Source organism: Notamacropus eugenii, chromosome 2 (assembly GCF_028372415.1).
Source record: "Notamacropus eugenii isolate mMacEug1 chromosome 2, mMacEug1.pri_v2, whole genome shotgun sequence".
Taxonomy (NCBI): Eukaryota; Metazoa; Chordata; class Mammalia; order Diprotodontia; family Macropodidae; genus Notamacropus; species Notamacropus eugenii.
The window spans coordinates 12,199,977-12,447,849 of record NC_092873.1 but is presented as its reverse complement, the minus strand read 5'-3'; the positions used below and the strand labels follow the sequence as shown (position 1 = coordinate 12,447,849).

Below are 247,873 nucleotides of genomic sequence, written 5' to 3'. Positions count from 1 at the left end.
AGTGTTTATCAAATAGTGAGTCTTTATGCCAGGAGATGGTACCTTCTATTAAATTTCATCTTAGGAGATTTAGCCACCCTTCTGACCTACAGAGTTTTCTTTGTTAGCCCACAGATTAGCTTGCCCACTTAGTTTTGTGTCTCCTGCAAATTTATAAGCGTGCCATCTGCATCTCTTCACATGCTGGTAAAGCTCAGGACAGCCAAGACTTTCTGAGACACTCCAGCAACTTAACAGCTTCCAAGTTGTTAAGGATCCTACTGGTCAGACTTAACTGATTTATTTTTAAGGCCCTGGCTTATCTCTGTAGGATATATTCCAACATTTTTGTTGTTGTGAAGTCATTTCTGACTCTTTGTGACCCCATTAGGTTACACTTCTTGGGAGAGTACTGAACTGGTTTTTCATTTCCTTCTCCAGCTCATTTTACAAATAAGGAAACTGAGACAAAGAGGATGAAGTGACCCTGGGCAAATACTGAGCCTCAGTTCTCTCATCTGTGAAATGTGAGTCATCATGTATAGGGTACCCACAACATCAGAGGCTCAAATGGGACAGGGCAAATACAAAATCCCCTAGAAGAGTCAATTACAATCATTGATTCAGAGAATATCAAGACTGTTGAGGGAACTGTAGAACATAGCATGTAAGAGACACTTTAGGATATAGAAGGTCAGGGTCAACAGGGACCTTAGAACATAGAACATGGAATGCCAAAGGTGGGAAAGGGTTTAGAACTTAGAATATCAGGGCTAGAAGGGACCTCAGATAGAACAAGGTATGTCAGAGATGGAAGTGATCTTTTAACACAAATTATCAGAGCTGGAAAGAACCTTAGGACAAAGAATGTCTGGGCTGAGAAGGATCTTAGAACATAAAATGTCATAGTCAGAGGAACCTAATGCTTAGAAGACTCCTTGGAGCACGTAATGTCATTTCTGGGAAGGATTTTAGAACTTAAGACTTGTGAAGTCAGCTGGGGAGGGAGAGAGCTTAGGATATTCCATTGATGTAGTACTAGAAGGTTTTCAATAAGGATACCACAGGTAAAACATTCCCATTTTACAGATAACAAAAGTGAATCTCTGAGACCCTAAGTACTAATAAGTGGCTGAGGCAGCATTTGATCCTCAATACACTTTCCACTGGGCCACATCGCCTCTGAGATGGAAGAGACTTCAAAGGTCATCTCATTCAAACCTTTCATTTTACAGAAGGAGAAATAGAGACTCAGAGAGAAGTGACTTGTCCAAAATTATAGTTACTTCATGGCAGCAATGGGGTCTCCTGATTTCCATCATGTTTTTTCTGCTACATCAACTGTAGGACAGCCTGAGACAGCCTGGGATAACCCTGCAGCATCTATGCAAACTGATCTGAGTCCAGAACATTAGAGCTGGCCTTGGCCTCTGGTTATTCTTTTTTGTTGACTTAATAAATTTATTTGTGTGACCTATTGGGTTCTATCATTATATAATTCCCAGAAGAGACTCCCCTTTTGGCTTTACTATTAACCTCTATGGGTTTATTTCTAGCTGTCTCTCGGGAGTCTTCTTCCTAAGAAGGCTAATCTGGGAGCTCTTCCTTGGAAAGGCATTTGACTAATCAGATGGAACATTCCCATCTTAGGCGTCAAGTTTCTCTTAGTCATGCGAGGGCTGCTCCGTAACCCAGTGGAGGTGGCCAATTTGCTTTTCTTCAGGTCAGAGAAGGGTGGACTTTAGCACAGGAGAGAGCTCTGAAGATGTCTAGAAAGTCATCTGGAACTTTTCAGAGAAGGCAAATGAGGAGTTAGGGTAGGAAGAGGGACCGGAAGAGAGAGAGTGATTGTGTTTTATGTACCAGAACAGGTGCTGTCTTTGAAGTCAGGGAACCTAGGTTCAAATCCTGGCTTTGACCTTGGGAAAGGAACTGTGCCTCAGTTTCTTCATCTAGAAAGCAACTTATTGGACCAGATGACCCTGAGCTCCCTTCTACTTTAGTCTATGATCCTATGAAGTCACTTAGCTTTAATGGGGCCTCACTTTTCTTATCTACAAAGTGAGGGGACTGGACTAGGTGTCCTTTATGGTGTCTTCCAGTTCTAATCATTCATTTATTCGATAAATATTTATTAAGCACCTACTGTGTGCCAGACACTGTACTAATCTATGGTGCTTTGATCTTATGCTGTCATTTAACCTTTCTATGCCTAAGTATCCTTAATTTTAAAATGAGGGAAAAGTTCAGAAGGAGACTTAAAATTTTAAATCTTGGCCAATGTGTTGATTTGACTTGCTGACTATACTTGTTAGAAGGGAGGGGTGTGTGTGTGTGTATATGTGTGTGTGTGTGAGTATATGTGTATATGTGTACATGTATGTGTATGTGTATATGTATGTGTGTGTCTGCCAGGTACACAGTCCCAGCCTGACCTTCTAGATGTGTATACGTATCTGTGTGTGTATGTGTGTGTCTGTGTGTATATCTGTGTGTATGTGTCTTTGCATGTCTGTGTGTGTCTTTGTGCATATATATGTGTGTCTGTATGTGTCTTATTATACGTGTGTATGTATGTCTCTGCATGCATATGTATGTCTCTGTGTGTCTGTGTCTTTGTGTGTCTGTGTGCTTGTATGTGTCTCTGTGTGTGTGTATGTAGGTCTCTTGTGTGTGTATATATATGTCTGTGTGTCTATGTGTGTGTTTGAGGAGGTGAAGGACGAGTCAAAGGCAATTGATAGAAGCAAAGTATAGAAGAACACCAGTAGAACATCAACAGAAGAAAGCAAAAAAATCCAAAATAGGAAGGAGATGTAAGGATTTTGTTACTGCCTTGTTCATCTGAATGTACAGTCAGGTCCCCTATGATTGTGAACCACGGCCCTCCCATTATTCAGATTCACATGCATCTTTTCATCGGGCTGGAGCCAATGGCCATATTTTACATAATTACAACTCGAAGTAGCACAGTTTTGAATGAATGTGGCAGGACTTCACTGCACTTTTTGAAAAACAAACTAAGAAGTTCACTGTTTCATAAACAATTTTTTGTTCTTTGTAACTGAATGTTGGTGACCATTGATGAATGTTAAATTATTTACACAAAGAGAAAACATTAAAAACATTAAAATGTCTTTGTTCCATTGTGTCCAACTCTCCATGACCCCATTTGGGGTTTTGTTGGCAGACACTGAAGTGGTTTGTCATTTCCTTCTCCAGATCATTTTACAGATGAAGAAACTGAGTCAAACAAGGTGAAGTGACTTGCCCAGCATCATACAACTAGCCAGTGTCTGAGACTGGATGAAGAAGATAAGTCTTCTTGACTCCAGGTTGGGCTCTCTGTGTACTGTGGCTCCACCTTGATGCCCCCAAACTCCCATAATTCTGTATGAAATCAGTCAATGATCAGCAAGCATTTATTAAACACCTATTGTGTGCCAGTTCTAACTTTGATTCTTTGTGAAATCAATCAACAAGCATTTATTAAACACCTGCTGTGTGCCAGGTACTGGGAACAGAAAGAAAACAAGGAAAGCCTTTGAAATCTGCTCAGTGATGTTATGGGAATTTGTTCAGGCCCAAGTCCCTACCCATTTTCCCCACCCTGGACTCTTGTTTCCCTGCTCAGCCTCCACATCCTTTTGTAGAAACAAGAAATGATCACATGCACGCATGCATGCACATGCACATGTGCATACACAGAACTAGCAGGGATACATGGATCAAATGAAGGGTTTTGAGGATGGGAGGGAATGGGTGTGTTTGTAGGGAGGCAACTGGTAGATAGGGAAGAAGAGAGGTTGGTAGGGGAGGCAGCTTGCCAGAAAAAAGTCAAGTCAATGGAATGGGATTACCTGTGTGGGTAGAGAGGTTTGTTTTGGCAAGGAGGAGAGCCATTGCATCTTTAGAGATGGGGCTGAAAGGAGGAGATAACTGGACAAGGTAGGTGAGGGAAGTGAGGCAAGGAGGAGGGGAGAAGGGAGGGGGTCTCTGAAAATGGCCTCGGGGTTTTCAGTGAAATATGAGGCAAAGTTCTTAGTTGAGCAGGGGAGCTCTGGGAAGTTTGAGGGATGTTAAGCTTTGGGAGAACAGCTTTGGAGAATGAGAGGGTGAGTTCAGAAAATGTATATAGCTTGGGAGGGCTAAAACACTCTGGGAAAGAAGAGTCCAGGGGATGGGGGAGGCAGAGGAATTTCTGGGAAAGGTGCAGTACTCTTTCATCTAGGCTCAGGGCTGGATCCCTCCACTGCCTTTCCTTGGTTGGTGTGTCTCCATCCCACCACCATCCCTCTGGTTCTTTGCTGATCAGTGAAATCCTGCTCAGTATGGCTGTTTCTTGAGAAGTCTTAGACAAGCTGCTCACTTCACTTCCAGCTCATTCTCTGTCTTCTCCACTTCCCCGCCAGCTACCTTACTGCCCCTGCAGTAAGACTTTTGAGTTCCTCTTTATGTTTTCTTTCCATATTACAATATAATCTCCTTGAGAGTAGGAATTACCTTGTTTTCTTCTTTTTGTATTTCCAAAGCTTAGCATTGTACCTGGTACACAGTAAGTGCTTAATAAACGCTCTGTCCTGCTGATTCTCTCTCTCCCTCTCTCTCTTTCCTCTCTCTTTCCTCTTTCTCTCCCTCTCTCTCTCTCTGTCTCTCCCCTCTCTCACTGTCTCTCTCTCTCTCCTCTCTCTCTTCTCTCTCTGTCTCTCTGTCTCTCCTCTCTTTCTTCTCTCTCTGTCTCTCTCCTCTCTCTGTGTCTCTTCTCTGTCTCTCTGTCTCCTCTCTCACTGTCTCTCTCCTCTCTCTCTCTCTCTCTCTCAAACCTCTCTTCTCTCTCTCTCTCTCTCTCTCTGTCTTTGTCTCTCTTTCTCTCCTTACTGCTTTGTCTTTCTTCCTCAGAGTCTAAGTGACTTCCCCAAGGCTACACAGCAGAATCACATAATCTTAGATCACAGATTGAGGCATCTTTAATGTCCATTTTCCTCACTTTACAGAGGAGGACATGGAGGCCTAGGGTAACAGAAATAGCTTGGGATGGAACCCAGGTCCTCAGGCTTCAGATGCAAGACTTTGGACAGCATGGTACAGAGCTAGCAGTGGAGGCAGTCCAATTTCCCTCCTTGCCCTAGCTCCCAGACTGATTGTCAGCCATGAGTTATACTCAGTGAGCTGCCTGGCCACTATTCCTTATGATTTCTTCCCTTGCCCTGGGTATCTCTCCATGAAGCAGCAGGAGGCAGGTCTCAGAGATCAGTGAGTATCTGGCTCTTTTTATGGAAGGACTTTTGAACCTTGTGATGCTGTGAGTCTGCTATTATGCCCTTATCAGGCTTTTACTGATTGACCAACAAGGTCAATGACCTCTTTCCCTCTATCTTATCTCAACCTGAGATATAGGGACTGAGTGACTCCACAGGGGGCCACTGGTAGACTGAAGGCAGAGACCCGGCTTTCAGGATAGCAGTGTAACCTCGGAGAAGTCACCAGCATCCCTGAGCCTCAGGCATTTCCATCAGCAAAATTGATTAGCTGGAGGAGAGTACCAGGCTTCAGACCAGCAAGGGAACATAGAGGCCTTCCAACGCCCTTCTTTTCAGATGAGCAAACTGAGGCCTAGTGATTTCCCCAAGGTCATGATCTCTAAGGGCCTTTCCACCTCTGATCTTCTCTCCTGAGAAGGAAAAAGGAAGAAGGAAAAAAGGAAGAGAAGGAGGTACTTGCCTCACAGTGCTGTTTTGAGAAAAGTGCCCTATGAACCCTAAGCACTAGAGGAATGGGAGTTATTCTTAGAAGTAAGAAAGTAAGTCTTCTGAATTAATTTTTGAAAAGTTGTATTGAAACCTTTAGTTTTTTACAATGTAGTTATTTCCTGGTATTTTCCCCCTCAACCTTGCTGAACTCAATGCTTAAACCTCCAAGAACCAAGGGGTTATTGGAGGCCTAGTGAGGAGCAAGAATATGCCAAGCCAAGGGGAGAGCTGTGCCAAAGTAGGAGATGGAAGGTTGTCTATAGACCAGCTGAGCTGGGATAGAGACTGGGAAAGGGGGCGCTGAGAAGTCCCTCTGGCAAGATATACAATCTGCCTTTTGGCCTTGCGTCATGACAGAACCATGGAAGTTTCTTGAGCTCCGAAGCAATACTGGTTTGACAGTTCTGGAAGGTGGGTTGGAGATAAGGAGACACTAGAGGAAAGAAGATGGACAGCTACATGGCTCAGAGGATAGAGTGTTGGGCCTGGAGTCTGAAGAACATGAGTTCAATCTGGCCTCAGACACTTTCTAGCTGTGTGACCCTGAGCAAGTCACTTTACCCTGTTTACCTCAGTTTCCTCATCTGTCAAATGAGCTGGAGAAGGAAATGGCAAACCACCTCACTGTGTCTTTGCTAAGAAAACCCCAAGTGGAGTCACAGACATGTGAGCTTTGGAAAACTCAACAATATCATGTGAAAGCATTAGGTTAAGCGCTGTGCTGACAGGAGGACATACTGACAAGATGTGGCAACCACCTGGATATAGGAGGTGAGGAAGAGTGAAAAGCTGAGAATGACTCCAGAGTTCTGAACTACCTGGAAAGATGGTGGTACCCTCAACAGAATTAGGAGACTTAGGAGGAGTGGTGAGCTTAAGAAAAGAGATAATGGAGAGGAGGCCCCAGGACAGAGATCTGGGACGCACCCTCACACCAGATGGGATATGGATGGTGATGATGCTACAAAGGAGATTGAGAAGGAACCACACAATCATATTTGGAAGACACAGTGGCAGTCATGGAGTGAGTCCATAGACTAACAGAATCCCCGCTATAAAAGCACCAACAAGTGGCCATCCAGCCTTTGCCCAAACACTTCCAAGGAAGGAGTCAGCCCAACATCATCCACTTTTTCCTTACTCTCAACCTGTTTCTGCCTGTGAGATCTTCTTTGCCACATGAAAAGCCACAGAATGGCAGGACTGAAGGGGCTTTAGAAACGAACCAAGCAACCTAGACTTAGGAAAAGGAAATGACTCTCCTAAGGTCACAGGTCCAGGCAGTGGCAGGACTGGGTCTGGACCTTCCACTTCCTATTGGCCCAGGACCTTCCTCTTTCATCTTTCTTTTTCATGAAGCGCCAAGGGTCCTATCTCCACAGTATACCCAGGTTTTTTGTTTCATTAAACTTCTCTGATTGTACCTTGAATAACCAGGACCACATTGCTGGAAGGGAAGTGGTTGATGAAGGCCTCCGGGCTGCCATTTTGAGCAAAATAAAAGAACTGTTTGCCTGCTCCCCTGACTCGTGCAATTCACAAAAACTCCCATCAGCTTCTTGTGGTGACTGGAGTTATGGTTGGCCATCGCATCAATCAGAGTCTTCAGTTTTTCAGAATTTTCTTTACAATATTATCATTGAATTGTTTTGTTTCTGCTGACTTCACTCTCCATCAGTTCATCCAGGTCTTCCTAGGTTTTTCTGAAACTATCCCTTTCATCATTCCTTAGGGTGCAATAGTTTCCAGTTCTTTTCTATAACAAAAAGAGCTCCTACAAATATTTTTATACATAGGAATAATCCTTTTCCTCTTTCTTTGATCACTTTAGCAACTTCCTCATTTTTAGATAAAGAAACTGAGGTCCAGAGAGTTCAAGTAACTTGCTCAGTTATCCTGTACCCCTTTCCAGGAGAAACATTATATATATACATACATATGTGAATGCTCTATCTACTCCCTAGCACTGGAATTAAGAGTTGGGGCTCTGTCACTTACTAGCTATAGGACCTTGGACAAGTCACTCCCCACTCCCCAGGCCTCAGTTGCTTCTTCTGTAAAATAGGAGAAGTGGGGCAGAGGTTGGACTGGGTGACCCCTAAGATCCCTTCCCACCCTAGAGCGTGTGGCTTCTCCAAATCCTTCCCCTGGTGCCCCCAAATAAAAAAATCCGATTCAGGGAACAGTTCCAACTCTGCATCTCCCATTGGTGACTGCTCCAAATTCCCATATTCTTTGTTTGGGTTCTTCTTTTCCCTCTTAATACTTTTCCTTCTAAAATGAGTCATGTTTGTATCTTTTCTCCCTGTATGGACTTTGAATTCCTCAAGGGCAAGGTTCACCTCATCTCCTACCTCTGGATTTCTCCCACAGTGTTTACGTGCTTAATAAACATTTGTCCATTAAATTTTACCCAATAAATCGCCAGTCAAGAGGGAATAGTGTAGTGGGGTTGTCTGTGTAAAATGTGACTGGAGACAGTAGAAAACCTGGCATGGAGTGCTGGCAGGGAGAGGAACTAGCCATGTGACCCAAAACAGTCTCTCTGGTCCTCATTTTCCACATCAATGAAAGGAGAGGGGCTGAACCAAGAGCCGTTTCCAAGACTGACCTTCCTCCAGCTCTCATTGTTATGGAAAAGTTTTCTAAAAACCCAAATACTTTTTGTGTAACTTCATGTGTATAATCATTATGTTTATACTTGCTTGCCTTCTCCATGGTTGGGGGATAGGCTGGAAGGAGGGAGAGAATTTGGAATTCAAGAGCTTTAAAAATGAATTTTCAAAAAATATCAGACCTATATTGGCTTCTTTGCAACTCCACTCATTGGTTATAGTTTTGTCCTTAGAGGCCAAACAAAACAAACCTGTTTCTTCTTCCCTCTAGTAGGTCTTCAAATATTTGGAAGGCAGCTAGCTACCTTTCAGTCTTCTTGAGGCCAAAGTCCACTTGTTCCTTTAGCCTCTCTCCCTATGCTATGGAACCAAGGACCTTTACCAACATGACTGCCCTCTCCTGGAATACTAACTAGGGAGTATGGCCCTAAAGATTCCACTTCTAAACCCGAGCCCAGAGGAGACGCTAGAGTCATTTTCTACCTTTTATTGGAGAAAGCCATAAGAAAAGAGGGACCTGTAGAGAGAATAAGTTCATCTTTTGAGGTACTAGGCTCTGAAGACTTAACTTGTCTTAAACCCCCTTCTCCATCCAAGCACCAATGGGATGGAGACATAGTGGACAGAGTGGATTCTGTGAAGGGAACTGACCATAACATTTCATCTTGGATTTGCCATCATTCCTACCAAGTAGACTTCACCTCCCCCATGCCTGTTATAAGGAATTTGTATGGTGGAACCATGAAGGTTTTGGAAGGATTAGCTGTCAGGGGTATAAGCTCAGCTCAGGAGCAAGTGCCTTACATTAGCAATATGCCCAGACCCCTCCTGCTTGGTGGTGGCAGCTGAAGTGGTTGGGACCCTGGCATTACTGTACTGCTCTCCTTCCTAGAGTCAACAAGGGGGAAAGGCCTGGTGTGGCGGTACTTGCCTTTCATTCTGGGGCATCTGAAGCTGGTGAATTTCTTGAATTGCAATGGGGCTAAAGCTGATTAGGCATTGTTGCCAAGTCCCACACAAGTGTGGGTTGCCCTGGTGGGGGAGGAGATGGGCAACCCTTTAATTACAGCAGGCTGCCTAGGGATGAGTGAACTGACCCAGGGTAGAAATGCAGCAGGTCAAAGCTTTCTGGACCCATTGGTGTTGGGGTCAGCAAGATAGGGAGGCCTAGTATCCAAAAAACCAAAGAACAAAGACCAAGGGGGAGAGGTGGGGAGATTGGAGGAAGACAGGGATCAGGACACAGTATTTGAAGCTTATACTTAAGTACAAAAATTCCTAGCTATCCCACTGCTTGACTCTTTCCCATGCTCCCTGCTTCCTCCTTCATTTAGATCAGGCTTTCTCAATGACCAACACAAGGAGGGACTGAGTGCTGGTAGTGGGAGAAAGCCTCTTATCTGTGGTTTGTCAGGGATTTGTCTCTTCTTTCTTGTCATTAAAAATCACTTCTTCATAAGTTGGAGGAGGAACAGCAGGGTTGACAGGGTACTCCAGAGGCAATGTACCAGTTGAGAAGTCATCCATCACCTGAGAAAGAGAGTAAACAAGGTTAGTGCAGTAATGACATTCACCACCTTCATTCTTGGGTGCTAATCCTATGGAAAGGAAGGAAGCAGATGAGGACTCAGGATCATTGATCTAGAGGTGATGGTACTATATAGGCCAGCTGGTCCAATCCCTTCCTTTAATAGAACAGGAACCTGACCCCCAGGGAAAATGGGCGAATTGCTCAAGGTCACACAGTAAATATCCAAGGGAGGGATTTGAACTCAGGTTCCTCTGACCTCAAGACTGGTTCTCTTTCTATTGTACTGTATCTCCCACCTTCCCATTTCACAGAAGAAGAAACTGAGGTCCAAGATCACACAGGTAGTAAGTGACAGGGCTAGAATTTGAACTCAGGTCCTCTACCCAGAGATGCAGGTCTCTTTCCGTGACTGTGATGCCTCTCTCAAGAAGACTGGGTTCTCATCCAGATTCTGCCACAGATTAGTAAAATAACCTTGGACAAGTGACCTCTCTTCTCTGGGCTTCTGTTTTCTCCTTTGCAAAATGAGGAAGTTGGGATAGATGACCACTGGTACAATGGAGAGAGCCCTTGAGGTGACATTGGAAATTGTTGACATTGGGTGTTCTCTAAGGATCCTTCAAAGGAGTGGATGAGTCTACCATTCTCCATCAGCATCTCTCTTCCCATGATATCCTGTGCTAGACTCTCTGTTCTTCCATCTTACTCCTAATCATCTCCTATCAACCCTCCCATCACTAAAGTACAAGTTACATTCATGCACCCTAACCCAGGATGTTTGCTTAGAAGAAAGAATCAGCGATTTGGGGGTCATCGTTAACAGGAAAGTCCAGGAAATAGCCTGGCACCATGGGAAGGGGTTCCAGTCTACTCTGGAAAAGTGATGAGATCATAGATGTAGAATTGGAATTCAATGACCTCAGAGGTCATCGAATTCACCCCTCTCTTTTTACAGATGAGGAAACTGAGGCATACAGTGTGTCTTGTCCAGGGTCACATAGCTAGTCAGTCTAAAATTGCTTTGCAAACATCAGAGCACTGTGTCAATACTAGTTATTGTTATTACTGTATCAGCAATGCTATTATTATTGTTTTTGCTGTCTATGGTGAGATCTGAACCCAAGTCTTTCTTACTCTCATTCCTGTCCCTCCTCCTCTGGGCCCCTATGATATTGTCAGTAGAGCCTTTGACCATGCTGGCTTTTTGGCTGCAGTCTCCTGCAGTGGACTCATCCTGAATTGCCTCCTGCCACCCACAGTGGAACTCACCTCTGATGACCATTCAGTCCTGCACAATAAAATCATGGCACAGATGAAGGAGAAAAACTCAAGGCTTGAGAAGATCAGCAATCCCAACTCAACCCTCTGCAGATGCACCTGCAACAAGAAACAGCACCCTTGCTGTCCCACTTTAGCATCTGCAAAATACTTTCCTTACCATAAGCCTTGGAGCAACATCATGTCATTGGTGGATGTCAGCACCAGCCCCTTTCATGGATGAGAAAACTGAAGCCTGGAGAAGGAAATGACTTGGCCAGGGTCACACAGCTAGTGAATCTTAGAGCTGGGGCTCACACTCATGCCTTGAGGTCAGTGAGGCAGAGCCAAAGGGGAGGGTCTGTGGAATGTCCATTCAGGGACAGTTCAGTCAGGCAAGAGGGAGCAAGGGTAACCTGGAAACCTGGGAATTTGCTCCTACTGTTTGGATGTTACTCCATTGAATCCCCTGGCTTACTCAGCACAACTAGGGAATAAGAAAAAGAAAGGAAAAAAACCAGTTTCTAATGTTTCAGTCAGGGCTTGGACTAAGATCACAGACCTAGTGTTGCAAAAGACTCAGAGAACATCTAATCCAACCATCTCATTTTACAGATGGGGAAACTGAGGCTCAGGAAGGTTCAGAGGCCATCTAGTACAAGGTTAAGTGACCTGCCCAAGGTCACACACTTAGTAAATTGGCATAATGGTCCAATGAGATGAGTCAGAAGACCTGGGTTCAAATTCCACCTCTGATAACTACTGAATGAGGAGGAGATGTTGATATCTAAGGTCATTCCGTGATACCAGGTATGATAATAATGTTGGCTTTGGATCTCCTGGTCCTTCTCCCCAAGCACAGAGCAGCACAGATCAAGGGTCTCCAGATCTGGGTCTAAGGTCTTTCTCTTCCTCTAAGCTCACTTGGCTTCCTGTTTTGGGAGGGAGTACACTCACTATGGAGCTGGGATAAGGCCTCCAGATTGGGAATTCAAAGGGAGACTCCCAAAATAAATCCTTCACGAAAACAAAGATCCCACACAGTGTGCAGAAGCAGTCCATGATGCTGGCAACCACAGCCCAAGTCTTCTGCAAGGAAAAATACAAAGACAGCTGATGTTAAGAAATGAAAAAGCTGAGGGCTTGGACTGTACTCCAGATCCTGACTGAATCTTTATTTGTATTTTATATTCCCTTATTTGTAGAAGGAAGGTATTGGGCTATGTGATGATTGCTTGGGCTTCTCCCATCTTTGTCATTCCACGTTCTAGGTTCTGCAGTCCTCCCAATTTGGACATCCTTAGTATCAGTCTTAAGTTACCAAAATCTCCTCCTTTTCCCTGGCAATGTGCCTGGTAGATCGTGTGAAAAGGATAGGTGAGGCAAAGAGGGAAGCAACAGTGAGTCTGCACATTCCTAAATCTCTGTCCTAATGGATCCCTAGCTCTATACTCCTCACCGACTGAATCGATGATCCAGAGGAGTTTGGGCCATATTGGAATGCATTTCGCAAACCAGCACCTTTTCACATGCATACAACATAGTCAGGACTGGCTTTACCAAGAGACACCACAGATGAATGGAAATGTCCTACTCTATCCCAAGGAGATTTCACCCTCAGCCTGCTATACCACCTCTATTGGAGAGACCTTCCTTTGGGTTAAGATCTTCCTTTGTGTCCTGCTGCAAGGGTAATTTATAAGATGGAAGACCTTATTTAGGCATTACCACTTTAGTGGGGCTCAGTCCCTCACTTTTCTGTGGTAAGAACACAGGATGATGAAGCTAGGTGCTGAGGTGTAGACAGTTCACCAACCACATTCTTCACAGTTTTGCCCCCATGGCAGTTCCTGCTTGCTGAATAGGGTGTATACTGTATTTCTCCAGCAGAATGGCACATCAAGCCTCCTTCCATCATCCTATGCCCATTTTAGGTAACTGGATACAGGTGTTCTCTTGAGAGAGGAAGAAGCTGAACCAAAGCAAGCCAAACATTCTCTGGGCTAGACTAAGTATGGGAGGTTCTCCTGGTCACTTGGGCTCATCTTCACTTGGAAACTCAATTCCAATCATAAACATCACTCAGTGCTTGGAAAGGAACTCACCAGCTTCATCTTTCTTCCTCTCTCCATGGTTATCAGCAAGGTTCCCGAACAGAGGAACTGTGGACAAGTTGGAAACAGGGAGGGAAGTCATGAGAGGCTGAGGAATGAACTCATCCCTCACCCCCTTCCAAAGGTGGGCACAAAGCCAGGGCCATATTCAGCTCCCAGGCTGCATTACCATTGACTGTGTGACCTTGGGGTGTGCAGGGAAACACAACCCTAGTTCTCTGTACCCCAGACCTGGGAGAGGCACTGTGCCTCACTACAAAGCCCCCTGGATTTGGACGAAAGCTTATCTCCTATGTATTAGCAGTGTGACTCTGGGGCGGGGTCTTAACATCTCTGGCCTTATTTTCCTCCTCTATAAAGTGAGCAATTAGACTAGAAACCAGTTGCTAGTTATCACTGGGATCCCCTTTGGTAGAATTGGAAAGAAATCAGCATTTTTTCAGAATTCACCAAGTTCTTCCCCTAAAAAGACTCCATAGTTCCACCTTACACTTTCTCCCATTGGTGTTAACTGTCTTCTTTGGGCAGTATGGGCAAGATGTCTGGTTGGCAAGGCTAGTATGCAAATTTAGCAATAACTAATGGTATTAATAATAATTTAGTGAAACCTTTAAGTTTCGTGGTGTAATGACTAGTCTGGTCTAACTGTATGACCCTGGACAAGTCACTTTCTCAGTGTCTTGCCCTCTCTAAGATTTTAAATTACAGATACATTGCTAGATCTGCCTCACTGAAGGAAATTTTCACACTGAGAGCTAAGCCCAAATTATTGAAATCAAAGACATGTCTGCTCCTCTTAAGTGGGGAGACACCCAGTCCAACAGGATATAATTATCAACTTGTCCCTCTCCCAACTTTTACTTTACAGAGGAGGAAACAGACCTTGCCTCCACAATACTCACAAAGAATGCTCCCCAAAATGGGTACCAACACTTCATCACAACCAGGTGGAGATTTTTCACAGCAACTGCCAGGTAGATCCCTATGATGATATGGATCAAGGCATTCACTATCTGAAAGGCCTGGGGGCAAAGAATGGGATAGTTCATTGGTCAGCGCAGAGAAAGAGGGTCCATTTGCAAGAGGGATAGGGACACATGGAGCCCTCATTCTGAACCAGGTATCTGAGGTAGAACAATACGCATTGTTGGGGACACTGAGGACACTGAGGTTCCAGGGGCAAGCTCTGGATCCTCATTCCCCTATCTCTCTCTGCTGGCTTATTGAAACAAGTCACATTGCCTAGGAATACATAAAGCAGCTAATCCTCCGTGCCATACACCCCTTAAATTCTTAGGGAATGAGGAGCTTCATGGGGAGCCAAGAGTAAAGAACTCATGGTCTGGAATCTGAGACTTGCTTTACAACCTATACTCTTGGAGAGGGGTCTGGAGCATTGAGACATTAAGTTACAAGGGTCACTGGTCTGCATGTGCCTGAGATGGGACTGAAATCGAAGTCTTCTTGACTCTGAGGCTGCCTCTTTAACCATCCCCACTGCTGCCTCTCAGTGCATTGCTAATGAGTAATAGTAATTATTACTCATCATTAGTCATTAGATGGCACAGAGGTCATAGAGTCAGTCTATTACTAATTTCAGCTGAAGCTTTTCTGTTTCAGACTCTGCCAGGCTTCCCATTCTTTTAATTACCAGACAGATTGGGGATAGGGTGGGGAGTGGGGTTGGAAGGGACCTCAGCCTCCACCTCATATAGTTTCTACCTGAGAAGGAGCCCTGGTGATAACCTTCTGACCAGAGGTCAGACTTGGGAGGATTACTTGGAAGATACCCACTACCTCTAGAGGCAGGCCAGAACAGCTTTCATTGTTAACCTTCAGCCCATATCTGCCTCCTTGTCTGGTTCTGCCTCTTGGGAGAGGAAGCTCTTTCTGGAAGACAGCTCTCCTCCCCCAAGCTGGGATTCTATCTCTGGTTCTTTTGTAGGGATCCCTTTGTCAGGATCCCTTTCCGTCTGATGAAACCTACTGACCTCTTCTAAGAATAATGTTTCTAAAACCAAAGACATAAAGAAAATCAGCTATAGCAAAATACGGTGATTAAATTTCTTTTTTTAAAGCCAAGTTCATGGAGCACAGGTTAAGGGCCCCTAAACTTTCTGATTTCTAGGCTAACTACTTCCTACCTGTCACTCCCTCAGTGGCTTTCCTACCCATGCCCCTAGATATGGTACAGTTCCCTCAGGAATCATCACCAGGAGAAAACAAAACTTACCCCCAGCTCTGTGAGAGGCCCTGCCTTCCTCCAAATTCCTCTGTGTCTGTCTTCTTGAAGGAAGAATCCAGAGCTTGGAGACTCCTCTAGTCTGTTCTGACCTGGGGCTTTCTCTTCTGGACTTGTCATGCCAGCAGGTACCACCAATCCTCTGCCTTCACCAGTAACTATGTACATATTCTCTTTGTCATTGTCCATTAGCCCAGTGCCAAAGAGTGGTGCCCTACACCGAGGGAGGAAATCTAGTTAGTATTAGTTACCTTGCTAAACTCCAGGATCACATTTGGGATGTGGGGGGAACCCTTTACAGAGTTCCTATTGAAGTCTTGTTCTTTTATGTCAAGGGCTATAGGAGCAACCCTCACCTCTTAAAGCAGTTTGTGCCCTTGCCAGGTGTGTGTGTGTGTGTGGGTGTGTGTGGGTGTGTGTGGTCCTCCTCAACATACTCTAGTCCTGATCTGGCAGAAAAAACCATGGACAGCAGTTTCAGCAGAATTATGCCTCATGGAAATCATAGCCTCCAGGGGACTTCTAGAAATGTGTCTTTTTTATGGGAAAAGCTATCCCTCATTCTAGGGGTAAGGAGGGCAAGTGGCAAGTCCATGCTGAGAAAGGGAACACCATGCTGCCAAAACAAGTCTTGTTCAAGTTTCATAGAACAGATCCCCTTAAGAAAAGGATTTGTTCTGTAAAACTCAAACTTAGTCAAAAAGCTGCACCCAAGGACTTAGAAAGCCATATATGGACTCGAGACTGCAGGTTCCCTACCCCTGGTTTAGAACTAGAAGGATGTAGGAGTAACAGCCCCCCAAATTCCCAGCTTCATGCTATGCCTGGTTTTTCAGTTGCATCCAACTCTTTGTGACCCTATTTGGGGTTTTCTTGGCAAAGATACTTGTTTGTCATTTCCTTCTCCAGATCACTTTACAGATGAGGAAACTGAGAAAAACAGAGTGAAGTGACTTGCCCAGGGTCACATATCAAGGAAGGTTCTGAGGCTGGATTTGAACTCATGAAGATGAGTCTTCCTGATTCCAAACCCAGAGCTCTGTCCACTGTGGTGCCACCTAGCTGTCTGGTGTGCCTTTGATCTCCCCAGTAGAGGGATTACAGGCATGGCCCCCCACACTTGGTACCTTCTAATTGGTTTCCATGCCTCAGATCCCTCCCCTCTAATCCATTCTTTCCACAGCTGCCAAAGTGATTTTCCTAACCTCCCATATTCAATAAAGTCCCAAAATAAAGTCAAAGTTTCTATTGATGCTAGGAATAAATGTCATTTCATCTTTATGTCTTCTTTTTAAAGTGAGTATTAAATTTTACAATGTGTGCACATACAGTAGAATGCCCATATAATTTTAAATCAGTGTATATATACTTATGGGGAAGGGTTCATGCTTCAAAATTGTTTGCTGATAGAAATGCATGATCAAAACAGTTTAGAGACCCCATACAATGGAAAATAACTTCAGTGGGCTTAATGAATGACCTTGGACCAGTCACTCCCTCTCTTCTGGTCTGTTTCCCTCTCTGTACAATGAAGAGCTTTGCTTAAACTCGGTAAGCTTTCTTCCCACTCTGCCTTTCTGTAGTCTAAGGTCCCTGAGGGCTCTAACACTTGTTAGTCTAACACTTCTGTGACCCAAGGACCCTCTATGAAGCCATCCCTTGGAGATTTTGAAAGGGCTACTCACTCTGCCACAGGCTGGTCTGCTCTCAGTTGGCTTTCTGCTTCTTCCTCTTGTCTGCTAGTTTTTTATGTCAGACTTTGGATCTTCGTCTGCTGTGACTTTTTATTCTTGTCTCTGACACCACCTTCCCCTGTAACTGCAGGTGCTGTGCCGAAGTCCACTTAAGTATAAAGTATGGCAGCAGATGATGTGGCATCATCAGTTCTGCCTGGTCTCCTTACTCAGGCAGCATCCTCTCTCTAGAGCAGAATGGATGGGTAGAGCCCCCTGGATTGCAGCCCCTTGAAGGTCTGAGCAGAATTGAGGGGAGAAGCTATGGGATACCAGGACCTTATAGACTGGTGATATCTTATTTCTTTTAATTTTCTTTTTTTCATTTTTAATTCCTTCTATTTCTTTTTCTTCTCTTAATGCTAAAGCTAGCATTTCTAATGCAGTATTGAATAATAGTGGTGATAATGGGCATGCTTGCTTCACTGCTGATCAAACTGGGAAGGCTTATTCCCATTATAAATAGTGCTTGCTGATTACTTTTAATTTAAAAAAATTAAAAATAATATTTTATTTTTTATTTCTAATTTATTGGAAATAAATCTAATTATCTTATTTCTAATTTATTTTCTCTTAGAATGTAGTCCCTTCCCAGCTCTGAACAAAATACATGAGGGTGAATTAAGGAATAGTCTACTTCTTTTCATACTTTATGTTTTCCAAAACATGTATGGTGCTTAGTACAGGCATATACATATATTGAAATACATACATATATTCTCATGAATATATTTATAGATATAGATATAGATATATTCTCATCTTACAGATGAGAAAGCTGAGGTTCAGAGTCACCTATTAAATATTAGAATTAGGACTTGAACTCAAGTTGTATGTTCTTTCTGAGTGTTCTGATTCCTGACTAGAGCCTAGGACAACAAATGCTTGTTGATTTATTCAGTGTGGAATATCTATCCCAACATCTGCCGCTGGCTCCATTTCTATCATATACACTGCCTATACTACCCTTTCCTCTCCCTCATCATGTAGGAGCCTGGATTCAGATTTAGAGCCAAAAGGTGAGCGTGTCCACCCCTTTCACGTTATAGATGAGGAACCTGAGGTCACACGGGAAGGAAGTGGCAGACCTGGAATTTGAACCTGGCTCTCTGATGTTAACCCCAGCCCTTCTTCCATTCATGCCAACATGACTGAAGACTGTCATGGTCCCTGTGACCAAGGCCCTTTTCATCCCCTCTGAAGCAGCAGTGATGAGGAGGTGACCAGAGGCCTGGGTGTTGTCACCAAGTCATTAGGCATCTTATTAGGTCTCTCCATCCATCCAAAAGAAAATGCCTTTGTCGGAGATGGTGACAAAGGAGGGAATTTGGTGAATCCCAGCGGGGACCTCTACATGCAGCAAGGTTAACTAGCCACGAACTTCCTAGATGGGAGCTGGCGGCAGAAACCCTCAGGCAGCTGTTGGAGCGTCTGCTGCCAAGAAAGCAATTATCTCCTAAAGGTTGATTTATTTTCTGTTGTACTATACTGTTACATGCCAGGGGCAGACACCAGGACTTTTGTTGTACAGCCATGGAAAGGAGACTGTTGCACGTTGGAAGGAATAGAGCCCTGAGACACTAGTCCTATTCCCTCATTTCCTGATGGGGAACCTGATGTTCTGAGAACATATGCTCCTTGGTGGTTGGGGCAGGCCACAGCAGTATGAGACACTCTGCTGTTGTTGTGTGATCAATAATTTAATCTCTTGAAATAGCATTACTCTTCAAATTGGAGTGATTTTCAAGACCCTTCAAAATTTTTTTCTTCTGTTTTCTTCTCTAGCTGGTGTAATTTTAAAAAGTTTTTTCCCTCCCTTCTGATGGGGCATTTGAAAGACACTCCTTTTCACATATATCTTATTGTCTTTAAAGACAAAAGGACCCTAATAATAAGAATAGCTAATATATAGTACCTACTATGTGCCAGGCCTACTATGTGCAAATACTTTATAAAGATTGTCTTTAACTATTGATTAGAGAGATGCAAATAAAAGCAACTCTGAGATACCACATCACATCTATCAGACTGGCAAACATGACAAAACAGGAAGATGATAAATGTTGGAGAAGATGTGGGAGAGCTGGAACACTAATTCATTGTTGGTGGAGTTGTGAGCTGATCCAATCATTCTGGAGAACAATTTGGAACTATGACCAAAGAGCTACAAAAATGTGCATACCCCTAGACCCAGCAATATTGCTTCTAGGACTGTATCCCAAAGAGATCACAAAAATAGGTAAGGGTCCCATATGTACAAAAATATTTATAGCAGCTCTTTTTGTGGTGGCCAAAAACTGGAAATCAAGGGGATGCCCATCAATTGGGGAGTGGCTGAACAAACTGTGGCATATGAATGTAATGGAATACTATTGTGCTATAAGAAATGATGAACAGGAGGACTTCAGGGAGACCTGGAAAGACTTACGTGATCTGATGCTGAGTGAAAGGAGCAGAACCGGGAGAACTTTGTACAACCACATTGTGCAAGGAATTTTTATGGTAGACTTAGTCATTGACAGCAATGCAAGGACCTAAAACATTCCCAAAGGACTCTTGAGGCAAAATGCCATCCACATCCAGAGAAAGAACTATGGAATTGGATCGTAGAATGAAGCAGACTGTTTTCTCTTGTGTTTTGTTTTGTTATGGTTTTTCTCATGGATTCTCCCATTCATTTTAATTCTTCTATAAAACATGACCCATATAAGATTGCATGGTGTCTCGGGGAGGGAGGGACGGGGGAGGGAGAGTAAATGTAAGACTTACGGAAGTGATTGTAGAAAACTGGAAACAAATTACACTAAAAACCAAAAAAACTAAAAAAATTGTCTCATTTGATGCTCAAAACATCCCTAGGAGGTAGGAGCTGTTATTATTCCCATTTTAAAGATGAGGAAACTGAGGCAGGCAGTGTTTAAGTGGCTTACCCAGAGTCACATGGCCAGTGAGTATCTGAGCCCAGATTTAATTCATGTCTTCTTGGTTCCAGGCCTTGTGCTCTACTCACTCTATTGCATGATCTTTTAGGATCCTCTCTAGAATCTGGTAAAACCAAAGACCACTGACAGAAAGGCCAATCAATTGTTCCAGTTGCCGGCCAATGAAGAACTGTCTTTTCATTAAGGCTGCTGATGGCCCAGTACATGGAGCACTGGACCTGGAGTCAGGAAGATCTGAGTTCAAATCTAGGCAGAGGCCAGAGAAAAAAAGTGATTTGCTCAAGTAAGCAGCCCTCTGAGGCAGGTTCCGAGTCTTGAGCCTCTGTCTGATTCTAGAGGTACTGTTCCTTCTTCCTTTTATTAAAATCTTGTTATTTTCAATTAACAAGTATTTTATTTTCTCCTCCCCACAAAGAAATAAAACCCTCGTAACAAATAGGCAAAACATATTCCTGCTCCAGTGAAGCTGGAAGAGACTGCGAGATCATGTGTCCAACCATGCCATTTTACAACTGGAGAAACTGAGTCAAAGGGTAGGGATGAGATTCTCCATAAACTGGTCATTGTGAATATCTAGACTGTGTCCCAGATGTCTTAGATCTCTCCCAACTCTCAAATTTTGTGATTGTATGAAGTCCTCCCTGTACCACCTTCCTCCACTAGCCTGGCAGGCTCACCATCTGGAGGAATAAACTTTCAGTAGGATTTGCAGAAATTTCAGCTTTAGAGAACACCAGGGTCTTTTCTGATTCTCCTGGACCACTGAGACCCCTTCCCTAGGAGTGCAGGTAGCCTAACCTCTAAGGGGAGGCCCCCCTAGCTAGCTAGCAACGAGCTTTCCTTTTAATTGCTTCCCTGGTCTGGGCTGGGCCCAGCCCAACCCAGCCCAGCCCAAGTGACTTTCATGGAGGCCTCTGTAGTCAGAACCAATGAGGCTGTTCCATTGCCTGCCAGGCCAGTCAGTGCTGCAGGCAGTGCGAACCAGGGAAAGAGTGATGGATTTTGGAGGCTTTGGAGGATTCTGGATTTTGGTGGAGAGAAGGAGGGAAGGTTAAACTAGATTATCTCCATAGTCCCCTTCAACCTTATAAATCATGAGTTGAGGCCCTCAGACAAATGGAGAGGCCAGATATGCTAGGGGCTCTGTCCCTAGAGGTCTTGGAGAAGGTCCCTTCTCTTCTTCCTTTTATAGGAAGACCAGGAGAGTACCCAGGGAGGACTGTGGAGAGAAAGCAGGGCCAGGGCTAGGGTCAGGGAACTGGGCTGGAGGTCCCTTGCAGGGTGGCTGAAGAGGCCCTTGGGGAAGCTGAAAAGTCCCATAACTTTTGAGTAACTCTGAGTTAGCCAGGTGGCTACAATCCAAGTCATGTGTCAAGCTTACAGATAAGGTCACTTGCCTCCAAGGTCAGGGAGGCTGACTGGGGCAGTGCTGGAGGGTGATCGATGAGCTGGTGCTAACCTGTGACCTTTATGTATAACTAGACAGACCCATAAAAAGAGAGAGTGATTGGAACAGCATTTAAAAGGAAAGAATGAGAGGACAGGGGAGGAGAAAGGGAAGAATAAGTGTTGTAACGATGGCTGACTGGGCTCTGCCTCTCTTGGCCCCTAAGATATCAGACCGGATACCAAACTCTTCTGTTCCCTCTCCAGACTTTGGTGGGACATGTGACAACATCCTAAGGCCTGATGACTGGTGATTTGAGGTGGGCAAAGTGGGGACAAATACGGAGGAAACACCATAATGAAGGAAGAAATAGAGTTATTGCTTAGAGATAAAGGCAAAGGAGAATCCTGAGGAAGGAGGCTTGAATGAAGAGTGTGTTCTGTTGAGACTTTACGGCTTAATGCTGGTGTATAATGGTAGTTGGAAGGGTGTTGTGGTGGGGGGTCAGCAGGCAGGGAGTAATTGGGGGCCAGACAAAGGGATGGCTTAGGGAGGTATTGGATGGCCTGATGCCTGTGTATCAGAACAATCAGGGTAGCAGGTCCTGCTGACAAATCACTTAGTATCCTCCTTAGGTCCTTGGTTTCTTCACCCCTAAAATCAGGGAGTTGGACAAGATGCCTTCTGGCTGTTTAGGGTTAGGGTTATGGAGGACTGATGTTGTAGCTTCTCAAGAAGCGAGCTGGGTTAGGTAGAAGGCAGTCTCTCCTCTCATGACTAAGCTGGGACAATAGAGTGTCTTGGATCCAGTTTGGAAAATCTTGATCTTTGTTACTCCAGGATCCCAGCTTTCTGGGGCAGGGAGAAGAAGGTCCTGACTGGACCATCCAGAGTTGACAGCAGATGGGGGAGAGAAGTTGGAGAAAGAAAAGGAAGAAGGAAGAAGGAGGGGGGGTGTCTTAGCTGGAATCCATCAATTGGACACTTTTTGGGGGCCTGAGTGACCTCTCTCTGTGTACCACCCCCTCATCATGTTTATCCAAATAATTCTAATCACAATTTGGGGTTTGAGCCACAGTTTATTTCCAATCATCGATACAGTCACATGCGGACACAGATAGACACCCACCAGCAATAACTGCCCCTGTACCTACTGGTAGCCAGAATCACCCTGCAAGGGGCCCCCAGCTGAGCTCCCTGACCCTGGCCCTGTACTTTCTCTCCCATTCCTGTCACTTTCCAAGAAGCAGAGAAGGAAGCTTCTCAGCCACCCACGGGGATGGAGACTACAGAGCTTTGGCATCTCCATTTGTCTGAGCTCCTCAGCTCATGATTTAGGACTGTAAAACTAAAAGCTGGAGTGAAAATTATCTCTTTGGAGATCTCTAGTTTGACTTTCCTACTCTCTCCTTTCCATTTTACAGAAGGGAAAGCTGAGGCCTAGAGAGGAGAAGTCACTTCCTCCCTTCCCAATCAAATATGATTTTTCAGTAGATTTCTGATTGTGTCATTGGGAGGGTCAGAGTAGGAAAGGCAGCATTCACATAGCACCCTGTCCGGGTCTGTCCCTGACTCAGGCTAACCCTTTGGGACCAGGTACCCAGAACAGAACTACCATGATTCTTCCTCAGTTTGAGGAGTCCAAGGACTAGGCTGCGTGGAATGAGAGGGTTGAATATGATGGGGGTTTCTAAGGGGTTTTCTAACTCAAGCAATCAATCAATCAGTTAATATAGTAGAATCTATTCTTACAAATATGGTGGTCTGGGACATTTGAGAGGCCAGAAGAGATTGCTGAATGACTGGGATGCTGGGAATGTGAAATGTAGGTCTATTTTTGGTGGCATCAACAGAGTAGATTGGTAAAAGGAGGGGATTATGGGATGAATCATACTCATAAGAGGATCAGAGCTGGGAGGGAACCTTGGAATATATATACATACAATACTAACATTTATACTGACCTTAACTCTTGCAAAGCTCTGTTTACACCCACTAGCTCATCTGATCCTTGCAACAACTCTGTGAAATAGGTGCTATTGTGGTCCTCATTTTACAGATAGGGAAACTGAGGCTGAGAGAGGTTCAGACTTTTCCAGAGTCATGTAGCTAGAAAGTATCTGAAGCAGGATTTGAACTGGGATCTTTCTGACTCCAAGTCCAGCCCTACACATACCCATCATACCACCTAGCTCCCAGCATGTCAGAGCTGGGAGGAACCTTGGAATGTAGGATGTCAGAGAATTTAGAAGCTAGATTATCAGAAGGAGCTTTTAGACATAGGCTTCAGAACACTAATCAATGTAGAGTGTTGGAGTTGGAAAGGGCCTTTGGAGACAGACTGTCAGAGCTGGGGAAGGGCTTCTCCATCTGCACCCTTTCCTTTCAGAGGAGGAAATGGAGGCCAGTAGTGTGCCCCAGATCTCACTAAATTAGAGGAGCAGCGGCAGCCACGACTGGGATCCTCTACCTGCTGGGCCAGTGTTCTTTCCATTTAAATGGCAGCACTGTATGGCTGCCCCTACCGGCATTCTTGGCAAAGAAATGACCAGGCCCCAGGAAGGACACTGTGGCTGGCGGTCACCTGCAGCAGCTCAGCTCCTGTTCCATAATAGCTGGCCCAGCCTAATAGAAGGCTGCCTGACCTGACACAGACATGGCGGGGTTACAACTGGAGTGGAGGCCCCCTCCCTCAGGAATGGGGAAGGAAGGTGAGCCTCGAGAGGGCAGCTTGCTTCTACTCCGAGGTTTCCTTGGAGGTATAGGCCACGTTGTCATAAGCCGGGGGTGGGGTAGCTGCTGGGCTGGGGATGTTGAAGTCTGTGCTGAAGGCGTTTGGCAGGAAAACCATGGACTGCTGGAAATAAAGACATTAACGTTAAGTTACTAGCCGGTGTTCATGCTTGTGAGTTGGCGCAAGCGCTCCCCCTTGTGGCCACTATAGGCTTGCGAATATAGAGTTGGAAGGGACATTAGAAATGCCTTCTGTGTTTTAATAGATGGGGAAACTGAGGCACAGAGTGATTGACTTACCCAGGGTCACACAGTCTTCCTGATTTCAAGTCTAGTACTCCATGCTGCCTTCAGGCTGAAAAGTTCTCTGTCACTGTGTCTCACTCTCCTCTCCCCGCTTCTTTTCTCTCACTCTCCTCTCCCCCCTTTCTTCTCTTTCTCTTTGTCTCTCACTCTCCCCCCTTCCTCTCTGTCTCTGTCCATCTCTCTTCCTCCCCAACTCTCTGATCAAGCCATCCCAACAAACACTCATTTGCTAACTGGGTGCTTCTTACACACCTGGCACTGGTTAAGTTCTGGGGACATGAAGATAAAAAAGCAACACTCATGCTATAGGATGGAGAAGTAAACCCCGACACAGATAAATCAGTGTAAATATATGTGTTTGGACCACACTTTTGATTTCATGCAAGACATTTTCACATAAAAATATTTCGTAGAAAGAAACTTCTGGGTTAGGGAGAGGGGGGCCCACTGAGTAGGAAGGGCTTTGAGTGGGAGGAGGCAGCAGAGCTGAGCCTTGAAGGGAGACTGGGAAACAATTACTGATGCCATGATCACAGCCGTTGACAAGGTCAACAGAGCACACACCATCTCACTTGATCCTCCCAACTGTATGGTGGTGGTGCTATGGGCATTAGATTTCTCATTTTACAGAGAGGAAAACTGAGGCTCTCGGAGAAGTGAGATGACTGGCCCACAGCCATACTTACCAGAAGTACGATTTGAACTCAGGTCCTACCTAACTCTAAATCCAGTGTTCTTTCTGTTGATCAAGTGTAATGAGATAGAAACTGGAAGTAATTGGAATTTCTTTGTCCAGTGTCTGGGGTGGTTTGGCATGGGATATTTGGGGAATCGGTGAGCAAACCTGTGCTTTTCCTGGTTGCATCCTTCAGGAGCATTTAGATTCTGAACAGTCTCAGAGTGCTAAGGGCTCAGTTTGAGAACAGGATGGATGGAGATTGGAATACAGCTGAGCAGAGGCTGGATTGGGATGAGGAGAAATTTGAGCCAGGTGGGCCAAGTAGAAAGCAATTACTGCAGAAGTGTGGGTGATAGGTGATGGGGGCCTGATGGCGGCAGCGTGAGGAAATACACATAGGAAACATCAACAACAGCGTTTGGCAATGATATGCAAGGTGAGAGAATGAGACATTGGGGGATGACACTGAGCTTGTGAGTCTGGGTGACTGAGACCCTCAACTGTCTGAAGACTTTGGAAGAGGAAGGAGAATTCTGGTTTGGGCAAGTTGAGTTGGAGATGCTTTCAAGAGATCCTGTGATATTTTGTTGGACACTACGTGAGGCCATAGTGCATAGAACCCTGGGCTTGGAATCAAGAAGACTCATCTTCCTGGGTTCAAATATGACCTCCGACACTTACCAGTTGTGTGACCCTAGGCGAGTCATTTTTACCCTGTTTGCCTCAGTTTCCTTATCTGCAAAATGAGCTGGAGAAGGAAACGGCAAATCATTCCAGTATCTTTGCCAAGAAAACCCTAAATGGAGCCATGAAAAGTCAGACACAACTGAAATAAATAAATGACAGGATTTCCAGTTTAGATGTCCAAGAGACAATTGGTCATGCAGGACTAATGCTCAGGGGATTAGGGCTGGACAAATATATCTGAGAATCATCTGTGTAGAGATGATAATCAAACCCACAGCAGCTGATGAGATCACTAAGTGAGATAGTCTTGAATAGAGCGGTGTCCAACCCAAATAGACATGGATGCGTATCAACTTAGAAAACCACAAATTAACATTATCTATGTTGTATTGAATTTTTATTTATTTTGTGAAACATTTCTCTATTACATTTTAATCTAGTTCATGCTATACTTGGGAGTTTTGTTGCCCCAAGTCTGGGAGAAAGAAGGCAAGAGAGCCCAGGACAGAGCCTCAAGGGATGCCCATAGTTAGTGGATGTGACCTGGAGTAAGTGCTTCCCCCCGCCCCCAAAAAAAGGAGATGGAAAAGACATAGTCAGACAAGGGGAGAAGCCAGAGACAGTTGTGCCACAAAAAAGGGGAGAGGAGAGAATGTCCAGGAGAGGGTATCAACCATGTGAAGGGTCACTAAGAGGTCAGGAAGGGTCAGGCTTGAGAAAAGGCCAGTAGATTTGTCAGTTAAGTGAGAGCCAGTGAGTTTGGAGAGAGTAGTTTTGGTCAAATGGTGGAACTGGAAGCCAGAGGTCTGACAGTTGGGTGAAAAAAGAGTAAGAGGGAGTAGGGACTGGCTGAGATGATCATCCAAGCACCTTTCAGCTCTGAGTTGCAGGAATTTGGGCCTCATGACAGCCCTAGTTCGTAGATGAACAAATAGGCTGGAAAGTAGGAGAGACCCCTTGGTGTAATAGGAAGAATACTAGGCTTTGAGGAAGAGGAATTGGGTTCAAATCCTGGAACCGGTTTTTATTGCCTACCTGGCCTTGGATGAGGGTCTTCCCTGAGTCTCTGGGATTGTTGTTAGCTTTTCTAAAGGAAGGGGCAGAAATCTTCCCAGCATTCCCTCCGCCCTCACCCCAAAGGTCCAAGAGAAACCCCAAAAGAGATGGAAGCACTCACTGTATTGGTGCTGGAGCGGGTTGCCTGGCACCCAAAATAGGTGGAGATAACAGCAATGAAGAACTCCAGGATGGTGAAGATGGTGAGCACAGCCAGATAGCCACGGCCCACATCCTGCAAATGCAAAGTCACACCGTCAGAGTTGTGAGGAACCCTAGAACATAGAACGCAGAACACCAGAGCTGGCAGGAACCTTAGAACATAGAATATAGAGTGTCAGAGCTGGCAGGAGCCTTAGGATATAGAACACAAGGATGTCTTTAGGTGTGAGGGACCTTAGAATGTAGGACACAGAGCCTTAGAATTGGAAGGAGTCTTAGAACACAGAATATAGTACATCAGAGCTAGAATCTCAGGATTGGCAGGGACTTCATAACCCTCCCCCTACAAGTGGTCTTGCTTTTCCCTGGAGATCTCTGATGATCTCTGGTACCACCTCACTTCCTCAAAAGGACATAGAATATCACCTCCACAAACTCTCTGTCAGACAGTCATCTGGAACCAGGAGGCCATCTCCTGGACTGGAGGGCAGAAATAGCTCAGGTGAAGTTTCTGACCCCTTTTCTCCCCAGACTAAGCCTCTTAATACTTCAAGAGGCAAAACCCCCAAACCAAGCAAACAAAAACACTTGCTTTCTTAAGGAACCAACCTGTTTGGATAGAACACTGAACTCGGAGTCAGGGAGACCTGAATTCAAGTCCTGCCTCAGACACTTGCTAGTTCAGGAACCCTGGCCAAGTCAGTTAACCTCTTTCAGTCTCAGTTTCTTCATCTGTAAAATTTGGAATAACAATAGCACCTGCCTCCAGGGATAGTTGTGAGGATCAAATTCTGTCATGAGTCAAGTGCTTTGCTATATAATTGCTGGCTATTGTATTATCAGCTCACCTGCCCCTGTAGCCATTGCCTGGTATAAGAAGTGTTCTCTGGAGGACAACAGCAGAGAAAAAGGAAGGGAAATAAGGGGCAGGGAAAATTACTTGACAGTTGTCCTCTGATGGTCGACTTTCTGCCCCCATAAAACCAGCCTGTGTTGTAGGTCACCATCAGCAAATTACCAGTGGAGTAATATGAGAATGTCAAGGAAGGGAGATCTCTTCTGGCTGAAGTGGGACGTGAAGGCTTCAAGGAGGAGGTGATGGTCAAGGCTGGGCCTTGGATGTCAACAAGGAGAGATGGGAGCATTCTTGACAAGGGACAGAACAGGTGGAAGGTGTGTGTTGTATGTGTGTGCATATGTATGTGCATGTTTGTGCGTGAGCATGTGTGCACATGTGTGTGTGTTTGCGTTACCCACTGCCCTGGTGCTTACAGAATTCACATCCCTGCTTATGCCTGACTCACCCAGTTAGTCACCCCAAAGTCCATCAGCAGGATGGCTGTGGCAGCGAAGGAAGCCATAATGTTGATAACGTTCATCCCCAGACTGCTCTTGACCTGAAGGGGAGAGAAGTGATGAGGGACCAGAAGAGAGGCTCTTAGGCCCTGGCGGGGCTCCCAGACCACCAGGTGTCTAAGGAGGAGCCCAGAGAAATGACAAAACTGCCTGGGAATCATTTCACTTTTCAGCCAAGACTCATTCCTTTCTTCATCTTCCTAAGTCTTGGTGAGGCTACCACCTTGGGCCATCAGGCCTATTGTTTCCTGCTACCTGCACTGTCCTGAAATTCGAAAATGGTCAGGCAATGGAGGCCAGTGTTGTGGTCTGCCTGTTTGTCTGTTTCCTGGGCCTCTTCTTTCTCAGTAGGGCCGCCCCTAGCGGCTGGGGCAAATACATCCCTTTTACTTGCCGCTCTGCCCTTGGCTACTAGTGTCAGGGTCATGAAGATTACCCTGAAGCTTTGGTGACTCTCATTCTACGTTCCTGTGGCTGCTCTTAAATTGAGGCCTTCCCTACATTTAAGAATAATGTGGATGAATTGTCTCAGTTTTCCATCACTACATAAAAGTAGACAGCTGCAGTTTTCACTGTCTGTCATCTGAAGTCTACATCCTGCCTCAAATCACCCCCCACACCCCCTGTCCTGTTTTTCTCTGTTCTCAGACTGGAGTGGAAGGAGAGTTTGGACTGTGGCTCCTCCTGGAGCTGGTTCTACTCTTGTGATTCCGTGGTTTGGGCACGGCCCAATCATCAGTCCCACCTCCAGGCCACCTTTGAGCTCAGCCAGTGTTTGGACTCACCAGACAACTGGTGTGATACTTTTCCGCAGCCACTGACAGAGATCCGGAGATGATGAACTGTGTGAGGAAGAGGGTGACAGCAATGACTGGTCAATAGATCAAGATGCCCAGCTGCCAGGATGGGCCAGTGGGAGTATAGGCTCCTCCAGGCGAGCAAGAGAGGGATGCAATACCGAGGTTCTCCCTTCCTCAAATGCCAAGAGGTCTGTGTGTCAGTGGCTCTCTGCAGCTTCCCAGAGTCCCTGGGCACCTCTACTACCAGTCCCCTTTGACCTCCTGCTCCCTCCATTCACTTCTGCCTCTGGGTGGTGGAGCTGAGGCTTGAAGCAGTGCCCCTTTGCTGTGTGCTCCAAGCACTGGCCTGCTCCTTCTTTACTTCTCAGAGGGGTGGCCCTCTCTGGGGCTGACTTCTGCTCCACCATCCCCCGCCCCCCTTACTGAGGATTGTGGGCAGCAGTGAAAAGGGCACTGAACCAGAAGGAAAGGGACCTGGTCAATAGCCCTCACTTCTCCACTTAGAAAAGTAACGCCCAGAATGGACCTTAGATTGGCCCAAGGTCAGGGTCAGAGCTGGGTCTTGAACCCAGGTGTCCTGACTTCTAATACAGGATTTTTCTGTGTTTTTGCAGGACTATGCAACCCTGAAGGGGGTGTGTGACTCCAGATAAATTGGAAGGCCAGTGTGGGGAAAGCCAGTGACTCCATGGGCCTAGATTTGCTCTCTTGTGTCTCTCAGGCTGGGTGTAGCTGTACTCCCTGGACAGCAACTCTTTCGCTCTCAGATTGTATTAAAATCCTGCCTAGCTTATGGGTAATTTGGTGGCTGGGAAGGGAGGGGACCTTCTCCCTATACTGGCTTCATCCAAGCCCCCCATCCCTTACCCCTGTACTCACACACACCCCTCCCCAGAAGGGAATCCCTCCATCAATGAAGAGCATGCCGATGTAGCCCCTCCGAAACATGAGCAGGACGCTGCCAAAGCTGATGTAGATGAGGCCAATCAGTATCTGGACTGTCTGCCAGGAGAAACACCAGAAATCAGGGATGCCTGTGCTCCAGCCCCAGGGTTCTGTGGAACACTGTGGCTGTGGCCTTATACCTCGAACTGCAGGGGTCTGTCCTGCCCAGGCGTCCCTAGCTTCCTTCCTCCCATAGCCCTTCTCGACTCAGGATTCAATTCAGTAAGTATATGGTGGGTGCTGAGCACTGGGCCAGGGGCAAAAACAAAAATGAAAGCATCCTTGCCCTCAGAGGGCTTATATTGGAATGGGGATCTGCAGCCTAGACACCGATAAGTAAACTCCAAGGTTATACAAAGTAATTCCGAGAGAGATCATTAGCTAACATCTTGGGGAGCGGGGGGGGGGGGGGGGGGGGCCAGGCAGAGAGGTGTCATGTTGGAGAAGAAGGCCCTAACTCTAGCTTCGAGCTGGCGTTGCAAGGCAACTTGAGGAATTCTCCGAGGTAGAGGGAAGATGGCTGCTTAGCAAGAAAACTATCACCCCAAGTTCCTAATTTGTAAACAAAGCTGTGTTGTTTGGGGATGTGGGCATGTAGAAAAAATACTTTATTCGTTATCATTTATTACTATAAATTAGGTTTGAACCTAGCTTTATGTGGCTAGAAATTGTCTAACCTAAAAGCTTACTTGGAGACTTCCTGGGGAAACCCATGGCTGAAGGGAATGCCTGGATCCCACTCAGTGCTTGTGTTTTGGGTTCCCCAGATCTGAATGTTTCTACACCTCAGTGGCCTTGATCTGGGGCCTGCCCCCTCTGCCATTTTGCTCAATTGCTTATTCGAGCATGTGGTTCATGTGGTTACTCTTGTTTGAATCCCATTTCATGTGAACCTCCAGAGAATGGACAAGGAGCCACTCTGCCCCCCACCCCCTTTCTAGCTCTCTTCTTTCCCAAATGACCAAGGAAATTTCTTTCTAAAATGATTTCAGATTTTGGGGTTTGTTCTCATGACTAACAGGCACCAGAGGGAAGGGACAGAAGATCTCAGTTCTGGTTCTGGCCACTTGCTGGACAACTTTGGGCAAGTCCCTTCCCTTTGTGGGCCTCCACATCTTCGTACAGAAAATAGGGAGGGGGACTGAATAACTTTGAAGGTCCATTCCAATTCCACATGTCTAAGACTGTAGGTATAATTTCTACTTTATTTATTAAACATTTATTTATTTTTAGTTTTCAACATTCTCTTCCATAAACTTCTGCATTTTAAATTTTCTCCCCCTCCTTCCCCTTTCGCAAGACAGTGTGCAATCTGAGGTAGGCTCTATATGTACATTCATATTAAACATATTTGGGATAGGTTTTAAACCTATCCCAACAAAATGCATGGGGTGTGTGTGTGTGTGTGTGTGTGTGTGTGTGTGTGTGTGTGTGTGTGTGTGTGTGGAGTGGGGTTGGGGTGGTGGAGCTGAGAGAGCAGGTCTGGTTTGGGATGGTTCTTCTTGCCATATGCTTTTGGAATGGATAGGTTTGAATCAATATCAGCCTTTCTTTCTATAGACTGAGGTTAGAGTGAGGTAGGGGAAGTTTGAGAAAGGGACAACAGAGAAGAGATAACTGGGGTTGTTGGGAAGGAGGAGGGGAAGGCATCAGAGTTGACCTTAGATCAATGGGCTTTTGTGTAGAGGATGTTTGAAGTTGATGTGTTTGATCCCAGGAAGAAGGAGCCCCAATGGTGGAGAGTTACAAGGAGGCATAGTGAGTCTTGATGTCAGGAAAAAAGGGCTCATCCACAATTATCTGAGAGTGGAATGTGCTGCCTCATAAAGTAGTGAGCTCCCCATCACTGAAGGTCTTCAAGCAGAGGCTGGGTGCCTACTTTGTCAGGGATGTTGTGGTGCGAATTCTCATTCAGATATGGGCTAGAATAACCAAACACTGGGGTTCTGGCCAACTCTGATATCTATCATGCTCTTTTTTCCCAAAGAGTCCCCTCAATCCCCATCCTTGTCCTCAGGAAGCATCCCCCTTGGCCGCCCACCACAGTCCAAAGGAGACACTGAGATGGGGCTTACCCCTAAGGCCTTGGGCTCTCCATTCAGGAATGTTTCATCTGGTGGAAGTCTTTGATGGGACACATTCCCAGGAGGCTGTGACCCTAGTGGTGGGTCCTCAAACTGCAATGTTCCAGGAGATTGGCAGAGGGTCCTGGGCAACATCGCTGGGCCTGGCTGGATACCACTGGCATTATTTGGGGGGATGACCACAAACACCCCATTGGTGGCAGGGGCTGAGGTCATTGTGGCTAGAGAGGCTGGAAAACAAAGGGTCATGTAATAGAGGAATCTTTACATTGGTGATAGAGGCATAGCTGGCTTCTGGGGTGTTGTAGAAAGAGCCCTGGTTTTGGGACCCGAAGACTGAGATTTAAATCTTTTCCTGCTACTGCCTCCCCTTACCACCTTGTCACTGAGAGCATAGGATTGAGCTCTGGAAGGGTCCTGAAGCTCAGGTAGGCTAAGCCCTTCATTTTACAGATGAAGAAACTGAGGCCCAGATGTTGACTTGCTGCACAGAGGTGGGAGAAGGCAGGACGAGTTCAATTTTGAGGGAATATAATGTGTGAAAGGAAGTAATGTTAGAAAGCCAGAAGTAGGCTGAAAAACATGGGCTGAGTCACCTGGTAAAGGGTACTGGGTGTCCGGATGAGGAATTTTTCTCCCCCCTCCTGCCAGAGGCAATAGGAAGCTATTGAAAGTTTGGGGCTCAAGGTCAGACCTGTACCATAGGAAGCCTTCTGGGAAATACCAGAGAAAGACATGACTGTTCCACTAAATAGTAATGGTAATGATGGCTAACATCTCTTACAGAGGGCTTGATATTTGTATGTGTTCCCTTGAAATGGGTGGTCTCCCAGCAGCCCTGGAGACTGTAGCTAATTATCAGGAGGATTTGAGTGATTCAAGGGAAAGTGGTTGAATTTGGAGCTAGAAGAATTGGTTTTCTTGGTGCCCCAGCCATGTTGTTGCTGTGTGACCGTGGGCAAATCCCCTTCCCTCTCTGGGTCTCAAGTTCTATCATGTATACAACTTCCAAGGCTGCTCTCAGCTCCAAAACTATTATTCATTTTTGTAATTAATATAATGTAATTATATGCATTTATATGCAAATAATTATATGTACACATGTATATACACATACAAATACATATATGTGTACATCATATGTAATTAATATGATATAACTGATATAATATAATAATTATGACCATGCTGGCCTCATTTCTGCACCTTACTCACTTGGGACCCTTTCCTTCCTCTTGAGGAAGACTCCTGAGTAGCTGTATAGAGTAGGCCATCCCAAAACTTTGGCCTGGCATCATCTCCCCATCTCCCCATCTCCTCCCCGCCCCATCTCTGGCTCTTGCCCAGCAACAACGTACTTTGGAGACTGTGAATTATTTTTCATTTACCACCCACTGATTCCACCTGTGACTAACAATTTCCCACCTGTTTTCTCTCAATTTTCACCTGTTTTTCTCCATGTCCCTGTGTTAATCCGGCACGCAAAGAAATTCACCCCCAGTCTCCACATTCCACCCTGTCCTGCCTCTCTTTTTTAATTCTTCCTCACCCAAGTCCTGCTCCCACCCTGCCCCCTCACTGTGCCCACTGGGATTCTTATTCCATAATAAATAAGCTTTCCTTCACCCTGAACCTTTCTCTCACACTCCTAGTTCTAGCAGTGGCTAGCCCTCCCTGACCCTCCCCACGATACCGCATCTCTGATTCTCTCCATTCCACCACTGGCTGCTCCTTCACGCGTACCTCCTCACCACTGGCACTAGAAGGCCTGTCAGAAGACTCCTTGCTCCCCGCTGCTCCTCCCAGGCTCTCTCTTTATCACTCAGTATTCTTTCCTCCTTTGAAATTCATAGTATTAATCCTTTTATTTAACGTAACCCAGATAATAGTGGCTGTTGTATACCACTCCTAAGGTTCATTCTCCCTCCTTTGTCAAGGAGCTCAGCACCATCCTCACCATCTTCCTCTCCTTGTCCAATACCTGCCCTTGTAATAGAGGATTCAGACATGTACCCACCAAGTACCTAACCTCCAAATTCCTCAGCTTCCTTAAATCCCATGATCTCCTCCACCCCATCCACAGAGGGATGTTCACCTACTAGTTCTCACCATTACCTGCCAGAGCTGCATTTCCTAGTTGTAAAGCTTGGTCATCCCTCTAGTTGATAATCACCCTCTATCATAAGAGATATAAATCTCTTCCGGAATTAGCCCTTCTAAACCCATCCATGCCCTCATCAAGACCTTGGATCCCTTCACCTTTTAGAGTTTTCTCAGGCTTTTACCCTGCTCTACCCTTCCCTTTACTGCTTTTATAATCTTAATCCTGTCATTAGCCAAATCAACTCTACACAGTCCTCTTCTCTTCTTATCTTAACATTGATAACCCCATGTCAAACCTTAGACCTGGTTTACAGCTGTGGTATCTTCTGTTTCTATTTATGTGCTACTGGGTGGAACTAGAGGAAATCTCACAACTGTGCTGACTGACTACATTATAAATTCACAGTATCCATCTTCAACTGGGCCCTCACTGCCGCAGGGCGATGCTTTTATTCTTCCCCAATTAATTCCTTAGGGGCAGCTAGCTGGTGCCATAGTGCACAGAGCGCCAGGCATGAAGTCAGGAAAACTCATCTTTCTGAGTTCAAATCTGGCTTCAGACACTGACTGTGTGTCTGTGTGTGACCCTGAGCAAGTCACTTTACCCTATTTGATTCCGTTTCCTCATCTGTCAAATGAACTGGAGAAGGGAATGACATACTACTCCAGTATCTTTGCCAAGAAAACACCAAATGGGCTCACAGAGAGGTAGATATGACTAAAACAATCGAATAACCACAAAAATTAATTCCTTATCTCATTCCCCCCCAAAGCTTTTCCAAACCTCTCCTGTCCTCAAGATGTGAACACCCCCATCTCCCCTCTCTCTCAGCTGATTTTTGACTAGCGGAGGCTGTAGGGGTGGGGGGAGATTGGAAGGAGAGAAAATAAATGCTTGCTAACTTTTAAAAGTAAGATAAAGTAAGATTACATTAAAAAAGAAAAAAGAAAATTGAGGTCATTCAACATGAGCTCCTTCTCCCTTTCTCTTTATCTCAGAATCCTTTACCATCATCCCCAACTCTTCAGTGAAATAGTCATCTCCTCTCCTCTCCTCACCCTCTCCTCCCCCTCTCCTCCCCCTCTCCTCCCTCTCTCCTCCCCCTCTCCTCCCCCTCTCCTCCCCCTCTCCTCCCCCTCTCCTCCCTCTCTCTCTCTCTCTCTCTCTCTCTCTCTCTCTCTCTCTCTCTCTCTCTCTCTCTCACACACACACATACACACACACACACTCTTATCTCTCTCTCTGCCTCCCTCTCCCTTTCTCATCTCCTCCTTCCCTCCCCCCTTTTCTCTTTCTCTCCCCCCAGCTTTCTCTAGGTTCCTTCACTTGCCAGTTTCTTTCCATCCTCACTATACTCCATCCCCTCAAGCTCTACGCCTGTTTTCCCCCCTAATCCAGTCAAACTCCTGGACAAAGCTATTTATACTCACTGTTTCCATTCCTTCTTCTCTCCTACTCTCCCAAGTCTCTTAATTTTTAGTCTTTAACCTTCTCATTCAATCTGTTGCATTTGACATTCCTGGATGTTCTCTGTTCCTTGAACTTCTGTGACATTTCTCTCTCCTGGTTCCTGTCCTTCCTGTCTGACTGCTTCTTCTCAGTCTCCTTTGCTGCTTCATAAGTCAGGTCCTACTCCCAAAATGTGATTGTTCCCCAAGGCTATGTCCTAGGCCCTCCGTTCTGCTCCCTACATATTCTGTTTTGGTGACTTCATTAGCTCCCATGGGTTTAATTATCACCTCTGTGAGGGTATCTAGATAGTTCAGTGAATACAGCACTGGGCCTGGAATCAGGGAGATGTCAATTTAAATCTGGCCTCAGAGACTTACTAGCTGTAAGATCCTGAGCAAGTCACTTAACCTCTATTTGTCCCAGGAGTAGGAAATGGCACACCTCTCTGATATCCTTGCCAAGAAAACCTCATGGACATTATTGGCCTGTGATAGTACTGGGGGTCATGAAGAGTAGGACATGACTGAATGATCAAATGACAGTCAGTGATACCCAGAACTGCGTATACATCTTCTCCTGGGCTTCATCTCCTTTCTCTTTGCCTTTGCTATGGCTGTCCCAGATGCCTGGAATGTCCTGCCTCCTCATCTCTACCTCAAAGAATCCTTCTTTTCCTTTAAGATACTGCTCAATACCACCTTCTACAGGAAGCCTTTCTGGATCTTCCAGTAACTCCAATCTTATACTAAATTATTTTGTTTTTAGTCTCTTTATACTTACTCTGTGCATGCATATATAGATCCCTGCTGTATTCCATTTTAGAATGCAAGGTCCTTGTGATTTTGTTATTGTGAGATTGCTTCATTTATTGCCTCTGTATCCCCAGCACCTGATGTGGTGCCTGGTACACAGTAGGTGATTAATAAGTGTTTGTTGATTGATTGTGTGCCTGGCATTGTAAATGTGGAAGTGCTTTGGATGAGTCCTTTGCTGGAAGCTGGGAACATCAGTCATGAGATGGTAGTGGAACTGGGCTAATTGTGAGATGTTTGACTGAAGGCAGCTATGCAAATGTAGACATGTTGAAACAGTGTGGTGAGAGAGGGAGTCTTGTCATGTGTAAAAGGAGGGTATGGCCCCTGAATTCCCTTCCAGAAAGACAAAAGGAGTTGGATGGGAGTGGAGAGAAGGGACATCACCTGTTTTGAAGGGGCCAGCTGTGGTATAGCAGAAAGGACATTGGATCTGAAGCCAGAGGAATGGGATTAGAATTCAATGCTACATTTTCTATTCCCATAAGTGACTTCAATTCCCTGAGACTCCATTTTTTCACCTACAAAATTGGGACCTTCATTCCCTACCTGTTAGGGAGGGCTGTTAGGACTAAGGAAATCACTTTGTGAGCCATAAAGTGCCTTCATGTTTCTGCCCCTCTCCTTTTCCTCCTGGCCTTCCAAAGCCCAGTGATGGCTCTCAAGGATGGACAAAGGCTAAATCCTGAGCTCAGCACTAGACACTATCAGTCTGCACTATCAGTCTGGAGGTTAGAGTATTGAACTTGGAGTCAGCAAAACCTGGGTTTGAATCTTACCTCAGGCATTTACTAGCTACAGGACCTAATGCAGGTCATTTAATATCTTCAGGCCTGGAGTTACTCATCTGTGAAATGGGACTAATAATCTCACCTACTTGACCTGATCAAATGAGAAGCATATGCAAAGTGCTTTGCAGACCTTAAGGTGCTCTATCCATATCAATTATTATTATTCATTTTTGACTGGACCTGGGATTTCATTGGTATGGATTCCTCAATTGAGCAACTTTCCCCAATGACTAAGAGTGATACCAGCTCTGGCGTCATATGATATTCTTTTTTTTTTTTTTTTGAGGCAATCCATGTTAAGTGACTTGCCCAGGTCACACAGCTAATAAATGTCTGAGGCTGGATTTGAACTCAGGTTCTCTTGATTCCAGGGCTGGTGCTGTATCCACTGTTCTACCTAGGTGCCCAGTCATCATACAGTCTTAAGTGTTGTCCGGGTCACTGAGAAGTTAAGTGACTTTCCCAGGGTCACTCAGCCAGGAAGACAACTAGAACCTGGGTCTTCCTGACTCTGAGATCAGATCTCTAGGATCTATGCCATGCTGCAGCCCCAATTTATTAATATCATTATCATCATCATTATTGTCAGGATCAAATTATTAAAGAAAGGTAAGGAACCTGGGTTCAAATCCTGGCTCTTCCTCACTGTGTGACTTTGGAAAAATCTCTATGCTGTATGATGTCAAAACTCCTGAATCAAAGAAAATACTAAATAAAAATGAAATAATCAAAAAACGAGTCACCTGCCCTCTCTGGGCTTCCTTTCGCTCCCTGGTAAAATGAAGATGCTGGGCTCTATGATCTATAAAGCTGCTGCAGCTTAGAATCCTATGTTCTGAGCAGAGGAATGAGGGCACTCAGTGGGATTCATCTCATAGAACAGGGAGGAGACAATATTTACAACCTGTGAAAGCATTTCCATACTTGGTATCTCCTTTGATCCCTCACTGACTGCCCTGGGAGGAGCCTGGCCGTGGCAGCTCAGCATATCTCCCTCTCTGGGACTCAGCTTGCTCATTCATAAAATGGAAAGACAATCACCTAAGGTCTACAGTAACTGGGGTCAGAACCTGACTCCTTTCACCATTTAGGCATTTGACAAGAGTTACCCCAGCCTTCCAGCAGGAAATAGAGGATGGTGGGACTGGCCCTGGCAGTCAGAGAACTGAGCTTTAAGTCAGGAAGACGTGAATTCAAATCTGGCCTCAGACACTTAGTGCGACCCTGGGCAAATCACTTAACCTCTGTCTGCTCAACTTTAAAGTGGGATAACAGTAGTACCTGTCTTCTAAGGTGATTATGAGGATCAAATAAGAGTATTTGTAACATGCTTAGCACAGTTCCTAGCATACAGTAGGTGCAATAGAGATGCTTATTCCTTTCTCTCCTGTCCTCTCTTTTCATTAACCAGCTGTGGGGTTCATTGGGCCTCAGTTTCTTTTTCTGTATAATCAGAGGGTTGAACTAGACTAGGATCTCCAAGATCCTTTTCACTCTCATATCCTGCATCTCCACCAGTTCTGATATTTCTGTTGTCTCTTCTATGGCGTAGTAGATGGAGCGCTGACCTTGCAGGTCAGAAGACCTAGGTTCAAATCTCACTTTGGATGCATTCTAGCTGTGTGGCCATATGACTTGACTTCTCTAGGCCTCAGGTTCCTCATCTGTAAAATGAGAGAGTTGGTCCACACAGCTTCTGATGTTCCTTCCAGCTCTTACTCTGTGATCCAGGATTCTCTATCCTAAGGTCACTCTCAGGCCTGACATTCTCTTTACCAAGGTCCCTCCCAGCTTTGACCTTCCTTATTCTAAGTCACTCTCAGCTCTGAATTGTTCCCTATTCTAAGTTCTCTTCTAGCTCTACCATTCTGTGTTCTAAGGTTCCTCCAGGCCCTGACAGTCTATGTTCTAAGGTCTCGTCCAACTCTAGCATTCTATTTTCTAAGACCCGGCCAGTTCTGACATTCCACATCTTACGCTACCTCCCAGCTCTAACTTTCATTGTTCTAAGACTCCCTCCCACCTTTGACTTTCTACATTCTAAGGTCCCTCCCACCTTCCATCTCTGTTGTAAAATTGCTTCCAAGATCTGGATCAAATGAAAAAACATATGCAAAGCACTTTGCAAATCTTGAAGCACTATACAAATTATTCTTGCTTATTGACATTCTATATTCAAAGGCTCCTTCTATGAGAGAACAAGGACAGTCTATATCCTTATGTTCCAAGGTTCCTGCCAGCTCTCACATTCTCTCTTTTCCAGTTCCTTCCTAGGGTTCCTCCAACTCTGGCAAGGCCAGGCAGCAACATTCATTGGATGGTTCAAGGTGGTGGTCAAAGAGCTATCATGGGCAGCCCAGAGCTATCATGGGCAGCCCGTGGGAGGTGCTCAGTGGTTTTGTGGGAAGCCTGGGCTGAATATGTCCTAGGGAGTCTTAGCCTTCCCCAGGCTGGCTTCTGTCTTAGAGAACACCCATATTCATGAAGGAAAGAGAAGAGAGGAAAGACAACCATGCCCTAGTTCACAGGTTGTTACTAACTTGGGAGGTGTGACCACAGTGGAGAGCAAGGCTGTGAAATCACAGTTTGCTTTGCTAACACATCTTCAGGGGGAATCTGGGGAGCTCAGGGAGCATGGGGGGCACAGAAAACACGGGGGTCCCTCTAAACCAGGGCTCTCAAATTCCCTGTCTGTTAAGGGCTAGAAGCCTGAGCCCAGCAGAGCTGCGCCAGGTATGGATTCAGGAAGGCAACCGTTGGAATCCTTCCTTCCTGACTTCCTCGCTTCTCTGAGGGCCAGTTTCCTTCTCTGTAAAATGGACTCAACAGTAGCGTTGCTTTTCCGGGGCTGTGGGGAGGATCCAATGAGAGGATCCCTATAAAGCACTTGGCAAAACTCAAAGTCCAACATGAATGGTGGCTCCTATTTTAGGAGATGAAAAGCCTTTGGAAGAATTCAAACCCTTATTAAGTGCTTCCGATGTGAAGAGCCTGGGTTAGAAAAAAAAGATAAAGAGGCCTTGGGACAAGATGTGAGATACCAACAGCATGAGGTATCTGCCTGGACTAGTGGCGGCTGAGATCTCAGACTTTGACTTTACTCCTTCCCATAGTCTGTGTTTCTTGGCTAACTCAGGTCTAGGCTCCTTCTCAGTGAACTGAGTATCTTTCTTCCCACCCAAGGGTGACCTGAGTTAGGAAGGTGAGGTCCATCTATGTGCTTTGTGGCACTGTGCCCCTCCCCACCAACCCCAATGGTGTGAGAGGAGGTCTGGGGCATTGATTCCCACTCACTGGCTGCACTGCACAGGGGAAAGTAGCTGACTTCTTTTGGCTTCAGTTTTCCTGTCCATAAAATGGGAAACTGAGACTTGGACAGGGGCCATGGACTCATTGGACAGCCTGCTGAAACCTATGGAACCATGCTTTTAAATACATCAGATAAAATATGTGAGATTTCAGTAATAATTGTATTAAAACAAAGATGTCATTTTTTATCCCTAAGTTCATGAATTGGATTGGTTGTGTTATGTTCCAAGGAATTTTCCCCCTCTGAAGTTCTCAGATTCCAGGAGCCTCAGATTCTAGGGTGTCAGGGGATTGTTACGTTTTAACAGGGGTGCCTCAGCCTGGGTCTTTTCTTTCCTCATCCTGTGAGAGCCCTATCCTGGGGGCTGGCCAAGACTTGTCCCAGGACAAGGGGACTTCATTCACCCAGGACTTTTAGGCATCATACAAACACAGGGAGGCAGAGCTGAGTGGGACTTTAGATCCTGGAATATCAGCCCTTCAAGGGTCCTTAGAGTATAGAACACCAGAGGTGGGAGGGCCCTTAGAATACTGAGCTGAATGGCAGAGTTGGGAGTGATCTCAGGGCATAGAATTTCAGAGTCAGGAGGCCCCTTCTTCACTCAGAGGGCAGCAACTATCTTAACCAAGGTTACACATGACTTAGTAGACACCTCAAGTCTCCTGGGTCATTGCTCCTCTCTGTGGGATGCTGCTGCCAGACTGGCATTTGTCAGTGACTTCTTCTGATGCTATTTCCCACCCCCACCCATTCACCTCTAAGATGGTGGGATATAGAGTCCCCCCAGATCACTCATGGAGGCCATTATTAGTAGGGCTTCTTTGAGTTTGAGATCCTGTCTAGGCACCCCCCCCCAGTCACATTTGTTCCCCATCTTCCTCCCTAGCTTCCATAAATCTCTTTGCTCTCCACAGTTTCAATATACAGAAACACCCCTCTTCTAGCTAGATCTCCAGCCAACATGAATCCTGAGGACATTAGCCACCTCCCAAGAGTGCTTCTGGAGGGCTGGGTTAACCTGTTAACTGGACAGGGGATCCCTGTTTCTTGCCATCCCTGTTCCCAATTAGACCCTCTCCCTAAAGAAATATTCAAGGAATATTCAAGAAATAGTCAAGAAATCAGGTACTCACAAGGCTCTTGGATGTTCACCCAGCCAGTTGCTTCCTTTGCCTTCTTTCTGTGCTCCTATTTAGTCTCAGCTTAGAGTTCACACATATTCATGTGAAATGCTTTTTATTAGTGTGTGGCTTGAAAATGCTTCAGGTTGTGATTCTCCCCACTTTTTTCCTTTCCCCCTGCTTCCTGGGAACTTAAAAAAACAACCAAACAATTTTCTTGGTTCATTGGAGGGGTGATGAGGTGCCATAGATAGAGTTCTGGGCTTAGGGGAAGGAGAACCTGGTTTTAGACCCTGCTATGAGACCCTGAGCAAGACTTTTCATCAGTTCAAGCCTTCATTTTCCCATCTGCAAAATGTCAATGTTGCCCATGACACTTGTTAATGTTGTCATGAAGCTCTAGTCAGGTGGGCAAGAACCATTTTTAAGTGCTTACTGTATGCCATGTGGCGCTCTAAGCTCTGGAGTTATAAATATAAGCAAAAGGAAAGATTGTCTCTGTCTTTAGGGGGAGGGGAAAGGTGGGGGGGGTGGGGAGTGAGGAGGGACTCATAGGAGAGCTTGGTGTTAAAGTCCACAGAGATAGGAACATAGGTACGGTAGGTAGGAGGGGAATGAAGCATGACCAAGCTAGGCCATCCCCCAAATAGTGGACTTGGAAAGAAGTCACCAATGGTAAAAGGGATGTACCCAGTGGGAGGAGCACTGAATCACGATAATGTCTGTAAAGCATTTGTGGCCTGGAAGGTGCTAGATAAATGTTCATTATTATTATTGGTTGCAACCTCCTGGGCCCTTAATTGGAGCTAAGAATGGGCCAGAGCAGAGGATCATAGAACATTAAGTCTAGAAGGAACTTTAATGACCTTTTTCTGAATGGAAACACCGGGGCCCGTCATCATGCAGAAAGTTGCATCAGTTGCAGGGCTGAATTTCAGCTTCATCATTCCCTTTAGGTAAAGAAAATGGCTAAGAGTTAGCAGGTGCACTTGGTATAGACTGACTTCATCTCCTGAGAGAAAACATCCAGGTAAGAGGATTCAAGAAATCTTTCTAGGGGTATGAATATGAAAGGGAGCTTTGCCATGTATATGAGGCTATGGGTTACAAATGGACAATTCCTCTTTTGTTTTTGTTTTTTTTAAGTAAGCCTCTATGCAAAATGTCTTTGAAATCTGTGCCTAGAGCAGGGATGTCCACCCTGGCACGTTGGCTGAAAGTGACTGGTGACATGCTTTGGAGGGATACATCCAGGATAGATCCCTTTGCAAAGTTGTAAAGCGGATAAGTTCATAGCTCTACCAATAATGTATTAGTGTCCTAGTTTTCCCACATTTCCTCAAAAATTTATCATTTTCCTTTCCTGTCATATTGGCCAATCTGATAGCTGTCAGGTGGGACCTCAGAGTTGTTTTAATTTGCATTTCTCCAGTCAATGGTGATTTAGAGCATTTTTTATATGACTGTAGATAGCTTTGATTTATTTGTCTGAAAAGTACCTGTTCATATCCTTTGACCTTTTATCAATTGGGGAATGACCTGTACTATAATAACTTTTACTCAGTTCTCTACATATTTGAGAAATAAGGCTTGTATCAGAGATACTTGCTGTAAATTTTTTCCCCCGGTTTTCTCTTTTCCTTCTAATTTTGGTTGCATTGGAATTGTTTGTGCAAAACCTTTTAAATTTAATACAATGAAAATGATACAGTTTACTTGTAATGATCTCTATGTCTTGGTCAGTCCTAAATTATTCCCTTATCTGTAGATCTAACAGGTAAACTCTTCCATGCTCTCCTAATTTGCTTATGGTATTATCCTTTATTTCTAAATCATATACCCATTTTGACCTTATCTTGGCATACAATGTGATATGGTGGTCTATACTTAGTTTCTATCATGTTATTTTCCAGTTCTTCCTATAATTTTTGTCAAGTAAAAAGTTTTTGTCCCAAAAGCTTAGATCTTCGGGTTTATCAAACGTTAAATTACTGTGCTCATTTACTGTTGTATATTGTGTATTTAATCCATTCCACTGATCCACCACTCTATTTCTTAGACAGTACCAGATTTTTTTGATAATTACAGCTTTGTAATACAGTTTGAGATCTGGTATGGCTAGACCACCTTCCTTCACATTTTTTCCCTTCAGATAAATTGTTCTTTTGTTCTTTCAGATAAATTTTGTTAATTTTTTCTAGTTCTATAAAATAAATTTGACCTTTTGTTCTTTAAGATAAATTTTGTTATTTTTTTCTAGTTCTATAAAATAAATTTTTGGTAGTTTGGTACGGCACTGAATAAGTAGATTGAATTAGGTAGAATTGTCATTTTTATTATATTGGCTCAGTCTACCCATGAACAATTAATATTTTCCAATTGCTTAGATCTGACTTTACTGTGGGAAAATTGTTTTGTATTGGGTTTGCCTTGGCAGGTAGACTCCCAAGTATTTTATATTGTCTACCATTATTTCAAATGGAATTTCTCTTTCTATCTCTTTGCTGGTAATGTGCTGATGATCTATGTGGGTTTATTTTACATTCTGCAATTTTGCTAAACTTGTTAATCATTTTAATTAGTTTTAAGAGCTTATATTCTAATGGAAGAAAGACTCATCAAATGAAACTGAGAAGGTGGGGAGGGGACACTTCCCCAAAATGGAGATTTGGAGAGGAACTCACCAGTTGAAGAAGGGGCCTGACAGTCAGGAAGTGGTTGAGGCATGGTAGTGTCTTCTTGGTTCTGAGGCCGACTCTTTTTCCACTACACCACATGACACACATGTATGATTGTATGATTCTCAATGCTCTAAGGAAAACCTTTAGGACTGTAAGTTGTGGAGAAAGTGTTTCCTAGGCTAGGGTTGAGCAGGTCAATCTGGTGGACTATGTCCCAGATTAGAATGAATGAGACATTGCTAGGTTATTCAAAAGAGGTTTAGTTAGCCCCTGGTGTGATAGGGAAAGGACATCCAGAATAGGGAAAGGACAGTGTTCATTGAGGATTCACCCTTGATCTGCCTGAGTATGGCTCTCCTCTGCTGGTAGTGTTGACTATTTAGCCAGTCTTAGAATCCTGAGGAAGGAGCTACATCACCTCCTATGTGCTGGCTATTTTTACACTCAAGTGACCAGAAGGCTACATCATTAGCCAAAATCATAGTCCCCTGAGTCTATTAGAGCTCAAGGATAGATTTTCAATACTTCAGTAAACTGGTATGGAGGGCCACCTTAGGGCACTGTCCTACCACAAGGTTGCAGCCTGCCTCGGTCAAGAGAGTTTCCTTGTTCATCTGTTCTCTATACCAGGGAAATCCCAGGCCCAGTGCTCATCTCTGGCCTATCCTGGATTTTGTACAGACTTATTTGAAATGTAAGGTCCTTGAGGACAAGAATAATTTCATTTTTTAGTAGTGGGTGCATTTTTGACTAGTAGGTGCTTAGTAAATGGTTGATTTATTGATCGAAATGTATCCAACAAAGAATGCCTGGATTTTGAGGATCTCATCAAGGCTGGGGCATACAGGCCATATAGATGAAAGCCCTTTATCCTCACAAAGCACCGTGTATATTGGAGTTTTTCATTTTCAGAAGAACTTAGAGGAACTCTTGAAAGCTGAGATGCCTCCCACCCACCATGGTCATTTCAGGGATTCTGGGGTTCCCGAGTTTGCCTACAGGGGAAGCCTTTCTTGGTTCTCCTTTGTTAAGGCCTTCCCACTCTCCATTCCATCCTGTCTATATCTTGCTTGCCTATAGATGTTGGTGTATTCTCTCCCCCTCCAGACTGTATAATCTTCTCAAGGGCAAGGACTTTTTACTGCTATTTTTTGACCTTTCTTTGTATCCCTAGTGATTAGCACAATGCCTGGCATGTAGCAGGTCCTTAATAAATGCTTGTTAGTGTTTGACTTGACTGCCACCACTCAACTCATCCACCCATCCATCCACTCAATAAACGTTTATTAGGCACCAATTTTGTACAGTGTCTTCTACTGGCTGCTGAGGGAGATACATAGTCCCTGCCTCATGGAGATCACAGTCTAGTAGGGGATAACACACTAACACAGATAATTATAATAGACAATGTTACATGAAACTTCTGTCAGAGAGATGCAGAATAAAGTATGATGAGAGGGTAAGATGGATGCTTGTTGCTAATTGGGAGTAGCGAGGGGAGGCTTTTGATTTGAGTTTTAAGGGATAAGCAGAAAATTAGCACGTAAAGAGAGGGGGGGGAACCACTGTTCAGGGAGGGTAAATAGAATGAAAACAGGAGGATAGTACTTGGTATGTTCAGGGCTCAGAGTTTAGCTGAGCAAAACTCACCTGTGAAGAGTTGGCAGGCTTTTTCTGAAGGCTGTTAACTGTTGGTATATAACTTGAGACTTGAGCAGGGAACCTGTGCAAATACCCCCTGAAAGGGTTCCCTTCCCTGCAGCTTAAGTTCTGAGAGTTGACTGGTGCACTGAAAGGGTAAGTAACTTGTCCAAGGTCATACAGACTGCATGTGTCATAAGTGGGACTTGAATTCAGGCCTTTCTGACTCCGAGGCCATCACGCTCTCTCCAAAGTCATGTTCCCACTGGTAGCAATTTGTACTCCCCCATATTCTCTCCATGCACAACATTTTAGGGATTATCTGCATATATAGACAGTTGTGAGTAGATTTATGAAGGATGTTCATGTTGGGCACAGATGGGCTGAAACATGTGACAAACGAGGACTTGTAGAGAAATGGCATTAAGGGCAGCCATCTGAGAGGTTTATGACTAATAAAGGAAAATATGGAACCATTTCACTAGTGAGAGCAACTGTTAATCAGTGAGTGGCCTGGAGTGTGACATTACTGTTCCTGCCATGTCAATGTCAAGAAATCTAGAGGGAGGCTCCCCACCATAAAGGATGGGCCTCTTGTAGTAAACTTATAAGAGGACATGGATGAAGGTCTCATAGGATGGGCAGCTATGGATGGGCTGTGTCCTGCATTAGTCAAGAGAGTAAATATGTGTATGACATCAGGCATCCATTGGACAAAATGGTGCACTGGAGACTAGCCGGAGACCAAGAGGCTTCCAGCTCACTTAAGAACAGTCTTTATTATTACTTTTACTAATAATTAGTAGTAGAAGCAACATTCTCATCTGATATTCATCTTCTGTTCTGCTGAGTTTCCCATAGGAATAGTTTTAGGACAAGTTGAGATAATGTCAATATGTTAATGAGCTAGCCCCAAGGTGGTATAGAGAAGAGTTAGTCCATCCCTCCCAAAATCCTATAAAAGTTGGGGCATCCACCCCTTGCATTCCTCTGTTTGCTAAGCTCCATGCTTCCTAAGTGCTCCTAACTCCAATCCATGGTTATGTAAGTGATTCTCTGTGCTTCTGTCCATCCCCATTCTCTTCCCCACACTGTATCCCTCCACTGCCCCATCTCCAGTCCTCATGCCATAACCCTCTGTACCAGCCCCTCCGTGTCATCTGTGTCTGTACTTCTTGTGCCTTATTAAAGTATGATTGAAGCATTAATCCCTATTTCCTGTCATGGTGGTCTTTCACAGCAAGTGTATGAAGAACCAAGCTTGTCAGCCCCCTACTTGACCCAGAGGGCCCTCCTTGTTGTCCCATTCCCTTAGGCACCATTAATCATTCCAGAAGTTAATGAGTAATTCAGCAGTCTCTTTATATGATTCATTATTTACACTACTCAGCACCCAACTATAAGATTATTTGGATATAAATTCATCTTCTGGAGAACAGAGGTGGGAGCGTGTGTGTGACCCAAAACACTCTCACAACACTCTTGAGTGTGGTCTGAACCAGATTAAAATGCAATTGGGAAATGCTTAATAAAATAAATAAAGCCACAGGAAGACATAGACAATATGTGCTCTTCTAAATCAATATCTTTATGTGTGATTTAATCACCCCTGGGTCTCTCTGAGTTTGACCCTACTGACTGAGGACATGTTTGGGACAAAAATAATGAGCTGACATTTATATAGTATGTTAAGGGCTGCAAAACTTTCCATTTGCATCATTTGATCTAATTGGACAGCTCTAAAAGCAGGCAAAATAATGAGGCTGAGAAGTATGCATCAGTAGCAATGGCAGTATCTTTATCTCTATCCATCTATTGGATTTTTCTCTGTTCCCACATAATTTTGATTGGTTCTGGGATGTCTTTTGAAAGCCTTTCAGTCATGTAGTTCAGAGATAACAAGTATTTGGTTTGGTGACATCTATTAAAAAGATTCTTTTCATATTTTTATGAATCAATGTCATGCATGAATGACCATGGGCAAAAATTCAGTCTGTATAATTCTCCAGTTCAAAGATCATTTGTCTGTTGAATTTCCAAGGACATTATTGGATTTATATATATTGCCTAGGGTTCTTCATTGATTATTGTGGCTATGATTATGATTTGAGGGGAAAAGACAAAGGCTATTTGACAGTGCTTCCTGAGAGTCAAGAGAGTTAAGAAACTGAGAGACGTTGATGAAAGCACACTGACTTGGGTGTCAGAAGAGTCGTCCCAAGGTGCCGCTGGGGTGATGTGTGCTGTTGGCAGAGTTGTGGCTAGAATCCACTTCTCCTGTCTTTCAGCTCTTTGTGGTTAACTCCCAACAGACAAGTCATTATTAGCCTAATGGTAGTAATGATAATACTAATAAGAAGAACAGATAAAAAGCCTTTGGGGAGAGACAAAGGTAGGAGGGAGAAGAGAACAGAGGGGAACAGAGGAGAAAGGGAGAGGGGGAGGGAGAGAAGAAAGCAGAAAGAGAGAGAGAGAGAGAGAGAGAGAGAGAGAGAGAGAGAGAGAGAGAGAGAGAGAGAGAGAGAGAAAGAGAGAGAGATGTGGTCTGGCAATGTCCATGTGACCACAACTGCCTCTATAATGTAAATTGTTCAAGAAGAGATGGCCCTTGGAGTCCCAAGTCTAATGGAAGGAAACTGATCCCTGCGAAAAGGGTCATATGGGGCTACTGCCCTTCTCTGGAGGAAGACAGGGACTACTGGGTCAGCACCAGCATCCTTATGATATTGGCTCCTTCCTGCCAAGCATCTGGGGAACCTTCTCTCTCTCCAAAGGTAAGGACTCAGGGCATCCCCCTGAGGATGTGAAGTCTTGCGGTGGGGTGCTGGCTATAGTGCTGCTTGTGTTGAACATTTCTGGAAGGACATTTGTGACCTGAAAAGCAAAGGACCTGAGGTCACTGCCACCCATTTCCTCAGGTTCCACCCTGGTTGTGCATGGCAGACTGGAGAGGCAGGGGTTGGGGTGGGATGAGCTGAGATGGGGGGGGAGGGAATGATGAGCAGTACTCTGAAGCTGGAAAGCTCTGACTTCTGAGTTCATCTTCTAATAAGGGCAGCTGGCATTTATCCCACACTTTAAAACTTGACAGATCTCTCATTTGAGCCTCACAACAACTGCACAGGGCAGCCTGCAGGTATTTTTATCCTCTCCATTTTATGGAGGGGATAACTGAGGCTCCAAGAGGTTAAATGATTTGATATTGTCAGAGGTAAGTTTTGAACTCAGGTCTTCCTGTGTCCAAGGTCCATGCTGGAGCTAACATGCCATGCTGCTCTTCTCCTTTCTTCTCTCCTCTATGCTATTATGCCCAGACATCCTGCTCCTCCTCCCATCCCACGTCTGCCCTAACTTCAGAAAGCCATCCAACACTCACCCAGTTGTTCCACCTAGTGGCCTCACATCCATAATAACTAGCTGTACAAGTGATCAGGCACTCCAGGAGACTGAAGAGTAAGAGGACACCTGAGACAAAATGATTAAGAACCTAAATCCAGAGAGGAAAAGAAAAAGTATTATCAACCTCATCTCTGTGTAAAACTACACAGCCCACATGGCAAGAATCTAACCTCTCTGGGCCTCAGTTTCCCCATCCATAAAATAAAGGGGCTGGACTAGATGACTTTTGAAGTCCTGCTCAGCTCAAAATGCTATGATCCCAAGTAGTCCAACATTATGGTTTCATATTTTACTATATGGTGAGCTCTTTGAGGTCAGAAAATGTGTCAACTAAATTTCACATTTCTTCTAGGGCCCTGCATAATATTCTGCATACATTGAGTACTTAATAGATTTTTTTTCAAATGAAACAAAAAACACCCTGAAATTTCTATATACTCTGTGACTTTTTGCAATACTTTCCTCATAATAATGTGGTCAGGTATGTAATACAAGGATTATTATTTCCATTTTACAAATGAGGACACTGAAATGCAGAGAAGGGAAAATAACATGGCCAAGGCCACACAGCTAATAAATGGTAATGACAGAGTTCTGACCGGCGTCTTCCTGACTCTGTGCAATGCCTTTTCTACTGTGTTATTCTACTTCTCAAAGGGCCACAGAAAGATCTGTCTTCCTTCCTCCAGGGAGTACTCCAGACAGAAGTTACTAAGTAGGTATCTTGATAGCAATGTCATGCTTTCTTCTTGTTTTTCCTTCCCTCTTTTAGGGATTGGAAAAGCTTCTGGTGATCTCCAAACATTTTTGATCATATACTCCTTAAATAAAAAAAAAAATGACATACAACTCTAGTGTTTGTCTATTTAATTATTTAGCTAAAATAGCCAGTGTTTATATAACACTTTTACAAAGTGATTCATGTGAATTATCTCACTTGACCTTCATAATACTCCTATCTCCATTTTACAGATGAGGAAACTGAGACTAAGAGAAGTTAGATGACTTGGGTCACCCAGATAAGTTATGTCTGAGCAAGATTTGAACTCAGATCTTCCTGATTCCAAGTCCAAGACTTTATCCACTGTGCCACCTAGCTGTACATAAATTGCATATATGTTAAGTTGTACTGACTATGTACATTATAACCAAAAAAATCAAAACTCAAAAGGATGAGATAAAGATGAAGTAATATTTGAGCCTTGACTCAATAGGGAGTCACTGCAGCTGACTGGGTAGGGGTGTGACATGGTCAGACCTGCAGTTTAGGAAAAAACCCTTGGGTAGTTTTCTGGGGGATGGGTGTTTGAGGCAGGGGGACAGATTAGGAGGCATTGTAATGCACAGGATGTACAGGAACAAGAGGATGATGATGGTGGCCTTGATTGAAGTGGTCACTTTGTGAGGTAGACAGAAGGGGAGAGATTCAAGAAATTTTGCGTGAGAAGTGGAGCCAAGATGGCAGAGTAGAAAGACAGACCTACTCTAGCTCTCCCTCCAAAGCCCATAAAATACCTGCAAAAATGACTAAACAAATTCTAGAGCAGCAGGAGCCACAAAACTGCAGAGTGAAAGATTTCCAGCCCAAGACAGTCTAAAAGGCCAACAGGAAAGGTCAATCACACTGGTCTCAGAGTGGAGCACAGCCTATGGAATGCAGTGCAGCTTTGGCCACAAGGCATGGACAGGACTGGAGCAGGCTTCAGGGCATGGAATCCTGGGCAGCAGTTGCGATTCCCAGATTCCTCAACCCACAAATGCCAAAGACAGCTTCAAAGGTCAGTGAGAAAGCTTTTTCACATGGATGAGAATGGAATGAGGTCTGGTCCCAGACCCAAGGCGGTGGCAGTTGCTGAGTTAGCAGAGTCCATTTTAGAAGCCCTCAACCTAAAGCCCCTGGGGGAATCAAGCAGCTGATCTGATTCTCAGTCCTAAGTAGCAGCCCTGGGGTGAGGAGAGGCACTGGTGTGGTGGAGCTGGAGGCAGGTGTGGAGAGGGAACGCTATTTGCAGATCCTGGGCAGAAATGTTTGTGATTGCTCCCAGACCAGAACACAGGCCAGGAGAGAAGTAAACTCTCTCTTGATTGTGCCACCTTGGAGAAACTGAGAACTGACAGGTCCCTAGAGTATACCTGTCACTTGACAATGGACTCAAAAGTCAAGTAACAGGCTGGGAAAGTGCCCAAAAAGGGGGAAAAAATAAGGCTGTAGAAGATTACTTCCTTGGTGAATAGATATTTTCCTCCATCCTTCCAGATGAGGAAGAACAAAGGTAGAAGGACCAAAGTCAAGGCTTCTGCATCCAAAACCTCCAAAACAAATGTGCAATGGTCTCAGGCCATAGAAGAAAAAAGAAAAGAAAAACTCCTAGGAATATTGTAGCCAAATGCCAGAGTTCTCAGGTCAAGGAGAAAATATTGCAAGCAGCCAGAGAGAAAAAATTCAAGGATTGTGGAAATACAGTCAGGATATCACAAGATTGAGCAGCTTCTACATTAAGGGATTGAAGGGCTTTGAAAATGATATTCCAGAAGTCAAAGGAACTAGGATTAAAACTAAGAATCACCTACCCAGCAAAACTGAGTATAATACTTCAGGGGAAAAAATGGTCATTTAATGAAATAGAGGACTTTCAAGCATTCTTGATGAAAAGACCAGAGTTGAATAGAAAATTTGATTTTCAAACACAAGAATACAGAAAACCATGAAAAGGTAAACAGGAAAGAGAAATCATAAGGGACTTACTAAAATTGAACTGTTTACATTCCTACCTGGAAAGATAATATTTGTAACTCGAGAGTTTTCTCAGTATTTAGGTCATTGGAGGGATTATATACATATAGACAGAGGGCACGGGGTGAGTTGAATAGGAATGGATGATATCTAAAAAAATAAAATTAAGGAGTGAGAGAGGAATATGTTGGGAGGAGAAAGGGAGAAATGGAATAGAACAAGTTATCTCTCATAAAAGAGGCAAGAAAACTTTTACAATGGAGGGGAAAAGGTGGGAGGTGAGAGGGAAAAAGTGAAGCTTACTCACATCACATTTGATTTAAGGAGGGAATAACATATACACTCAATTTGGTATGAAAATCTATCTTACACTACAGGAAAGTAGGGGAGAAGGGGACAAGTGAGATGTGGGGGAGATGATAGAAGAGAGGGCAAATCGAGGGAGGGACAAGGTCAAAATAGAGAATAGAATAAATGGGGAGCAGGATAAGATGAAGGGAAATATAGTTAGTGTTTCACAACATGACTATTATGGAAATCTTTTGCATAGCTGCACATATATAGCCTATACTGAATTGCTTGCCTTCTCATTGGGGATGGGTGGGGAGGGAGGAAGAGAAAAGTTGCAACTCAAAGTTTAAGGAACCAATGTTGAGAATTGTTTTTTCATGCAACTGGGAAATAAGAAATGCAAAGTAATGGGGTATAGAAATCTATCTTGCTTTACAAGAAGAGAGAGAACATGGTGATAAGGGAAAGGAGGGGTGTGATAGAAGAGAGGGCAGATTGGGGAAAGGGGTAATCAGAATGCATGGTGTCTTGGGGTAGGGGGAGGGAGAGATGGCGAGAAAATTTGCAACTCAAAATCTTGTGGAAATGAATGTTGAAAACTAAAAATAAATACATAAATTTTAAAAAAAGAAAAAAAAGAAATTTTATGTGACAAGATTTGGCAATGAATTGGATACATGGGGTCAAGGAGAGGAGGGAGACATGGACAATTCCAATATTGCAAAACTGGGTTATTGGAAAGATGGAGGTGCCATCAACAGAAACTGGGACTTTGAGAAGAGGGTTGGGTTTGGGGTGAAATGTGATGAATCTGTTCTTCATGAAATTTCAGTGAAATCATGTTAATTTAGGGGAAGCTGAGTGGCATCCTAGATAGAGTACTAGGCCTAGAGTCAGGAAGATGTGAGGTGAAGTCTAGCTTTACTCTCTGGGTAGTTCTGGGCAAGTCCCTTCACCTCTTTTTGTCTCACTCTCCTCATCTGTAAAATGGGAATAATAATAGATCTATCTCTCCAAGTTGTTGTGAGGGCTAAATGAGATAATAATTGTAAAGCACTTAAGACCGTATCTGACCTGTAGTAAGCACTATATGAGTGTTGTTTGTTGTGGTGATTGTTGTTATGTGATTAAGAGACCACAAAATGTTCAATAAGCAACTGGTGTAGATTAAGGAGTCATCTATATAGAGACAATAATTAAACATAGAGAAGATGATGAGATCACCAAATGAGGACATATATGGGAAAATGAGAAGGGCATCCAGGACAGAGTCCTGGGGGAGTAAGTGCATCCACAGTGATTGCAAGGAGGGGGTGGGATGTGACCTGTATTCCCACCCTTTGATTGGTTGATCACAAACTTCTGGGGGTCAATTCACAACCCCCTGGGGTCATCCTAAGGGACTCCTCTTTGGAGAACACTGCAATAGACACTCACCCAAACTCTTGTCAGGTCAATAATAAGAATAATTATTCCAAAAATGGAGAAGATAGCACTCACAATATTCAATCCAACACTGCCTCTCATCTGAAAGAGAAATCAAATGATCACCTGTTTGGATGAGTAACAATCAATGTTCATAAGGTATATCATAAGACATTCTCTGATTGGAGCTTCATGAGAACTCTCATATTATAGATAGGGTAATTGAGGCTCCAGGAAGTGAAATTATTTGTCCACAGTTCCACAGCTAGTAAACAGTAAGATTTGAATCCAGGTTCCAGGTTCCATGTCCCATACTCTGTGACTAGTTTAGAGCTTGAAAGCATCTTATCTTCCTGGTTAGAAGAGGGATTTCCTTTAAGTGTTCAAGTAACTACAAAAAAATCTGATTTTTAGATAAACCTGGATGCTGCAGAGTAGGGAGATGGGACTTGTAACTGAGGAATGTTGAGTCCAAAGGAACAGTGTGATCTGATGGAGCCTCCAAGATTCAAAATGATTAAGAAATTTACTGATGAAGAAATGGGGTAGGAGGGGTGAAAGTGGTGTGGGGAGCTTCTCTATTGGGCAAAAAGGACTCTTCTGGAAGAATCTGTGAGTGAATGTCACCACTATGCCTACTGTAGATACTGAAGTAGTCCAGTTAGGAGAGACTTCAGAGGCCACTGATTTCAAGCTGTGCCAGAGCAGAAATTCCTTCTTTAGAGACCCAAACATATGGTCTCTTAGCTGGTACTTGTACCTTCAATGATGGGACAGACCTCTGGAGTCTGTTCAAACACCTTGTAAGGTCATTTTACCATGACCTGCTATGTCCTGGAGCATCCTTCACATGTAGTGAGTGTTGGGAGAGGGGAAGGGGGAAGGATTTACTCCCCACCAGATAATTAAATACAGAATATAAAAGACTAATAATAGATAAGAGTGAGGTATTAAAATGGTAATGAAGCACAATGCCTATTCTCCCTTTACCCTTTTTCTCTGATTGAATTGTTAGGGAATCTTGGTTATTGACTAGGAAAAAATTTCCCATTTCCCCTTTTTATTTTATTTTATTTTAAAAATTTTTAAATTTTATTTTATTTTTTCCAATTTATTTATTTAACTTTTAACATTCATTTTCACAAAATTTTGGGTTCCAAATTTTCTCCCCATTTGTCCCCTCCTCCAACCCCAAAACACCGAGCATTCTAATTGCCCCTATCACCAATCTGCCCTCTCTTCTATCATCCCTCTCTGCCCTTGTCCCCTTCTTCTCTTTTGTCCAATAGGGCCAAATAACTTTCTATACCCCTTTACCTATATTTCTTATTTCCTAGTAGCAAGAACAGTACTCGACAGTTGTTCCTGAAACTTTGAGTTCCAACTTCTCTTCATCCCTCCCTCCCCACCCCTTCCCTTTGGAAGGCAAGCAATTCAATATAGGCCATATCTGTGTAGTTTTGCAAATGACTTCCATGATAGTCGTGTTGTATAAGACTAATTATATTTCCCTCCATCCTATCCTGCCCCCCATCGCTTCTATTCTCTCTTTTGATCCTGTCCCTCCCCATGAGTGTTAACCTCAAATTGCTCCCTCCTCCCAATGCCCTCCCCTCTATCATCCCTCCACCCCTCCTATCCCCTTCTCCCCCACTTTCCTGTATTGTAAGATAGGTTTTCATACCAAAATGAGTGTGCATTTTATTCCTTCCTTTAGTGGAATGTGATGAGAGTAAACTTGATGTTTTTCTCTCACCTCCCCTCTTTTTCCTTCCATTAAAAAGTCATTTGCTTGCCTCTTTTATGAGAGATAATTTGCCCCATTCCATTTCTCCCTTTCTCCTCCCAATATATTTCTCTCTCACCACTTAATTTCATTTTTTAAAGATATGATCCCATACTCTTCAATTCACTCTGTGCATTCTGTCCCTGTGTGTGTGTGCATGTGCATGTGTGTGTGTGTGTGTGTGTGTGTGTGTGTGTGTGTGTGTGTGTGTAATCCCACGCACTACCCAGATACTGAAAAGTTTCAAGAGTTACAAATATTGTCTTTCCATGTAGGAATGTAAACAGTTCAACTTTAATAAGTCCCTTATGACTTCTCTTTGCTGTTTACCTTTTCATGATTCTCTTCATTCTTGTGTTGGAAAGTCAAATTTTCTTTTCAGCTCTGGTCTTTTCATCAAGAATGCTTGAAAGTCCTCAATTTCATTGAAAGACCATTTTTGCCCCTGAAGTACTATACTCAGTTTTGCTGGGTAGGGGATTCTTGGTTTTAGTCTTAGTTCCTTTGACTTCTGGAATATGATATTCCACTCCCTTCGATCTCTTAATGTAGAAGCTGCTAGATCTTGTGTTATCCAGATTGTATTTCCACAATACTTGAATTGTTTCTTTCTAGCTGCTTGCAATATTTTCTCCTTGACCAAGGAACTCTGGAATTTGGCCACAATGTTCCTAGGAGTTTCTCATTTTGGATTTCTTTCAGGAGGTGATCTGTGGATTCCATGAATACTTATTTTGCCCTCTGGTTCTAGAATCTCAGGGCAGTTTTCCTTGATAATTTCATGAAAGATGATATCTAGGCTCTTTTTTTGATCATGGCTTTCAGGTAGTCCCATAATTTTGAAACTGTCTCTCCTGGATCTATTTTCCAGGTCAGTTGTTTTTCCAATGAGATATTTCACATTATCTTCCATTTTTTCATTCTTTTGGTTTTGTTTTGTGATTTGTTGGTTTCTCATAAAGTCATTAGCCTCCATCTGTTCCATTCTAATTTGGAAAGGACTATTTCCTTCAGTGAGCTTTTGAACTTCCTTTTCCATTTGGCTAATTCTTCTTTTTAAAACATTCTTCTCCTCATTGGTTTTTTGAACCTCTTTTACCAGTTGAGTTAGCCTATTTTTCAAGGTGTTATTTTCTTCAGCATTTTTTGGGGTCTCCGTTAGCAAGGTGTTGACCTGCTTTTCATGCTTTTCTTGCATCTCTCTCATTTCTCTTCCCAGTTTTTCCTCCACCTCTCTAAATTGATTTTTGAAATCCTTTTTGAGCTCTTCCATGGCCTGAGCCCATGGAATATTTACTTTGGATGTTTGGGATACAGAAGCCTTGACTTTTATGTCTTTCCCTGATAGTAAGCATTGTTCTTTCTCATCAGAAAGGAAGGGAGGAGATATCTGTTCACCAAGAAAGTAACCTTCTATGGTCTTATTTTTTTCCCCCTTTTCTGGGCATTTTCCCAGCCAGTGACTTGACTTCTGAGCGTCCTCTCCACACCCACCATGCCTCCAAATCCACCCAGCCAGCTCTTGGGGTCTGAGATTCAAATGCTGCTTCCCAGCCTCAGGGCTTTGGGAGGGGGCAGGGCTGCTATTCAGTGTGAGATTAAGTTCAGGTGCTTGGGTGGGGGCAGGGTCACCTCATGGGGCTCAGTTCCCTCAGGGGGTTTATGTGGAGACCTTTAACAATGGATCCGGGATCCTGCCTGCTTTGGGAGCCCCTGTCCACTGCTGCCTCCCGAGGGGGCCTGAGTTATGGGGACACCCCACTCCCCTCTTGGCAAGCTGAAAAGACCCTCTCACTGACCTTTGGCACCTGTAGGTGGAGGGACCTGCGCAGCCACTGGAGATTCTGTCCCTGAAGCTTGCTTGGATCTGCTCCCCTTGTTGCTGTGTGTCTGAGGCAGGGCTGGGCTCTGCTCTGGGTCAAGGCACGATGGACCTTTTGTGTCTTTTTTTCGGGTCTCTTTGGAACAGAAATCTCCTCTGCTCTGTTGTTCTGTGGCTTCTGCTGCTCCCGAATTTGTTGGGAGTTCTTCTTTACAGGTATTTTATGGGCTATGGGTTCAGAGCTAGCATATGTGTATCTTTCTACTCTGCCATCTTGGGTCCTCCCCCATTTCCCCTTTTTAAAAGCTCAGTCTACTAAGCTTTTGACAGTCAACCAGTCCAAGAGTTCTATGCTTTTGAGGCAGGAAGCATCTTTGTGCAGTAGGACTTCCTATACTCTTATAGGAGAGTAGTGGTGGTGGTGGGAGAGGAGATTTTCTCTTACTCCCATCCTTGTCATGGCATCGGACTGTAGAGCTCCTTGTCCAGCAGGAGACAACACATCATTGAGGGATAGTTGGGCAGGGAGTAAAGACACACAGTTTCTAGTTAGACCGAGACACAGAGAAGAGATGTTCAGGTCAAGGGTTCAAGGAAAAAAACCTTTGCTGAAAGAGGAGAGAACTAAATATGGATTCAAAAGAGAGTTAGACTTGTCAGTCACTCTTGGAGCTGGGGGAGAAACAGATTCAGGGAACCCAGCTAAGTAGCCCACTGGGAAGAGACACTTCACCAAAAAGGAAAGCAGCATAAGGATGCCATGAGAAGAGAAAGGACATCAGGATCCTGCAGTTTTAGAAGGCTGAATTCACTACATTTACGCCTTCCTACTAGTATACCTTAAGTTGCTGCCCACTCTCCTCACTGATGCTGTAAGTATTTGAGGAAGAATGTACCCCGGGTTTATGTGGGGAATTTTTTGTTACTGCTGTTCTTAGTAAATGCCTTTGCTTTGGGCTAATTTTGTCTATTGGATGATTATTGAGGGATAGCTCACTACTGGGTACTTGTGAGTTTTAAGACTGTGGGCTCAGAAATTGCCTCTTTAAAGTGGAAACAATATTCATTCCTATGATGACTCAACCTGCAAACCTACCAATATAAATGCAGTTGTGGGGGTGAAGTAGAAGCATGGACCTGCTCTAGCTCTCCCCTCAAAGCTTGTAGAATAACTGTAAAAAATGACTCTAAACAAATTATAGAGCAGCAGAAACCACAAAATGACTTCCAGCCCAAGACAACCTGGAAGGTCAATGGGAAGGGTCTATTGCACTGGACTTGGAGTGGAGCACAGTTCAGTGTTGTTTGGGTTGGCACAGATGGAACTGGAGCAGGTTTCAGGGCACTGAATCACGGGCAGTTGCTGTAGTTTCCATATTCTTCAACCCACAAATGCTAAAGACAGCTTCAAAAGTCAATGAGAAAGCTCTTTCACTTGGGTGAGAGGGAAGCATGGTCCACTTCCAGCCCCAGCCTCAGGGTGGTGGCATCCGCTGCCACAGCAGCTGCCACTTCTGGAGCTCTCAGCCTACAGATGGTTGGGGAATCAAGTGGCTAATTTGGGTCTTAGTCCTGAGTGACAGTCCTGGGATGAGGAAGAGTGCTGGCATGGCAGAGCTGGTGGTGGCTGTGTAGAGAGAATCCTACTCAGTTCCAGGGCAGAAAAGAGTTCTTGTTGTTGTTCACAGACAAGAACACAGGCCAGGAGAGGAGTGAACACCTCTCCCTTGAATTTGCCACTTTGGAGGAACTGAGAACTTACAGGTCACTAGAGATATCTCTGAGAACCTCTGAAGCCTGGAGTAGTATACACTAAACTTGACAAAGAGCTCAAAAGTCAGTTAACTGGGAAAATGCCCCAAAAGGGGAAAAATAAGACTATAAAAGGTTACTTTCTTGGTTAAAAGGTATTTTCTTTCATCCTTTCAGATGAGGAAGAATAAAGCATACCATCAGAGGAAGACAGAAAGATCAAGGCTTCTATATCCAAAGCCTCCAAAAAAAATACGCAATGGTTTCAGGCCATGGAAGAGTTCAAGAAGGATTTTGAAAATCAAGTAAGAGAGGTGGAGGAAAAATTGGGAAGAGAATTGAGAGCAATGCAAGAAAATCATGAAAAAGGAGTCAACAGCTTGCTAAAAGAGACCTCCAAAAATGATGAAGAAAATAACACCTTTAAAAATAGACTAACCCAAATGGCAAAAGAGGTCCAAAAAGCCAATGAGGAGAAGAATATCTTAAAAAGCAGAACTGGTCAAATGAAAAAGGAAGTCCAAAAGATCACTGAAGAAATAGTTTTTTTTTAAAAATTAGAATGGAGCAGATGGAAGCTAATAACATTATGAGAAATCAAGAAATTACAAAATAAAACCAAGAGAATGGAAAAATAGAAGATAGTGTGAAATATCTCACTGGAGAAACAACTGACCTGGAAAATAGATCCAGGAGAGATAATTAAAAAATTATTGGATTACCCGAAAGCCATGATCAGAAAAAGAGCCTAGACATCATCTTCCAAGAAATTATCAAGGAAAACTGCTCTGATATTCTAGAACCAGGAGTAAAATAGAAATGGAAAGAAGTAACTGATCACCTCCTGAAACAGACCTCAAAAGGAAAACTCCTAGAAATATTGTAACCAAATTCCAGAGTTCCCAGGTCAAGGAGAAAATATTACAAACAGCCAGAAAGAAATAATTCAAGTATTGTGGAAATACAATCAGGATAACACTGGATTTAACAGCTTCTACAGTAAGGGATCAAAGAACTTGGAATGATATTTCAGAGGTCAAAGGAAAACCAAGAATCACCTACCCAGCAAAATGGAGTATAATACTTCAGGGGAAAAAATGGTCATTCAATGAAATAGAGGACTTTTAAGCATTTTTGATGAAAAGACCAGAGATGAATAAAAAATTTGACTTTCAAATATGAGAATCAAGAGAAAGATGAAAAGGTAAACAGGAAAAAGAAGACATAAGGAACTCATTTAAGTTGAACTGCTTACATTCCTACATGGAAAGATGATATTTTTAAGTCATGAGACCTTTTCCAGTATTAAGATAGAGGGAATATATACATATATATGTATAGGTATATACATAGATATACACACATATATGTATAAGTATATATATGTAGGTGTGTATTAATATGTATGTATGTGTATATTATATATGTGTATGTATATGTGCAGGTATGTATATGTATATGGGTGTATGTGTGTATATATAAAATATACATATATACATGTACATACACACATATACACACACACATGCACACACATCGACCGAGGGCACAGGGTGAGCTGAATACGAAGGGAGAATACTTAAAAAATAAAATTTACTGTTGAGTGGAATGTACTAAGAGTAAGAGAAAGGGAGAGGTAGAATGTAGCAAATCATCTCACATAAAAGAGGCAAAAAATAACTTTTACAATGGAGAGGGAGAGAGAGGAGATGAAAGGAAATAAGTGAGCCTGATTCTTATGGGATTTGGGTTAAGGAGGGAATAACACACACTCACTTGGGAAGGGAAATCTACTTTACCCTGCAGGAAGGTGGGGGGAAAGGGATAGGAGAGGGAAGATAATAGAAGGGACAGCAAATTGGGGAAAGGGATAACCAGAAGCACACACTATTGTGGGGGGACAGATCAAGGGAGAGGATGGAATAAATGGAGGCCAGGATCGGACAGAGGGAAATGTGGTTAGTCTTTCACAACATAACCGTTATGGAAGTGTTTTTCATAGCTACACTTGTATGACCTATATTGTATTGCTTGTTTTCTCAATGAGGGTGGATGAGAAGGGAGGAAGGGAGAGAATATGGAACTCAAAGCTTTAAAAATGAATGTTAAAAGTTGTTTTTGCATGCAGCTGGGAAATAAGATGTACAGGCAATGGGGTATAGATATTTATTTTACCCTACAGGAAAATAGAGGGAAGGGGGATGGAAGAAAGGGGATGATAGAAGGGAAGGCAAACTGAAGGAAGGGGTATATGAGGTGCACACTATCTTGGGTTGGGGGATGGGGAGTGATAGGGAGAAAATTTGGAATTCAAATTCTTGTGGAAGTGAATGTTGTGAACTGAAATAATTATATATTAAAATAAAAAAATGGAACCCTGATGTCAAACTATTCAATAACAAAGGCAATGAAATGAAAAAAATAAAACTAGCACTAGAATGTGTCATATTTTTATAGAAAGTAGAAAGTATATTTGGAACAACAAATGGTTGTTTTGTTATGAAAAGACTGAAGAGGGAAAGCTACAAGAAGAAGAAGGAAAATAAAAGATTTTAATAGTAAAAAAAATAAATGCAGTTGTGGGAGTTTCCTAGCCTGGATTCTTTGAGATGCCATAAGACTCTTAGCCACCATCATGTCTGTAAGACTAGGGAGTAAAAAGTGAGTGGCCAGAGGAAGGGGAAAAGCAATTTAATTGTTCTCCTTGGAAGACTGCTCCTTGATTGAAGCTTCAGCTCTTTGGGGTACAATGGGGCTTTAACAGCTTTTTAGGCCTACCACAACCCACAAAAGAATGGAAATAGGGAAATGGACAAACCCTGAGGTCACAAGAGTTGCTGAAAGTCAGGATTGTTTCTGTAGGAAATGCATTTATTTCTCTGTGGTTAAATTCCCATCTCTAAACCTTTTAAAAAATGGAATTATTCTTGTTCATCCTGTTATTTCCAATCAAAATCTCACAATTCTGTTTTCTTGGCCTCAGAGGTTACTTTTTCTGGGGCCTAGATGTCTCCTCCAGACTCAAAGAACATAGGTTCATCCACTTTCTCCACAGTAACTCCCAGAAGGCAATTCAATGCACATCCATCTTGGATGGCATCAAAAGTTGACAAAAGTACTAGAAAGAGTAGATGATCTTACCTGGAAGACCACATGAATCCTGAGGAGGTTCTAGCTGTCAAATTGAACTCTTTGTGTGTAAAATTGGTAACTTACCATGGACAGCACTGGTTCTTTTGCAGTGAATATTGAGAAAGATCCAGAAATAATGAACTGTATGTAAAAAGGGAGAACCATTTATGTCACAAAGAGCCCCAGGTAATCTTCCTAATCAGAACCCTGGTCAGGTTATGCTTCTTTTCCAATACTTTGGGTAAAGTTTCTTCTGTTGGCATTCAAAGATTTCTACAATTTGTCACCCTTGCCAAGTTTACCTTGAGATATACCCCTCCATGCTTAGGGAAGCTAGGTGGTGCCATAGTGCATTGGGTCTGGAGTCAGGAAGATTCATCTTCTGAGTTCAAATCTGGCCTTACACACTTACTAACTGTGTGACCCTGGGCAAGTCACTTAACCTGTTTGCCTCAGTTTCCTCATCTGTCAAATGAGCTGGAGAAGGAAATGGCAAACTGCTCTAGTGTCTTAGCCAAGAAAACCCCAAATGGGGTCATAGAGAGTCAGACATGACTGAAAATGACTGACCAATGATTGTTATTTTTTGTCTTGATTTGTGATTTCTTTGAAATAGAAAATTCTCAGCAAGAAAACTCCCTCTACCAAAGAAAACTAGCAAATCATTCTGTAATTTATATTCTTAGAGAATTGCCTACAGTACAGAGGGGTGAGGACGTGCTAAGGATTCCACAACCAAATATGTCAGACATAGAACTTAAAATCAGGTCTTGCTGACCCCAAGGGGGGCCTTCTCTGGTTACTAGGACATATTGCCTCCATTAGCATCCCAATGCTGAATATTCTTATGGTATTTTGTATAATGATGTTAACAAGTCTTAGGATTTCCATCTTAGAAGAGGAGAAACAGAGAAACACATAGAAATGACCTAATGGATAGCATTCTCTAGGTGTGTAATGTGAAGCTGTTTTCTTTGCTTGCTCTTCTCCCTTCTCTTTCTGTTCCTTCTTTCTCTTTTCCTCCCTTCCTCTTCCTTCTCTTTGCCTTCCTTTTCTTGCTCTTCCTCCTAGCTTCCTTCTCCTCCAAGTCTACACTCTGAAGACCACATGGCTTTATTCTACTTACCAATGATCCTCCCCAGTATGGATACCTTGAAATGATGAGGAAACTGTATTTTGAACACTAGGGCACAGAGCCAAGGAACAGATGTATCAGACCAATCATGATTTGTACAACCTGTTGGGACAGAAGAAGCCATTAGAAAAGAGTGAGGTTACCTCTGATCTAGAGGGATTAAAAATTCTCTGACTGGTGAATGACTAGAGAAATCTCTATTCTTTGTAATGGAATCATGAGGGCTAGAGAAAAGCTACTTTTTCCTAACAACCACACTTCTTACAGGGCTGCCAGAAACAGCGGGAATTCCTGGTCATTTGAGGTTTGGTGAAGGAAGTGAATGAAGCTCTCAGAGAGGTTACAAGACCAGAGGATTGTTCACCTGGAAGGGACCTAAGATTTCATTCAGTCCTACCTCCTCATTTTACAGAGAAGGAAACAGAGGCAGATGAGAATGAAAATGACCTATTCAAGGTATTGCATTTTTGTTGGAATCAGGAGATTTGTATTTGAGTTCTAGCTGAACCACTTACTACTAGCTGTGTGACCTTGCAAAAGGCTCTTAGCTTCATTGAGCCTCAGTTTCCTGATCCTAAAAATGGGGACAAGTAATACTCATAATACCAACCACACAGGGTTTCCATGATGAACAATGTTCTTTTTGAAAAATTAAAATGAAGGGAGTCAAGATGCTGGAGTAAAAACATGGACTTGCTAGAACTCTCCCCCCAACCCAGCCAAATACCTGTAAAAAATGACTCTGGAAGATGGAGTGAGAGCAACTACTCACCTAAGCTCTAAGACAAACTCCTTCAGATACCTCTGAAAAGAGAATCTGAACAAATTTTAGAGTGGCAGAATACAATAGGAGGCAGAGCATGTCAAATTTCCAACCCAGGACAGACTGGAAGGTCAATGGGAAGGATCTGTTGCATGAGACTGAAGGAGCACATAGCACAGAGGCTGTACCAGCATGGTCCCTGACACAGTAAAGCTGAGCAGGAAGCCCTGTGTGATTTGAAGCAGTAGTCACACTGCAGAATCTCAAACATATCAGCCCAGGATGGGAGTCCAGTGGAAGTGTATGAGAGAGAACCACAGAACCCCAGGTAACTGCAGCAGCTACTCCTGAGACTATCAGCCTGCAGATTAAATGTCTATAAGTCACCAACTTGAACTTCCTGGATCCAAGATTTCAGAATGATCGGTAAATACTCTACCCCTCCCCTTGTTGACCTTGAAAAACCCATAGAATATTTCCCCAGGAAAAATCCTCAAACAGTGGGATCAGCCAAAGGGGCAAGCAGTCTTTTAGCCCATGAGGCTAGGAAAATTGCAAAGGGGTGTCCCTCTTGCTGTGGCTGAAGGAGACCAGTGAAGGACCAGAGCTGGCTCAGATAGCCCCACCTCAGCGAATTGGGAGAAGATTCTGAGCCCCAGTGGGGTGGAGCCCACAGTTGTCAACAACAAGACACCAGGAATTCCTCAGCACAGCTGGGGGAATAGGGAAGACACGAGTGCAAATGGGATTCACCAAACACTGAGCCTGCCTATGCTCAGGAGAGGAGACCTCTTGTGGTCAGGCCACCCCTCCCCCACACTTAACACATTTAGCTCCAGGGTAACTCCAGGAAACTCAGAAAGACTTCACCTGGCCTCTGCTTTGGCACATCAGCCAGTTCAGCACCAGGTAAGCTATAGTATTCTAGGTTCTAGCTGAAAGAACCAGAGGCCACAATACACAAAGCCTCAAGTTCTAAGCACAAGAATGGTGAGACAGAGCCCCCTGCATCCCAGAAGCAGAGATCTATTTTAAAATCCAGGATAAAGGTGATTATCATGAGTAAGAAGCAAAGCAGAAAAGATAAGACCATAGAATCTTTCTGTGGGGACAAGGACCAAAACATGAATACCAAAGAGGTCAGCATTGAGACTGTATTCCCATCTGAAACTTCAGAAGGGAATACGAACTGGTCTGAAGCCCAAAGAGCATTCTTGGAAGAGCTCAAGAAGGACTGTAAAAGCCAAACTGGGGAAGTAGAAGAAAAACTGGCCAATGATTTTTAAAAATATGAAAAAAGAAATCACGGAAAAATTTAAAAAGAAAATCTAACTAATGGAAAAGGAAGCACAAAACCTAACTAGGAAAATTGAACAAATGGAAAAGGAAGTACAAAAACTAACTGGAGAAAATAATTCCTTAAAAGAAACTACCAGCATTATTGATCATATCAACAACAAAACCAACAGAAACCACATGATTATCTCAATAGATGCAGAGAAAGCTTTTGACAAAATACAACATCAATTCCTATTGAAAACACTGGAGAGCATATGAATAAATGAACCTTTCCATAAAATAATAAACAGTATCTACCCAAACCCATCAGCAAGCATTATATGTAATGGGGATAAGCTCGATGCATTTCCAAAAAGATCAGAGGTGAAACAAGGACATCCATTATCACCACTGTTATTCAATAGGGTACTAGAAATGTTAGGTTTAGCAATAAGAGAAGGAAAAGAAATTAGAATAAGCAAGGAAGAAACTAAGTTATCACTCTTTGCAGATGATATGATGATATACTTAGAGAATCCTAGAGAATCAAGTAAAAATCTACTTGAAATAATAAACAACTTTGGCAAAGTTGCAGGTTACAAAATAAACTCAGATAAATCATCTGCATTTCTATATATTACTAAGAAAAGCCAACAGCACAAGATAAAAAGAGAAATCCCCTTTAAAACTATGGTAGACACTATAAAATATCTGAGGGTCTACCTGCCAAAACACACCCAGGGACTATATGAACACAATTACAAAACACTTTTCACACAAATAAAGTCAGATCTAAGTAAGTGGAACAACATCATTTACTTGTGGGTAGGCTAAGCCAATATAACAGAAATAACAATTCTACCTAAATTAATTTCCTTATTCAGTACCATACCAGTCAAACTACCAGATAATTATTTTCTAGACCTAGAAAAAATAGTAACAAAATTCACCTGGAGAAAAAATGGTCCAGTACATCAATGGAACTAATGAAAAAAAAAATGGTGGGGAAGAAAGGTGGCCTACCCCTATCGGATCTCAAATTGTATTATAAAGCAGCAATCATCAAAACCACTTGATACTGGTTAAGAAATGGAGGGGTAGACCAGTGGAACAGATTAATTACTCAAGACACAGTAGTCAATGAATATAGCAATCTACTGTTTGATAAACCCAAGGACCGCAGCTTCTAGGATAAGAACTCACTGTTTGACAAAAATTGCTGAAATTTATTTTTTACATGCAACTGGGAAATAATATATACAGGTAATGGGGTATAGAAATCTATTTTTCCCTACATGAAAATAAAAGGGAAGAGGATAAGAGAAGGGAGGGGTGTGATAGAAGGGAGGAAAGATTTGGGGAAGGGATAATCAGAATGAACACTGTCATGGGGTAGGCAGAAAGGAGAGATGAGGATAAAATTCGGAACTCAAAATCTTGTGGAAGTGAATGTTGAAAACTAAAAATAAATAAATTAATAAAAATTAAAATGAACAAGCATTCATTTTCTCTTTTTCCTACCTCATCTCACACTGAGCAAGACAAAGGAATTTCTTAAAACAGATGATATACAAAACAATTCCACACATTGTCCTTGTCCAAAAACATATGTCTCACCCTGCATTTTGAGTCCTTCTCTGTCAGAAGTTAGACATCATTCTTTATCATTCATTCTCTGGAATCTTGGTTGATCATTGTGTAAATCAGAGTTCTAAAGTCTTTCAAAGCTATTTTTCTTTATAACGGTTTTGGATAAATTATTCTCCTGGTTCTGCTCATCATATCAGTTCACACAAGTCTTCCCCAGGTTTCTCTGAAACTGCTTTTTCCATTTCTTAAAACACAATAGTTTTCTGTTATTTTTATACCATAATTAGTTTAGCCATTCCCAAAAGATGGGCATTGCTTTAGTTTCCAGTTTTTTTGCCACCACAATAGTGCTGTTATAAATATTTTTATTGTATTGATCCTTTTCCTCTTTCTTTGATATCTTTGGGCAAAAGGGACTACATGTATTGTTACTGAATCAGAGCGGTGTGTCCAGTTTATTGACTTTTGGGGCATAGTTCCAACTTACTTCCCAGAATGGCTGGATCAGTTCACATCTCCATCAACAATAAATTAATGTGCCTGTTTTTCCACAGCCCCTCCAACTTTTGTCAACATTGTCAATCTGGTGGGTGTAAGGTGGAAACTCAGAGCTGCTTTAATTTACATTTTTGAAATTATTAGTGATTTGGAGCATTTTTTCATGTGGTTGTTAATAGCTTGGATGTGTCTTCCCTTGGAAACTGCTGTTCATGTCCTTTGTATATCAGTTAGAGAATGGTTCTTATTCTCACAAATTTAAGCTAGATATGAGACCTTTATCAGAGAAACATGCCACAAAGATATTTTCCCCCAGTTAACTGTCTCCTTGATGGAAATGCTTTGTAAAACTAAAATTATTACCGAGATGTTACTTATTTTTGTTGCTGTTGTGATGATTACAAGCTACCTTTCAGGTGGCAAGTGTAGTAAATAAAGGGTCAGAAGACCTGGATTCAGACCCTAAACAAGTCATGAGCTCCTCTGTTCCCCCATGTAACTCTAAAGATTTTACTCATAAACTGTTGATTTTTGTGTTATGAGTTCCCCACATGGAGGAAGTCCCAACCTCCTTCCATCATATCCTTTGGTTACATGGAGGCTTTATGGCTGTTTTTGTTCCAGTAGTCCTGGTTTGACTCCATCTGTTTGGGGAGAAAAGAATCCTGGCACCACAGTCAAAGATTCTGGGTTTCAATATTAGCTTTGCCACTTCCTACCAGGGGAGTTTATTCCAGGCACTACCTTTCTCTGGCACTTAACTTCCTCCTCTTTCAAATAGAGCAGTTGGAAGTAGCTAGGCCACACAATGGATAGTGCACCTTCCTTGGAATCAAGAGGACTTGAATTCAAAACTGACCTTAGATACTTATTAGCTCTGTGACCTTGGGCAAGTCACATAACATAGATTGCCTCACAAAAAATCCCCAAAAACCAAAAGAAAAAACTCAACACAAAAATCAAATGGGGTAGTTGTACTAATTGAGCCCTCTGATCCAGATCTTAAATCTTCAACCCTCTGTTTATTCCTTTTGTAAAATCAGCCCCTTTACCATAATCTCTCTGGTTTCTTTCCCTGGCTTCCTTTCTCTTGGCTTTAGTCCCATCCCGTCTCCCAGACATCTGACCTCTGCTGCTAAAAACACTCCTGGTTCTAAGAGCCTAAAAATAAAATGTTAGGAACTGTCTCATCATAACAGGAGATCATTAAAAAAATAAATTCCATTTAATATCTTTTGTTGTTACATTATCTATTATATTTGTTGTTATATTATCTATCTTTATTCCTTCTCTGCTCTCCCAGAGAGCTATTTCATATGACCTGGGATGTGCTGATAAATGTTTAACAACTGTCTCTCCAAAAATATATATGTACATAGGACATACTTTTAAGTTTAATCTGTATTATTAATATTTCCTCTACCTGTAAATCTAGACAGTCAACAAAACAATGAATTTGCAGTGTTTGCCAGTCTCCAAGGTGTAAATGTTCACCCTGAAAGTTTAACAACCAGCTCAGGTTTGAGTTGACGCCAGCACAGCTCTGCATATAGCCAAAGTTTGTTTTAAAAAAGTAGAAAGAGAGAGAAATTGGCAAATATACTGATACATCTAAAAAAATCTGAAAATCCATGCAATATTCTATAGTTGGAAATCTCTCATTTCTGTAAAGGGGTCAAAGAAGGTATCTTCTCTGCAGTCGTGGGGAGGGAGGGGGGTAGTGGGGGGTAGGGGGGGGGATAAAATCGCAATTGTATGGCAGTGATTGTTAAACATTAAAAAAAAAAAAAAGAAAAAAGAATGTATCTTCTCATAGCTTTTTCTTTGTGCCATGCAAAGAAAAAGGGATCTTGAGAATATTCTCAGAATAACAATAACCATCCTACCCCACCTCAAACTAAGTACTGTGAAATTAGAGCAACCAAACTTGACACTGGAAAAGAGATAACAAAACGCAACCCCTCCCCCATCTCTTTGCATGTATTATTGGACTTGACTTATATATTGGTCAGTTGTATAGAACTGATCCTTCCCCCAGACCTTTCTTTTTTATTCTTTCAGTTATCCTTGTCCCAAAGTCCATTCATATGGGACACTTTCCTTGTTGGGAGAGATGAATGCTCTCCCCTGCTTAAGGGTGGGCAGAGTTTGCAAGAGTCCAGAGTCCAGTCTTTCTCCAGTTCCCTTTTAGGACTCTCCAAGGCGAGTCCCTCATCAGTACTCTTCAGGGCCAGTTCCCTTTGGAGACTCATTGTTTTGGAGTTCTCTTCAGGACTCTTCCAGGATCCAGCGGCTTTGGTTTCTGGCTTCCAGATTGGGAAGATGGAAAAGGCAGACCCCACTAGACTATGGGAAGACATGAGAGAAGCTGGCAGTGTTCATTATGTCCTCATTTCCAGTTGTAATACAGTAAAGACTTGGGCAGCTTCTCTCTGTGTGAGATCCAGGTCTTTCTCTTGTGGTTGTACTTGGAGTGTCAAAAGCGTCTGGTATATATTCTCCTTCATATGTCTTTTCTGATGTCTCTTTTGCTATGATCTGATAAATGGGTTTCTTTGCTCTTCTCTCTGTGTATTCAATGTGAAACTGGTATTTGGTAGTCAAGCCTTGGATATGGAGTATGGGGTCCTCCTTCCCCCTCCCCCCAAATGACAAAGCAATCTAAAGTTAGATGGAAGCCAATCATAACCCCTAGATGAACAATATTTAAGATAGAGCTGCTTCTAGCCTGGGGCTCCCTTTCTCTGGTCTCAACTTCCTGCTTCCCCTCCTGGAAGCAATGAAAGTCTCCCTTGGAGAAGGGTGGGGACAGAATAAGCTAAGGATGTCTCTTCTTCTATCCAAGCCACAAAATGACAGCCCCCTCTCTACACATGGGGCTCACCACTCCTCTTTCCCTTGGAACATCTATTACAAGAGATGGTTTGCTGGGGAAGGAATACATTTTTAAATGAATATGAACATCTAGTTTAAAAATCAATAGATAATCTTTTTTATTTAAAGAGTATACCTTGCTTTTTTTTTTTTGCCTTGAGAATGAATGATAATGACAAGAAAAGTGTTCCAAGATCCACCATCTAGCTCTTCAGTTTTGGAAATTATCCCATGGATCTGCACAGCATCCCAGATCACACTTGAATCCTTTCTCACCATTGCCTGGGTGACCTGGAGGAATTCTGGATTACAGGATGTTGAGTTAGAAAGGACCTTAGAAGTCTTCTGGACCACCCCCTCATTTTACAGATGACAAGACAAGAATTTAATTGAGATGGAGTGACTGGCTCAGGGTCATCTAGCTAGTCAGTGGCAGAGCTGGGAGGAGCTGGGACTTTGGCCCTGATTTCAAATATGGGCTTTTCCAGCAGGGTATAAGTGAAATAGAGATAGAACATGAAAGGTGTTAATCAATAGTTTCATAAAATCATAGACTTAGGGCCAGAAGGGGCACCAGAGACTGGTTATTCAGACCCCCTCACTTTACAGAAGAGGAAACTGAGGCCCAGAGAAGTGAGGTGACTTGCCCAAGGTCACTAATAAGTGGCAGAGATGAACTGTGACCTGGATTTCAGAGACTGGGCTCTTTGCACTGAACTTTCCGGCCTCCTGGATTTCAAAATCTTCTAGGGTGAGAGGAATGTGATTTGTCTAGGCTTGGTTGTTTCTCCTTCTGGACGCTGTGGGGAATGCCCATGGACAACCTTGAGAGAGGACTGAGGACATCTCCTAGGCATCTGGGAGGCTCTTGTTGGGCTATCAGCCCTGGCTAGGATCACTTGGGGCCATACTGCTGAAGGGAGTCTTGAATTCAGGCCTTTTTCTGGATCCCCAGTGATTAGCACAGTACCTGGCACATAGTAAGTGGTTAATAAATGCTTGCTGACTGACTGGTTGGCAGCACTCTTTCCTCTGTTTTTTCATTATTAGGGTTATATCAGAGATCAAAGACCTGATGACTGACTCTGCTTCCTGGGCATGCCAGGGCATTGACACAGGGCCCCAGGACCAACTGACCACACCCTCCCTGGCCCAAGCCAAAGAGATGGTAGGATTCAAGGTGGAGCTTTCAAAGTTCCTTGGCCAAGTCCTATAGTCTCAGTACTGAAGGGACAGGTGCAAAGCCATGCATGATCTCATCAACATACAGCAGGTATGGCTCAACCCTCAGACTCCTGGACAGAGAACAAAGGATTTCCCAGGCAACATCAGCTTCAGGAGCTGATCTTCTAGAGGTCGAGACCCTGTCTCTTAGAAAAGGATGCCTGACATCTATCTGGGCTTTTGGAGAGACAGGGATTTCCTGGTTAGTGAGATCCTCTTTGGGATGGGAGAGCAGAGGGAAGCCACACCAACATTTTCAGGTCAGTAAGTAATAGCCATTCTTTTTTTTTTTTTTATTAAACTTTTAATTTTGGGTTACAAATTTTCTCCCCTTTTTTCCCCCTCCCTCCCCAGACCCAAGTTTTCTAATTGCCCCTGTGACCTATCTGCTCTCTCCTCTATCCTCCCTAACTGCCCTTGTCTCCGTCTTCTCCCTTGTCCTGTAGGGCTGGATAGCTTTCTTGACCCCTTAACCTGTGTTTCCTGTTACCCAGTGGTAAGAACATTACATTTGGTCCTAACACTTTGAGTTCCAACTTCTTTAGCTCCCTCCCTCTCTACCCCTTTCCCTTGGAAGACAGGCAGTTCAATATAGGCCATATCTGTTTAGTTTTGCAAATGATTTCCATACTAGTTGTGTTGTATAAGACTAACTATATTTCCCTCCATCCTGCCCTGTCCCCCATTACTTCTATTTTCTTATGGTCCTTTCCCTCCCCGTGAGTGTCGACCTCGTATTGCATTCTCCTCCCCATGCCCTCCCCTCTATACTCTCCCCCTTCCTGCTTGTGCCCCTGTCCCCCACTCTCCTGTATTATGAGATAGGTTTTCCTATCAGAATGAGTGTGCATTATATTCTTTCCTTTAGTGGAATGTGATGAGAGTAGATCTCATGTTTTTCTCTTGCCTCCCCTCTTTATCCCTCCACTAATAAGTCATTTGCTTGCCTCTTTTATGAGAGATAATTTGCCCCATATAACTTCTCCCTTTCTCCTCCCAATATTTCTCTCTCACTACTTGATTTCATTTTTTTTTTTTTTAGTATATGATCCCATCCTCTTCAATTCACTCTGTGCACTCTGTCTCTATGTATGTGTGCGTGTGTGCATGTGTGTGTGTGTGTACTCCCACCCAGTGCTCAGATACTGAAATGTTTCAAGAGTTATAAATATTGTCTTTCCATGTAGGAATGTAAACAGTTCAACTTTAGTAAGTCCCTTATGATTTCTCTCCGCTGTTCGCCTTCCTATGGTTCTCTTCATTCTTGTGTTACAAAGTCAAATTTTCTTTCCAGCTCTGGTCTTTTCATCAGGAAAATTTGAAAGTCTTCTATTTCATTGAAAGACCATTTTTTCTCCTGAAGTATTATACTCAGTTTTGCTGGGTAGGTGATTCTTGGCTTCAGTCCTAGTTCCTTTGACCTCCGGAATATCCTATTCCATTCCCTTCTATCCCTCAATGTAGAAGGTGCCAGATCCTGTACTATCCTGATTGTATTTCCACAATACTTGAATTGTTTCTTTCTATCTGCTTGCAATATCTTCTCCTTCACCTGGGAACTCTGGAATTTGGCCACAATGCTCCTAGGAGTTTCTCTTTTTGGATCTCTTTCATGCGGTGTTCTGCGGATTCCTTGAATATTTATTTTGCCTTCTGGTTCTAGAATCTCAGGGCAGTTTTCCTTGATAATTTCGTGGAGGATGATGTCTAGGCTCTTCTTTTGATCATGGTTTTCAGGTAGACCCAGAATTTTTACATTGTCTCTCCTGATTCTATTTTCCAGGTCAGTTGCTTTTCCAATAAGATATTTCACATTATCTTCCATTTTTTGAATCTGTGCGGTATGTTCTGAGATATCTGTCTTTCTTGAAAAGTCCAAAGCTTCCATCTGTACCATTCCAGATTTGAGAGATCTATTTTCTTCAGTAAGCTTTTGAATCTCCTTTTCCATTTGGTTAATTCTGCTTTTGAAAGCATTCTTCTCCTCATTGGCCCCTTGCACCTCCCTTGCCAGCTGAGTTAGGCTAGTTCTCAAGGTGCCAATTTCTTCAAGATTTTTTTGGTTCTCCTTTAGCAGGGAGCTGATCTGTTTTTCATGCTTCTCCCTTATCCCTCTCATTTCCCTTCCCAGTCTTTCCTCCACCTCTCTAACTTGATTTTCAAAATTCCTCTTGAGATCTTCCATGGCCTGAGCCCATTGGGTGGGCTGGGGCACAGAGTCCTCGATTTCTGTGTCTTTGAGTGATGGCAAGCCTTGTTCCTCCCCATCAGAAAGGAAGGGAGGAAGTGATTTTTCTCCCATAAAGTACCCTTCAATAGTTTTATTTCTTTTCCCTTTTCTTGGCATTGTCTCCACCTAGTGGCCTGACCTCTGAATGTTCTCCTCACATCCACCTTGCTTCCTGGTCCTCCCAGCCAGCGTTTGGGGACTGAGATTCAAATGCTGCTTCCCGCCTTAGGATTTTTGGCGGGGGCAGGGCTGTTATTCAGTGTTAAATTAGGCTCAGGTGCTGAGGTCAGGGGCAGAGCCGCCTCTCTGGCTCAATTCGCTCAGGGGGTTTATACACAGACCTTCCACAATGGATCCAGGCTCCCTCTCGTTTGGGGAGCCCCCATCGGCAGCCGCCTCTCAGCCCCCACCTCCCGGGGGGGCACCACGCTCCCCTCTCAACCCGCCAAAGAGACTCTCTCACCTACCCCCATCAGTCACCTGTTGGTGGGGGGCCCGTGCAGCTGCTGAAGATCCCGCCTCCGGATCCCTCTCAGAACTTTGTCTCTCGGAGCCGGGGCCGCTATCGCCGCCGCAGGTCCGGGCTGGGCACCGTGTCTGCAGCGCGATGGACCTTTTGCGAGAGGTTTGCAGGTCCCTCTGTGGGTGGGGGGACCCGCGTGGCTGCTGGATCTCTTTCCCACGGTGTCGCTGCCGCGGCAAGGCTGCTCTCCTCTTCCCGCCCCGGTGCCCAGTCCCCGGCGCAAAGGTCCCCCTGCGAGAGGTTTGCAGGTCTCTCCGGAACAGAAATCTCCCTCGCTCCAATATTCCGTGGTCTCTGGGTGGAGAATTCGCCCTGGGTTAGTCCCCTCTGCCGTTCTGTGGTTTGTGGATTCGGAGCTATGTGTATGTGTGTCTTTCTACTTCGCCATCTTGGCTCCGCCCCCAAAATTGAAAAGTTTTTGCACAAACAAACCCAACGCAACTATGATTAGGAGTATATCAGAAAAATGGGAAAGAATTTTTGCCCCTAGTGTCTGTGATAAAGCTGGTAAGTGTCCAAGGGCAGATTTGAACTTAAGAAGATGAGTCTTCCTGATTTCAGATCCAGCACTCTATCCACTGTGCTACCTAGCTGCTCAAAGGATATTAACAGTTCTCAAAAAAAATAAAAAAAGAATTACAAAGTATTCATGCCCGTATGAAAGAATGCTCCAAACTCACGAATAATAAGAGAAATGTGAGTGCAAAATTTTGAGACGTTTCCTTATGCCCTGCAAATGGACAAAAATGACCAAAAAGTTATAATAATCATTGTTGGAGGGGCTATGGAATGATCGATACATTGATATATTGTTAGTGGATCTGTGAAATGGTATGGTCATTTTGGAAAATAATTTGGAATTATGCACATGAAATGACTAAAGTATCTATTCTTTTTGAGCCAAATTACTTTCGAATTATTTTGATTTCCATTTCACAGGGATTATGCTGCTTACACAGGAGGGTGACGTAGAGTAAGTTTGTATGTTTGTGATTATACCTTCTGAAATAAATAATTTTTTGTGAAAAAAACATGGGTGTATTATACTTGGAAAGGGCTTCTGCAGAGTGTTAGGATCCAAAGACCTCCAATGCCCAAGTTCCCCCTTTGGACTGGATATCGAATCTGAAAATTCCCTCTTTTCCTTTATCTAAGTGCGACTCTTAGCCCCTACTTAGTTACATCAACAGAAGAGAAAAAAATAATTGAAAATCATGCTCACCCCTAACGACTTGACCTCCTCATTCATGAATTTCTTTATATCAAACGTAGTGAAGTTTCCATATGATGAGGACCAATAAGATTGGTTCCCCGTATGTGTGGTTCCTGAGGAAAACACGGTGGGATTCTGGTTCACCGTGGGTGAGTTCTGTAGGACCATTGCTCCTGTCACATTCAGAGCCCCCATGGGTGGATTCTGGGAATTGGCCATTCCAACGGGATTCTGGATCACCACGGAAGGATTCTGAATTACTGTGGGTGTATTTGACAAGTGGGACATTCCAGGTGGATTCTGGAGAATGACAGGTGCATTGTTGAACCCTGTGGATGTATCAGATGAGTTTGGGGCTCCTCTAACATGCCATGTTACACTGGCTGGGACCTGTAAGACTGTCACCCCTGTGTGTTGTCCATAGCCTTCAGAAACCACAGGGTAACTGGCCTGGATGACATGCACATTGTCTGGGATGATAACCACAGATGATGTTCCACTGACTTCAAGTCCTGATGCCATGTTTTACTGAATTGCTGAAAGACACAAATTAAGGAAATATATTTTCCTCCGAAAGAAGAATCATCTTTATATTCCTCTTGATTTCTAGCATCTTCATTAAAAGACACAGGTGCTGGTGCTAACTTACCTTCTGTCCAAAGGAAATCTATAAACCAAAAGACCTCTGCAATTCAATTCAGTTTGATTCGGTTCTGTTCTACATTCTTCTACAACATAGAACAATTCTGTTCTACAAACATACAAATATCTAGGTGGGGCTGTTCTGGTCCTGGGGTCAGGAAGCCCTGTGTTTAAGTCCAGTCTTAGACACCTTAGGTTCATGACAGTAGGCAAGTCACCTAACCTCTCCCAGTCTCAGTTTCCCTATCTGTAAAATAAGGATAATTATAGCACCTGCCCCCCAGGTTTGTTGCAAGGATAAAATGAGGTATTGTTTGTAAAGTGCTTTGCGGAACTTGAAGTACTATATAAAGTGAGTTACTATTGTTATTTCTGTGTTCTAGCTGGTCCTATATTTGTGGAGTTTCTATCAATTCAGCAAGCATTGATTAAAACACTTACTGTTTGTGAAGGCTAGCTAGGTGACACAGTGAATAGACTTTGGGGCCTGGAGTCAAGAAGACATCTTCATGAGTTCAGATCCAGTCTTCCTAGCTCTGTGACCCTGGGTAAGTCACTTCACCCTGTTTGCCCCAATTTCCTCTTCTGTAAAATGAGCTGGAGAAGGAAGAGGCAAACCACTCCAATATCTTTGCCAAGAGAACCCTAAACAACTATGGAGTGCTTGGGTCCTAGTCCTAAGATCATGTCTCTGGCAGCCTCCCAATTTCTCAGTAGGCCTCTGCCCTGTGAGGACTTGGAAGGCTTCCAGAGACATGATGTTGGGTCTGGGACCTGGGCACGCCATCAACGGAATCCCAGACGCAACTGAATAACAACAATGATTTAATCGCCTGATTGAAATATCCTTCTGTCAACCCTACTCTTTCAGAAACCATGGACAGAGATCAAAAAAGAGGGAAATTTACTTAGTATGATGTCTCTGGTTTGCGGGAAATGCTGGGATGATGATCAGGATGAAGCCAACCTTACTTTATAGATACAGATTGCCAAGGCTCGTAAGGGGAAGGTGCTTTGTCCAAAGTCACACACAGAGAAGCTAAGGAGCAGGGAATGAGAGACAGGACTTCTGTTTCCCAGCCTAATACCTGTCTCCCAACACTCACCATTTACACTGGCTCCATTCCAGAAACCCCCATTTCTCCTCTTAATAAAGCAATGGAGATGATCAGGAAAGTCACCCCGTAGGTGTTAAGATTATTACAAATCTAATACATTCCCATTCTCATGTCACATGCATGCTGCGTATTTTGTACAGTTTGTTTGCACATCTGCTACTCTATTTGGGCCAATTAAACTTTCAGGATCAAGGTCCAGAAGCAATGAGCTACATTTCATTCAGTCTTTGTGGTAATTCCATAGATATTACTTCCTGGAGCTTAGGAAAAGATATGTGTGTGTATGTATGTATGTACATATGTATGTATGTATGTAAGTGTGTAAATTTCTAAATAAGCATTCTTATCCAACCTTAATTGCAAGTCAGCCTATCATACATAACCCACACATGGATGATGAAAATGTGGCCCAGATGATTGGCCAATGAACAAATATTTATTATTAATGACAATAGTACTAACATTATGTAGCAATTTAAATTCGGGAGTTTGCTGAAGTTACTCCTGGAAATGTAGCTAATGGAGAGGTCCTACTCTCTAGTTCAGAGCCCATGCAGGCACTCTGTGAGTGTTTCCTGTCCGATTAGTGAATAGTGAAGAAAAAACCTCTCATCTGCTGCTGAGCCAGGACTGAGCAGACCCTGAGGTGAACCTCTGACCCATGCTCTATCAGTCAGGAAGTTCTCCCTACATCAGGCCCAAATCTACCTCTTGGTCACTTCCATGCATTGCCCCATAGTGCAGCCCTTCCCTCCAGTATAGGACTTGGTGAAAAAATGCCCTCCCATCAGCTAACAGACAGGAATCAGATGGGAAGTTTATCATCTCTATGATTATTGCTGTTGAGACTCAGAGCAGCCCCCTGCCCCTAATCCTTGGGCTACCAGCAGAAAGAATGATTCACCACCTGTTCCAGCTCCAGCTCCAGCTGCTCAGGTCTTACACCTTCAGAGTTCTGGGGACCTCTGGAGCCCTAACACAGAAACTCTTAGTGATAGGCCAAGAAGAACATCTCCCCTGAAATTCCAAAGTCCTTCCAATGGTTTCATTCTTTGTCAATAACCTTCTTATCAGAATTCCTAGGTGGTTTTCTTTCACTTCCCAGAGCATTAATAGACATGTCTGAATGGCTTTGAGTCAAAGGTCAATGATTAGAAGAGGGAACGTCTCTATATAATAGAAAGTTTTGTTTTTTGAAGGCAGACCAAGTGATAGTGTTAGATTTCTCCTGACCATTATTAGCTATGATAATAATTTTAACTAGTACCTACATAGTATTTAAAAGTTTGCAAAGCACTTTACACATGTCATTTGATCTCCACAACATCCCTGGGAGGGAAGTGCCATTATTAGCCTCCATTTTACAAAGGTAAACAGAGGTAAAGTGACTTACCTAGGGTCACACAGCTAGTAAGTATCTGAGGCTGGATTTGAACTCAGGTCTTCCCCATTCCAGGCCCAGCACTCTATCCACTGCACCACCTATCACTTGTTCCCCTAAAGCCTTTCCTTATCCTCTAAGAGGAAAGAATATATTTAGAGCTGGATGGAATCTCAAAAGTCATCCAGTCCAATCCCCTTCATTTAACAGATGAGGAAAGTGAGGCCCCCAGAAGTTCAGTGACTTATCCAAAGTCACACTAGTAGTAAGTAGAAGAGCCACAATTTGAACCCAGGTCTGACTCTAAATTCAGCTCCATTCCTACTGTCCTGTGCTACTTCTGAGTGTGGATTTGAATTCCAGCTCTGCTGTTGACTCACTGTGTGATTCTGGAAGTCACTTAACCTCTCACAGGCTTTGTTTCCTCATTTCTCATATGGGGATGAAAAAAACACCCATCTCATTTAACTATTGGGAAGAGCTCATGAGATAGTTTGTGTTTTGTCAAGTGCTTTGTGAGTTGTAGATCATCAGATAAATGTTACCAATTTCTATTAGCTTTCATTTCCATGGGACCTTTAGTCCCATTTCTCTGGGAGGTAAGTGGGCCAAACAACATCATCTCCAGTCCTCATGTCCTGGGGGCATTTGAATGGCACAGCATAATGTAAGGTTGCTGTATTCTATAGAGTCAACCAACCAGAGTGCTTGAGAATCATTGGAGTCATAGTTTCATGGAGGCCATAGGGACTGTGTGTCTCTCACATAGGAAGTAGAAAGAGCAAAGGTGAAGAGGAGAATGAAATGGGTGAGGGCTATGTTCATAGGATGATGGAACTGAGTTTGAAGGGATTGAGGCAGAGAGAGTGAAGTGACTTGCTCAGGGTCACACATCTAGCAAATGTCGGAGGCCAGAAATCTTCCTGACTTCAGGACCCAGCACTCTATCCACTGTGCCACTTAGCTGATTGGATTCCATTATAGCAAATCCCACGGTAGTTTTGACTGTCTTAGAATTTTACTCTATTGAATGTGCCTTGAAATTCATAGATCACTGGTTGCTTCTTGGATGTCTTTGTGTTACATTGAGATTTTTTTTTTTTCACCATGAAGGGATTTGATTTATAGGATGACCCTAGGAAAGGGCATTCAAGATTCCACCATTCTACACAGATAGCATCTAATACTTGTCTTGACCCAGGAATGCCACTTAGCTTTCCTCCTCCTGTAATGTTAATAAGAGTTAAAGACCTTCCCTATCCATTAATGGGTCTGCCCCTTAAGCGAAGTTTGATCAGGGAAGATTTGTTTTTTAGGGAGACCCACACCTTTTGTTATTCTCTAATGAAGCACTGGTTCTCAAGGGTTCTGATGCCCTCGGACTCTGAAAAGTGTATAAAAACTCTGGGATGAGGTTTTGTTTTGGGGCTTACTCATCGGAAGTGTTTGTTTGGCCAGATGAGACTCTGGGAAGCCACTAAGGAGCCCCCCGGCTTTGAAAACCCAGATGTTGGTGCTTTTCTCTCTGGTAACTATGTATGTATGTGATGGTCAGACAGTTGGATCTGTCTGCTTATCTGTGATGTATGTACTGCTTATGGTCAGACAGTTGGAAGCCCTGTCTGTTGGTCTTTATTTCTCTGTTTGTATTTTCTCTGAAGTTCAGGGTACTGACTTTTTCCCTTGAACTAAATGAATGATATATGTGTTTGATTAAAGTAGATTATTGATCCCTTAAAAGTTGCTTTCCTTTTAGAAAATCAAATTTAAGAACCTGTACAGCAAGCCCTCCTGTGTATGCTGGATTCCTTGCTGTCACACCTCCTCAGTTTTTCTCGCTGCAAAGTTGAGACAACAGAAGCCTGTGGAAAAACTTAGTGTGTGAGGTTCTCTGCTGCCCTTTGAGGAAGGATGGCTCCAGTGGTATTTCCCAGGAAAGAAAAAAGATGCACAACTAGGCCATGTCTAACCACATTGTGGTACTTAAGTGTAATAATATATTACTGTGCTGTAAGAAATTATGGATATGATAAGTACAGAGAAGCATGGAAATTCATAGTGATTGATATAGAATGAAATAAAATAGGGCCAGAAAAATACACACTGTGACTTTTACAACATAAATGGCTGGAAAATTAATGACAGAACCAGTAAAATGGAATGATACAATTAAGTTGACCAAAGAAGAGACAGAAGAAGGCCCTTCCTCCTCCCTTTGTAAAGGTGGGGGCTTTTGGGTTGGAACACTATGTATCATGTCAGACTTTTTTGATATGTTAGTTTTGTCAAACTATTCTTTTAAATAAATTGTATTGCTATGTTTTGTTCAGAGTTAGGGTTAATACCATAGCTTCCCCCTACCGTATCCCTTCACTTAGTGTCATCCTATTAACCAAGGATTTTTTAAGAAAAAATACAAAGAGCAAGAAGAAGAAAAACCCAACAAAAATGATCAATACATAAAAAAAATCTGATGTGATGTTACACACCCATGATCTACCCCTTCCCCCATTTCTGCAAAGGGAAATTGGTTTATCTCTCTTTTTTTTTATTCTTTATTACAAGGTATTGTTTTCTGGGAGGCAGAGGAAGAGAAGGAAAGGGGAAAAATACATTGGGAAGCAATATAATAATAAAACAGATCAATGAAATTTATTTTTCAAACCAAAAGGCATATAATAAATGAGCTTTTTTTTTCTGAGTCACAACCAAAGCAAAGCAAAATGAAAGAAGAAATTTCCCAGAGACCATGTCTCAGATCAGCATCCCCTGTCCTTGGAATATGTGCACATGCAGACTGTATGGACTTAGATAGGCCTTCTCAGAATGAGTAAAGTGTTGAGTCGTTTTTCCATTTTTATGTAGGAAATAAGACATGGAGGGTTTGCATGAGAACTAAGTGGAAGAAGAGAGTGAGAGAGGGCTGCCCATGAATCTATTCAATCTTGGCCCATCTTTGGCTCTTAGTCTAAGAGCCAGAATGAAGGACCACAGCCAGGATGCACATGGGGAAAAGGCGGCTTTCATCAAATCACCAAGAAAGACGGAAATTGATTAAGGAAATTCTGGAGAGCTGGGGAGGTATCACTTTTCCCTCAGGCAAAGTTCCCCCTTGAGCTGGATTATTGTTGACTAAGGCCTGCATTTGAATAAAATGCAGGATTGACTTCTTGTTGAGGGATGATCACTGGATGCACTATTTGAGCAGGGGAAACGTTTGCAATGATAGCCACCTGAAACAGAGAGAAATGAAAGGATGACAGGTGTCTTCTTCACTCCCTGGGACCATCTTGTGTCTCTTTCCTTTGGTTGCTCTCTTGACCAAGAGAAGGAGGAGAAGTCATTGACTACTGAGGTAGAGAATGCCAGGACTCACCTGGTTGGTCTGGGAGCAGACCATTCGGCATCCAGCTTGGGAGGATATGCAGGTGATGACAAATTCCAGGATGGAAAAGAGGAGCAATATGGAGGCGATCCCTTTTCCTATAGACTGAGAGCAGAAAAAAATAGAGAGCATACTCTCTGGAGGCATCCAATATATGCAACTTTAGTCTCCACAGAGATGAATGTTACCCCTCTCTGGCCTCTCTCATTTCTCCCCCAGCAGTATAGCATCTGTGAAGAGGAGCATGGGGGAGTGGATAGAGCTCTCAGTCCAGGCTTAGGAAGCAACTGTAGTTAAAAAACTCTTTACCTCCCAGGGCTGTTCTCAAGGTCAAATGAGGCAATGATTATAAAGCTCTTGGCACAGAGGTACGCACATAGTGGGTATTCTGTATATAAATCTTAGCTACTGCTAGCATTGAGAAAAAAATGGGAGTCTCAGAAAGGATTTGATCATATCTGTGGTAAATGGCTGAATAGGACCTGGAACCCGGGCCATCTGTCTCCAACACCAGAGAGCCTGTCCTTGTTCTACATTGATACAGGGACAGAAACAGCCATTTGGTTCATTAAGTGGGGTTCAGATCCCACATAATAAATGTACATGCTGTGTGACCCTGGGAAAGTCACTGCATCATAGCTTCCTCAAATATAAAAGGGTTGAACTTGATCTGGTCTGAGGTCCTACCTAGAGCTCAATGATACTGGTTCATCATGTTAAGTAGACCTTTAGGGATGGTATAAATAACTCCCTTCAGCCACTTTGATTCTCTTGACAGCCTTGTGAGGCAGTTCAGCCTAGGATTCCATCATCTGCAGAGAGATCTTCCCCCAACATTGGGTGCCCCCTTCATCTCCAGCTGCTGGAAAAATGACTCCTCTCATATGGGACAATTCCAATGCTACCTCCTTCAGGAAGCCTTCCTTCATAACCCCAATATTGAGACATAATCTCTTCACCCTTGGGTGTTTGTACCTCTCTTATATTCTTACTGAATTCTATTCTGCCCCAGAGTTACCGATTTCATTGCTTTGGGTCTCAGTTGCCTAGAATTGTAAATCTGGAGCTGCATGAGGTTTTGGAAGTCACCTTGTCTACCTGTCTCATTTTACAGATGAAGAAATGGAGGCCCAGAGAAAAGGATTTGCTCAGGGTCCCACAGATCATAGTGGGCCTCACTTTCTTTATCTGTAAATTGAGGAGATGATGGTATAGTTTAGGAGTTCTTCACCATTTTTATTTCATGGGTCCTTTCTCAAGATCAAGCCTTTAAATTCCCCAAATACATAGGATTATAAAGGAAACCAATTATATTGGAATTAAGCTATTAATTATTGAATTAGATATTTTAATGATCAATGAAATATTTTTTAAAACAAGTTTAAAAAACAAGAGTGAATGGGAAGAAGGCTAGGTTTGGAGTCATGGATCCTGTGTTATTCAGTCTGGGCTCTGTCTTTTACCATCTGTGTGACTTTGGGTGAGTCTTGTTCCTCCTTAGTCTAGGCCTACATTTCTGGAAAATGAGGCAGCTAAGTGGTGCAGTGCTGGATTTGGAGTCAAGAAGGTCTAAGTTCAAATCCTACCTCAGATTCTGCCTGTGTGATCTTTGACAAGTCATTTAACCGTTCTGTACCTCAGTTCCCTCATCTGTAAAATGGGTACAATAGCATCTAGGATTGTTATGAGGATATTTGTGAAGCACTTTGTAAATATCCTGGTGCTAAGTAAATGCTAGATATTATGTTTATTAAAAAGGGGATTAAGCTAGCTGCCTTTTAAGTCCCCTTCAAGATTGAAATCTGTGGTCCTTAAATTAAAACATAGTTTGAGGAGGAAGAGATGCCTGGCAACTAAGGCTTTGGGGGCTCTTGACTTTTCTCTCCCCATTTCTTCTGTCTATGGGGGCAGAGGCTTTCCTGGGAATTGGCATTGAATGTTGGCTGTTCCCAGGATGGGTGGCACAGCTGTTCCATGAGGAAGCCCCTGCTGGTGGTTCTAAGCTCACTCCTCTGTCTTGGGAATAGACCTTTCCACTGCTCCCCAACAGAACTGGCAATAGAAAACCTCCTATCTCTGGGTATATCACAGGCAGCCCTGGAGCAGGACTCTATGGCTCAGGTGGGAGTCAGATAGCAGGCCTTGTTGAACCGTGGCTTGGCTACTGACCAGCCATGTCAGCTTGGATAAGTCACCCCTCCTGGAACACAGTGTTGCCATCTATAAAACGAGCGGATTGGATTAGATGGCTTAGAAGGTCAGATTTCTCTCAGTTCTGACATTCCCTTTCTAAGGCCCCTCCCAGCTCTGATATCTTCTGTTTTAAGGCCCACCCAGCTCCAATAGTCTATGCTCTTTGTTCTACAGGCCCTTCCTTTAGACATTGTTATGATAAATCCAACTAGAAGAGACACCACAGAAGGTCACAATAGGAGGATTGTGGAAGGGGGAGTCAACTAGAACCCTGAACAGTATGATTTAGAAGCTGTTCAGTGAAGTCACTGAACTAAGTAGTTCAGATTTTTGGAAAAGAAACAGTTCAGAAATCCCTCTTGTCATGTGCTAGTTCACTTTGTGACAGCGATGTGAGAGAACCATTCATCCTGATGGACTAAAGGACCACTAGTTCCACCTGAGGTTGTAGGGGTTCAGGAAAATCTTGATACTCACCACACGATAGTAGTAGTAGTACTGGTTGTGGTCAAAAGGGCCGTAGTAATTTCCATACATACTTATCTCTATGATGAAAAGGATGATGCCCACAACTGAGAAGATGGCACTGACAATATTCATTCCTAGGCTGCCATTTATCTGAGAAAGAAACAAGGAGGGTCATGGGAAAGGGGAATTGGTATGGATGGAAGAAGAGGTGCAGTGACTGTGTGTGGGTGTGTATCTGTGTGTATGTGTGTGAGGGTGTGTACTGCAGCAGTGCTAAAGCCAATCAGGTACCTGCCTTAAGTCCACTATGTCCATGAGGCATAGAGCTGGGGAGGGGGTGGGGAGCTGCCTAAGGAGGCTTGAATCAGCCCAGGCAGGAAATGGAGCAGGTCAGAATTTCTGCCAAAGTCAGCAATGGGACCAGACTGCACTTCCAGCCTGGGTAAGATGAGTAGATACAGTCTTCAGAACAAAGGCCAGGATGAGGAAGACTTGGCTTCATACCAGCCTCTATGAGAAGGAGCTGGGGATTTGGCTAGAGTTCTAAGCATGACATGGGAGCCCCAAGTGCCAATGCTAATGCTAGGCTGCACTGAGAGAGCTGTCTTCTCTGAGATCTGAAGTGCTGCTGTTGTTGGCTGTCCTGCATTCTTGAAGAGTACCATGACACCAGGAAGGTGATGCCATGACATGCCAGTGAATTGGACTGAAGTGAGGCAGGGCTGTGCAGGGTCACCAGCCTCACTTTTTCTTCCAGAGCCATCTGGGTCCAGTGGCCAGATGTAGATCAGGATGACTGGAGATGGCCCGGGATCCAGTGTGGAGTGCTAAGAAAGTCACTGAGAGGCTTCAGCGGCTCTGTAGAAGAGCAGCCACCGTGATGTTGGGACTGGAGACCATGTCATAGGACAAGTGGTTGGAGGAGCTCTTGACTAGAGAAGAAGGCTTAGGCAGGGCATCACAGATGCCTTCAAGTATTTGGAGAGCTCATCTGTGCAAGTCAGAGTGATCTCGTCCTGCCTGGCCCTATGGGGCAGAGTGAGAAGGAATAAATGCCACTGTGTGGAGGTTTGCCTTGGCTCAGTTCAAAGAAAAATTTCCTAACAAGTAGAAGTAAAAGTCCCTCACAGTCGAACGCACTGCCTTGAGAAGTAGAGGATCACTCCTCTCTCAAGATCTCCAGGTAGAGACTGGATAACCCTTGTTATGGAGGTTGTAGATAAGATTCCCTGGTCGAGTCTAGGTTGGACCAGTTGACCTCCTCAAGTGCTTCCAGTCCTGAGGCCATGTCATTTTCAAGGGAGGAATGTCATGGGATGCTGCTCAAGCTTTAGTGTGGGAGAGAATGTGGGGGAGGGTGTGGGCATCACCAAGGGTGCGTATGTGACCATTTGAGTAGGTATTGTGCAGGTCTGTGTACATTTGCAAGTTAGGTAATGTATGTACAGGTTTATCAATACTACAAGATAGTATATGTGAGTGTGTATATATGAGTATGATTGTGCAAGAACATGTGTCTGAGAACATGTGTAGGATATGTATGTGTATGTGTGCATGACAGAGAATGGTTCTCTGTTCCCAGCACCTCACTTAGTGCGTTCGACAAAGTTGGTTTAAGAAAATGTTTATTGAATTAAATTGAATGGAAGGTCCCTTTCAAAACAGAGTCTGGAAGTCTAGGCCTAGTGAGAGATATTTCTGAGGGGAATGGAAACTTCTGAAGGACAGAAACATTTGTCTTTAAACCCTCAGTACCTAGCATAGTTCCTGGCACATAGTAGGCACTTAAAAAATCAAATAAGCATGTATCTGTGTATGTGTATCTCATTGTCAAGTGCACATGACCTTTCATATTCACAGGTATAGACACACTAACATATGCACACACACACACTCATCACACACTTACACACATTCTGCACAGGTCAATGACTGAATGAATGAAAAAGTATTTGCTAAATGTCTTCTCTGTGCCAGGCATAGTGAATAAATATGTGAGTATATGTGTATGTGTATGTGTGTGTGTGTATATATGTATACATACACATATATACACATACAGACATACACACACATCTATGTAAAAAGTTCCCCCTCTGACTCTCCACAGGCCTCTTGTCAGTTCACATGTCTATCCCTCACCCTACAACAGCCCTGCTGATCCCCAGGTGGGCTCAGGTGGGTCTTACTTACCTTGCAGAGACTGACTGGTGTCTTCTGGGCTGCCACAGAAAGGGATCCAGAAATGAGAAACTGGCACAAAAGAAAGAGGGCGTGTTAGCAAGAGACCAGAGAGCAGGACTGGAGGGGGCGGGGGTATCTCTGTTATAATCCTTTCCCTTCACCCACCTAGGAAGACACCCAATTGGAATGATCCCTGTTCCTTAGGATGGAGGACAAAAAAAGATGGACTGGGGCTCCTCCAATGAGAACCCCTCCCCCCATTCCATTCCTTCTCCAGGGAAGGAGGTTGCTGTAGCTCAGTTGTTTTTCAGTCATATCTGACTCTTCGTGGTCCCATTTGGGCCTTTCTTGGCAAAGATATTGATTTGCCTTTTCCTTTTCCAGCTCATTTGATGAGGAAACAGAGTGAAGTGACTTGCCCAGGGTCATCGAACTGGTATCTGAGGCTGGATTTGAACTCAGGAAGATGAGTTTTCTTGACTTCAGGTCCAGCACTCTATGCACTATGGCCACTTCATTCCCTAGGTATCCCTCCCTGGCTACTCCTTGCATGCCCTGCCCCTACCATGGCATGGGGAGTCCAATTTGTGTCTACCTGGCCCCAAAACACCCACTTGAAGGGGGAATGGGATGTTAGCTCATATTTTGTCTGCTTCAAGGTATTTGGAAACATCTGGTGGAAAAGGACTGGCTTCTTGTTCATGTTTTATACAGATGTTTCCGTAGATATAGGGTAACCATTGTTGCTCTTCTCTTCAGCTTTGCCCTCCTCCCTGACCTGCTAAGAGCACTGTCTCAGGAGTCAGTTTGGTCACTTACTACCTGGGTGACCTTGGATATCATTTAACCTCACTGGGTCTCAGTTTCCCCGTAAGACTAAAAGGACTCTAAGAATCCTTCCAGTTGTAAGTCTGTTAACCCATGACCCAGCTCTTTACCCCTGCTTCATGTTCTGTTCCCATTTACTCCTGGTCCTCTTTCCCCTAAGGTCAATGGTTAGTGGCACCAACAGTTAGGACCACTGTCCTTGGACCTTGGACTTTGACTGGGAGGCTCAAGGAGCCCCACTAGGAGAGAGGTCAGGAGCAAACAGACTGAGGTCCCAAAGTGCGAGCTTGCCTGGAAGAGGGTGAACAGAAACTGGGGATAGGGAATCTCTGAAATGTAAACACCCTAAGCCCATCCATTTGGTTCTGTTTTATCTCTCTATATATCCACAGCCTCTCCAGCCATGCTAGATGTTTCCAAATGTGTTCAATGTGACAATAAGAGGAAAGGTTAAGGATGGAAATAGGGAAGGAAAGCAGGGGTCGGGGGTGGGGGGTAGGTATGGGGTAGGTGGGGTGGTGGTGGTGGTGGTGAGGGAGGTTAGCAGGCGGAGGGGGAGACAGAGACAAAGAGAAAACTGAAGATGGAAGGATGGGCAGAGATGAGAGAGGAATTCAAATCCACTGAACAAACATTTATTAAATATCTGTGTGGTGCTGGGCACAGTGCTGGCCCTGAGGATACACAGATAGTTCTGCCTCCTTACACATTTCTTGCATTGCTACACAGCCTGGGACCTGACTTATCCTCCCTCCATTCTTTCCCTCAATAACTTTTTCTGTGCCCTATAGCTTTTTGTGGGGGCTCTTAGTATACAATTTTTGCATATGAAAATGATTTTATTTACAAGAATGCTTTGAATTTGTTGATATTTGTTAATATTGATATCAATAGTTAATAGCAATTTACTCACCGAAATTCCTCCCCAGAAAGGATATCCTCCCAAGAGAGAGATTGAGAGGTATCCCCAAGTCGTCATAGTTAGTAGAACACCCCCTAAGGCGATGTGTATCAGTCCTATCATAATCTGGATAGCCTGTCAGGGGAGAACACAATTAAGACAGATTTCATTCAGATGAATTTAACCTCTGAGGTCTTGAATGTCCCTTTCCCTCTCTCCCCCTGCCCCAAAACCATTTGCCAACATTTTCAAAGAATACAGAATTTTGAGAGGAAGGAATCTGAATTCTTGTGTTCTTTAACTCCCACCTTTCCCATTGACTTTTAATGAGGGTTTATTTGAGAGAGTTTGGTTGTGCTTAAGCATCACCTTCTTTAATTTTGTCTCTGAAAGGAACCATTCATTTCTTGGAATCCATTAATAGAAACGACACCAATTTAACAAACATTAATTAAGCACATATTGAGTTTTAATATCTTTCCAGGACTTCAGCACTATATTTCTAGTTTGCATCTGCTATTCTGTCTGGTTTCTACTGTGCTCCTTACTTCTAATCTCATCATGATGAGATTGACTCAAACCCTGACACCATCTCCCTCAATCTCTTCTCTCCTCAGACCCTGGAGCTAGAGGGAGCAATATCAAACTCCTCTCAAAGCCTTCCTTTATAGGAGGCAGACAGTGGAAGTTCAGCTCATCCCACTTTGCATCTGCTCCTCTGTCTGGCTTTAACTCCATGGAGCAAGATGTCCTCATGCCAGCTACTCCCTGGTGTCCCCACCTTGCTTTCCTGTGTCCTTTTATGTGCGGTCTTCTCCCTTTAGATTGGAAGCATCTTAAGGCATTTAGCACAGTGCCTGACCCACAAAAGGCACTTAATAAGTGTTTATTGTTCCTCCCCCCATCACTGCCTTGTTTTGTTGGAGGGACTCAATGAAAGTATGACCTATGGCTTGCAGGGTTACCCAAGATGGCCAGGTCACAGTGGAGACTTTTGATCCACAGGACAATGAAATAGCAAACCATTCCAGTATCTTTGCCAATAAAACCCCATGGACAGTACTAAAATAATAAAAGAGATGACATCAGAAGATGAGCCCCTCAGGTTGGAAGGTATCCAATACATTACTGAGGAAGAGCAGAGGACCTTTTTTTAAGTGGATTTGTTGTGTGAAGTTTGGATTCAGTCAAAAAGCTGCCCTTGAGGACCTAGAGGGCTACATGCAGATTTGAGGCCACAGGTTCCTCACCCCTGCTCTACACAGTCAGTTAAAACAAGACCCGGAGCTTACTGTAATTCAGAACTTATTGCAAAATTCAGAATTTCTTATTGCAAAATTCAGACTTAAATGAAAGAAAATAGGAAAAACCATCAGACCATATAGGTATGACCTAAGTAACATCCCTTATGATTATGAAGTGAAGGTGGTAAATAGATAAATAGATAAAGGATTAGAACTGGTAGATATAGAGTCTAGAGAACTATGGACAGAGGTTGACAGTGTTGTACAGGAGGCAACAACAACAACAAAAAATTCCAAAGCAATAGAAGAGGGAGAAAGCAAAATGGCAGTCTGATGAAGCTTTACAAATAGCTAGGGAAAGAAGGAAAGGAAAAGGTAAAGGAGAATGGGACAGATCTACCAAACTGAATGCAGAATTCCAGAGCATGGCAGGAGGAGATAAGGTTTTCTTTAAAGAGCAACGTGAAGAAATAGAGGGAAATAATGGAATGGGAAAGACAAGAGATCTCTTCAAGAAAATCAGAGATATCAAGGAAACATTTCATGCAAAAATGGACATGATAAAAGACAAAAACAGTAGGGATTTAACAAAAGCAGAAGAGACTAAGAAGAGGAATCAAGAATACACAGAAAAACTATTCAAGAAAGATCTTCATATCACCAATAACCACAATGATGTGATTACTGATCTAGAATCAGACATCCTGGAGAAGGAACTCAAGTAGGCCTTAGGAAGCATTGAAAACAATAAGGCTGGTGGAGGTGATAGCATTCCAGCAGAGCTATTTACAGTTCTAAAAGATGCTGCTACTGAAGTGCTGCATTCAATATACATCAAATTTGATAAACTCAACAGTGGCCAATAGATGAGAAAAGAAGAGCTTATGTCACAATCCTAAAGAAGGGCAAGGCCAAAGAATGTTCAAATTATTGAACAGTTGCATTCATTTCACATGACAACAATGTTATGCTTAAGATTCTTCAAGCTAGGGAGAGGAGCCAAGATGGCAGAGTAGAAAGATTCACATACGCTAGCTCTGAAACCACAGCCCATAAAATATCTGTAAAAAAGGACTCCCAACAAATTCTGGAGCAGCAGAAGCCACAGAACAACAGAGTGGATGAGATTTCTGTTTCAGAGAGCCCTGAAAAACCGATGAAAGGTCTGTTGTGCCCCAGCCCAGCCCAGCCCTGCCTTGGCTGCATGACACCGAAAGGAGCAGATCCGAGCAGGATTCAGGGATGGAATCTCCAGCAGCTGCGCAGATCCCTCCACCCACAGGTGCTGAAGGTCAGTGAGAGGGTCTCTTTGGCTGATTGAGAGGGGAGTGGGGTGTCCCCACAACTCAGGCCCCTTCAGGAGGCAGCAGCAGGGGCAGCGGCAGACAGGGGCTCCCTAAGCAGGCAGGAGCCTGAATTCATTGTTGAAGGTCTCCACATAAACCCCCTGAGGGAACTGAGCCCTGTGTGGTGGCCCTGCCCCCACCTGAGCACCTGAACTTAATCTCACACTGAATAGCAGCCCTGACCCCTCCCAAAGCCCTGAGGCTGGGAAGCAGCATTTGAATCTCAGACCCCAAAAGCTGGCTGGGTGGATCTGGAGGTATGGTGGGTGTGAAGAGGACATTCAGAAGTCAAGTCACTGGCTGGGAAAATGCCCAGAAAAGGGAAAAAAAAATAAGACTATATAAGGTTACTTTCTTGGTGAACAGGTATTTCCTCCCTTCCTTTCTGATGAGGAAGAACAATGCTTACCATCAGGGAAAGACATAAAAGTCAAGGCTTCTGTATCCCAGCACACCCAATGGGCTCAGGCCATGGAAGAGCTCAAAAAGGATTTTGAAAATCAAGTTAGAGAGGTGGAGGAAAAACTGGGAAGAGAAATGAGAGAGATGCAAGTAAAGTATGAAAAGCAGATCAACACCTTGCTAAAGGAGACCCAAAAAAATGCTGAAGAAAAAACACCTTGAAAAATAGGCTAACTCAATTGGCAAAAGAGGTTCAAAAAGCCAATGAGGAGAAGAATGCTTTAAAAAGAAAAATTAGCCAAATGGAAAAAGAGGTTCAAAAGCTGACTGAAGAAAATAGTTCTTTCCAAATTAGAATGGAACAGATGGAGGCCAATGACTTTATGAGAAATCAAGAAATCACAAAACAAAACCAAAAGAATGAGAAAATGGAAGATAATGTGAAATATCTCATTGGAAAAACAACTGACCTGGAAAATAGATCCAGGAGAGACAATTTAAAAATTATGGGTCTACCTGAAAGCCATGATGAGCAAAAGAGCCTAGACATCATCTTTTATGAAATTATCAAGGAAAACTGCCCTCACATTCTAGAACCAGAGAGCAAAATAAATATTGAAAGAATCCACAGATCCCCTCCTGAAAGAGATCCAAAAAGAGAAACTCCTAGGAACGTTGTGGCCAAATTCTGCAGTTCCCTGGTCAAGGAGAAAATATTACAAGCAGCTAGAAAGAAACAATTCAAGTATTGTGGAAATACAATCAGGATAACACAAGATCTAGCAGCTTCTACATTAACGGATCAAAGGGCATGGAATATGATATTCCAGAAGTCAAAGGAACTAGGACTAAAACCAAGAATCACTTACCCAGCAAAATTGAGTATAATACTTCAGGGGGGAAAATGGTTTTTCAGTGAAATAGAGGACTTTCAAGAATTCTTGATGAAAAGACCAGAGCTGAAAAGAAAATTTGACTTTCCAACACAAGAATGAAGAGAAACATGAAAAGGTAAACAACAAAGAGAAGTCATAAGGGACTTATTAAAGTTGAACTGTTTACATTCCTACATGGAAAGACAATATTTGTAACTCTTGAAACTTTTCAGTATCTGGGTAGTGCATGGGATTACACACACACACATGCACATGCACACACAGAGAGAGACAGAATGCACAGAGTGAATCGAAGAGGATGGGATCATATCTTTAAAAAATGAAATTAAGTGGTGAAGAGAAATATATTGGGAGGAGAAAGGGAGAAGTGGAATGGGGCAAATTATCTCTCATAAAAGAGGCAAGCAAAAGACTTTTTAATGGAGGGAAAAAGAGGGGAGGTGAGAGAAAAACATGAAGTTTACTCTCATCTCATTCGACTAAAGGAAGGAATAAAATGCACACTCATTTTGGTATGAAAACCTATCTTACAATACAGGAAAGTGGGGGAGAAGGGGATAGGAGGGGTGGGGGGATGATAGAGGGGAGGGCATTGGGAGGAGGGAGCAATTTGAGGTTAACACTCATGGGGAGGGACAGGATCAAAAGAGAGAATAGAAGCAACGGGGGGCAGGATAGGATGGAGGGAAATATAATTAGTCTTATACAACACGACTATCATGGAAGTCATTTGCAAAACTACACAGATATGGCCTATATTGAATTGCTTGCCTTCCAAAGGGAAGGGGTGGGGAGGGAGGGATGAAGAGAAGTTGGAACTCAAAGTTTCAGGAACAACTGTCGAGTACTTTTCTTGCTACTAGGAAATAAGAAATACAGGTAAAGGGGTATAGAAAGTTATTCGGCCCTACAGGACAAAAGAGAAGATGGGGACAAGGGAAGGGAGGGATGATAGAAGAGAGGGCAGATTGGTGATAGGGGCAATTAGAATGCTCGGTGTTTTGGGGTGGGAGGAGGGGACAAATGGGGAGAAAATTTGGAACCCAAAATTTTGTGAAAATGAATGTTAAAAGTTAAATAAATAAGTTAAAAAAAAAGATTCTTCAAGCTAGGCATTAGCAATATGCGAACCAAGAATTACCATAAGAGTAGGCTGATTTTCGAAGAAGCAGAGGAACTAGAGACCAAATTGCCAGTATTCACTGCATTATGGAGAAATTAAGGGAGTTCCAGGAAAAAATAACAACAAAAAATCTTCTGTTTCATTGACTGCACTAAAGCCTTTGACTGTGTGGATCACAACAAAATGTGGCAAGGCCTCAAAGAGATGGGAGTACCAGATCATCTTGGTTGGTTAGTTGGTTGTTGTTCTTTGTCTTCAAAGAAGACCAAAATGACAACCTCATGATAACGTGAAATTTCAGTGTGTCCAACTGTGGCTGATCAGACCAAAACAAGCTCAGAATGCTCTACCACAGCTTGGGCACAGATAGTCCATGTGAATATCTGGGGTGGATATCCCAAATTTGTGCATCCTGTGTTTACTTTGTCCTGTCTCAAGTCTGCTTTACTCAAAAAGCACGGCACCCTTTCTGATGTTGGCACACCATGATGAGCAGTCCTGTGTCAGTGTCTCCCATGTTGCAAGTCAAATCCGAAGTTCTTGAGAGAGACCTTGAGAGTGTCCTTTTGTTGTTTTCTCTGGCCACATGTGATCACCTGCCTCATATGAGTTCTCCTTAAAATAGTCCTTTTGGCAAGTGTACATTTTGCATTTGAACATGGCCAGCCCTTTGCAGTTGCACTCTCTGAAGCATAGTTTGAATACTTGGTAGTTCAGCTCAAGCAAGGACTTCAGTGTCTGGTACCTTATTCTGCCAGGTGATCCTCAGAATCTTCCTAAAACAGTTCAAATGGAAACGATTCAGTTTCCTGGCATGGTGCTGTTAGACTGTCCATGTTTCACAAACATATAACAATGAGGTTAGCACAATGGCTCTGCAGACCTTCAGTTTGGTAGTCAGTCTAATACCTCTTCTCTCCCAAACTCTTCTTCAGAGCCTCTCAAACACTGAGCTAGCTCTGGCAATGCATGCATCAACCTCATTGTCAATGTGTACACCCCTGGAAAGTACACTACCAAGGTAAGTGAATTTATGCACAGCATTCAAAACTTCCCCATTTGTTGTACCTGATGGTTCTATGTATGGATGCTGTGGTGGTGGCTGATGGAGCACCTGTGTTTTCTTGGTGTTAATTATTAGGCCAAAATTAGCACAAGCAGCAGAGGATTGAACCATACTTTGTTGCATCTCAGCCTCAGAGGCTGCACTGAGTACATGATCATCTGCAAACAGAAAACCATGCACCAACACTCCCTCCGCTTTGGTCTTGGCTTGTAGCCTTTTCAGATTGAAGAACTTCACATCAGTATGGTAGTTGACCTTGTTGTCTTGTTCATTCTCATTGAAAGCATTTGACCACATGGCTGAAAACATCATGCTAAAAAGCACGGGAGCAAACACACAGTCCTGTTTCACTCCACTGGTGACTGGGAAGGCAGGAGAGCATTCTCCATTATCCATAACCCAGGCAAACATGCCATCATAAAACTGATGTACAATATTGATAAACTTCTCTAGGCAACAAAATTTTGACATAATTTTCCATAAGCCCTCAGGACTAAGAGTGTCAAAGGCCTTGGTCAATCTATAAGTGTTGTGTACAGACCTCTGTTGCGCTCCTGACATTCTCCTGGAGTTGTCAGGCAGCAAACATCATATTGACTGTTCTTCAGCCCTTTCTGAAACCACAGTGGCTCTCAGGTATATGACCATCTTCCAGATGAAGGATCAGCCTATTAGGAAGGACTCTAGCAAGAATTTTGCCAGCAATGACTAAGAGAGAGAGATCCCCCTGTGATTGCTTCAGGACAATCTATTCCCTTTACCTTTATAGAGATGGACAATGGAGGCATCCTTGAACTCCTGGGGGATAACCTCCTCTTGCCATATAACCTGGAAAATTTCAGTCAGTTTTTGTATGAGCAATGGTCCCCCTACCTTGTAAATCTCAGCTGGAATAGAATCAGCACCAGGTGCTTTGCCATATGAAAGGAGTCTAATGGCCCTCAAAACCTCTTCTTCAGTTGGAAGTTCAGCTAAGGAGGGATTGACTTCAACCTGAGGTAAAGTCAATGGCCACAGCATTGATTTATGATGGTCTGTTGAGAACACCATGGAAGTGTTCAGCCCATCTCTCTAGGATCATGTCCTTATCACTAATCAATGTGGCTCCATTAGCACTGAGTAGTTGTGATGCACCATAGGTTTTTGGTCCATAAATAACTTTCAGAGAATCATAAAAGTGCTTTGTATTGTTACTATCAGCATAAAACTGAATTCCATCTCCCTTCTTATTGAGCCAGGAATCCTGCATCTCTCTAAGCTTTGCTTGTACTTTGCTTTTGACGGAATTAAATGATGCCTTCTTAGAGGTGGATGAACTATCCTGCTGGTAAATCTTCTGGAGTTCTTGTTTTTCGTTTATCAGCTTCTGAATTTCCCCATCATTTTCATCAAACCAGTCTTGGTGTTTGAGAGTGTTCTGACCCAGATGAGCAGATGCAGTGCTGTACACCAAATATCTGAAAGCTGCCCATTTCTTTTCTGCTCCACTGTTGCCAACTGTGGCTCAGCTTTCCCTCCAAGTCAGCAGCAAATTGTTCACACTCAGAGAAGAGCTCTAATTTGTTGACATTAATTCTTCTGGTAGTCATTTTGCCTTGATGGCAGTACTTTTGATGAATGTGAATATTTAGCTTGGAAAGGATAAGTCTATGATCAGTCCAGCACTCTGTACCACACATTGTCTTTGTCACTCTCACATCTTGTCTGTCTCTTCTCCTTATAATCACATAGTCTATTAGATGCCAATGTTTGCTGCGAGGGTGCAACCATGAAGTTTTATTGCTTTTACATAAGTGAAAAACAATGTTGGTGATGAAAAGGTCATGTGATGCACAAGTCTTCAGCAGTAAATGACCATTGCTGTTGCTGTTTCCAACTCCATTCCTCCCTAGGACTCCCTGCCAAGTCTGGTAGTCTGATGCTACTCTAGCATTAAAGTCACCTAGAATTATAAGTTTGTCCTCTTTCAGCACATTGATGATAGGGGTCTCTAGGTCTTCACAAAATTTTTCTTTGACTTCATCATGGTTTGTCATCGTGGGAGTGTAGGCACTGATGATGGTGGCATGGCATTTTCCCATGAGTGGCGATCGCATTGCCATGAGCCTGTCATTTACTACTTTTGGCAGGCATAGCAGCTTGCTGATTAGATTAGTTTTGATTGCAAAACTCATGCCAGCTTCATGGCACTCCCCTTCACTGTACCCATAACAGAAAAAGGTATATACAGTTCCCACTTCAGTAAACTGACCTTCATTTGCCAACCTTGTTTCACTCACGGATGCAATTTGGATGAGATACCTGTTGAGTTCTCTTGCAACAAGAGCAGTTCTTCTTTCAGGTCTACTGGATTTTGTGTTGTCTATTAGTGTGTGCATGTACCATGTGTCGATGGTGAATGGAACCATCTTTGCAGATGTTTTTGTACATTTTGTACATTTTTTTGTGTTTTGACCACGTAGTGGGATTCCCCACCTGATGCAGTAATCAGGTCAAGGTTGGGTAAGCAGACAATGTTTAGGGCACCTTTTCTAGCCTCCTTCCTCACACCAGGAGGTGAGCAGTGCGATCCTTAAAAGGCTGCTCAGACACCCAGGGGGCTGCCGGGTACCACTGCTGCTTCCAGTGAGAAATCACCCTATGGCCTGGGCCACCTGTGTGCAGGGTTGTGACTACAGCTCCTAGTGTATCCACACCTGCTGTTTCTCACTTGCCTGTCACCACAGGACTTTGAGGCATAATAGTGAAATGGTATGGGTATTTAACTTATGTGCAGAGTACATCATGTGAAATGCCAGGTTGGATGAATCAAAACTGGCATTAAGGTTATCGGGAATTAAGGTTATATTTCACATATGCAGGAAATACCATTCTGATGGCAGAAAGTAAGAGGAATTAAGAAGCCTGTTGATGAGGATGAAAGAGAAAAATATAACAGCTGACTTGAAGCTTAACTAAAAAACAAACAACCTAAGATCTTGGCAACTGGTCCCAACACTTCTGGCAAATTAGAGGTATGAGAAATGGAAGCAGTGTCAGATTTTTTATATTCTTGAGCTCAGAGATTATTGCAGATAGTAACTGTAGCCATGAAATAAAAACAAACAAACATTTGTTCCTTGGAAGGAAAGCTATGAAAAATATGGACAGCATACTAAAAAACAGAGACATCACCCTGCCATCAAAGGTCCATATAGTCAGAGCTATGGTTTGTCCAGTGGTTATGGCTATAAGAGTCGGAGTATAAGGAAAGCTGAGCACCACAGAATTAACATTTTAAAATTGTAGTGTTGGAGAAGACTTCTGAGAGTCAAGGAGGTCAATCAGTCAATACTAAAGAAATTACTTCAGTGTATGTATAGAATCTGTATTGGATGGCACACTGTCTTGGAGTGAGGAGAGGGAAAAGATGGGGAGAAAATCTGGAATTCAAAATCTCATGGAAGTGAATGGTGAAAACAAAATAATTAATTAATTAATTAACTTTTGAAAAGAAATTAATTCAGTAAGGTGAAATACTGAAAATGATGCTTCAGTACTTTGGCCACATAATGAGAAAACCGAACTCACCAGCAAAAGACTCTGCTATTGGGAAAGATTGAAGACATAAAGAAAAAAGAGGATACGATGGCTAGATAGTGCCATAGAAATGATGAATGTGAATTTGGACAGAGTTTGGGAGATAGTAGAGAACAGAAAAGCATGGTATACTACGGTCCTCAAGGTCATGAAGAGTTGGACACAACTGCATGACAACAGCAAAACAACAACAACAAATAGAACATTGCCACTTTCTTGTTAGCCACCTCTTCCTCAAACAGTCAATCAAGAAGCATTTATTAAGAGCCTATTACATACTGAGGACTCTACTAGACTCTGGGAATACAATTAAACAATCTTTGTCATAAAGGAATTTATCTTCTGTAGACAAAGATAACATGCATGCATGTGAGTATATACAGATATTTTAAAAATAGATATAAGCTAATTTTGTGAATGAGGCATTAGAGGTTGGGAAGACCAGGAAATGGCAAACCACTCCAACATCTTTGACAAGAAAACCCAACTTGGGGTCATGAGGAGTTAAACAAGACTAAAACAACTGAACAACAACAAAAAACATCAAGTGCACTCATTGATATTCAAAGAGAAAGTCAACTTACCCCTAATACTTTGCCTTCTTTCCAGATCTTCTGTATTGTATGTTCTTGCTCATAAGGCAAGATCATTTGGGTTTGGTACCCAGGAGATAGGTGAACTTGAGGTTGGTTACAAGAGTATGGAGGCGGAGGAGGTGGTTGAGGAGAGGTAACTTTGGGAGGCACCACAAAGACAGTGTTTGGTTCAGGACCTGATGAACTCATTGTATTTGAATTCTAGAAAAATACAGCAAAGATCATTTGGCTCAGGGAGAAGTGAAGTGGGTCATCAGTTTAAAAAGTATTTGACCTGTATGTACAATTCTGTGACTAAATTTGTTTTAGAGTTATGCATATATTATATCCTAATGGAGGAGTCTGCCAGGGCATATGAAAATAGATACAGCATAATTGTAAAAGGAATAAATACATAACTATATTTCTACCTAGATATACAAGGCAATTAAATACAAAGAAATTCAAGATGGGGGGGAGAGGGTCAGGAAAGGCTTCATGCAGAAGATATTACTTGAGCTTCATCTTAAAGGAAAAAAAGAAATCTGTGAGGTGGATTTAAGGATGATATGCATTCCAGGCATGGGAGATAGGAGATGGAGTTAGTCTTTAGGGAATAGAAGGGATCCCCGTTTGTCTTGGGTCAGAGCCAAACTACATGGGAGCATGAGTAATTTCCAGTGAAGATGGAAAGGGATGTTGGGCTCAGGTTGTGCAGAACTTTAAAAGCTAAATAACGATGTTCATATCTGATTTTAGAGTCAATAGGGAGCCACTGGATGTGGTTGAGTAGGGAAGACCACTTTCCAAGTATGTTGTAGTGGCAATTCCTTTTGGACATGGTTTAGAATGCAAGGTTACCAAGTTGCCTTCTAGCTCTGGTATTCTATACTTCCGAGGTCCTGATTTCTAACTAGATTTAAGTTTTCAAAACAAATCACAATTTGACTGGAGAAGTTTCAATCTCATTTCTGATGGATCATCTACTATTTATCTGACTTTGGCTAAGTTCCTGAACTTCCCTGGGTTTTTTTCACTTTCTATAAAATGAGAGGATTCAACTAGATGACCTTTGGGTCATCCAGCTTCCATCTTTGGGCTGTTTCCTAGTTGTCCTAAGTTGTCCTAAGAGCTATCAGTCCATTGACCAGAAGTGACTAATTTCATCTCCTTCCTCTGAATCATTGATAGACTGAGTCATGCTGGGCCATTTCTTTCCATTCTGCTCTTGAAGCAGTGACCTGCTGAGTAGACTTTGTCCTCTATAAAGGTGGAATAGGACATGACCAGTCAAATAAAGAACCAGGAAAATAAAACATAACTCACAATAAACTTAAAAGAGAGGCAGTTGGAAAAGCTGTCGTATGTCAATATATCTTTGCATAGGAGAGAAGCTGAGTGATCAGGAAAAGGAAGGCTTAACAAGAAAACAAAAAAATTGTTAGCGACCCTTATCCTCTTCTTTTCTCAATCCAAATGAAATTGGAAACCCTAGCCTGGCTGTGGAGTCTTTCGTACCATTAGGAAAGGAAAAATATTCCTCATTTAGAGTCCTCACTTCATTAGCAGATCCTAAGTTAAGTGATTTGCATAGTGTCAAAACAAGAGAAATAAGGACTTTCAAAAGAATTTTTCCCCCTGTAATAATGATTAACCAATACAACATGAATGATAGAGAACTGTTACATGGAGTTTGAAGAGCACTGGGTTCAAATTTTGAAATAGTAATTATTTCCCGCCTCCCCCCCTCCCCCCCCCCCCCCCCACCGGAGCCCCTGGGTTGAGATAATGTCTGTTGAGTTTCTAGGCAGGGTTGGGCCTAGTAGCCACTTTCTGTTAGTGGCTACACTTTTTGTTGTATCCCTTTGCCTAGCAGCTGCCTGGGCCCCCATCTCTGTTGTGCCCCCTTGCCTAGCAGCACCTAGGAACCCCTGTCAAAACTGTTCTGTGAAAAATGTGTGCTATTGGAACCGCAAGGCTGTACCGGGAGGTGCTACGATGCTTAAAAGGCACACACACCTTTGTTCAGGGCTGCTTCCTTTGTGGACAGCCGCCAGCTAATAAAGACGCTCCCAAATTCTCAATTAACTCTTGCCTGTGCTTGTCTCCGTCCGTCCATTTCAATTTCACCTCTGACATTTACTCACTGTTTTGAGCATGGGCAGTTCATGTATACACCCTTAATCCCCAGTTTCCTCATATGTGAAAACTACTTCAACCAAGTTCCACCCAAGTCAAAAAGGATTTTTTTTAAAGTTAAATTAGATCTTGCTAGATTGTTTTTCATTATGGTCCTGGGATTTAAGGTCTGCCTAAATGATTTATTTTCCTACATCCCTGTTCAATAAATATCCTTTCAGAAAATGAAGCTCTTTCTCTCCAAACTAAATTTGTGAGGTTCTCAAAGATCTATAACCTGACCAGGTGATTGGGGTTATGCCCTAAGATACTGCATTGAAAGTATGCTGTTTAGCTGTCCTTCTAAACCTAGATCGCAAGAATAATTAAACAAGCTAGAATTTTCAAGCTGAGAGATCAATTAGTCCCAGCCTCTCATTATGTAGTGGAGGAAATTGAGGATCACTGAGAGGAAATGACATGGTTAAGGGTACACAGATAGTAAGACACAGAATCAGACCTAGAAACTAGGTATCTGGCTTCCAGGTAATCTTAGATCACAATTCATTTCCTTCTGCATTTGCCTCATTTAATGCCTTGGTTCCATAAAATAATTTACTTCACCAGATCTCAGGCAATGTCCAATAGGTGCTCAAAGGATCTCTTTGTGGGTTCCCTTGGGGCCTGATCTACTGGGGAAGAAGATGAGATATCAATTTTGCCATGACAACCCCTTCCCCCCATCCCTGCCCCTCACCCCGATCATCATCATCTTCTTCACCACCATTACCTTGGATCATGCACAGAAACCATAGTTACATAAAATACTCACTGTGTTCTTTCACTACTGGCTGCTCTCTCTCTTCCCTCACCTGCTCTGGGTCTCCTTTACTGCCTTCAGTATGTGTTTACTGGAACAATGAACTTCCAGAGTCTGAACAGCTCATAAAGAGTTTATGCATTTAATGAAAATCCAAAGTCTACTTCCCTTTTTCTGCATCATCAGCAACCTGCCATAAATAGATTTTTCCTGCCCATATCCCTTTACCTATATGAATGAACAGTATCTACCTTAAAGCAACATGCATACATAAAACAGCCAATTAACATACATAAAATACAAAGGATTAAACAGGAAATTAAAACCTCTTGTTAGAAGAATGTTTTTGTTTTAAAATGCATAAAATAAAATGCATAAGATTCCATAGGAAATCAAAGATTAGTGAAAATAAAGATGTAATTTTTCTCCCCCTCCAAGTTCATCAACCCCCTGAAATCTGTCTGGGGAGCATAGGTTAAGATCCCTGCTATAGTGTATGAGTAACCTGTGGATACCAATTTAAAGTCAAGTCCACAAGCTTTTATTAAGCACCTAGTACTTGTCAAGCTAAGGGCTATACAAATATTACCTCATTTTGATCCACACAATAACCCTGAGAGGTAGGTGTTATTATTATTCCCATTTTACAGATGAGGAAACTGAGGTAAAGGTGAAGTAACTTGTCCAGGATCACATCGCTATGAAGTATCTAAGGCTAGATTTGAACTTGGGTCTTCCTCCCTCCAAGGTCTGTACTCTATCTACTGTGCCACCTAATCCCTACCCTCAAGGAGCTTATATGCTATTGTGTAAAGACTACCCATAAAGGAAGGCAGAAAAGAAGACACTTGGGGAGAGATGAAGGTATCTTGAGCTTCTTGGCAGAGAAAATCTGCAGAGGCAGGGGGTAGTTTCAAGAGAAATTAAGGGATGGGTTGGTCTTGCCAGCCTCCTTTCAATGGAGATTCTGGGAGGAACTAGTCAATCCAAGGGAGAGGAAAAAGGGACAGAAGGGGCTTCCATTGTGAGAAGGAATCCAGGGTGGAGTGATCTTTTAGGATAAAGAAGTTTCTAGAGTAGGGAAGGAAAAGTCCTGTGACAAGTTGGGAGTCTAGCCTGCGGAGGGATGAAGTCTAAGAGGAAATGATACATGGTCCCTGCAATCTATTAGTGGGAATGTAGACATAAAGATGACCCTGGTATGGGGGTTTTCTCCCCTCCCTTGGCTTATATACCTTTCATACAGGAAACCTGGGAGAGTGAGTGATTCCTGCTCTTGCCCCGTTATACTGAACTTCCCACTTGCAGGTATAGATTTCCCAATACTCCAGAGGTTCTGTGATCACACACATATGTGGGTAATGCCTCTATTGGCACAGGTGGCAACCTGTCCAGGTGCCCCTCTAGTCCATGTTATCCAGTAGACCTTTCATAGAGGTCATTAAGATCACAACATTAGTGCTAGAAGGGACTTCAGAAACCATCTAGCTTTATCCCCTCCATTTTCAGATGAGAAAGCGGAGACCTGGGGAGGCTGTATCTTTCCCAAGGTCACACAGTCAATAAGATTTGAACCCTGGCCTCTGGACTCAAGAGCCAGTTCTCTTTCTAGCATACCCTACTATTTTTCTTGAGATCTTTTGTGTATTTCCTGGTACTCATGTTGCTCTCAGGCTGTCTATATGTCTTGCCCCTGAACTGGTCTAACGTCTCTTCCAGCCACACATTTCCTTGATATCTCTTTATGGCACTTTTTGAATATCAGACACATAATGCCACCTTTTGGCACCCATACTGTGTCTCTCTCTCGTGCATTGTGTCATCTATAACTTTCATTTGTCAACAGTTATGGTTCTTGGCCATCCAGCATGACAATGTTTTGTCACCAGGGTGGGACTCAAATTTGTGAGAGCCACCACATCATTTCTCAAACAGAACTCAACTAGTTCCTTCTTCCTTTGACAAAGCTCTGAAGTTCAATTTATTACAAACATAAAACCCTAGGGAAAAAGAAAAACAAATAGAAATGTGTGTATAGGCTCTAGAGTCACAGCTAAAGGAAGAAGAATCCACAGGAAGGTGGAGAGAAGTATTTGGCATATAGTAGGAAGAACATGGGATCTGGAGTTAAGAGAGCTGTTTTCAAATCCTAGTTCTGTTCTTTATGACCCATGGGATCACAGACAAGTGACTTCTATGGTCCTAAGTCCTCTCCTCTTCACCTTCTGTCCCCTCCCCAATTCCTCCCCTACCCTCTCCTCCCATTCCCTATCTTTTCCCCTCTGGCTTCCTTCCCCTCCTTCCCCTGATGCCTTCCCCTCTCCACTTTCTCCATCACTTTTCCCTCTCTGCTCTACCTACCCTTCTCTTTCCTCCCATCCCTCTCCTGTTCCCCTCCCCTCCTCTCTGTGCTAGAAGGTAGGAAGGTATTTGTACTTCACATATAAGCATGCTCACCTGAGCCCAAGAAAGGTAATCCAATACATCCATTCTCTTTCTGGGAATAATTGCATGCTTTTTTTAAAAAAACATTATCATTAAGGATCCCAGTTCCATTACATAGATGTCATTACTGGTAGCCTTGTATATTGTTGAGCTAATAATTGCAGTTTTGAATCTAGGGGCCTGATGGAGTAGTGCATTTACTGTGGATTTCAGAATCCCCCTGGTCAAGCATTAATAAGTATCCTTCAAGTGCTGGGAAGTGTCCTAGGTGCTGATGGTCCATGTGATTTATCATCCCTATTAAACATTTCTCTAGTCAGAGGAAAGCTGTCTTTATTTGGTAGGATTATTTCCAGGTGCTCAAAGTTCAAGACTGCAGGCACCCTAGACCTTAAGAAGTTAGGGCTGTATAGCAGACTCAACAACAGATGGTAGAAAGTCAGTCTTAGCCCTTTTCCTGCAGGGTCATAAAGAGAGGTATGCTCCAAAATGAGTCCCCTAGAATTAATGTTGATTTTGACCTCTGCTTTCACTTATCTTTCAGGGTTGCCATCATTTACATGGTTGTCAGCACCAGTTAACATGAGTTTTCCCATATCTAAATTTCTTATGCTTTTATTCCTTAGGATACTTATGCCACAATTTGTTCAATCATTTCCTAATCGATAGACACATAATTTCACCCATCTTTTTTACTACTATAAAAAGTACCTACCACTTTCTGTCATTGACCTCCCTGAGGTACATGTGTTGCAAATAGTACTAAAATTCACTGAATCAGATGGTGTGAATAGTTTAGGAAGTCTCCTTGTATAATTCTAAATTGTTTTTCAGAACCTATTGATAGCTCTCCAACAGCAATTTTATACATGTGTATTCCCATAAGAAAATCATTTTGATTGATAGGTAGAGTTTTGTGTCAGGGAATAGCTCAGAGTTATTGGAAACACTATTTTTGTCTTTTATTATTTTTACCAATTTGATGGTATAAGGTGACTTCTTAGGGTTGTTTTAATTTTCATTTCTCTTATTAATAGTGCTCTGGAGAATTTTTCAAATGGCCCTTCAGACTCTGCATTTCTCTTTTTGAAAATTGTTCAGATCTTTTTAACATTTGTTGGGGAACTGCAAAGGTTTGTTCAACCCCTCTCTCATTTCTCAACTCAAGGAAGATGGATAGCCTGGAACACAATGTGTAGTATTTATTATATAGGCTTTCTTGAAATGGAAATGTTACATGATTTGAATCCTCTCTTATGTTTGGCTGTGCACATGGAAATGCTTTTTTTCTTTTCTTATTTTTTACTTAAGTGTTAGTATTTAAGTTTATATTATGTTTCCTTTTCTTTTCTTATTGTGTATTTAAGTTTTGGTATTTAAAATAAATTAATTTCTAAAAAGAAGAATTCTTCCATTTTCTTCACTTAAAAATGACCTTTTAATATTCTAATCACTTCTATATCTGGAATTTTTTTTAATCAAATATGGTAAACATGATGGTCTAAACCTTTCCAGTTTTCCTGGTATATTTTTTTATTGAATAGAAGGTTCTTTCTCCACCATTTTGTACTGTTGAATTTTTTAAACATTGGGCTTCTGTGCTACTGTTATATTTTTCTTATCTAATCTGTTCTATTGATCTTATCTATTTTTAATTCATACAAAAGTTTTGATGATTGCTTTATAATTGGAAAAATGGTGATAGTTCTCTTCAAACTTATGGTTTTCATTATTTATCTTGAATTTTTGACCTTTTATTCCTCCAAAACAAAATGGTATGTGAATAGTAATAGTAATTTGCTTACCTATAGTGCTTTAAGATTTACAAGGAGTTGGGCATAGTGCCATCTTCCTGTAATCTCTGCTACTGGGGGACCATGACACTAGTGAGTCACTGGAACTCAGGAGTTCTGAACGGCAACAGGGTTACAGGTATCTGCACTAAGTTCTGCGCTGATATGGTGCAGCATCAGCCCCACCTCCCAGATGAGTGGATCAGAGGAATTCACCAGATACCTAAGGAGGGGTAAATTGGTACAAGTCAGAGATGGAACACATACACATATATGCATATATATATATATATATATATATATATATATATATATATATATATATATATATATATATATATATATATATATATGTGTGTGTGTGTGTGTGTGTGTGTGTGTGTGTGTGTATTTCTTTAAATACTTCTCAGTTACATATAAAAATTTAACATTCATTTTTGAAAATTTGGAGTTCTAAATTTTCTCCCTCCCTTCTGTCTCCCCCTACCCCCTGCCCCTTAAGAAAGTAAGCAATACATGTGAAGTAATGCAAACCATATTTCCATGCAGCAGTAGTCATGTTGCAAAACACACACACACACACACACACACACACACACATACACACATAAACCAAGAAAAGAAAAGAAGTCTACTTCAGTCTGGATTCAGAATCCATTAGTTTTCTCTCTGGAAGTGGATAGCATTTTTCATCCTGGGTCTTTTGGAATTGTCTTGGATCATTATTGTGATCAGAGTAGCTGAAGTATTTCACAATTGATCATCAATATTATATTACTATTACTGTATACAATGTCCTCCTGTTTCTACTCCACTTTTTATCAGTTCATATAAGTCTTCTTGGTTTTTCTGAGAGCATCTTGCTAATAACATCTTATAACACATCACTCCATCACAATCATATATCACAACTTGTTCAGCCATTCCCCAAATGATGGACATCCCTCCAATTTCTAATTCTTTGCTATCATTAAAAGAGCTGCTATAAATATTTTTGTGCATGTAGGTCCTTTTTCCTTTTCTTTGATCTCTTTGGGATACAGACCTAGAAGTGGTATTGCTATGTCAAAAAGTGTGCACAGTTTAATAGTCCTTTGGGCTTAGTTCCAAATTGTTCTCCAGAATGGTTGGACCAACTCACAGCTTCACCAGCAGTACATTAGTGTTCCCATTTTCCCACATCTCCTTCTCTAAAAAGTCACTTTCCTTTTCTGTCATGTTAGCCAATCTGATAGTTATGAGGTGGTATCTCAGAGTTGTTTTCATTTCTCTAATCAGTAGTGATTTAGTTTAATATGGCTATAGATAGCTTTGATCTCCTAGTCTGAAAACTTCCTGTTCATATTTTTTGACTATCTATCAATTGAGGAATGGCTATTTTTTATAAATTTGGCTCATTTGAGAAATGAGACCTTTATCAAAGACATTTGCTGTAAAAAAAAATATTCCCCCAGTTTCCTGTTTTCCTTCTAATTTTTGGCTGTATTAGTTTTGTGTGAAAACTTTTTAATTTCAGACAATCAAAATTACCCATTTTACTTCTTGTAAAGTAAAATGTTTGGTCATCAACTCTTTCCTTTTCCATAAAACTGCCGGGTACATTTTTTTCATGAGCTCCTAATTTATTTATATCACTCTTTATGTCAGATGCATTTACCCATTTGGACTTTATCTTGGTATACAGCATGAAATGTTGGTCTATCTCTATGCATACTTTCTGCTAAACTGTTTTTCAATTTTTCCAGCAATTTTTGTCAAATGGGGAGTTCTTACCCCAAAACTTGAATCTTTGGGTTTATCAAACATCAGATTACTATGATCATTTACTACTGGTTTGGTCATTTACTAATAATGGTAATTTAGTAACTGCAAATGTACTAATCTGGCGTAAGGTTAATGGGATATAAGATCTTCCCTGCCCATTAATAGGTCTTACATGGAGCCAATTAGGCTCTGGGCAACAGGGATTCTCACACCTTTCCAATTAAGTGCTGATTTCCAAGCTTCTCAGCACCGAGCCAATCAAGAGTCTTTGAAACAGTATATATTGTATTGCTTGGAGGGAAATGTATGGACAGAGGGAGAAATAGGCAGAGAGAAGAACTTGTTTAGGGGAACTTGCTCATGGGGAGGCTTGATGGAAAGAAATGTTGCTCCCTGGATTAGTGATGAGTACCTTACTAAAGCTTGCCATCTGGTGTCCCAGTAGGGATGTTTCAAATAAATATTTTGATTTGATCTTGGAGGAATTGAATCTGTTATATTTTGCAAACCAAATATGGAGATACACATGTACATTCATAGCAGCTGCTATGGGTATCACACTGGCATTACATATGGCCATTTATTAGCCTGTTCCACTGAACCCACCACTCTATTTCTTAGGCAGTACCAGATTTTTTTTTCATGGTTACTGCTTTGTAGAGAGAAATTTTCTTACAGCAATCCTGAGAGGCAGATAATCTAAGGACTATTATTATTTTACAGATGAAGAAACTGAGGCTGTGAGTAGTAAGAAGTGACTTGCCTATGGGCACCAAGCTAATCAGGATCAGAGGTAGGATTTGAACCAAGAGCTACCTTGATAACATGTCCAGCTCTCTATCCAAGGCAGGTATGTATGTGGGGAGGATGGAATGAAAGCTTCCTTACCTTCATTCAGGTTTTTCCCTTTCCCCAACCTGAGGTAGTCACTTAGAATCACAAAGTACTTACCTGTACACACCAAGAAAGATTCTAGTTCCAATGTAATCTAATTCTACTTTGGACATCTAGATGGCTCAGTGGATAGAGTCTTGGAGTTAAGAAGAATGGAGTCGAAATCCAGCTGCCTCAGACACTTACTAGCTGTGTGACCCTGGGCAAGTCACTCTACCTCTGTTTGCCTCAGTTTCCTCATCTTTAAAAAAATGGGGATAATAATAGCACCTACCTCCAAAGCTTGTTGCGAGGATCAAAGGACAAAAGTTTAGTACAGTGCCTGGCTATACATATTAAGTGCTATATAAATGTTGTTATTAATCACCCATCTTTTTCCCATTAAATATTACAAGAAAAGCAAACTGTCTTCATTTCACTTTTATTGAACAGGAAAAAAAACAGGAAAAAAATTTAGAAAAGACACTGTTAATGTTTTCAAATAGCTGCCCGTGTTTCAGTTCTCCCTTCATTCTTTCTTGGGAGTCCTAGTGGTTTTCTTAGCTTTTAAATGCTACATGATCTCAGTCATCTGACTGTGCTTGTCAACAAGCCCTGGATGGAGAGCCTGGGTTGAAGCCTTTCTGAGGGGAGAGGGTGGCGGCTACTCTGGCTACACAGTTTTGCATCAAAAGGGCAGCCCCAGGTTGCGGCAGCCTCAGATACTGTCCTTTCTTCCAAGTGGAGTCTTCAATGCTCAGATCTGGGCACCTTTGAGAGGGGTCTGAAAGGACAAGACAGAAAGAGTCTTCTATCATCACTGGCCCTCACCCAGGGACCCCTTACCCCATCACATAAGCAGGAGGTGGCACAGGACAGTGAAAAGACTTACTTGTCCTGGGTTTCAATCCCGCTCTGCTGCTTAGAATCATAGAGCTTGAGCTGAAAGGGACTTTATAAGTCATTTAGTTTACTCCTTTCATTTTACAGAGGAGGAAACTGAGGCAAAGATGTGCCCAGGGTCACATCTGATCCCTTCTGAGGATTTGAACTGAGGTCCTGTGACTCAGGGGTGAAAACCTTGCCTCCCTCCTGGCTGCACAGCCTTGGGCAAATCCTTTCCATATCTGAACTTCATAAACTTCATTAACATAAAATGGGAGTTGAATTAGATGACTCCTAAGGCCCCTCCCAGCTCTGACAGTCTCTGTTCTAAGGTCCCTCTCAGCTCAGCCTAGGATCCCTCAAGAACACAAGTTGGTGGAATTAAATTGCATTGACCCTTGTGAAGTCATTATTATTCCCATTTTGCAAATGAGGAAACTGAGGCTTGAAGCTAGTCAGTGACTGCTTAGTTGATTGCATTTGTTACATAGGAACCTCATGGGTTTTTTTGTTTTAATTTAGTTTTGGACCAGAAATAGCAGCACCCTTTCTCCTTTTTCACTAAAGGAAGTTTGGCACTAGGACTTCTTGTCTGGGATTCCTTTATATGATTGTATTATAGATCAGTAGAAAGTGGGTCAGAGCTTCCTAAGTAGTAGGTAGGTGGCTTGGGTTCAAGCCCCAGCTCTGCTACAAACACCCTATGTGACCTTGGCTAAGTCACTTAACTTTCTGGGATCTCAGTTTCTCCCACTGTAAAACAAGGCAGTTAGCCTACATAGCCTCTGATGGGCTCTCTCAGCTCTGGTATCCCAGCAGAGGGAAGACTAGAGGTCAGGGCCATGAGCTTGTCTTTGAAAGAACCCTGACAGAGTGCCAATCCCTTCTGCTTTCCCCGAGAGGAAGGAGTCTAGACCATTTCTATCTCCCTGCCCTCCCCTCAACCTCACTTGCCAGAGAGGAAGGAAACATTCATTCAATTGGAGTAAAAGACGGCTTTGTGGTTCCATTTGAGGACCGTCCACGAGACGAAGATGTAGAAGATGGTATAGATGAACAGATAATCTGAAAGCAATTTACCAGAGCGCTGAAAAAGGAAGAGAAAGAACTCATTTCTTTTACTTGTCTGCATGTGGCTCAGTGATCACCAAGTGCCGCAGCCAGGGGAGTCAGGGGAGTCGAGCTGGAAGGGACTTCGGGGACCCCAGAGCCAACGGGGAGCCACTCTCCAGCATCGCCATCGTCAGCAAACCTGCCCCTCCTCTTCGCAGGTCACCACCACCTGCCTTTTCACATGTTTGTTTTGTCTCCCAGACTAGACCATAACCTCCAGGATAACAGGGGTCTGAGCCTCTGCGTCCGCTAAGGTGAAAGGTTCACTCCTCTAATTCGCTAATTTTACAGATGGGAAAACTGAAGCCCAGAGAAATTCAATTATTTTCCCCAAGATCACACAAGTAGTGAAAGATAGGGCACCAGAGACAGAATGAAGCGGAATTTAAGCCCCTTCTATGTGCCAGGCAGGACAGAGGCTTTTTCTCCTGTGCTGTACTTCTTTGATGCAGGATTTGGGATTTCTAAGATCACAGATCAAGGTGTGGAACCAACCCCAGAGGCCAACTAGCCCAACCCCTTCACTTTACTGCTGAGGAGACTGAGGCAGAGGTGGAGAGGGCAAGTGATTTTTCCAAGGCCACACAGTAATAGAAGTGAGACTCGAACAATCAAAAAATGACCCTTTTTCCATGTCCCTGCTTCTCTCCTGCCCCTCTGAGATCAAACAGGATGAATTTCTTTCCTGCACCAGCCCTCTCACTACTTGAGGGCAGCCCTCATGCCACCCTACAAGTTCCCAACTGCTTTGGGCAACCCTCATATGGCATGAGCTTGGGGCCCTCCACTAGGCTGGCCACTGGCCTCTGGCCACTTTCTTTCCACCCAATCAATCTTTATTTTCTGTGTGCTCAGGGTCCCTGACATCACAGGCAGCAGGGAACCACTGTGAGTTTCCACAGGAGAGAGAAATACAGGTTTTAAAAACATATCTTTGATAAGACGTTATGTGAGAACTATTTCAGTTTCCAAAATGAAAGCTTTCTTTTGTTTAAGGGGGAAAAGAAGGGAAGGAAGCTTGGGAATAAGCAGCTACTATATGCCAGGTGATTCCCTAAGTACTGTTTACAAATATTTTCTCATATGATCCTCACCACCACCCTGGGGCTTATTTTACAGTTGATGAAACAGAGGCAGGTAGGAACCTGTTGGGGAAACTGTGCCCAGGGTCACTCAGCTAGTAAATGTCTGAGACTGGATTTGAACTTGTTTTCCTGACTCCATACCCAGCATTCTATGCACTACGGTGCCATGTAGGTACTGTTTACCCTTCCTCTTTCCCCCAGTGGATAGAGGTAGGCTTATCAAATTTTGCAGATGACCCAAAGGCAAGAAGGATAATTGACAATAGAGTCAGGAATCCTGATGGGACACTGGGTCAAAGGGGATAAGGGGTTAAAAGGGATTAATGTGGAATTTTGGACTTGGGTACAAAAAACCAACTTCATAAGGAAGCAGTTTGTCTGAAAAACAAAAACAGAACAAAAAAAAACAAACAAACCCAAAGTAAAGCCCAGGGTCCTAATGGACCCTAAGCACACTAGAAGTCAGGCATGTGGGATGGCATTTGTGAAAAGGAATGAAATCTCTGGTTTCCAGAGAGGGAACAGGCTGAGATTAATGAAGCAGCCCTTCTGTATCCTCCTCCCCTATCTCCCTACCCTCCATGGATTCTCCACACACCTACATGTGGACATGGCATCTGACCTGATGAGGTGGAGGAGAATGGCAGTCTTTAGGGTTTAGGTCTTCAGCACCAAGCCCAACAATGCTTGTGTAAATAGATTGACTAGGAAGGTGATAGTCCCACTGCCCTCACTAGAGCACAGTGGGAGTATTAGGTTCAGTCAATTTGTGGAGGGATTTTGATCAGTTGGAGAGAGCCACTATCACCAGGGTTCTGAAGGTACTGGAGCTCATACCATATAGGAATCCATAGAAGGAACCAGGAGTGTTTATCTTGCACCAGAAGAGACTTGGAGTTTGGGGGAGGGAGCAGGATAGCTGCATCCAGAGCTACCCCATGCAAAGGAGAAGACTGTTATGCTTGAACTCAAGGATAGACCTAGGAGTAATAGGTTCAAGTTCCCAATGAGCAGGAAGAACCCAAAGGTCCAGTGGCCCACTGTCCATTCCTACTTTCCTTGTCATTATTCCTCCCAGAAACAAGTGTCAAATGGACCTGGATTCTTAGGAAGGAAGAGAGCCAGGAAACTAAACTAACTAACCAGAGGAAATCCCCCTGCTGGGGTTCCCTGCCAGGCTCATTCCATCTTCCAACACATCTTCAGACATGGAGGCCTGCCCAGTGAACCAGCTTACTTACCTCAGGCCAATTACGTTCCATAGACTCAGGATTATAACTAAGAAACTCAATGATTAACGTGATCAGCCCGTAGATGGAATAAATGATGCCAATGACGTTTATTCCCACTGTAATCTTTCCCTGCAAAGGACATGACCAAGATGATATTGACCATGGGCAGGATGGGCAGCCTGCCCAGCCTCCTCAGCACCAGTCCCTGCCTTCTAGGCGAAGTCTTGCAAGAAGAGACACTCCCTCTCCAGGACTCTGTTGACTCAGATCAATAGCTGTCTTTTCCCACAACTGCCCTAGAGGTGGGTCTCCCTGCCAGAGGGGTAGGTCAGAGCTAGAAGGATTTTTTAAGGACAAACATCTGGACTTACCAGAGAACGCAGACGCTTTTTCTCTGTGATTATGGCAAGAGTTCCTGACATAACATTCTAGGTAGAAAACATACATGTGCATGTGCGTGCATGTACACACACACATACACACACACAAGCACGAATCAGTTACATGTATCACCTGTAGATTTTCCTTCTTCATCTGCCTTTACCAGTATCAAAAGACTCAGAATTCTGTGGAGAGTCAGGCACACCTTTGACTTTCCAGGTGATATAGGGTATTCTAGCTGGACAGACCAGGACTGACAGGGGGTGTGGCATGGGGGGAGGAGGCAATGCAGAAATCACCCCACTGGGGACTTTAGAGCCACATAAGACCTTACAGGTCATTTGGGCCAACTCCTTCATTTTACAGGTAAGGAAACTGAGGCCCAGAGAGAAAAGTAGCATGTTCTAGGTCATACAGGTAGCAGGTAGGTGAGCTTTGATTTGTAACTAAGTCCCTTGAATCTGATCTGTGGCTCTTGGTACTCTGTACACCTGATAAAGCCAGCCTACTTTAAAAAAACCCTGCAAAACAACAATGTTTTTTTTAATTGCCAGGGGAAATACTACTGTGGGAGAGGGGAAGGGGCAGGCCCAGCTTGCAAGGGGAGCTCAGGGCAGAGGCCTGAGAACTTTCAGTGACTCAGCCCTAACTCACCAGGGGTCTTAGGCTTCTTCTTTGAAGGCAAGCTTTTCTTTTGGGGGATTCTTTCTCTGAACCCCTAGAGCCTGGTCCAATGCCTGGTCAGCTAGTATGTTTAGTGGGGACATAGACAAATGGTCAAAGGAAGAAAGGACCATCTATCCAGTGAAGTAATCTATCTAAGACCCCTCATTTTTCTCCAGAGGATTCAAGGTCCAGGTTTCAGATGGAACTTGCTCAAAGTCATACTGGTTGTAGTTGGAGGAGAGATTTAAATTCAGATCTTTTGAATCCTGAGCCCATGCACAAATGCTAGTCAGACTGATTGAGTTTTGGAAGCCAGGGCTTCCACAGCAACCTGGAGTCAGGTCTTGTAACACAGGGCCCTGGAAGCTCAGGGCTCACAACTTAAGAGATACCTCTTTCACAGGTTGGGAGGAAGGTCACTGCTTTGGAGCAGATCTCCAAGGGGGCTCCAAGGGCATGGGAAAATAAGATTTTCTGTTTTTGAAAAAAAAAAAGGGGGGGGGGAGGCTAAGGTATGTCTCTGGGGGTGGGGGAGGCTGAGAGTGGGAGGAAGGCTAGGGGAACTTAGGTACTACTTTGTGCTACAATGTGCCAAGGGCTTTTTACAAATATTATCTCATTTGAGACTCACTACAACTCTGAGAAAGAGGTGCTATTATTTTTCCCCATTTTACATGTCAGGAGACTGACACAGACAGAGATGTAGTGACGCGCACAGGGCCACACACCTAGAAAGTGTCAGAGCTGGAATTTGGGCACCATTATAAGTCAATTTCAGGGCTGCCTTCCCGTTTCACTTCCCCCAGAAGAACCAGAGCAGGCTGTACTCTGGACTTGTGATTTCACTGGTATTGGGGACTTTCATCTGAACAAACTCCCTCTACCAACATAGGTCTCCACCGTTGCAATTTCTAACCTTACAGAGCTGCTGAGAGCGATGATGGGTGAAGTTACTTGCCAGGGCCACTCAGGTGTCAGAGGCAGCCTTTGAGCTCAGGTTGCCCTGGAAGATAGGCCTTCTTGGCTTCCAAAATGGCTCTCGAACCCCCCACACTACCTCTGAACAAGATCATCTTTTCTATTGCTTCTGACAAGCGGTCATTCAGCTTTGACTTCAAGACCTTCAGTGATGTGCAACTCATTACCTCCAGAGGCAGCCTGTTCCATTTTTTTTCCAGACAGCTCTCAGTGCTAGGAAGTTCTTCCTGACACGGAGCCTAAATTCTTGCACCTTGTACCTCTCATTCATAATTCTGGGTCAAGGAGAACAAATCTAGTCCCTCTTTTAATGGGGGCTTGCCATGTTTATTCCCCTAGAGATAAGACCATTATAGTCTAATCAAATGTCTATCAATAACAGCAAGGCCTTGGGCTACTTACAATAACCGCTGAAATTAATGGATATTTTGCATTCAAAATAAAAGTTTTGTAATTTGGATCAGTCCCAGCAAACTGGGTTATTTGGATATAGTACCACAGGCCGCCCAAGAGCAGATGAAATATGCCGATGTTGATTTGGAGAGTCTGTGGGAAAAGAAAGTCATCAGTCTGGGACAGAAGCCAGGATGCCCGCCCAGCCCAGAGAGAGATAGAAGACAGCCCAAGGGTGGGACCAGCTGAGGCACTGGGATTGTCCCGTGGCTTGTCCCTCCCATAAGGGTGGGTCCATTCCTTTGTTCTTGAGGAACTAGGCTCCACCGCCAAGGCCGGAGGGCCATTTACCAAGGATATTGTCCATGGCCAATGAGCTGGGCAGTCCCTCCCCGCTCCTGCCATAACCTTTGAATCTTACTTGTGGTTTAGGGGTGTGGAAAGGGCATAGACTCAGGAGGATTCCAGGCCTAGAGGGCAGGAAGGAACCGTAGAGACCCTTAGCCTGAGTGCTCTCATTGTACAGAGGAGGATCTGAAGAATTCTCAGTGCAGTGCTGGTCCTGGAGACCCCATAAGATCCCATCAGCCTCTGCGACCCCAGCTCAGGACCCCTCTGGGACACCCTTGACTTCAATGCTTTGCCCCAGGATTAGGGGCTTTTCCTGCCTGTCCTCCCTTTTAATTTCCTTTTGCCTTTTGTCTTCCCCCATTAGATCTTTGCAGGCAGGGATTGTCTTTCTTTTTTCATATTTGTAATTCCAGAGCTTAATACAGTGCCCAGCACACAGCAGGGACTTAATCAATGTTTACTGACTGTTAACTATTGACGCTGGTTTTCCAGGTCACTTAACCTCTGTCTGCCTCAGTTTCTTCAATTTTAAGATGGAGACAATAATAGTACCTACTGCGCAGGGTTGTCATGAGGATCAAGAGAGATCATATGTGTAAAGCCAGCAGAGTTCCTGGCAAACAGTAGGGGTTTAATCAGTGCTAGTTCCCTTCCCTCTCCTTCCCCATTAACCCTCTAGGAGCCCAGCTTATCAGAAGAGATGATACAAGCCTATAATTCTACACAAGGTGAATGGTCGGGGGTGGGGTGGGGTGGGGTGGGGAGTGGGGAACCAGCCCTCAGAATCTGCTGGGTGTGGGGTAGGGGGTAGATCCTGAATGGGACCAACTCAATAGCTTCTATCCACACAGAACAACGAAACTGGAACCGATGCATTCTGGCCCGTCTTTCCTCATCTGTAGTATGAGGTAACTGTGGGGAGGTGAGGGCCAGGAGCCAGGATTCAAGTACTTTTGTGTGTGTCCCCGGCCCTTTGGCAGCCCTTCAGAGAATAAACTTTTCAATGTATAAAAGTAAACTCCGTAAGATTCCAAATGAAGCCAATTATTTTGAAATAAGTGTGTGCAAATATATATATACACACATATGTATATACATACACCTGTTTTTGATAGCTATATTTATATATTTTAATATATACTTAGCTGTGTGTGTGTGTGTGTATATATATATACATATATATATGTACATAAACACATATAAATAAAGCAAGGTCACAGACTGCAGGTGAAGAAGCCTTGGACTAGTGATCTCCATGTTTCTATTTCTAAAAACCCATTTTCTAAGATTTTCCTTTTGCTACTCTTCCTCCCCCCATCCCATGATAAATGACATACAGTAAAATCAGTCTCTTTTGCAGCATAAGTTTTCCCCTGGAACAGGAAGGTGCTCTCAACCCAATTTTTTTTTTTTGTTGCTTTCCAAACAAAATGAAACCATGAGGGCTCTTCCTAGGATGACAGAACTTACAGAGCCTACCTATCTGACTTTACTACATACACATATAGGTACATATTTCTTTCTACACAGATATGTGTAGATACACATGTGTGTATCTATACACTTATTTATATGTATATGTGTGACTAGGTATAAATTCATGATTACAGCTTGTCTATTTTACCCATAAGCTATAAGAGGCATTTCCCATTTCTATCAGTCAGCCAGGGACATCGGGCACTGTAAATGCTTTTTTGAAGTCATGAATGATCTGAAGGCTTTGACTCTGCCTTCCACCCCCTCGATCCTGGGCACAATCCCCGTAAGATCTTCACCCTCACTTACCCCCAAAATACGGCTTTCTTCTTGTAAAAGGATATAGTCATAGACTTCCACTGAATCTGAGAAGCAGAAGAGAAGGACAGTGACTGGGATGAGATAATGTGACTGAGGTTTTCATTGAATCGAAACCAGTGAAGCACATTTTAAATCAAGGCATTTGACTTTCAACTGAACAGATGTGTTGGAACAAACAAGGTCCTGAATTCTGGACACTTCTAGACAGAGTAATGAAAATTCTATTGCTGCCTTCCATTCCCACTCCCCAGTTTTCACCATCTTTCAATTCCCTTCAAACTGGCTTTTGTGCTAAGCCAAAGACATCATCCTGCTGGCCAAACCCCACAGTCCTCCCTAAATCTAGATCTTTGCAAACCCTCCCCCACAACACTGTGCCTTCTACTTGGGGGCTCAACAAATGTTTTTGGAAAGGAAAAATGAATTCCGAAATAGTCTCTGATTTGATCCTGCCTTCTAGAAACTGTCCTCTGTTCTCCTGTTCCTCTCCTGAACCGAGGAATTCTTAATCTTCCTTTAAAGCAGAAGTTCTTAACATCTGTTGGCCTCTTGGTGAAGCCCATGTGTGGCCCCTTCTCAGAATCATGTCTTTAAATCCATCCAATAAAATACATAGGGTGACAAAGGTAGCCAAAAGTGTGGAAACAGTTATCAAAGCCTTTTAAAAGAAATGTCACTGATCCCATTTTCCCCTACGGCTCCTCCTGGAAGCCTTCCGAGATCTTTGCCAGCGCTTTCCCACAGTCACAGGGTGACTGTGCTTGGCCACAGCCATTTTGTCTTCTGATCACCCCTCTTGGCTTCTTGTTTCCTTAAAGAGACTGAAAATCCCGGAGAGCAGGGGCAACGTTGTCTTATCTAAACTTACTCTTTCTTCTGGTGCCTGGCCCAGTAGTGCTATACAAACCAGATACTTAGGCTCTGTTTCCTCAACTTTCCTGCGACCTTGAGGGCAGTAACTATTTCATTTTTGTATGTCCAGTGCATGGCATACAGCAGGTGCTTAATAAATGCTTGCATGCTTGATTTCTGGACGCTTCTCTTTCTGTTTCTGGAGGCTTCTTCCTTCTTTCTTCCTCTTTCTCCCTTGCCCCCCCCCCCCTTCTCTCTCTCTCTCTCTCTCTGTTTCTTCCTCTCCCCTTCTCCTCCTTGCTAACTCTCTTTCTCTCTCCTCCACCCCCCCCCACTTTATACCTGTAGGCAGTTGCCAGGAAAGTCCTACTCCTCAAACTCTTCTCTCTTTCCACTTACTACTTTGGGGATTACTCTCTCACATGCACACGCACGCGCACACACGCACACACGATGCCATTTTCATGTTCCCTAAACACCAGAGAAGGATAACAAAGTGCCTTCCAGGTGCCAGGCACTGGGCTAAGTGCTTCTAAAAAATATTATCTGATTCAATCACCACAAATCTACAAGATAGATGCTGTTACCATCTCCATTTTACATTTGAGGAGACTGAGGCAGATATGAGGCAACTAGTTGGTGCCATTGCACTTCAGACAGAGTGCCAGGTCTGGAGTCAGGAAGACCTGAGTTCAAATCTGGCCTTGAACACTTCCTAGCTGTGTGACCCTGAGCAAATCACTTCACCCTGTTTGCCTCAGTTTCCTCATCTATAAAATGAACTGGAAAAGGACGACTCCGGTATCTTTGTCAAGAAAACCCCGAATGTAATCACAAAGAGTTGGACACAAGTGAAAACGAGTGAACAAGAGGCAGATAGTGATTAAGTGACTTGCTCGCTTACACAGGTAGTGTCAGCGTGACTACAAGCCTAGAACTCTGTGCACTGCAGTGGTCACTATAGTGATCACTATGCAGTCTCCCACCTCTGCCTTCGCTTCATTCCTGGAAAGCCTTCCCTACCTTGGAGGTTTAGCACCAGACCTTTTCTGACTCTACACTCCTTCTGAGAGGTGGGGGAACCAGGTGGAGGTGGGGTGGGGTGGGGTGAGGGCTGTTCTATCTTTGTCCAAACACTGTCTAGCTTCCTGCTGAGCATAGAAGAGACATTTAAATGACTGCTTTGGTGAATTACAAAGAAAATATGAGCTGAAATCTGCTTTTCCATAACCCACCAGTCTCAGTTTTACCCAAGCAGAAAAACTCTGCTACATCATAGCCCTCTGGATACCTGAAGACAGCCTACCTGTCCATCTCCATGAGAGACCTCTGGACATCTGAAGAAAGCTCTCCTGCCCATCCATATCACAGGCCTCTGGATATCTTGAAGGCAGCTCCCCTATCTGCAAGAGAGACCTCTGGATAATGGAAGACAGCTCCCTTGTCCATCTGTAATAGGCCTCCAGTTATCTGAATCCAGTTATCTCATGCCCCTCGCTCCCTGCCCCAGATTTCTCTTTTTCAGGTTAAACATCCACAATTTGCACATTACCTGTATGCTGGATAGTGATAATGTTTAATATAAAATTTTAGAATAATCTCTTTGTTCTCTCTGAAGCAAACTCAGAGGGTGCCTCTTCCTATGTCAACAAAGCCAGCCAAGGCTGACTCTACATTCCTTAAGAGACCTTTAACCTAAGACACTATCTTGAATAATGGGACATTTTCCATATCTTAATATTTGTAGACATATACTATGTTATGGCATGTTAATGGTAAAGAAAATATAGACATCTTAGGTCGTAATTTCTACTGAACTTTGTTTACCCTTTCCTATGTCAGTTATCTGTTTAGGGCAGGAAGCCTGCCACTCACTAGTGGTGGGATTTCCTTATCACCGAGACATATGTTTATCCAGTCTGGAATCCCAAGGCCTGACCAACATTGCTTTGTTAATTGTCCTGTCTTACTGAATTTACAATTTGCTCAATTAGGAGAGTTCCTTTCTCACAGCAAAATGTATATAAGCCAGAAGATTTCTGCACTGGGTAGCCAGAACATTTCTGGCTCCATAATGCATTATGTTACTGTTTTCTTTAATAGGGAATTGATTAATTAATTAAATCATAAAATGTACGCATTTAGCCATGTTGCCTTTTCTTAACAAAGTTTTCAGGTCAACAATAGTATGTCCTTTTGATTTGTTTTAGGACTAAATCTGAGGGAGAACTCAGTAAGGAATCACCATGTGTAAAGCCAATGCAGATCAACAGCCATTCTGCAATTTATTGCCCTAGGGAGTCAATGGGTCACTGTTAGGGGAAGGGACTTGCCCAGGGTCTCCAAGCCTGAAATTTGCAGGAAATGACCCAGGTCTGTCTGACTCCAAGGGCAGTTCTTTGCCCACATTACTATGCCAGGGTATCCCTTATACAGTCAAGCATCACAAAGTAATTATGATTAATTAGAGTTTGAGTTGGTAAGGAAGATGGAGTGTGAAGTGAAATTCCAAAATGAGTAACGCTTGGATTCTGGAAAAGCAAATGTGGTTTTCTTACTTGTAAGGGAGACTGTGACCTAAGCTAACAAGAGCAGCTAGAACCCTAGGAGAGCAGCTCTCTAATAAAGTAGCGGAGATGGCACTGATGTCACTCAGTGGGAATGAAATTCCTTCCCTTCACTTCAGTGAAATTACTGGTCCGATAAAACTAAACAAACAAATAAAAAGGGGGGGAAACATTACCAGAAAGCAAGAATACAATTTTTTTTGACTATTCCTTTTCCTCAAACCAGTGACCTTGGGCATCCAAGGAAATTCCCAGATCAAAGCTGGGGGGTCACTTTTTAGTTGCGTGATGGTGGTCAGGAGTGCAGCAAATTTGGAAAACTGATTCTAGGCCATTCTAGAGGAACCCCAAAGAGCCTGCCTGAAGGATGCATTTCAAAAAATGGATCTTTAAATTCAAAGCCAATTTCAAAATTGATCAAACAATGTCCAAACGTGTTTTTTACTGAACAGAAAGAATTTGAAATGCAACATGGCAGAAATGTGAGCATTGGATTAAGGACCAAGATCAACCCAAATCAAGAGTAAACTAGGGAGGTCTAGCCTTCCTTGAACAATTCATGCCTACCACTTTAGGGCTATGCAGATCGCCTGGAAAAACTTGTGATCCTGCCTGAGGTCTCCTTTCGGTTTCCCGTGTATCCAAGCATCCAGAATACAGACAGCTACTGGGACCCCATCAAAACCAGGGACTTCGAAGGCGGATGCTTTGATTCATTCGGCTTCGTATGCTTCGGGTGGTCAGAGACTGGGACCTCAAAGGAAAGAAAGAGGAGCCTTTGAGAAGAGGTTGTTTGGGACTGGGCAACTGGAGGGCTCCAGAAGCCCAGGGGCAATAGTCCTTCCCATCTTCCTGCCGCCTAGGTTGTCCTCTGCTTCAGGCAGAATTGGGACTCGGGTTCGAATCAGACACTAGCTGTGTGACCGAGACCGCGCTCTACTTTATCCCCAAGGTCCCTGTCCTGATCTAAATGCTGAGATTCTGTCCTAGAGCCAAACTATCGAAATGGATAGGCAGTCACAATCTCTCTAGGTCTTAGATTCTGCTGCTGTAAAATGAGGGGTTGGACCCGACTAACCTGGACCATCTGGGAAAACATTGGGGGGGGAGGCGGGGGCGAGATAGGGGGGAGAAATCAAAGATGCTCAGAGCCAGGGTTATGAGGAATTTGGGGACACCCTGCCAGCTTCCTGTCCCAGACGCGTCTCCATGTTAGTCCAGAGGCTAAGAAAATCCCTCTGGGTAAAGCCCGGGACTGGGTTAACGTCGCCCCACTAACCAACCGCCACCATACCGACGAAGTCCCGCAGGAAACCCCGGAGCGTAGGGAGAGCGCGAGCACGTCCCTTGTGGGGGCGCCGGGTGAGAAGGGGCTCTGCCTAGTCTTGAGCGCCCACCCAATGACAGATAGGGGAGGTGACACCTCAGGGTCCTGGGTGATCTGGGGAGCCGGTGTAGACAGCCGTCCCTCTATCTCCACACTCCTCAGCCCACCCTGGGACAGGTGCACATCTCTCTGTGGGGACTGTCACTCAAGCTAAGTCCTGCTAACACGTGGCATCTCTGTAGCCCTCTCCCCACAACAGCTACACGTGTAGTTAACTTCGGGCACGGAGGACCGCTGAGTCCTGGGGAATCTGGATTCCTAGCCTTGTGGCTGCAGGTGGCCCCAGGTTTTAATCTTCGACAGACAGTCAAATTAAGGGTGTTGAATTTCTGAGACTGCATCAAGGTCTAAATCCGTTCAGTGGAATCCCCTTGGCCAGGGAGATCAGGCCAGTAAGAAGCCGGCAGGACTCATCCGACTAGGGAGCCGCTGCTCCCAGGGCTTGGCTTAACCGACGCCCTTCGGGAGGGTCCTCTGGCTGCCAAGAACATCCCACCCACGTACCATAGCCCAGGGCTTCTGCCTACGCCCCTTCTCAGTTTAAGGAGCTACCTACTACTGTTTCTTAGACAAAAGGCAAACTCATTAGCTTGGATTGTAAAATACGCCACCCTCTGGTTCCAAACCACTGTAATCCCGAGTGTTCCATCCCCACTCAAGTCCTCTCTTCTGCCTTTTCTTCCAAGGTATACTTGAAATGATACCTTCACTCTCTCTTTTCACACTCTCCATAAATCCTTACAACCTGGCTTCTAACTTTATTATTCTATCGTAACTGCTCTCTCCAAAGTTACTAATGATCTTTTAGTTGTCAAATCCAGTGGGCTTTTCAAAACCCTCGTTCTCATTCCCAGATCACTCCTCCAGGATACTCTCTTTTCTCTCCCCTGGACACCCACCTGGATACCTATCCTTCTCTCTCCCCTGGTGCTCCTCCTCCCTCTCTGACAGCTCCTTTTCAGTCTTCTTTGCTGTTTCCTCCAGATCACACCCTGGAAGGCGTCCCTCAGGGGTTGAAGGTCCCATGGCCTCTGTTGGTATTACCCACTGTCCCAGTAACCTTGGATATCTTATTCATTGGTTATGTGCTTTCTCTATTAATGGATTAAATAAATGCAATGCCTTAAATGTTTGTGGACTCATTTGTCTGAAGAGGAAAGAACAATACTGAGAAGAATGAGGGACAAGATAGTTTTGGAATTTCCAAGAGCTAATCAGGGAAAAGCATCATGGTAGGGTGGAGGGCCTCTTGATTGGGAATCAGAAGCCCTGGGTTCTTGCTTGTGTGACTTTGGACAGTCCACTTTCTCACTCTAGGGTTTATTTTCCTCGTCTGTAATATGCAGAAGGCATAGGCCGGGGAGGAAACAAACAAACCAAAACCATTGACTCTTGAGTCAGAGTCCTTGGGTTCAAGTCATATTTTCTTTGTGAACTTAGATGTCAGTTTTCCCATTTAAGAGATGAGAGGGTTGGACGAGAGAGATCCACTGTAGATCTAGCTTTATGACCCTTGACTAGGTGACTTCAAAGGTCCCTTTTAACTCTAGTTTGAAGAAAGGGCTATTTGGAAGTGAGAAAGCTTCATTTGTAGATTCAGGAATCATGAGGTTTTGGAATCACAGATGGACAGGACTTTAGAGGTGATCAGGTCTTACCCTTGTCATTTTACAAATGGGAAAATTGAGGCGCAGACAGCTCCCAGAGCTTGGTAGGGTGTGAGATGGGATTGGAAGCATGCCTTGTTGCCTGCATCCACATCCGCGACTCTATCTGCTGCCCCATTCTGACATGTGGAGAGAGTCAGAAGAGAAGAAAGCACAAGGAAGGAGAAAACACAATCAGCCAATGAGGTGAACCATTAACATGATTTATGTGCCTGACCCAAGGCTTCCTGGGGGACTGAGCCATTCAGAGGGAAGGGGAACCACCTGAACTGAACCCAGATCCATGGGAGAACTGGTTGCCCTAAGACCAATGAAACAGGTGATCATGGAATGAGGGGAAATAGGATTAACAGAAGTGACCCCTTCATAGCAGAAGAGCCAGCTGAGGTCAGGGTGGGTGACGTTTCCTAGATTCCCAACCTGATTCACTTTGGAGGTGGATCCAGGATCAGAGCTAGGGGCTTGAGTGGGGAGAAGTTTCTGCAGGCCAGGCCTGCCTGGGCTTCTGCCAAAAGACCTGGGGGGAGGGGGGTGGTCTTCTTCCATACACAGAGACAGGTTTTTGTAGACACATCAGAGCCGTGGCTGGGCACCAAGTTGGCCACCTCCGAGATATGACATGGAGAAAAGCCCAGGAGCTTCCTGGCCCCTACAGCACAATGGCATAGTGAGCATCTTCTCCCAGAGGAGGCCCCTGGCTGGCTGCTCTGCACTCTTGGCTGTGAGCATGGCATTCCCCACAAGGCCTTAGAAGGATGTCTCTTTTTTCAGCTCCTCTTTTCTTTCTCTGTCCTTGTCTTCCTCTTCCTCTTCCTCCATTATTTCCTCATTTTCATCATCATCATCTTCCTCCTCCTCTTTCTCAGCATAGTCTGCCTCTCCAACATCACAGTGTGTATCCTTCTCTGGTGTGTTCTCTTTCATGAAGCTATTCTAGGAAAGAAGGCAAACGCCTATCAGGGCTCAGCACACACAAAAGAAAAGTCCATGAGGTCTGCAGCCAATGGGGCCACCAGTACTCCCCAGGCAGCCCGGGAGGTCTCCCAGCTAAGGCTGCAAAGTGCTCATGGTGACCAGTGGGAAGGGTTGCCTTGGTGGGCTGGATGCTGACACCCACTCTGACGTGGGAAATCTGTGCTTTTCTAAGAGCCCCAAAATTACATGCCTAAAGACATATGGGAATGCAAGCTCTTCATGCAAAATTTGCTTTTCTGTTTTCTGCTTGCTTTTATTGTACTTTTTATAGTATTATGTTTTATTATTAATCCTCTCATTTTTTCAGGCTGGCCCGGAGCCTGGGGGTGCACGCCAGGTCTGGGGCCTTTTCAGCTTTTGAAGTCTCTTTACTCCAAGATACAGCCTGAACTTCTAGAGCTGGGGCTCTTAACCAGATTGATTTTAGGGGGTCAGTGGAGTCAGAGGAGAAGAAAAACGACACCTGCATCTGAAGTGGATTGGTTTCCTTAGCAATCCTATACATTTTATTATTAGTACCTTTTCATTTAAAGCCATAGTTCTGAGAAGTGGCCCATAGGCTTCTCTAGGCTGCCCAAGGGCTCCAGGCCACAAACAAAGGCACAGAACCCTGGCCTAGAAGCAGAATTATGCAGTGGCAAGAATGCTGGATTTGGAGGCCAAGGAACCGGATTCTGTCACTCACACTTTGTGACCTGATTTTGAGGCTCACCACCAGTGCTCAATCTGCAGTCCTACTCCAGACTCTTGCTAGTGAACTGGGACAGATTCCTCTTTGGATCCTAATTTGTTCATCTGCAGGGTGAGGGCACTGGATTCAATCATCTCTGAGATCCCTTTCAGCTGTGCCTCCTGGTCCTTTCTAATCCCTCCCACGAAAGTTCTAGTCCTCTGGAGCTATGGTCCCTGCCTTGGCCCCAAACCTAGAGAGTGACCAGTTAAAGAGAAATTATGGAACTAAATCTATTTAAGTTAAAGATCTCAAGACAAAGGCAAAAAGAAAAGGTGAGGCTGTCATCTTGTGGATTTGGAACATCCATCCCCAAGGCCAGCTTAACAGAGGATGGTTCTCTACTTTTGTACATAGATACTGAAAGATCCTTGATCCTGGTAGAGGGCTCTTCACCCTTCTTGCTCCACTCAAGAAAGATGGGATTCTAAGCAGTCAAGGGTTATCACTCCAGGGGCTGAGGATGGAAATCTTGGTCAGTTGTAGGATTTCTGAGAGGCTGGGAGTGTGAGAGAGGAGAAGGAATGGCAGGGTTCCAAGGTTGCTGTCTCTGCTGGCTGGCTGACCACAGACCAAACATCTAATCTTTGGGAGCCTTAGTTGCCTCCTCTGTAAAAAGAGGCTGGATCCAAGGGCTTCTTCACTCCCTTCCAGATTTGACTCTTTATGTTATGGACACTGAAATATAAATGTACCTATCCACATCAATCCTCACTGTCATCATTTAGTTTTGTCTTCTATTATGATGCTAGAAGGGAATCAGTTCCTTTCCTGATCCCAAATCTGGTGAAATAAGGCACTGTGGCCCCTGGGATCGAGATCAGAGGTCTAGAGTGGCCCACTCCACTGCAGGAACCATCTCTCATGATGGAGAGACCCTCTGCTCCAACCCTTTCAGAATATAGTTCTGGCCCCCTTGGGCCCCTTCAGTTTGGGGAAGCCTATGGACCCCTATTCTGAATCACATCCTTAAAAGCATCAAATCAAAGATGAAGGATTATAAAGGAAACCAATTCTATTGAAAAACAACTTGCAAAACATTTAAAAAACAATTTCACAGACTCCAAGCTAAAAGCCCCAGTTCTGGTGGGTCTGGTGGGTGGCTGTGCTGACTCAATATGAAACAATGGCAAATGACAGTGTATCTGAAAGAGCTCTCTAAGAGGGACCCCAGATCAGCCACATGGGACCTCTTTGGCCTTGGGCCTTCCACCTTGCCTTCCTGGGCCTCAGCTTCCTCACATGGAGAAGGAGGCATCTGCTCTCTTTCAATGCTCAACGTGTGATTCTGTGATTTGAGAAGGCTGTCCCTCCCTCTCCTGTCTTAGCACCATGTGTAGTCCCAAGCAAGGACACTGTCACTGTTGAATGGCTGAGTCCTCTTCTCATTACCTACATTTTTCTCCTCCCCAAACCTCCTTTACCAGGGCCTCTACACCTTTGGCTCCTTAGCCCACATGGGTCCGTGACACCCAGAAATGGATTATTTCCAGATTGACCAGAAAGAAGAAAACTCACCCAATTACAAAGTATGTAACAGATGTAGGTAAATGTGAGGCTGAACTCCAAGAGGGAGGTGACTAGCAAAATCATGGAAACCATCCTTCCCACATTCTGTAAAAGAAACAAAGGGAGAATTCATCACAACCTTCCTCAGTGAATAAGCACTCTAGAGAAGCAGAGGAGGGTCAGGGCACCTGAGGAGGGCATTCTAGGGTCAACATTGGGGGCTGCTGAGATTCACGAGCCTACTGCAAAACTGGCAGTCCTCAGGAATCTGCAAAGGCTAAAATTCTGGGCTTAAGTGTTTGTTGATTATCTAGCTTTAAGAAAGGGATGGAGAAAATGGTGGAGAAATTGTTCAACTGTGTCCGACTCTCTGTGACCCCACTTGGGGTTTTCTTGGCAAAGATACTGGAATGGTTTGCCATTTCCTTCTCCAGTTCACTTTACAGATGAGGAACCTGAGGTAAACAGGGTGCAGTGTCTGAGGTCAGATTTCAACTCAGGAAGATGAGTTCCTGACTCTAGGCCCACTATACTGTGGCACCTAGCTGTCCTATGGAGAAAATGGTAATAATGCAGATTAATTTCAGTGTGTTGGCTATGTTTGTTTTTTTCCTGTTAAATATTTACCAGCATACTTCCAAGTCTGCAGAGATACAGAAAGGATCTCTGTGGCTTCTGGGGAAATGGGGAGCTGATTCACCCTAACAGACTCACTGGTGACCAGTGAGCCAGAATGTCAATCCATCAACATCCAGGAGAACTGGAGAGGCAGTAGAACATAACAACATGACTAACCTTTACAAAGTACTTTACTTATTTCATTCAATCTTCACAATAGCCTTGGGGAAGTAGGTACTATTAGGATTCTGTCCATTTTACAGATGAAGAAACTGAGGTTAAAGGATGTCCAGTGACTTGCCCGGGGTGATAGGGCTGACATGTCTGAGGAGGGATAGTGACTGGGGTCTTCCTGACCCCCTAAGTCATCATTCTCTCCACTGGGTCACTTAGCAGCCTCTTAAACGCAGGGCTTCGGAGGTCTTGGGTTCAAATACAGCCTTCACCACATACCAGGTCAGTGTCCCTGGTGAAATAACTTAACCCTTTTGTGCTTTAGATAAGCCTCAGATAACTTCCACACTTGTATTTACCCACCCTGACTAAATCCTAGCTCCCTTGCATATGTTCCCATGATAAAAAAAAAAAAAAACCCAACCCTGTCAAGCAACCAGAACATCCCTTGTTTTCAAGGCTAATTCTCTTGTCAGTAGAAGACTGACTTGGAAAATCAATTCAACAGCAGAAAGCCGGTTGGTCAACCACAGATAAGAAGAGGAGCAGGAGAAGGTAAAAGAGACAAGACAATGCCCAGAAGTTTGGGCAGATCCATGTCAATCACCTGGGAAATACCTGCCAAGCAGATGGGGTACTGGCATCAGGAAGGTCCAGGCACTGCCCACTCACTCCTCCCTCCCACCAGTGCTAGATCAATTCTGTTACTGGCCATTTTTCATCATTCCTTTTGAGGCCACTAGATGGTGCCCAAGTGCACTGAGCCCTGCATCTGGAGCTTGTGAGCCTGCGTCAAGTCTCTTCAAGGCTGCCTTTGGTTAACCTCAGTTTTCTTCTCTGTAAAATGGAGATAACATAACAGCACCTGCCTGTTGTGAGGCGCACATGAGATAATGCCTGTACAGCGCTTCACAGGGAGCTGAGCATGTAGCAGGTGCTGTAGACGTGGCAGCTATTATGATAATTTCAGTCACAACTCCCCAATCCTCAGCCTTGAGAACCAGCGTTCTGTGCACTGTTGGCCTCTCTACACCCTCCAGAACCAAAGGAGCTGTGAATTGAACTGGGAGGCCATGGCTGTACTACATGTACGTATCAGTCGTTTTAGTTTGTCTGACTCTTCGTGACTCCATTGGGGGTTTTCTTGGCAAAATACTAGAGTGGTTTGCCATTTCCTTCTCTAGCTCATTTTGCAGATGAGAAAACTGAGGTAGAAAGGGTGAAGTGAGTTGCCTAAGGTCGGTCGTACAGCTAGTAATTTTCTGAGGCTAGATTTGAACTCAGAAAGATGAGTGTCCCTGATTTCAGCTCTTGCACGCTATGCACTATTGTAATGGGAATTAAAAATCTTCCTATCCAGTAACAGGCCTGGGGTGGGGCTGAGGGAGGCTGCTTTTGTATGAAGGCCCACACCTTTTTTTGATTGCTAATGAGGCTCGGGGTGGCATGCCCTCCAGCTCTGAAAAGTGTGTGTGAGGTGAGGTTTTGCTTTGGGGCTCAAATCACTGGTAGAGTCTTTGTGTGAGTAGGCCAGAGAGACTCAGGAACGCTGCTAAGGAGCGCCCCCACCCCCACTCTGAAAACCCAGATGGTGGTGCTTCTCTCTCTGGTAACAACGTATGTATTGCCTGTGGTCAGACAGTTGGAAGCCGTCTGTTGCTTTTTCTGTTTGTAATATCTGTTTGTATTTTCTCTGAAGTTCAAGGTGCTGACTTTTCCCCTGAACTAAGTGAATGTGCTTCATTAAAGTAAGATTGTTTGCCCCTTTTAAGGTTGCTTTCCTTAGAAAGGCAGATCTAGCAAATCAAAACAACTCTGAGGTACCACATCTGACTATCAGATTGGCTAACATGACGGAACAGTTAGATGCTGGAGAGGATGTGGGAGACTTGGAACACTAATTCATTGTTGGTGGAGCTGTGAGCTGATCCACCCAGTCTGGAAAGCACTGTGGAACTATGCCCAAAGGGCTACAACAATGTGCATACCCTTTGACCCAGGAATATCACTTCTAGGACTGTATACCCAAGAGATCATAAAAGTGGGAAAGGGTCCCACATGTACAAAAATATTTACAGCAGCTCTCTTTGTGGTGGCCAAAAACTGGAAATCAAGGAGATGCCCATCAATTGGTGAGTGGCTGAATGAACTGTGGTATATGAATGTAATGGAATACTATTGTGCCATAAGAAATGATGAACAGGAAGACTTCAGAGAGGCCTGGAAGGCCTGAAAGGCATATGATCTGATGCTGAGTGAAAGGAGCACAACCAGGAGAACTTTGTGCACAGCAACGACCACAGTGTGCAAGAGTTTTTGCAATGCAAGGACTTTAAAAAATTCCCAACGATCTTTTAAGGCAAAATGCCTTCCATACCCAGAGAAGAATTTTGAAATTCAATTGCAGAATGTGGCAGATCATTTTCTTTTGTATTACGTTTTGGTTTGTTATATGATTTCTCCCATTCGTTTTAATTCTTCTATACAACATGACTACAATGAAAATGTATTTAATAGGAACGTCCATATAGAACCTATATAAAATTATATGCCATTTTGGGGGAGGGAAGGGGGAGGTAGGGAGGGGAAAAAATAATCTAAGTTCTATGTAGTGATTGTAGAACACTGAAAACAAATAAAAAATATATATATATATATTGTAAAGAAAAGAAAAGCGCACCTAAGAACCTGTGCAGCAGGCCCTCCTGTGTGTGCTGGGGGGCTTGCTGTTACATTCATGTAACCTAGCATGACGGTGCAGACTTTACTATCCCTTTGTCAGGACAAGTGGTCCAGTGGTCTCTAGGGAGCTGCACAAAAAGCAGGCCTCAGACAAGTCACTGGGTCTCTGTCTGCCTTGGTTTCCTCATCTGTAAAGTGGGGATAATGACAGCACCTCCTTCCCAGGGCTGTTTGTGATGACTGAGATAAGCGTGGAAAGTACTTTGCTAGCCCTATACAAATGCTCACTGTCTTCCAGTCTCCATCTAAGATCCCATCAAAGAGGCGAAAACAAACCCCTTTTACCACATGGCCCAAGCAGACTTTGAGGGCTCCCTAGCTGCACATTTGCATTTGCAGCACAGGCATTGTTTCCTGCTTTGTTATTTCATCCCCAGGCGCTCCTAGCACAGTGAGAGCCACCTCTGTGGATCCTTCTGAATACCTGCTAATCGATAGTTTGGTCACTACGCGCACCTCCCTTGCCCGGTTCCTGCAGACAGCCTCCTCTGCCTTCCTGTTCCCCCAAACTCCACCATCATTTAGAAACTGGGACCTCTCTCCGTAAGTGGCTACTTACTGCTCTGGAAAAATTTTTATAGGAAATTTCATCTTCTGAACACAATTCAATGATGATGAGAATGATGCCAATTGATGCTATTGTGGCACTTACAAAGTTTCCAAAGAATGCCAATTTTCTCTGAAAAGGAAATGCAAGTTGAAATTAGGAGTAAGGAGATGACTTTGGAGGAAATGGTCTGGTTTTCTGTCAGGGGCCTTGGTGCCTAACCTTTGATCTAGTTTCTTTCCCTTTACAGTCTTTAGGACCACTGGGGCCTCAGCAACTGGGATGACCATTGAATTTGGGGTCACAAGACCTGGGTTTTTATTCTGACTCTGCTCTGTGCTGCAGGTCTGAACTCTGGTAAATTCCATGATCTCTCTCTGGGCCCATTATCTTCCCATTGTCCTTCAAGTGCCTTCCAATTCTAGAGCCCATCAGTTGGGAAACTGGGGTTCAGCTTTGTGGGTAACCCCTCTGAAAAAAAATCAAAGGGTTGTATTTGATCAAGGACCCTTAACCAGAGGTCCATAGGACTGCAGGGGGTTCATGAGTTTAGATGGGAATTATATAAATGAAATTTAGCATTTCTTTCCATTATGAATGGTGGCAACAAACATTATTCTGAGAAGGAGTCAGCAGGCTTCACCAGATTGACACCAAGATCCAAGAAAGATTAAGGACCCCTGAACTAGCTGTTTTCCAAGGTCTCCTCCAGGTCTAAAATTCCAGAATTTTAACTTTCTAGTCTACCAGAGGGAAGGAGAGAGGAATGGAGGGGGAGAGAGAGAAAGTGAGAGAGGAAAGATGATAGTCATACAGATCATATGAAGGACAAGAGAGCCCAAGAGGCACCCATAAAATCCACAAGGGCCTTGAGGGGTGCCTTCAGTACACTGAGCCTGCCTTGTGGAAAATCCTTAGGAGAACATGGACACAAATTTCCCAGGATGAGAAGGTGCAGGTGGATTTCAATCTGCCCTGGTGAAGGGAGTGCTGGGTCTGGGAAGGATCCTGAGTCCACTGCAGCCTTGGAGGAGGGGGACTGACTGTTCTGGGACTCTGCCATCTCTGCCTTAAAGCTCTCCTCCACCTTTACATAGAAGGCTGGCAGGTAGGCATTCCCACGCCTGCTGACTTACCAACTGGATGGAGGAGTACTTGGCTTCACTTACTGAGAGGATCCCGGACAGGAAGAACTGTGTAGAAAATACACATTGTCAGTGTCCTTGCTGAGTGGGACCCATCCCAGATCCCAGCCAGAACACAAAAGGAAGCCCCCAGGAGCACCCTCAGGTCATCCAGCCTCTGGCCCAAGCTCTCCAGGGCATCCACTGAGGAGAGCTCTCTTGGCTAGGGGGTGCTTTCCTAATGTTAAGCCCACTCACAACTTCTGCCTTTGCTCCTAATCTGTCTTCTGGAGTCAAAACAAACAGATCAAGTTTGACTTTAGAGTTCAGGGTTCACACCTGCCCATTGTCACTTGCCACCTTATGACTTGGCAAGCATTTTATTTCTCCAGGTCTCAGTTTCTTCATCTGTAAAATGAGGGCGTTGGGATTTGAGTGTTTCTGAGGTTCCTTCCAGCTCTGGGTCTCTGGTACTAAACCTAATCCCTCTGCCCTCACAGCTCTTCATATACCCATAGAATCCCTTCCTCATTTAAATTATTCTCAGATAAGCAAAAGTCTGTTTGGTGGCAATCACTTTCCCTTTTTTCCCCTTGGTAGCCCATGCTAAGTGCCCTAACGTCAGCCACTCAGAATCATGAGGGCAGAGCTCAGAGCTGCCAGCATCTAGCTGGCCTCAGCTGCTGAATCTGAGGCCACAGTCATGAGGCTGGGAAGCCCAGGGAGGTAGAGAGGGCCTATGTTTGTAGCAACAAAGAGGAATTCCTGGTGTGGAAGCTCCCTTCACCGAGGCAGATCATATCCCATCCAAGATTTAGTAGAGAAAGCAAATGGAGTTCCTTGCAGTGCCTCAAGTACGGGGACTTGCCCAAGACTACAAAGATAGTAGGTGGGGGGATGAGAGCCTGGGTCTTCTGACTCTAAAGCAGACTTGTAGGCACTCTACCATATTGAGCCTGGGACCCTAACTTGTGTCAGGGATCTCTGAACTCCTCTGAGCATCACAATTCAATTCAACAAACATTTATTAAATGCCTACCATATTCAAGTTAGTGTGCTCCATTCTGTCCCTGTGACTTCCTTCAAGCAGCCTGGTACTCACATTATCAATGACAGGGTGGCCACTGCTACTTTTTTATGGTAAGAAGGTGATGCCACCCAGGGTCACATGGCCTATGCACTGGCTGGAGCCTGGGAACCTGAATATCTTGTGAGCTCAGGCAAGTCACCTCCCCCTCTCTGGGACTCTGTAAAATGAAGCAGTTGAATGAGCTGGTGCCCACTCGAAATCTTGACTCTTCAATGGTCAGTATGGATCCTAGCTCAGTGCTCTCAGATGTACAACCCACAAATGATATGTTTGGAGACACAGAGGGAGCGGTCCTCTCTCCAGTGAACATGGGAGAGGCATGTCCTTTGGTTTATGACTACCATCCCTGGAGGCAGCAGCTATCGATAGCACTAAAATATTCTCTCTTCCCTGCTTGCCAGTACCATTGGCTGTTCCCCAAGACAATGAGTTTATATAAAAATGCCTATCTTGGCAGGCAGAGGCTAGAATGAACAGTGAGCTCAGATCTGTTGGTGGGGCCTTTAACTCCTTTCCCAATGCTGCTTCCTCCAGCTTCTCCTCCTGATCTTCCAAGGTCTAGCTGGGGCAACCTTGCCCTTTCTTGGTATCCAGGTTCCAAGTCTGTCTTGGACTCTTCGTCCACCTCTCTCTAGGCCTCTGCCTTCCTTTCAGAGCCCAGTCCAGCTGCTCACTTGGAGCATGAGGTCAAAGGGAAAGAAGACTGGCTCTAGAGTCTGAGGCCCTGGGTTTGAATCCCACCTGAGACATTAGGCCTCACTGGCCCTATCTGTAAGATGAGGGGATTGAAAGTGACGGCCTGAGGTCCTTCCTAGTGCTACCTTAATGATATTGTAATTTCTGCAACTGGGTCGTGTCCTCTCCCCCTCATATTTACTGGGGTTTGGAGGGTAAGATTCTTGAGGACAGCCCTGCTTTGTTTGTCTTTGTTTTCTCAGTCTCTAGCACAGAGCTGGGCACATGGAAGAGACTTCATAAATGCTTGGTGAACTGAGTTCATTTCTGAACTCTACAAGGACACTGTGGGGTAATGATAAGAACCTCAGATTTGGAGGCAGCAGAGGAAACTGTGTTCAAATCCTGACTTCAGTTTTTATTAGTTGTGTGACCAATGGCAAATAACTCCCTCTCAGAATCTGTTTCCTCATTTTGAAATGGGAATAGCACCTACTTGCTTTGCCCTGGCAGCTGAGATCTCTGAAGAGGCCATGGGAAAGTCAAGTGTTAGTTCTGAAAACAATGTATGGGATGATGTATGTCATGGCCTCACAGATGAGATACCTCCAAAGGACTACCAGTCTGGAGCTACACAGGCACTGGGAGGCTGTACAACCCTCTCATTTTATATCTGGGGAAACTGAGGCCCAGCAGGATGGACTAGTTTGATACCACATAAGGGCAGGATTTAAACTCAAGGTCTTTTGACCTCTCGGTGTGTTTCACTGTACTGTGCAGCCTCCTTCCTTGCAGGCTTGAGTCATTTTGACCACTGAACACTGGGGGCTGTGCGCCATGTTTAAAAAGAGAGGAGCCTTTACTGAGCACCTACTACATACCCAGTACTGTGCTAAGCTCTCTACAAACAGCATCTCCAGACTGTGCCACAGGAGGTAGAACTCTGCTGGGATGGAGAGCGTTAAGCAGTTCTTTTGTATGAAAACAGCTCCCTCAGCCCTCTCCTTAGCTCACAGATATACTCTTGGTAAATATCTCAAAATATGAAAGTCTTTCTTTTCCTTACCACTATCCCATGGGGTGGGGGTGGGGTGGAGGCGGGAAGACAGAAAGACAGGGGAGGGTATTCTACTCACACTGATTGCCCATGATGGATACTGTACTCTATAGGTTATAGGATTATATATGCCAAAATATCCTTCTGGCTGTTTGCTATAAAGGTCAAACAGGAAATACCACATTAACATGTGGAAGGAGCTCATCATGATCTGGACGACCTGGGAGAAGAGAAAATGGTCAGCATGGGCACAGTGCAAGGGATGTCCCAAAGGAGAGAGGAGCTGGGTGCTCCCACCACCCATTCACAGGGCCAGATGGTCATGGATGGGTATGTTAGTCCAGAAGCAACTGGAATTCATCGGAGGGAGACTGATCACAGAGGTGTTACAAAGGTCGTCCCATAGCAAAAGAGCTGGATTCTTATATAAGGACTTTGGTAAAGCTAATGGTACTACTGGTCATTCTTCTATCCAGGCTGGCCTTGAGAAAAGCAAACTAGGACTCAAGGCGTCAAGCTTCCTCTAAAGGCTCAGGGAGGCTGTCCCTTTTGAGTTCTAGCACTAGGCACAGGTATGCCCACCCACCCACACACTTGCACATGCCTTTTAACAATGGGTGGAGTGCTCTACCAGTTAGCACCAGGCAGTCTTATGTCCACCCTAGCACTGAAGACTCTCTTCTCATTATAAAGGAGGAATTCATTTTTACGTCCCAAGTCTACTAAAACTGGCCTGGATTTCCCTGTACGAGAGTGGGGAATAGACTGAGCTGAGGATGAATCCTTCTCAGCATGTATTAAATCATTGGATAATTATTTTAAAGAACAGGATTATGGGCAAACAGGCAAACTTGGTTGTGAGGGATGCCATTGTAAATCAAACCATCATCCTCCCACCGACTTGCTCTGGGGAGATGGAGTGGATGTTTGCAACCAGAAAACTCATATTCAGACCCTGGCTCTACATTTGTGACTACGCACGAACTATGTCACCTCCCTGGTCCTCAGTTTCCTTCTCTGTTAAAATGAAAGGATAGTTCTCCAGCTCTCCTTCCAAGCTCATTAGTGGTTGATCCTTGGCAGCTGGTGACCACTTTGCTTTAGGAAATCTAAGGCCACAGTTTTCAATTTCTCATTCAAAGTCAAATGTTTCTGTAATACAAACAATCACCCAACTTCTAGGGATTTTGTGTGTATAACTTTTTAAAATGGAGGATACAGACCCATAATGAATTTGGAAGCCTGTCAGTATTTTCCCAACTTTCCCAGCCAATGACCAAGAGGATCCCTAAACGGACTTGGGATGGTATACTATTCAGTACTTATTGGAAATTTGCAGGAAATTCACAGCAACAAAGCCCTAGAATGCTCCTCAAGTTAGAGTATTTTGAATGCCTCCAGGTGTGCACACTTCCTAGAAAGGAGTTTTGATTCTTAAATTATAAGCAACATTATGACTTACAAAGGAACATTTTTTAAAAGCAAATTTTGTCCCTAATTTTTGAGTCACAAATTAGGAATAAAGTAAGTTGATCACAGTCAAAGATTAGTAAAAGATGGGATCATAAGAAGTCATTGCCTTCTTTAAAATTTATTTTATAGAGGTATCATCTCAAAAACAATGCTGAATAATTCCTTTATGTATATGTGTTTTAGTATATAACTCTATTTTTGCCTTTTTGAAAAATGCTTACAAAAGCATATTCATCTCTCAGTGAGGAACGTAGTTTTGAACCTGGTTGTTCAAATCACACAAGGTATCACTGTTCACTTGGCAGCAGGGTATTCTATTGATGGCAAAAGGTGGGTCACCCCAATAACCTCAGTTATTATTCTTACTTGGGGGCTGGGCCCTATGAAACTAGATAGGTGCATGTGGCCAAATTGGCTGTAGAACCTGGCAGATACGAAGTATGGATACTGGGCTGGTGAAAGGTGATGGCACAGGCCTGTGTAGCTTGAATGGAAAGAGAGCTTGGCATGACAAACAGAGGGAGGGATTTCCCCAATTCGGGGCAGAAAGGTTTCCCACAATAATGTGGATGTGAACAGACAGATTATGAACATCCTCTCTGCCTTCAAAGGCTTGGTGTCTAACAGAAGAGTCAAAAGAATGTTCACTGCAACATAAAGGAACAGAACAAGCTAATAAAAACTGTCTCTGTCCTCGGGAAAACACAAGAAGTAAAAATAGCTGTTCCTATTTCTTTTAGGTCTGTTGCGGTGTGCATCAGCTTGGCTGGAATGTCTCAGGACCTGCGTTAAGCTCTCGTTTCTTTAGGGACATTGGTTTTGGGTCTAACTCCTAAGACACTGGAGCATGGGGTACAGTGAGCCACCTGGAGGTAGCAGGCCCTGATGCTCCTTGGAAGACCTCACCAAAGCTGTCCCATTTCCTCAGAGTCAAGTAACCATCCTTTTTAAATGGAGAGTTCACAGGAAGTCACACTCACCCCTAACACCATGCTGTCCAAGAGAGAAAGCTTTTCTACAGGGAAGTGAAGCATGTTCGTACCGAGTCTGGTGGGTCCTCCAAGCAAGTCCCAAGAAGACCTCTATAAACCAGCTACTGCAAAACACCAATGTGCTTGGATCAGAAGAACATAAAATAATAGCCTTGCTTCTTCCTGGGCAGCCTGACCTTCCAACCTCACAGGAATGTGGTTACTCTTCCAGGATTCTTAGAGATGATGTCACTGGCAGAGAGCAAGCCACTCTAAGACACATTGGGACAGAGTGAAAAGAAAGCTGGATTTGGAGGCAGATGAATTGGGTTTGAATCCAGACACTGCCCTTCTGGGTCTCAATCCCCTCTACAAAATAAGGGTGTTGAACTCAATGCCCTTTAAATCTATGATCGTATGAGTTGCTCCCCATCAGTAATAATGAGGGAGTTGGACAAAATTATCTCTTGTACTCTTTTCACTTTAAATTCATGTTCCTAAACTATGTAGTCTTGATTTCAGTGGCACTAGAAAATGCTGTTAGTGTGCACATACTTTTACTGGATGAGGAAATGGCATTGCCAGGAGATAAAGTTATAATGATCTGGGTTGTCTTATGGAAAAATTCTTAATGCTTTTTTATTTAAATTTATCAAGGGTAAGTAGGTACTCCTTGCTTATCTTGGCCTTCTACTCCCTCTTACCCCTGTGAGTTCCATCACTCTCCTTGACAAAGGAAAAAAACCAAAATAACAATGCCTTCCCCCTTTTGCTAAATATCCTCATCTCATCCTCCCCAAGCACAGGAGCTAAACCTTCTTTGATCCTTCTATTTCTCCTAATGTAGCCACCTGCCTCTCATTTTATTATCCTTAGATTTCCTTGCCTGTCTCAACTCGAGTTTTAGAATGACTGATCCTATCTTTACAAGACTACATCACACTTATGTTCATCTTGCTTGCTTCCATCTTCTTTGCATTTCTTTTTAAAACAGTTTGTTGGAGATTTCAATGTCCAATCATGTTTATCTCTTCACATAATCCCAATTTTCTTCTCATTTGAACCGTTTCATTTTTGCATCTTCAAAATTTCATTGTAGATTATTTCCCATGTTTCCTGAGATTTCCCTGTAGAATTTTAGTCCTTAGGATCTTATCTATCCTTCCTTTGTACTTAAAACCTGCTTTCCCCAAATCTAGAGTGCATCTCAGACCATACTTGGATTGCCTCTCCTCTATCATAAACTCTAGGAGGAAATGGTCACTTCCCTCAAGAATTTCTTTCTGTCTAGATATACCAGACAGTCTGTAGTATACTCCAATGACAAAATAACTTCTGTTTTTCCCTCCCCTGACCACCCAAATGTTTTCCACCATGCATCCTTATTCTAGTTACTAGATTTCCTCAAGTGAACATACCTTCTTACTATATAACGCTCCCCTCTCCCTTCCCCACTTTTACCTTTCCTGAAAGTAGATATTGTATGATGACTTGAAACCCAAAGAAGGCTTAGATCAAAAGACCAAAAATTTAGAACTGGAAAGGACTTCAGAAGTCATGGAGTCTAAATTTCTCATTCTACTGATGAGAAAAATGAATCCTGGAAAATTTGTCTTGCCCAAGGTCAAAGAAGTGGTAAGTAGCAGAGTTTGGATTTGAACTCAAGACCATTGATTCCAAATCCAGCACTCTTTCCACTGAGCCATGCTGCATCTGTCTCTGTTGAATGAAATCTGCTCAATTAGAGCCAAATTCCAGTCATGAGTTTTATGCTACTAAGACAATAATAGCTGGGGGCTGGATTTGTAATTGCATTGGGATAGGGATCTCCTATATGAAGAAACTCCCCCTACCAATGTTGACTGATCCCTCCTCTGAAAGTTAATCTTAGAGAAGTTCTTGAAGAACCAAGAGATTAAATGACTTGCCCAGCATCATATATAGACCATACATATCAGAGGCAAGGCAACTTAGATTTCAGGAACAACTCTCTATTTATCCTATCATACTACCTCCGAGATATCTAAGGGGAAGCTAGGTGGCATGGTGGACAGAGTGCTGGACCTGAGTCTGAAAGACCTGAGTTAAAATGGCCTCATAGGTATTAAAATAAAATGGCATATTGTTGGGGGTGTAAGCTCAGTTTTCACGTGGACAGTCTCGGGCAGGTAAAAGTGAGGACTTCTAAACCTCAGAGTTCTCATGTGGCCCCCCAGGGAACAGCTGGGGATTGAGGCATGAAACATGGGCTATCTCGTGCATTTCCACCTCTTCTCAGTGGGAAACTTGCTGGGGAGAGCATCCCACCCTTGAGATTGGCCCATGGTCTGAGCATAACTGTTGTTGAATAGCTAGGGGCTGAGAGCACGCATGGTATTCAAGTGCAAATTATGCGGCGGGAGAGCTTAAGTAGGGACAGGAAAGCCTGAAGGCATTCTGCCGAGGAGCCCTTGGAGGGAAGAGGGTCCCTCCCCTCTTCCGCTCCCATGCTCTTGCTGTATGATCCTTGCCCCTTGGGAGGAGAAGGATTCCTCTCTCCTGAGGAAGAATTCACCCTGCATATGGATATGTAACTAAGACCCTGAATAAAGCCTAACCCTTGTTCAGCTCTGGAAAGTCTCTTCTCTCAACACGTTTATCCGGCTGATCACCGAAGACCTGTGAGAGGTAAGAAGACTCGGGTAGCTCATCGGCCTCTAGGCCGAACAGCCTATAGGACTCACTAAACCTCTTTGCCTCAGTTTCCTCATGTGTAAAAGTGGAGATAATAATAGCACCTCTCTTAGGGATGTTGTAAGATAATAATATTTGTAAAGCACTTTGTGACACTTAAAATGCTAGCTATTTATTATATTATTGTTGCTGTTACCATTATTACCTAAGAGGTCAAATTTACCTCCTTGGGTTAGGACCTTTTGTTCTTCTTGCTTGTTGCCTAAACTTTGGGTAGTTATGGCCAAGAGTTTTTACCACTGACTCTCCTCTTAGGTTCTCTCTTTTATGAATTTCTGATATCCCAAATGCTGTTCTTTCATTGCAGCTAGAGTATCTAGAGTATCTTGTTTGTGGATGAACACAGACATAAACAAACTTTTCCCTCTTTCACTCTTTTTAGTTCCAAATTCTTTTGATTAGATCTGCACAACACCTTGAATGATTATACTTTTACCAGTCCCCAAAAGATGTATTCCATCTCTGGTCAGGAATCTGGCATCCCTATATTTGAAATTGTGGTCTAGAAGTCCAATTCCCATTTTCTTAGCCAGTTGTTTACTTCCCCAAACCCCTTTTCTCTTCATCTTTTCCTTTCGATTGGCAGCTGTGAAGGAAACAAAACATTTGCCCCTCCTGTCTTCAGTGTCTTGTTCAAGACTATAATATCTGGCAATATTTGTGAGGCGCACGTGGGTCAATGTCATCTGCTTTGATGATTCTTGGGAGATTCTGTCTTATGTCTTGGGTGCATGCCCGGCAAAGACAATAGACTTTATTAGCTTCTTCAGTTCCCACAGCAGGGGATCACCTGCTACTCCTACTCTTGTCTTCTTCCTTTGGCCCTCAATGGGTCATCACCTGACAGCTTCAATGGCTCTGCTAAGTCCTTCTCTGGAGGACAAGTGGCTTCTTCCTCCTCGATGCATTGCACCTCTCCAGGGAGAGCTTAAAATCTGTGTTTTAGCTCCAAGAGTACAAAAACGACTCAGACTACTGTCCCAGAATGTGTCTCATCCCTAAAGCAGTATCTTATTCTTGACCTCCACCCCGGCTCAACTGAGGGAAATGCTTTTTCTGTTTACCTTCGAGGGTGAGGAGACAACATCTAGCTAAAGTTGGACAGTGCACATGGCCTGCTTCTCTGCACTTACAGTACAGGGAAGAGACATGCCCATGTGAGGCAATCTTGTTCCTTAGGAAACTCAGCCAGAGCTACCCTTCCCATGGTCCAGATCAGAGCTTCTTAACCTTTTTTGTGTGTCTCAGACCCCTCTGGCACTCTGCAGAATCCTAGGGACACTTCCTCAGAACTCTGTTTTAAATGAACACATAAAATATAAGTGTTTATAAAGGGAGCCAAAGGTTAGTGAAAACAAAGATGGACCACAGCTGAAGAGTTCCTGCTCTAGAGGCTCACCTGGGTGTCACTTCTTTTAAGTGGGTTAGTCTAATTAAATACACTGGCCCTACCAGCAACCTTTCCCATTGGATTTAAAGTTACAGAAGCTTTATTCAAATCCTGTACCTGCTACTTCCTAGCTGTGTGACCTTGGATGAGTCCCATCCTTTTTTGGCTTGTTTCCTTATATCTGTAAACTGAAGGGGCTGGGTCTGATGACTTCTGAGATCTCTTCTGGCTCTCAATCCCATTCCAGCACCTCTTATGGGCTCCCCTCCCCTATCCCTCACTGGTAATGGCACATTGGGTGCCTAGATGGGTGTCCCAGGACCAAGGGCAATTCCATGCTTGGTTAACCTCCTGACGCTGCAGCTTATCAGCAAGTTTCCATGAACGATGAGCCAGTAGATTCAATTAGCTCTCAGAAACTGGTTTTACTAAACTATCACAGCAAAAAGAGTAGTTACAAGTGTTCTTCCCCTAACCTTGGGTTCATATGGATTCGGGACAGAGGTAGGGGGAGAATTGGCATGAACAGTAGTGAGGCACACATAAACACACATTGCTAAGGTGACCGACTTCAATGTCCTTTCTTTTCCCAGAAAAGGGGAAATTCATTGAGACAGGACATCAGTGTTGGTAATAGATGGATCACTCTACCAGGCTTGCTCCTTGTGGGATGATATGTCTTGAAAGGACAGGTCAACCCACTTGACTTCCTGGGCTCAGTATTTGATGAGCAGTTGCAGTCTTTATCACCTCTAGTCTCTGACTCAGCAGGGGGCAATTGTGTTCTTTTCAAAGGGAGTGTTGAGTGTTCATTCATGTCAACCAGAACGTTACTGGACCAGGCTCTTCCAGCAAAGGCAGTGAGCCCTAGGTCAGGACTGGCAGAAGCCTCTCCTCAGATTCCTTTAGGGCCTTGGCTCTTAGATCCAGCCTCTCCTATTCAGAAATTCTTCCTGGCTCATACCATAACCCCCTTAGTGAGGGCTCCTTATCCTCACCTATGGCAATCACCAGTGTCATTTCCTCGATTTCCATTGGGGATCTTATGTGAGCGGCTGGGGTATGGATCTGGAGGTAGCAGGATGGGGGGGAGGGGGGAGAGAGAAAGGGAGAAGGGGAGGGAGAGAAAGAGTTCATTTTTTTTTTGCTGGCCTTTATCATAAGCATCCTGGCTTACAGAGAAAAGGCTTCTACTTCACATTTCAATAGCTTGGTCTTTGCCTCTTCTGGACCTTCAGATCCACTCTAAAGGGGGTTCACCCTTACACAGTGAGTCTCCCCAAACATTACTGACAAAACCTTTGCACCCACAGTCCACAATATCAGTGTGATGTCAGTCAGCTGTGAGGTACCCAGAGGCCTGAACTAGATAGAGACTTTTGGTTTTGTTATAACCACTGACAGGGTGTATCAACTAATCAGTTAAGCACAAATAATAAAGTCCAAAACATCAGACCAGGGTGGCCAACCTTCAGCCTGGAGGCCGCATGTGTCCGTCTAGGTCCTTAAGTGCAGCTCTTTGAGTGAATCCAAACTTCACAGAACAAATCCTGTCTCTTTCCACTCCATGCCTCGTACCCCAGCTGTCAAACACCTTCCTAATGGGCAGATCTGACCACATCATCACCTCCAGGACTCCCGATTCAGCTCTTTGGCCCATTCCGCCTGTTTCCCCTCCACAGACTCTGGAGTTGGGTCTTCCTCAACGTTTGTCTCTCAAGATGCCCTGTTTCCCATCTCCTGAGGCTACGCATTGCTCCTGGCTGTTCCATGTCTGGACGTATCTCACTCCTCATCGAGGCTTCCTACATTTCCTGGCTTCTTCATGCCCCATTTTCTGCAAGAAGTCTTTTCCAAGCCTCCCTAATCTTCGTGATTTCCTTCTGAGAAAGTAGCCCCAATTTATCCTGAGGAGATCTTGTTCATATGTATTAGACTGGGAGCTCCTTGAGGGCATGGATTGTTTTCGCCTTTCTTTGTATCTCCAGCTCTGAGCATAGTGCCTAGCACACTGTAGGCCTTTAATCAATGTTGGATTTCTTCGCTTTTTAAAGTTTTCTTACCACTTTGTGTTTTAACATCACAGTCATTTCTGGATATATTCCTCCTCCTCCAGCGCCCAAGGTTCTTTCTTTGTAACAAAGATTTTAAAAGAAAACAGTGACTATGTCTGTTAGTACATATAGCATTCTGCACCCACAGTCCCCCTTCCTTTCCTCCTCTCTGCTCTGGGACCACATCTGATCCTTATAATCCCACAGCATTGCAGAAATGTAAATTAAAACAACTCTAAGGCACCACCCAACCTATCAGGTTGGTTCCGATGACCGAAGTAGCACCAGGGCGGACAGCAGAAGTGTGTGAGTCATTCTGTCTGAACGTGAGGTCTAGAAAGCCAAGCTCGGCGGCACCATGCCAAATGGTTCAAGAACGTTTATAAGTAAATCTTCAAGATGGGCATGAGATAAGAGGGGGCAGCGCACAACAGCGGCTCTGGAGTTTCTACCCAGCTAAGTCTTTTCTGACCTCCCCGGCTTCAGTCTCCTCAGCTGTTAAACGGGGGGAGCTAGATGGCAAGGTCTTCAAGGTGCCCTAGGAGCTGCCCACGCCTCCGCAGCATGCCCTCTGCTCCCGGACCGCAGTGATTAGGCGTCTACCGCATGGCCCGTGCCTGGCACTGCGCACTTTTACAGGCGTTACCCCCTCCACCAGCCTGGCGGGGAGGGCCCCGGCCGCGGGAGCTGGGGGGGCAGCGCGATCCCACGAGGCTGGAAGCACCTTCATTAGGACGGGGAATGGGGGCCGATCCATCCTAGGCCGGTCACCGCTCCGTGGGGTGGGGGATGGGGGCGGGGCACGGGCCCCTTGCCCAGGCCCCTCCTTACCAGGCTCCATAAATTACAGAAACAGGGAAAAAAGACCCTCCCTCTCCGTCCTTGGGGTCGCACGAGTCAAGGCAGGGTCAGCACAGTGGGGGTGGGGGGAGGGCTGCGCCCCTCCCTCAGGCCCGCCAGGGGGACCCCGACAAGGCCCCCCGCTCCCCACGCCGGACTCAAGGGGTGGTGGAGCTTAATTCGCCCGTTTTACAGAAGAAGAAACTGAGGCCCAGAGAGAGGAGGGGCTTTGCCCACAGTTACGGGGTGGTCGGGGGCACAGCCTCCCCCGGCCCTCTTCCTGCCACGCCAGCCAAGTTCCCCGGCCGCCCCCACCCCACCCCACTCCTGGCCGAGCCCACTAACCGCTCAGGTCCCCGGCGTTACGCTCCTGGGCCGGGGGCTGCGCCGCGCTCGGCTCTGCTCCACAGGGGGTGCTCGCGAGCCCCACGTACTCGACTGCGCCTGCGCCCTGGGCGCCCAGTGCGCGCGCACCCTAGAGCTGGGGGAGGGGGAACTTCGGGGGTTATGGGAGGGCGTGTGCAGCCAGGGAACCACACGTGGCGGTGAGGAGGCAAAGCTCAGGGTCACGTGCCGCCAATGAGCCCCGGGACTGCAAGCGAGGTCTCACTCCTTCCCCTAGACCCTCAGTGTCCTTCTCTGTGACTTAACGTTTGCAGGAGGCTTTGCAAATAGACATCATCTCTGTCCACCCTCCACACAACCGTGGGTCAGACAGACTGACATCATCCCCATTTTACGGGGGAGGAAACTGAGGCAGCCAGAAGTTGGTGACTCAGCCTGGGGCCGGGAAGCTAGTGAACATCTGAAGGTGAGTCTGAACTCAGGTCCTCCAAAGCTCGAAGCCACCAGGACGATTCACTGAATGGTCCGAGGGAGAACCCCAAAGGCGTCGGCCTCCACGGGCCAGCGCCCCCCGCTGCATCCTGGGCCGTGTCTGGGCCCTGGACCCGACAGTGAGGCCGGTGCCCTGCACAGGCCCGCCTCACCGGAATCCGAGTCAGCCGCATGCCGTGACGTCACCTCCCAGGCGGCGTGACGTCACCTCCCTGACGTCATGGCCCTCTTCCAGAGTACACGCCCCAGGTTGAGACAGACAGCATCAGCTCAGTCTCTGCACTTTTCCAACCAACTAGCAGTTCTTTTTGTTTCTTCCTGTTCTTAGATTTCTGGGCAAGGGATTCCCACTGTGCTGGCATGGGCAGTAAGACTTCCCATTTCATGCCCCGATGCTCGTGAATAAGAGTCCAGTGAGTGGCTGCAGTCCTCAGAAACCCTGCTGACCAAATGTCCTGCCCTTCCTCTCTGGGCAGCAGCTGCAGCCAGGCTCCTGAGAGCGGGGTCTGGAGAGACTGAGTGAGAGGGAGGTGTTAACGCTGCTCCTTCTCTTCCCTTTCCTTCCCTTCCCTTCCCTTTCCTTTCCTTTCCTTTCCTTTCCTTTCCTTTCCTTTCCTTCCCTTCCCTTCCCTTCCCTTCCCTTCCCTCCCCTCCCCTCCCCTCCCCTCCCCTCCCCTCCCCTCCCCTCCCCTCCCCTCCCCTCCCCTCTCCTCTCCTCTCCTCTCCTTTCCTTTCCTTTCCTTTCCTTTCCTCTTTTCTTTTCTCTTTTCTTCTCTTTTTTCTTTTCTTTTCTTTCCTTTCCTTTCCTTTTATCTTTTCTTTTTTCTTTCCTTTCCTTTTTTTCTTTCCTTTCCTTTTCTCTTCTTTCCTTTCCTTTCCTTTCCTTTTTCTTTCCTTTTCTTTCCTTTCCTTTTTCTTTCCTTTTCTTTCCTTTCCTTCTCTTCTTTTCTTTTTTCCCTTTTCTCTTCTTTTCCTTTCCAGCCAATTACAGCTATTTCAAATGCCCATGCAACTAATTCCTATATTCCTAATGTAACACCGGAGGCAACTAGGTGGCACAGTGGATAGAGCACTGGGCCTGGAGTCAAGGTTTGAGTTTAAATACATGCCCACACACTTCCTGGCTTGGCAAGTCACTTAACCCTGCTGCCTCAGTTTCCTCATCTGTAAAATGATCTGGAGAAAAGAGTAGCAAACCACTCCAGTATCTTTGCCAAGAACATTCCAGATGGGGTCACCAAGAGTTGGACACAACAGAAAAAAATGATTGAATTACAATAGTGTATCAATAACCACGCAGTGGGGGCTGGCAATTTAGTGAATGTTTGTTGGATTGAGCTTTAAAAAAAAGGTTGAAATTTGTGGGAAAATCTCTTAACAAAAAATAAACAACCAAAACCCTTACCTTGGAGATAGGACTTCTCTTTACAGAATGACAATGACAATTTAAGGACTGTGTCTGAAAGGTTTATCATTGATTATATATCAGAATTCACGATTCCCTTTTTCTGTTGCATACTGGTAAACCAGGATAGATCCAGTGACCTCCTGCACACACTTCCAAAGCATGATAGATATTCACAGCTCTAGTCCCATGAGTTTTTCCGGGGTTTCTCTTTATAATCTCGTTAATAAAATACAACAGGATGACTGGAGATGGCCAAGGATGCAATGGGAGACCCTGGCCCTTTTAGGCTAAGGCCTTTTCAAGTTCTCGCTTTGAGTGAGGTAATGCCCATCCAGTGAATCGTCCTGGTGAATACTGGCCACTGTATGACTCTAGAGGAGAAAGTGAGGCTGGTGACCTTGTGCAGCCCTCCCTCACTCAGACCAAAGTCCACTGCAAGTCACGTCATCATTTCCCTGCTGTCATGGTCCTCTTCGAGAACAAAGGACAAATACAGCCAGTGAGTAGTCCAAGCTGCCTGAATGAGGACTCAGCCAGCTGGGTAATTCAGCTCGCCCTCTCCCTCCCCCTTTCCCCTTCTCTCTCCTTCTCTTCAAAGGAAGATAAATTTTGATGGCTGCCCAAGCATCACTTAATGACTATATTTTGGGCCCTTCTGGCTCAGAGTGAATGTCAATCTCAACTAAGAAAAAAATGTTCCCTTTCTCCTCCCCTCCTCTTCCATCTATTCCTCTCCCCTCCCCCTCTTTTAAATAAGTAAGCTATTCCAGTGTAATTCAGTATACATTTATGTGATGTCCCCATGTCTGGAGATTCTCATGCTGACCTCCTCCCTCTCCCCCGGGAGAAGAAGGCCTTCTCTCAGAGGACTTTGTAACAAGAACTAGGTGAATCTTAACAGAGATTTCATCTGGGCCCCAGCAGAGTGATACTGCAGAGTGTCCCTGGGCATGTGAGCTTTCCAGGTGGAGGTTGGCAGCAGGTTAGTCCTTCCTCTGGCTGGTGCTCCTGGCACAGAAGACAGCAGTCAGGAGTTGTTTGAGGGAGCTCGTGCAGCAGAGAGTGCTGAGCCAGTAGCGGAGGGCTGCAGGTTTTCTGGGCTGTTGGAGGCATGGGCTGCACTGAGTCCTGCTCAGTAACTTTGGTCAGTCAAATACAAAATCCTCTTTTTGGCATTTAAACCTCCCTCAGGTATATACTAAAGCTCACTCCCCTTTATGCCCTCTGCAATTGCATCCATTCCCATTTCTGCGCCCTTGGGGGCCTGACTGCCCCATGACTAGAATGCCTTCTCTCCTAGACTCTGCACTGCAGAATCTTTGGTTTCTTTCAAAACTGAGCCCAAGATTCACCTTCAGCCTGAAGCCTTTCTGGGTCCCTTCAGCTGCTAGTGCTAACCTCTCCTGAAAACTTTGGGGTGTGTGTGTGGGTGGCAGGTGGTGGGTTTTTGGACACCCCCCTCCCTTATTTATATGCAGTGGTGTGATGGAAAAGGAGTTCCAAGGGGGGGCGGGGCACAGAGTGGTCAAGGCTCTTTTTCTTGTCTCCCATTCCTTATGTAGCCATATCTTACTCTTCATTACTGAACTGGGGAGGCTCAGTGCATATGGCTGGAGATGGGGAGTTGCAGCAGGGATTTCTCCTTGCTGTAGGAATTGCAGGTATCCTGTTTCCATCAACATAATATTGGAGGTAGAATGAAATTGTCATCTCTCAGGAAGTGAGTATTGTGACTTACTAAGCAAGACGTTGGATTGCTTACTGCGGAAACAGCGAGAGATCCAGAACATCCCTTCCCTTCCCTTCCCTTCTCTTCCCTTCCCTTCCCTTGCCTTCCCTTGCCTTGCCTTCCCTTCCCTTGCCTTGCCTTGCCTTGCCTTGCCTTGCCTTGCCTTCCCTTGCCTTCCCTTGCCTTCCCTTGCCTTCCCTTCCCTTCCCTTCCTTTCCCTTCCTTTCCCTTCCCAGGTACTGATAAAAAAAAAAGGCTCCAGGGAAATAGAAAGTGCTTTTACCTCTTCAGGGAGTGCTCTTTTCAGCAAAGTTGTCTTTTTAAACTTCTCTTGTTTCTTTCTCCGTTAACCCTCCTTCCCTCATTTGACAAAATTTTAAAAGTACCAACATTTTGGTTCACCATTTTTCTTCTTGTTAGCGCTCTTGTTTGTTTGAGTGATTTTATTGCTTTATGGCTGTCAGGAGTCCCATATATTCTCCCAAGGCCGTCTTACCGTTTTGTAACCTCATTCCTCTCCTAATGCCCTGATTCCATTTGTAATGCAACAAAGAAAGCAGTCAGGATGGATGAATGAATACAGAAACATGGCTCAAAGAGTGGACCTTAAAAGGGATACCTTGAAGGAAAAACTAACAAACAAATCCATTTCTGTGCCCAGAGATACAGCTTTCTGACTCCTATAACTCTTCTTTTATTAAAGTAACAATAATTTATTTTAAATTACTCAATTAAATTAAATTTAAAAAATCAGACGAAGAATGAGGACTTTCTGTGTCTCTTTTCCCATTGCCTCTGTTTCCCTTCATCCCCTAGTACCAAAGCATAGTGCTTTACCTTTGAAGGACACAATAATCCATGACTGATTTAATTGTTTCATTCATGACACTTAGAAACCACTGAAATCTGACTCCAGTTCCTTGTGGTGGTATAGTAGTGGCCCCTGTGTTCTTTGAGGCCACGTAAGCTCTGGAATGTCCTAAAGCATTTTGTTAGTGTTTATAGTCCTGAGAAACATGCTCCATCTCCATCATTCAAGGCTCAGGAGATCACTAGACATCACAGTATGGAGGATTATTATTACTACTATTGAAGACATCATGATCTACAGAAAGAAAATGCAAATAATCCCCAAGCCTATGCGCATCAGTCCAATCATGATCTGAATAGCCTGTAGAAAGAAAACACTAACAAGAGTGAAAAGTGTTAATATTCCTCTTTATCAGAATCTTGCAATTGTTGCTGCTGTTGTTTGGTTGTTTCAGTTATGTCCCATTCTTCATGACCCTCTTGGCAAAGACACTGGAGTGGTTTGCCATTTCCTTCTGCAGCTCATTTTACAGATGAGGAAACTGTGGCAAACAGCGTTAAGTGACTTACTCAGGGTCATACAGCTAGTAAGTGTCTGAAGCTAAATTTGAATTCAGGAAGATGATTCTTCCTCATTCCAAGCCCATTTGTTTTCTTGTGTAAGATCATAATGGAATTTACCTGAATAGAACCCTTGTTTGAAGGAAATTGAGTGGAAGAGGTGCTATACTGTATAATTTGTCTCCCAGATGACTTGGCATGGAGATATTGAACAACACTCCCTCCCTACCTCAAAACCTGTAATTCTGAACCAGCAGGATGGGAGGTGCCCCAAACCACCTTTGCAGACAGAGGACCATGGTAGTAGTACTCTTGCATGCCAACATTGGTGTTTCCAGCTCATAGCACCCAGACTGAACCCCCTTGACTCTCACATTAAAGTTTGGCTTTGTTTAAATCAACTCCAAAAAAACCCTTAAGTTTATATCTATATGATTTCTGGCCATTTCTCTGGGGAGCAGCAAGAGAAGCTTCCAAAACTGTGCACTCAGATTGAATTTTATGTTTATGATTCGACTTTCCCCATTGACAGTCATAAACTTCATCTTTCACACCTATAAATCCTTGGCCCATTAAATTTTGTAAATACAAGAATGATATTTCAATGAGAGCTAACCTACCTCTAGTGTCTTCCGTTCTCTAAACAGTAAATTTGATCTGGTTGTTATAGCTGAGATTAAGAAAGTATGTGATACTTTGGATCTGAGGACTAATAATTTGAGAATACTAACCCACCTTGGGCTGATTTTTTCCCCATTGACTAGAAGTAGAGGATAGAAAAGTTGGAGACTCCAGTATTACTAGGTAGGTATGGATTGGGAGGGCTTTCAAGAACTTTGTCAGGCCATGAATGAGGCCTGCTGAGGCCGTGGAATCCAAGATACTGTAAAACACATTAAGGGATAGTTCATTTATCCAGGAGAGAATAAAAAAAAAATCTCATCTAACTTTGATTATTGATGCCAGTGAAAGAGAATTAGGGGTACTCAGAAAGGGTATTAGCAGACAACCCCCAAATACTTTATATTTGGGTTTGACCTAGATCCCAAGGAATCAGGGAGAGCAGTTGATTTGTGTCCCTTTTAGCTTTAGCTTAATCTGATTCTGAAAAGAATGGATGTCTTCTGTGTCTCCTCCAACTGTTGGAGCCTAGAACTGATTTAGACTTTGTCTTGGTGATGGACGTATTAGCTGTGGCACACAAACATTTTTGTTATTCATCCACACAACAGATAGTCCACATGTTAGTTACTGAGATTTGATTATATCCCATTTTTTTTTTTAATGTTTAACAATCACTGCCATACAATTGAGATTTTATCCCCCCCCACCTACCCCTCATTACCCCCCTCCCTCCCCACAACTGCATACAATTCTGTATAGATTCTACATATACTTTCCTATTGAGTATATTTTCACTATAGTCATGCTATGTAGTCAGACTAAAATAAATGAAAGAAATCGTATAACGAATCAGAACATGATACACAAACACATACACATACACAAACATGATCTGCTACATTTTGTGAGTGACTTCCATATTTCTTTCTCTGAGTGTGGAAGGCATTTTGCCTTGAGAACCACCTTTGGGATTTTTTTTTTTTCATAAGAAGTTTTTGCGTTATTACCAAAATCCAAGTCTACCAGAAAAAACTCTCACACGCTGTGGTCGTTGCTGTGCACAAAGTTCTCCTGGTTCTGCTCCTTTCACTCAGCATCAGGTCATATAAGTCCTTCCAGGCCTCTCTGAAGTCTTCTTGTTCATCATTTCTTATGGCACAATAGTACTCCATTACATTCATATACCATAATTTATTCAGCCATTCCCCAATTGATGAACATCCCCTTGACTTCCAGTTTTTGGCAACTACATAGAGTGCTGCTATAAATATTTTTGTACATGTGGGACCCTTTCCCATTTTTATGATCTCTTGGGGATACAGTCCTAGTAGCGATATTGCTGGGTCAAAGGGTATGCACATTTTTGTAGCCCTTTGGGCATAGTTCCAAATTGCTCTCCAGAATGGTTGGATGCGCTCGCAGCTCCACCAACAATGAATTAGTGTTCCAACTCTCCCACATCCTCTCCAGCATTTATCATTTTCTTGTTCTGTCATGTTTGCCAATCTTATAGGTGTGATGTGGTACCTCAGAGTTGTTTTGATTTGCATCTCTCTAATCAATAGTGATTTAGAGCATTTTTTTCATATGATTATAGATAGCTTTAATTTCTTCCTCTGAAAATTGCCTGTTCATATCCTTTGACCATTTATCAATTGGGGAATGACTTGTATGATTATACATTTGGGTCAGTTCTCTATATATTCTAGAAATGAGGCCTTTATCCCCGAGCTTAGCTGTAAAAATTCTTTCCCAATTTACTACATCCCTCTGGATTTTGGTTGCATTGGGTTTGGTTGTGCAAAAACTTCTCAGTTTAATGTAATCAAAGTTATCCATTTTGCATTTCATAATGCTTTCTATCTCTCCTTTAGTAAAGAATTCTTCCCTTCTCCATAGATCTGATAAATACACTATTCCTTGCTTCTCCAGTTTATTCATGGTATCAATCTTTATACCTAAATCATGTACCCATTTGGACTTTATTCTTGTGTATGGTGTCAGGTATGGGTCTATGCCTAATTTCCGCCACGCCGTTATCCAGTTTTCCCAGCAATTTTTGTCAAACAATGAGTTCTTATCCCAGAAGCTGGGGTCCTTGGGTTTATCAAACAGAAGGTTGCTATATTCCTTGCCTACTGCATCTTGAGTGCCAAGTCTATTCCACTTGTCTACCTCTCTGTTTCTTAGCCAATACCAAGTGGTTTTGATAATTGCTGCTTTATAGTACAGTTTGAGGTCTGGTAGCACTAGGCCACCTTCCCAAGCATTTCTTTTCATTAGTCCCTTTGATATTCTGGACCTTTTGTTTTTCCGAATGAATTTTGATATTATTTTATCCAGCTCTAGAAAGTAATTGTCGGATAGTTTAATTGGTATGGCAGTAAATAAGTATATTAATTTAGGTAGAATTGTCATTTTTATTATATTAGCACGGCCTACCCATGAGCAACTAATGTTTTTCCACTTACTTAAATCTGACTTTATTTGTGCAAAAAGTGTCTTGTAATTGTGTTCATATAATCCCTGGGTTTGTTTTGGCAGGTAGACTCCTAAGTATTTTATACTGTCTACCCCAGCTTTAAATGGGATTTCTCTTTCTATCTCTTGCTGTTGGACTTTGTTGCTAATATATAGGAATGCAGAAGATTTGTGTGGGTTTATTTAGTAACCTGCAACTTTGCCAAAGTTGTTTATTAATTCAAGTAATTTTTTACTTGAATCTCTGGGATTCTCTAGGTAAATCATCATATCATCTGCAAAGAGTGATAACTTAGTTTCTTCTTTGGCTATTCTTATTCCTTGAATATCTTTATCTTGTCTAATTGCTACAGCTAACATTTCTAGTACCATATTGAATAATAGTGGTGATAATGGACAACCTTGTTTCACCCCTGATCTTATTGGGAATGCATCTAGCTTATCCCCATTGCATATAATGCTTGCTGAAGGTTTTAGATAGATACTGCTTATTATTTTATGGAAAGTTCCCTTTATTCCTACGTTCTCCAGTGTTTTTAGTAGGAATGGGTGTTGTATTTTGTCAAAAGCTTTTTCTGCATCTATTGAGATAATCATGTGGTTTTTGTTAGCTTTGTTGTTAATGTGATCGATAATGCTAACAGTTTTCCTAATGTTGAACCAGCCCTGTAGTCCTGGTATGAATCCTACCTGATCATAATGTATTAATCTCATGATAAGATGCTGTATTTGTTTTGCTAAAATCTTATTTAAAATTTTTGCATCTATATTCATTAGGGAAATTGGTCTATAATTTTCTTTCTCTGTTTTGTCTCTTCCTGGTTTGGGTATCAAAACCATATTTGTATCATAGAAAGAATTTGGGAGGACTCCTTCTTCCCCAATTTTCAAGAATAGTGTATGGAGTATTGGAATTAACTGTTCTTTAAATGTTTGATAGAATTCACTTGTGAATCCATCTGGCCCTGGAAATTTTTTCCTAGGGAGTTCATTGATGGCTTGTTCAATTTCTTTTTCTGAGATGGGGTTGTTTAAGTATTCAACTTCCTCTTCTGTTAATCTGGGCAATTTGTATTTTTTAAAATATTCATCCATCTCATTTAGATTATCGAATTTGTGGGTATAAAGTTGGGCAAAGTAGTTTCTAATTATTGTTTTAATTTCCTCCTCATTGGAGGTGAGTTCACCCCTTTCATTTTTAATATTAGTAATTTGATTTTCTTCTTTCTTTTTTTTAATCAGATTGACCAAAGGTTTATCAATTTTATTAGTTTTTTCATAAAACCAACTATTGGTTTTATTTATTAATTCAATAGTTTTCTTAATTTCAATTTTATTAATCTCTCCTTTGGTTTTCAGTATTTCTAATTTGGTATTTACTTGGGGATTTTCAATTTGTTCTTTTTCTAGCTTTTTCAACTGCAAGCCTAAGTCATTGATCTCCTCTTTCTCTATTTTATTTATGTAAGCATTCAAAGATATAAAACTTCCCCTAATAACTGCTTTTGCAGTATCCCATAAGTTTTGGTATGTTGTCTCACTATTGTCATTCTCTTGAATGAAATTGTTGATTGTTTCTATGATTTCTTCTTTAACCCAACCCTTCTTTAGAATTAGATTATTTAGTTTCCAATTGATTTTTGGTTTCTCTTTCCATGGCCTTTTATTACATGTAATTTTTAATGCATTATGATCTGAAAAGGATGCATTGATTATCTCTACCTTTCTGCACTGGATTGTGAGATTTTTATGTCCTAGTACATGGTCAATTTTTGTAAATGTTCCATGTACCGCTGAGAAAAAGGTATATTCCTTTCTATTCCCATTTTATTTTCTCCAAAGATCTATCATATCTACCTTATCCAGAGTTTTATTTACCTCCTTAACCTCTTTCTTGTTTATTATGAGGTTGGATTTATCGAGTTCAGAGAGGGGGAGGTTGAGGTCCCCCACTAGTATAGTTTTGCTATCAATTTCTTCCTTCAACTCCCCCAACCTCTCCTCTAAGAATCTGGATGCTATACCACTTGGAGCATACATGTTTAGTAATGATATTGCTTCATTGTCTATGGTGCCTTTTAGCAGGATATAGTTTCCATCCTTATCCCTTTTGATTAGATCTATTTCTGCTTTCGCTTTGTCTGAGATTAGGATTGCTACTCCTGCCTTTCTTACATGAGCTGAAGCACAATATATTCTGCTCCATCCTTTGACCTTTATCCTATGTGTATCCCCCCATTTCAAATGTGTTTCTTGTAAGCAGCATATTGTTGGATTATGGCTTTTAATCCATTCTGCTATCCGTCTCCGTTTTATGGGAGAGTTCATTCCATTCACATTCACAGTTGTGATTACAATCTGTGTATTTCCCTCCAACCTCTTTCCCACCATTTGTGCTTTTAGCTCTCCTGTCTCCCTTCCCCTCCTCAATAGTATTCACTTTTCTCCCCCTCCTCCTGCAGCCTTCCCCTCCTTCTTTTAGCCCCCCTCCCTTTTACTCCCCTTTACTCTTATTGCTTCTTTCCTCCCTTTTAGCCACCCTCCCCTTTCTTCCCCCTTCCCCTCCTACTACCTATAGAGCTAGTTAGGATTATCAGGATACCTCTCTTGCTCTGAGCCTCATCACCAACATAACTGTCCTTCTGCCCCATTCCCACCATGACACCCTGGTGTCTTGGGCGTCCAACAATGGAGGGGAACACAGCCCGAGGAGCATCATCCCCAGCAAAGCCAGCTTTGCACATGCCAGAACCATTGTCAATGACAAGAGCAGCAATTTCTTCTTCCATTTTTGTTTAATCTGAGGCTGCGCACCATCCTAGTCAGAGAATTTAGAGCTGGGGGAACGGAGGGGGCAAATCCAGGGGTACGTTCAAAGTAGCCTACAAGTGCTGCCGGCTACCACTGAGTGAGCTATATCCCATTTTTATCCTCCATCTTTGGAGACAGATTCTTTCTGGGCATCCTGACCAGTCTTTATTCTGTGGAAGGTCTGAGAATTCAAGATTCTTTGTCCTCATGTTTCCAAGCCTAGTGTATAGGACAGGACATTGAACAAGAAAATCAGGGTTTAACTCATGACTCTCCTACTAACATCCTAGGGAAATGACTATATAAGTGAACCTAGTTTAGATTTTCATCTTGTCTGTCAGTGATCAGACCCATTTATAGCTCAATTCAGAGGTAAACGCTCTTGAAGTTTTGAGAGAAAAGGATGTCCTGAGTGGTCAGACTGAGGGGCTCTGGTTTCTAATAGAGGTTCTGTTATGCTGAGTAGCCCTGTAACCAAAGGCAAAGCCCAGACCCAAGGGGCTGCTGGAAACATGCCATTTTCATGAAAATAACTCAGAGACAGAGTTGGCAGAGGAAAGCAAAGTTATTTACACATCCACAAGTGGGTGCTGTTCACAGAGAACAGAATGCCCATACAGAAGCAAAAACAAGTTTAAATATTGTTTGGGTAATCAGACCTCCCCTTAGAGTTTGTATTGGTCCAGACTCCTCAGGGTTATAATCTTTTTGGCATTCCCATTACATAACAATCCTTGGTGTGTTCCCTCCTCCCGAACATGCTTCAACATAGGTCCCATGATCAGAAAATGGAGGGATAATTTAATGCAAGGTATGTCAGTTAATATACATGAAGCTTATTAAGCAAGAACCATGAAGAAAAGTTTTCTCTTGGATTGACCCCAGCCAGTTTAGACTAGTTTCGAGCCTAGCCCCCTTTATCAAGAACTTTGTGGTTAGGCTAGCTTTTCCTTTGAGATCTGATTGTTTGGTGATGCTTGTTATTTTATACCACCTTAAAACTGCAATAGCCTGTGGAAACCTAAATTTTTAATGTTCACCACAGGGTGAAATGGAAAGAAAACTAGATTTCAAAATGGAGGATGTAGACTTGAAACTTGTGTGACTTTTGGTAAGTCCCTTAACCTTTCTGGGTCTCAGTTTGCTTCTCTGTGAAATGAAGGACTGGACTAGTTGGCCGGTGAGGTCCCTTCTGGCTCCAAGTCCATGGTCTATGATCTCTTCTGGGCCTCAATTTATATAATCCTGAAGAAGATTTCCACTATGGTCAGTCAGTTAGTCAAGCTTTTATTCAGTACTTACTATATGTCAGCCACTGTGCTAAGCACTAGAGATACAAAGAAAGGGGAAAAAAAGTAGTCTTTGACTCCAAGGAGCCCATATTCTTAGGAGATAAGAAACATGTAAATAACTAGGTACATACAAGACAGAGAACAGATAATCTGAGAGAGGAAAGCATTAGATTGGAGGGAGGATCAATGTTTTTCTTTTGCTAAGGTGGGCTTTGAGCTGAGGCTTGAAGGAAGTTGACAGATACGGGGAAAGAAGTAGAGTTTTCTAGGCCTGGGGCAACAGCCAGTGCAAAGACACAGAGTTGTATGTGAGGAACTCCACTGAAGGTGGGCGTGTAGCTGAATGATAGAGTTTGTGGAAGGGAATAGGTTGAGGGAAGGGGGTAGGTTATGAGGGGCTTCAATGCCAAGGATAAGACTTCTTTATGATTAATCCTGGAGCCACAGCAGCTCATTGAGCCAGAAGAATGACATAGTCAGACCTAGAATGTAGAAAAATCACCTTGGGCAGGTTAGTGGAGGCTGGATTGGACTGGGGAGAGACAAGTCTACAAGACCAGTTAGAAGGCTATTGTAAGAGTCCAGGTGAAGACTGAGGAGGGCCTGAACTAGGCTGGTGGCTAGATGAGTGGAGGGAAGGGGGAATATTCAAGAGATGATGGGGAAAAAAGAAATACAGTTGACAGTGGATTGGATGTGTGGTTTGAGTGAGAGGGAGGAGTCAGGGATGATACTGAAGTTGGAAGTTTGGGACTGCAAGGACAGTAATAGACAAGTTCAGAATAGGGGAGGTTTTTTGGGAGAAGATAATGAGTTCTATTTTTAGGCATGTTTTAGATTTAAGATACTTAGGGGATTCCAAATCAAGATGCCAGGGGGCATTTGGAGGAAGGGGCAAGCAAGCTTGAGCTGGGAATCACCTGCAGAGAGATGAGAACTGAATGAGTAGTAGTTATGATAACCAGCACTTCTATAGCACTTTAAGGTTTGCAAAGCAATTTATATAGATCATTTCTTTTTGATCTTCACTACAGTAGGGAAGTAGGTTCTCTTATTTTTTCCATTTTACAGATGAGGAAACTGAGACTGAGAGAGGGCAATTTGGCCAGATTCACATATCTAGTAAGCATCTGAGTCAGGATTTGAACTCAAGTCTTCCTGCCTCTAGGTCTAGCTCCTCATCCATGATACCAAGCAAGGCATTATAAAAGAGCAGAGGAAAGGCCCAGGAAAGAGCCTGTGGCATTTATAGATAGTGGGCATGACTTGGATGAAGAACCAGTAAGGAAGACTGTGCAAGTGGGTTTATATTGATTGGAGGAGAACTAGGAGGGAGCCGAGAGAATCCAGGAGGAAGGGGGGTTCTCAGAGTCGAATGCAGCAGAGCCAAGTGGGATGAGGACTGAGAAAAGGCCATTGAATTTGGCCATGGACAGATCATGCCCATGACTTTAGAGAGGCCAGAAGCCAGATGCAGAGGGCTCTGAAGGGAGAGGGAGGGCCATTGCGATGCTTATGGTGGGCAGCTCTTTCTCTAGGTGTTTAGCCATGAAAAGGAGGAGACTAATGTCTTGCTTCTCTCCCTCTTTTACACCTGCTCCCCAGTGGCAGTCACTGGCCCAGGAATCAGAGCACCTCTGGGGACAGAGCCAGACCTCTGTGACTTGGGGCAAGTCCCATCATTGCTCAGGGCCTCTTCTGTAATAAGAAATGAACAGTACTGAGCCTTCTGTTGGATGTAGAGCCCCTCCTCTCCCCAGCTACATTAATTTCTCTAAATTTGATTTTTGTCATTTTTTTTTTCATTTCCATTCTGGGTGCCAGGGTTCACCATGCTGGAATTAATTTTGACTCTTGCCTCTCCTCCAGCTTCTCATTGTAATCAGCTTCTGAAATATGTCAATTGTACCTTTGAAACCTTTCTCTCAACTTCCCCCTTAGGCCACCAGTCTAGTTCAGGCCTTCCTTGCCTCACCCCCAGCCTGGGACACCTTCCTTAGTGGACTCATGCTTTCTGGTGATTTCTTACTGTCATCCATACTCATTGCAGCTTCCAGAAAAATCTTTTCTGTCACTTCCCTGCCCAGTTTTCCTACTGTCTCTAGGTCGAGGGTTGACAGTCTGATGATGCCTAAAATTAGGTTTTTAAATGGATAAAATAAAAGGGAACCAATTATAGTACAATACAAAATCTCAAAAAAACAAAACAAAACCCAAAACAAAATGATCTCTTGCATCCCAGAGTAAGAATTCTTGCTATAAGATGATATAGAAATTCAGCATACCAATGAAAACTCTTTATAGTCTGGTTTCAGCCAACTTCCCTTGGTGTATTTAATCCCTCTTCTAGGTAACTCAGCTGGCCAGAGGGTTGGAGGGTTGTTTTCCCTTTGGCCTTAGGGAATCTGCAGGGATGCCCTGCAGTAGAATGCATTGGGATGCTCCCTCTCCTCACCCCCTTTTCTTTTAAGACTCAGCTCCTGGGCCTCCTCCTAGGGTAAATTTTGTAATATTCCCACAGCTTAGTGCTTGCTCCCTGTTCTCTGGATCACGCCTCTATCTGTGTATGAGAAACAGCACAGAACTGTGGGCAGAGAGCTGGCTTGAGAGTCCGGACACTTAGCTGCATCTCTGTCTACACCAGCTGTGTGACTTTGGAAAAATCCCTTTGCCTCACCTAGGTGCCCAGTCAGCTCTCTGAGATGAGAGCTTGCTTTGGTAGATGCATTTACTCCCTGAAAATTCTCTAGAATGATGAACTCATCTGGCTAAAAAAAAAAAAAAAAAAAGATGTTACCTCGGGAAGTAGGCTATGAGGATGCAGGTGTCTCTGGTTTTGTTTTGGATCCGCAGGACTTTGTACTCGTGTGCTGGTTGGATTGGTAATACACACCCAGTATGCTCCTAAGCATTCTAAGTTTTTATAAATGCCAGTGAAATCAAACCTGATCCACTTAAAATACTTAATTCCTTTTACAAATCTGTCATTTGGTCAATTCAGTCCTGAATTGGAATACCCTAGATCTGGCCTGGGGATGCTGAGGTCTGTGATCCTTTATCACCTCACAGGCTGACTCTGGCTCGCCTAGAACCAGCCAATCTGAAGCCCTCAATATCATCTCCTTTAATTGAAGGGGTATGGTTCAGGCTGTTCTGTTATCTCCTGCCTTATTTCAAACTTTCGAAACATGTTTTTCTTTTTCATTTCCTTATGCCTAACTTCTAGGAAAGACTTTGTTTCATTTTTTCTCTGCTTTCCCTTCTGACCTTTCCTTCCCCTCACTCATACAGCAGTCTGTGCCAGCCTTCTCCATTGGGCCCAATTGGTTCTCCAGCTGTGAGCACTATATCCAACTGACCTGTCTGAGTGAGGCCCATCTTTGCCCTTTTCTTTGCCCCTCCCCCTGCCTCTGCTCCTGGCTCAGCCTTAGGCCGATTCAGAGGAAGAATTTGAGAAAGCTGCTTCATGGACTCACCGTCTTCTCTTGGCCCTTGTGTGTCTCTGCCTCAGAAGTTGGCATAGATTTTATAGAATGTTTTTGACCTTGCAGCAGCTGCCTACTCCCTGTCTCTGTGCAGGTCCAAAGCCCTTTTCTTTTTCAGGCACCATTCTGCTCTGCTTTTCTCTGCTTTTTTCCTCTTGCTTTTATCAAAGCAACAAATTTTGTCCTTTGGGAGAAACAAATGAAGAACAGACGGTAGAAGCCTGGGGCTTTGTTGTGTGAGAAATCCCATTCAGTGGGGTGGGGTGGGGTGGGCTGTGGGGGTAGGGTTGTGACAGGAAGACAGGATTTGGAGTCAGGAGGGCCAGGATTGGATGCTGGCTCTACTAGTTTCTATCTGCGTGACTTTCCCTCTCTGGTTGTCAGGGTCCTTAACTACAAAATGATGGGGTTGGACTAGGTGATTTCTGAGGCCCTTTAGGATCTTATGAAATATTTGGAAAGCCATCATGTGACAGAGGAATTAGGTTTGTTTTACTTAACCCAGACATCAGGACTAGGGAGAAGTATTAGTCTGGAATAAAAGATTCCATGTTATATAGGTATGAGGGTGGTGATATGTCTAGAGAAAGGGTAGGACTGTGTGCCTAAGGTGTAGTCAGCTTGTGAGAGAGAAGGATAAAAACTCCATTGTTGACCTGCTGCTGAGGGTTTTTCCTTACTAAAGCAACTACTTCTTCCACCTGTTAATTCATTGAACTTGAGATTGTCAGAAGTGAAATGAGACTAAACAGAAACTGTAGAAATCCAGAGAATCATGTAGTTTTCTATAGAGCTATGTAAGCCAGGGGGTGTTTACTGGAGCCTGGTATGAGGTAGACCAGTTATGTTCAATGGGTTTACCTACTTCCATCCTTACATATGTAGCTGTTAGTTTTAGAAAGTTGGGAGCAGGAGATAGAAGTGATCACTGAGAGGTTCAGTGATTCAAAGTAGTGTATGGGGTGGATTAGAGGGAGGAGACGTTTGAGGCAGGGAATCCAGTTAGGATGCTGTAGGCAGTAATCAAGGTGAGAGATGAGAGATGGGGAGGACCCAAGGTTGCAGCTGTTTGAGAGGAGAGAAGGGATTAGATGTGAGGGATATGAGGAAAGTAAACACAGTAATATTGGACAATGGATGAAATAATTTGGAGTGGTGGAGAGGACAGTGTGAAATTACAAACTTGAGATACTGGAAGGATGCTGATATGGTACCTTCAGTAACAAAAAAGAAGTTTGGAAGAAGAGAGAATTTGGGGAAAAGATTAAAAGTTCTTTTTTCAGCATGGGTTTATGTTGTGTCTTAGAGACATCCAGTTTTAAATGCCTAATAGGCAATGGGTGAAGCAGGCTTGAAGTTTATAGGAACAACTGAGGCTGGATATTTAAATCTAGGAATCATCTGCCTGTGGTTGAGAGTTAAACTCATGGGGGCTGATGAGGTTTGTTGAAAGACAATATAAAGGGAGAAAGGGACGCAGGCCAAGGACAGAACATTGGGAAATCCCCACAGTTTGAGTCATGATCTGTATGAGGAGTTGGCAAAGGAGATTTTGAAGGAACAGGATGAACCAGAAGAGAATAAGTAGTTTCATGAAAATTCAGAGGCCAAATAGTATCCAGGAGGAGAGGGTGGCCAGAAGTATCAAATGCAGTAGATGGGTTGAGAAAGATTAAGACTGAGAAAAAACTACCAGATTTGACCATTAAGAGATTACTGGTAATTTTGTAGAGAGTGGTTTCAGTTGAGTGATGAGGCTGGAAATTATAGAGCAAAAGGTTTAAAAGAGAGTGCGAGACAAGAAAGGGGAGGCAGTGATTTGGACTGTCAAGGCGAATAGAAATAGAGGATGCTAGTTTGAAGATATTAGGTCTGGTAAAGATGTTTTTGCCCCTAAGGATTGGGAGACATGGATATGTCTGAAGGGAGTTTGGAAAAAAGCAATTTATAGAGAGAAGTTGAAGATTTTAGAAGACAGAGGAGTTTTGGAGGAGATTAGAGGAAATGGGATCAAGTGACCAGGGCAAAGAAGGAGAGAGTGGCAGATGAGGTGAAGGAATTTTGAGATGAAAATAAGTGGAAAAGAGAGAACTCTTTTACGCCATTTATTAGACATTAATTATTTTAGGAGACATGCTGCAGATAGCTTATGCCAGCCATAGATCTCTTCATTGCCCTGATGTTCCCTGATTCAGAACCATGTAATACCATGTCACTGAGAGTATTGGTGTTTAAAAAAGAAAAGAAAAAAAAAGAGATTATCGTATCAGGGAGCAGCTTGGGGTCAATGAACATACCATGTACTTTCCCCAATGTAATCTAGCCAATTTGCTTCTTTCTTTTCTTTTTTTAAATTTATTTATTTATTTTTAGTTTTCAACATTCACTTCCACAAGATTTTGGGTTCCAAATTTTCTCCCCATCTCTTCCCTCTGCCTACCCCAAAACAATGTGCATTCTGATTACCCCTTCTCCCAATCTGCCCTCCCTTCTGTCATACCCCTCCCTTCTCTTATTCCCTTCCCCTCTATTTTCCTGTAGGGCAAGCTAGATTTCTATACCCCATTGCCTGTGTATCTTATTTCCCATTAGCATGTAAAAACAGTTTTTAACATTTGTTTTTAAAACTTTGAGTTTTTAAAACTTTGAGTTCTAGCTTCTCTCCCTTCCTTCCTCCCCACCCTTCTTCACTGACAAGGCAAGCAATTCAATATACGCTTTACATGTGTAGTTATGCAAAACACTTTCATAATAGTCATTTTGTGAAAGACTAACTGTATTTCCCTCCATCCTATCCTGCCCTTATTTATTCTATTTTCTCTTTTGACCCTATCCCTCCTCAAAAGTTTACTTCTAATTACCCCCTTCTCCCATTTTCCCTCACTTCTGTCATCCCCCCACTCCTTGCTTATCCTCTTCCTCCCTTACTTTCCTATAATGTGAGATACATTTTCATACCAAATTGAGTGTGCATGTTATTCCCTCCTTAAACCAAATGTAATGAGAGTAAGGTTCACTTCTTTTCACCACTCCCCTCTTTCCCTCCAGTGCAAAAAGCTTTCTCTTCCCTCTTTTATGGGAGATAATTTGCCCTATTCTATTTCTCCCTTTCTCCTCCCAATATATTCCTCTCTCACCTCTTAATTTTATTTCTTTAGATATCATCCCTTCTTATTAAACTCACCTTGTGCCCTCTCTATATATGTATATAATCCCTCCAATTGCGCAAATACTGAGAAAAGTCTCAAGAATTAGAAATATTATCTTTCCATGTAGGAATGTAAACAGTTTAACTTTAGTAAGTCCTTTATCGTTTCTCTTTTCTGTTCACCTTTTCATGCTTCTCTTGATTCTTGTGTTTGAAAGTCAAATTTTCTTTTCATCTCTGGTCTTTTCATCAGGAATGCTTGAAAGTCCTCTATTTCACTGAATAATCAATTTTTCCCCTGAAGTATCATACTCAGTTTTGCTGGGTAGATGATTCTTGGTTTTAACTCTAGCTGTTTTGACTTCTGGAATATCCTTCCAAGTCCTTTGATCCCTTAGGGTAGAAGTTGCTAAGTCCTGTGTTAGGCTGATTGAATTTCCACAATACTTGAATTGTTTCATTCTAGCTGCTTGCAATATTTTCTACTTGACCTGAGAACTCTGTAATTTGGCTGCTATATTTCTAGGAGTTTTCCTTTTGGGATCTCTTTCAGGAAGTGGATTCTTTCAATATCTGTTTTACCCTCTGGTTCTAGAATATCAGGGAAGTTTTCCTCGATAATTTCTTGAAAGTTGATGTCTAGGCTCTTTTTTTGATCATGACTTTCAGGTAGTCCAATAATTTTTAAATTGTCCCTCCTGGATCTATTTTCCAGGTCAGTTGATTTTCCAATGAGATATTTCACATTGGCTGCTATTTTTTCATTGTTTTGTTTTTGTTTTATAATTTCTTGATTTTTCATAAAGTCATTACCTTCCATCTGCTCCATTCTAATCTTTAAGGAATTATTTTCTTCAGTGAGCTTTTGAATTTCCTTTTCCACCTGACCAATTCTGCTTTTTAGGACATTCTTCTCTTCATTTTTTTTGGATCTCTTTTGCTATTTGGATTAGTCTATTTTTTAAAGTATTATTTTCTTCAGCATTTTTTGGGTCTCCTTTAGCAAACAATTGACTTGTTTTTCATGCTTTTCTTGCATCATTCTCATTCCTCTTCCCAATTTTTGCTCTACTTCTCTTACTTGTTTTTCAAAATCCTTTTTGAGCTCTTCCATGGCCTGAGACAAATTCATATTTTTCTTGGAGGCTTTGGATGGAGGAGCTTTGACTTTGTTGTCTTCTTTTGGTTGTGTGTTTTGATCTTCCTTGTCACCAAAGTAAGATTTTATGATCTGATTCCTTTTCTGTTTTTTTATGCATTTCCCCAACTATTTACTTGACTTTTAAGCTCTTTGTCAAGGTAGTTTTCTGCTTCCAGTGGGGTTGGGGGGTATACAGTCAGTCCCTTGATCCCCCCACAATCTGTGGGCCTAGAGCTCCAGAAACAGTGTGGCCTTTGCCCCTGCTGCTGCAACTGCCATGCTCCTTCACCTCCTCTACCACCCTGGAGCTGGAACTGGACTACTCTCCTCTCTCACACAGATCCCACAGGTTTTTTCCAGTGACCTTCCAATTTGGCCTCAGTGATTTGGGGTAGTGAAGTCTGAAAACTGCCATAGGTGCCAGAGATTCAGTCCTCCTGAGGACCCCACTCAGGTTCCCCATCTGTGCTGGCATGGCTCACATTGGACTGTGCTCAGTTCCCAGCATGGCATGATAGATGCTTCCTGTCAGTCTTCCAGGCTGTTTTGAGTTGGAAATTTGCTTCATTCAGTCATTCTGCAGCTCCAGAATTTGTTTAGAGTCATTTTTTACAGGTATTTGGCTGAGTTTGGGGGGAAAGCTCTAGCAAGTCCCTGCAGTTACTCTGTTGACTCTGTATCCTTGGCTCCACCCCTGCTTCTTTCTTTTCAATTTAGGACCAAGAGCATGGTCTCTCTGCAGTGTCTTCTGATGATATATGGATGAAAAACAAAGGACTTCTTATCTAATTGTATATGACATTATGGGCAGTACACAGTCTTTATCCACTTGGTATGTCCTGTTTGGATTGTTAGGCTGATCTCCTTTAAATGGCCATGGATTGAGGCTGAGACTGAGAAGGCTCCGTATTGTTCTGGTGCTTAATGTAATCAGCAAATATCATCTGTTTGCCTGTCACCATTTTAGATTATTTAAATGACATTCTCCATGACAGAGGCAGATATCTTTGCTAGGCTTAACATCTACATGTTCTTTGCTTCCCTTGATCTTGAATTTTTGGGTTACAGGATGAAGTTTTCCCAGTGGTTTCATCTTTATTGGAATCTTGTGTGAGCTTAACTTACTCCTTGTTGGAGAAGAGCCTGTAAAGATGTTGGGGCTGTGTCTTGTTTTGCCTTGTTAAGTGCTTTTTTTGTTATCACCAAGTAATACAAACTTTAGGATCCTTTACTTTTTTTAGGCCATTTTTTGTGACTGTGATGAAGATGTAGAAAATTGTGAGTGGGTAGATTGTGATCTCTCCTGGTAGAAGCAGTACCTACATTAAATGTTCAGTCAATCACTAAGCACATATTAAGCATTTACTTTGTTCCTGGGTTTGAGCTAGGCACTGGCTAAAAGCAAACAGTCATTGCTCTCAAGGAGTTTGCATTCTAAAGTGTAAGACATCACATACATATAAAAATCGATGTAATGTGTTTGTTTGGATGGGCGGGGCAAGTGAAACTTTGAGCTTTACTTGGGCAAGTCTACCCTCAAACTCTTTTTTTAATCCTCAGTTCAGCATTCTCTGTGGCCTTGTCCCTCCTTCTGTGGCCCCTGTGCTTAAGCACAGTGCCTGATGTGTAGTAAGTGCTTAATCAATGTGTATTGACTATCTCACTCCATCCCCCAAGGTCCTGATTGTCAGCTCCACTTAGGCCTCTGCCTCCTTTACTGCTCTCATTCCCATTTTATTTGGCTCTGCAAATGTGTGCATGTGTGCATGCACACATACCTTAGTAGCATTTTATCTCACTGTTACATAGGAGCAGCTTCCTTATTCTTCATGGTTAGGGATAGAAACTATAGGGAATTTTATTGGTAGCCCAAGCCTTCTACTTTGAGGGTCTCTGTCTGCCCTGATACAGTGTCTAGAGCAGAGGTGGGGAACCTTTGGCCTTGAGGCCACATGTGGCCTTCTAGATCCTTAAGTGAAGCCTTTTGACTGAGGACCTCTGTTCTAGAGACTGACTGGTCATACTGGGAGGTCATCTGTGAGAGACAAAGAGCTGTCTCCTGAAAAGCCAAGTGGTATTGCAAGAGGTCTGAGCCTTGTGTTTAGCACTGAGAGCAGTGCTGCATCCTTGCATCTTTCTTTTATGTCCCCTTTTGGGACTCCTTTCTGATTTTGAGATTGCCCTTTAACATTCATTGCAATAGGAACTCACCTGGATGGAAATGTTGGCTGGGAAAGTGGGGTACAGGAGGTGCTGAATTGTACCATCTGTTTCCCAAATGACTTTTGGTGGATAAATAAATCACCGGATATATAAATCTTAAGCACCTTTTGGGTGCCAGCCACAATACCCCTTACCTGTCTGTACTTAACAATTTATAACTCAGAACCTCCATACAGGTGGGACAGAAGATGACCTAGATGTTCTTTTCAGAATCCAATTCAATTCAAATAATTCTGTTCATATTTATCAAGTACCTACTCAGTGCAATGCCCTGTACTAGGTGCTAGAGATTCTAAGATAAAATTGGGGGAAAAAATCCCAGCTCCTTTTCTCAAGAAGCTTACATTCTTCTAGGTAAACAGAAAACAGTGTTGGTGATGAGAGGGTCTTGTAATGCACAAGTCTTCAGCAGTAAATGACCATTGCTGTTGCGGTATCCAACTCCATTCCTCCCTAGGACTCCCTGCCAAGTCTGGTAGTCTGAGCCTTCACTAGCATTAAAGTCACCCAGAATTATAAGCTTGTCCTCTTTTGGCACATTGATGATAGTGGTCTCTAGGTCTTCATAAAATTTTTTTGACCTCATCAGGGTTCGTCATGGTGGGAACATAGGCATTGATGATGGTGGCATGGCATTTTCCTGCAAGTGGCAATCACATTGTCATGAGCCTGTCATTTATTCCTTTTGGCAAGCCTACCAGCTTGCTGATTAGATTAGTTTTGATTGCAAAACTAACACCAGCTTCATGACACTCTCCTTCACTGTGCCCACTCCAGAAAAAAGGTGTATCGAGCTCCAATTTCAGTAAGCTAGCCTTCATTTGCCAGCTTTGTTTCACTCAGGGCTGCAATTTGGATGAGATACCTCTTGAGTTCTCTTGCAACAAGAGCAGTTCATCTTTCAGGTCTATTGGATTTTGTGTTGTCTATAAGTGTGTGCATGTTCCATGTGCCGATGGTGAATGGGATCATCTTTGCAGATGTTTTTGTACATTTTGTACACTTCTTTGTGTTTTGACCACATAGTGGGATTCCCCACCTGCCATGGTTATCAGGCCAGGGTTGGGTAAGCAGTTTTTAGGGCACTTTTTCTAGCCTCCTTCCTCACACCAGGAAGTGAGTAGTATGATCCTTAAAAGGCTACTCAGACACCCAGGGGGCTGCCGAGTCCCACTGCTGCTTCCAGTGAGAAAGGGATGGGCTGTGGCCTGGGCCACCTGTGTGCAGGGTTGTGACTACAGCTCCCAGTGTATCCCCACCTGCTACTTCATCACTTGCCTGTTGCCACAGGACTTTGAGGTGTAATAGTAAAATGGTATGGGTGATGTCTTTTGATTCATGTATAAACTGGATTTAAGTAAGGCAGAGTTGCACGAAGTTGTCAGCCTCATTCTCTCCTCCAGAGTCATCATGGTCCAGTCGCAGGACAGAATCAAGACAGCTGGCGATGGCTCAGGATGCAGTGGATGACCTTGATGTCTTCGGTGTCTAACTAAGCACCAAGCACTCCACATTGCCTTCTTCAGGTGCCTTCATGGCCATTGGAACAAATTGTTCTCATCTGCCCACTCCACCAGGGGAAGTCTTCACAAGCTTGGGATAGAAACCCCCCTAACTCACCAATGGGTTTGAGACCCCTTGGTTGCTCTCAGCCTAGTTTGACCCATTTGCCAAAATGGTTTACCAGAGTGTGGCTGCTGTACATGTTGCAGCTTCTTGGAGCCACAAGTGAGAGTTAGGTGGAAGAAAGATAGAAAGAGACCTGAAGAGGGCTTGGTAGCCACCACACCAAAGGTACTGAATCTTCCTGAACACACTTTACACTCCATGGTTGCACTTCATGGATGCACCCTCGCAGCAAACATTGGCATCTAATAGACTATGTGATTATAAGGAGAAGAGACAGACAAGATGTGAGAGTGACAAAGACAATGTGTGGTACAGAGTGCTGGACTGATCATAGACTTATCCTTTCCAAGCTAAATATTCACATTCATCAAAAGCACTGTCATCAAGGCAAAATGACTACCAGAAGAATTAATGTCAACAAATTAGAGCTCTTCTCTGAGCGTGGACAATTTGCTGCTGACTTGGAGGGAAAGTTGAGCCACAGTTGGCAACAGTGGAGCAGAAAAGGAGTGGGCAGCTTTCAGATATTTGGTGTACAGCACTGCATTTGCTCATCTGGGTCAGAACACTCTCAAACACCAAGACTGGTTTGATGAAAATGATGGGGAAATTCAGAAGCTGATAAATGAAAAATGAGAACTCCACAGGATTTACCAACAGAATAGTTCATCTACCTCTAAGAAGGCAGCATTTAATTCCATCAAAAGTAAAGTACAAGCAAAACTTAGAGAGATGCAGGATTCCTGACTTAGTAAGAAGGCAGGTGAAATTCAGTTTTATACTGATAGTAACAATCCAAAACACTTTTATGATTCCCTGAAAGCTATTTATGGACCAAAAACCTATGGTACATTACAATTACTCAGTATTGATGGAGCCACATTGATTAGTGATAAGGACGTGATCCTAGAGAGATGGGCTGAACACTTTCATAGTGTTCTCAACAGACCATCATTAATCAATGCTGTGGCCATTGACTTTACCTCAGGTTGAAGTCAATCCCTCCTTACCTGAACTTCCAACTGGAGAAGAGGTTTTGAGTGTCATTAGGCTCCTTTCATGTGGCAAAGCATCTGGTGCTGATTCTATTCCCGCTGAGATTTACAAAGTAGGAGATTTACAAGCTCTTACAAAAGCTTACTAAAAAATTCCAGGTTATGTGGCAAGAAGAGGTTGTCCCCCAGGAGTTCAAGGATACCTCCATTGTCCATCTCTATAAAGGTAAAGGGAATAGATTGTCCTGTTATGATCACAGAGGTGTCTCTCTTTTAGTCATTATTGGCAAGATTTTTGCTAGAGTCCTTCTTAATAGGCTGATCCTTCACCTGGAAGATGGTCAAATACTGAGAGCCAGTGTGGCAGAAAGGGCCGAGGAACAGTCAATATGGTGTTTGCTGTCTGACAAGTCCAGGAGAAATCTACAACTTTTGTAGATCTGACCAAGGCCTTTGACACTGTTAGTCATGGAGGGTTTTTGGAAAAATGTCAAAATTTGGTTGCCCAGAGAAGTTCATTAACACTATATTTCAATTTCATCATGGCATGTTTTCCCGGGTTTTAAATAGTGGATAATACTCATGCCTTCCCAGTCACCAATGGAGTGAAACAGGGCTGTGAGCTTGCTCCTATGCTTTTTTTAGCATGATGTTTTCAGCCTTGTTGTGAATGCTTTCAATGAGATTGAACACGGCATCAAAGTCAACTACCATACTGATGGTAAGTAAGTTCTTCAGTTTGAAAAGGCTACAATCTAAGACCAAAGTGCAGAGAGTGTTGGTGCATGATTTTCTATTTGCAGATGATTGTGCATTCAAAGCAGCCTCTGAAGCAGAGATGCAACAAAGTATGCTACCTGTACTAATTTTGGCCTAATAATCAACACCAAGAAAACACAGGTGCTCCATCAGCCACCACCACATCATCCACATGTGGAACCATCAGTTACAACAAATGGAAAATTTTTGAATGCTGTGGATAAGTTCACTTTCCTTGGTATTGTACTTTCCAGAGATGTACATACTGACAATGAGGTTGACATAAGTATTGCCAGAGTTAGCTCAGTGTTTGGGAGGCTCTGAAGAAAGGTTTGGGAGAGAAGAGGTATTAGATTGACTACCAAATTGAAGGTCTACAGAGCTGTTGTGCTGACCTCATTATTGTATGCCTGGGAAACATGGACAGTCTACCAGCCATGTAAGCAAACTGAATTGCTTCCATTTGAATTGTCTTAGTAAGATTCTGAAGATGAGCTGGAAGGATAAGGTACTAGACACTAAAGTCCTTGCTCTAACTTAACTGCCAAGCATCAAACTATGCTTCAGAGAGCGCAACTCCAATGGACTGGCCACGTTGTTCAAATGCAAAATGTATGCTTACCAAAAATACTATTTTATGGAGAACTCATATGGGGCAAGTGATCACATGGTGGTCAGAAGAAGTGATACAAGGACACTCTCAAGGTCTCTCTCGAACTTTGTGTTTGACTGTGTAACATGGGAGACATTGGCATAGGACTGCTCAGCATGGCGTACCCACTTCAGAAATGGTGCTGTGCTCTATGAGCAAAGCAGAATTGAGACAGCACAAAGTAAATGTAGGATGCGCAAATTTGGATATCCACCCTAAATGTTCACATGGACTATCTGTGCCCAATCTGTGGTAGAGCATTCCAAGCTCGTATTGGTCTGCTCAGCCACAGTCAGACACATTGAAGCTTCACTTTATCATGGTGATGTCATTTTTGTCCTCTTCGAGAACAAAGGACCACAACCAACCAACATTCTGCTAGGTGATAATGGTATGTAAATATATAGAGAAATTCATAGAAGATATTTTAACATGGGAAACTTATTAACTATGAAGTGTAGCTTGAGAGGCTTCCTGAGCAGACCATTTTCTTTTGTATTATGTTTTGTTTTGTTTTATGATTTCTCCCATTCATTTTAATTCTTCTGTGCAACATGATTAAGGTGAAAATGTATTTAATAGGAATGTATGTGTAGAACTTATATAAAATTGTATGCCATCTCAGGGAGGGTGTGGGGAGGGAGGGGGGAAGGAGGGAGAGAAAGGGGAAAAAATCTAAGATATATGGAAGTGATTGTAGATCACTGAAAAAAAAGTAAGATAATTAAAAGGGAGAGTCTTCCTGTATGAAATGGTACCTGAGCCAAACCTTGAAGGAACTTAAAATTTTTTAGATCCAGAGGTATATTGAAATTTGTTCCAAATTAGTCCAGTGTTAACAGTCTTCCTTGGCTTCTGTATGGGTGTCAACCAAACTGCTGTGGGAGGCTCTACAGTCTGTTGAGAGAGGGGTTATGTACTTTGATCTCCTCCTGCTATCCTTTGTGTTACCTGCTGGTCAGCAGGAGCCACATGTGCTTTCACCCTGTCACCTTTATCTCTAATCTCATTTCCCCAAAATGTGACAGTGGGGAGGAGCTGAGATGCAAGGGCCCATCCCTTTTGGAAATGTTTACCTATCAGGGTTGTCTTGCTCTTATTACGTAAAGTTGTCTATAAAAACAGAGGGTAATTTGAAATTGTCACCTGTCCTCACACAATGCATTTGCCTCATGTGCTATATGTATAATAAACTTTTTTTGGTCTCATTTTACTGAGCTTTCCTGATGCATTAGGAGATTTTCTTTCAGTAGGTGAATGAGGAATGTGTTTCAGGTAGGGAGACATCCTTTGCAGAACATAGGGAGGTGGAATGCTGATTTTGAGGAATGACAAGTAGGTCAAATTGTCTATAACATAGAATATATAAAGGAGAGTAATGTGAGATAAGTATGGAAAAATAGGCTGGCGTGAAATTGGAAAGGCGTTTAAATGACAAACTGAAGAATTTGTAGTTTATCCTAGAACAGGTGTTCTTAATCTTGGATCTACCAGCATCCAGGCATCTGTAGATAGATTTCAGGTGAGTCTGTGAACTTGAGTGGGAAGAAAGTATATCTTTATATTAACTAACTTTTGGTTTCCTTTCTACTCCTATGCATTTTGTCTTATACATTTGAAAACATTGTTCTTAGAAGGGGTCGATAGGTTTTATCAGACTGCCCAAGGGGCCCGTGACACACGAGAAGGCTCAGAACCTCTGAGAAATGGAGAACCATGGAAAATTCTTGAGCACAGGAGTGAAATTCTGTTATTTAGGAACATGACATTGGCTGCTATGTAAGTATTTTAGAGAAAGGGAGAAAATAAAGCTCAGGGACTGGTTGTACCCTGGAAACTTGTTATGCCTGATAACTTCATCTCTTGAGAAACTTCATGACATCTGTGTCATCACTGAGGGCATACATGCTGACCTAGTCCCATCTTTGCCCATCCTGGCCAATTAGAAAGGGGGTCCTGTCTCATTCCCAGAAGTCAGTGAGTCTGGTCCACTATTAGTGGCCTCAGGATGCAGCTGGGTCCCATAAATCAATAAAATGTTCCTCTGAGACAGAGAGGGATGGCTGCACATGTCTGTAAGGTCCTTTCACCCCCATTATGCTGCCAACTCTATCATCAACTGGGTTATTTCCTCACCTACTCTATTGTGTTCTTTGTTCTCATCATATAAAAAGGAGCTTCATCTCCTCTTCAAAGTTTTTGGCTTAACTGTGGACTCACTGACCCATTCTATTAACAAGTTCAGGCCCTGCTAATAAAATTCTCATAATTTCCATAAGTCCTCATTACTCACAGCATCAAGAACCTTGATCATATCTACAAATGTTTTGTAAAGACCTCTGTTCTGCTCCTGGCATTTCTCCTGGAATGGTAGCCAATGTCATATCCATTGTTCCTTGGCTCCTTCTCAATCCACACTGACTCTCAGGTTGATGACTGTCTTCCAGGTGAAGGATCAAGCCTAATAAGGAGGAATCTGGCAAGAATCTTGTCAGCAGTGATTTAGAAAGAGACATACCCCCGTGCTCCATGATTGCCACAGGACTACCTATTTCCTTTACCTTTATAGAGATAGACAGTGGAGGCATCCTTGAGCTCCTGGGAGCATAAACTCCTCTTGCCATATAACCCAGAAAATTTCAGTCAGTTTTTGTATGAGTAATGCCCCCCCCCCCCCACCCCCTTGTAAATCTCAGCTAGAGCAGAATCAGCACTAGGTGCTTTGCCACAGTAAAGGAGCCTAATGGTAAAAAACTCTTCATTGCTCAGAAAATGTACTTCTATTTACTTTTGTTGAATTTGACTCTCAAAAGTACATAGACTTGGGCTAGGACATTGGTAATTAGAGGGTATTACACCACCCCTGGAATAGTTTAGTGTGGCTTTGAGGATTCCGTAAAGTTGTGGAGAATTTGGTAACCCTGACATTGTAAAACATATTGAATGATAATGCATTTACCCAGGAGACAATGAAAAAGCTACAGAATCTAATTTTTATTACCTAGACTACTAGATCAGTGGCACAAATAATGGAAAACTTAATTAAATTCCAAATAATTTGTATTTGGCTCCGTAGTGTACCTTGTAGATGACTGGAAAGTTGTGAATTCGATTGATATTTAAACAGTTTTTGTCTTCTGAGTCCATACCAAGACATGACAAGTAGAAGTGTCTCTTCTCTTTCTACCCTCTACTTCCCTGATGGTCTCTTTGATTCATAAGGGTTTAATGATCATCTCCACATAGATGCATGCCCTTGAAGCACTGAAGTAGTATTAAGTGCCTTTCTAAAGCAGTTCTATTTGAAAGTGTTTGATCATGGTACCCCTCTGGTGCTGTTGATCTTGATTGCCCTTGAGATGCTCGGTAGAAAAAGAAATGAACATTGATTAAGCACTTCCTGTGTGCCAGCCACTGTGCGAAGCACTTTTGCAGATTTCTCATGTGATCCTCACCACAACCTTGGGAGGTAGGTAATGTTATTATCCCTATTTTACAGTTGGGGAACCTGAAGCAAGCAGAGGATCACACAGCTAGTAAGTTTCTGACGCTGGATTTGAACTCAGGTCTGCTTGACTGCAGTCCTAGTGCTCTGTCCATTGTGCCATCTAGCTGCCTAACACCTAGTCCTGGAAACTGGGAGACTTGACTTTGAGACTTGCCTCAGACACTTATTGGCTGTGGAATTCTGGGCAAGTCACTGGACTTCTCTTAAGTCTTAGTTTTCTCACCTGTAAAATAGGGATGATAATTGATGTGAGAATCAAATAAGACCAAATGACATAAATATGTAAAGCATTTTGCAAACTTTATATCACTATATCTCTATCTATCTATCTACATACATACACACATGTATGTGTATGTGCATGTACGTATATATGTGCTAGTTATTATTACATCTAGTCCTGATTCTGCTGGTTGGGAACTCTAGCTTTCTAGAAAAGTTAGTCAAATGCTTTGTGGGTTGTTAGAAATCAATTAAATATTTAAAAAATAAAAGAACCCATCACTTTTTATAAAATTTTCCTTGTTTGTCTTTTGGATAACAACTTTAAAATTGTCTTTGAGTGTGGTACTGGAAGTTTTAATGACTTCCCCTTTACCTTTGGAGTTTCCCCAAATGTTCTTTTATTTCCATGAGCTATTGGGACCAGTTACAGACAGAGGGGTGCCTCATAATCAGTGTCAGCATTTATAGCTTTGTAAACGTTTGTGAGATTTGAAGATTTCTACCATCTTGTGACTTGTTGCTGTGACAAACTTGTTCTTAAGTCGGGCCAACTGCAGCTGTTTCCTGAGAAAACTAAAATTGTGAAAGCTTAGGTTTCACTTCCTTATAAATATGAGAGCTCAAGGGTCCATGGGACAGTGGCATTTGGAAAGGAGTATTAGACTCCTTTCCATGCATGACTAAAGTCATGTTGCTGTACTCCAAAGGCTGGAGCACAGTCATGTCAGGAACTAGATTGGCTGTACCTCAGCTTGATTTCATTCACTATTATGATCACTGCTGCCTACAGGATTATTGGAGCATAGGAGGTACCTCAGACACCATCTAGTCCAATTCCTGAATTTAGAAGAGGAAAATGAAACTCAGGGAGCTGAGGTGATTTGCCCAAGATCAAACAGGTACTGTTGTAGGTAGATTGGAACTCAGGTCATGTGACTCTGGAGTCATTGATTTTTCCTCTGCCCTGTGGACAAAGTGACTCAAATTCAGCAGTTGAAAATCTGGGATTAACAAACCCAGGTCCCCCAAAGACTGAAAGATGAGGAGACCCTGAAACATGAAATGTGGGTAGGCCAATGCTGGTACCCTTCTTGTCCTGCCACCATTCTGTTTCAGACCATCCCTTACTTCATTCTTACCCTCTGTTCCTGACCATGGTCCTGTCTTGCCATTTAGACAAAGGTTAAGACCCTGGGGGAGATAGGAAACTAGCGTCCAAGGAAAAGGAAGGCGTTTCCTTTGACCACACCTTGTGAATAGCAGGAGTCTGATGTGAAACCTTTTCTTCTCCAAGAAAGAGAAGGTAAAGTTATAAAGGCAAATTTTGGCATTATGTAAGGAAAAACTTTCTACGGTTAGATCTGGCCAATAGTAGAGTGGGCTGCCTTAGGACGTAAGGGATCACCTGCCACTGAAGGCTTTCAGGAGGAGGCAGAAAGATCACTTATCAGGCTTGTTGTAGAAGGGGTTTTCTGAGTGGACTAGACAGCCTATGAGCTCCTTTATAGTTCTAATCTGGCATCCTGAACTGCTGGAGCTGAGCAGTTCTTAGTTAAGATTTGGAAGGTATTTTTGGAGACCAGCAAATATACTGTCCAAGAGTACTGTCAAAATGTCATTTTAACCATTAATTTTGTTGTTTTTTACCATCACTTTCATCCCTAGTTCAATTTGATTTCTTTTTTTTGAAATATTTTTGTCTATCAACAAAGATCTGTCTTCTCATTACCCCATCCATCCCCCAATTGAAAATAAAAGAAAAACAAAACCCATTGCAATCCTACATTGGTGTTAATCAGAATGAATTTCCATATTTTCCATGTCCAAAAAATGTTTCATTCTGCATAATGACTCTGAATTTTAAGAGGTGGCTATTATGCTTTGTCATTAGTCTTCAGAAAATCTATTTGGTCGTTATGTTGATAAATATTCCTAATTTTTTCAAAGTAGTTTGCTATTACCATTTTGTCATTGTCTAAGTTATTCCCATGGTTTGGTTTATGTTACTCTGCATTAGTTCATATGAGCCTTTCCAGGTTTTTCTGAAACCCTCTCCTTCATCCTTTATTATCACACAATAATATTCCATCACATTGATGTACCTTAATTTGCTCATCCATTTCTTAATTTGTGCTGAACCTCCTAAGATTTTCATTCTTTGCCATCTCAAAAAGAGCTTTGTACATTGTTAGAATTTATATTGATTAATACTAGTTTCATCTACCCTCTCTTTATTCTCTCCTCTTCCTCATTTCCCTCTTATTTCTCTGTTTAGTGAAATGTATTTCTTTACACACCTGTGTGTATTCTTCCTTCTTTTGTCCAGTTAATGAGAATGATATTCAAGTGTTAGTGTCACCCCCTCTACACCATCTTCTTGTTTGTATAGATGTCTGTTTTCACATCCTGATTATTTGAAATAATTTCCCCAACCTTCTCTTCTCTTCTCCCACTCACAACCATTCCTCTTGACCTCTTTCCATTCCTTTAAAATCATCAAGAAATAACAAAACTACTTCCAGGCCTTGCCTAAGGAGATTCCCTCTATCTTAGACTCTCTCTATCACTCCCAATGATAGGGAGCAGAGGAGACACATGTATCATCTCCTCACTTTTGAATGTAAGCAGTTCATCCTTGTTTAGTCCTTTATCGTTGTTCATTTGTGGTTAATATTGCTCTTCACGGCTGTGTTTGGATTTCAAAGTTTACATCAGGTCTTTTCATCAGGAATATTTGGTATTCTGTCATTTTATTAAAGGTCTTCCAGCCTACTCCCTGACTTCAGACTTGATGTTAGGACTGTGCTCTGGGGTATTGAATGTTGTGTTTTTCCAGAATCTTGGCGACAGCTCAGGTAATCTTTCAGTGCTTCCAGAGTGTTCTGATTCAGGGCAAAATCTGATAGCTGACTCCTGGTTTGAGTTCTGCAAGATTCTGATCTAGATTTTGGGCTTGAGATTTGGGTAGACTATTACTGGATTCATTATCCAGTTAGAAAACTCTATTGGTTTATAGTAGCAGAATTATAAGTTCCATTTTGTCTCAGACAGGGGTAGGGAACCTGCAGCCTCAAGGCTACATGTGTCCTTCTAGGTCCTTAGGTGCAACCTTTTGACAGAGTCCAAGTTTTACAGAAAAAAATTCTTTTATTAAGGGAATTTGTTCTGTGAAGTTTGGATTCAGTCAAAGGGCTGAACTTGAGGACCTAGAGGGTCACATGTGGTTTTTAAGGCCACAGGTTCCCCACCCCTGGTCTGGGATTTCACCCTATCCATTTTTCTGCGGGGTGGACTGGATGCTGGAATTGAAACCTAACTGCTTTTTGGGTCTGAGCTACACTGAGGTTCTGCCTTCTGAGTTTCCTCCTTTCTGATTACACCACCCAGTATAGGGCCTCTCTATCCTGGAAAACCAACCCCATTCATAGATTTCATTTTCATTCTACCTGGATCTGTGTACAAGAACAGGGTTGTGGCCAACAAAACTGCTAGTTAACACCTATCCCAGTCTTGGTGTCCCTATATGGGTATAGTAGTGCTCTTGTATGGGTATGTGACCTTCCTTCCTTCCTTCGTTCCTTTGTTCCTTCGTTCCTTCCCTCCTTCCTTCCCTCCTTCCTTCCCTCCTTCCTTCCTTCCTTCCTTCCCTCCTTCCTTCCTTCCTTCCCTCCTTCCTGCTCTCCTTCCCTCCTTCCTTTCTTCCTTCTTTCCTTCCTTCCCTATAATTTTTAATTTATGTTTTCTATTTTTTATCATTATAGTTATCTCAAGTATTACCCTTCCAAAGAGCTATCCCATATAACAAATAATAGTTTTTAGAGAAAAAAAATCAGTACAACTGATTACTTTGAAAAAGTTTGAAATATATGCAGAAGACCTCATCCTTCATGAAGAGTTGGGTTGTGGGGGTGTTCTCTCATATCTCATTATTTGAGTCCTGCTTGATCTTTATGATTGTTGTCACACTGACTTTTAATTTTAATTTTTTTGGTGTGAAATTATTTTTTTCCATTTACTTTGTAGTTATTGTATGTAGTGCTTTCTTGACTCTGTTTACTTCACTCTGTATTAATTCATATAGATCTTTTCTTGCTTCTCTGTATTCACACATTTATTTATTTTTCCTACTAAATAGTATTTTATTTTATCCAATTACATGTAAAGATAGTTTTCAGCATTCATTTTTATAAGATTTTGAGTTTCAATTTTTTTCTCCTTCCTTCCCCTCTCTTGTCCCCAAGATGATAAGCAATCTGTTATAAGCTATACAAGTACAATCATATTAAACATATTTTCACATTAGTCATGTTGTGAAAGAAGAATCAGAACAAAAAGGAAAACCACAGAAAAAAGAGAATATAGTATGCTTTGATCTGCATTCAGATTCCATAGTTCTTTCTCTAGATGTGGATAGCATTTTCCATCATGAGTCTTTTGGAATTGTTTTAGATCATTGTAATGCTGAGAAGAGATAAGCCTATCAAAGTTGGTCATCACACAATATTGCTGTTACTGTGTACAATGTTCTCCTGGTCCTGCTCGCTTCACTCAGCATCAGCAGTTTTTTCAGAAATCTGTTGCTCATCATTTCTTATAGCACAATAAGTCTCCATTACATTCATATACCACAACTTGTTCAGCCATTCCCTAAGTGATGGGCATCCCCTCCATTTCCAGTTCTTGACACCATAAAAAGAGCTGCTATAAACAGTTTTTTATATGTGGGTCCCTTTCCCATTTTTATGATCTCTTGGGGATATAGACCCAGAAGTGGTATTGCTGAGTCAAAGGGTAATGCACAGTTTTATAGCCCTTTGGACATAGTTCCAAATTGTTCTCCAAAATGGTTGGATCAGTTCACAACATTTCTTATAGCACAAAAATATTACATTACATTCGTGTACCGCAGTAGTGTTTAACTATTCCCCAATTGGTGAACATCTTGTTCTTTCTTATCCCTATGCTGCTCATTAGCTTTGGTTGATACTACCTCTCTCAGCCTCTACTCCTATGTGAATGGAGGGCTGGAGGGTGGAGGACCAGACTCGTTCCAGTGCCTTCCTTTATACAGGGCAAAAACTAGACTTAGCTCCATATCTGCTGCTCTGCTTGGTGTCAGCTCCACAGTACTAGGTGCTCTGCATTAGTTCCATGCTGATCTTCTCCCTCCCCCCTTACCCTCCTTCCACTTCTTTCCTTCCTTTTATGTGTTGTCTCCTCCTATGTTAGATTGTAAACTTCTTGAAGGCAGGAACTGACTTTTGTTTTGTTAATTGTATCCTCAGCACTTGGTACAGTGCCTGGCACATGGTAAGTGCTTAATAAATGCTTATTTTCAATTCTTAGCTATCACAAATTTTGTTATACATGACCACTTTTCTTCTTATCTATGACTTCCTTGGGTTATATAAACCCAGTAATGGATTTTTTTGATGCAGAGTGTATGGGCATTTTAGTCATTTTACTTCAATAATTCCAAACTGCTTTCCAAAATAGTGATATCATTTCACACCTCCATCAACAATGTATTAGTGTCCCTGTCCTTCTACAACTCCTCTAACATTTTAGGGTCATTTTGTCAATTTTCAGGGTGTGAGGTAAAACCTCTTGGTTCTTTTGGTTTGTATTTCTCTTCATTGGGACATCTTCTTCATTTGGAGCATTTTTCATATGGCTATGCATACTTTGTGATTCATTTTTTGAGAACTGTTCATATTCTTTGACCATTTATCTATTAGGGAAATATGTGTGTGTGTGTAGATATCTATATAGATATAGATATCTACACGCACACATGTATTCTTATACACATATATACACATACATGTGTAATATGCACATACATACATATGTGTGTATAAATGATGGGGTACTAATAGTGGACCCCTAAAAGGTCCTGGACTTTCCCACGTGGCCCAGGTCCCTGGCATTCACCTGGGGCACCCAACCCTTCCCAGTTAATCCTTTCAGCTGCCCTTTCATTGTGGCCCTCATTGTTTATAACTGGCCCCACCCTAGATCATCACTCCTCGATTTCATGTAGACCCCTTCTGTTACCTCTGAGTCTGTTACCTCCCAGTCACCCAAGACTTCTTGGCCACTCCTAGATCCCATCCAGATCTTCCCACAGTCTTACTGTGTAAAAGGTCCATCTTGCCTCCATTGGAGTGCTCAGATCCCTTAAGAGTGTGGCCCACTTGTCACCACAAGCATTACAATAGCTCAGATTTTTAAAATCTGGCCAATAGTTGGATTCATAAAAGCCTGCTCACCCCAACTAGTATCTTAATAAACCTAGTCTCTGACTGAAAGAAGGCTTGAGTCAAATTCTTTTGAGGCAGGACCTGCACTTTTGCCCTTGAATTTCAGAGTTCCCAGCAACCCTAGAGGACAACATATATATGTGTGTATGTATGTGTATTTGTGTGTGAGTGTATGTATATGTACATGTACATATATATATATTTATTCATTGTTGATGTATCTTGGGTAATAAATCCTTATCAGAGAATTTGATATGAAGATATTTTTCCCCATTCAATCAATTTCTTTCTTATTCTAGGTGCATTAATTTTGTTTGTGTTGAAACATTTCAGTTTTTTGTAATCTTTTGTAACTGCCTCTACATTTGGTTTGTTTAAGAATATATCTCCTACCCATCAATGAGAAAGATATAAGATCTGCTTCTCTTCTAGTTTTAAAATATTTTAAAAGTGATATGATCTTTAATGGGGCAGCTAGGTGGCACAGTGAATAGAGTACTAGGTTTAGAGTTCATATCTACCTCAGACACTTACTAGCTATGTGACTCTGAGCAAGTCACTTAGCCTCTTCTTGCCTTAGTTCCTCAACTACAAAAAGAGGGCATACTGAAGAAGGAAGTGGAACCACTCCAGTATCTTTGCCAAGAAAATCCCAAATGGAATCATGAAGAGTTGGACATGACTGAATGACTGAATGGCAGCAACAATGATCTTTGATATTAAGGTCTTTTCCATTTCAAGTATATTGTGCAAGACCTCAGGAAATGTAGCTAAGAGCATGAGTTCACAGGAAAACGTAACAGGAGAATCCTTTCAACCCTTTCTTGGAAGCAACCTTGATGTGACAAGTTGCTTGTAAAGTGATGGGAGAAATGTAAGAAGTAGGACAGAGATGGCCCTTTTCTCCTCTCATTAGGGAAGTGGAAGAAAATGGAGCTTTTTGATATATATAAGAAGCTCCATCCCAGGTAAAGGCATTCATAGAGTCACAGAATCTCAAACCTGAAATGGACTTCAGAAGCTTTTGTGGCCAACTTGGACCTGAAGAAAAATCAGCTTTAGTGGAATAAATATTCAAAAAGCTTATTCTCTACTTGTTGCCTTTCTTTAAGGGCACAAAGTCAGATTTTGCTACCTACAGGGAAATGGAGAGGAATTCGAGTTTTTCCATACACACTGTAAAGATGGAGTGAGGCACGCAGGGAGTGGGACAGACATAGAGAAGGGAGGCAGAGAGAGGGAGAGCCAAACAGCCCATTCAGGGGGAACCTGAGTCATCCACTGGAGGTGAGCTTTCCTGGGGGGGATCTGGGAAGTTTGCTTCTTTCTCTTCATCTTGAGCAGGGAGAGTTTCCATTTTTTCCTCATCTTTTGGTTGGGAGGGCACCACAGTTAGCTGGACTAACTGCTCCTTCCTTTCTTGTGCAGACAGGAGAAGAACACTCTGCAACAGAAAGCCAGATTACTTTTCTTGTAAGTAATTTACCATCAGCACTTCCTAGTTCTTTGTCATGTCCATGTCCATATTTTCTATATCTTTAACTTAATGGATTTATAGGACCATAGATTTAGATGTTAAAGGGAGTAAAGGGGCCATTAAGTCTAATCCCCTCATTTTATAGCAAAGGAAATTAAGACCCAGAGAGGGTAGGTGACTTGGTCAAGGTCACACAGCATAGTTAAATGGCACATCTTTGTTAATTCTTGTTACAGTGTCCATGACTACGTTCTGTCATCCTATAGGGCCAGACCTTTTCTTTGTTCTCATCTGTCTGAAGATATATAAAGTCAAGCTATACTGAAAGGTAGCAGACAAGTGACAAATTCTCTGATTCTGATTCTGGGGATGGAGCAGGAACCTCAGAGTTGATTGTTCGGAGACTAGAACAAAAATCCCCTTTACAAAATTTGCTCAAATGGAAAGGGCTCAGAATTGGTTATCAGGAGACCTGCACTTTCATATTTCTGCTGCTACTAATTTACTTTGTGACTTTGGGCAAGCTGCTTCTTAGCTTCAACTTCTCATCTCTAAAATGAAGGATCACAGGAAACCATTCCCAAAGCACGATGGCCTACCTTATGATATGAGCATGAAGCAGAAATAGAATTTTTAAAAACAACGTATTTATTATGTAACTGCTATGTATGTAGCATTGTGGTAGGAGGTGGAAGGTTTAGATAGGACACATATTAGTAGAATTTAGCATATAAAATCTTTGAATTTAAATCCTGGCTTTTTGTCGCAACATATTTTCTGTCATTTGCTGTTCAACCCCCAGTCTCCCCTGTTCCATAAAGGACCATAGTGGCCTCAGGATGTTTTCTTTGTCCTTCTCTCCTTCCCTCTTCCTGAGAACCTGTAGGAGGTTGTCTTGAAGAGAAAGGGTATAGGGAGCTGTAGGCATACAGGATTCATCCTCTTCTGTGTAACTGTTGACATAGTTAATCCTAGATTAGGAGTTTCAAGGGATTTTAGAGATAGGGTTCAGTCCACTCATTTTACAAAGGAGGAAACTGAAGCCAGGGTAAGTGTTTAATAAATTCTTGCTGACATAATTGATAAATCCAGAGAAATATAAATAACATCCCCAGGATTACAGAGTAGCAGACCCATGATTTGAACCCAGGTCTCTGACTCCACTAACTTGGGTGTGGCAGGAGGAAGTAAGTAGGGGTGAATGAGTAGGGGTGGAGTGGGGCTTTACTTAGAAGGACTCATCATTTGTCAAAAATCATTTGTTTATGAGGCATTGGGGGTTTTAAGCTCAAATTGATGGCTAATTAAATTATCTGATGTTATATCTAAGACAGGTTGTAACTAATGCTCTGTGGTGTCAAGTCAATGTTTATATTGTAAGATTATGCTACTGTATATTTGGTGGGAAAGAATGGTAGGAAAGTATAATTCAACAGGATAAATCTATTCACATGGAAAGGATTGCCGTCAGCTTAGACAATAGCATATAAACCACCCCAGCCAGGTCATGGAATCATGCATGAGGGTCCCAGCAGCCAGTGTACAATACAGAATCATTCTGGTTGCTTCCTAGCCAGTCTTTTTCTGAAGATATTTTGGGATGATCTCTTTTTAATTTTTTTTTTGAGGCCATATGCAAGAATTGGTTGACTGCAGCTTAGACTGCTGACCTTGCTTCTTGGTTGCCTGGGTACAAATTAGCCATGCATAGTTCCAGGTACTCTTTATGATGCTTGACTGATGAACCACTAAGGACACTTTGTTCACCTGTATCAACTTAGTATGTCCTTAATGCATATCCTTATTGAATATCATTCTTCTGCTGGGGCTAAGTAAATTTCTCCCTTTTGTTAACTGTTGAATGTTTTCTTTTGTACTGGTATTGAACATAAACTATCAAAGGATAAGCCTGGGTCAGGTCTAGCCTTGATAGAGGAAGACCATGAATGGAGCATATAGCTATACCTAATAGCTCATAAAAGCTTTGGGATAAGGTCAATACTTACTGTTTGGGTACCAGAGCACAGAGTTTTCCATTCATTCTCTGCAATGCATGCTACCAGGAAGTTCTGGAGAACAGTGAAAATCAGCATGAGGGCCAAAATTCCCTGTAGAATGTGCAGAGAAGGAAAAGTGAGAAAATAATTGGATTTGAGGTTAGACTAGCTCCTTAGGTCAGAATCAGAGATAGAATTTTAGAAGCCATCCAATCCAAGCCTGTTATTTTACATAAGAAGAAACTGAGGCTCAGTTTCATTTTTAAAAAGTAGTGGTATCACAAGATACTGTTCCCATTTTCAAAAAACAATCAACAAGAAGAAAATCTCTGAACTTCAGGCCAGTGAGCTACTTTAATTCTGGGAAAATTCAAGAATGGACTGTTAAAGAAATAGGATGTCTTGGAAAGGGAAATGATGATTACAGAGTTGGTATTACTTCATTAAGAATAGGTCATGTAGGGCTAACCTAATTTCCTTTTTTTGGACAGGATTACTACACTAACTCATGAATAATGATTCAGCTTACCTTGAATTGAGCATAGTTTTTGGTAAAGTATCTCCTGCTATTTTTGTGGAGATGGAAAGATAGGGATTAAATAAGACTAAAATTAGGTGGATTCAGAACTGATTAGATGATTAAACTGGAAGAATGATTGTTAATGGCTCAATATTAATGTGGCTTTAGGTGTCCAGTGGAGAGTTCCAGGAATCTGTGCTTGCCTCTGTGCTATTTAACAACTTTATCAGTCACTTGGATAAAGACCCAGATGGCATGCTGGCTAAATTTGCAGATTACATCTAGTTTGAAGAGGTAGATATCATACTGTAGGACAGATTAAGGATCCAAAAGGATCATGATAATTCAGAGCATTGGGTAGAACCTAGGAAGATGGATTTCAATAGGGATAAGAATTAAGCATTATACTGGAGTAAAAAAAAATCAATTTTTTTGTACAAATCAAGCCATGATGAAACAAAGAGCCTAGAAGTCATCAAGGAAAACTGCCCAGAAGTCCTAGATACAGAGGGCAAAATAATCATCGAAAAATCCACTATTCACCTCCTGAAAGGGGTCCCAAACTAAAAACACCAAGGAATATCATTGCCAAATTCCAGAACTATCAAGTGAAGGAGAAAATACTGCAGGCAGCCAGAAAGAAACCATTCAGATATCAAGGAGCTACAGTCAGGATCACACCGGACCTTGCAGCTTCTACTTTAAAAGATCGAAGGGATTGGAATATGATATTCTGTAAGGCAAAGGAGCTGGGACTACAACCAAGGATCAATTACCCAGCAAAGTTGAGCATAATATTTCAGGCAAGGAGATGGACATTCAATGACATAAGGGATTTCCAGACCTTCCTGGAAGGCCAGAGCTTAATAGAAAATTTGATCTTCAAGCACAGGTCTCAAGAGAGGCATAAAAAATGTAAATGAGAAAAAAAAAACTTGTTATTCAATATGGGCAAACTGTTTACATCCCTATAAAGGAAGATGATACTTGTTAATCTTGAGAATTGTATATTTATTATGATATATAAAAGGGATATACGTAGATAGAGGGAGCAGGCATAAAGTAAATGATGTCAAGATAAAAATGTTATTTAAGGGTACGAAGGGATTGTAATGGGAGATGTGAAAAGGAGGAGGCAGGAAAAGGTAAATTCCATCACAGGAAGAGGCACAAAAATATATTACAGTAGAAGGAAAGAGGGGAGGGAGATGAGCCCAGAGAGTTTGAGAGCTACTCTCATCTAATTTGGTTCAAGGAGGAAACAACAAACTCAGTTAAGTATAGAAATTTATCTAACTCTATAGGCAGGAGGAGGGGAAGGGAGAAAGAAAAGGGAGGGGAGGCAAAAAGGGAGGAAAGAAGTAGTAAGGGAAGAGTAAAAGAGAGGGGGGGCTGAAAGAAGGGAGGGAAAACTTAGGGAGGTGGTGGTCAAAAAAAAATAAAAAGAGATGCAGAGCTACCAAGAAGAGGACAGTCACCCAAAGCCTGTGGCCTGCCTTCCCTGGATCTCATCTGGAGCCTTTATCTCATTTGGGAATTCATGGCTTAAGAAGAACATGAAAGTGTTTGAGAGTATCCAGAGGACAGCCAGGCCAGGAAGGGACTTGAGTGCATGAACTTTAAAGATTGATTGAAGGTACTAGGGGTGTTTAGCCTAGAGAAGATCAGACTTGGGTGGGACATGAGAGCTCTCTTCTTGACTTGTTCTCTTTGGCTCCATAGGACAGAACCAGTAGCAATGAGTAGAAATTGCAAAGTGGCTCATTTAGAGTGGGCAAATCTTAACAATGAAAACCACCAAAGTGCATAGGCAGCCTGAGGAATTAGTGGGATACCCCTTCTCAGAGGCCTTCATTCAGAAGCTGGATGACCACTCGTTTATGTTGTAGTTGGGTTGCTGTTTGTCCTTTGCTGTCAAAGAGGCCCATGATATAAGGAAGGTGATGCTGTGACAAAAAGTGAATTGGATTTAAGTGAGTCAGGGCTGTGCAGAGTCACCAGCCTCACTCTCTCCTCCAGTGGCCAGATGTAGATCAGGAGAACCGGAGATGGCTCCTTGTAGCAAGGACTATTTTCACATGTATGTACTACTGTTGAGATCCCTTCTAATTCAGAGATTCTATGAAAGGTTAAGACAACTTGCCCCAAATCCCATAGCTAGTGAAGGTCAGAACCAGGACTGGGGCCCATGACTTCTTGTGCCAAACCCTGTGGTCTTTTCATTGCACCATGATGCCTCCCTGCTCACAGACACTTCAAGGTGCTGAATGGGGGAGATATGTTATACGATCCAGTCTGCGTTTGTATCTGTCTGTATCTGTGTATATCTATATATTTTCAGCAGCAGTCATCTGTTTCTGTGTATACCATCTGTATCTAATCTATTCTGTGTCAACTCTAGCTCTATCATCACTATCACCGTCTGTCTCTATAGAGGGAGTCTTTGAAAAGATATATGGCCAAGGGTACAGCCAGTGTGGTGTTGAGCATATGGAAAGAGCATTGGACGTAGAGTCAGGAGAGACCTAGGTTTTGGTCTTCTCTGTGACCCTTTGGAGCTTTGTGATCCCAAGAAACCCCTTGCCCTCTTTGAGATTCATTTTCCTCATCTGCAAAATGGGCAAGGCAATAATTGTATTGTTCTCCTTTCAGGGTTGTAGATGAGAAAAGGCTGGAGTAATGGGACCTAGAAGTGTGAAGTCTTATCTCCTTCCCACTGACAGGGAGATTTCTCCCCCATAATATACTATCTCACTTTTGGAGAGTGGTTCATGTGAGACTGAGGCATTTTAATGAAATTCATGACTTCCTCTTTAGTCACATGGTCACCACTCATCTGCAAGCTGCAGCAAAAGCCTCCTGCTCCTTCCCTTTCTAATTGAGCCTCTACCCAGCTGCCAAATTGATTCCCACAGAACAGAGGTATGAACTGGGCACTGTCTTTCTGGAAGAGCTTTAGTGGGTCCCTGGATAAAGTGGGGACTCCTTCCCAATCTGGTTCCTGCCTATCTTTCCAGAATTACTCTGTATTATTTCCTATCATGTTCTACCCTAGATGGAATCCTTGCTGTTCCTTATATATGGCATTCTGCTCCCACCTCTTCAGTGCTTTCCTCTTTCCCATGTCTGGAGTGCCTTCCTGCCTTACCTTTGCCTCTTAAAATCCCAGTCTCCTTCAGGACCACATTTTTTCCTAGTTGCCTGGGTTACCAGTGCTTTTCTCCCCACCACTGAAATTACTTTGTCTCTCCATGGTCTGTATGTTACATTTCCTTATCTGTGTACATCTGTGCCCCTCCCCTTCTCACATCCTTTGAATGGATGTTTCCTGAGGGCAGGGACTATTTTTATGTTTTTTTGTTTCTATATCTTTATCCCAGTGTGCTTGCACACAGTCCAGGAGGAACTTACCAAGAAGAGGGACTTCACAGTGAGACAGTATGGCTTCATGTCAAGGCTAGTGCTTTGCTTGGATGGGCCATTTTGCTCACAGCTGTATATATTGACATGTGATTCCATTTGACCAAGATTCAGATTTTGCAGTTTTAGAAAATGAGAAACAGTGAGATTAAATATGTCCATGATTAAAAGAATCATCCCAGAGATGGAAGAGAACAGGCTTATTGCATTCATTCCAAGCCTCGTGTTGACCTGGAATAGAGGTACAAAGAATAATAGCTTTTTATTGGCTCTTTCTTGCTCTTGGACTAATAGAATCTGATGATTGGAAGGTCCATTCAGAGGTTGTTGATCCTTGTCTCTTCCTGAAGGGAAGGCATGTTTAAACTCTTCCCTTTGGCATTCAAGGCCCTCTGCAACTTGCCATCATCTCCCTTTCCATCCTCCTTTCTAGCCATGTTACACTCTAGTCAAACTATACTACCCTTCTCAACACAGATGCTTCTTGAATCCTCCTTCATCTATTCTGTTTGTTCCCAATGCCCAAAATGACCATTCCATCCTCTTCTCACCCTCTTGAATTTCACCTGTTCTCTAAACCAACTTTAAATGCCATCTCCTCCTGAAAGCTCTCCCTGGTTTCCCCCAGAGACTAACAACTTGTTCCCCTTAGACTTCATATAACATTTTGTCCATGTCTTTGGTACCCTTATCATGTAACATTATCAGTTATCACTGAGAGGCAAAGTGGTATAATGGTTAGAGAGCTAGCCTTGGAGTTGGGAAGCCCTAGGGTCAAATCCTGCCTCTCACATGTAAATGGACAAATCACAGAACCTCTCAGTTCCACAGGTAACTCTCTGAGGCCTTATGTTACCAGTGAGTGACTAGTCTGCATTGTTGGATGGATTTTCTACATCGGCCGATTTTCCTACCAGTGAAATCACAGATGCCACTCTATCAACCCTTAAAAGTGGTAATGTTTAATATAAAATTTTGGAATAATCTCTTTGTTCTCTCTGAAGCAAACTCAGAGAATGCCTCTTCCTATGTCAACAAAGCCAGCCAAGGCTGACTCTACATTCCTTAAGAGACCTTTAATCTAGAATACTATCTTGAATAATGGGACTTTCCTTTATATCTTGTTATCTATAGACACATACTATGTCATGGCATATTAATGGTAAAGAAAATATAGACATCTTAGGTTGTAATTTCTATTGAACATTGTTTACCCTTTCCTATGTCAGTTATCTGTTTAGGGCAGGAAGCCTGCCACTTACTAGTGGTGGGATTTCCTTCCTTATCACCGAGACATATGTTTACCCAGCCTGGAATCGCAAGGCCTGACCAACATTACTTTGTTAATTGACTTGTCTTACTAAATTTATGATTTGTTCAACTAGGAGAGTTCCTTCCTCTCAGCAAAATGTATATAAGCCAGAAGATTTCTGCACTGGGTAGCCAGAATATTTCTGGCTCCATAATGCATTATGTTACCGTTTTCTTTAATAGGGAATTGATTAATTAATTAATTAAATCATAAAATATATGCATTTAGCCTGTTGCCTTTTCTTTAACCAAGTTTTCAGGTCAACAAAAGGAATAGAAAAGAAAAAGTTATTTGTATTGGGATCTTGTCCCATAATAGATTGTGAGTTCCTTGAGAGTAGGCCTCTCTTTAAAGCAATTTCTTAATATTTTATGGTGTTCAGTAACATCTGCATTTCAAGTGTGCCTATGAAGGCTCCTCACCCAGTTGTTTGCCAGATGAATGCATGACTCTAAGTAGAATATTTGTAAGTCCCTTAAAGGTAGTGCCCATATCTTATTTCAGCTTTATATCCCATTGCTGAACAGGTGCTGAGGGACTAGGGATACATATTTATTGAATTAAATTGAATTGAAGGAAGCACTTCCTCCACCTTGAGGTGGCAAACACAGGTGGGATAGGAGGGAGTGGAGAGGCAGAAGGTGCGATTCCAAGTATGGAGCATTGCAAGGAAGCCAGAAAGAGAAGGGGATTGTATTTGATTTGCCTACTGCATTGTTCATGTAAATGAGATGTGTTACTAACATGGTTATTAATTGCTAGCATTTATATGCAATTTCAACACAAAGCATTTTACGTATGTTCTAGTATTTTGATTCTTACAACAACCTTGGGAGAAATCCTCGTTTTACTGAGAGGAAACTGAGATGATTTTGCAGGGGACTGTTACCACCCCTCCCAATGTAGAATTTTCTCAGTCCCATCTTTCCTGACACCTGTGTAGTACAGTGTGCAGAGGCTGTGACTCATATCAGGGGAGAAAGCACTGTGCCAAGGAAATCACAAGTCTTTGGAAATGGCCTGTGAGAAGAGCTCACACTTCTGTGACTGTCCTGTGAGGCCATACCACAGTGCTGATGACCTATTTAGCAAGAATCAAGTAATCAGCATTTACTAAATGCCTACTGTGTGCCTGCCTGTTGGGGATAAAAATGCCACGAATGAAAGTGATAATTATTATACCTCAGGAGCTTCACTAGTTAAAATAAGAAGCCACTACAAATCTGCTTCCCCTTCCAGTGAAGCTTGCCCCAGGCAGACTCGTTGCCCTAGGTACAAGGTTTCCTAGTTGTATCTCTGCAGGTGGGGGCATTTCTGCTTGCCCTATTCTTTCATCCTCTCTAGAAGGCACTCCAGAGGAGGGGAGAGGGTAGGGTTTCTCCATTCTTATTTAGAAGAAGACAAGCTAGCAATTTCCAGACTCTAAAACAAAGGTATTTAACCTTTGTGTATGTATCCTCAAGGCCTCTGGCAGGTAGTCTGGTAAAGGCTATGGATCCTTTCTTAGAAAAATGGTTTTCATTGCATAAAATTGCCAAGGAAACCAATTATGTTGAAGTACAGTTAGCAGTATATTTTTAAAAAAAAACTGTACAGACCAAAGATTAAGAACACCTGCTCAAAAGAGACTCTTACTGTGTTTCCTAGGCAGTTATCCTACCTTCCCCTCCCCCCACAGCTTATTATTCCAGGAATACTTATTTTGGGAGGCTTTGGATGCACCAGGAGCTATTCCTTAATGACTATCTTAGTGATTCTAACTCCCTAAAAAAGGTCACTCTCAGAATACCCAGCAGTATCATTCCATGTCACTGTTTATGTCCTGAGGAATCTGGCTAATAAGAATTACATAACTACCACCAAATTATCAGCGGCTAGCCCTTGGAGAGTCTCTCTCAATTCCTAAGTCTTCTGAAGAAAACGAAAAGCTTTTACTTGCCAGGCAACTTCTGGAAGTTTTCTCTGCTGTCACCAAGAATGATCCTGAGGTGAGGTACTATGATTGGAAAAAAAAAAAAAAAAAAGGCCATGATTATTCACCATCTTTTCAGAAACCAGTCCACAGTCATTTGTACACATGCTAAAGCTGGATGGATCTGTGGGTCAAGGACAGGGGAGGAGTCAAGGCAGACACCAAAGGGGCCATAAAACCGTGCATCTGGACTCTTTCGACTCTTAGATCTTCCTCACTCTCCCTATCCCCCCATTTAATTTTTTCCTTTCCCTGTTGCTTTGAAGATCAGATATAAACTTCTGTATTTGGCATGCAGACCCCTTTTCAACCTCATTACACATTCCTTCCCTTCATACACTCTGTGTCAGAGTATCAGATCCAGGCTTGTAGGCAGCTCAAACCAGATTAAAATCTATTTGGGGAGTATTTAAGAAAATAAATAAAAATACAAATCAATGTAGATAATGTTAATTTATGGTTTTCAAAGTCATGCAGCTGCAGGGATCCATCTTTGTTTGAGTTTCACCCCACTGCTAGGCAGCACAGTGCACAGAGGGCCAGGCCTGGAGTCAGAAAGACTCATCTTCATGAGTTTAAATCCAGCTTCAGACACTTACTAGCTGTGGGACCCTGGGCAAGTCACTTTACACAGCCTCTGTTTCCTTATCTGTAAAATAAGCTGGAGAAGGAAATGGCAAACCACTCTGGTATCTTTGCCAAGAACACCCCAAATGGGGTCCTGAAGAGTTGGGCACAACTGAAAGGACTCAACAATAACAACTTAGCTTAGTTTCTGGCATGGTAGTAGGAATTCAATAAATACTTGGTGTCTTGTCTGCAGTGTTGACTCTGGCATTCAGAGCTCTTTATCCCTGGCTCCTTCCAGTCTGCACACACTGTATATTTCAACCACACTGGTCCTCCATTTGCCCTTTCTGTTTTTTGCTCTGTCTGTCCTCCATGGCCAGAGAACTCGACTCTTTCATCTCTGCTCCCCTGGCTTCCTTCACAAATTGCTGCTGCTTCTGGAGGGCAATCCCCATCCCAAGGTGTTAATGTCTTCTTCTCTGATTGCCTGTCTTCTACTCTGAGGTTGTGAGGGAGTGCAGGGATACAGTTCAGGGCTTGAGTTGGAAGACCTACATTGAAATCCAGCATCACATGCTTTATAGCTGGGCCAGTCACTTAACCTCCATCTGCCTCTATTTCTACTACTACAAAATGGGGATAATAATAGCCCGTGCCTCCTGGGGTGTTTGTGAAGGTCACAGAAAGGCTATTATTATTATATTCTGTTTCCATCCCATGTATGTCTAGTTCTTTACACTTTACACTGTGAGCTCCTTAGGTACAAAGATTGAGTTTTCGCTTTTCTTTTTATCCTCAGTGCTTAGCACCATGTCTGGTAGATAGTAGGTACTAAAGAAATGCTTGTTGATTTGACTAAGCAAGAGAACTAGGAGATAGCTTTGCCACAGATGCTGAGAGAGAACAATCGGTATCCAGGGGTGATGGTTAGCAGAGTCAAAACATGCATAGAAGTGAAGGAGAACAGTAGGGGGAAGGCTGGCCTTTTGAACTACTGGAACCTTTAGGAGCCTGGTCAAAATCCAGACTGTAAGAGGCTCAGAAATGAATGAGTTTTGGGAAAGTGGACGCAGTGAGGGGAGGAGCCATGCTTTGTCCGTTCCCCTCCTCGCCGGTTTCCTTTCATCGTCTTCCTCTCTTCAAAATGGGTTATAGGGCTTGTCAGGGATGTTATAAAGGGTGATCATGGTCAGGGAGAAGATAGACTAGATGTCTCTGAGGGTCAGTCTAGTACTGAGATTCTGGAATTCTGTAATTAGTGGAGGGCTACTGTCTTTGTTTTCATGCATTTTTAAATTTACAGGTTGGAAAATTAAGTACAGCATTGGTATCTTCACGTTCTGTAGCATTGTTTTAGTCATAGTAGCCTCTTTCCTATCTGTACTTCTCTCTCTGGATGTACGTACCATCAGGTGAATTCTCATGGTAACATCCAAATCTATGTCTGCATCACCCAATGACTTTATTATTATTATTACTTACGATAATGCCTCCCCAGAAAGGGTACCACACTGCCACACAGATGGCGGCATATGTGTCCATGGGTACCATCAGCAGAATCCCCCCCAGTCCGAAGTGGAATAGGCCAATCATGATCTGGACAGCCTACGGAGGGAGAGAATGAAGTGATGAAAAAGGAACAGGAAGTGGTACCCACTCATTTATTCATTCATTTGGCATTCACAAACCATCTATTGAAAAGTGCCTACTGTGTGCAAGAGAGGAAGAATTGCCTAATAGATAGCTTTGAAACTAAGTCTTACCTCTGACACATACTGGCTGTATGACCCTGAGCTAGTCATTTACTTCTTAGTCCTCCAGGCCCCTCTTTAGAACTAAATATTGCAGAGAGTTTGTTGCCTGGTATTAGGAGAGGAAGTTTCTTTTTCTGGAAATTCCTCTTCCCTGATACAGTTGTGGCACAGTAGGGATGTGCTCCTGGCTAGGGGAGATCCAGAGTTTAGCTGAGATAAGGTCCTTGGCCTCAGGAAACTGACTGTCTGGGGAGGCATCATTCCTTCTCTATTTGTTCTGTAGCCACTTAAATATGCCCTTGTCATCCCTACCTGAATGTATGTTCCTTGGGAAGAGGTTGTCTCCTTCCCTGGATGTGGCTAGTAGCTCAATGCCTGCTACACAGCAGGCACTCAATAAAGACTTGTTAATTCATTGGTTGATGGATCAGAGAGTCATAGATTTAGATCAGAAAACAGCCATAGACATGTTCTCGTCCACCTCTCCCTGGTTTTACAGATGAGGAGAGTACAAGCAACAGGTAGCAGAGTTCAGGACAAGACAAAAGCACGAGTAACTGTCACTATGTGTATTTGAATCATGCCTTTATTAGAACCTTACAAATTAAGGTCTGAGATTTAACCATCATTCAAGAAATATTTATGCATTCGTGCATAATACGCATAAGGCACTGTGTGAGATGCTGCATTACCGAGACAAAAACAAGGGGGCCACGCTTCCTAACTGAAACAGCCATGGCAGGCTTCCTGCTAGAGGTGATTCTGGAGGGAGGCTTAGCCAAGGAAACAGCAGCCACTTCCAAGCTATCAGGCTTGAGCAGCTGAAGAGTAGGGCTACCAGAAGAATGAAACATTTATTAAGCTCTTGCAGTTTTATGTGCAGGTCATTGGTGCTGAGGCTCATTTAATTTCTGTTCCACAGACATTTATTAGTTGAAGGAGCTGGCGGCCCTTCGATGAGAAGTGAGAATACGTAGGGGCACAAAATAGCTATTTTTCAGGTCTTTGAAGAAGAGGAATGAGACTTGGTCTACTTGGCCCCTGAGGGCAGAACCAGGAACAATGAGAGTAAGGTACAGAGAGGGAGATTTCAGTTTAATGGAAGGAAAACTTCATCAAAATCAGAGCAGTCCCTAACTGAATGTGGTCCGTATCTACGACACTCTCACCTCGAACTCAGAAAGACTTGTATTCACATCCGGACTGAGACACTTACTGGCTGTGGGAGCTTGGACCAGCTACTTAACTTTTCCGTGCCTCAGTTTCCTCATCTGCAAAAAGAGTGTTGGCAGTGTGGCAGAGGGCATTCTTGGGCAGGTATTGGTTGTCCTAAATGGACTCTGAGGTCCCTTCTGGACTCCTGTGGCTTAGAGGCCTCATTAAAAAACCCTTAAATAAAAACACCTTCCTGGTTCTCAGTCTGGTTGAACATACAGCCTGCATTTTTATGGGTGAAGGTATGAGGGGACAATCATTTCCTGCCCGTATGGCCCAGAGAAGGGGTTTCTACTCTGCTTCCCTGACACACCTAAAAGACATGAGCCTTGATGGTCATGCTTTGCCCTGCAGGAATTGATTGAGAAAATGGCTGCATTTTTGGAGAGAGTACACAGACTTACCCCAAGAGCTTTGGACTCTCTCTTGAAGAAGCCTTGCAAGGTGGGACTTTGTAACTGGGACCCTCTCCTGAAGACCACCTTTTGGCCTGGCTGGAGGGTGCTGGGGTCCTTTACAGAATCAGACGGGAAAGCTCCAGTGACTGAATTTCTTGGGGTCATCATTTTGTTCTCAGAGATCCTATAAGAAGGGACAAAACACGTTGAAAGAGCTTCAGCTCCGAGTTCTCTCTCTCATGTGCAGATCCTCTGTTCCATTAGGTAGCTGCTCATTGGTCTCCTCCCTTACCCTTCCTTCCTGATTGCCATTCTGGCTGGGCTTCTTCTAGGCCCAAGACCATCCAAGGGCAGGACTGGCCACTGAACATGCATCAATGGAGTCAGAGGTAGTGGGTTCAAATCCTGTTGCCTGATGCAACTCTGACCTCTGAACTTCCTTCCACTTTGGTCTCTGTGGCCCTCCAAAGGGGCAGGAACAGTGCACCCACCAAAGGGGTTCAGAAACATAGGCTGTTAGAGCTACAGCTGGAAGGGACCTAAGGGGCCTCTTGTCAGTCAGTGGGCAGTTATTAAGTGCCTACTGTGTGCCAAGCACTGGGGATACAAAAAGAGGCCTCTAAAGAGTTCATACTCTTATTAGTCTAGCTTCCTCATTTTACAGATCAGGCAGTTGAGGTCCAGGGAGGAGAAGGGACTTGCCAAAGTTTGCACATTAAGTTTCACAGGTAGGGTTTGAATCTAAGTGCTCTGACTCTAGAGTCTGTGAAGGCAAGCCAGCTTCTCTGAGGATCTCTGCTGTATCTTTTCTTGGGCCTGGCTTTTCTCTGCTCAGCTTCCTCTACCTCGATGGTACCTTGATTATTTCTTCCTGAAATACTGCTTATCAAGTTTATTTATCTCATCCTAAATAAAATCAGTGGGACGACTAGGTGGCGCCATAGTGCACAGAGCGCTGGGCCCAGACTTAGGAACACCTGAGTTCAACACTGGCCTCAGACACCAACTAGCTGTGTGAGCCTGGGCAAGTCACTTCACCCGGTTTGCCTCTGGCAAACCACTCCTGTATCTTTGCCAAGAAAACGCCAAACGGGGTCATGAAGAGTCAGACATGACTAAAAACAACTGAACTACAGCAAATATAAAACCAAAGTTCATATTGTAGCTCTTGGGTAGCTCCCTCAACTGTCTGCTGGGTGGAGGAGAAAAAGGCCTTTCTAATTAGAGCTGTAGTGAGTTCTCCTTCAGTCGAAGTATTCAAGCCAAAGGTGAGTAACCTCTTGTTCGGCGGTGTCATAGAGGGGATTTTTGTTCAGTTTGGGGTTGGGCCAGATGTTCTCTGAGGTCTTTTCTGGCCGAGATTCTGCCTTTCTATTACTTGATTTGCAGTTTCTCTTATCTCATATATTCTCTCTGAATCTGCCTCCTCTGGATCGATTCTTAGGGTGTGTCATTTCAGGGCTCTGCCTCATCCTTGGTATACAGGGAGCACACCTGAGATAGAGGGAGGTCGGGGCTGGGGAAGAGGGGGAATGAAACCTTCACAGAGCAACCCAAATGAAGCTGTGGCCCCAGGCCCTTCCCCCGGACCATCCCCTTTTATTCTCAGACATCCTTGAATTGGCCTGCATGGGATGGTATTTCTGGGGGAGGGGGGAAGGACCTGTCTAGGAGGCTCATTTAGCCTCCCTCAGTTTCCCTTCAGTCACCAGAAAAGAAAACATCAGAAAAGGGTTTTAGAAACTGCCCCTGTCATTCATTAGCTGGGTAGGTCTCTTCATTTCTATAAGCTTTGGTTTCTTCCAAAGAGCCCTAGCTCCGGTTCATGAACTAGCAGATTGCTTGTGTCCAGTGACATGGTTGTATCAGTACAACTTTTTTTTTTATGTTAAAAAATTGTGCATCCTAAAATGAACCTTTATTCTAGGGGTTCTTCACTTGAGGTCTACAGACTTCCAAGGTATCTATGGATAAATTCATGGGGACCATAAACTTGGATGGAAAATAATGACATCTTTATTTTTAGTAATTGGAAGTTTGTATTTCTTTCAGTTATGATTTTTAAAAACATTATTGTGAGAAAGGATCCATATGCTTCCCCATAATCCCGTAGGGAACCATGATTCCCAAAAGGTGATGAACCTCTGCTTTATACTGAGACTTTTTAAGATAAACGCAAAAAGCCAAACTGTAAGCTTCCAATGAAACAACAGGACAAAGTCCTGTGGAGCTGGGATTGTAGATAAAAACAGAGCCATAGGAGCAAAAGAATGTAGAGCTTTGAGGTCTCCCGGATAGCTCAGTTTTCCAGGGGAGATGTCACGTGCCCAAGGTCACACATATAGCAAATGGAGGTAGATGAATTTGAGCCCATGGTCTCAGTTTACCAACCTGTGCTGTGTCCCATCCTTGACTTGGCTCCATCTCCCCCAGGCTATGAGATCACCTATTCTAAGCTTTATCTTCTTCAGTATTCTTGTGAGGATCAAATGAGATGATGAATGGAAAGGGCTATAATTCTATGTAGGGCAGCTATCCAGGGCATCCCCTCCTAGATGGCAGGGGACAGTGGTTCCTCAAACATTACTATGCTGAATAAATGCCTCTGGAGTGAATGACTATGGGATGAGGCAGAGACCCATCCCTTGACATATATATGCCTCCTCCCTTGATACCCCCTGCCCTGGGTATTAAATAGAAATAAGCTATAGAATGCTTGATAAGTACTTGTGGTGGAATGGTCCAAGCCACCAGGAAAACTGATCTCTGTGTGGAATTAAATCACACAGAGCAAGGTATCTTTGCATTGAGAGATAGATACATTTCTACAGCAGGCCCTAGATGGTCTGATGTCAGGATGCAGGACATGCCTGTTCCACAGCTCTCTCTGTCCCTATCCCATCAGTTTCCCATGGGGTAGTCTTACTCTGTGCTTGGGTTAAATAGGGAAGGTCTGCCATTTTACAGAAGGTGGCAGCCACTTTGTGAGAACAGGGGGGGTGCTGTGGGCCTGACTTCAAGTCTGCTCTCTATAGCCTTATGCAGGTCACTTCCTTGGGTGCAAAACCAAGATTTTAGACTCAGCCTGGGAGATTCTTAACATCCCTGACATCTTGTGTTGGTGCCCTCCCCCTGTTCCACCTCAGGTAGAGTCTAGCTTCTGTTGTTCAGGGAGGCTCTTCATCTGTTAATGCTCATGAAGAGGTGAACGGGTCAAACTTTACTCCTGTGGATAGTAACATTTTGATGGAACCCCAAACCTCCTTGGCCATCAGTTGAACTAGGACCCTCTTGAGTCCCTTCCAGTTCTAGGGGTATAATCCAATGATACTGTGTAATGATATTAGAGGAATAACAGACATTTTGGGGCTGGGGTCTTGCCTATGCCCACTAAAAGTCACATAGCTCTACGAAGTCTCTTTCCCAGGTTTCACAGTGATCTAAGACAACACTGAAGGAAAAAATAACAATCTCTCTCTCTCTATATATATATGTATATACAACAATCTATATATAACAATCTCTCTGTATATAACAATCTATATAGTGCTCTGTTTGGTATTCTAAGACCTTCATACCCTGATCCCCTCCTCCGTTTCTAGTCTCCTTACACCTCACTTCCCTTGTGTTGTCTTTGATCCAGTGACCCTGACCTCCTGGCTGTCCCTTGCAAGACCCTCCATCTCCAGACTCTGGGCACTTTTGCCAGTGTCCCCCATGCTTAGAATGTTCTTCCTCCTCACCTCTGCCTTATGACTTTTTGGGCTTCCTTTAAGCCTTAACTAAAATCCTGCCAGTGACTAGAAGCCTTTCTGTTCCTCCTTATTCTCATTTCCATTTCTCTGAATTTATTCAGTCTTTATTTGGGTTGTAAATAGTTTTTCTGTGTTCTCCCTGAATTAGACTGGAAGCTTACTTGTAAATGGGTTTTTTTTTTTTTTTTTTTTTTTGCTTTTGCCTTTCATCATATCTCCTAGGCTTGGCACAGGGCCTGGCACGATAGGTGCTGGATGCTTGCTGACTGTCTGCGTTAGGGTTTATTAGGTGCTTTTCCCCACACCAATTTTATTAGCTTGATTTTAACAGTCAGTAAACTAATGCTCTGAGTGATCCAAGGCCCCCCAGAGAATCAGTGTGGGATTTTTCCTATAGGTCAGAGCCTCCCTGGGCCAGTATGGAGCTCTTTCTGCCATCTCCCAATTGCTCTTAATCTATTCTCACTTGCCAGAGGATAAAGGTGGAAAGGTCTGCCAACACAGGTGATTTAGATGCTTATTCCTTATCCCTAATCAAATCTGCTGGGCCACACTAACTCTCTCATTTGATACTTTTAGATGGAGTTAAAGGGGATAAGGCCACCTACCTGTGGGGTCCTGTTGGGACTGTCCAATTGATGGGGTCAGAGCAGCCGAAGAAAGGAACCTTTAGTCAGCCAGCCTTCTGCAGGTAGGTGTGAAAGCAAATAGGGGAGGCCTTGGCTAGACTAAGCTGAACCCAAGCAGGTGGCAGGAAATACCCAGCGGTAGTCCCCCTCGTCCCATGCCCTGCGATCACCAGCCACCCCAGAAGATGTTGCAAATGGAAACATCCTAAAACATCTTAGTTTCGTTTCCTGAAAGGGATTCCCTGGGGGACCCTGGGGAGCTGTGCCAGGCCTGAATTAGAAGATCTTTGAAGTCCCCACCCAGAGGGCAGGTGTAGAATGGGGACCCTGAGGGAGAGAAAGGGCTTGTGAGAATCCCCAGCAATTTGGTAATGGCTTCTGCAGGATGCCACTTTTCCCTTTCATTTCATTTTGGTGGGGAAGAAGTATCTCTGCAGTTGGGATCCAAGGAGAGTATGTATTGGAGCCCCCTTTAGAAATTAGTTACAAATCTGGACTCATTTTTTTTGTTTTGTTGATTGTGCAGACTTTAGAAAGTGTTGGAGAAAATGTGAATAATGCACATTCAACTCAAAGGTGTGTCTTGCCTGCAGTCTCCCCCCACACCCTAGCATGTTAAACACTTACAGCACACTCCTATCAAAGGATCTTCAGATTTTTTTTTATTATTAATTTTTATTATTAGAAAAAAAAGGTTATCAGATGACTCATTCTGCTCTTCTTCCTTGGGCTCCACATAATAAGCCATCTTGTATTTCCATGTACTTCCCTTTCAGGTGTGTAAAGTCATTCAGTTCAGTTCAACAAGCACTTTATTAAGCATCATGTGAGATTTTGATTTTAACCAGCCTTGTGATTTCACTGGAATAGGAAACTTCCAGCGAGGACATTGCTTTTATGTCTGTGTGTGTATGTGCGGGCATCAAGTCTTCTCAGAACATCCCTCGATCCTACTTTTCATGGGATGTTACATGGTAGCAGCCTGACAGAGAGGAAATCAGTGAATGGATATACTCACTTGTTGCTCTACTCCCCACATTCAGTGGTGTCTCAGGAATAGTGATTCCCGTGTCAGTAAGCGACTGAAAAATAGGTCTGATATGTTGTGAATGAAAGATATGGTTTACTAATTGTGGAATAGTAATTTAGTAGTGTCTTAAATTTAGTATACATATGCTAAATCCATGTGCTCGGAATGAGGTGTTACATTTCAGGCACTCCCTAGATAATTTTAGAACTTAGTCAAGTTAAACTTAATAGACATTTGCCAGTCAAGGATTTATTATAATTTATTTATTCATAAAGCACTGCATTATATGCAGAGAACTTTGCTGGGTGGTTGAAGTATAAAAATAGAAGCAATATAGCCCTGCCCTCCAGTTTGCATCTGGTGAGTGGGGGTAGGTGGCAGTGGTTTGGTGATTTAGAGATATGGCCTGTACCCAGATAAGTAAATATCGGGAATGCAACGGAATTTGATGAAGGAGCTGCTTGCAATTGGTAGTATTAAAGAAAGCTTCCAGCAGGAAGAGGCAACAGCTAAGACTAGTGACCTATATATGCATATGTGTGTGTGTGTGTGTGTGTGTGTGTGTGTGTGTGTGTGGTTGAGATCCTTGGAAAATGACTCCCATAGGTGGAAAACATTGGGATTACATTGGACTACCCCTGAAGAAAGTCCAGAGAGGAATTAAAGGAAGAGAAAGATTTGGATAGGTGGGACAAAGGAAGAAGGAAATTTCAGTTGATGAAAATGTGTTGAGGTATGAGGAGGAATGTCGATTTCTGGGTAACTGCAGTCAGTTGTTTGGCTAGAACAAGCAGGGCCTTTGAGTGAATGAGGTAAAGCAAGTCTGGAAGAAAAGACAGGGTTAGAGCCAGACTGTAGAGGCCCTCTGATGCCCAGCAGAAATCATATCATGTTGTAAAAGCAATGGGGAGACACTGAACATTTTTGTGGCCCAGGTGACATGGACTAACTGTGCCTTATTCATCTTGCAGCTGTAGGGAAGGTCCACAGGGAGATAAGAAATGGGAAGCAGAGAAAGTCCGAAAGATCCGATGATTTAGACAAGGGAGCGGAAGGGACTAAATTAGGGCAGAGTGTTTTCTGCCAAAGTGTCTTGCCCAAATCACATTAGTGAAATGTCTGAGATGTGACTCAGAACCCAGGATTTTCTGGTTTCCAGCCTCCTCCTATTCTGTCTACTCTTCTGTTGAAGGAGGGAAAAACAATGTTAAGATTTTAAATTCACTTTGGAAGGATGGTAATACTCTCAACAGACCTTGGAACTTTTGGAGGAGGGGCAGCTTTAGATGTGAGAAGATAGTCACTTCTGTGTTGGACATTTTTATGCTGAGATCCTAATGACTTCAGTGAGACAACATACTGAAACTCTGGGGATGCAGCCGAAGCATATTATATCTCTGTATCTCTAAGATTTTATATCTCTAAACACTTATCAACAAAAGAGAAAAAGGACAAATCAATAAATTCAGCATGCAACTAAAACAGTGAAAAAAAAAGAAATGATTAAACTGTTAAGGTAATGACTGAAAATTAATACTGATTGTAATATGGACTGTCTAAACCTCTTATCATGACAATGTCAAAATTCTAGTAATGTTCTTATGATGGGAGAGGAACCTAGACCCCTAAAAGGAAAAGACCATGTCTTTGAAAGCAACCCAGTGCCTGAATTTTCCCATACATTAACTCAATTGGCTTCCCAATTTTACTGTCACTTATATACCAACTCTTAAGATATTTAGTCTGAATTAGGTTGAGCTGAACCACACCTTAGGTTGCCCCAACCCAGGGATGTTGCCTTGGGGGAAGCCCAGCTCAAGCTGGATCTCAGCCATTGGAATTTATGGCATGAAGGGCAAAATAGCCAGAATGAAGTGGTTTTCCTTACCCAAATTGCCAAGAGCCACTGGGGTTTCATGACCAGGCTTTTCTACCTCATACTGTCTTCTCCTCTCTCCTTCTAAAACTATACAAACTTTCTCATGAGTCAATTTGGTTGGGAAGTCCACTTGACATCCCCCAGGATGGCATGTTTGCTATGCTGTTATCTCAGTTAAAGAGGCTTTATTCCTCACCTCATAGTTTTGATTTATTTCAGGACTTGACGTAAAATGGTGGCAGCATTGGTAGCATTCATTGAAGATATCTTCCATGGTACTGAGTGTGAGCTTCTGGATGCCCTGTGCCATTCACAACTGCCTTGTGCCCAAGTCCTCAAGACCCCTCCCTCCTGGACCAGGTAAGTACATAATAACACATAAATCTAGACTCACCACTTTTTTAATTGAGAATTGGTACTTGATGGAAACAAGACACAAAAGAACACAATTTAAAGTCAAACAAAAAATTGAATTGATCATTCTAGGAGTTGGGTTTGCCTTTTTTTTTTTGAGGGAAGAAAACCTTAATAAAATGAATAAGCTTCTGATAATCTGATAAAAAGAGAGGCAAACCAAATTGATAATATAAAAAAATTAAAAGGGGAATGTATAGGAAATGAAGAGGAAATAAAGGAAATTATAAACTGTTTTGCTCAATTATGTACTAACAGAACTCATAATGAATTGGATGAATGCAAGGTATCCCAAAAGTCATAGTGTAGTTTAAAGCTTTAACAGCTGTATTTACAAAAATATAAAATTCTCAGTTTAACAGAGTAAGACAGAGAGAATTTTATGACTTAATCTCAAAAAGATCAAAAGCAAGCAGAGCTGTCCATTTGCACCACTGTTATTTGATATAGTTCTAGAAATGCTAAGTTTAGCAATAAGAGAAAAAGAAATTGAGGAAATAAGTACGGTATAGGTAAAGAGGAAACATCATTTTAGCTCTTTTTGCATAGTTCTTTATAGTTCAGGCCTAATAATAATAACTTCAATAAAACATCAGGAGACATATACATGTATGTATGTATGTATGTATGTACATATTTAATATGAGTTGATCTGCAGAGAGAAGAACCAAGGGGCCTAGTTGAGGGTCTTGCCCATGAGAGATACTACAAGAGTTTCCTTGGCCATATGTATTCCCTTCAAATGTGCCTTATTACCTGTACCCTAGGTTTGTGATGTATATATTTGTGTAAAAGTATGATCCAGGTTCCCTTCCCTTCCCTTCCCTTCCCCCTTCCCCCTCCCCCCTTCTCCCTTCCCCCTTCCCCCTTCCTTCTCCCTTCCCTTTCCTTTCCCCTTTTTCTTTTCTCTGAAAGGGGCCATTCCCTGAGTACTTTTTAAAGAGGTCTATTCACTGAATGGGCATTACCTCATTTTAAGTGAGTTCCTGATGAATACCTGATCCCTGGATCCAGATGGCTCAGGAGGAGAAGTGAGGCTGGTGACCTTGCACAGCCCTCCCTCCCTCAAAACAAAGTCCAGTGCAAGTCATGTCATCATTTCTCTGATGTCACGGTCCTTTTTGAAAATGAAGGATGAATACACCAACAGCAATGTATACATGTATGTAAAATTAACCCAGAAATAGCCTTTTCTAATATTACTTGTAGAACTCAGAAGACATAGAAAAAGAAATCCCATTTTCAAAATAACGATAGGATTTCAAAATACCTGAGAGTTTGTTCTCCATGACACACACCTTATATGAACACAGCTACAAAACACATATTATGGGATGAATGAAAAGCCAAGTATTAAGTCCTTGCTAGGTGCCAAGCATTGGGGTAAGTGCTGGGGATACAAATACAAAGGCAAAAAGAATCTCTGCCTTAATGACATTTATGTCCTAATGGAAGAGACAATAGACAATGGGGAATGGTGCCCGTGCTTGGGCACTTTGGTCCAGACAGTTCTAGGGAGAGGGGCTTAGATGCCTTGCTCCATTAGGCCTTTCCATTCCATAAGCCAGCTGCCCCCGTCTCTGCTTGGTTCCACCTGAAACCTCCTTCTTAAGTAAATTGCCCAGGTCAGCAGTGTTCATTCCTTTCTTTCCCTTCATTCTCCCGTTCTCTTCCTTACTCTCTGGGGTTTTTTCCTAAGATGTAAACATTCCTCTTCCTCCTGCTATTTTTTATCTGTTATGCCTGTAAACCCCTTTCCTCCTACCTCACTTTAGAACTTAAGCTCCTAGAGGCCAGGGGCTGTTTTCTTTTTCCTCAGACTTTTCCCCAGGCTCACCAGTCTAAGTACTTACAGTCTTGTTGACACTCCATTTTGTTGTCCTAGCCAAATTGGTTTGAAAAAGATTTCAGAAAAGGATTGAGATGGGGGTGGTGTTCATGTGAATTTGCTCCTTGTCCCCACCTCCCACCACCTCCCTTACATCTGCTTGTCCACTGGCAGCTTTTTGAGGGCAGGGACTGGCCTTCTTTTGTGCAACTTGTATTCCCTGCTGTGCCCCCACTTAAATGTTTATTGACTGTTGATTATGTCTAAGGTCTATTGTGAATCAATCCAAACATAGAAGAGCAAGAGCCATTCCTGGATATGTAACTACGAACTGACAGTCCCCAAAATAAGAATGGCAAACTATCAATAACCATATATAAAAAAGGCTCCAAATCAGAGAAACACAAAGTAAAAGTATTCTGAGGCTTTCCTTTCTGTCCATCAGATTGACAAAATGACAAAAAATGTAAAATAACCATTTTTGGAGGTATAATACAATATATATGTCAACCACTGTGCTAAGCCTGGGGTGGGGGGAGATACAAGAAAAGGGGGGAGAAACTAGTACTGGTGTAACTATAATTCTATAAAGAAATGTACAAATATACTCTAAAATTACTGAACTAAGCATGCTCTTTTGATACCACTACTGGCCCCAATTCCCAAAGAGATCAAAGAACGAGGAAAAGGGCCTCTAAGTATAAAAATATACACCTTTTGTGGCAGCAAAGAATTGTAAATACAAATGATGCTCGTTCGTTGGGGAGTGACTGAACCAATTATGACATGTGTATGTGATAGATTGAGCATTAACGTACTATAAGAAATAAAAAAAAAGGATTGGACTCAGAAATACCTGGCAGACGTTGTCTGAACTCAGGTTGAAAGAAGTGAACGGAACCAGAAGATCAGTGTATATGGTGGCAATAATATTTGAAAGTTAACCAGAGTAAACAGGTTTGAAACATTTAAATCAAAGCAGTGAGTAATCCTGGCTTCAGAAGACTGACGATGAATTACATACTTCCCACCTCTTGGCAGAGAGGTGACGGTCAGGAGATGCCGTAGAAGGCAGACGTGATCAGGTGATACATGGATGTGTTTTGTGGGACTGTGCCAGTGTGTTAGAAGTGAGGGCCTTTTATCTATCTGGTTATTCTTTCAGTTTTAGGGGAAGGAGGATTGAAGGAGTGGGATGTGGTCAGTCATACCAAAAGGAAGAAAGGAAAGAAAAGAGCATGAATAAATTTTTAAAAAATATTCTGAAAAGTGTATTTTTGAGGGAAGTACAGAAAAGTTCAAAAAGAGGCAGGGCGGTATTGGCACTATCATTTAAATTGGAAATATACTTTAATATGTCAGTCTCTAATAGAGATTCACAGCTTCATATGCAGACCTTTTTTTTTTTTTCCTGTTCATTGTGCTGAAAATTTTTCTTGATTATCAAGTTCATAATAATGAAATGGAAAGTTTTTTGGGAAAAAGTGACATTGCAAGGAGCAGTATGGACACCCCAAACGCTGCAGCAATGTGGCTGCCATATTGGAACAGGGATAATGTGAATTCTGAGAGGCTGATTAGGAGGCTGTAGTGCCTACCTGAGGGCATGGTAATGTGACTTGGAAGGAAATGAGAGGCCTGAAAAGGTTAGAGGTGGTGGTATCAGCTAGACTTGGCAATTGATTGGATGGAGGGCGGAGGAGGGAGAAGAGAGAGTCAAAAATGACTCTGAGGTTACAAGGTTGGGTAAGTTGGAGAATGACAGGCCCATATATAGAAACAGAGAAGTTCAACAGAGGGGCAAATTTTGAGGCTGGGGCAGGGGATTTAGAGAGCTGTGAGTCATCTGCCCAAGAGGAGTCCATTTATGTTACTTGGCATTAAATGGCACTGCCATTTTCTCTTTTCTTCAGGTACATTTAGAAGTGTCTTTTGATTCAATCAGTGATCATGGAATGGGGTTAAGAGAGTCACAGTAGTAATAGTGTTGTCATTATTAATCAAGACACATTTATGAAACATCTCCTCTGTGCTATGCCTTGTGCTTGTCATTGGGGACATGAAGAAGGGGAAAAACAGACCCAGCCCTCAAGAGACTTTCAGTCTGAGGGCGAGATGGTATGTCCATAACTGGGTGCATTTAAGACACCCTAAAGGAGAAGGTGGAGGAACTAGTAGTAGGGAAGGCTAGGGAAGTCTGCTTCTTGTGGAGTGTGGTTTTGGAGCTTTGGAGCTTTAAAGGAAGCCAGGGAGTGAGGACTGGCATACCTGGTGTGAGAGATGCCCAGAGGGGGAAGAGCAGTGAAGATCACAGCATTTCTTTAGTACTTTAAGGTTTTACAAAGCACCTTATATATCTCACTTGATCTTTACAACAGCCTTGTGATGTACGTGAAATTATCTCCATTTTATGGCTGAAGAAATTGATTAAGGTTACGTTACTCATGTAGCACCACACAGCTAGTGTCGTAAGAAGGCTTGGAACTGAGGTGATTCTGACTCCACATTCACTCAGGACTTGGAATCTGAAGCCCTTAGAGTTTTTGCTGCTGTTTGTCCTTCTTTCTTGAAGAGGAGAGTGATGCCAAGACATGCAAGAGAATTGGATGCAGGGGAAGGAGGGGTGCACAGAGTCCCCAGACTCACTTTCTCCTCTGGAGCCATATGGGGCCAGGGTTAGATATGGATCAGGACAACTGGAAATGGGCCTAGATGTAGTGGGGGACCTTGGTCTTTTCAAGCTAAGGTCTTTTCAAGGTCCTGATGGGGTACAAGCCAAGATCATTTCCCTTTGGATTGGGAGGGTTTTTGTCCCATTAGTCTGAAGAGTCCCAGGAAAGCCTGGCCTTTGGGAAGGGGACTCCTTGGATTCCCCTTCCATTTCTCCCAGGCCAGATACTCCTTGTCTTCTATTCAGCATTCTTTTGATATTCCTCCCTTTGATCCTATTACCAGCCACTCCCATCAGGATCCTCCCAGGGTTTGATCTATGGAGACCATCCCCGGGACCACAGACTACCTGGTGACACCAGCTTCTGGCCCAGGCCCTCCACTGTCTGATATCTCCTGATTGCCTCCAGCTGTTTCCAGCACTTGACCAGTCACCACCTCTTTGGACTTCTCCTCAAGATCCTCCCTAAACCCCTCCTCCCATCACCCCAGACTACCAGACCACCCCTACATTCCTCCTACAGTCATTTCTGTATTTAAGTTCCATCTCACCTCCATGAAGGAGCTCAGATTCAATCCAGCTCAGACTCTGTCTAGCTGGGATTCTATCTGGTCTGCTTGTGAATACAAGCATTACAAATGTTTAGGCTCCTTAAGAGTCAACCCAGTAAGGCGAATATTTAGATTTTGTTTTCTTTGACTTTAAGAAGACTTGAGTCGAATTCATTCGAGCAGGACCCGAGGTGTCAGTGTTTTGGGGTCCCTAGCACCCCTCAACCTCATCAGTCTTAGTTTGACTGAGGAAGTACCCATTCAGTGATTAAGGCTTAATAAAAAAAAATGAGACAAAGAATAGATCCAAGGGGAAGACCCTCAGGGTTTCTGGCCAAAACAGAAACAGTTGTTATTTACCTTCAGTCTGAGCCAGTCAGGGCCCAAACGGTGACCAAGTAGGGCTTGGACTGGGACTGGAGTGATTTGGGGTTAAGGCTGATCTTTAAGATAAAAAAACAAAGAGTTCCAGAAAAAGTTTCACTTCTAACCCTAAGGAGAAGTCACCTGATTTTCTTGAGCCTTAGCTTTCTCACTTGTGAAATGGGGAGAACAGTTGGGAGGAGAGTGGCCATTTGGTGATTTATGGTGAGGTAAGTACAAGGGAAAGGACTGCAGCAATATGAATGACTTTTAAAGTGGGAGCTAAATTCCTTAGGGGCCTAGGTTGAGGGGGTGGGAGCTGTGGGGCAACATTAAGGGAGTGGCGACTCTGGACCATTCTTGGACATATGGGTCAAGCCTCTAAAATTTAATTTAATGCTGTTTGTTACCAATGTGGTTCAGACTTGGGGAACTTCCTTGAATTCTCCTTGAGTCTCCCCACTTAACCTGGTTTTTCATACTCAAATTGAATTCTCCTTTAATCTTCCCACTGAATCTGGCCTTGCTTACTCAGATCTCTCTGGAAGCACAGGAAGCCCGTGGGCTTTTCATTATCATTAATGCCAGGTCTCTGTTGCACTCCCCACTCTTGATCCTATCAAAATTCCCCAGGCTGCTGACCACTCCCATGAGAATCCTCCCTGGGTTTGATCTATGGAGACCATCACAGGGGAAAATGTTTTATTGTTTGGAAAACTTGCTATATTGTTAATATCCAACTTTATGGGACTAGAGGTTGTTTATACTTAGAATGTAGTCCTGACCTGTAGGAGCTCCGGAGATGCTAGAGGGAAATTTAGCTTCCCTCAGGTCCTGGACTTCACCCAAAACTTTTGTTACCACACCCAGGTCTTGTTTTGGGTCCACCCAAGGTTGTATTTCAGCTTCAGTTTTGGATTCCTCCAGTGTTTTGACTCCTGCCCAAAATGTATTGTGTTTACATTTACTGACCATCTCACTGGACATTCTTTGCTTAACTGTGTTTGTCTAAATCATATATAATGTAAACATTCTGGAAGCTGGGGAGAGGAAACTATGTCTTCTTTCTGGCAATGATGCCAGTAACAGTAATGACAGGTAACAGCTATTACCGCACATTAAGATTTGCAAAGCACTTTATATACCTTATCTCATTTGGTCCTGACAATAACTCTGGAAGGCAAGTGCTACTATTATCCCCATTTTACAGATGAAAACATTGAGGCAGATAGAAATGAAGTGATTTTTCCAGGATTACATTGGGTTAGATGAATTCCTAAGATCTTTTCCATTCTGAGCCCTGTGAACTTTCTTGCATGCCTCCTTATTCCTGAGTGACATTTACAATCACTCCTTTTGCCACACCACAACATGGTACCAACCTACTTTTGGATCCTTGTGTGACACTATTCTTTGTCATGTCTCCATGTTTCAGCCAAATTGGCCTAATGATGTCCCTGCATTTTCCTATAGCCTGATGACATACTGATGAGATGGTGGGACCTGGACTCCAAAAGGCAAAGACCATGTCTCTGGAAGTACTCCTAATCTCAGTAGGCCCCTGTGAGAAAATTCTTTTCTTGTTACAGGCACTTGCAGGCCTGACTGTAATTTCTTTGATAGAGGCTATACAAACACAGAGATGTCAGATCCCCAAGGTCCTCAGCTCTGGCAAACCTTTGTATAAACAGAGCTACCTTGCCCCTATCTCTGTTGTAAAGTAAATCTGTCTCTCTCTATTCCAGAAGTCCAGCACCCAGATTACTTGCATATACTGACCACTCCCTAATCCCACCCCCCCAGCACCTAATTAGCACACTTGGCATTCCTATCCCTAAGGAACTTCTATGGTAAACTTTGCCACTTGATTGGAAGACAGTTTGAGTATGTGAATTCATTCCACGTGCCACCCTGTACCCTCATATTTTGGGTGTCCCAGCACCCCTAAAACACATCAATACCCTGAACTTTCCAGCCTTCTTGCTTCCTCTTTTGAGTTGAGACATTTTCACTGACTCTTCCCCATTTGCGGACTGTTCTTTACTCAGTCATCTCCACCTCCTGGCTTCCTTCAATCTCCGCTAAAATCAACACTAGTCACTATCCACTTATGTGGATATATCCACTATCCGTACTATCTTCTCCAGGAAGTCTCACTTCATCCCTCTTAGTGGTGGTGCTTTCCTTTTGTTGGCGATTTCCGATATATTGACCTTGTTTATACAAAGTGATTTGCATGTTGCCTCCCTCCATGGATGGAGTCCTTTGAGGACAGGGACTAGCTTTTCCTTTTTTTGTGTGTGTCCCTAGTGCCTGGCACGGTGCATGGCACATAGTGGATGCTGAATAAACACATATTGACCAGACCCGCATAACTTGGCAGTAGGTAGGGGTCAAAATTAGAGTAGGCTAAACTTCTTCCAGCCGCAGATAGGTTTTTAGCAGCTCACTTTCCAAGTAAAGTTATAATTAATGATTAAACTATTTTGCAAATAAACCATATTTTTTAAAAAGGAAATTTCAATTAATATCAATTAACTATACTTATTACTTAAGATTTTTATTTATCATTAAATCACTCCTCTCAGACTAGAGACAGACTAGTTACATGACGGGAACTAGTGGAAGGGGTTAAATGGGGCATGCACAAAGCACTCCTGAGATCTTTACTTTCTTTCATTTCCTCTATATTTTTTGTAGGCTGCCAGACATCCTTTGGCAGGGCTGCAAGTGGCTCACTGACCATATGTTGTGTATGTAGGCCTGCGTATTGACTGACACTGACCGAGTGACATCCTTCATCCTTTCTACTTGTCATTACATAAATTCCTCCTATTCTTTACTAAGTGATAATTGGTTTATTGTTTTACATCGGAGTTTTCTCTTTCCTTGGTTTATGTATTTGGATTATATGTTATAAAAGGATTCTGGTGGAGTACTTTCTCAGTTTTTGAGAGTAATTTGTAGAATAACAGTATTAATTAATCTTCAAAAGTCTGATAAAATTCTCCTGTGAATCCTCAGGACCGGAAGTTTTTTTTCTTTTGCTTTTTTTTTCTTCTTCCTTTGCAGTTAGAATCAATTGTCTTTTCAGAGGATTTCTACTTGGTCTTACCATAATTTGAATATTTTATATTTTTGAAGGTATTCCTCTCTTTTTTTGTGTGTTTTCAGTTTATTAGCATATAATTGTGCATAATGTATTCTGACAATTCTTTTATTTCTCCTTATGATTTCACCTTCCTCATTTACCATTTTATTAATTTCATTTTTTTTGCTCAATGAAATTAGCTAAAGGTTTAAAAATGTTATTAGTCTTTAAAAATTCCTGCTTATAGTCTTATTTATTGTTTCTATGTTTTGTTTCAGTTTTATATATTTCTTCCATAATTTTTAGTGTCTTCTTTTTTGTACTTTGGATTTATTTATTGACTTTCTGATTTTTTAAAGATGCTTATTCATTCCTTACTTTTTCCTTTTTCTATTTTATTAATGTATGTAGGGATATGATTTTTCCACCAATGGATGCTTTGACTGAATTTTTCTCACTTGTAATTTGTTTTAACTGATTTCCTTATCAGAAATTTTGATGTGTTATTTCATTATTATAATTGTCATCCACATATTTATTGTTGGATCTTTTTTTTTTTAATTTTTTATTTTTTTAATGTTTAACAATCACTGCCATACAATTGCGATTTTATCCCTCCCCACCCACCCCCCACTACCTCCCTCCCTCCCCACGACTGCATACAATTCTGTATAGATTCTACATATACTTTCCTATTGAGTATATTTTCACTATAGTCATGCTATGTAGTCAGACTAAGATAAATGAAAGAATCCGTATAACAAATCAGAACATGATACACAAACAGATACACATACACAAACATGATCTGCTACATTATGTGAGTGACTTCCATATTTCTCTCTCTGAGTGTGGAAGGCATTTTGCCTTGAGGTCCACCATTGGGATTTTTTTTTTTTTTTCAGAAGTTCTTGTGTTATTACAAAAATCTAAGTCTACCAGAAAAAACTCTCACACACTGTGGTTGTTGCTGTGCATAAAGTTCTCCTGGTTCTGCTCCTTTCACTCAGCATCAGGTCATATAAGTCCTTCCAGGCCTCTCTGAAGTCTTCTTGTTCATCATTTCTTATGGCACAATAGTACTCCATTACATTCATATACCATAATTTATTCAGCCATTCCCCAATTGATGGACATCCCCTTGACTTCCAGTTTTTGGCAACTACATAGAGTGCTGCTATAAATATTTTTGTACATGTGGGACCCTTTCCCATTTTTATGATCTCTTGGGGATATAGTCCTAGTAGCGATATTGCTGGGTCAAAGGGTATGCACATTTTTGTAGCCCTTTGGGCATAGTTCCAAATTGCTCTCCAGAATGGTTGGATGCGCTCACAGCTCCACCAACAATGAATTAGTGTTCCAACTCTCCCACATCCTCTCCAGCATTTATCATTTTCTTGTTCTGTCATGTTTGCCAATCTTATAGGTGTGATGTGGTACCTCAGAGTTGTTTTGATTTGCATCTCTCTAACCAATAGTGATTTAGAGCATTTTTTCATATGATTATAGATAGCTTTAATTTCTTCCTCTGAAAATTGCCTGTTCATATCCTTTGACCATTTATCAATTGGGGAATGACTTGTATGATTATACATTTGGGTCAGTTCTCTATATATTCTAGAAATGAGGCCTTTATCCCCGAGCTTAGCTGTAAAAATTTTTTCCCAATTTACTACATCCCTCCGGATTTTGGTTGCATTGGGTTTGGTTGTGCAAAAACTTCTCAGTTTAATGTACTCAAAGTTATCCATTTTGCATTTCATAATTCATTCTATCTCTCCTTTAGTAAAGAATTCTTCCCTTCTCCATAGATCTGATAAATACACTATTCCTTGCTTCTCCAGTTTATTCATGGTATCAATCTTTATACCTAAATCATGTACCCATTTGGACTTTATTCTTGTGTACGGTGTCAGGTATGGGTCTATGCCTAATTTCCGCCACACTGTTATCCAGTTTTCCCAGCAATTTTTGTCAAACAATGAGTTCTTATCCCAGAAGCTGGGGTCCTTGGGTTTATCAAACAGAAGGTTGCTATATTCCTTGCCTACTGCATCTTGAGTGCCAAGTCTATTCCACTTGTCTACCTCTCTGTTTCTTAGCCAATACCAAGTGGTTTTGATAATTGCTGCTTTATAGTACAGTTTAAGGTCTGGTAGCGCTAGGCCACCTTCCCAAGCATTTCTTTTCATTAGTCCCTTTGATATTCTGGACCTTTTGTTTTTCCAAATGAATTTTGATATTATTTTATCCAGCTCTAGAAAGTAATTGTCTGATAGTTTAATTGGTATGGCACTAAATAAGTATATTAATTTGGGTAGAATTGTCATTTTTATTATATTAGCACGGCCTACCCATGAGCAACTATATTGTTGGATCTTTTAGCCAATTTGCTATTTAGGATTTCAGTGTTAAGTTTCCATTTGGCACTGTATCTTTTGTTTGTAGTTTCTGAACCAATGACTTTTTATTGCATTATGGTCTATAATGAATGCTTTTATTTTATGTATTTATTTGTTTGTTTTTTTACTAAAAAAAAACCCGACAAATTCATCAGATTCCATGGTTCGATGCCAGAAGAGGGAGTAAATACTCTTTGATTTTTTATTAAAAACATTTTTCATTCTTTTTTATTTTTAATACCAAATTCTGTCTTTTCCGACTCCCTCACTCATTGACAAAGCAAGAGAACTAGATCTCATTAAAAATATGTATAGTCCTGCAAAAAAAAATGTAATCATTAGCCAAATCAAAAAAAGAAAAGAAAAGGAAAAGAAGGAAATGTTTCTATTTGTACTCTGAGTCTCTCAGCCATCTGTCTGGAAGTACATAACAAGAGTCCCTTGGAGTTGTAGTTGGTCATTTTGTTGGCCAGAGTTGTTAAGTTTTTCAGAGTTGATTATATTTATAATAGTGCCATAATTTTATAAAATTTTCTTCTCATTTTGCTTACTTCACTTTGTGTCAATTCATACTAGTCTGCCCAGGGTTTTTGAAACCCCTCCTTTCATTGTTTCTTTACAGTACATTTGTATTAAATCCCATTCATATACTGTAACTTGTTTAGCCATTCCCTAGTTGATAGATATTCCCTTAGTTTCCAATTATTTGCTACCATACAAAGAGTTGCTATGAATATTTTTGTACATATGGGTCCTTTTCCACATTCTTTGATAACTTTGGAGTATAGACTTAGTAGTAATATTGTTGAGTTGATGGGTATGAATAGTTTAATAACAGATAAATTTACTCTTCTACCTTTTTACGTTTGTTTGCGATATCTCTGTGGCCTAATAGTGTGCTCAGTTTCTGTAAAAGTTCTGTGTGGTGCTGAGAAACCTGTATATTCTTTTGTAATCCCACTTAGAAGACACTAAATGTCTTTTAGCTCCACGTTCTTCAGCAGTTTGTTATAATTTTCTCTTTTGTTTTTCTTCCTGTGAGATCTATCCAAAACTGAGTTAGGGCATTGAGGTCTCCTGTCACTAATGTTTGTTTTTTTCAGGAGTGGGGAACCTGTGGCCTCTACCAAAGGGCTGCATTTAAGGGCCTAGAGGGCTACATGTGGCCTTGAGGTCGCAGGTTCCCCATCCTTGGTCTATGTCTTCTTGTAGCTCAATTGACAGTTTTTTATGAATTTGGATACTAAGGCATTTGAAGTATATAAATTTATTACTGGTATTGGTTTATTGTGAGTAACTCCTGAACATAATTTTGTTTCCTTGTTTATCACTTTTTATTTTTTGAATATTTATTTTTGCTTTGTCAAATAGCATAATTACACTCCTCTTTTTTTGGATTCACAATGCATTTTTTCCCATCCTTTCAATTCTACTTTTTCAAGTTATAGTTTTTTCCCCCTGTTCTTCTGTAAATATATTATGTCTCTTCTGTTAATTCATTTAGTTTTTTTTTTAAAGGTAGCCTTATTCCCCTTTGCTCTTTTCTGCACACCCCACAGTTATTACCCCTTTCCCTTTGGAGTTTTGCTTATTAGCTCTTTTTTCTTAGCTACTTTTATCTCATTAAAAAAATTTTTTTTCTCTTTTTTTTCCTCTCTCAGTTAGATCCTCCTTTCCTCTCCTCCCCTTCAACTAGTTGTGTTCATTAATTTTAAAAATCTTTTTGGCTCCCCTTTCTAGAATGAATTTATCTTGTTGACCTGAAAACTTGGTTAAAGAAAAGGCAACAGGCTAAATGCATACATTTTATGATTTAATTAATTAATCAGTTCCCTGTAAAGAATATAGTTACATAGCGCTATGGAGTCAGAGGTGACTCTGACTACCTAGTACAGAAATCATCTGTCTTAAGTACATTTTGCCGTGAGAAAGAAACTCTCCTAATTAAGCAAATCATAAATTCAGAAAGACAGGACAAATAACAAAGCAATGTCAGTCAGGCCTTGGGATTCCAGGCTGGGTAAGCATATGTCTCGGTGATAAGGAAAGAAATCCTACCACTAGTAAGTGGCAGGCTTCCTGCCCCAAACAGATAACTGACGCAGGAAAGGGTAAACAATGTTCAATAGAAATTACGACCTAAGATGTCTATATTTTCTTTACCATTAATATGCCATAACATAGTATGTGTCTATAGATAACAAGATACAAAGGAAAGTCCCATTATTCAAGATATACCATAACATAGTATGTGTCTATAGATAATAAGATATAGTGTCTTAGGTTAAAGGTCTCCTTAAGGAATGTAGAGTCAGCCTTGGCTGGCTTTTGCTGACATAGGAAGAGGCATTCTCTGAGTTTACTTCAGAGAGAACAAAGAGATTATTCCAAAATTTTATATTAAACATTATCAGTCTCACTCATTCTCTTCCTTATTTGCTTTACTCTGGTTCGTGACCTCTATACTTATCTAGTCTCTTTTTGATCTCTGTATATATATTTCAGATTGTTCACTTCAGTTTATTTGAATTTAACAGACATTTATTAAGTTTTGCCTCCTCCTTCTCCCTCCCCCCTCAACTTGGGGAATTGTTTGTGTGATATGACCTATTGTAACCAAAGCATTTGCCCTGATTGGAGCAGAGACCTGAGTTTTATTGTTATAAGGTTAACACATTCTTAATCGAATCAGTCACCATGGCTGTTTGGGCTTGTGGGTGGTTGTTCAGGGTGGTGTGTTAAAGATCAGTGTATTTGCAGATGCCAAAGTTACCAATGTAGCTTGTTCAGTCCCAGGGATAAAAGATTGTAAGGCTTTGGCTAGGTGGGTTTCTCAGACGTACCCACTTGCCTTCCTGGGCAGGGATTAATTTTTAGGCAGGATGTGTACCAGAGTATATTCTAGGGTCAAGTCAGCTTAGTGCCTAGTGATAAGGGTCCCTGATATAGCACATACCTCCTTGTGGCATTTATTTTATTAGTGGTGTGCGTGCCTGCATGTATTGTATTACAGGTAAACTAGCTGTGTGTGAGCAGCAGAAATTTTCTTTATAATTGCTAATTGAACTGATTTGTGAAGTGTGTGTATGAACTTATTTTTTTGGTTAGATCATAGGATTTTAGCACTGGAAGGGACGTAAGCATAGGCCCCTTGAGCTAGGAGACATCTCAGAAGTGATACAGTCCAGATGCCTCATTTTATAGTTAAGACAACTGTGGCCCAGGGAGGCTGAGGGATGCCTGAGGTCAAATAGCTAGTAGGCAGTGCAACCTATACTCAAATTCAGCTCTTCTGAATCTTAGTTCAGTATTTCTCTATGAAGCTGTGTTCATGAGACTCCACAGTGAGGAATCCTAGAGAAACCCAGTAGAAAGATGGGCATGAGGGATGGGCAGAGGCTGCCTTGTTTCTTTCTGACTCCAGAATCTAATCTATTGATCTGTGCTGCTCCCTGTGTTGAATCCTGTGTCTGCTGAGCTGCCTGGGAAGTGAGGGAAGAGAGGATGTGGAGAGGGGGCTGAGAGGGTTTCTTTGTCTCCGCTGTTCCCCATAGAGCTAGCTAGAGGAATCGAGATATCTGTTCTGTCCAGTTGAGCCACTAGAGTAGAAGTACCTCAAAGAGAGCCACCACACATCCTTATTTTCACACTTGTATTGAAAACCAATGCTCAGATTCAGCACAGGTCAAGTTGTGCCTGAATACTGAGTAAGACAGAGAAATGAGGAGTTCAAGGACAGCGAAGACCATCATCATACCCAAAATCCCCTGCAAAAGATGGAAACCAAATGATATAGAATTAAAAACAGTCCTAATCTTAAGGTCACAAAGAGCTATTGACATCTAGTTTGGGGAAATAGCTACCCTTAAGCAGGAGGGGCCAGAGTGGAGACATCCCTGCATCCATTGGGGACTTAGGTTCTGGAGAGGAGGAGTCAGTGCAGGCCCATAGGAGGAAAAAAAGCCCTAAAGTTGGGTCATTATTCTTTTGTGGATCGCTCTGTGAAGGCAGGGGGTGTTTTTTTTTTTCTTCTTCTTTGTATTCTGGGCCTCTAGGATGGTATCTGACACCTATTCAGCTCAGTTCATTAATTTGATTCAGTTCATGAGGTCATTCTCCACCCTCTCAGTGGGGTAACAATCAGTAAACATTTACTGAAGTCTAGCTGTTTTAGGAACTAGGCTAGGCACAGGGGATACACATTGTTCCAGACTTCAAGGAGACTAGAGGCTCCTAGATCCAAAGCTGAAGGGACCTCTGAGGTCATCTAACCCAAGCCTTTCATTTTATAAGAAAGTGAGGAAGGAAACTGAGGCCCAGGGAGGGGAAGTGACTTGCTCAAAGATACACATTTAAGGAGTATGGGATTCGAACCTAGGTCCTGTGACTCCAGAGCCAATGCTTTGCCTCCTGTAGCAGGTTATTTCTATTCATTTGTTACTTTCTCCCCACTCCTCCCTTTTTTAAATTAACTAGGATTGCCTAGATTGGGAGGAAGGAAGGAAAGAAGGGAGGAAGGAATGAAGGAAGGAAGAAAGGAAGGAAGGAAGGGAGGGAGGAAGGAAGGAAGGAAGGGAGGAAGGAAGGAAGGAAGGAAGGGAGGAAGGAAGGAAGGAAGGAAGGGAGGGAGGGAGGAAGGAAGGAAGGAAGGGAGGGAGGGAGGAAGGAAGGAAGGAAGGGAGGGAGGGAGGAAGGAAGGAAGGAAGGGAGGGAGGAAGGAAGGGAGGGAGGAAGGAAGGAAGGGAGGAAGGAATGAAGGAAAGGAAGGAAGGGAGGGAGGGAGGAAGGAAGGAAGGGAGGAAGGAAGGAAGGGAGGGAGGAAGGAAGGAAGGAAGGGAGGAAGGAATGAAGGAAAGGAAGGAAGGGAGGGAGGGAGGAAGGAAGGAAGGGAGGAAGGAAGGAAGGAAGGAAGGGAGGGAGGGAGGGAGGAAGGGAGGGAGGGAGGGAGGAAGGAAGGAAGGGAGGGAGGGAGGGAGGAAGGAAGGAAGGAAGGGAGGGAGGGAGGGAGGAAGGAAGGAAGGGAGGGAGGGAGGGAGGAAGGGAGGAAGGAAGGGAGGGAGGGAGGGAGGAAGGGAGGGAGGAAGGAAGGAAGGAAGGGAGGGAGGAAGGAAGGAAGGGAGGGAGGAAGGAAGGAAGGAAGGAAGGAAGGAAGGAAGGAAGGGAGGGAAGGTAGAGCTTCTGGAAGGCACTTCACACCCCTGCATTTCATCAAGCCCCTGAAGACAAATGTTGTTTCACTTTGGCCTTTTTTTGTGCTCGTTGCTCGCTCAATGTCTTTTTTCAGTGTTTTGCTTGTTTCTTTTTTGGATGGAAACTGAATTCCTCTTTTCTAGGGGATTCCGAATGAGGAAACTGCCTCTTCCAGGTTGCGTGGTATCCTCAAAAGAGCATTAGTTTTGGAATTAGTGAGCCTGATCTCAAATCTTGTCTCTGACACCACTCGTGTGTTGTGACCCCGGCACTCACTTCATCTCCCCGGACCTCAGCTTCCTCCTCTGTGAAGTGAAGGAGTTGGACTAAAATGCTTCCAACGTCCTGTCCGGCTTTCAGTCTTCATTCCTATTTCTTTTCTGAACGTCTCTTGGGGGCTCAGTCCATAGTCACCTAGCCTGACACGCGGTAGTAGACATTTAATAAATGTTTGCTGACTGATTGATGAGAAATTGGTAAAATATTCTGTTCATTCTCTTTTTAAATTAAATGAGACAGATGCAACCAAAAAAAAAAAAAACCATAAGCTACAGTTCTCCATTAAGCTTGACAGAGTTAGAGATGCTCACACAGATTGAAAGGAAGGGAGACAGGAAAAGAGAGAGACACATAGAGTGACTGAGATAGAGATAGAAAAAGACAGAGACAGAAGAGGAGGAAGGAAAAGAGATGGAGACACAGAGAAATATGCCTGCAGAGATATACACCCAGATCCAGCCACAAAGCAACCCAGAGAAGGAGAAAGACAGAAAGGTTGTGCTTTCCTGGGTTTCTATGGTCATCTCTCAGCCTTTGCAGGAAGGAAGCACTCCTTAACATCCTGTTTTTTGCAAAGGAAGGCATAACTTATCCTTCACTAGCCTTAGCTTTGTGGTGTTTGCCTTTTAGGTCAGATGGGAGAAAGGTGAACATCAGGAGCTCTTTCCCTTGTTCTAGGTCTCCAGGTGAAGAAAGGTTCCCCTATCTGAATTACAAATAAAACAGAATTTAGTATTTCTTCTTGGCTTCCTTGACTGAATCCTAAAGAGACAAAATAGTCTTCAGTTAAATGATGCCTTGGGTTCTGGATTTGGTTAGGGATTTCATCTCCTCTTGGATTCCTAATGTAGTTCCTATTAATAAAAGCTGATACTATGTTGTACTTTATAGACTGCAGAATACTTTACATGTATCATCACCTCACTGGACTCTCACAACAACTCACTTTTCAGATGAGGAAAGGAACAGGTTTAGGGGGCCAAGGGACTTGCTCCTGGTCACACAGCTTGTCAGTGTCAGAGGTGGGATTTGAATCCTGGTCTTCCAGATTTCAGGTCCAGCAGTCTGCAAACAAAGCTCTACTAATGCTCTTTTCATGATACCATGCTGTCTGCTCTGTTCTGTCCTGTTTGGACTTGTCAGGCATGTGAATTGGGGAAAGGGTGATGTATTTTGTGGAGGTGAATTCCATTTGGAGAAGCCAATTGTTGAGGACACTGTAACTACTTCCTTTCCTTATCCCCTTAGTACTTGGCCTTAGGCCATCATTCAGTCAGCATATATTAAACACTATGTGCCAGACATTGAGCTAAGTAAATTTTTTTTTTTTGAGATGGAAACTCTCCCTCCTCTCAAGGAACTTATCCTCAAATATAGGAGATGATGCACATATGTAGAGGTAGATACAAAAGAACACAAAGTAGATGGGTGCAAGGAACTTTAATGGCAATAGAGAGGGTGGTGGTGGTAGGAAAGACCTCCTGTAAGAGATAGGACTTGAGCTGAAACTTAAAGGAAGTCAGAGAAGCCTGGAGGTCCTGGTGAGGAAGGAGAGCCTTCCAAGGATGTGGAAGATCCAGCGCAGATGTAAGGAGTAGGGAAAGGAATTGTCACATAGGAAGTATAGAACATTGAAAGGTAGAAAGTGTGTGAAGGGCAGTAATAAAATACAATACAAGTAGAAAGATAAAAAATGGGACAAGGTGGTGAACAGTTTTAGATGCCAGAGAGGAACTTTATTTCGTGCCAGAGGTAGAATGGCATTGCTGGCATTTATGAATATGTGTGTGTGTGTGTGTGTGTGTGTGTGTGTGTGTGTGTGTGTGTGTATGTGTATGAGAGAGAGAGTGATGCTGTCAGACCTGTGCTTTAGGGAAAGCCCTTTGACACTCATGTGGAGGATGGATCTGTGACAAGAAAACCAATGAAGAAGCTAGTCCATTAATACCAAAACAAGACAATGTATATGGTCATGAAACTTTGCAATGCCAAGTACCTATGACTGCTTGGTCCCATTATGCTGACATTTTGAACCTAAGGAACTGGAACGATGATTGTGACTTCAACAGTCACAAGAAAGCTCAGAAAAAGGGGAGGTTTTTTTGGAAAAGAGGGTAAGTTCTGTTTTGAAAAGAGGGTAAGTTGAGTTTGAGATGCTGAAAGGACATCCATTTGCAAACACCCAGTAGGCAGTTGGTGAGTCACAGCTGGGCCTCTAAAAAGAGACTGGACCTTGCTATGTGTGTCTAGATTTCATGTGCATAGAGATGAGCATTGGACCCATGAGAGCTGCTAAGATCATCAAATTGAGAGTAGAGAGTGAAGAGAGAGCCGCACATGGAGCCCTGGCAGTTGCCTACAACTAGTGGATGTAACATGAGTGAAAAACCAGGGAAGGTGAAACAAACTGGGAAGGAATCATCATTATGGAAGAGGAGAACCAAGAGAGACCAGAGGGTATTCAAGAGGGGACAACAATATCCAATGCTGAAGAGAGGCTAAGGATGAGGATCTGGAAAAGGACTGGGTAATCTAATGAGGAGAAAACTGGACCTGGAATCAGTAACACCAAGTTCAAATCCAACCTTAGAGTGTGAACTTGGGTAAGTCACTCAAACCTGTTTGTTTCGATTTCAGCTGCAAAATGGGGATAATAACAGAACCTTGCAGGGTGGGCAGCTAGGTGGTGCAGTGGATATAGTGCCTGCTCAGACACTGACTAGTTGGGTGATCCTGGGCAAGTCACTTTACCCTGTTTGCCTCAGTTTCCTCTTCTGTAAAATGGCTGGTGAAGGATGGCAAACCACTCCACTATCTCTGCCAAGAAAACCCCAAATGGGGTCACAGAGAGTTAGATATGACCGACAGCAACAATCATCTCCCAGTATAGTGGTGAGGATAAAATGAGATCCTATTTGTAAAGCATTTAGTATAGTGCCTAGCACATAAGTAGTAGACATTATATATAAATACTAGTTATGATTATTACTGTTAATTCACAAGGTAGTCCAATCAGTCAGTCAAGGAAGCATGTATTAAACACCAGCCTGTTCTAGGTACTAGGGATGATGTCTAGGTACTGGGGAAAGCTCTCCCTCCTCATCTCTACCTCTTGGCTTCCCTGGCTCCCTTCAGTTCTTAGCTAAAATCTCACCATTTGCAAGAAATCTTCCACACTTCTTAATCTTAGTGCCTTCCCTTTGAGATGATGCTCTACTTTATCCTGCATATAGCTCGTTTGTCCATAATTGTCTGAATTACTTCCCTCATTAGAGTGTTCAGCACAGCGTCTAGCACATTAGTAAGCATTTAATAAATGCTAGTTGACTGACTGCCAGACTAACTTGTGCAAAAATGGGTGTGGTGGTGGTTGGAGGGTGTTGTCACAATTACTACATTGATTTTTTCAAAACAATAATTGCCAAGATTGTCCTAATAGTTAATGCCTCCACAACTGAGAAGATCAGGGATGTCATAATCTGAATCTCAGGATGACTGAGGACATCTTGTGTACTATGGATCAAACTGACATTTCATTTTATAAACTCAGACTTTTGAAGGGAGCATAGGCTAGTGGAGAGACATCTGGCTTTGGAGTCAGGAAGACCGTGGTTGAAAGTTCTGTTTTTGACACATATTAGTTGCATGATCCTGAGAAAGTCTTGGAATCTCTTGGTGCAGCAGATGATTCTAAAATGACCCGGAGACGTTATAACAATTGTCAATCTGCATAAGTGGAAGGTGCTTCCACATGAGCAGGCCTCATTCCTTGCACTAGTGAAATTATAAGTCTGGAGGAAAATTCTGGCTATAAAAATGACCTACCTGGAGCCAGGAGAAACACTGTTTTACATAAAAAGACAGTTTCCTCAAGTTTCAAAGGCTCATTTACATGTAGGGGGATACAGTGGGAAGATTTTAAGTCAAAGGACCAGGGTTTAAATCTTGGCTCTGCTGTGTGACCTTGAGTTTATAAATCTCATCTGTGCAACGTGAGGGTTAGACTCTCAAGTGCCTTCTAGCATTAAAACCTCTGACCACATACAACAGTGCCTCAAACCTTTCCATCCTTAGAGTCCATTGGAATCTGAGCTCAGCTCATGCTCTTAGGACTCACCTGAAAGACTCTGGATACTTACAATTAAAAGGATAGTGATTCCAGCACAAATACTGCCTCCACCAACATAGCCACACAGGTAGTCCTTGTCTAGAACGAGGGCGAATGAGAGGAGAACTATCCCAACCAGTGCAGCCACAGAGCTAACTGTGTTTGCAATCAGACTCACTTGTCCCTGGAAGAGAGGAAAAGTGTTTGGAAAATAGTCAGGATCAAACACCCTACCCCTGCCTACATCAGGAAAGATGCTTGACAGCAAGTTGTTTGTTTGTTTTTTTTTTTAAAATAAATAAGCCTTGGCCATGGTGAACCCAATACTTGGCTTTGCAGAACTTCCAAAGCCCATCAAAATGCTGAATTTCCATGAGAGCCGCTTTAACTAAATCTTCAAAACTAAAACATATTATCTTCTCAAAGAAGATCAGATAGTCAATCTGTTGCTTAAGTATGTTTGGCTTTAGGCCTTTTTGATAAATATTCCACTTATTATCTTTTTATACAAAATAAAAATAATAATTTCGTGTTTCTTACTAAGAGTTAAATAAAAAATAATATCTACTACTAAATGAGCCCAGCCATACACCATGCTTTTGAAACAACTTAAACTGGAATCCCTGTTTGGCCAGGGTTTGATGGAAAGCCCTTTGGGACAGGGTGAGAGTGGTAGCATTTAGATGACCTTCACCTAGGAGCACCTGAGGCCTGGTCGTGCTTCTTCTGCCTTTGACTGTCTGACCTTGAGCAGTTCATTCTCTCTGGAGCTCTGTCTGCATGTCTCTAAAATGGAAAGGCTGAATAAAGCCTCTTTCATCTCACATATTCTATGATGCTGTGAAATACAATGGGAGGCAGTGATGTGAATAGTGGAAGACAGGCAGCAGGACCAAGCTGCTGGTTTGTAGTCCCAGTGAGCTTTTGGAAGCCCTTTGTGAAGCTGAGAATTAAACCTTCTCATATTTAAATGATTGAGAAAGAGGAAATGAAACTTACAAGATATTTTGTGGTTCTCCTTTCAAATGCAATTAAGAGGGATCCTGAATTAATGTACTGTCAAGAAAAGAGAGAATCCATTAGTCACTAGAATCTGTATTGGGGTCCTATGCCAGTTTTCCTCTCTAGAATATTCCAGGGCCCTCTTCAATCGTCAGGGCAGTGTCTTAGAGTGGGAAACCATACAGCCAGGAGAATTATTCTCAACTCTGCCACTGAACAGCTAGCTGTCTTTCCTTGGACACTTCGCTTAATATCTGTGGACCTCAGTTTCCTCCTCTCTGAAATCAGAAGGTTCCTTACAGCTCCAAAATTCTATAATTCATATTATACTAAGCCTCAAGAGAAGTCCTGGGTTTGAATCCTGGCTTAAAATGAGATAATATTTGTAAAGTACTTTACAAATCTTAATGCATTCAAGAGATGCTCTTCTCAGGAATTATTTTCTAGTATAGGTTCTATGAGATAGATTCTGAGACGCCTTCTAGTTTTTGAGATTCTGGGATTTTTCCACAAATGGTAAGTGATTATTAGGATGAGAATACCACCAGTAACAGAAGTCTTCAAAATCCAATCAATTAGTCAATCAGTAAGCTTTTATTAAACAGTTCCTGTGTGATAGGCATTTTTTCAGGTTTTGGGAATACCCTCAGGGATCTTACAAGGGGAAACAACTTGGACAGGCATTAGATATAGAGTCCTTTTGTGGTCCAGGGGGAATCTGGAAAGGTCTTTCGGAGGAGGTGGTCCTTGAGCAAGGATTTGGGAATTTGAAGATTCAGAGATGAGGAGGGAATTTCAGCAGATGGCACAGGAGGGCAGATGAGACCCAATGTCAGTGACAAGAACTAGAAGGGCCACTTTTGGTCAGAAAGGGGAGTAATGTGTAGATTGCTGGGGAAATGTATGCCAGATGGTCCAAGTCTTTAAATGACAAAACGAGGCTTTTGTTTCTTTTCCTAGAGCTTTTTGAATTGGGAATGGTCATGATTAGATCTATGCTTTAGGAATGCCACTTTGGGAGCTGTGTGGGTAATGGGTTGGAGTAGAGAGAGATTGGAGGCAAGGAGATCAGGTTGAAGGCTCTTTCTGTAGCCTAGGTAAGAGATCCAGAGGACCGGGCAGTGGCCATGGTGTGAGCAGAGAAAATGAGTCTCTAATGGTGGAATGTTAGGCCCTGTGATGATGATAGTAGAGCAGATGTTTGAGGGAGAGCCTTTGCCTCCAGCTTCCTCTGACTCTGAGGGGTTCGGGAATAGCTTTGTGCCTATAGTTACTGTGTTCACTGTACTCACACATGCTGCTCCCCAGAATGGATACCCTGTGATAAAGATGAATGGAAAGCGCGGGTATGGAGAGACGTGAGTAAAAATGAAGACTGCCCCAAAGCAAAAGTTCATCAGACCAATTAGGACCTGAACAGCCTGGAAATAGAAAGGGCATGGTGGTCAGCAAGTGTTTCTTGGGAGCCCATCTTCTGAGAGGCTCAGCCCTGTTGTCCCCTGAGAGCTCCTCAAGGGCTTCTCCTGACTCTTTCATGTTGCTACCCTTCAACATTCTGTCCTTTCCTACATCCTCATTCTGTTTCTGGCTAGAGGTGAGTCTGAGTGCAGGGAGGCTGTGCTGCCAGCAGGGAGGTATAAGGGAAAGAGAACCCCAGCTTGAGGAGAGAAGAGAGGGTGGCCTAGTGGAAAGAATAGTGGGTACTGACTACTTGTATGCCCTTGAACAAGTCACTTTAGCTCTCTCTGCCTCAGTTTCCTTAACTGTGAAATTAGGAGGGTAGATTCAGTTGCCTCTGAAGCCCCTTCTGATTCTAAATCTCTGATTACATGCCAATGTTTTGATGCCCCTACACTCAAAATCTCCTTTACCATTTTTTTGTGTCCTGCGTTAGGTCCCTAGTGTAACTAACAGCCCTATTGAAGAGCTGTATTTCACCTTAGGCCAGAAGCAGCCTGGGAACTAGAGGCTCATTCTTTCTTCTGGGAAATAGTTCTGGAGAATATCCCAATGCACCTTGCCTAAGAGCTCAGCTTTGGACTTAAAAATGCTTCTGCAAAGGCTCACAGGGGAAATAATATTTCCAGGTTTGAGAATCAGAAAAGAGGTTCAAATCATGGCTCAGCTTTTTGTGACCTGTGGTCCCTTGGGCAACTGGGCTCATTTGCTTTGACCTTCATTTTCTCAGTGAGGAGGTTGGATTGGATGACCTTTACTTCTGTTCTAGTTCTATATCTGTCATTGCAAGGCCCCAAGTGCTCTTAGAGAAGCAGTGGATTAGCACCAGGGGTGGGGGGACATGTGACCTTCTAGGTCCTTGGGTACTGCCTTTTGACTGAGTCCAAATTTTACAGAACAAATCCTTTTATTAAGGGGATTTGTTCTGTGAAGTTTGGATTCTGTCAAAGTGCTGTATTTGAGGACCTAGCTGGCTACATGTAGCCCTGAGGCTGCAGGTTCCCCACCCCTGGATTAGCTTCTGGTACAGTCTATAGGTCTCAGGAATTGTTAAGTTGAGGCAGGGCCCTCTCCTCCTTTTTCACTTGATAGCAAATCCAGTTCTTCAACATGTCCCAGACTTGGGAGTTTAGAGCTTTCCTGCGCAAGCATTTCTCTTTTAGAAGACCACCTTCCTAGCTCCAAATACAAATGCCCTTTTCCTCCCTGTTCACCATGTATAAACATGGATATCAATAATTCTGGGTGGAAACCTGGTATGTAAGCAGTCAACCAGAAAGATTTTTATCTGTGAATCTGCTAGTCATTATATTACTTGCAAACATTCAGTAGACCTTTGAACCTCGATTGGAATCAGTTCCCTTCTTGAAGACTATGATTCCCTATCCCTGATTTTTCTTTCCCCCCTTCCATGAATTACAATATCTTACCCCCATGATCCTCATTTCTGTAGCAAGGAAATGTTCTAAACCGGTTTTTTTGGCAAAAGCAGTTGTTTTTATCCCACTCTGGACATTGAAAACCTTCTGAGGTAGCAGCAGGAACACTGATTTGGGTGTGGGTGCCGGCTTGGATTCCATGGTCCTGCCGTTGATTCCACGGCAGAAATAATGTCAATAAAATTGGTGGGCAGGCATCGCAGCCAAGATCATGTTCCACTCCTATTCCAGGTTCACCTGGAGAGCTGGACTATTGCTGTGCATCGCATTAGAATCATTCAGTCATTGAGTCATAGTATCATGGAACCCTGGAATGCTAGATCTGGAAGGAGCCTCTGGAGAGGCTGTGGAGGAGGCCCCAACTGAGGTTCAGTAACTGAGACTTAGATTTTGGTCCCAGCCTACCACTCACCTCTGGCATGGCCTTGGGCAAGCCCCATTTCCTTTCCAGATCTTCACTTCCTCATCTGGAGAATGAGGAGGGTGTTTCTCTAGAGATTTGGTCCTGGAGGTCCCCTTGAACATTAAATTCAACACTGTCAGCTCATTCAGTCCCTTCTTTTCAGGTGAGAGATTTGAAGGAAAATCTCCTAGGACAGATAATTTCTCATTCCATTCTCAAAGAGCCCTAGTGCTGAGGCTTTGTCATAGGATGTCAAGGCTGAAATGGACCTTTGAGGTCATCCAGCCTGATACCCTCCTTTTGCCAGATAGGCCTAGTGATTTGGCCACAGTATCTTAAGGCAGTGCCAGCTAAGCAGCAGAGCCAGACCAGCATTGCCCAACCTCAAGTTCTGTCCCCTTTCCTATACCCTTCTCTTCTGCAGCTTATGAAGAGTTTCCTGGTTTCCCATCCCAGTTTCTCCTATTTAACATTTCCTCCACTTTGGTTCATTTGTTGGGTGTTTGTTGAGTATGAGACTTCCAAGTCTCAGATTCTGCAAAGCTTTTTCATCTTTTACAGTCTCTTGTTGACCCAGAGGACTCTTGGTCAGCATCCTTCTCATAAAATTACTTTTCAGCTGGAATTATAATGAAGCTTCTTTTCTCTAGGGTTGAGCAGCTGCTGATTCTTTTCTCTGTAACGTGTGTTTTTCACCTCTTAACTCATTTCCCATGTATTTGGATATTCTTTTTTCTGTTCCTGCATGTCATTTTTAAATGAGTGGGGGACAAAAAGCACATTGCCAATTGTGTCTGAGCAAACTATGTCTTCTGCATTGTGGAAACAGCCTGTATAGTGAAAAGAGGCCTGGACTTGGGATAAGGAGACCTGGGTTTGCATTATAGATCTAATACTCCTTAGTTGTGTGACTTTAGACAAGTCATTTTCCCTCTCAAAGCTTCAGTTTTCTTATGGGTAGAATGATATTTTTGGACTAGATTATAATAATATCTATGTACATGTAAAACACACACTCACATACTCACACATACACACATCACTTTATGGGGCAGCTAGGTAGTGCATTGAATAGAGCACTGGACCTGGTATTATGAAAACAGGGTGAAATGACTTCCTCAGGGTCACACACCTAATAAGTGTCTGAGGGCAGATTTGAACTCAGGTCTTCCTAGCTTTAGGTCAAGCATCCACTGAGCTGCACTAGTAATGATAATGCTGATAGCATTTATATAGCACTTTAATGTGTGCAGAGCATTTTATAAATATTATCTCATGCAATCCTTGGGAGGTAGTGGGTGCTGTTACTATCCCCATTTAAGAGATGAGCAAAATGAGGCAGACAGAGACTGACTTGCTGAGGGACATGCAACTAAGTAAAAGTATGATGCTGATTTTGAATTTAGGTCCTGCGCTCTGAGAAATAATCAGGCCAATGTCCCTGCATTGTTCCTCTCTGCTGTGCCTCTGTATAAATCTTATCATCTTTTCTTCCCCTGGTTGTATGGTTGAGAACTAGCTTTAGAGATTACATTTCTGTCACTGCATAAGTCTGTTTATTTCAGTGAATACTCCCAGGTCCCACAGTATAACTCTGGTGTGATGGGTCTATATAACTTCTGGTACTTCCAGGAAGAGTCAAAGCCAAAGAAGCCTCGGTGCATCTGATGGAGCACAGCAGACTGGAGGACACACGTGGTATTCTTTCATCAAGGTGGGCACCACCACTGGTGGTGCATTTCATGGCACACACTTATCTTGGCAATTCTTACTTGGGTGCTCTGCAGGGCTCTCATGCTGGGTTCTTATCTGGGAGTCTGTGAACTTAAAATGCTATCTTTATTTCAATATAATTGGATTCCTTAGTTTATTCTAGGCATTTTATTTTATGTATTTTAAAAGCATTCTGAGAATAAGGTCCTTAGCCTTTACCAGATTGCCAGTAGAGTTCAAGACACAAAAAGGGTTAAGGAATCCCTGCTCTAAGTTGTTTTACTTTTTATGAGTGTCAGAGTAAGGGCTGTCCCTCTTTTAAGAATTCATTGTTATCTGATTACTGCCCCTTTTTCCCTCCCCTACCCCTTCTGAATGATATAATTTATAACACTTCTTGAATATGTTGTTGATGATATGTGATGTGGTGTGTGTGTGTGTGTGTGTGTGTGTGTGTGTGTGGTCAAGAATGGGAAAAGAAATGAGAGAACTTTTTTTCCCCTCCCAAATTTATTTATTTGTTTTCAATTTTCATCAATCATTTCCATAAGTTTTAAATTTTCTCCCCCTCTCTCCCCAAGATGGCATGCAATTTTATATGGACTCCACACATACATTCTTATTAAACACATTTGCACATTAGTCATGTTGCGTAGAAGAATTAAAATGAATGGGAGAAAGCATGAGTAACACTAAACAAAATCAAACATAACAAAAGAGAAAATAGTCTGCTTCATTCTGCATTCCAATTCCATAGTTCTTTCTCTGGATATAGATGGCATTTTGTATCATGAGTCCTTTGGAAATGTTTTTGGTCTTTGCATTGCTGTGAGGAACTAAGTCTATCAAAAACAGTCCTCATACGCTGTGGCTGTTACTGTATACAACGTTCTCCTGGTTCTGCTCACTTCACTCAGCATCAGTTCATGTAAGCCAATCCAGGTGTTGCTGAAGTCTTCCTGTTCATCATAAGAAATGAGAGAAGAAAGAATTGGAAAAAGGATAAAGAGATTAGTACAGGAGGTATAAAACTTTACTCAAGTAATAGACTCCTTTAAAGTTAGATTTGACTAAACAGAGATCAAGGACTCTGTGAGACAACAAGGAATACTAGAACAAAATAATAAGACTGGGAAAAAAAATCAGAAAATGTAAAGTATTTCCTATCCAAAACAACTGACCTGAAAATGTAAAGTATTTCCTATCCAAAACAACTGACCTGAAAAAGTGAGATAATTGAGTAATCATCAGATTACCTGAAAACTTTAACCATAAAAAGAACCAACCACCCCAAATCTAGATACAGTATTTCAAGAAAAGATGAGTGAAAAATTGCCCATATGTTATTAGAACCGGAGTGCAAAGTGAAAATAGAAATAATATCCCAGTAACTTCCTGGAAGAAAGTCCAGAATGAAACTCCCAGGAATAACATACCCCAAATCCATATTTTTCAGGTAAAAGTAAAACCCTTTCAAGCTAACATAAAGGAAGAATTTAAGTACCAAGAAACCACAATTAGGCTCCTAGAGTGTCATGGAGGGAGTAAGGAAGTCAGAGTCCTGAAAAAAAATCTTTTTGTGTTTTGATGATCTTAAGAGAAAAAAGAAAAAGTGAAAAGAAAGGAATGTACTCGGGGAGAGAGGGAGAGAAAGAGAGAGAGAGACAGAGAGAGAGAGAGACAGAGAGAGAGAGAGAGAGAGAGAGAGAGAGAGAGAGAGAGAGAGAGAGAGATTAAATAGTTAAATAATTGTGGTGAACAAGACCCTGCAATGGAGCACATAGTAAGGTGAACAAGTTATGACACAGACCTCACTTTCATCTGAATCAACCAAAAGAGGTTTGAACACACACACACACACACACACACACACACACACACACACACTCAGAGGACACACAGAGTCTAGTGTAGAAATACATTACAGTTAACAGAGAATCAGGAAGGGACAGGGAAAGGGGAATTAAAAAAGAAAGTAGATGCAGAAGGAATTAGTCATAAAATGCAAATGATTATCAAAAACCCTAAGATCTTGGCAACTGGCCCCATCATTTCCTGGCAAATAGAGGGAGAAGAAATGGAAGCAGTGTCAGATTTTATATTTTTTGGCTCTAAGATCACTACAGATGGTGACTGCAACCATGAAATAAAAAGACACCTTCTCCTTGGAAGAAAGCTATGGCTAATCTGAACATACGAAAAAGCAGAGAAATCACTTCACCAGCAAAGGTCCATATTATGAAAGCTATTTTCCAGCAATAAGGATTGGCTGTGAGAGTTGCACTGTAAGAAAAGCTGAATGGCCCAGAATTGATACTTTTGAATTATGGTGCTGGAGAAGACTTTTGAGAGTCCTTTGGACAACAAGGAGGACAAATCAATCAATGATTAAAGAAATTAAGTCAACCTATTCAAACACTGAAGCTGAAACTTAAATACTTTGGCCATAAAATGAGAAAATGGGACTCACTGGAAAAGACCCTGATATCGGGAAAGATTGAAGGCAAAAGAAAAAGGACATGACAGAGAGGATAAGATGGATGGTGTTATGGAAACAGTGATCATGAATTTGGACAAAATTTGAAAGATAGTGGAGGATAGAAGTGTCTAGCATGCTATGGGCCATTGGGTCACAAAGAGTCAGACAAAGTTCAGCAGCAGCAACAACAAGATGTCATAAAACAAACTCCAACTTTGGAGTGGGGTGAAAGGGATGCTGAAAGGAAAGAAAGAAAGGGTAAGAATCTTGGAGGGGGGGACTGGGAGAAATGAAGCAAAGGAGAATCATTCGAGGAGCAGATTGCATCAGATATAGATCACTAGTACTGAACACATTATGCTGTCAGTGCTACTTGTCAAGAGGAACACAAAGGGAAAAGAGGGAAAAATACACAGATTGGATGGAGGAAAATACACAATTAACAGTTACAAATATGAATGTGAATGGGGTGAACTCACCTATAAAATGTAGAGGGGCAGTATAATGATAGTAAAAGCAAACTCCAACAGCAACAGTATGTTGTTTAAAAGAAACACATTAATAATAAGTATTAACATAGCACTTTAAGGTTTGCAAAGTGCTTTAAATTTCCTGTCACATTTGAGACTCACAATCTTGTAGTGTAGTTGATACTAATACCATTTTACAGATGAGGAATTGGAAAATGAGTGAAGTTAAATGACTTGTTTGCTTGAAGAAGAGATATTGAAATATAGTTAAAAAGAGACTGGAGAAAAATCTGTTATGCCCAAAGTAGCTACTTCTGTTGCTGCTGCTGCTGGAGAAAAAGAAAAGCAAGATGGAGAAGGAAGAGGGGAGGGGGGTGAGAAATAAGGATCCAGGTTCTGAGCTTCCCTCTAAAGATTTTCCTGTTTAGGCAAATCATACATAAGCAAGGTCATGGAGGAGTAGTCTCTATCCCCAGGCTCCAATCATAATCCAGCTGGGAGTGTGGAAGACAAGGAGGAGGCTGCAGAAGGTTTTGTAGCATCTTAGAAAAGAAACCTAGAGTAGACAGCTAGTCAGGGAGCTAGCTAGGTTAGAACCAGATTCTGTGCCCCAGAGCTGATGATGAGAATTGTAGCCACTTTCCTAAGGATAATAGTCATAGTCATAATTAAGAAGGGAGAGATGCATAAGATGATTGAACCACTACTTGGGCTATAGTTAAGTCACATAAGTCATCTTTCTCCCCTTAAGTTTGAGAGGGGTAGTGGTAGTGGTGGAGGATGAAGAGAAAGAGATTTTCAGTGAATGCTTAAAAACAAAAACAAAAACAAAACCCTTGCTCAGGCTACAACATTTCCTTTTATCCACAAGAGGGAGATACATATTCTCTGAATGTCATAGCCTCTAAATCTTTAAGGGAAAGTTAATTGCTTGTCAGGAAGAAGTAGATTGTAATAATTGATCTCAATCTGGATAGATCTAATGAATAAACAAGAAAGAAGTCAAAGACCTGAATAAAATTTGAGAAAAGTTAGACACGATAAATCTTTGAAAATTATTGAAATAGAATAGAAAATATGTTTCTCAGTTACTTACAAAAATTGAGCATATGTTAGGGTATAAAATCTTCTAAACAATGCAGAAAATCAGAAATATTAAACATGCACTTTAAGGACCACAGCATAATAAGAATCACCATCTCTAAAGAAATTACTATAAATTCACTTGAGACTAAATAACTTAATCCTAAAGAATTTATTAGTCAAAGAGTAAATCATAGAAACAACAGAAAATTTTGTCAATGAAGTGGATAACATACTAAAATTTTTGAGTTGCAGCCAAATTAATCTTTGGGGAAATTTTATATCTTTAAATACTTTGATTAACAAAAATGAGAAAAACAAAACAATGAATAACATATATAATTGGAAAAAACCAACAAATTTTAACATAGCAAGTAAATATCAAAATACAAATTCTGAAGTTAGCTAAATTAAAATAAAAACAAACCAGCAAACGTTCAATTGTTAGATGAAACTAAAAGCTCTTATTATAAAAATCTCCTTCAATTGGTACACTATCAGCTATTTTGATTTAAAAAAAGGGAGAGAAACCAAATTGTAAGTACTGAAAATGTAGAAGGTGAAATCATGAGAAGTAAATGAGAAACAAAGGAAATTATTAGAATATATTTTTACCTAATTGTGTGTCAACAAAACAGATAATTTGAATGAAATAGATGAGCATCTAAAGAGTTTTAGAAGACAAACAGAACAAAAGAGATTTTAAATAGCCTAATCTCAGAAAAAAGAAATTAAACAAATAATTGCTGAAAGAGGAAAAGCCCTAGGACCAAATGGATTTATAATTGAATTATATCAAACATTTGAAGAAGAATGAATTCAATATCATATAAATGTTTTATGAATGTATAAAAAGAAGGGATCTTACTACTTTGCTTCCATGATACAAATATCATTTTGATACAGGCAAATACAAATCAAAGAAAAAACTACTGGTCAGTATCTCTCAAGAATATGAGTACAAATTTTTTAAATCAAATATAGCAAGTACAGCAACATACACATGAAGATTATACACAATGCCTAGGTAAAAGTTATACCAAGAATGAATGAATGGTTCCAAGTAAAACCTACAAACATAAAAGAGTATATTAATAACAAAATCATGCAATAATATCACTATTAATATATGTAGAAAAAGCTTTTTAAAATATAATGCTCATTTATTTAAAAAAACATAATGTTCAGGAATAAATGGACTTTTCCTTAATATGATAAATATATCTAGCTAAAATTGAAAGCCAACGTTATATGTAATGAAATTAATTTAGAGACCTTTCCAATAATATCAAGGAAGAAATAATGGTGTGTGATATCACCACTATTTTTAATAATGGTATTAGAAATGCTAGATAGAATGATAAGACAATGAAAAAATTGATGGAATAGGCATAGACAAAGAAGAAAAAATTATTGTTTTATTTCAATAATATGATAGTTCGCTTAGAAAGTCAGCTAAAAAAATAGAAACAACTTAAGCAAAGTGGTAGGACATAAAATTCTGCAACAAATCATTAGCCTTTCAATATGTTGCCAACGAGACAGGAAGAGATGAAAAGAAAGATTTCATTAAAAATAGTTACAAAAATGTATAGAACATTTGGGACTCTATCTAATAAGACACCCACAGGAGACATCTGAATAAAATGATCGAAAGTTCTTTTTATTTTTTTGTCTTTTTAAAAAATTTTTTAAAAATTTGTTTTCAGTTTTCTACAATCACTTCCATAAGTCTTAGATTTTTCTCCCCCTCCCTCCCTGAGATGGTATGCAATCTTATATGGGTTCTACACATACATTCGTATTAACTATATTTTCACATTAATCATGTTGCATGTAAGAATTAAAATGAATGGCAGAAACCATGAGAAAGACCCAGACAAAACAAAACATAAAACAAGAGAAAATAGGCTGCTTCATTCTGTTTTCCAATTCCTCAAATGTTCTTTACAGAAGTAAAAACAGACCTAAAGAACTGTAGTGATACTACCTCAGTTAATTTATATATAGAGTGCCATAATAATCACACTGCCAAAGGACAGAAAAAATTAATAAAATTCATCTGGAAGAACAAAATGTCAAGATTCTTAACTATGGAGAAAAGCGGTGCTGTGACTGAGATTTTAACAAAAGAATAAACTGAGGCAGATCTCCATGGAAGATGACATTTCTTAGCAAGGGCATGCTACCTGTCAATAAATGAGTCCATGGCTTGCCTTAAAGACCTGGAACAAAAGGACAGCTCCCGTTACATAGGGTTTGAGGAGGACATAACAAAGAACAGAGCAGGATATGGCATTGAGGGTAACCTGATTAGTTACAGATCTGAAGGGCAGTGAATAACATGATTTGTTGGAAGTTTGGTAATGGTGACTAGCAGCAATCCTCCCCCCCTTCTTTTCTCATGAGACTAAGAAGTTCACATTGTCTGAGTGCAGGTGTGAGGTAGTGGCCTAAACTTTTGGATGGCAAAGCAGACATCCTTGCAAGATAGCTTGGTGGGGTAAAGCTACCAGGCCCAAACTCCTTTGCTATCTCACACATTCCCCAGGTTTAGCAACATTCCTTGAACAGAAGAGCCAGAATTTTAAATGTAACCCATTACAGGCCAGCTGAATGCAAAGAATCATGACTTGGTTACAGCACACAAAAATAGTTACTTGTAGATAGGATCAATAAGAAAGTGATAGAGCATCAATTTTAATCCCAGTGGGAAGGAAGAACACATAGTAAGCAAAAAAGGGAAGTAGGAAAAGCATTTATATAGTGTGTGCTGTGTGTCAGGCAATGTGTGTATAATTCTGTACAAATATCTGATTAGATCCTCACAACCTAATAGGTGCTGTTATAAGATGAGGAAACTGAAACAAACAAATTGACTTGTCCAACTTACAAGACTTACTTTTTCCCCTTTTAGTAGTATTTTATTTTTTCCCAATTACATGTAAAGATAGTTTTCAACATTAGTTTTTGTAAAATTTTGAGTTCCAAATTTTTCTCCCTCCCTCCTAACCAAGACAGCAAGTAATCTGATATAGGTTATACATAATCATGTTAAGCATATTTCCACATTAGTCATGTTGTGAAAGAAGAGTCAGAAGAGAAAAACCATGAGAAAGAAAAAACAAAAACAAGTGAAAATAGTATTCTTCAATCTGCATTCAGACTCCATAGTTCTTTCTCTGAATGTGTGGATAACATTTTCCATCATGAGGATTTTGAAATTGTCTTAGATCATTGCATTGCTGAGAAGGGCTAAGTCTATAAAAGTTAGTCATTGAACAATGTGGCTGTTACTATGTACAATGTTCTCCTGGTTCTGCTCACTTCACTCAGTATCAGTTCATGTAAGTCTTTCCAGGTTTTTCTGAAGTCTGATAAGGCTTATTTTTAACCCAGATCTTACTGACTCCAGGCCCAGAACTCTGCACCCTGCATCACCAGCTGCTTCTATCTTAACAGATCTCAAAGTATTCTACAAATAGTCATCACCATAGGGGAAACAAACCCATTAGCTCCCATACACCTTCTCCCCCTAATCCTTAAATTCCCAGCAGAACAAGTCACAATCCAGAAATCTCATGAGCATCTATAATCAGTGATTTCCACTTCAGTACTCAGAGGTCACTCAGCCAGCATTTATTAAGCACTAACAACCAGCGAGGCTAATTGCTGGGAATACAAAGAAAGGCAGAAGATAATCCCAGCCCTCAAGGAGCTCACAGTCAGTGGAAGAGCTTGGCTGGAAGGCTGAAAAGGGACTACCAGCAAAACTGCTTCTAGCAGGGTTGGAAGCCATACTCAAGTGACTAGCAGTGGAACAGAGACACCTGTAGCTTATGAAGCTCTGTGTCCAGTGCTAGCAAGAGCCCAAGAACCAAGGGGGTCCATCTCAAGCTTAAGCTGGGTCATTTGCCCCACCCCACCTCAAAGTGTAGCTGATGGTAGACCTTGATCTTGCCAGAAGGCCTCTTTTTAGGAACTAAACCTAGAGAGGAGGGTAAGTGAAAGAAAACACTTCTAATAATAGCTAGCATTTATATAGCATTTTAATGGTTGCAAAGCACTTTATATTTTCTCATTTTATCCCCACAACAACCTTGGGAATTAAGTGCTATTATTATTTTACAGATGAAAATAAAATTTTTATTTATAAAATTTCATTTATATTTCAAAATTTATTTACAATTAGTATTTTTAGGTCCATTATGCCATAAAAATTTAAAAAAGAAACATTCAAAATTATTATAGATGTAGATTCCATCCAAAGAAGGAACTAATAAATTCATAACAATTACAAGCAGAAAGTCAAAGGAAAAAAAGAATTTTCCACAAATACAATAAGGATACTTAGAAAAAAAAATTAAGCAAGAGATTAAAAATGAAAGAAAAGGTTTGGAGGAGAATTTAAAGGAGGATGAACAGCTTAGTGGAGAAAGTGGTAAAATCTGACCTAAGTTACAGACTCCCCGAAAATTAGAATAGACCAAACAGAAATAAATGCTTCCATAAGACAGTAAAATTTAAACTATCCTTCCTAGATGCCTTAATGGTCTACCAGAGACTTTCCTCTTCATTGAAATTGAACCATTAATCAGGTGATTTAAGATTTGACCATTCATTCATCTTCAGATACATTTAATTTGATTATGATCTAGTCTTCATCTCTTATTTTTCCTAAGAAATTGACATGAGTTGTTAAAATATTTTTGGAATAAGAAAAGAAATTGCCAGCAAAGCCATTGCCAGCTCAGGGTGACCTTCCAACAAAACTAGAAATGAGAAACCTGTTGCCTGCAAGGTTCTGTGTGTGTGGAAACAAAACAGAGATTCCCTGGGAGATCACTGAGAGTCCTAGGGATAAAGAGCCCTGCAGGGTGCAACCGGTGGGATGCTGTAGTCCTTTGACCAGGTCTCTGAGGTCCCTATGTTCTGAGATCGAGGCATAGGGTCTTGAAGAAAAAAATGCTCTGAACTTTAAAGATTCAGGGTGGCCAACCCCAGGAGGTAGAGGTTAAAGCAAGAACCCAGTGGATCCAGAGCAAGACAAAGCAGGGCCAACCACCCCACCTAGAACGCAGCAGAGGGCAGGAAACTGGCACAAAATTTCAATTCAGAAATTAAACCTTAAGAGATGGGTAATTTAAAGAAAGTACCGACTGATATGTAAAATTTGTACAAATCCAGAGATTATAGAAAGAAGAAAAAAAGTAATTATGCAACAATTATTAAAGGAAACTCAGAGGAAAATGCAGATTTTTCACCAAGACTACATGAATACCTGAATGAAATGAAGGCACAGATTTAAAAAATGGAATAATTAGCCCTGTATTTAAAGAGAATAAGTAGTTTAGAAGAGAAAGTGTTAAACTTTACTCAAGGAAAACTTATTCTGGAAAACTACAGTAAACCAAACAAAAAATCAATGATTCCATGAGACAGCAATAAATATTATAACAAAATCAAAAGGTGGAAAAAAATATGATACCTGGTACCCAAAGTAACTGACCTGGAAAGCAGGTCAAGGGGAGATAATTTAAGAATCAATGGGTTCCCTGAAATCCATGATTAAAAATAAGAAGCCTCAACTCTGTATTTCAAGAAATCATAAATACTCACATCTGTTAGAACCAGAGGGCAATGTGAAAATTCTGTCAATCACCTCCTGAAAGTGCCTCTCAAAAGAAAAGTCTCAGGAATGTTTAAGGCAAAGTCTAGAGATCTCAGGTCAACAAAAAAATATTACAAGCATCCAGAGAAGCAATTCAAGTACCAATAATAGCCGTAATAATAGCTAACATTTATATAGTGCCTACTCTGCACCAGGGACTGTGTAAAGCCCTTTACAGATGTTATCTAATTTTATCCCCACAACAGCCCTGGGAAATAGGTGCTGTCATCATCCCCATTTTACAGATGAAAAAACTGAGGCAAACAGAAGTTTGGTGACTTCCCCAGGGTCATACAGTTAATAAGTATTTGAGGTCAAATTTGAATTCAGGTCTTTCTGATTCCAGGAACACCCCCTATCCACTCTATCACCTAGTGTTCTTTGGAACCAAGACATTAGAAGTGGGATCACAGAAGACCTGGTAACTGAGCCCTTGGAATATTCAAAGAGCCCCAGGGAAGGCAGTTTGACTGGACTGTCAGTATGTGAGCAAGGCAGAAGTGTAGAGCAATGCTGGAGAAGCAAGGTATATTGAAATTGTGAAGTATTTTAAATACCAAGGATAAACTTGATTTGATTGTAGGATTTATAGTAAGCCACTAGAATTTTGTTATTAATTGGATACTTTCAGATAATATTATGTTAACATATGGATGGTACTTCTTATGTTAGGAACTGTAGCTTATTTCATTTTTCTATCTTCAATACTCCAATACTATACCTTGTAAGAAGAAGCACTTAAAAGACATTTGTTAAATTGATTTTTAAATGGAATTGCTTTCACATAGAATATATTATTTACTATATTATTTGTACATTAATCAATACATGATTGTATAATAGATGATTATTTCATAGATATTATTTGATAGATTATTTGGTAGATGGCTATTCTGCAGATTATTTAGTTTATGAAATGGGTTACCAAAGATGTAGTTCTTGATTTGTAATACAGATCACCTGAAATCTTTGCTAATATTCCTACTGATAGCAATGGAAAATATTTAAGTGAAAGAAAACATTTATTGATAAATTAATAGAGTCTGACAATCTTTAAAAAAATTTTTATTTAGTATTTTATTTTTCCTCAGTTACATGTAAAAACCATTTTAACATTCATTTCTAAAACCTTGAGTTCCAAATTCTCTCCCTTCTTCTGTCCCTCCTCCCCCAACCCCCACTGAGAAAGGAAGCAATTCAATATAGGTTGCATGTGTGTACTCATGCAAAACACTTCCATAATAGTCATGTTGTGAAAGACTATATTTCCCTCCATCCCCATTATTTTATTTTCTCTCTCCTTTCACCCTGTCCCTTCTCAAAAGTGTTTTGCTTCTGACTGGCCCCTCCCCCAATCTGCCCACTCTTCTATTACTCTCCCACCTCTTCTCTTACCCCCTCCCCCTACTTTCCTGTAGGGTAAGATAGATTTCTATACCTGGTTCTATACTCAATGTATGTTATTCCCTCTTTGAGTCAGTTCTGATGAGAGTAAGATTCATTCACTCCCCCTCACTCTTTCCTTCTCTTTCCCTCCACTGTAAAAACTTAATCTTGCCACTTTTTTGTGAGATAATTTATCCCACTCTGTATTTCCCTTTCTCTTTCTTCCAGTGCCTTCCTCTTTCACTTCTTAATTTTATTATTTTAGATATCATCCCTTCATATTCAAGTCATATTTGTGCCCTTTGTCTATAGATATAATATAAAAATAAATCTATATCTATATCTATCTCCTAACTACCCTAATAATGAGAAAGGTCTTATGAGTTAATAAATGTCATCTTTCCATACAGGAATGGAAGCAGTCTAACTTTAATAAGTCCCTTATGATTTCTCTTTCCTGTTTACCTTCTTATGCTTCTTATGAGTCTTATATATGAAAGTCAAATTTTCTATTCAGCTCTAGTCTTTTCTCAAGAATGCTTGAAATTCCTCTATCTTATTCCATGCCCATTTTCCCCCTGAAGGATTATACACAGTTTTGTTGGGTAGGTGATTCTTGGTTGGAATCCTAGCTCCTTTGGAATATTCCTCTGGATTGATATTCCTCTGGAATATCATATTCCAAGCCCTCTGATTCTTTAATGTAGAAGCTGCTAAATCTTGTGTTACCTTAATTGTGGCTCCACGATATTTGAATTTTTTCTTTCTGGCTGCTTGCAATATTTTCTCCTTGACCTGAGAACTCTGGAATTTGGCTACAATATTCCTAGGAGTTTTCCTTTTGGAATCTTTTTTGAGAGGTGATTGGTGGATTCCTCCAATTTCTATTTTACCCCCGGTTCTAGAATATCAGGGCAGTTTTTCTTCATAATTTCTTGAAAGATAATGTCTTTTGACATTGTCTTTTGATTGTGGCTTTCAAGTAGTCCTATAATTTTTAAATTATCTCTCCTGGATCTATTTTCCAGGTCAGTTATTTTTCCAGTGAGATATTTCAGATTCTTTTGTATTTTTTCATCCTTTTGGTTTTGTTTTATTGTTTCTTAATTTCTTACACAGTTAATACCTTCCATTTGCTCCATTCTAATTTTTAAGGAAATATTTTTTCTGTGAGCTTCTGTACTTCCTTTTCCCTTTGACAAATTCTGCTTTTTAAGGCATTCTTCTCTCCATTGGCCTTTTGGGCCTTTTGTATCATTTGGCTTGTCTGTTTTTTAAATTGTTATTTTCTATTTACTCGTTTTTCATGATTTTCTTGCATCACTCTCATTTCTCTTCCCAATTTTTCCTCTGCCTCTCTTAATTGATTTTCAAAATCCTTTTTGAGCTCTTCCTTTGCCTGTGACCAATTCATATTTTTCTTGGAGGCTTTGGATATAAGAGCTTTGACATTGTTGTCTTCTTCTGAGTGTGTGTTTTGATCTTCCTTTTCACCAAAGTAAGTTTCTAGAAGAGATTTATTTTCCCCCATTATTTGGTCATTTCCCCAGTCTATGGCTTGACTGTTTTTTTTTTTAACTCTTTGTTAAGTCAGGCCCTGCTTCCAGTGTGGAGGGTGCACTGTCCCAAACTTCAGGGGTTTTGTGTAGCTGTTTTCAGAGATACTTCTAATGACCTATAAGTTTTCAGTTTTTCCAAGGTGGCATGACTAAGGAGAGTCTCCTGGCCTGTGCTATGATCTGTGAGTGACCACAAGCACACTTTTCTGGCCTGGAACTGTGAGGAGGGTGCCCCCACCACTTCTGCCACAAGCTTTGCTATTCCAGTGCTCCTCCTTGCCCCAGGATTGCCGCACAGGACTGCAACCCATAGCCAAATATGGGAAAAGCAAGAGTCCTGTCTCAGTGCTAGCAAAGAGATACTTACAATCTTCTTTTCACCAGTTGTTTGATACTTCCCCTTTACTGTCTCTGGTTTGAGAGCTCTGGAAGCAGCTGTTGCTCCTGCTGATTCAGTGGCCTGAAGCCTGCTTCTGGTTTGCTGGGACCTGGTCAGCACTGGCATGGCTTGCACTGAACTGCAATCCTCTTTCATGCTGGTGTAACAGAACTTTCCTGCTGACCTTCTGAGTTGTTTTGGGCTGGAATTTTCACTCCATCTTTTTGTGAGTTCTGCTGCTCTAGAATTTGTTTAGAGTAATTTTTAAAAGGTATTTGGAAGGTTTGGGGGAGAGCTCAGCTGAGTCCCTGCCTTTACTTTGACACCTTGGTGCCACCTCCTCTTTTTTTGAGACGTATTTTTAGAGGAGAATATTTAAGACAATGGTTTTTGCTTTTGTAACTGCAGTTCAATAACTTTGATCCTCCCCTAGATATTTGGGACATTATTACTCTTAAGCAATAGGAAATAGAATCTAGGTGACTGTCTATTAAGTAACAGATAAGGCAGAGAGAATCTGTGAGAGGTACTAGAGAAACTTAAGAGCAGTTCCTTCCTGAAGAGTCTTGGAGAGTTAACTCTCATGGAAAAAGACTGTAAGAAGTTTCTGGTCAAATCAATTTAATAAAAATCTTTTAATGGCTTACTGTTTGCCAAGTAGCATGCTAAGTCCTACAGTTTTTGAATCCAGGATCCAATTACAATTAGCAACCACAAGTATATGAGAGACCTGAAGAAGTCTGAAGAGAAATTTTGAGAGATCTGAATTTCTTTCTCATTTTGTGGAGGAGATGCTCTGAGGAGAATTCCTGAAACTTTGTTTTTCTGAGAGAATGAAAGTATTGAGCTATTCCAGGTGCTTAATTCTGTTTTTCAGAATTGTTGGTGTAAGAGTGTGGGGCTAATGTCTTTCAAACTTGTATCAGCTCCATCTGCCAGAGAAATAAAAGCCTTTAAAAGAGCTGAGACTCTGAGGGCACTAAGCAGAAGAAAATATCTGATGGTCTTAATGCAAGGGATGTTGTGCCTTTTGTAAAAGAACTGGGAAAAAACTTGTAGACTTTAAGCTAAGAAATCCCGGCAAAACTATAGCCAGAGGTTTCATCTGAACTTGGAGTAGAGGTGGGACAAACTGTCACCAAACAGCATCCACATAGATGTGTCCATCAGAGCAACAGACAGCTGAAACTATCAGAGCAGTGACCAGTAGAGCCTAGGAGGCTAATAGGGAGATATTAGTATCCTCATAGCACCTTTTACCTTTGTGCCTTGATCACACAGGTTCCTTATGTGTTTGCCTCTCATGTACATGCCTTAGCCACAAGTGCCCTATATTTCTGTGTTACAAAACACGTTTGTTCCATACACATTGGGTTTTTTACCTGTGTTTTTCTTCCTTTCTTTCTTTCTTTTAACCTGGTCTCTCCTCAAGTCTGTTCTGTTTGTGCCTGCACACCCCCTCTCCCCATTCTGCCTCCTCATATCTACTTCTCTTCCTTCTTCCTAGCTGGGTAAGATGAATTTCTATACTCAACTGTGTATGTATGTGTGTGTGTGTGTGTGTGTATATATATATATATATATATATATATATATATATATATATATATACACATACATATATGTGTATATATATGTACATATGTGTATGTATGCATACCTATATACACATACACACACATACACACACACGTATACTTCCTTCTTTGAACAAGTCAGATAAGAATGAGGTTCAAGCATTGTCCACTCCCCTTCCCCTCCCATTTTCTCCTCCACTGTAAAAACTCTTCCTTGGGTATCCTTTTTTATTAAATTTTTATTAAATTAAATTAAATAATTTCCCCTATCCTTCCTATTTCTTCCCCTTCTCCCAGTACAACCCTCTTTCTCACGCTTCCATTTTTGCTTTGAGATCATCCCAACATAGTAGACCCACACCCATGCCTTCTTAAGTAGATTCCTTCAAATTATTCCAATGATCATAAAAATTCTTAGGAGTATGTATCATCTTCTCATTTGGGAATATAAACAGTTTAACTTCATTAAGTTCCTTATGATTTTTCACTCATGTTCACCTTTTTGTGTTTCTATTGAGTCTTGCGTTTGAATGTCAAATTTTCCTTTCTTCTCTGTTATTTTTATCAGGATGCTTGGAAGTCCTCTTGTTTCATTAAATAGCCATTCTCTACCCCTCCCCCCCATAGGATTATACTCAGTTTTGTTGTGTAGATTATTCTTGGTGGTAATCTCAGTTCCTTTGCTTTATGGAGTATCACATTTCAAGTCCTCCGCTCCTTTATAATGTTGAATACTAAGTTTTATGTGATCCTGACTGTGGCTTCATAGTATTTGAATTATTTCTGACTGCAGTATTTTTTTTTTCTTAACCAGGAGCTCTGGAATATGGCTATAATATTCCTAGGAATTTTCATTGTAGGGTCTCTTTTGGGTGATGATCAGTGGATTATTTCAATTTCTATTTTGTTCTCTGGTTCTAAGATATATGGACAGTTTTCCTTTATAATTTCTTGAAATAAGATGTCTGGGCTTTTTTTTTTTAAATCATGACTTTCAGGTAGTTCAGTAATTCTTAAATTTTCTTTCTGTCTATTTTCCAGGTTACTTGTTTTTCCCTAAGGGATTTTTTTCACATTTTCTTCTATTTTTTCATTCTTTGAATTTGATTTTATTGATTCTTGATGTCTCATGGAGTCATTAGGTTCTACTTGACCAGTTCTAATTTTCTTTGGTGTTGTTTTGTTCCTCTTTGGCCAATTTTTATTTTGAATGTATTATTTTCTCCAGTGCTTTTTTGTGCCTCTTTTACCAACCTTTTAATTTCTTTTCATAATTTTCTTGCATTGCTCTCATTTCTTTTCTCATTTTTTCTGCTACTCTGATTTAATTTAAAATTTTTTTTGCTCTTTTTATAAATCTCTTTAGCACTTTTAAGAATTATTATTGGACTTATATCCAAATCATTGTTTTCTCTGAGGCTTTGCTTGTAGATATGTCCAAGTCACTGTCTTCTTCTGAGTTTGTCTTGAGTTTCCCTGTCATCATAGTAACTTTTCATATTTTCTATTCTATTTCTTGACTTTGGACTTTATGTAAGAGTTGGGCTCTGCATTTTTGGTCATGAAATAGGAGTGGTAACTGTCCTGAGTTCTAGACTTTTACATCCTACTACTTTCACAGCTAGTTTTGGGGGCCTATAAGTGGTTTTTGGTGCTTTCAGGGTGGTGTGATCTGGGGAAAGGTGTGACCTTTGCTCTTCTGATCTATTCTCTGGTCCTTATCCAGATAAGACCCTTGTTCCTTCACAACCACAAGCTGGAACTGGGTAATGGTGCCTGATTCCGTGCCCAGTGCTAGCAAAGGGGTCACTTGTAATATATTTCTGACCAGGTGTTCAAACCTCTTACTATCTCTGGGTATGATCTCTTCTGGTGCTGCTGCAGCTACTGCTGCTGGCCACAGCCTCCAAGGTCCACAAGCTAGTGTGGCTTCTGCAGTGCCATCCTCCTGGCCAGTCCCAACCCCATTGATGCAGATATCTCTTTCAGTTTTTGTAAGCTGTCTTGGCTGAAAAACTGACTCATTTTGAATTTTTGTTGGTTATGCATCTTAGAATTAAATTTAATTTACTTTTCAAAAATTGCTTAAGAGGGTAACGTTGGTAGATCTTGACAAAAATGCTCCTTTGATTCAACCATGTTGACTCTACCCTTTCCCCTTCCCTACACTTGTGTTTCCCTTGTGTTTGAACTCTCCCCACTGGGTGTCATGTGCATTTCCAGGAGAGTGTGCTCCAGATTTATATTCTATTGCTATTTTTGTTACTATGCCATTTCATCTTTTGAATTCATTGGGTCCTTGGGCTGACTATTAAAAGTGGGCACAAGGATAGAGACTCAACTGATAGCTTCAGGGATGTGGATGCAGGGCATAAGAAATGTGGAATAGATTAATATTTCTTGTTCATTCTAATGTGTTATTTATTTCATTAACATTTTCAGGCTTTTTATTGCACTGAGTTCTTCTGGGAGCTCTATATACCTTAAATTTTCTATGTATATCTCATCTTTAATGTCAGTTTGACTTATAGGGAGAGCCCATGTTCTTTCAATACTGCTGACTTTTTATTGTTATATTACATTGTTTTCCACTTTCTCTATGTTTTATTTAAAAATGTTCCATTCTCTTTTTTAGAGTTGCTTATGTTTTGGGAATATCCTCGGTCATGTGTCCTAAATTATCATTGCTTTCTTTTTTGTCTTAAC

The 247,873-nt window shown here is 42.4% G+C and overlaps 7 protein-coding genes and 1 long non-coding RNA gene across 17 annotated transcripts; 1 reads left to right on the top strand and 7 right to left on the bottom strand.

Moving 5' to 3' along the window:
- Positions 1 to 8,816: 8,816 nt before the first annotated feature.
- MS4A10 (membrane spanning 4-domains A10) lies at positions 8,817 to 15,877 on the bottom strand. Its single transcript, XM_072638297.1, has 6 exons — positions 15,480 to 15,877; positions 14,149 to 14,268; positions 13,238 to 13,294; positions 12,090 to 12,221; positions 11,145 to 11,252; positions 8,817 to 9,874 (listed from the first exon to the last, which is right to left on the bottom strand). Exons 1-6 carry the CDS (start codon positions 15,675 to 15,677, stop codon positions 9,755 to 9,757), a joined length of 735 nt encoding a protein of 244 aa, XP_072494398.1. The 5' UTR covers positions 15,678 to 15,877; the 3' UTR covers positions 8,817 to 9,754.
- An 8,410-nt stretch (positions 15,878 to 24,287) lies between these two features.
- Positions 24,288 to 32,574, bottom strand: LOC140524383 (membrane-spanning 4-domains subfamily A member 15-like). The gene is made up of 6 exons (XM_072638774.1): positions 32,350 to 32,574; positions 30,209 to 30,331; positions 29,315 to 29,371; positions 28,478 to 28,570; positions 27,133 to 27,246; positions 24,288 to 24,404 (listed from the first exon to the last, which is right to left on the bottom strand). The coding sequence occupies exons 1-6, from the start codon at positions 32,572 to 32,574 to the stop codon at positions 24,288 to 24,290; spliced, it is 729 nt and encodes a 242-aa protein (XP_072494875.1).
- A 49,133-nt stretch (positions 32,575 to 81,707) lies between these two features.
- On the bottom strand, positions 81,708 to 102,325 carry LOC140523413 (membrane-spanning 4-domains subfamily A member 8-like). Its single transcript, XM_072638296.1, has 7 exons — positions 102,221 to 102,325; positions 99,280 to 99,492; positions 89,052 to 89,174; positions 87,320 to 87,379; positions 85,136 to 85,276; positions 82,457 to 82,570; positions 81,708 to 82,313 (listed from the first exon to the last, which is right to left on the bottom strand). The coding sequence occupies exons 2-7, from the start codon at positions 99,478 to 99,480 to the stop codon at positions 82,203 to 82,205; spliced, it is 750 nt and encodes a 249-aa protein (XP_072494397.1). The 5' UTR covers positions 99,481 to 99,492; positions 102,221 to 102,325; the 3' UTR covers positions 81,708 to 82,202.
- Positions 102,326 to 109,509: 7,184 nt separating this feature from the next.
- Positions 109,510 to 122,767, bottom strand: LOC140524379 (membrane-spanning 4-domains subfamily A member 12-like). 6 transcript variants are annotated; one of them, XM_072638765.1, is made up of 10 exons: positions 122,678 to 122,767; positions 121,951 to 122,137; positions 120,123 to 120,219; positions 117,953 to 118,008; positions 116,238 to 116,378; positions 115,826 to 115,969; positions 113,770 to 113,826; positions 113,408 to 113,527; positions 110,923 to 111,055; positions 109,510 to 109,867 (listed from the first exon to the last, which is right to left on the bottom strand). In XM_072638765.1, exons 3-9 carry the CDS (start codon positions 120,178 to 120,180, stop codon positions 110,945 to 110,947), a joined length of 687 nt encoding a protein of 228 aa, XP_072494866.1. In that variant the 5' UTR covers positions 120,181 to 120,219; positions 121,951 to 122,137; positions 122,678 to 122,767; the 3' UTR covers positions 109,510 to 109,867; positions 110,923 to 110,944. The 6 variants fall into 6 exon arrangements, with proteins under 6 accessions (XP_072494866.1, XP_072494864.1, XP_072494865.1 ...); XM_072638763.1 differs by having other exon boundaries at positions 122,663 to 122,745; XM_072638764.1 differs by lacking the exon at positions 122,678 to 122,767 and adding an exon at positions 122,462 to 122,656.
- Positions 122,768 to 124,619: 1,852 nt separating this feature from the next.
- On the bottom strand, positions 124,620 to 145,595 carry MS4A13 (membrane spanning 4-domains A13). Of its 4 annotated transcripts, none has more exons than XM_072638769.1 (7): positions 145,485 to 145,595; positions 138,132 to 138,247; positions 135,758 to 135,898; positions 132,869 to 132,925; positions 131,745 to 131,864; positions 127,661 to 127,756; positions 124,620 to 125,370 (listed from the first exon to the last, which is right to left on the bottom strand). In XM_072638769.1, exons 2-7 carry the CDS (start codon positions 138,183 to 138,185, stop codon positions 125,185 to 125,187), a joined length of 654 nt encoding a protein of 217 aa, XP_072494870.1. In that variant the 5' UTR covers positions 138,186 to 138,247; positions 145,485 to 145,595; the 3' UTR covers positions 124,620 to 125,184. The 4 variants fall into 4 exon arrangements, with proteins under 4 accessions (XP_072494870.1, XP_072494872.1, XP_072494871.1 ...); XM_072638771.1 differs by having other exon boundaries at positions 138,194 to 138,247; XM_072638770.1 differs by having other exon boundaries at positions 138,132 to 138,244.
- LOC140524382 (uncharacterized) lies at positions 145,591 to 204,087 on the top strand. Its single transcript, XR_011973702.1, has 3 exons — positions 145,591 to 145,950; positions 200,690 to 200,801; positions 203,868 to 204,087. It is a non-coding gene; the product is annotated as an uncharacterized lncRNA (long non-coding RNA).
- MS4A1 (membrane spanning 4-domains A1) lies at positions 179,558 to 200,883 on the bottom strand. 2 transcript variants are annotated; one of them, XM_072638761.1, is made up of 7 exons: positions 200,719 to 200,883; positions 196,362 to 196,539; positions 194,471 to 194,593; positions 192,386 to 192,442; positions 189,126 to 189,365; positions 185,204 to 185,305; positions 179,558 to 183,164 (listed from the first exon to the last, which is right to left on the bottom strand). In XM_072638761.1, the coding sequence occupies exons 2-7, from the start codon at positions 196,521 to 196,523 to the stop codon at positions 182,979 to 182,981; spliced, it is 870 nt and encodes a 289-aa protein (XP_072494862.1). In that variant the 5' UTR covers positions 196,524 to 196,539; positions 200,719 to 200,883; the 3' UTR covers positions 179,558 to 182,978. The 2 variants fall into 2 exon arrangements, with proteins under 2 accessions (XP_072494862.1, XP_072494863.1); XM_072638762.1 differs by lacking the exon at positions 194,471 to 194,593.
- Positions 204,088 to 218,609: 14,522 nt separating the features above from the next.
- Positions 218,610 to 228,718, bottom strand: MS4A5 (membrane spanning 4-domains A5). The gene is made up of 5 exons (XM_072638754.1): positions 228,439 to 228,718; positions 226,843 to 226,971; positions 225,548 to 225,604; positions 224,580 to 224,732; positions 218,610 to 218,738 (listed from the first exon to the last, which is right to left on the bottom strand). The coding sequence occupies exons 1-5, from the start codon at positions 228,586 to 228,588 to the stop codon at positions 218,616 to 218,618; spliced, it is 612 nt and encodes a 203-aa protein (XP_072494855.1). The 5' UTR covers positions 228,589 to 228,718; the 3' UTR covers positions 218,610 to 218,615.
- Between the last annotated feature and the right edge of the window lie 19,155 nt (positions 228,719 to 247,873).

Excerpts from the sequence above, each read along its gene's own strand:
- LOC140524383 (XM_072638774.1), bottom strand. The coding sequence starts at position 32,574 with ATGACCTCAGCCCCTGCCACCAATGGGGTGTTTGTGGTCATCCCCCCA. Across the intron at positions 28,571-29,314 it reads AGTATCACACCAGTTGTCTG|GTCAAGAGCAGTCTGGGGAT; the intron begins GTGAGTCCAAAC and ends TCTCCCCTTCAG. Across the intron at positions 27,247-28,477 it reads ACTTTGGGGTGACTAACTGG|GATGTGGGCCGTGGCTATCT; the intron begins GTGAGTCAGGCA and ends TTGCATTTGCAG.
- MS4A5 (XM_072638754.1), bottom strand. The coding sequence starts at position 228,588 with ATGGAATCCAAGCCGGCACCCACACCCAAATCAGTGTTCCTGCTGCTA. Across the intron at positions 226,972-228,438 it reads CAGAAATGAGGATCATGGGG|GCTGTTCAGGTCCTAATTGG; the intron begins GTAAGATATTGT and ends TTCTATTTCCAG. Across the intron at positions 224,733-225,547 it reads GGAGAACCACAAAATATCTT|GGACAAGTGAGTCTGATTGC; the intron begins GTAAGTTTCATT and ends CCTCTCTTCCAG.
- MS4A10 (XM_072638297.1), bottom strand. The coding sequence starts at position 15,677 with ATGGACAATGACAAAGAGAATATGTACATAGTTACTGGTGAAGGCAGA. Across the intron at positions 14,269-15,479 it reads GGCCTCTCACAGAGCTGGGG|GCCTTTCAGATAGTGAATGC; the intron begins GTAAGTTTTGTT and ends CTTTGCCCCCAG. Across the intron at positions 13,295-14,148 it reads CATTTTGGGGAGCATTCTTT|TTCCTCTGTTCGGGAACCTT; the intron begins GTGAGTATTGTG and ends ACTTGTCCACAG.
- MS4A1 (XM_072638761.1), bottom strand. The coding sequence starts at position 196,523 with ATGATGACCCCAAGAAATTCAGTCACTGGAGCTTTCCCGTCTGATTCT. Across the intron at positions 192,443-194,470 it reads CTTTCTGGGGAGGCATTATC|TACCTCACCTCAGGATCATT; the intron begins GTAAGTAATAAT and ends TTCCAATCATAG. Across the intron at positions 183,165-185,203 it reads TGTGCTCTGGTACCCAAACA|AGTGTTCTTCTCCTGTCTGC; the intron begins GTAAGTATTGAC and ends TTTCTGTTGCAG.
- LOC140523413 (XM_072638296.1), bottom strand. The coding sequence starts at position 99,480 with ATGAGTTCATCAGGTCCTGAACCAAACACTGTCTTTGTGGTGCCTCCC. Across the intron at positions 89,175-99,279 it reads AAGAAGGCAAAGTATTAGGG|GCTATCCAGATTATGATAGG; the intron begins GTAAGTTGACTT and ends CTCCCCTGACAG. Across the intron at positions 82,571-85,135 it reads ACTACTACTACTATCGTGTG|TCTATAGGAAAAGGGATCGC; the intron begins GTGAGTATCAAG and ends TTCTGCTCTCAG.
- MS4A13 (XM_072638769.1), bottom strand. The coding sequence starts at position 138,185 with ATGCTTCACTTCCCTGTAGAAAAGCTTTCTCTCTTGGACAGCATGGTG. Across the intron at positions 135,899-138,131 it reads TGGACAGCATGGTGTTAGGG|GTCGTCCAGATCATGATGAG; the intron begins GTGAGTGTGACT and ends CTCTTCTCCCAG. Across the intron at positions 125,371-127,660 it reads GTTACATACTTTGTAATTGG|AATAGCTTCATGAAAGAGAA; the intron begins GTGAGTTTTCTT and ends CTTCTTTCCTAG.
- LOC140524379 (XM_072638765.1), bottom strand. The coding sequence starts at position 120,180 with ATGGATGGGCAGGAGAGCTTTCTTCAGATGTCCAGAGGTCTCTCATGG. Across the intron at positions 116,379-117,952 it reads AAGAAAGCCGTATTTTGGGG|GACCAGCACTGCACTGAGAA; the intron begins GTAAGTGAGGGT and ends TGGGGTCTCCAG. Across the intron at positions 115,970-116,237 it reads TCCACACCCCTAAACCACAA|ACTCTCCAAATCAACATCGG; the intron begins GTAAGATTCAAA and ends CTTTTCCCACAG.